Raw genomic sequence first — 288,358 nt, forward strand, 5'->3', positions numbered from 1 at the left:
GACTCATAAGAACGGTATGGCAGACGAAATCCATCCCTAAAGTGTGGCGAAGGGCAGGTGGAATCCTTATCCCAAAGGAGAAAGACGCAGCAAACATCAGTCAGTTCCGCCCAATTGCCTTGCTCAACGTCGAGGGTAAGATCTTCTTTGTAGTCATCGCACAAAGGATGGCTGAGTACCTTCGCAGAAATGAGTATGTGGACACATCGGTTCAGAAGGCAGGAATATCAGGTTTCTCTGGATGCCTAGAGCATGCCAGCATGATCTGGCACCAAATCCAAATGGCAAAGCTGGAGAAAAGGGACCTCCATGCGATCTTTTTGGATCTTGCAAATGCCTTCGGCTCCGTGCCCCATGAACTTCTCTGGACTGCCTTCAGGTTCTTTAACATCCTGGACACCATCACAACCCTGGTCAAAGCCTACTTTCAGGACCTGCAGTTCTGCTTCTCTACGCCCGAATTTACCACCTCATGGCAGCACTTGGAAACAGGCATCATGGCCGGATGTACTGTATCTCCCCTGGTTTTACCATGGCGATGGAGGTCATCATCCGAGCCTCAAAATGGGTCGTAGGGGGACAAAGACTCGGCCCTTGCCCACGCCTCCCTCCCCTCAGAGCCTAAATGGACGACATCACCACCCTGACTACCACTGTCCCTTGCACCAGGAGACTACTCAGGAAACTTGAGGAGAACATCAGGTGGGCCCGGATGAAGATCAAGCCATCCAAGTCACGCAGCATCTCAGTTGTGAAGGGAGTGCTTACTGACCTGCAGTTCTTCATTGGAGATGATGCAATCCCCACAGTATCTGAGCAGCCAGTCAAAAGCCTTGGAAGGCGATATGATGCAAGCCTGACAGACAAAGACCAGGTGAAGCAACTGTGCAACGACTTCAAGACAGGCCTACTGGCGATTGACAACACCCAACTACCGGGGAAGCTAAAGTCCTTATTGCGGCGTATAAACTTAAAAACCAATACAAACGCCGCGGCCGGCTAAGACATGGGGTTTTACTACTGAAGACGCATCACGCAGAACTATTGCACACGATGGTGTTATTTATTGCTCCATCTCACGAGCTTGTACATAAAAGACAGACACTTACTTCCTTTTGATGCATTTCACGAGCTGTGCAAGGATGCCTCTGACAGTGCAGTTAATATTATGCTTACGTTTACGGTTACGGTCAACAAAAAGTTTTTCCCCAAGCTCACCCAGCCGCCATGATCCAAGCTCATCCCCCAACAGCTGAGCTCACCTGCTCATTTAAAGGAAAAACACACCCAAAGTGCCACCCACAGACACCGGCGACAGCCTCCTGCTGACATTTTTATCCGGAACAGCATTCACAATTCTTCCTGTAATCCAAGCACTACGAGGTGCCATATCGTCCACCAGCACCACGATAACCTTCTGCAGCAGAGCGAAGTCCAGACCTTTCACCAAGTGAGTGTGCTCCATGTCGCCTCCCAGAAACTTGGACTCCTGGATCAGCTGCCACCGTTTCTCTGCCGCCGACTTGTCTGCCTCGGCGGTGGGTCCGGTGGGTCGGTAGCTTTCACTTCTGCTCTGACGAGCCATAAGAGCCGTGGCTCGGTAGCTCGCTCCTCCTGAGGGATAGTAGCGAGAACTGTGCGTCGGTTACTGATCCATTTATTGAGCTTAAATCCACCTTCAGTTTGCACCTTGACCTGATGAACTCTGGCCTCAACATCTGCCATGAGCGCCACAGGTTCTTTGCGGAATTTCACAAGGACTCCCACCAGCAAACTTGTGAGGTCTAGTCCTTGCAGAAGTTGAGAGTTCAAAGATGTCCCTTGAAATGTGGCACCGCAATCAAAAACCACCCGCAGTTTTTTCTTTGTTGGGTGATACACCCCATGGTGCGGTATGTACCACAACCTTTCGTCACAACGGGCCAACTGCTCAGTTGCAACTCTCTCCGCAAAGCCATTAGCCAGCATTCCCGACATAAATGTGGTGTAGTCAGAGAAAAAGGATGGATCTTTATTTAAACGTCTTTTAAGGCCCAATGCACGCTGTACTGCAACTGTCTTATTGTTTGGCAATTTGAGGCATCTTTGTCTTAATGGCAAACCAATGCTGTAATGACCGTCAGTGAGCTTGGCAGACTCCAAGACGAACTCCATGAAGCGCTGATCTTCCCTTGACAGACCAGACTGCTCATTCTGCAGGCTCTCGGGGAAATCCACTTTCAGCTGCTTCTCCCAAAGCTCATCAAGCCTCGCCACAGAGATTCTATTGACTGTGATATCTGGCTGAAAACATTGTTCACTGATCTGGCAGTCTCCTCGAAGCGGGCCAGTCACAGACCAACCCAGGATGGTCTTAGTAGCATAGGGGCCTCCATCCACTGCACGAATCACCTCCCACGGTTCCAGAGCTTGAGGTACATTAGTGCCGATCAGAAGGTCTACATCTGCGTCAATCTCTGGGATTCTTATATGTCTCAGGTGTGGCCATCTTTGAAGGTCTTTTGAATGTGGTATGTTCCCTCGATTTACAGGCATGCTCCTTTGTGTGAACATCTCGGGTAAGCCACAAAAGGTGTCAGAATCCAACCCAGCCACTTCCAGATCAGTCAACATGTAGCTGTCCACCACCTTTTCTTGTCCAATAGTTCTGAGGAGTATTCCCAGCTTCTTACCAGTCAGATTCAGCCGGTTCATTAATCGCTCTGTGCAAAATGAGGCAGTACTCCCCGGATCCAAGAATGCATGTGTAATGACAGTCTCCTGTCCCCTTTTGGACTTCACCTGGACAGGCAGAATAGAGAGAGCACAGTCCTGTTTACCGGCCCCAGTCAAGCCACTGGACTGCACAGAAACCACTACACCTTCTCTGGCCACTTCTGAGCCATCATTAGCCTGAGTTGAGCTCTTTTGTTTTGCGTTGGAGTGGATATGCAACAATGTGGGGTGCTTAAGATTGCATACTCTACACAACAAACGTTTTCTGCAATCTTTACTCATGTGCCCAATGCACAGACACCCAAAACACATCTTATTTTCCTTCAAAAAAGACATCTTCTCATTTTGTGTCCTTTTGTCCAAGAGAAGGCAAATATCCAAACCATGTCCAGCTCCACAAAACGGGCACACTTTACCATGTGAGCTCTCCTTATTGTTTCCAGGATCAAATTTCTTCTCAGGTGCTACAGTCGTGGCAAAACTACTGCCTCTAGCAGTTAAGCTAGCCTGAGGTTTTGCCAGACTTGTGTCTTTTCTTCCAGTCCCAGGTGTATCTTGTATGTTTCCAAAAATCGGGTCACTTGCAATTTTGACTTGCCTCTCCACAAAATTCACAATGTCAGGAAATGTGGCTCGATGATGGAACTTCTCCTGAATATCACAGGCCACACTCCTCCACCGATCCCGCAGCTTATAAGGCAGCTTTTTCATGATGGTTTGCATATTTGTAGGCACGTTCAAGTCACTTGCAGTGGCTCCCATCGAGTTACAACATTCACGCAGCAGCAGACTGTAGGCCTGTAAAGCCTTGATGTCCTCAGCCTTAACGATCGGCCATAAAAGCACTTTATCCATGTAGGCGGCGGCTACTTTGAATGGGTCACCAAAATGCTCCAGAAGTAGTGACTTTGCCTTGGTGTATCCATGGGAAGATGGCAGATATTGGCAGCTTCTGACCAAATCCTTGGGCTGACCTCTAGTATATTGCTCGAGGTAATACAGACGGTCCTTGTGACTCTGTGTCCTTCCTTCTATGTTGTGCTCAAATCCTCGTATGAAAGTTTGGTACTGCAGTGGATCTCCATCAAAAACCTGCAGATCTCGCTTAGGTAAGAGGAAAAGTGACTGTTGTTCAACCAATAAAGATGTTATTTGATTTTGCCTCTCCAAAACAGTGAGAAAACGCTGCTCCGAATTATTCTCCATTGCAGATGCAGCTGGGTCCAGCTGAAGGTGAGGACGTGATGGATGTAATGCACCTTCAGGTGATGCATGCAGACCAGCTCCAATCCTAGCAGTGGGCAGAGTGGGCAGAGCAGTCACAGCAGTGGGTAGAGTGGGCAGAGCAGTCACAGCAGTGGGCAGACCAGTCACAGCAGTGAGCAGAGTGGGCAGCTCCATTTTGTTGTGCGTCTTGGGCCTCACAGCAGCATAACTTGAGGGCAAAACAAGATCTTCAGTCCTCATGGTCGATGGCTGTGTGGTGAGCTCAGGCACAAACGCTGCAGCATCAACATTTAACTGCATTCTCTTGCTTTCCTTCAAATAGGAGTTCATCCCATCCGACCTAGCAGACCTGCGTGACACACGAGACCCTTCTGAAGCTTTTAACACGCTCACCTTAGCCATGGAAGCTGCCAGCTCTATATCTAAATCCAGCTCCTCCTTCTTTCTTCTCAAGAGTTCCTGCTGCTCCTCCATTTTTCTCCTCAGTTGTTCCTGCTGTTCCTCCATAGCATGCTTCTCCCTCAGCAGCTTCTGACGAGCCATAAGAGCAGCTGTTTCAGCCTCAGCCCTCCACCTGGCTGACGATGTAGAGGACAAAGATTTGCTCACCCCTGTACTGCATTTCTTTGATCTCCCGGACACATTAGATACACTGTCACTTGGTCTAATGTCATCTTCAACTGTGTTATCCATATTTTCATTGTTATTTGAAACAGACCCCAAACATGGTGCAACAGCATCCTCTGCTAGTGCATCTGGGACATCTTGCATATCAAACAGCCATTTATTTGCTTCCTTCACAAACGCAGTCTTATGTTCTCCAACACTGTGAAACCATGTGTTTTGGTTTTCTTGTTCTTCCGGCGGGAGCATAGGAATCACAACACTATGAAGATGAGTTGCTTCTATGAACAAACTTGAAATATTTCCAAGATATGATTTTACCCTTTCAGCATTGTCAGCACTTTGCATTAGGCAATTAATTTCTTTTATTACACCTTTGATCTTTCTTACTTTAGCTTGGCGCTCTTCTTGGAGCTTTTCCAATTTAAGTTCAAAAGCCTTGGGTGTAAGTTTTGTTTGTCTCTTCTCACTCATTTCATTTCCAACACTTGACTCCATTTTTTTTTATAAATCACAAAATTAATCCAAAAAACACATCACAAAAATAGCTGCTTTACTGACCACACAGCGCCTGTGTTTCCACGTGAAAAATGTACAATGCGTTGTCGTTCCCTCTAACTTTCCAGTGGAGCTAAGCTAACTCAACCCTAGTCTTCTGTGCATACTAGCAGTGGGTATTTATGTACCTAAATACCGATAGTCTCGAACCAGACTGACCGTCTGAACCAGAACTACGGCGGTACTCCCAAGCACAAAGCTTCACCCGCTTGACACACGAAAGAAAAACTGCAAAAGTCCCAAACAAATAAACCAGCACATCACCTTATGTGAATATACCGCTTAGCCTAGCAGGGAATACATTCATGCATTGACAACAAATCTAATCCAAAATGTTTACTGTAACTTTCAACGGAGGCGAGTGTGACGACAAAATGAGTGTAGTAGCAGCAGTATTGTGAATGAATGGGAGTCTAGCGCGCATTCACGTCTATGTTTGTAACTGGGAAGGCGATCTCAAACATCCAGCGTATCCCGACATTACACTTAAATCTGCGCTTAAACAAAACATTTTTTGTTGACAAAATATTGCGGCGTATAAACTTAAAAACCAATACAAACGCCGCGGCCGGCTAAGACATGGGGTTTTACTACTGAAGACGCGTCACGCAGAACTACTGCACACGATGGTGTTATTTATTGCTCCATCTCACGAGCTTGTACATAAAAGACAGACACTTACTTCCTTTTGATGCATTTCACGAGCTGTGCAAGGATGCCTCTGACAGTGCAGTTAATATTATGCTTACGTTTACGGTTACGGTCAACAAAAAGTTTTTCCCCAAGCTCACCCAGCCGCCATGATCCAAGCTCATCCCCCAACAGCTGAGCTCACCTGCTCATTTAAAGGAAAAACACACCCAAAGTGCTACCCACAGACACCGGCGACAGCCTCCTGCTGACGTCATGCATGTGCAAACAAAAAATAGAATAATACAAAATAAAACAACTCAAAATCAATGTATGGCTCCTACAGTCCTGGTGTCTCCAGTTTGGCCTGCTACCCCGAGTGTTGTGGCCCCTGGCAGTCTATGAGGTGCCCATCTCAACAGTAGAGAAGCTAGAGAGAAGAGTCTCAGTCCATGTCAAGAAGTGGCTTGGAGTTCTGCGTTGCCTCACCACCATAGGCCTCTACGGAGACGGTGTCCTCAAGTTGCCCCTTACCAGTCTCACAGAGGAGTTCAAGTGTGCCAAAACACGACTGCAGATGACCTTGAACGAATCCAAAGATCTAGTGGTTAGGGAAAATGCACCAATCTTGGCTACAGGGCGCAAGTGGACACCTGCAAGAGCAGTGGAAGAGGCAACAGCAGCTCTCAGACATGTTGACATTGTGGGGAATGTTCAGCAAGGAAGAGGAGGCCTTGGACTAACAACTAGCCGTCCAGCCTGGAGAAGTGCCGCCCCGCCAGCACGGAGGAAGATGGTGGTGGAGGAAGTGCGGAGTCAGGAGGAGGCGGCAAGATGGGCCAAAGCAGTCGCCCTTGGCAAGCAGGGTCAGTGGACACGGTGGGAAGGAGCCGAAAGGAGGAAGTTGAGCTGGAGGGATGTATGGGCCATGGACGCGAAGAGATTGAGTTTTACTATCAGAGCCACCTATGATGTCCTTCCATCTCCAACTAATCTCCATCAGTGGTATGGTGAAGACCCTACGTGCGTCCTGTGCGCCAAGCCAGCCTCCCTCCGACACATACTCACAGGGTGCAAAACCAGCCTCACCCAGGGACGGTACACTTGGCGCCACAACCAAGTTTTGAAGAGCTTTGCTTCCACACTGATCCAAACGATCCAGCATCAATTCCCAACCGCTGCCAACATCTAAAACCTCATGGGGAATTGCCTTTGTCCGTGAAGGGGCCACAGCTGCCAGAAGTAACTCTAAACCATCAGAGAGGAGCCAGCTGTGCCCAGCACGCGACTGGAAGATGCTGGCAGATGTTGGCAAACAGCTGGTTTTCCCATCAGAGATCGCCACTACCACCTTGAGGCCTGATCTGGTGCTCTGGTCACCCTCACTGAAGAAGGTATACATGGTCGAGCTCACTGTACCCTGGGAGGACTCCATAGAGGAGGCATACGAGCGGAAACACATGCGGTATTCCGAGTTGGCCGCAGTAGCTCGACATCAAGGCTGGAATACTGAAGTCCGCCCAGTGGAGGTTGGGTGCAGAGGCTTTGTGGGAAAATCTGCCACAAAACTTCTGAGGGACATGGGACTTAGGGGCCAGAGCCTGCGCACAGCCGTCAAAGACGCATCAGAGGCAGCTGAAAGGAGCAGCCAGTGGCTTTGGCTGAAGAGGAACGACCCCAGTTGGGCCCCCAAGTAGTGCAGCAGGAGGTATGCGGTCAGCCATCCTAGGCCTGACTCAGGGAACTTGACGCCCCTGCCATGCATAGTCCCCTGAGATGTCTGCCAACAGGCTAATTGGGCTTGGGACGCAAGCTCAGGACTGATCACCCTGCAGCTGGCCGCCTCTGGAGAGGGTGTATAGTGTTGAAGGCCGAAACACCCCATGACCCAGAGGTACACTACTGACGATGCATACCCACAAATTCCTTCTCTCTCAAGTTCACCCACCTCCACCAACAATTCCTCAAAAAGCCTCCTCCTCAACTGCCTCGTACACTCAACACCCTTCAAGTCGATTGTTGTGTCACGAGCCTTCATTTCTCCTTCAAGTCCACCATCCGCCATTCACCTAATGTCAACTTAGCATATGTGTTCGCACAAGAATATTTACACCTCATTCTGTGTATTCTGGAAACAGCTCCCAGTATCTAGTCTAGTAGAGGAGTTTAAAAGTACTAAAGTTAACAGAGCTCCTGTTAGCTGGGAGTAAAGATGTGGTAGTTAGTAAGGTGGTTCCAAACCCAACCAAGGGAAAGAAATGGAAACCAAGAATGGCAGCTCAGGAGGCAGAAGCAACTCTTAGACATACAGAGATTGTGGGTAATGTGCAAATAGGTCAGGGAGGCTTGGGGCTTGGCCCAGGCAAACCAGTGTGGAGTAGAGCAGGTTCCCAAGGAGAAGAGAAAGCTAGTTGTTGAGCAGGTTCGTAGACAGGAGGAAATGTTAAGGGGCACAAAGGCAGTGGCTCAGGCTAAGCAGGGACGGTGGTTGAATTGGGAAGGTGTAGAGAAGAAAAAGCTTAGACGGAAAGAGCTGTGGAGTATGGAGGAAAGGAGTATTAGATTTTTGATAGGGGCAACATATGATGTATTGCCAACTCCCCAGAACCTAAAACTCTGGGTAAAAGGAGACCCGTTTTGTTCATTATGTCCAGGTACTGCAACTCTAAGGCATATTTTGTCAGGTTGTAAGGTTAGTCTGTCACAAGGCCGGTATACGTGGCGACATAACCAAGTATTAAGAAGCTTAGCTGCAGGTACTGAAGAAAACGAAGGCAGGTAGATTTAGGAGGGTCTAAGGTGAAGAGAGTGGCAATTCAGTTTGTTCAAGAGGGGGAGAAAGTTAATAAGACGATAAGGAGGCAAGGCAGCTTGGAGGATGCTGGTGATTGGGAGATGCAGGTAGATTTAGGAAATAAGCTTGTTGCTCCCCAGGAGATAGCCTCTACAAATCTAAGGCCTGATACAGTTTTGTGGTCTAGGAGTAGAATGAGAGTCTATTTCATAGAGCTGACTGTTCCTTGGGAGGAATTAGTAGCAGAAGCATATGAAAGGAAAAAGTTTAGGTATGTGGAGTTGGGGGCAGAAACAGAGCAGCGAGGATGAAAAGTTAGGATATGTCCAGTGGAAGTAGGATGTAGAGGATTTGTTGCAAAGTCTGTTGTCTCATTGTCGAGAGTTGGGTGTATAGCTTAGTAGTGGAGTGTGAGAAAAATAGTGAAGGAAGTGCAGAAGCGGTCTTTGCATAGAGGCATAGCTAGGCAACCGCCAGGGCCCCTCCACTGTAGGGGCCCCCTGACTAGCTGCAAACTTCCCATAGGCCTACAGCTGGTAATAGGGGCCCTTTGGGCAGTAATTCACAGATAGTGCGTTCATAAATGGTGATTTTGGTATGTTTAAATTGGAAACAAAAACAACACAATAAATTACAAAGAAATACAGATTACGTGCACACCCCCTCTTATTCGCGTTTCAATGGAATATTCCATCCATGCCATGTGCGCTGGACGACAGTTCCAAAACATTCGCCATGTTCATGCCTGGGCATTTCTGCGCATTGTGATTGAGCAGTGCTGCGCACATATGCGCAGCGGGTGCCACCGCGAATGCGCTGCTTGTGAAAGACGGAAGTTAGGTGAAATGAATGAAGTGTACAAGTGGGTGAACTTAAATTAGCAACATGAAGCGCAACTATCCAAGTGGCGCTACAAAAAGACGAAAAAAGGAAGAGGCTAGACTAAAAACAGATCTTCTTCCGAAACTGACAAGCTTTTTCAGCGTGTCAACACCACCGGACCCAAATGTTTTGGTGGAGGAGGAGGACGAGGAGGTGCCGCCGGGCCCGGCTGTTGATCCAACAGGAGGAGGAGGAGAGGAGCTAAACAATGATAACAACAACAAAGAAGATGACGAAAATGCAGTGGAGGATGCTGTGAGTAGGCCTACTGGTGCCGTTTCTGACCACCCAGAAGAAAGTAATGTTGTTGTTGGTGATGACCCGGCGTTGTGGCCCACAGTAGTCAGTGACAGGGAACGGTGCAAATTGGTTAAAGGCCAACTTCCACTAAAAACCGGTTTTACTCACTCCTTCTGAAAAAGGGAGGGTCACCCCTAGTTACATACACATACTAGGCTTCCAAGTGTTGCGTCACCTCCACAGGCTGTTTTCCCGAATTTACAGAAACAATGCAGAGCCACAAGCGAATCAGAAAAGCCTGTACATTCTACGTCAAACTGAAAAAAGGCGTTGCCCACTTGGGATTATGCCCGCCCATGGGAAACCCGCCCCCCTCGGACGGGCCCTATAACTAAGCAGAAACCTGTAGTCTGTGGGGCTCCTCATTCCTCCTCATCGAGCCTCTCACTACCACCTTTTCATCAACTACATTTGACACTGAGCATATACAGAATGTTATTTTCTGGAGTTGCAAAAAAAAACAAGCAAATAACTAGCTTAACCTTTCCTTGGCTAACCTAATACTAAAATGCTAACGCTGCACACGGAGACTTCATATCCACCATGGCAAATTACATAGACAGCGGAACGTGTTTGAACAAGGGGGGGCCACAATCGCAAGAGTGGGTCACCAAAATTTTAGGTCGTGTGAGAGAGAGAGAGAGAGAATGCAGATGCAGATCACGTTGCCAGGATGATTTTACTTTAAATGTCCAAACAGCCAACAACACTAATAACCCAAGTCCAAAATATGCCAGCACAGAAGTGCGCAAATTGCCAAAACAGTCAACACAGCACAGAAGGCTATAATAGCCTACATAGATGAATCAATGGTCATGACTTTAGCCCACAACATGCTCGCACATAACTGTGCAGAGTAAAATGCTCAATCAGCCAACAATACACAACAAAAGCACCTCAGTAAGATGTTAACTCAACTTAAACTCACTTGTATAAGTACAATGCAGAATAAAAACATTGAACAAAGAAGAGGGACAGACAGGGACGTCTGGGTTTCTCTGCTCAAGCTGCTGCCCCCGCGACCCGATCCCCGGACAAGCGGAAGATGATGGATGGATGGAAGAGTGCACACGGCGGTGCTAATAAAACCATTGACTTACCCTTAAAACTTCCCAAAGGCCTGTCTGCGTCTCTCATTGGCCTGCACGAACTCCTTAGCGATGGCTGTCATGTCAGTGTCCTCCAGAATGTCACGGTGAATATGGCAGTTCATCAAGTCATTCAGTCTTTTCTGTGTCATTGTGGATCGGAGGTATGATTTCAGTCGACGAAGTGTGGAAAACGAACGCTCTGCTGATGCCGTACTGACTGGGATGGTGAAAAAAAGTTTCAGAAGTTTGCGTACTTCGGGCTGAATTCCCCCAAAATGCAAAGGGTCGGCGGTTCACAACTGCTAACTACTATATGCAGATGAAGAATGGAGAAAGGATAGGCAGGACGTGGCTAGTGTACAGCAAGGCGAAGGCGCAGCCATGTGTTTTTGTTGCCGACTTTTTGGCAAGGGAGATACGCAGCTGAGCTCCACCAACGGCTTTAGTCATTGGAAAAATCTCCAGGCTCACCTCAAGTACCACGAGAGGTCTGCTGAACATATCAAGAATATGGATGCCTGGCACACACTGAATGCACGCCTTCAAAGTGGCACAGCTGTAGATCAGGGGACACAGAAGTACAGTTAATGGCCAAATTTGACCCTGTGATGAAGGAGCATCTCTGGAAAATTAAAGAGAAACAGATTGCCGATACCTACCTGAGCAAAGGCATACAGAATGAATTAATATGCCTTGTTGCCCAGTGCACCACTGATACTATAGTGGAGCATGTGAGGAGGGCCAAATACTATGCAGTCATCATGGACTGCACTCCAGATGTAAGCCACAATGAGCAGCTATCAGTGCTGCTGCGAATTGTCAACAGTGAGCTCACAAAGGGCGTTTCTATCCATGAGCACTTCATGGGATTTCTTGTGGCAGATGATACCACTGGCCAAGGTCTTCTGCAGCTGTTTCTGGGACACCTGGAAAGATTGGGGTTGGACCTCTCCAACTGCCGAGGCCAATCTTACGATAATGGCAGCAATATGCAAGGCAAAAAACAGGGTGTCCAGGCGAGGATGCTGGAACTCAACCCCAAAGCACTGTGTGTGCCATGTGGCAGCCACACCTTAAACCTGGTGGTGGGGGATGCTGCAAAGTCCTCAACCATTTCTCTGGGATACTTTGGCACACTACAAAGGCTGTACAATTTGTTTAGTGGCTCTGTTCAGCGTTGGACCATCCTTCAGGAGCATGTGAAAGATTTGTCAGTCAAGGCCTTGTCCACTACAAGATGGGAGTGCCGTGTGGATGCTGTCAAGGCTGTGCGCTACCAACTTCCTGAGATTGTTGATGCATTGACAGCTGTGCAGATGCATGCAACATTGAAGAAGGATCCAGAATGTGCCTCCACTGCTGATAGCCTCAAGGAGAACATAATGAAGTGGTCATTCGTGGAGAGCACCTTTGTTTGGTACGACGTGTTATATCACATAAATCGCGTCAGTAAAATCTTGCAGAGCCCCAGTGTGTCTATTGAGACACTAAGGAGAGAGGTCATGGCAGTGTCAGACTATCTGGAAGAATATAGGGAGTGTGGCTTTAATTCTGCACAAATAGATGCCAGGGGAGTGGCAGAGAAGATGGAGGTGGAGATGAGCTGGCCTGTTGTGCGACAGAGAAAGAGGAAGAGGCAGTTTGATTATGAGGGAAGAGATGTGGATATGTCTACTCCAGAGGAGCTCTTCAAAAGAGAGTTTTTTCTCCATCTTGTTGACACAGCCAGTGCAACTTTAAGAGAACAATTCTCTAACATGCAGGTCTTCTTTGACCTTTATGGGTTCCTTTACTCATCTGACCTATTGAGAAGCACCATTCAGAGAGGGAAGCTTGATGATTGCTGCAGAAAACTGGAGGAAGCAATAGGAGATGTGGAAGCAGAGGACCTGAAGATGGAGCTCAAAGGAGCTGTCCGGTCCTTCCCTCCACACATCACATCTCCACTTCAAATGTTAGACTACATTTACAAGGAGAATGTCTTAGACATTTATCCAAATGTCAGCATAGCCCTAAGACATCTCCTTACTCTCCCTGTCACTGTTGCTTCAGGTGAGAGAAGCTTTTCTACCCTGAAACGCCTGAAAACATACATGCGATCTACAATGGCCCAGGATAGGCTGTCTGCCCTTGAAACCATCTCAATTGAGCATGAGGTCCAACAATCCCTTGATATGGATGCAGTTATAAGCAGGTTTGCAGAGGCCAAAGTGAGAAAGCTCAAATTTGTTTGAAAAGAAACTGCCACCTGTTCAGTGTTCATAAGATAAATAAACAGGAAAAAAGAAGCAGGAAATAGTGACAGTAAGGCCAGAGACACATGGACATTCCAGGGAGAGAGAAGCAGAAGAAGAGGTATAGAAACAGAGAGAGAGAGAGAGAGAAGGAAGAGAGAGAAGCAGAAGAAGAGGTATAGAAACAGAGAGAGAAGGAAGAGAGAGAGGAGGACAGCACAGAGACAGGGACAAGAAGTGAGGTAATGATTTTGCTGTGCATTCCTGTGACTACTTGAACCGTGCTTGATAATTAATCATTTAATCATTATCATCTCAAGCAAATTGAATGGTTGTGCATACTGTGTATCATATTACAAAATGTCAACTGTTCATGTGTTTGCATTTATTTTTTCTGTTCTAGATTTCTACAGATGGTACACATCCCCGACCTCGATGCTTGAAAACTGGTGCCACACACACACACACACACAGGGACACTCTTCATCACTCACTCAGACTTCTCTTTCTCACATACTCATTCTCTCTTTCTCTCACACATGCACTTACACAAACTCTGCCTCCTCTCGCTCTCTCTCTTTTTATAGCATTGAAAGCTTCAATTTCCTTTAACTATTTTTTTAAATAAATATTTTCCATTTTGACATACGATGGTGTGATATCTGAAACTTATTTCTCGCATATTAATGTTGATGAGCCCCCTCGCTAAATTCGCCTTGAGCCCCCAAATTGCTAAGTCCGCCACTGAGGAAGTGTCAGATGAGGCAGTAAAGTCCAGTCAGTGGATTTGGATTAGAAGAAGCAATAGTAGCTGGGGGCCTCAGTATGCTTCACCACCCGATCAGTAGGCGTCGCTACGTTAAACGACCCAATCTCGCGACGTCTATCGTGAAAGTCGTTGATTGATTGTTTACCTTCTAGCTCCGTTCCACTCCTCACAGTGAACGATGGCGACCGAGAGAGAAATTCTTTTGAAATGTTGACCGGCACACAGTAAACTCTTTCAAAAATGGCGGTGTTGTTGTTGTGAGAGGAGGGAACTAACTAACCGGTAAAGTGATTCCGGAAATGATGTTGTTAGCCGACCAATCACAACCCTTGCGATCTCCGTCACCTCAACGGATAGATAGGAATTTTGGCCGACGCACGCAAGCGACAGAGAGCATCTCCGGGAGGGTCTCCATCGACGGAGGGAGGGCTCTCCGTAGACGACCATAAATCAGTCTTCAGGGAAAACATACTCTAGGAAGAGACGAGGAAGAAATCCAGGATATTTAAATGGAGGGTGTGGCCCATGTGAGTCTTTTGAAACCAGGCGGCCATTTTAGGTGAGTTTGCCTGTATGGCTTTTTTTTGCTGGCATTTTTAGTGATTGTAAGACTGTTTAGGTGAGTTTGTCTGCTGAATCTGCTAGTGTATCTTGTCCTGCCTCCACCTCTGGCACCCTCTATACTTTCATTACACCCGCCCCGAACCAGGGTTTAAATCCCATTCCTACTTATCTTTACCTCTTTTATTTCTACCCCCTACCCGAACCAGGGTTTGTATCCCCACCCCGCTATGACTGGTGAGAGGCTGGGGTAGCTTGTGGTTGTGGAAAAAAATAAAGATGGTGGTTGTGGTGTGAGAAGCAGTGATGGCTGGCATTAGGGGAGTGATTCTGGGACGCCAGTGATCGTTGTCTAAACTCCTGGAGGTGTCGTGGGCCCAACTAGACGAAACGCTGATGAAAGGAGGTTCCTACCTGATTACCCCAATGACATGTTGGTCAGCACTGCTCACTGATCTATATAGGGAGTATAGGGAATTTTTCACTGAGTCTGGTCCATTTTTTTTCTTTAGCACAAGTTTCTTGTGTTACCTCGAATTGAAGAAAACTGTGCATGTTTTTGTTGTGCTTCTATTGCTCTGCACAATTGTAAAGCTTTGAGAAGAACAGCTTCAAGCCACAAATGTTCACTAAAATGCAAAAGCTATTAAAAACAGACTAAAATAGTGTCCCCACTGAGATACCATATTGGTGGCACATGGCTTTGTTAGTCTTGCCTTAGTGATCTTTGGAGAGCAACAGTATTCAATTCAGTTCAGTTTTATTTATATAGCACCAAATTACAACAAATGTCATCTCCATCCATCCATCCATCCATTATCTTCCGCTGGTCCGGGGATCGGGTCGCGGGGGCAGCAGCTTGAGCAAAGAGACCCAGACGTCCCTGTCCCCGGCCACTTCCTCCAGCTCTTCTGGGGGGACCCCGAGGCGTTCCCAGGCCAGCCGAGAGACATAGTCTCTCCAACGTGTCCTGGGTCTTCCCCGGGGCCTCCTCCCAGTGGGACGGGCCCGGAACACCTCACCGGGGAGGCGTCCAGGAGGCATTCTCACCAGATGCCCGAGCCACCTCATCTGACTCCTCTCGATGCGGAGGAGCAGCGGTTCTACTCCGAGCCCCTCCCGGATGACCGAGCTTCTCACCCTATCTCTAAGGGAGAGCCCAGACACCCTGCGGAGGAAACTCATTTCGGCCGCTTGTATTCGCGATCTCGTTCTTTCGGTCACTACCCACAGCTCGTGACCATAGGTGAGGGTAGGAACATAGATTGACCGGTAAATCGAGAGCTTCGCCTTCTGGCTCAGCTCCTTCTTCACCACGACGGGCCGGTGCAGAGCCCGCATCACTGCAGACGCCGCACCGATCCGCCTGTCAATCTCCTGCTCCATTCGTCCCTCACTCGTGAACAAGACCCCGAGATACTTGAACTCCTCCACTTGGGGAAGGATCTCATTCCCGACCCGAAGAGAGCATTCCACCCTTTTCCGGCTGAAGTCATCTCAAGGCACTTAAATGATATAGTCCAATTCAAGCCAATTGAAGTTCAATTCGTTGTAATCATAATCCAATCAAATCCAATTAATTAATTTCAAAATAATCCAATTCATTCATATAGAGCCAATTCAAAAACAATTTCATTGCTAAGGAAACTGTTGTGGAGAAAAAGCAGTCGGACTAGTCGGGTCAGCCTCTTATGGGGAATTTATTGAACAGACTGTCACAGAGACATGTACATTTCAGCATGCAAGGAAACCCTTCCTCCAGACTTTGCTCTCCTGGACGGACGCTGTCTGCCAACACCCACACTTGGATGCTCATTAGTGTCAGAGATCTTAACACCTTCATTTTGTTCATCCTTTCCCTCGGACTTAACTTTGTCTGTGACTTTAGTCCGAACCTTAGTGCAGCGATTCAAATGGTACCATGTGTTGCTACCTTCCACTTCAACTGCCGTTGGCGTTGCTCGCGCCACTGTGTGCGGTCCTTCTCGTCTCGGCTCGTGCCACTTCCTCCGGAACACTTTGATGTACACCTGGTTGCCCGTTGCAAGTTTCTGAACAAACGCTGAACCATTATCTGAGCTAATCTCTGATGGAACACCAAACCGAGGAATCACTTCTCATACCAAAAACTTTACTACCATCTCAGCCCCTAAATCCTTGGATGGAGTTGCTTCGACCCATCAGCTGAAACAATCAATCACCACTAGCATGTTTCTTTTACCTTGTACTGTTTTAATCATGTCCACATAGTCTATGACCAATGACTTAAAGGGTCCTTCTGGCACCGGAATGTGTCCCACTGGTGTCTTCACACCCTTTCGCACATTGTTCTGTGCACAGATTTCACACTGACCCAACACTTCATCAACCATTGCATGCATGTACGTTGACCAATATCTTTGTTGTTTTACCTTTTTCACTACCTCTCCCCTGGCACAGTGATGCACAATGTGAACACCAGAAATCAGCATTGTCAGCAGAGCCACCGGTGCCACCAGGAGACCATCATGTGATCTCCACAATCCCTTTTTGTTGTTTGTGGCACCTCTCTGCATCCAGACATTGTGCTCTCCCATCCCTGCTTCCTGTTGCATTAGAATAATGTCTTCTGGCGTGACATCTAGCTGCAGTGACACCATTGTTGCCAAAACAGCAAGCTGGCACTTTGATGCTATTTTTGCTGCTTCATCAGCCGCATTATTATCTTGACTGACCATTTCATTACCTTTACCATGAGCTTTACATTTTATCACTGCCAGTTTCGAGGGGAGCATCATGGCTGCAATCAGCTCCTTTATTTGGACCTCATGTCGCACTGGACTTCCGTCTGCCCTCCTGAACCCTATCTGCTTCCAAACTGCTCCAAACAAATAGCAAATACCATGAGCATATGCAGAATCTGTGTACACATTTGCAAACTTACCTTTTGCCAGTAAACATGCTTCCGTTAATGCCTTCAGTTCAGCCAAACATGGCTGTTCACACTTCTCAGCTTTCACCGTCACAAAGTCTCCACCTTCTTGTTTCACAACTGCAAAGCCTGCATGATTACCCAATTACCCTAAAGCATGATCCATCCAAAAAATAGGTGACATCAGCCTGCACAAGTGGAGTTGCTTCTAAGTCAGGTCTTAGTTTAGTGTATCTTATAGTTTCTGCTACACAGTCATGTGGTTCTCCTTCAAACTCAAGTGGAATGACATCTGCAGGATTTGATGTAGTACACTTCTGTATTCTCACATCTGGATGTGTCAAAAGATGCATAAACTGCAAACATCTTGCCTGAGTCACGACATACTTTCTCTGATTTATTAGTTCTGAGATCTTATGGTGGGTTAGGATGTTGACTGGATACCCCATTGTTATTGTGGATGCTTTCTCATAAGCATACTGCACTGCTGCCAACCCTTGATAACACGGTGGCCAGCCTTGTACAACATTATCCAATTTTGTACTGTAATAAGCAATGGCTTGTTTTCTGCGACCACTACACGTTTCCTGCATCAGCACTGCAGAAGCATACATGTTGTGTCTATTGGACAACAGAAATGTCAGCACCCTGCCTCCTCTCTCCCTGCCTCAAACAAACAAACAGATTCACAGATAGATGCAGGTGATATTCATTAGGCAATCACTCAGCCCCAGTGACACACCCACAGCCACACACACATGCATTACCCCCAGTGACAAGTGAGAAACATATCCCTGCCTCTACAGTAGAAGATCATCTACATAGCGTAGTAGTGTGCCGTTCAATGCGAGGCCCTCTAGGTCTTGTCCAAGGACCTGGTTAAACACATGAGGGCTGTGTTTAAAACCTTGGGGAAGTCTGGTGTAAGTGTATTTCTTACCTCTATATGGGAATGCAAACAAATACTGAGATTCTTCTGCCAGAGGAACGCTGAAAAATGCAGAACAAAATTAATTACTGTGAAAAATTTTGCATCAGGAGGCACGTTGGTGAGGAGTGTGTACGGATTTGGCACCTCTGCTGGCCAATCCTGTACAATCGCGTCTATCATGCGCAAATCATGTTCCAACCTGTACTTGAACTTGTCTGCCTTCAATACTGGAAAAATTGGAGTATTACACACACTGTCTGTCTCAACCAACACTCCTTTTCCTACAAAACCTTCTCTGGTAATTGCTAATACTTGCTAACCTAATGCAAATTTAAACTAGACTGATATTAGCTTTCTAGCTGTTGCTAATAAATGCTAATTTGGAACTAAATCAATATTATCTTTATTGCTATTGCTAATCAATGCTAGATTATTGCTAATTGAGAGCTAGGTTAATGCTCAACCTGCTTTAATGTGACTCAGGCTAAGGGCGTTGCCCTAACTTTTGCCCTACCCAGATGCTTCCAATCGAATCTATACAAAAGGACCTTTCACCAATCCAAATGAAACAACAATGCACGTCACAGCTACGTAAATTCTGACCAATGAAATATGAACACACCTCTAAGCCTACCTCCCAGGATCTTATTAACTCCTCCCAATCTGTAATCTTGTAAACAAAAGATAAAAATTGAACCACACCCTATTCTTCAACTCAAAATGGCGTTTGTAACACTTTTGTGACAAATTAAGAAAGAGGCCAAAATACAATTTCACAAGACAGGGAGAAATAGAGTTCAACAATAATTTGGCAGTCCTCACAAACCTGTGCACATATCAGGACGCACAGCTGGGCGCTTGAGGTGCAGACACTGCCAGACCAAGACTCCTGTAAAGTGTGCCGCATATGATGTGCCCATGTGCTTTGTGCCAGGTTGAGACTGCTACAATGATTAGCCTGTTGCCAACAGCAAATAATGTAAATACCAATTGGAAATAGTGTGTAGTGTTGTTTACTATGTATTTATTTTTCATATAAAATAACTGGATTTTAGACCATACTATTTGTTCTGCCCTCATTAAAGAGTTCCCCTTCTTCAATTAGACAGACAGATGACTCCCATCACACACTGGTCAGATTTGGTAGATTTATTCAAACTGACAGCATATAAATAGGTGTGAAACTAAAATGAAGAAACAAAATAAAACACACAATCAGCATAAAATATGTAATCACTAAAATATCTAATACAGACCCCCAAACATAGGGCCTACAACTAGCCTAGAAAACTACTATAGTATCTAGCTGGATATATGAAATAGCATGTCAAAGATCAATAGCTCTCACTTCGATGAAATTACAAAGATATGCAGAAATATACACATTATATATTTATACTAACAATATCCTTCAAAAATACTTACAGACAATGCTTCTATACGTGATTTCAAAAGAGGATGGATTAAGATGTAGCTGATGCTCACACTACCATGCCAATACTGGTCTGAATTTCAATATGCCTGCCCAAATGTTAAGCCCAACCCCAAAACCAAAGACACCACCTAGTGGCAGGAGGAGGAAATAGCACACTAATTACTTGTGAAATGAACTCAGTCCAGAACACTATTGTTTGGACTTTTTTTATTGTATGTACACAGTTGTGTTTGTAGCTTTGTCAGTAATTCTGACAGTGGATCTGAATGTGGGATAGGACAGTCCCAAGTGTAACTGTCATATTCTGGTTTTGACTCTGGCTTGTGCCCTGTTTTGGTTGTTTTCTTTTAGTTTGTTTCTGGGTTTCTTTTTCCCTTCTCTCTTCTGCCTGCAGAGGGTGTGCATGTGGTAGACAGAGCTGACATGCCTGTTTGGAGCTTCACGAGGCACACCTGTTCCTGATCGGCGCAATCAACAACTCTTCTTAAGGAGTTTCTGGTCGACGCGCCGATGCTGGATTATTCACCTACCTATGCACGGCTGCCTCGTGAATACTGCCTGGGCCTGCTCTGCTCCCCCCACGCCACTGCTCCAACACCCTGCCTAAGCTCTACCCTTTTTGTAGAGTCTCTTTTGGTTAAATTCTTGGACTAAAATAAATCCTTTTATTTTTCCCACTTCGGCTCTGTGCGTCCCTTGGGTCCTCACATAACCGTCCGTGACAGTAACCTTTCATTAGAGCCCAAGATCATGACTGTATGTTGAAGCGTTCAAGAATAGCAGCCTTTTTTCCCATGGTTTCTCCAAATGGCACACTTTTGGCACGCTTGGTCCTTAGAAAAACCTGTACAAAAAACTTGTTTTTTGCTATGTTAGTCAAATTTGAAGTGGGACTAGGTAAGACTGTAGTCTCACTGTGTTTTCCAGTCAGCAGCCCTATGCTAAAGTCACTTTTAAGGAAAATATTTGGGAAGAAAAATTAGGCAAACATACAAATCCATCTTTTTCAGTGTATTCAAGCTCATACTGGACAGTAGCACTTTTTAGGCTACTTTTTTTTTTTAAATTGGCTTTGTATGCATTAATTTGGACTCATTTGGAATTGAATTAATTGGATTATGATTGTATTACAATTAATTGGATACTAATTCGCTTGAATTGGATTGTATATTTAAAGTGCTTTGAAATGACTTTGTAATTTGGCACTATATAAATAAAATTTTATATAATTTCATAACATGTAATGGAGAGGCTGCACGGTGTGGTGGTTGGCACCGTCACCTCACAGCAAGAGGGTTCCAGGTTCAACTCCTGGCTGGGTTCTTTCGGTGTGGAGTTTGCATGTTCTTCCCGTGTTTGCGTGGAATTTCTCTGGGTACTCTGGCTTCCTCCCACCGTACAAAAACATGCATGTCAGGGTAATTGGTGTTCTCTAAAAATTGTCCCTCGGAGTGAGTGAGTGTGTGTGGCTACTTTACTAGCTTTATACACTCTGTTCTATACCTAAGGCATTTATATGATTAAAGTACTTCATTTTTAATTTGATCCTTTCTTTGTTTTAAATCAAATATTGCGTCCAGTTGTTTGTAAACCTTTTTGTCCATTGTCCACTCATTGTTGAGCTCTGTAGGTCTCTACTATTCTCACCCATTATCAATGTTTGTATATGAAGCTATGCAATGTAACTACTTTTGAAGTAACATTGTGATGCTATTAAGCACTTTATTGTACTGCTTAGCCTAATATACAGTGTATAAGTGTATATAAATATTGTGTATAAGTCTTATACACTGTTACATTCTCAGGCTCTCACTGCAGTCCGTATGCTGAAATTCTTGTGCAGCATCTCTCACATTAGTCTCAAATATAAACAAAGTCATTAGTTTGGCTAAGTAGGGTCTCCAAGCTTAGCTTGAAATAAGTCATGTTAGCATAAACACAACTGACTTAGACTGCCTTTAAAAGCTTTGACTAAGGCGCAGAGTGTCCTCTTCTCTGACTAATCACTTTGGTATTTTGTGGCTCCTGAATGTGACGAGCTGAATTTAAAACACCATGCCTTTCTAGTGGGTGTTTATTTAACCAGAATTACATTCAAATATTACTACGCTGATGCTGAGCAGACATTAGAACTGTACAAGACTTGCATTTTACACAGAGAAGCCATCGTTCCCAAGATCTCCCCTTTGCTATAGTTTGTCTTTAATAAGCTTATTGTGATTATAAATACATACAAAGAAATCTGCAAAAATACACAAAAGACTTTATCATCAACTCTGAATATCAAAGTAAACCTTTAACACCATTAGAAATCTTTACTCTGGCTTCCAGTCAGTCACAGAATAGATTTTAAAAGCCTGCTGATGGTTTACAAATCCCAGAACGGTTTAGGCCCAAAATACATCTGTGATATGTTCAGAGAATATAAAGCCAGCAGAGCTCTTAGGTCCAAGGACTCAGGTCAGCTGGTCCAGTCCAGAGTCCAGACTAAACATGGAGAAGCAGCATTTAGCTGTTATGCTGCTAACAAGTGGAACAAACTGCCAGTGGAGATTAAACTTTTACCAAATGGAAACATTTTTAAATCCAGGTTAAAAACATTTCTGTTCTCATGTGTCTATGCATGAAATCTACACGATATCTTTTAATTTATCTGGACTGTTGCTTGTTTTTAAATTCATTTAAATGATTTTATTTGTTTCTCTTTATATTCTTTTATGTATTTTTAATGCTTCTTCCACTCCCTGCTGCAATGCTTTTATTTTATGTAAAGCACTTTGAATTGTTTTGTACATGAAATGTACTATACAAATAAATTTGATTTGATTTGATTTGAGAAATGATAATAATAAACATTCTAAAAAAATGACACTCGGCATTGCTACCTGTGTGCACATGAAACTGTGGCCTGTTTGAAAAACATTCAACACATTCTCCCGCTGGCTGCATGACAGTGTGGTGGTTAGCACGGTTTGCCCTATGATGGGCCAGCACCTGGTCCAGGATGTAACCCGCCTTCCACCCAATGGCAGCTGGGATAGTATCCAGCAGGGGCGTGGCTACGGGGGTTCCCCCCCAGGAACAAGTCCTGCCCCCCTGAGAAATGCCCTGTCCATCCAAAGAAAACTGGCCAGAAAAAATATTATCTCTGTTTGTGTCTTGTATTGATAGAATAAATGCAGGTGGTGATTTAAAAAAAGCATATATCTGGAAAGTTTATAGCTTTATTTATTTTTTTGTTATCGTGTTTCCCCCCCTCCGTAACCTTAACCCCTTGCTGCTGACAAAAAAAAGGCGATTTTCACATTTTCGGATGTTTTTGTTGTATATAATGATCTGAAATGTAGACTTAATGAAGGTAATAAAAGTTGGAATTATTATTATTATTATTATTATTATGCTTGAAGTTGTAGTAGTGATTTTCCACCGATATTTTTTTTTTTTTTTTTTTTTTTTTTTTTTTTTTTTTTTTTTTTTTTTTCCAGGTATTGTTTTCTGCCCCCCCAGATGAGCTAACTGCCCACCCACACATGCCATTCTGGTCACACCTCTGGTATCCAGCCCCTCCGTAACCCTGAACTGGGTTTGGTGGGTATAGATAATTGATGGATGGACATTCTGCTGCTTCTAACATTATCTGTGGGAGATCATCACACATGTAAGTATAGCTGAATTCACTGCATAGATTTTATCTTTAAGTCACCTGAATGTTGGTGTTGTCAGTTGATAATGAAGTTATTACATTTTTATTAGGGTAGAGCAACAGTCAGTTATGTTTATGGGACATGAGAAAAAGAAAATTGTTTTAGTCTGTCCAAAACCAGACATTTAAAATGCATGTAAACATGTTAGTCTGACAAAAACTTTTTTTCAAAGCCATCCTGACACACCCAAATAACAAAAATAGGTCGTTTTCTGTTTTGAAACTAGTTAAAAATGAGCTGAGGACCACGATGTCACAGACATGACTCTGCACTTTCTCTCTTGGCCATGAACATCATGAACATGAACTTGTTAGTACCCTTGATTTCGAAGATATTGTACACCAGTTTGCACATTCAAAGTCCAGAAAAATGCCAGTGTAAGATGTGTTTGCCAAATGAAATCAAGCATTTCAAATTTAAACATGCACTTCCCCATTATTTAGGATTACATTCTTTTTGTCTTGTCCGATTGAGAGAAACGTTTATCTTGCACTAAATTTTTTTACCCTTGCCTGTCTTGTTAAGTTGTGATGTGAGAGGTTGTTTTCTGTTTTGAAACAAGTTACAATTATACTGATGATACTGCATTTTACTTATTTTTTCCTTGTGATGGCTCCATGAAAATGCTGTAAATTGTTTATTGTTGTGGAGAGAAAACAGGCAGATTTCAAAATGTTTATATTGCACTATAACTTGATTGTCCTTGTCTTGTCTGTGGACTTCCTCTGTGATGGCTTTATCAGTTCAATACATTTGTGTTGGGAATAGGTGTTGTTAAATAAATATTGGATGCTTTGAAAGTGGTTGCTTATTTATTTTTTTGTGAAAACGGAGGACACTTCCCTCCCTCTCTATGTAGTGGGTCAATTTTACCAGATTACACTGATGCTGATGTGTTTTGTTTTTACAACATCATATGTGAGTGAGTGGCCTTGACAAGAGGATATACTGGTGAATTTGTAGTTCTATGAGCATTTGCACAACTGTACATCAAAAGGCACTTGATGACAGTTAGTTATTGAAGTATTGAGTATATTTACTGTATATTACTGTAATTTATTCTGCATTTTATAAAGACAACATTTCTGATTTCATACAATGTTTAAATGCATTTAAAAAGTCTAGGTTTGCTTTGTTTTTATTTTTTTCTAGCGCATCTATACTCGCTTACCGACTTCGACTTACTTTTTACATTACTGAAGTATTGCTGTAGAGTAAAATGGTTGAGTCTCTTTTTGTGCCACAGTTTTGTTAACATTTTGATTTAGGGTGACCTAGCTCAACCACAGCAGCATTTGAATACCAATGCTCAACCTCGTTTCCTGGACATTTCTTTGAATTAGTACATAAAACATGTTAGGATGGAAGCATACAATCAGATTATATTTTCTATGCCCATACTCACTAAATGCTGTCAGTTGACATATTTGCAAATCAAAATTTAACCCCTTAACGCCTGAATTTATATAGTTGTATATTAAAAAAACGTTTTGTGTGTGTTTTAGCCTTTAAGTAGATGGTAAATAATGCTGAGATTATTAATTTCACTTTTGCACAAAAAATAAATAGAAATTTTGGTATGTTGCAAATTTGCGACAACAGGCATCCTGGTCAATTTGGAGTCAATTTGGTATGTTTGGTATGTAATTTGGTATGTTGCTTATTTGCAACACCAGGCATAATGGTCAATAATAAGATAACAACAACACAGTGACAGTAACAGTGAAAAAACAATGTTTTTTTATTCACCCATTTTTTTTTACATATTTATTTATATAAAGGTTCCTAGGTCCGTAGTGAATATGGACTAACCGGCATTGGGGGAATAAAGATGCTATCTCAGCTGGTTGATTGAGTCAAACGGTTTGTAGCATATATGCGACAATAGGCGTTAAGGGATTAAATTGGGTATCTTAGTGTGGTTACTGATAACATATTTGAATTTACACTGAAATCTTCATTTTGAAATAAAACATCTACTTAGAAAGCCTACAGCTCTGTTCATTTTTTTTAGCAGTGTCATGATCATGCTTGGTTGTGATGTTTGCTTGGTTTGTGGGTTTTTGAGCAGGTTTTTCCAGGAAGCCCAGGGCAGAGTCTGGTTCAGCTCCTGCACTTGCACCTGTTTCTCACCTGCGCTCGCCAGGACGCCTTCATAAGGATCTGCAGGAGCAACCAGTCTTCGCCAGATTGTTCTCACTGCTACAGTGGTAATTCGGCCGACTCCTGTGCTTTTTCCAAGTTCCCTTACCTTCTATGTTCACAGGGACGCAGGATGTGGGGTGCTCCGGGTGCTGCAGCACCCCCCACTGGACAACAGACGCAACTACACCACTTGTGTATTAGCCTAAATTCAGGCATAGTTTCTCTCCCCCTAATTATTATTCTAAAATAAAAACACAAAATATGAATGTTTTCTACTTTTTTCATACTTATAAGTAGTTTTAAATGTCTTTTAAAAATTTGGTTTGAAATGAATGATAAACTTTTAGACCTCAACCTGGCGGGAAAGAACAGTGTGACGGGAGAGACGTTTGTTGCTTGTGGTGAGTGGTGTCAAGCTAGCAGCAATGAGCCAGAAAAGGATATCGGATTTCTTTAAAGATGGAGGGGGGCAAAAAGCCAAAGAAAAAAAGTCATCCTATGACGAGAAGGAAGTTCAGGAAGACGAGACGCCTTCATCATCATCAGCAGGGCATCTTTCCCACTCCAGCACTGACCACGAGCAGCAAGCGCTAACTGGCTGTAGTGAGAGCACCAGTAAGGCTACCACCTCCCCAGTCACTGTTGAGGAAACATGTGGGTATGTACTCGATGAAGTTCCCTTTCAACCATCAGACCACTCGTTCCCAGCCAGACGTTTTGGCAAGGAAAATTTCTCCCGGTCCTTTCACTCTGGGTGGTTTCAGCGATGGTCATGGATACACTATGTGAAAGAGCACGACATCGCTCTGTGTTTTCACTGCTGCTCTGCGATCAAGAAGCGCCTTGTCAATCCAGATGCAGCAATAAGTGCTGGCAGTTTTGTGAAGGGGGGCTTCCGAAACTGGAGAAAGGCAACTGAAAAGTGCAATATTCATGAGAAGTCGCGCTGTCATATTGAAGCAGTGAATAAACTAGCGGCATTAAAGATGACACCAATTAATGCATTGCTATCAAGCGCTATCGCGAAGAATCATATGACTGCGCAGACAGTTTTGGAGCTGGCTTTCAGATCGCTGAAATTCCTCGGACGTGAGGGGCTACCTATAAGAGGACAACACCATCGTGATGGGGTGTTTTGGCAGCTGATGCTGGAGAGGACGTACTCCGAACCAGCAGCACGCGACTGGCTCCTCAGGCGAGACAACTGGATGGGGTGCGAGTGCCAAAATGAGATTCTGGAGCTTCTGGCTCATGCTGTGCAGAGGAAGATAGTGGCAGAGGCGCAAAGCTCCCCATACTATGGCTTGATTGCAGACGGAACAACGGACATCACATCGTGCGAACAGTTTTCCTGTCATTTGTTCTACACTGACCAACAGTTCAACCAGAAGGGCCAGTTTTTGGGATTCTACAACGCAGCTGACAGTACATCTGAGACTTTGTTCCGGTGTATCAAGGATTTCTTTTTGCGCTTGAACCTACCTCTAAATAAGCTGCAGGGGTATTGTTTCGATGGGGCCAGCAACATGGCCGGGAAGTTTTCGGGGGTTCAGGCGAGACTCGGGAAGGAATGTCCAGGATCATTGTTTGTGCATTGTGCCAACCACTCCCTTGACCTGGTGCTACAAGAGGTTGCACGAGAGGTACCGCTGATATCGGAAACACTCCAGTTTGTACAGAGCGTGTCAACTGTCATCAGAGAATCCGCTAAGCGAAAGACCGTGTTCGAGTTGTCTTTCGGTGAGGAAGAAGAAAGATGCCGCCTCCTTGGTTTGTGTCCCACAAGATGGAGCGTCAGAGCCACTGCCATATCCAGAGTGACACGCTCGTTTGGCGCAGTTCTCCAAACACTCCAAACACTCCAGCAAGACCGCAGCATTCGAGGGGACACGAGATCTAAGATCGGTGGAATTCTCAAACAAGCTCAAAAAGGGAAAACCATGTTCGGACTGATCTGCTCAGAGTCGCTGTTCACTTCCTGTGAAGCTGTGGCCAAAGTGCTCCAAGCAGAACATTCCACCGTCGCTGCAGTGCTAGAGTGCGTACGGACCCTCGAGGAACGTGTGTGAGCCTTGCGCACCGAAGATGCAGTGGATGAAATGCTGAGAAAAACAACCGCATCAGCAGCTGCACATGGCCTCAAGATGCCGGACCCGGCCCGCCTTGTAAAAACGCCATCAAGGTTCCGCGACACAGACCAGGCTGAGGACATCGTCCCGTCTAAAGGAGTACCAGCTTGGAAGAGAGAGTTTTTTGAAGCGGTAGACCTTGTGAGCTGTGAACTTGACCGGCGGTTTGATCAGAGTGGGATGGCAACAGCTGCTCTGAGGGAGTCCGTGCTGCTCAATGCAGCCAAAGGATCGGTTGACACAGACGCCCTGAAGACCCTGAAGTTGCCAGAAAACATCAAGGTGCCTGCTCTTGAGCTGCAGTTACAGATGCTGGGAGGGCTAACCAAACAGCAACACTTTCAAAGTCTCAACCACCTTGCAACGTACATGTCCAGCCTACACGTCCAAACCCGATCACTCTTCAAAGATGCGGAAGCACTCCTCCATCTCTGCCTGTCTCTCCCTGTTTCTGTGGCCTCATCCGAGAGGTCATTCTCGGCACTTCGCAGGCTGAAGACCTGGCTTCGCAACACCATCACTCAGCGGAGATTGACCCACCTAGCCCTACTCCACTTGCACCAAGATATCTTGGATACAGTGGACATCCACGCCCTTATGAGGGAGTTCATCAGTGCCACACCAGAGCGCAAGGCAACCTTTGGAGTTATTCCATCTGGTAAGCAATGCTTTTAATTAAGTTCGCTTTGGTTAAATTGTTCTCAGCAGGTTGTGTGGTTTTGCTGCTTGATTAATTATTTTTCTAGTTTCCTTTATGTTATCAGGCTACTATTTCAGAATAGCAGCAGACTAATGCATGCCTAATTGGTCCTGTGTATTTCTTTTTTCATTATTACTTTGCTGTAGTTCATTGAATGAGCGCAAGTCTGAGGAGAATCAGCGCGGCTGCTTCCGCTGTGTGCCCAGGAGAGCGAGAGAGCACAAGTTTGCTAGTGGAATCAATTTTTGTCTAAAAAAAATAAATGCACTTATGATTGAATACACGTGTGTGTCTCATTAAATATAAGCTTATAGCCTTGTTGATACATATGCTTAATCTTGTTAAGGTTATGGTTATCTTGTTTTTGCCACCTAAAATGTACGACCTAATATAGTTTAGATGTTTGGTACCATGGACAGCTACGCTCTCTGGTACAGTTTCGCGCTCTGGCTGACTGTTGGGGCAGCGCGATTTGCTCTTGTGCGCGTCCTCGTCTCCACATCAGGTGCGCGTTTCCCTTCCGCAAGAAGAACTTGATCATTTCAACGTGAGATTTAAAATAAAAAAATGGTAAAATCTAGCCTCCTTGTTTAGGCTACATAAAACATGCGAGAGTAAGTCAGATAGCCTAGGATTACTCACCCTAAAATTGATTAGAATGCAGGAAATTGCATCTAAAAAAAATGAATCCCCCCCCAGCACCCCCTGGTGAAAATGTGTTCCTGCGTCCTTGTATGTTCATAGTGTTTGTTCCTCCATTGCTCTTCGCACTCTGGCACTCAGCATCCTCCCCTCCCCTCCACTCTGGAAACCCAACTGGATTCAGTACGGAAAAACCTACACCTTTTCCTGGATAAATCATACATCCTATTCACCATGACAAGCAGGGCAAATAGCAGGGAAAATAGAGTGTACAAAAAGTTGGATTAAGTCATGACTGTTCTGCTATTCACTCAACAAACATGGTTGTGAAGTTTGCAGATGACACCACCGTAGTGGGTCTCATATCGGACAACGATGAGACTCACTACAGAGAGGAGATCCAGCACCTGACAGGATGGTGTTCAGACAGCAACCTTGTCCTGAACACCAGCAAGGCCAAGGAGGTCATTGTGGACTTCAGGAGATCCAGGAAGACAGAACACAGCCCTCTCCTCATTCATGGGGCGGAGGTGGAGAGGGTGGACAGCATCAAGGCCCTGGGCATCCACATCACATCTGACCTCACTTGGTCCATGCACATATCCCACCTGGTAAAGAAGGCCCAACAGAGGCTCTTCTTCCTGAGGAAGCTGAAAAGGACTGGACTCTCCCCTCAGCTTCTGACAAACTTCTACAGAACCACAACAGAGAGCCTCCTCTGTCTCAGTGCAACAGTGTGGTCTGGGAGCTGCACTGCACCAGACAGGAAGGACTTGGCCCAGGGGATTGTGGGGAGTCCTCTCCCACACCTGGACTCAATATACGACAGCCGGGTCCAAAGGAGGGCCAGTCGTATAGCCACAGACCCCACCCACCCAGGACATGAACTGTTTGTGCCTTTTCCATCCGGAAAGAGGTACAGGAGTATCAAAACCTACACCAACAGACTGAGACACAGCTTCTTTCCCAGAGCTGTAAAATCCATCCCCCCATACCCCCACACATCCACCCCTCCACCCCCACCCATAAACTGATTATTATAAACCTCTGCAGACAGAGACTCGCACTGCACTGCACTTTTATTGGACTTATTTGACTTACTTATGCTGCTATATGTACAGTACAGTCATACAATAACCAGATTGCACTGTAACTTTTTAGTTTTTTACTTTTTACTTTAACTTTTACTATTTTTATTCTCTTGTATATTATTTAGATATTTTTTTATAATTTTTGTGTATCCAAAGCCAAGAGCTCCTGAAGTAAACTTCATTATGCCTGCATAGTAACAATAAAGAGTCTTGATTCATTATCTATATTCTTCTACAATAACAATGACTGCTATAAAAATAAAAAAATATTTTGAACTTCTTTCATGTTAAATTACATAATGTCTCTTTGAGATAAATGAATAAATATTTTTCCCACTGGTCTCTATGGTGTCATTAACATGAGTTGCTGCTTAGAATAATTGTGCTGTCCAAAATAATTCTGATTCGAAATAATTTTTTTATCAGTCAGCTTTTGAGCATCAGTCTCAGTTCCAAGCACTTATCCAAATATGGCAACTTTCAGCACCGAAAATACCTGAATGGAGGTGGCCAATTGCTTAATTGAAGCTTCAAAAAGGCACTTCACAAACCAATGTCTGTCTCTTTCTGATGGCTCTGTACATTTTTCATCCTCAGTTTACAGCTGGACAACTAGAGCGCGGCACCCTTTTAAAAGAGAATGTCCTTAAGTGAGTAATAAAGAGTAGAGTAGAGAGTAGAGTATCATTTATTAATCCCGAGGGAAATTAAAGTGTCCAGTAGCAAACATACATCAATACAAAATACACAAGGCAATACACACATCATTACACATATATCAACCATATAGCTCTTCCATACATTCAGCAAAAAGACAGATCTCACACACACAAACACACACACACACACACACACACACACACACACACACACACACACACACACACACACAGTATGTGTGTGGGTTTTCCCACTATCTGTTTATATTTCTAAATATTTTGGTACATATCTCTCAAAGCCTGCATATCAAGCGAACATTGTTGCCAACTTAGCAACTATGTCTTTAGCGCCTCATGACAAATCGACTGACTTTTAGGTCAAACTATTGCCTGCAAAAGTGAGATCTCACTACCACACAGCAGATATACCTCTTTTATATAATGCACTGTTCTGTCAGTGGTGGACTCCCTGATCAGTCAGACACAATTTGATGTGATTCGATCCTGAGGATATTAAGCTGTGCATCAGATATTGCACTGAGCATTCCAGTGTTGTAGCAGCATTTCACATAAAAAATTAATAATCACTAAATGTTACAAAAAGCTGGGTTTTATGAGGTGTATTCATAATTAATACCTTATGTAGATTTCATGTAGGCTACTTAGTTTGCTCTGTCATCAGCAACTGTATGTGAATATATAGAAAAACAGTACAACCATTGTCTTTAGCTCATTTCTATAGTAATTTTCTCAGAGTATATCATGATTATGAAATCATTATTTTAGCAGCACAGAGTAGCCAACTGGAAGATGGAATGGAAGAGGCAGAAGAGGAACTAACAGTCTTTTACAGCATCAGAATTTTTATTTACAACTAAAGAGAGTTATCAGAATATTAATTTACCATCAGGTTGCATTATTTGATAGTTACTTAAAACTGTACAAATGAATGACTGATGATGCACCATATTTGACCTTTTAATGTTTGGTTTACGTTCACACACATGCACCTAATAAGCCTTGGCTGCACAGTTTCTCGCTCTTTCAAAACCTAAGGTACATATTTCCAAGTTGCATTGGTACTGTAGGCTCCAGCAACTTTGTGATCCTGAAAATGATAAAGCAGGTACAGAAATGGATGGAGTTACAGTAGATATGTGTAATGACCAGTGTTGGTCAAGTTACTTGGAAATAGTAATTAGTTGCTGATTACTGATTACTTTTCCAAGAAAATCCAGTTACTTTACTGATGACTTATTTTCAAAAGTAATTAGTTACTTTACTGATTACTTTACTTAGTTACTTTTCAAAAACATGGCACAACCTGAGCACGCTATAAGCAATAGACCTTCCAGCCTAATTCTATTCTTTCTGCATGTTCCATCATATAGAATTGACCTAATAGCTTAACAATAAACATAATAACCATTATGTCGTATTCTCTGTCAAGGTATGCTGTAAATTTCTCTGTGGTAGCTTGGTCGGTATTTTTTCTACAATGCGTCAGAAGGATTCAGAATCTACGGTGGAAATGGGCAATATGTCCTCTACAATAAAGACAGTGACTAGCTTCTTCAGTTCAGTGGCACTAACGGTGTGTTCAGACCGGACGCGGTGCGAATTTTTCGTGCAACGTGATTACATTCAAAGTCAATGCAAAGACGCGAATAGACGCAAATTCGAGCTGGCGGCGCGAATGAGGCGAATACCGCCGCGCGAATGACAAGACGCGAATTCACGCCAGTTCAGAAAATCCAACTTTGGCGAAATATTTGCATCACGACAGCCTATCAGCGTTGAGATTCTGGACGACAGTGACGTCATGCATCCCGGGATCTTTTTAATTGATTTATCTGCCACTCACCGGAGACAGATGGACAGGCGCTCCGCAGCTGAAATGGAGCGCCTGTAGTTAGTGTCCTCCCGAGCAGTTCATCAAACTGGGTCCTGAGGTGCTTGCTCAGATTTGAGGTGGAATTTTGCATTGTAGATGTAGAAAATTTCTTCCCACGCAGAGTGTACAGCGGACGCTAATGTTTTTGTCACTTTTCACAGAGTCAAACTCAAAGGGATGTCGGTACTTCCAAGCATTAAACGCTGCTCTCTTCCACGATCTGTTATCTCTTTTTGATCTGCACATGCACTGACGTTGCACCGCTCAAAGTAACAACAATCTAATTACTGTTTTTTGCAATTGTAATCCCTTACTTTACTCGTTACTTGAAAAAGGTTTTCGAATTACAGTAACGCATTACTTCTAATGCATTACTGCCCATCACTGGTAATGACATTACATTAGTCTACAACTAGAGCTTGATCTCTACAGTATGATGGACATGCAGATCTATAGGGGAAATGTAGATCAACAGCCAGTGAAGCATCTAGGTCTCTACATGTACGCTAGTGATGGGATACTCGATTCCTTTAACTGACTCAAGTTTGTATGAGTCACTCACTTAAAGGTAGGGTATGAGATGTTTTCTGGAGCATTTTTTATCATATTGTCTGAAAACCTCCTCACGACCCCATTGCACCCACTAAAATAGAATGTTTGGGAAAAAAATTATATTTTAGTCCATTGTAGAGGGTGTAGCAAGAGGAAATGTCTGACCAATAGAAGTAATGATGAGAGTTACTTCTATTGGATTCTGACACGCCAATCAACCGTCAGCCCCCCTCACCCCTCACCCCTGCGCGTTCACAGACTCGTGACTCGTTCATGTGTTTTGAAGGCGTGGTTTCGAGGGGTGGGCTGAAGGGAGAGGCAAGGTTGTGTATTTTCAGAAATATAGCTTGCAGGAACCGTTTTTCCAAGATCTCATACCCCACCTTTAAGTGAATCAGGTTTTCGAGTCACTTGAGTCATTTGAATCAATCACCTAGAGTGTGCGCCACAGAATGAACAAACAAGTTCCAAACCACGTCCCAAATCATTGTGGAAAAGGCTCGAAATCAAGAAGTCTCCAAGGCGAAACGTTTATATTTCTTTCTCTCTAAATAAATGCAAATAACCCAAACGAGTTAATGGAGTCGATGACTCATAACTCCCGAGTCAGTAAAAAGAATCTCGAGTTTTGAATGATTGACTCGTGAATCGCACATCACTAATGTATGCTTTATCCTTTATCCCTCCTTCCCTCATTCAGTTTAGCATAAACAAAAATTCCACAATTTGAACTGCATCACTTTCACGTCACTGCCCATTTTTAAAACCCGTCTTAAGACCCATTTTTATTCCCTGGCTTTTAACCCAGCATGAGACTCTGTTTCTAGTGTTGTTTTATTGTTTTTATTGTTTTAATATGGTAGTTTATTGTTGTTTTTACATTGTTCTTGTGTTTTAAGCCTTGTTTTATTTTGTGTTGTACAGCACTTTGTTTCAGCCACTGCTGTGTTAAAAGGCTATATAATAAAGTTGATGATGATGATGATGATCACATCAGTCTTGATTGAACCATGCAGTGGTGTAGAATAATAATAAAGTCTTTCAGTCCTTCTTTTCTAAACCCTCATGATTTTAGAGTCAGAAACACCAAAGAGAGGCCATTGACGCCAAAGAAATCTAAGACTTTCTTAGGTTTATAACTGAATTCATACAATGACCAGAATGGATTTGTCCAGGGCAGTCAAGGCTTTCACAATATCAAAAGAGTGCTAAATATATTTTTTGAGAAATCTGGGTGTGTGGATGCTACCATTTTGTTATTAAATTCTGAAAAAGCTTTTGACAAACGGAAGTGGCAATATCTATTTTATGTTCTTTAAAGATTTGGTATAAAGGGAAAATTCCTTTTTTGGATTCTTTAAACTGATACGGTGGCTGTAGTTTTAACAAATGGATTGTCTTCTCAACCTTTCCAATTGCAATGAGGGGCAAGAGAAGGTTGTCCCTTGTCCTCATTGTTGTTTACCTTAACTATTAAACCACTTGGCATAGAAATCCGCAAAAGTACCAACTTAGAAGACATAAAGATTGTAGATCTAGAACACCGTATAGCTTGTATGCTGATGATGTAATTCTATTTTGTTCAATTCAATTCAATTCATTTTTATTAATATAGCGCCAAACACAACAAATGTCATCTCAAGGCACTTAGATAATAAAGTCAAATTCAAGCCAATTGGAATACAATTAATTGTAATCATAATTATTCATAAAATAATCCAATTTGTTCATATAGGGCCAATTCAAAAACAATTTCCTAGCTAAGGAAACCAACAGATTGCACTGAAACTTTGTTTTCGGTCCAATCTCCCATCCTGAGCGTGCCTGAGGCGACTGTGGAGAGAAACGACTCCCTTTTAACAGGAAGAAACCTCTGGCAGAACCAGACTCAGGAAGGGTGGCCATCCGCCTCGACCAGCTGGGGTTTGAAAGGACAGAAAAGAGGGGACAACAAACACTGTAACACCATTCAAAGGATATCTGTTGGAACAGGGAAACACGAATTATTGACCACAATAATGTCATAATATCAATTGAGAAATTAAACAGAGGAAAAAGAGAGTAAAGTGAGGAAAGGTGTGACAGATGAGGCCCCCCAGCAGTCTGGGCCTATAGCAGCTTAACTATGGGATGTTTCAGGATCACCTGAGCCATCCCTAACTATAAGCTTTATCAAAAAGGAAAGTTTTAAGCCTGGTCTTAAAAGTGGAAAGGGTGTCTGCTTCCCGGACATTTACTGGCAGCTTATTCCACAAGAGAGGGGCCTGATAACTGAAGGCTCTGCCTCCCATTCTACTTTTAGAAACTCTGGGAACCTCAAGTAAACCTGCAGTTTGGGAGCAAAGTGCTCCGTTAGGAAAATATCTTATAATGAGATTGCCTCCCACTACTCACGGCTTCACCCACATGTGGGCACATCTTGACTCCCGGGCGCTTGGCCAGGGGCACTGGGGCATGCGCTGGCTCACTAGGCTTGGCTGTCCGGAGCTCCTGGCCCTCTCTGCCTGGGGGTTTGGGGGCTTTATCCGGGGGCTTCCTCTGAAGTCTTCTGGCTGGATGCGTGGTTGTCCCTGTGGTGGGGTTCCCGGGTTCTGTGCTCCGTAGGGGCTGCTGGTGGCCCTCTCTGCCTGCTACTGATTGCTGGGGGGGCTGTGGATTGTGGCCCTATACACTTATACACTCATAATTAAGCACGTTTATCATGTGGGACCTGTGCCATGTGTATCGCATGTTCATGCACACACACGGCGTTATGGCACTTGATTTTGTGGACTTTATTTCATTGCATGTGGAAATGTCCATTCATCATTTTGAAAGAAAGCGTTGAATATAGCCAGTCAAAAATTTGGCAAGCAGGTGCCCCTTAAACAAAAATTTAAAATGTAAGCTTTTTACTTAATATTTGCTTTTTTGGAAGCAAAACTATGTATAGCTTGTGTATGGAATGCAGAGGCAACATTTGTCACAGTGCAATGGTTGAGGGAAATTACTTTTTATTTTCCTTTGAACGAGATAAATTACACAACAAAAAACAAGCTTGACATGTTTTGGAACATTTGGAGTATTTTTGTAATTTTCTGGAAATTTGAAATATTAAAATAGATATTTGGAATGATGACAAGCTGAACTGAGCTGACTGTTATTTTTTTTCTTCTCAAGAGATTGTAGTACATTGACTGCTGTAAAATAATTGCATTTCTTATGTGTATTATGAAGATGTGTGGGGGAGTGTAAGTGTTACGTGTGTCACAAATGGCCTAATAAATTTGTATGTGTTATATGGGTTAGATAGGTGTTAGGCTACCTAATTTGTATGTGGTCATTACTATATATACTACTACTACTACTACTCTCTATCTTAAGTTCTAATTTTTTTTAAAGATAAATATTCTGTGTATGTGCCTTGGTTTTGTGGTATTCTTTTTTTGTAAAATAAAAAAATACTAAATAAATAAATGGTTTTAAAAAAGTATCTACACCAGTGGCTTCACCACCTGTAACACCTGCAGCAACTGCCTCAGTAACCACAGTTTCTGTATACCTGACAGATAAAGTCAGGGCAGCTCAAATCCCAGATAACCACAAGACCTTTCACACCACAAGCTACCACAACACCTGTAGACACAGAAGCACTCATGACACTCATATAAATGCTCACATAAAAAAACTATGTTTTTAGGTTGTTTTATGTAATAATATTGAGACAGATGGCTGGCAGAGAGAGGGCTGACATGCGGTAAAGGGCCAGTGGTCGGAACTTGAACCTATACCTGCTGTGATGTGAGCTTAAAGCCTTCGCACGTGGAGGATCTATTTTTATAGTTGATCCATTTGGAGCCCCACATGTTTTGAAATGATTACATTTTTATTTTATAGATTAAAGATTAAAATGTGGATACTTTCACCTGATTTAACAGCCCCAAATCTAAAATTGTTGTGACGCTGTGTGTAAATGTAAATTAAAACAGAATGCAATGCTTAACAAATCTGATCAACAAAAAAAATATATTAACTGTTGAAAGGGAGACATTTTAAGTAAGAATAATGGCTCATTTTGAATATAATGGCAGCAACAAATTTCAAACAAAGTTTGGATGGATGCAACAAAAAGTGGTATGGAAAAACAAAAAGAGGAAATATTTGCAACTAATTAAATTATCTTTTTTTATTTTTTTGGCTTGACGCATCAGCAAAGCCAAAGCCCACAGTGGCCAGTGTTCTCATCATAGTTTGCAGCTCCATTTCATTTGAAAAGAGAGATTAAAGTGATAGTTCGGAGTAGATTCACCCTAGGGTCATTTGAACCGTGACATTCAGCCAAGTAGCTCACCCGAAGTTTTTTCGATCTTGGGTGAACATCAGCTGAGTTACTGAGTTATCCAGAATAGCTTAGTACAAGCGCTAATGGAACCTGGCAGTATCTACAAAATGACCACACTAAAATCACATGCCATGACACCAAACTTCTACAGTAGTACAAATATGGTCTGTACTCACAAAACGATGCATTTGGAAGTTTTTACATAGTCCAGGAGTTTATTATTATCAACACAAGCCTAATAGCTTCTCTGCTGCTAAAGCTGCGTCGACGTCACTTCCTTGATCTGGGAGCTTCAATGTAAGATGAGGGTTGATCTACTACTGTAGACAACAAAGTATATGGGGCAGTCGGTGGCGTAGTGGGTTAAGCAGCCGCCCCATGTACAGAGGCTACAGTCCTCGCTGCAGCTGGCCCCGGTTCGACTCCTGCACCGAGCGGCCCGAGCGGCTGCATGTCTTTCCCCTCTCTCTGCCCCCTGCTTCCTGTCTCTCTTGAATTGTCCTAAAATTAAAGGCATAAAAAATACTTTAAAAAAAAGACAACAAAGTATATGCTATATTCTACATGATTTTTTTTATGTTGTAGAGTTGTGAATTTATTTTATCAATAGAGAAATTGAGCAGCCTTGCTTTGTTGTCTACAGTAGTAGATCAACCCTCATCTTACTTTGAAGCTCCCAGATCAAGGAAGTGACGTCGACGCAGCTTTAGCAGCAGAGAAGCTATTAGGCTTGTGTTGATAATAATAAACTCCTGGACTATGTACAAACTTCCAAACGCATCGTTTTGAGAGTACAGACCATATTTGTACTACTGTAGAAGTTTGGTGTCATGGCATGTGATTTTAGTTTGGTAATTTTGGAGATACTGCCAGGTTCCGTTAGCGCTTGTACTAAGCTATTCGGAATAACTCAGTAACTCGGCTGATGTTCAGCCAAGATTGAAAAAACTTCGGGTGGGCTACTTGGCTGGATGTCACGGTTCAAATGACCCTATATGACATCTATAGCCTAAAAACAGGTAACCAACTGCTGCATCTGTGGAGAGAAAAAAGAAAGCAAACTGCAGCCATATATAGTGTCGTGTGGAGCACCTTCAGGAACATAAATGGAAAGAAAACACAGCAAACAAGCAAACAGCAACTACATCACCAGCAGCAAGTATATGCAAAGGAACATCACTGTTGTTAATGATTATCATTAAAGCCAAAAGTAACATTGTAATAGTGAGGTGAGTGTGTGAGTGAATGAATGCTTGTGCGTATGTGTGTCAATTACATGCCAAAGGCTTCACATAAATTGTATATAGTGATGGGGGGAGGGGGCCGCAACCACACAAACTCCAGAGATCAGGAGCAGACAGGAGAGGCCCCCCGGGCCCGGTAACCTCCATGAGGTAAGGAAGAGAGAAACCAGACAGCCCATCACAAGAAAGCCATGCTCCAGCCCGGACAGCAGAGGAAGGCCTCAGGTAGAGCCCCCACAGCCATGGAAGAAAGGAGCCAAGGAACAAGGGGTGACTGGCCCAGGCAGAGCACAGACTAATTATGTAAATTGGCAAAAGTTCAGTAACATGATTCGGTACAGTATATAATATTTATTAAGATTTTGAGAATTTCGAGACAACTCTGAGTGCAAAGGCTAAAAATTTGTACGGAAAGAGCCTTGTGTGTCTGCCAGTGTACGTTTTTCTAAGTTTCTTTGCTAAATCCAAATCTGCCGTTGTGCAAGTGATCGAAACCCATCCGTAGGGAAACCTGTTGTATGTTGCCTTGGTTGGGCCATCGAAAAACAATCAGAGTAATCAGGGGCTGTCACTCCCCTCTCTGAAACCATTCCTTAACCCCTTTCACACTGCGACCCGCTACCTTTTTCAAACAAACGATGGCGGGACACCTTGAGATATCGTTTATGCAATTGTATATGCAGTTCATGGAGATGTTACTTTACGGTGCGTGGGAAACCGCGCTCTCCCATCTTTCTCGCCAGCCCTTCCAGCAGAGGTCCATCATTCACCGTCCCCGAAATGTGGCGGAAAATAACGTCCTCTGCTCGGAGGCTGAGGAGCTCGCGGACCTCCTTGTCTCCCAGTTGCCCATATTAAAAAATGTCTCAAACTTGATGTAGGCTAAAACAGAGTAAAACTTGTCCTCACCTGTCGCTGTTGTTCTGAATCAGCTGTCCATTCTGTCTTTTGAACTCCTCACGTCACGCCACGCCCACGTCTGACCAACGTCGATTGCATTCACATCAAACTCGGCTCGGCAAAAAGACTAGGGTCCGACGCGGGTCGAAAGTTGAGTCGAGTTGACGCGGCAGCCCGGGTCGGCAGTGTGAACGCAACAGCGGACACGCTACATTCACGAATTAAACGGGGCTCTTGATTAACTCTCGGTAGGTGGTCTCAACCAAGTACAATTGTGCGCACAGCATAAGATAAGGGGTAATGCCTGAAGCGTCAGCCATTCTCGTATGAAGACAATCTTGGGTAAAGAAATGCATGTCTACCTGCGCGTGTCCACCGAGCAAGGCCACTGAACAAGGCAACCCTGTCCTACTTGCCTCATCCATGTCGCTCTGGCCTCACCACCTCCTTTTAAAATGTACATCAATCCCATTCCTGTTGTCTCCGGCTCACGTAGAAGGTTTCACACAACCAAATGCCACTGCAACCGTAATAACCTCCGCTCTCTAAAACATACTTTACTCTGTGACACTCCCTTGTCTGTGGGGTTGTGGAATTGCCAATCGGCAGTACACAAAGCAGACTTCATTGCGGCTTATGCCAACCACCTCTCACTTGAAATCCTGGCTCTCACTGAGACCTGGATTAAGCCTGAAAACAATGCTACCCCGGCTGCACTTTTGACCAACCGCACATTCTCCCACACCTCTCGTCCATCTGGGAGAGGTGGTGGAACGGGCCAGCTCATTTCCAACTAATGGAAATACAACCGACTGCTTCCTCATGCTAAATACAACACCTTTGAATACTATGCCATCTTGGTAACTGCACCGGTCAAAATCTACATGATTGTCGTATATTACCCACCATGACAACTCTGTGACTTTCTAGATGAACTAGACACCTTGCTCTCCTTCATCCCTGAGCATGACTGTCCCATAATGGTCCTTGGTGAAATTAATATCCACCAAGAGTCCGAACTCTTCAGATTTTCTTACATTAATGCACTTATTTGAGCTACAACTGGTTTGCAGTCCTCCAACTCAATACTGGCAAAGAGATAGATCTCATTTTCATAAGAAACTGTGCCACAGAGGCCCTGTCTGTCACACCTCTGCACTTTTCTGATCACTATTTCATTCAGTTCAGACTGAGTCTCCTAAGAAGACCCTCTGCTTCCACTGCTATGGTTTCCTTCCGCCACAACCTCCGCAACCTGTCGCCCACCCACTTCTCCTCCCTTGTTGCCTCCGCTCTTCCGACCTCCAGCACATTCTCCTCCCTTGAGGTTAATGATGCCACGGAGTCCCTCTCCTCTACACTGAGCTCATGTCTGGATAGTCTGTGTCCTCTATCCACCAAACCCGCTCAATCCTCCCAGTCCCACCCTTGAAAGTTCAAGAATATCAGATTTAGAACTCAGGATTAAATCATTAGAAGTTGTCTACAGTGCCTCCAAAGAGGAACACATACTGTATGAATTAAGAAAAGCTAAACTCTCTAAGGCTGGATTCCCCACAAAAGTCGTGGATTGTCTTCAGTTTTGTTTTTACAGGTGTAGCAGCTGGTTGTCTGATTTTTCATTGTTTTCTATGATTGTCTCTTCCTATTTCTTTTCCTTTTTTTTCTTTGCTTTCCCTCTCTCTCTGTCCTCCGGTCCGGTTCGGCACTATCACATGTTAAGTATTGTAACAAAAATAAATTAATAAACTAGAAATGCACTCAGAGAGTGCAGACCTCCGTCAAACGCCAACCTACCTGTGGATAGCGAGCCAAGTATGGACATACGTTCCTGATGTGGGCTACTTGTTCTTTGGCGTTGTCAGCAGAAGAGGCATTCCCTTCTCCCTATTCATTATTGAACAGCAGTGTTCGCCGTTATTAATTATTATTAATATTATTATTATTATAATGTTTTGTCGGGAAGCAGTGTTCGCCGTTATTATTACGCTATATGCAGTTATGCACACTGGCTTGCCGTTGCAATCTTTTGTTGTGCTAATTACAGCAAATCCGCGCACTATGCATTCTGTCTGGCTTTGGCTCTGTTTGGCTTTGGCACCTTGAGGTCGCGCCACCTTGTGGAGGTCGCGCCACCTTGTGGAGGTCGCGCCACCTTGTGGCAGGTCGCAAGATTGCAGCACAAACAGACGAACGAACATCCAGACAAACAGACAAACTCGGGCGATCACATAACCTCCTTGGCGGAGGTAATAAGCAGTGGATGGGCATCAAGGGGAGCTTCACATTCATAAAGCTTCCCTTGGCATAGCAAACGTGTTTGGCATAAACGGTATTCAGATTACAATTCTGCTGCCATAATGCAGGACAGGACAAGGGGTTTAAAAAAAACAAAAAACAAAGGCTACATGATCTGTGAATATGCAAATTAACCCATCCTCTTCCTTCTGCCATTTGTCAAACTGTCACTGTTTTGCTACTTACAAAACTCTTGCACATTTACTACTTTTGGTGCTCCTCGATTTCCGAAGTGGAAGTGCTCAGCCAGAACACAGTATCAACTGAGTGCTAATATCTCCCATATTGTAATCCTATATCGCTATAAAGTATCATATCACCTTCCCAGCTGGTTCAATTATAGAAATTAGAAATTAATATTATTTGCTTTTTTGCCTGAACTTTTTCACACAAGTCCCTAAATATTTTCTTGACTAAAAATGTTAATATTCATCTTAGCCTTAGTTAGCCCTACTAAATCAGACATCAATATTTTAAGTTAATCAAGTTAACTTATGACTTAATTTAGTTTAAGTTAATGCATACAGCTCTTACGCAGACGGATAAAATCCAATGTTGCACACTAAATATTTGAAAACTAATAACTATTGGCTTTTCTGACATTATTGGCCTGTTTGAACTCAGAGTTTGTAGTTCATAAATGTTCGGCTGCTCCTTATTTTCTTCTTATATTAAAGTACGTACAATATTAAACGTGGAAAGGAGTGCATACAGTTATTTTGTTCAATAATCATCCCCCTTTTGCATCAGGATTACATTCAGTAGGCCACTTGGTGCACTCAGAAAGGACATTAACCAGGGGTGGAGCAGTGATTTTAAATGTGGGGGTGTTCCAGGGGGCGGCACATGAGCGTCACATCAAGCCCATAGACACGACACTGAAGTTGGCATCCGATTTGCGAATTAAATGGATGGGCATAAAGGGCCATTTCACTGCATTTTTGCATTTTGATCGAACTAAACTCAGTCCTGTATGGAAACTACAATAGTTAGACTGCTCAAATCTGGATAGAATTATTCTAAATAGGTTATAGATTCATTAAAACCTTGTTTGGGATTTGTGAAACCTTTTTCTGATTTGTGAAAATGCAGAACAGGGCCATTTTACTGCTTTTTTTGTATTCTCATCACCCTAAACTGGGTCCTGTATGGAAACTACAAAAGAAAAAAGTACAAAGTATTCCAAAATATACTTAAGTACAGTAGTGAAGTATTTTTACTTCATTACTATACAACACTGAGTTAGACTGCTCAAATCTGGATGGAATTATTCTGAAGAGGGCACAGAGTCTTTAATACTCATTTTATGTTGGTGCATTACGGGGGTGGGCAAACCGTTAACATAATACATCCATGGGGCAAACGAGGGAAAATGTGGGGGGGATGAAATCATCTTGCTGTAAAAGCCCCCACGGGTGCAACACCCATGACATTAACTATAACAATAAGACCATAACCTGTCAGCTTTGATTTCTCTGAGTGAATTTCACACCCTTTCACAGGTTTACAGCGGCTTCAAAAACGTATTCAAGTTGTTCTTGTGAAATTTTCAGCTTAAGTTTAAAGGTGTCGAGAATGGCTTCTTATTCTTAATATTCATCAGCTTAATTTGAAAGAAAATTGCATATTGTTCTTTGAGCGGCGCTCCCTCTTACACGTCCTTATAATATCCGGTAGCTTCCTGTGACTGGCCCCTCGACGCCCCAGCAGTTCGCGGCAGACAGACAGAACTCGTCAACAAGTGACACGCAGACACGAGAGGAGAAAGATGCCAGTGGCAGCAAAGAAAAGAATGAGCCTTAAAAACGAGTCTAAAAAATGTGCAGAGCGTTTCTGGACATTCTTTCCTCATTTTGTATTGTGCGGCACTCTGGTTGCCTATGCAGCGCTTGGTGCGCTCATTTTCCAGTACATTGAAGGAGGGAGCCCTTCCACCACTGAGAAGCAGTACCGACAGTTTCTGGGTGAGATTGTCTACATCGTCCAGAACGACACCAGTAAGTTGGCATAAATAATCCATTTTAACAGTCTTGTTAATTGTGTTTGGAATAATTTGACAAGATAGAATTTATTGCCAGTCAAATATGTGATCATTTGATCGATGCTTATTTAAGATTCATTTATAAAGTAACTTTTAATTAATCAGCTATTTACGGATGGCTCACCTTTATCGATTTGAGTTTCGCTCAAATTTTTTCACTTTAATTTCAGGTAACAGCTCCTGCACACATGAATGTGTAGTGAACGATGTGGAAGCAAAGATGAAGGAGTTTAACTCTTTATGGTTCCAGAGACCCAGCAGGTGGAGTTTTTTTGGCTCCATGTTCTTCTGTTGCACTGTATTCACAACAGTTGGTAAGTCAGTATATGATCAAATCTGCAGACTCCAAATATCAGTAAAAAGCCAAAGAATTACAAATAAATCCAATCTATCTATTTATATATGTATAGCACGGCTCAACGACCAACAGTACCATATCATTCATTATCAACACAAGTCACTGTAACTTGGGCCACATTTGGTCCAACTATCCTAAAGATATTAACCACATTCTTTATTTTCACTGTTTTATTATTTGGTTTTATTAGATTTTTTTTTAAACCTGTAATATGCTTGACTGTATGACATAAATAATTTCTGACTTAAATCATATGAAGTCATGAGCACCAGAGAATTTGAAGAACTTGTTCAGAAAATTTTAGTAAAATTTGATAAATTTGATAAATCAAATGATTGGTTGACACAAATTTATTTGTGTCCAAATGATCAAAATAAAGTTTGCTGGACAAAGAATAGGAAAATTTGGCAGTGAGAAAATTTTGCAACAATTTTTAACACTCAAAGAGCCAGAAAAGAAAACACCGGGGGCTGCAAATACTTTTTGACATTTAAAATTAAGATATTGTTTTTTACCTTTATGCTTTGTGTGTTGCTTACGAAATCCATGAAATGCTACAGAGAAAATTTTATTTTATTTATGTAATGAACGCATTTTGAACATTTGGTACTGAAGCCAAGAACAGCCATGGATTTTTTTTTTTTATATAAAATACACTTCAATTGGATACTTTTTTGGATAGCATAAAGGATGAAAGAGCCCCATGTGGCTCCGGAGCCGCGGGTTGCCGACCCCTGGTCTAGATGGAGAATGACAGTAGAATTACAAAAAATGGAAAAGAGACTGATTGGCTGGATGAGCAGAGAAACAGTAAGACCATGTGACCAAAGCAGTGATGTCATAATTAAAGCTGCAGTCGGCAGGTTTTCAAAATTGCGAGTCTAAAGTCGGAAAATTCGAACTGATACAACTTTCAGGTCCCTCCCCCAACCTCTAACAAGCTCCGAATCGCCCCCCAAACCCCTCCCCCTCTGTGGACGAGGTTGTGCAGGTGAGTTCACACCAGTGTGAGCGCACACAAGCTGGGGCAGACTCACGCTCAGCAGCGTGTGCACAAGCTGTGATTGACAGGTAGGATTCCTCCACCCTAACTTGATTGGTTAAAAACAGCCGGGAGCGCTCGGTTTTTGCAAGCATGATTACAGGCTTCAGAGGGAGCTACAGATTTCGTTATTTTTCCTAAACAGCCTATTTAATATTCTGCTTCCAGAATCCCATGACAGTTCAAGCTAATATGACTAAAATAAAGTTGCCAACCGCAGCTTTAACATGGACTGTAATCTGTGTGCAATGGAAACTTGCTGTCATGCTGTCAAACAATATAACCGGATGAAAGCATGTACAAAATGAAAAGTACTGGTCCATACACAGAACCCAGCTGAAGCTCAAAAATGTGCCTCTGGTGCGCAGATACTTTTCTTTTTTTAAATGAAGAAACTTGAATCTATCTGATTAAGAAAATAGATTGACCAAATCCAAATGAAAGTGTTAAGGGAAAAACACCCTTTGAATACACTTTAAGTAAAGCACATTGAGTTGCCTGTGGTATGAAATGCGCTATATAAATAAAGATTGATTGATTGATTGATTGATTGATTGATTGAATACTTTGGTTGAGATTAGGGGTGGGCAATTTTGCTATGAAATGATATTACGATATTTTTCTAAAATATCTCGATAACTTCACAAACGATTTGGCCGCACAATAAGTTACAGCATTGGTTGTGTCCTTCCACCATTTGCTTGACTTGTCATAAAGTGTACAGCTAAATAGAGCCTCTGCCATTCCGTGCTGTACTAGTTTGGTTTGGTTTTTTGCTTGCAGTCCCCGACTCTTTGAAGTCTCTCGAATCTGCATACACTCTTCATAGAGCAGAGGATGTTTGTGTTTTAGGTGGCTTAACAAATTCAACATGTTTCCACCCTTACCGGACACAACCTACTTGCATGTCTTGCAAAAGATAGTGGTCTGATCCACGTCTTTGTTTCTAAAGTCAAAATACCACACAGATGTCATTCCTTTTCTTGGAATGAAGTCCAATGGTATTGTGAATGATACGGCACACCCCTAGTTGGGATAGGGTCTTAAATATCAGTTGATGGTTTAGATTAAGTGACTGTTGCTTTCAGGTCAGGGAGTTTGATGACACAAACCAGTCTAAACATGAATCTGTTAGGGTTTGTTTATTTTCAGCCTTTGGATTCGTTTTCCTCGTCTCGTCTGTATTTTGTTTCCCAGTTTATAATCTCAGTATTTTATATTTATTGGTTTAAATTACGGTTTATTATCCGTTTGTATTAGTCTATTCCAGTGATACTCATTATTTTTTTCACAAGAGCCACATTGGCAGAGCAAAATCAAGGTTAGAGCCACTTTTACAACAACATACTGAGTCCCCTTTTGCAAATATGCATTTCTACATATAAAACATCCCACAAAAAAATAAACAACACAGCCAATACATTTTCAATTAAGACCATATTTACCTTAATACTGGGATGAGCGGAAGCTGGCATGCATGTTCTTGACTTTCTTCATGTTGTATTTGTAGTTTGTTGTTGTAATCATAGTGAGACATTCAAGATGAGCATGGTTTTTGTGCTGGTTTTTGCCCTTTTTTAATTAAAAACCGATCCATTGTGCCTGCATCTCGCGCTGGCTAAAGGAGCTAGCGTGCTCTGCGGTCATGTGTGAAGGTGGTTTAAGCGGGCTGCGTTGCCAGGTTTAACAGTGCCCCCTTTAGGAAACGCCTTAATTAATACTTAATACTGGCCTGGCTGACGCGTCCACATCTCGATGAGATGGTGGTCTGGGAACTAGGTGTGCATTTTCTCGTATTTGAGGCGTGGTTTACGAATGCCTAGAGCCGTTTTATGGGGCGCTACGAATGTCTTCCAGGCTGCCTTTGCAGTGTGAATGAAATCGCGCGCAAAGCAGCATGGGAATTCCCAGGCTAACTTAATACTACAAAAACACAAACTTAATAAAAATACTTAATACTGTGCAGTATTCGCTGTATGTTATTTGAAAAAAATTTATTGTTATTGTTACCATATTGTTATAAGCTACTATGCGAGCCACCAATTAAAGCTTGAGGAGCCGCGCAATGAGCATCTCTGCTCTATTCTAATAGTTTAGTTTATGGTTTTCCAGCTTTGCCGCTTTTTTTTTTAAATAAAATAAACCACCAGTCGAATTTCCTTAAGCCTCTGGTTTGATTTCCACATTTGGATCCTCTTCTTTCCACCACTAAACTGTAACATAACCAGTTTGTACAGATGCTTCTGAAGCTGCTGTACTTGATGACACATTAGTAATAGTGAGAAAGATTGCTGAATTTACATACAGATGCACTCCCTGATCTTCCTGACTTCTGTGGGGTTGTATGAAGCACTTATGAGTGCTGAATGTCTTACCCGCAGTATAATGCGATCAGAATACTCTTAGTTTGAGTATGATGGACAATGAAGAGATGAGTTGAACTATTGAGCAGGATCCAACCGTGGGCAGCAGGAGTGACAATGACTTGGTGAGATGAAAAATCCCAGAATCTAAACAGAGTTGGATTAGTCAGAATCCCGCATCGGACGGCCCTATGCTACATGTTGTTCCCCCTCTCTCTGCCCCTTGCTTTCTGTCTCTCTCCACTGTCCTATCCAATAAAGGCATAAAAAGCCCCAAAAATACTTTAAAGAAATAAAGCCAATTGAATGATCTTGTCTGTTGGCATTTTTTAATGATAAGTTTAGAATAAGTTAATTGTCATTAGTAAACAAATCGATTAAATGTTTATTAACTGATAAGGCAGAAGATAAGGGATTTAAGTTCTTATAGATTTGCTGTTGTACCTAGTTGAGTCCTCAGTTCCTTTATGGCATTTTTAAGTTTCTGCATGTGCAAGGCATGTATGACATACATTTCATCATCTGCAGCAGTCAGTGATCATCCACCAGCTCCCTTCATAGCTGACCATATCCAGTCTAAATATTTGTATCCTTTGTATATGTGAATAACCAAGTGCAGTGTTACGCATGTGTCTGGATGAATCTCCATTCAGAAGAATAATATACCAGACCAAGAAGATAAGGGGCAGACCATCAGGGACATTTGTTTTGAGTAAAGGAGTGTTGTCCACACATGTACGATGTACTGTAGGCTGATTGTGTGATCATTCAGGGGAAGCTTCTGCACAGCTTAACCAAATGTAGTATACCTGTGTATCTGTAGAGTCCAAAAGGGCTTGACTGACACAGAAACCATGTACCCAACTTTACTCTTTAATAGCCAAATAGGGTTACATTAAAACAAGCAGCTCCTTCCCTGTGTCTATATCAATTATGTTGACAGTACAGTTTAGCTCGCTATCAGAGGCTCATATGAATGATAAACCACAATTTTCCAATGCTAGCACAGACTGGGAGCTGAGATGCTGCAGATGTTTTGCAGCAGTAAAACCGTTGCAAGCCTCCAGTAAGACTAAAGTGATTAAATATATAGTGAGATTTCCTGGACTGATAAAACTGGTGCAGCAATATTTGTGGTTGTCAGTTCTATGAAATAATTGACACAAGAGTTGATTGATTTTACAAAATCTGTAAAAAAATAAAAATAAGACAACAAAATAAATCTGAAAATATTAAGAATTCTTAGAAATTTTCTCAATTCATATTTGTTCATTCAATTATAGATATATAATTGTTCATTTCGATAGCATTAGCTGTACTGGTCATTTTAAAATGTATATACAATTTTAAATGATACAATATGCAGTATAACTTGCTTCAGCTATACCACTTCTATTGATTTTCAGTATGTTGTTCATAGGCTGTTACACTTGAGATAGTATCAGCAATATCCCCCTCTAATTCTGCACCATTAGGAAGCGAGTAATCTGATTTGTCCAACAAAGCTAGTTGAGTAGAGAGGGATTTGCTGATAATGGAGGTTACAAATTGTTTTAGGAATGGAATGACACATGCGGACAAAAGACAGTAGAGCCATAGTGCCCAAAATCAAGTCTCATACACAGAATTCATATAGAAGTCATGTTTTGTAAAGCCTGGTGTATAGAACCACCAGTGCTAATTAACAGTGTTGTATAGTAAGTGAGTTTAAAATTTTTTGACAACTTTCACTTTTACTTCACTATATTTCCGAACTTAATTGCATACTTTTACTCCGATACATTTTCATTGTTCGGTTTAGTTACTCGTTACAAAAAAAGAGAGAGAGAGAGAGAGAGAGAAAAAAAACGCAACAGTGTTTTGACCCCATGAATGTTATGCCTGCCCAAAGACGTGGAAATCCTATCTTACAGAAACTCCCCTTTTTTAGGTTTTACGGTAGTTTTACAAAAAAGGTCTTCCTCTTCAGATGCCAGATAAGCTGCAGTTCCCTCCCAACTCTTTTTTTCTTTTGTATAATGAGCGGTTGTGTGTGCACCTCCTATAGCTTGTGAAGTACAGTAATCGTAACAGCTTTTTTTCTTGGTGATGTTGGCTGCATTTTCTGTACTGAGTTATTTTATTTATTTTTTAGAAAGGTTTACAAAAGGGGTTTCAAACTGGACTCCCTCTTCAGATGCCAGATAAGCTTCAGTTTTCTCCTATTTTTTTCTTTAAATTTTGTTTATAATGATGGCAATAACAGTAGCAGCCTCTTTTGTTTAATTTTTTTCTTAATGGTGTAATGTACGCCTCATTTTTTTACTTGAAGAAGAAGAACTTAAAGGTTCACAAAGTTTGTGTTTTCTGTCTAAACCTGGTCTAAATTTTGCCTGCACTTGGTTGTGTGTAGATTTTAAGTGTATTTGACCTTCAAAGTTTACCAAAATATAAAAAATGTCATTCAAACTGCATTTGTACTTATGAGGAACATTAGACCCCAGATGCTATCATGGGGGTCACTCAGATCCTGCCAACATCTCCTCTCTGACGAGGGCATGCCAGCAAGCACAATATAAGTCAGATGAACAAGGTGAACTTGGGCACACACACAATCCCATTTCATGGGTAAGGTTTGATAAACATGGTATCCACATAACCACATTACATCAGCCTGAGCATAAGTTCCAGAGAAATCAGCAGCAGTGTGGTCAAGGACACATGACAGATACATTATCATTATTATCGAATAAATTTGACTTTGACTTTGACATTGATTATTTATTGAAATGGCCTATGACGTACATATATGACGTGTATATGGATGATTCACAGTGAGACCAGTCTCACAATGATATGAGATTATACCTACTTTTACAGGAACACCTAAGGAATGAATGCCTTTTCCTGCATAACATTTTGGAAATTTAACATTTGCTGGAACAGGCATTGGACCCCTAATTGGCAAGGATTCATCCAGTGTTTTCCTAGCTTTAAACTTTGTTGACTTTCTTCCATGTATGGAACATGGAAAACCTCCAAAGGAAGGCTATCAGGATTACGCGGGTTGTCAAGGTTGAACAGTACTGAGTAACAGACGCTGAGACCAATATACAAAGAGGTGATTTTATTTATAGTGCTGGAGAAGTTGGTTCTGGATCTGGGGAGAGATCGGAGCGGGTGAGTCCTAGTTGAGGTTAGATGCAATCTGCAGATATGATAGAGCTTACTTTTCCAGGTAGCAGGTGTGCACGGGGAGATGAGGGTTGGATCCGGGATAGAATAAGCGAGAGGGGAATCGGGGTGGACTGAGGCAGACCAGTGGCAACAGTAGGAGTCAGGTGCGTAACGGAGCCGAGCAGCACACAGATTCTCAGAGGAACAGCGGTAATCCAGGACGGAACACGAGAACAGGATCAACTAGAACTCAGAAATTTACCAGGGTTAAATTTCTCAAGTTAGCAGAACTAACAGAGCGGCCGAGACAGGTACCTTGAATACTCCAGCGAAGATCAATCTGTCAGTGCCGTCTTAAAGGGGAACTCCGGGGCATTTGAAGCGCATTTCCATTGCTAGAGGTTGTCAAATACTGACAGTAGGACACAGACTGGTGCAAATCGGCGCTCCCTGTGCGGCGATTGCGCTGTTTGCGCAGCCTGTCATGCTAACCAAATACGTGGTGGCCAAGGGGCAAATAATAAACCTTCCACGTAAAACAACAACTTGCACACTGCAGAAACGTCGCACCACTTTATAAACCATCCGACAATAAAGTCACAAGCCTTACCATCAAAACCATATGCATGGTTCTCACATTACTGGCATGGGGACGTTACAAAACAACTTTATAAACAGCATGTCACTTACCTCTTGTCGGTAGGCGCGCGCATGTGAAAGCCCAAAACAGTCAATGGACGATACTCCCAAATACAAAGCACTTATCTTCTCTAGAAAAACTGCGTTCAAGTATTTAAAACATTACAACAATACATGCCCAGTAATACTGTTGTAATGTTTTAAATACTTGAACGCAGTTTTTCTAGAGAAGATAATTGTTTTGGATATGGGAGTATCGTCCATTGACTGTTTTGGGCTTTCACATGCGCGCGCATACCAACAACCGGTAAGTGACATGCTGTTTATAAAGTTGTTTTGTAACGTCCCCATGCCAGTAATGTGAGAACCATGCATATGGTTTTGATGGTAAGGCTTGTGACTTTATTGTCGGATGGTTTATAAAGTGGTGTGACGTTTCTGCAGTGTGCAAGTGTACGGTGTACCAAAGTGCTTTACAGCAGGTAATAAATAAAAAGAAGAATAAGTAAAAACAATTAAAGAACAGTGAAAGCAATATAATACAACAAAATCAAATAAGATCGAATAAGATAAAAGTGTCATCATACTACTGGGTATTAATGCCATCCTAAATAAGTAGGTTTTTAGCCTAGATGTGAAGAGGCCCAGGTCAGAAATAAGACGCAGCTGGACGGGGGGCTTATTCCAGAGCCTGGGGGCAGCTTTGGGAAAAGGCTCGCTCACCCCAGGGTTTGTGTTCTGACCTGGGCACTTCCAGCAGAAACTGATCTGTTGACCTCAGAGCTCTACCAGGACCGTTAAAAGCTCAGATAAATACGATGGGGCGAGGCCGTTAAGAGCTTTAAAAACAAACATTAAAAGTTTCAAATCAATTCTATAAAGGACAGGAAGCCAATGGAGGGAGTTAAGAACAGAATATTAGCCAGATACTGTCTTGAAACTAAGATTTTAGCTTTAGTTTTCATGCTTGTCTGACTGGTAAAAGGTTTAGATAGTGGCTATGGAATCCGTATTAATAAAGTGTAACTGATCTACATGCCCCACCATCGCATAGAAAAACTAGTTCCTTCTCTTCTGTAGTGAGAATGACACATCATTTTTCAGTTAGGCTCAAAATAGACTACTACACTTCAGTTCAAGCATCTGTTCTGTTTTTTTTTCAAAACAACTTCAGTATGTGCGGATGACCGTATGTCATGTAGTCTGTTGTGGGTTCCTGGCCCCCCCCGTCCTTCTCCTCCCGTCCTTCTCCCTCCCTCCTCTGGTCTACAGACAGTCACGGCCCCTGTGACAGTTTTACCCACAGATGTAACAACCAGAGTGTTCTCCCCACTCCCAGCCTCCGCATCCACCGCCAGATCCAGCCCTCTAGTCATGGTTTCCAAAGTGAATCCCTCAGCAAAAGACAGAATATGAGGAACACAAATACGTCTCATCACAGTCCTCATTTAGCAAGACTTCCACAACATATGAGCCTGATTTTTTACCAAGCTTATTATGTTTATCTTGCGGCATTCTCTCTGCATTTATAATATATTGCGTAAGCTTTGATCAGTTGCCAGTTTGCTGTTTACTGTCTAATCAGATTGTCTAGTGATACGAAGGTAGAGCCAAATAGGGCCAAGCGATTGTGAGGTCTGACTTTTTCCTGGAGAACGATTTTGTGATGCAAATGTATTACTCTTTTGAACGCATATTGTTTTGAGAAGCAAAACGCTTTATTTTTTAAACCCCAGCCAACTAGCCGGACTACCTTCATCAACACCAAAACGAGGCTGGAACTCTGCTCACAGGACGCAGCAGGGGGTAAGAAGATGTTCAGAAATGATGTTGCTGATATGGGATGTCACACAGCTTCATGTCAGAAGAGGCGAACTATCCCTTTAACACCCGGGGAAAAAAAGATTATATATCTGATCTGACATGGTGATTCCTTTTAGCGAGTCGCTCATTTCTACAAGAACCCCGGATGCTTCGTCATACGGACATTGAGGTGGTGGTGAGGAAGGCAGCACAGAGGCGGTGTCACGGCGAGAACTAGGCTGACTCACAAATTGGACCCAAGACAAGACGCTTACACAGAGGGATTTGAGTAAAAGACGAGGTTTAGTTAAAGGGAGATGCAGCGGTGAGTAGATCCAGGGGAACGGGTGACTGAGAGGAGAGGAATATGGTTAGAGTGAATCAGAGAGAGTAATTTGTCCAAGTGTAGAGTAGGGTTTGTCCTTACTGAATCCAGGTGGGTTTCCAGAGTGGAGGGGGAGGATGCTGGCTGTGGTGTAGAAGGTACTGAGTCAATGGTGGGGTGAGCAGGCAGGTGTCTCGGAATCCACAGTGGAGAGCCACATCCTTTAGCTTGTAAATCCAGAGTACAACGAGCAATGGAGGAATAGATACTAGGAACATAGGAGGACATGGTAAAGACACTTGGAAAGAACCACAGAAGTCAGCCAGATCACCACTGATGTAGTGAGACAATCTGCAGATTTTTTAGAAGGCGTCTTGACGAGGGCAGATGAGGAACAAGTAGGACAGCAGGAGCCAACCAGACTCATGCCCTGGGCTGACTGGAAAATCTGCTCAACCTAAGACCCAGAAGCTGCTAAGAGTTTCTATCACAGAGCCATCACCCTCGTGAACACACAGCGGCAACCCCCCTCAACATGCTACCTGTCGACCCACAGAGAAACCACCCCGTCCCACCCCGACAGTGTTCGTGTTCATGTTTGACTTCCCATTTAAACTCACAGTCAGTGGGGTGCATGTGTGATGTTTTAGCAGTCAGGTTTGGAATGGATTTCCCTACGAAGTTGACCATTCCCATGATGCGTAGAATGTTCTGTATTGCATTTATTTTTTCTAGGTCAGGCTTGGCACCTTGTGCAGACAGCTTACCTCCAAGGAAGAGGATTTCTTGAACTCCAAACTCACATTTACTCTTATTAAGTTTCGTCTTGATGAGGGCAGACGAGGAACAAGTGTGAGAGCAGGAGCCAACCAGACTCCGCACCAGGCTTCCTGGAAATCTGTTCAGCCCAGCTGAATCTGTTCACACCACAGCCAAGCATGATCATGACACCTGTGACCTTATTTTCTTGTTCTGGCTTCTGTTTTGGTTAATTTTCACAATGCCAAAAAAGAAAGCGTCACTAAGATCAGGATCCAACATTACGTTGACAGATTTTCCTTTCTTCCCCTCTTTTCTTTTGGAGAAGCGTCTGCTCTGTTTCTCTTATAATTCTTTCTCTGACCTTTTGTCCTTTTTGCCTGTCAGGAAACTATCAAAGGGTTTGTGTAGCTGCTACATCGGTGTCTGAAACATATCTTTTGTACGTCCCGTTTTTTGGGGACAGTGAGCATCAAATTTACTAAGCACCGCATCCATCTTTTCATTATCTTCCCCACTGTCAAACACATTGAATACTCTGATGGCGTATATAACATTTTTAAATGAAAATAAATACCCAAATGTTGGATGATGGAATCCTCAGAGTTGGTGGGGGTTGAATAAAGCAGCATTGCCAGCAGAATCTAAACATCCGGTGATTCTTTCTTTTTCTCTAATTAATGTGCTTTATTTTGCAGATTCATCAGGAAGATGGTCCATTTAGAGCTATTATGACGTGTAGAATAGGTCTGTCTCAAAGTTGTAGATCCAGAAATAGCTCCTTTTTGTAGAGGACTGTAATTGTGATATTATGCACAATTAGGGGCCGGAGTGTAGGAGCTATTTGTTGTTTTTGTTTTTTGGTTCTAGTTGTAAATTCATTTAGTTAATTATGAGTAACTTTATTTGATTAATTGCAGTGCTTTATTTAGATTGGGTTTTTTGCTAATATTCTTTGTTAGTTATTTGTTTTGAATATTTTTGGAAATTGGGTCACACTGGGCACCTGAGGCTATTTGTGTAGGTAGGCACCTGGAGTACCAGCATGCACCTGGGTGGGTCAATGTTTTATTTTACCAGGGAAAAGGAGAGAGCAGCAGGCACGGTTTTCTTTGTTCTTTTGTTTGTTTTATTATTTTGAAATAAATCATCAGAAAATGCAAAAATTCAGCTTGGACATTCATCTTCTTTTGCCTGCATTAAACCACATCCCCCATGGTGCATCGGTGGCCTTTTGATACAATAGCTATTCACGTCGGCATTAATGACACTCGGTTACGCCAATAAAATTAATGTTGCATCGGTGTGTAATTTTGCCAAAACAATGTCGGACTCTGTAGTTTTCTCTGGACCCCTGCCACATCTGACCAGTGATGACATGTTTAGTCGCATGTCGTCCTTCAATCGCTGGTTGTCTAGATCAGTGGTTCTCAAATGGGGGTACGCGTACCCCTTGGGGTACTTGGAGGCACTCCAGGGGGTACTTGAGATTTTGAAAAATATATTTAAAAAATAGCATCAATTCAAAAGTCATTATAAATATCAATTAATATAAGTTCATGTATGTTCAGGTATGTTTACAAACACAGCTGGCAGCGGGGCAGGTACCCAAATGCGGCATTCTACTGCACTCACTAGAACAATGCAGTCATCAGTGCTGACAGTCTGTAAGTTTGACATGTCAGTCTTATTTTGATCCTTAAAGAACATTAGATACATAAATTCATTTTTGTGAACATTTTCTGTGCACAAATATAATGATTGTATGTGTTTATTTGTAAACAATCGAGTTTATAAATTCAGTTTTAAACATAGACCTAAAAGAGGACACTTTAAGTTGATTATATTTTGTGCACAAATCTTTATTTATAACTAAGCTATTATTATTATTATTTTTAAAGATCTTAAGCTATTTTTATATATTTTCATTTGCAAACAGTTGAGGAGAATGCAGTTTATTTGCAGTTGCAATGTTTAATAAAACAGACAGTGTTGACACAGTGTTCTACGTCTTTTTTTCAACAAAAAATGCTTTGCGCTGGTTAGGGGGTACTTGGCTGAAAAAATATTTTACAAGTGGTACATCACTGAAAAAAGGTTGAGAATCCCTGGTCTAGATGGTGTCCAGCAAACAACGTGGGCTACATAGATAATTGGCAATCTTTCTGGAGAAAACCTGGTCTGATGAGGAGAGACGGCATCCATCCCACTTTGGAAGGAGCAGCTCTCTTTTCTAGAAATATGGATAAATTTATTTGCCACCCTAAAACATGACAACCCAGGGCTCAGACCAGGATGCAGAGTTGTAGTCTTACACACTTCTCTGCAGCTTCCCACCTGCTGCTACCCACCCAATCAATTAACACAAAAGGAGCAAATCCTCTTGTGCAAAAAGAAATTATTAAAACAAAAACTTTAACTGAACAAAAACATCAAACTATTAAATGTGGTTTGCTGAATATCAGATCTCTCCTTTCGAAGTCTCTGTTAGTGAATGAGTTGATTTGTGATCATCATATTGATATATTTTGTCTTACAGAAACCTGGCTGCAGCAGGAGGATCATGTTAGCATTAATGAATCAACTCCCTCTGACTGTTTAAATGTTCACGTTCCTCGAACCACAGGCAGAGGAGGAGGAGTGGCAGCTATTTTCAGATCAGGGTTACTAATCAGTCCCAGACCCAAGATTAGTTTGAGCTCTTTTGAATCTCTGATTCTCAGTTTTTCCCACGCAAAGTGGAAATCCCAGAAACCTCTTGTGTTTGTTGTTGTGTATCGTCCACCTGGCCCTTATTCTGAGTTTCTGTCTGAATTCTCAGAGTTTTTATCCCAGTTAGTGCTGAGTACAGATAAAGTCATTGTAGTGGGTGACTTTAATATTCATGTAGATGTTGAAAATGACAGCCTGAATATGAACTTTAATTCTATATTAGACTCTATTGGATTTTCTCAGAGTGTTCACAGACCGACTCACTGCCTTAATCACACCCTTGATCTTGTGCTGACTTATGGCATTGAGAGTGAACAGTTAACAGTGTTCCCTCATAACCCTGTCTTATCTGACCATTTTCTGATAACCTTTGAGTTTACATTGCTTGACTATACAGTTTCTGAGAAGAAATTTACGTATAGAAGGTGTCTATCAGAGGATGCTGTAACCAGATTTAAAGAATTAATTCCATCATCCTTTTCTTCACTGCCATGTGCAGATATGACAGAGGACGACTACCTAAACTTTACTCCAGCAACACTTGACTCTCTTGTTGACAGCACTATAGTTTCAATGCGTACAGCACTGGACAATGTTGCCCCTCTGAAAAGGAAGGTAATCAGTCAGAAGAGGTTGGCTCCTTGGTATAATTCACAGCTGCGTGCTTTAAAGCAGACTGCAAGAAAGCTGGAGAGACAGTGGCGTTCCTCTAATTTAGAAGAGCCTCAATTAGTCTGGAAAGATAGTTTAATAACGTATAAGAAAGCCCTTCGTAAAGCTAGAACTGCTTACTATTCATCATTGATAGAAGAGAATAAGAACAATCCCAGGTTTCTTTTCAGCACTGTAGCCAGGCTGACAAAGAGTCCGAGCTCTGTTGAGCCAGTTATTCCTTTAACTCTCAGCAGTGATGATTTCATGAGCTTCTTTATCAATAAAATTGTTTCTATCAGAAAGAAGATTGATGGAGTCCTTCCCACTATTATCAGTGATGTATCATCAAGTACAGCAGCTTTAGAAGTATCTTTAGAACCTGATTTGTAGACGGCTTCTGCCCAGTTGATCTCTCTGAACTAACGACAGCAATAGTCTCTTCTAAACCATCAACTTGTGTTTTAGACCCAATCCCAACCAGACTGTTCAAGGAGGTTTTCCCATTAATTGACACTTCCATATTGGATTTGATCAATCTGTCTTTGTTGACAGGATATGTACCTCAGACTTTTAAGGTTGCTGTAATTAAACCTTTACTTAAAAAACCTACTCTTGATTCAGAAGTGTTGGCTCATTATAGACCTATATCCAATCTCCCTTTTATGTCTAAAGTTCTTGAAAAAATAGTTGCAGCTCAGCTTTGTGATCATTTCCACAGAAATAATCTGTTTGAAGAGTTTCAGTCAGGATTCAGAGTGCATCATAGCACAGAAACAGCACTGCTGAAAGTTACCAATGATCTCCTCTTAGCCTCTGATAGCGGACTTGTGTCTGTGCTTGTCCTGTTGGATCTCAGTGCTGCATTTGATACGGTCGATCACAGTATCTTATTACACAGACTTGAACATGTTATTGGGATTAAAGGAACTGCATTAGGCTGGTTTAAATCATATTTATCTGATAGATTTCAGTTTGTTCTTGTAAATGAAGAATCTTCCTCACACACCAGAGTAAGTCATGGAGTTACTCAGGGTTCTGTGCTTGGACCGATTCTTTTCACTTTATACATGCTTCCATTAGGTAACATTATTAGACAGCATGGCATAAATTTCCATTGCTATGCTGATGATACTCAGCTGTACTTATCTATAAAACCAGATGAACCCAATAGGTTGGTCAGACTACAAGCATGTCTTAAAGACATAAAGACCTGGATGACTCAGAACTGTCTGCTTCTAAATTCAGACAAAACGGAAGTCGTTATCTTTGGACCTGAGCGTTTCAGGGAGAAATTGTCTAGCTATATAGTTACTCTAGATGGTATTTTTTTTACTTCTCGTACCCACAGTGAGGAACCTTGGAGTTATTTTTTACTCTATTTTTGACTCGCATATAAAACAGGTTTTTTAGGACTGCCTTCTTTCACCTTCGTAATATTGATAAAATCAGGAACATCCTGTCTCAGAGTGATGCAGAAAAACTGCTCCATGCATTTGTTACTTCAGGATTGGACTACTGTAATTCTTTATTATTGGGCTGTCCCACATATTCTCTGAAAAGCCTTCAGTTGATCCAAAATTCTGCAGCCAGAGTTCTGATGAGAACTAGCAGGAGAGATCATATTTCTCCAGCTTTAGCTTCTCTTCATTGGCTCCCTGTTAAATTCAGAATAGAATTTAAGATTCTTCTCCTTACATATAAAGCTCTTAATGACCGAGCTCCATCATATCTTAAAGATCTCACTGTAAGATATTTTCCTAACAGAGCACTTCGTTCCCAAACTGCAGGTTTACTTTTGGTTCCCAGAGTTTCTAAAAGTAGAATGGGAGGCAGAGCCTTCAGTTATCAGGCCCCTCTCTTGTGGAATAAGCTGCCAGTAAATGTCCGGGAAGCAGACACCCTTTCCACTTTTAAGACCAGGCTTAAAACTTTCCTTTCTGATAAAGCTTATAGTTAGCGATGAAACATCCCATAGTTAAGCTGCTATAGGCCTAGACTGCTGGGGGGCCTCATCTGTCACACCTTTCCTCACTTTACTCTCTTTTTCCCCCCTTTTAATTTCTCAAATTATGTTATGTACATGTGACATTATTGTGCTCATTAACTGTGTTTCCCTGTTCCAACAGGTATCCTTTGAATGGTGTTACAGTGTTTGTTGTCCCCTCTTTTCTGTCCTCTCAAACCCCAGCTGGTCGAGGCGGATGGCCACCCTTCCTGAGTCTGGTTCTGCCAGAGGTTTCTTCCTGTTAAAAGGGAGTCGTTTCTCTCCACAGTCGCCTCAGGCACGCTCAGGACGGGAGATTGGACTGAAGACAAGTTTCAGTGCAATCTGTTGGTTTCCTTAGCTAGGAAATTGTTTTTGAATTGGCTCTATATGAATGAATTGGATTATTTTGAAAATAATTATGATTACAATGAATTGAATTCCAATTGGCTTGAATTGGACTATGTTATTTAAGTGCCTTGAGATGACATTTGTTGTAATTTGGCGCTATATAAATAAAACTGAATTGAATTGAACCAAATTTTATGTTCTGCTGTATGGATCAACATTGTCATATTAATATGGAATCAGCAAACTTACATATGTAATATAAAAGCTTTAACTTTTCCTAATGAAATCATAGTCATTACAAGCTCCTATAGCCTCATACAACCTCATACCTCATGTGTGTCTTTTCATTTCTGATTTTGTGAGTGCACTAGCACCACAGTTGTTCATTTCACGATCATGACTCTTTTAGATGTTGAGATCAAAATGAAGATTAAAGTGTTTAAAGCAAGGTGTGGTCATTTCAGAGCATTGCATTACTTACCGAGAAGTATACCAACAAGCTAAGCTCCAAAAAAATATTACGGCTGCCTTTTGTCTAAGTGCAGCCTCTAGGTCTCATCAGATGGCTGTAATGACCAGATCAGAAAACCCGATAATTCAACCAGACACAAATTTAGTGGTAAAAGGTTTATTGGATCAAAGGTGCTGGTAGGAGTTGAAGGTAGTTGGAGTCCAGATAATCCTCCAATAAGGATGTGGATCCGTGATGGTCAGAGTCCACTCCAGGGTATGGAGAACAGGGCCAGAGATGACAGTCAGGGGTAATCCAAGGTTGGTATGATCCTGAGGATCCAGGGAGGTCTTCTGGAAGCAGAGGGTTATAATCCACAAAGCTGATTCAGGTAAAGGTCGGAACAGGAAATCAGGAATACAAAGTAGAGAGGTGAGGCTAGACATCTGCTGGCTGTGAGGCTTGCAATAATCTGGCAGGGATCTCTGGCAGGAAGGAGTTGATATAGGCGGAGTGCAGAGTGGGAGAGAGCAAACGTTAATCAGGCACAGGTGAATATCATTGAGGCAATTAGTGTCAGAGCAAGAAGCAGGCCAGGAACTAAAGATTCCAGGCTGCAACATTACAGTACCCCCTCCTCAACGTCCGGCACCCGACGGACCACCAGGTTTATCCGGATGGAGGCGATGGAATTCCCTGATGACCGTCTTATCAATAATGTGTCTAGCAGGAACCCAGGTGCGCTCCTCAGGTCCATATCCCTCCCAGTCAACCAAGTACTGGGTGCCACGCCCCCAACGTCTTGACCGAAGAATGCGATTGATGGTGTAGACCGGCCCCCCATCAAGGATTCGGGTGGGAGGAGGGGGCCTGGAGGGGGGCGAGAGGCAGGAGGAAGCATATGGTTTGATGCAGGACACGTGGAATGTGGGATGAATGCGTAGAGTGCGAGGAAGCTGTAGACGAACTGCCACTGGGTTAACCACCTTAGAGATAGGAAAGGGTCCGATAAAACGAGGAGCCAATTTTCTACTCTCCACCCTTAGAGGTAGTTTCTCGGAAGAGAGCCAAACCTTCTGCCCAACAGTGTACTGAGGTGCGGGGATGCGGCGTCGGTCAGCACCTCTGCAGAAAACACTGACCGCTTTAAGAAGGACTCTTCTGGCTCTTCTCCAGGTCCGCTGGCAGCGGAGAGCAGCGGCGTGGGCAGATGGGACCCTGGCTTCCTTCTCCTGGATGGAAAATACGGGTGGCTGGAATCCATAAACTGTGTAGAAAGGAGACAGGCCAGTGGAGCAGGATGGAAGAGAGTTTAGAGCATGTTCAACCAAAGGTAAATTCTGTGACCAACTGGTAGGATCCTTTTCACAAAGCATCCTAAGCTTCACCTCAACCTCCTGGTTAGCACGTTCCGACTGACAGTCAGTTTGGGGATGAAAGCCAGATGAGAGGCTCACCTTGACCCCCAACAGACCACAGAACTCCTTCCAAAACTGAGACACAAATTGAGGACCCCGGTCAGAAACAATGTCGGAAGGTAGTCCATGCAAACGGAAAACTTCTCGGACCAAGACTCCACCAAGCTCCTTGGCCGAGGGGAGTTTTTTGAGGGGAACCAGGTGAGTCATCTTGGAAAACCGGTCCACAATAGTGAGAATAATGGTATGGCTATTAGACGCAGGCAGTCCAGTTATGAAGTCCATGGCTATGTGAGACCAAGGTCGGTGTGGAATGGGCAAAGGCCTGAGATGTCCGGCTGGCGGTCTGCGGGAAGACTTAGACTGAGAGCAGGTATGACAGGCAGCAACAAAGTCCTTAGTGTCAGAATATAACGTTGGCCACCAAAAGCGTCCCCGGATGACAGACAGGGTTTTACTTAGGCCAGGATGACAAAACAGACGAGAGTTATGACAGAAACAGAGTACCTTAGTTCGGAGATGATTAGGGACAAACAGGCGATCTGGTGGGCAAGTGACTGGGACCGGGTGCAGTCGATGAGAGCTCTTGATAGACTCCTCCAACCCCACCCGAGAGACTGCCAGTCGAACGGAATCGGGTAAAATAAATCCTCCACTCTCACTAGCTTGTTCCTTAGCTGATGGCTCCAGTATTCTGGACAGAGCGTCGGGTTTGATGTTCTTCGTGCCAGGTCTGTAAGAAAGAGTGAAATTGAAACGGCTAAAAAATAATGCCCACCTGGCCTGGCGAGGGTTGAGTCGCTTAGCAGAATTGATGTACTCGAGATTCTTGTGATCGGTCCAAACTAAAAATGGTGTCTCAGCTCCCTCCAGCCAATGGCACCATTCCTCCAAAGCCAGTTTGACCGCCAGCAGTTCTCGATCTCCGACATCATAATTTTGTTCTGATGAAGATAGACTTCTGGAGAAAAAGGCACAAGGGTGAACTTTATCATCATTACTGCGTTGACTTAGAACAGCCCCTACACCCACACTGGAAGCATCCACTTCAACAATGAATTGCCTAGCGGCATCTGGGCTACGGAGAACAGGCGCAGAGGTGAACAGATCCTTCAACTTGGTGAAGGCAACATCTGCCCGTTCGTTCCACAGGAATCTGGTCTTAGATGAGGTTAGGGCATGTAGAGGGGCTGCAACTTGACTGAAATTGCGAATGAAACGCCTGTAAAAGTTGGCGAACCCCAAAAACCTCTGTAGTTGCTTCCGGGTTTGTGGAATGGGCCAGTCCTTAACTGCAGACAGTTTACAGGGATCCATAGTAATTCTGTTAGGAGAAATGACAAAACCAAGGAAGGAAGTAGTGGACTGATGAAATTCACACTTCTCCGCTTTGATGAACAGGTTGTTTTGGAGAAGGCGAAGCATGACAGATCTAACATGTTGTCTATGAGTCTCTAGGTCCTTAGAAAAAATCAATATGTCATCTAGATAGACAAAGACATACTGTCCAACCACATCTCTGAGGACATCATTGACCAAAGCCTGAAAGATCGCTGGAGCATTCGTAAGGCCAAAAGGCATCACCAAATATTCATAGTGACCAGTTGGGGTATTGAAGGCAGTTTTCCATTCATCCCCCTCCCTTATCCTCACCAAGTGGTATGCATTTCTCAGATCTAATTTGGTAAACATCTCAGCTCCTTGAATGAGATCAAAGGCGGTGTTCATGAGTGGGAGAGGGTATCTGTTTTTCACTGTTATGTCATTTAGTCCCCTATAGTCAATGCAGGGACGCAAGGAACCGTCTTTCTTGCCAACAAAGAAAAAGCTGGCTCCTGTAGGGGAAGATGAGGGGCGAATAATGCCAGCCTTGAGACCATCACTGATGTACTTTTGCATAGCAGTTCTCTCATTAGCTGACAACGGGTATATGCGGTTCTTAGGAGGAGAGGTCCCAGGAAGAAGATCTATGCCACAATCATACGGTCGATGAGGTGGTAACGAGGTGGCCTTATGTTTGTTGAATACCTCCCTCAGATCATGGTATTCGATGGGGACCTTAGAAATGTCTGGGTATTTCTCTTCGATTTCTGACAAACAGGTGGGAATGGGAGCATTGCGCAAACAGGACAGCAAACAATTCTGACACCAGCCCCTGATTTCTCCTTTGACCCAATCAACATGGGGGTTGTGCTGCTTAAGCCAGGATGCCCCCAAGATAACTGGCAAGTCGGGCGACTTGATTAACATAAACTTGATTATTTCATGGTGATTACCTCCCATAGTCATATGAATGGGTTCAGTCTCATGGGTAACCTGATGAACTACATGACCATCTATGTCTAGTACCTTCTGAGTCTTTTGAGTTGGAGAGTTTTGTATCCCTAAAGACTTGGCGAGGTCCAAGTCAAGAAACTCAGCATCTGCTCCAGAATCAATAAAAACAGGGAAACTATGAACACGGCCATTTATCTTAAATTCAGCAGGAATAGAAAGGAGTGGGAGGGTCTTGGCGAGAGAATGACTCAGTAGGAACCTCCCACCACCTACTGAGTTTGTCCTTTTAAAGAACAGCGGTTAATGGTATGCTCATTGGAACCGCAGTAGAAGCATAACTTCAGTCTCCTGCGACGTTCCATCTCCTGTGGTGAAAGTTTGGTACGCCCAATCTGCATGGGTTCTTCTGTTTCCTGTGTAGGCATGGTAACCAAGTTGTGTACCTCAGGAGATGCAGAGGAGGAAAGAAATAGTTCCCCAGAAGGAAGGCCTCTGAAGGTGCCAGTCTCTCTTCTCCGTTCCTGCAGCCTTAGATCCATCCTAGTAGCCAGGTCCTCCAGGTCCTTCAGCGTCTCCGGGGTACTATGAGTAGTGAGCTGGTCCTTGATCTGCTCAGACAGCCCTCGGTAAAACACATCGATTAGTGCATCTTCATTCCACTTACTTTCTGCTGCCAGAGTGTGAAAATCAATAATATAATCAGTGACTCTTCATCTGCCCTGTTTAATCGAAAACAGACCTCTGGCAGCTTCTCGGTCAGGTAATACTGGGCTAAAAACTCCTGCCAGTTCTTTAACAAAGTTCTTATAAGAATAACAAATCCCTGAGTCTCTTTGCCATTCAGCCGTTTCCCATAACTTAGCGCGGTCAGAAAGCAAGGAAATAACATACGCTACCTTGGATCTCTCGGTAGGGAAGGAAGACGGCTGCAGCTCAAAATGGATCTCACACTGTGTTAGGAAGGCTCTGCACTGTGAGGGTTCGCCTTTGAAAACTTCAGGTGGTGTGAGACGAGGTTCATGAAGTGGTGATGATCTGTACTGCACAGCTGGTTGCATGGAAGGTGCAGGTGGAGCTGGAGGAGGGTTAGTAGGGAGAGGAGGACTACGCAACAAAACCATCATGTCAGAAACAGTCTTCTTTAATTTGGAAATGGATCGCTCAACTCCAGTGCACCACTCTTGTGCTGGTGACGGGTTCATCATGGCCAGATTATACTGTAATGACCAGATCAGAAAACCCGATAATTCAACCAGACACAAGTTTAGTGGTAAAAGGTTTATTGGATCAAAGGTGCTGGTAGGAGTTGAAGGTAGTTGGAGTCCAGATAATCCTCCAATAAGGATGTGGATCCGTGATGGTCAGAGTCCGCTCCAGGGTATGGAGAACAGGGCCAGAGATGACAGTCAGGGGTAATCCAAGGTTGGTATGATCCTGAGGATCCAGGGAGGTCTTCTGGAAGCAGAGGGTTATAATCCACAAAGCTGATTCAGGTAAAGGTCGGAACAGGAAATCAGGAATACAAAGTAGAGAGGTGAGGCTAGACATCTGCTGGCTGTGAGGCTTGCGATAATCTGGCAGGGATCTCTGGCAGGAAGGAGTTGATATAGGCGGAGTGCAGAGTGGGAGAGAGCAAACGTTAATCAGGCACAGGTGAATATCATTGAGGCAATTAGTGTCAGAGCAAGAAGCAGGCCAGGAACTAAAGATTCCAGGCTGCAACATTACAATGGCAGCTGTTTTTTAAGGTTGCAGTATTTGAAGACTAGCAGGCCTGTACTCTCTGCATGTTAGGCTTTATGGGCCAGTGCACTGTTAGCAGTTTATCTTTGGAAACTCTTGTTGGAACAGTTTTGGAAGGCTCATGAATTACAAATGCTGGGACTGAGAGAAATAAAACCTCACAGCATTTTTGCACCTTTTGTTGTCAGCCTTGTCGGAGCATCTTTTAGAAACAATAAAAACTAGCCCATGAATCATCCTGCTGGTATGACATCCTCAATGTCTACAAACTGTGTTAATCTCCACATCTGTGATTCACATAACTACTTTCCTCTTGATGTATTTAAATGTATATGAACCCACTGGGGTTCCGCAAGGTTCAGTCTTGGGTCCTCTTCTTTTCTCCCTCTACACATCATCTCTTGGTTCTGTCATCCACTCCCATAACATTTCCTACCACTGGTATGCAGACGACACCCAGCTGATTCTGTCTTTTCCCCCTTCTGACACCCAAGTGGAGGCACGCATCTCAGGGTGGATGTCGATGCACCACCTCAAGCTCAACCTGGAGAAGACTGAGCTGGTGTTTCTCCCGGGGAAGGCCTGCCCATACTGAGACCTGGCCATCACCATGGATGACTCCGTGGTGACATCAACTCGGACCGCGAGGAATCTGGGTGTGACCCTGGATGACCAACTGTCGTTCTCGGCAAACATCGCGTCAGTGACCCGTTCCTGCCGATTCCTCCTCTACAACATCCGGAGGATTCGCCCCTTCCTCACGACAAGGCAGCACAGGTGCTCATCCAGGCTCTTGTCATCTCCCACCTGGACTACTGCAACTCCCTCCTTGCTGGCACCCCGGCTTCTGCCATCAGACTTCTGGAGCTTGTTCAGAAAGCTGCTGCTCGTCTGGTGTTCAACCTCCCCAAGTTCTCCCACATGACTCCCCTTCTCCGCTCTCTACACTGGCTCCCTGTAGTTGCTCGCATCCAGTTTAAGACTCTGGTGCTGGCCTACAGGGCAGTGGAAGGAACAGCTCCTTCATACCTCCAGGCTGTGGTCCAGCCCTACACCCCCGCACGACCGCTTCGCTCTGCGGCCTCAAGGCGCCTGGCTGCCCCGTCACTCAGCGGTCCCTGCGCACGATCGACACGGTCACGGCTTTTCTCTGTTCTGGCACCCCGATGGTGGAACGATCTCCCGACTGATGTCAGAACAGCTGAGTCGCTGCCCATCTTTGGCCGCAGGCTGAAAGCCCACCTCTTCAGGAAACACTACCCAGATCCGCCCTCTTAGGACAACTGTTTCGTCCCAGCTTCCTACGCACTTATCTGTTTTCTAAATTGTCGGTTTTTTCCCCATTTGTCTAGGTACCTAACTTATTGCACTTACTCTAGCACTAAATATGCTCTTAGCTGTTTGGTTTTGGAAGGAAATGCACTTATGATTTCTTGTGACCTGAAGTTCTTTTGCCTACCGAGGTTGAACATACTGATTGTAAGTCGCTTTGGATAAAAGCGTCTGCAAAATTACCGTAATGTAATGTAATGTAATGATTGTTTTTCCATTAGATAAACCAAGAGTTCAGTGATCATATTTATATTAACTATTCTCATTGGGCACATATATTTACTTTGTAGTTACTTATTTGTGATTGATTTATACATTTTATCTAGTCACATCCTGCTGAACAGCATCACCACATAAAATATACATTATTACATTTGTTAGTTTCCAATACATGATAAGTGGTAAAAGGATGTTCCTTAATGGCTAATGGTTTAGAAGCAACAAGAAGCCCACAACTCTCACAAGACAAGGCACTTTGAGAGGAGAATGCCTTTTACATCACCACAAAAAGCTTCTTCGCGATTTAGAGGCACCTTGTCTTTGATGCCATCCTGTTAGTTGGGAAAATCGATCATGTCTCTGTTGTCAATATAAAGTTTTTAGACCGTGATATGTTCACTGCTCTCTTTCAGATTTCTAAAAGTGAAATTGATTTAGATTTCGAAAAGTCGAACTGGAATTCAGAATTTTACATTGTTGTACCCTAATTGAAACTACAGCATTTCTTAAATTGTTGTAGTCTTTGTGTATGTTTATAAACTTATATTTACTTTTAGGATTTAGGTACGCAAATATTCTCATTTTACTTTAAGAGGAAGTTCTGTTTTTTTAAACCTGGACCTTATTTCTGGCATAAAATATGTTCATCTACTCACCGATAACAGTTTGGTGAAAATCAGTGTCCTTCGGACGCTATTTCGATCACTTGAGATCCGCGTATATCCATATAACGGGAGATAACAGGGCATAGACAATACAGCCTCTAAATAAGGCATTATCTGTCTTTATTTCACCAATACTTTAAGATGAATGAACGCTATTGCACTGTTAGCTCAAAGCTCTAGTTATATGGATACACGGATCTTGAGTGAGCTAAATATCTTCCAAAGGACGCCGACTTTCACCAAACTGTTATCGGTGAGTCGATGAACGTATTTTATACCAGAAATAAGGTCCAGGTTTAAAAAAACAAAAAACAAACTTCCCCCTCAAGTTGACTAAAATTCGATAGATTCGTCCAGGTTTTTCAGTTAGATATCATCACACATACCAAATGAAGTGCTGAAAAGCTGAAACGGGGAAGTCTGATTGTTAAAGAAACATTAACTAATTGATCATTAATAATTCATTTCACAGTCAGGCAGGCATGAATTTTATGGTGATGGAACATAATGTCTTAAAATTACTTATACTGGAATATACTGGAAAAAATGCAAATTCAAAGTCAGTTAGCAGTTCAGTATTGATGGGCACATGTATTCTATTGCTCAACTGAACTGTAGTGACTCACAAAAATCTGCTTTGAGTGAAAAGAGATACTGTGGTGAAGTGGCACAAACACAATCCAACCGTGTCATCTTTGTAACCAAATAACAATAGGACATGCTTTAAGACATTTGGACATTACTAAGTCATGCTCATTTCAAGTAATTCTTTGAAAATTATGTTTCCTTCATATTAATATCTCTAACATTTCCTTTGCTCACGGTAAATTGTATAAGCAGACAGATTCACCTACCCCTTGTCCTCTGACTCCAAAATACCAAGAGAACAAAATGTCAAAAACCCAAGGCTCCAAAATGATTGTCCATAATGTGTGGGTGGTATTACATTAACTTTGCATTCACTTTGTATTTGGCTTAAAATGTGATGATATTGAATAATTTAAAATGTGATCATTGATCTTAACTATTTCTCTACCCCCTAGTGACCCAAAATATTACATATTTAAGTTTCAGCAATCAACAATTCACAGGGATCATATATATAGCATTAGTAAATTCATATTTAAAACCATAATTTATGCACAAGCTTGAATTACCAATAACAGTAAAGACATGAAAGTCCCTCTTAATTTGTACTTGTTCGACAGCGGTGTATGGGAATTTGATGTACCATGGGTGATAAACTGATGAGAGTTTTGATGACCAAGGACTGGGACACACCCGATGTGTCTCCAATCTCCCTCTGAAAGGTTTCCGTGGCCAAAAATCCAAGGGTGATGCAGACCTGGACGTGTGGTGGAAGTTGTGGCTCTAGCAAGCTGCATTTTTGCAGCAGCACAGTCCTTGGCAATCTAAATCACGATGTCACCCATTCGTCTGTCTCCGCAGAGTATCTACACGGTCTCGGAACACACGCTCTCTTTAAAGTAGCAAGTCAGCCGCTGGTTACACTTCCTTATATTTATTTATGATTGCTTCAAAGTAATTAAATATACAATCCATTAGTCAAGCAAACTTGATTCAAATAACAGCAGACTATTTTATGAAACTCCTGCGACAGGTCTGGACCACTCGTAAATTCTGTTAGTACCTGAAAGAAAACTTAAAATACGACAAAATTGGTGAATGCGAAAAAATTCTCTTAAATCACTCATACGCATGATTTAAAAACAAATCTGTTTGTACGAATGGTTGTTGCATGAGGGCCAAGTCTACAGGTGGACAGTATCTATTCTACTGAAGAATTTTAGCTGAGCCTTATTCACTGAGTTAAAATATCTATTTTCCCTGTTGTTGCAGGATATGGGGAGATCTATCCAGTTACCTTGCCTGGTAAGGTAGCATGTGTCTTATACGCTATGATGGGTATTCCTCTCATGCTTCTGGTAATCCTTGATGTGGGAGACTTTCTTGCTTTGGTGATGTCCAGAGCCTATATTCGCATCCACAAAGTTCTTTGCTCCCACACCTGGTCACCATGGAAAACTCGGGAGAAGACACTTGACTCAGACCATCGGGCCCTCATGGATGGTACCCTTGTTTTCAATCATGATGTAGTAACCTGTGAACCCCTCGACATCCGGCAGGTACTGCACAGCCAGGCAAGTGTACGGCATAATTCCATCCAACTTGAAAACAACAAAGCCATTTTTGAAAAGATTGTGTCAAGGGATAACTTACTGCAGAAGGGCCCACTACTCAGAGCCCTCTCCTGCCCAGAGCTGGACCAGCAGCTACCACCACCTACAGAATATGTCAAAGGGGACTGCAAAGGCATAGGGGATGAAATGGATACGCTGGATGTACCCTTTATACTAATTCTTTTTGTCGTATTTGCATACATTTGCTTTGGTGGTTTGATTTTGCCATTGTGGGAAACCGAATTTGAGGGCTTTGACTCCTACTATTTCTGCTTCATCACACTCACTGCCATTGGCTTTGGTGACATTGTACCCAAACATCCCAAGTACTTCATGCTTACCTCACTTTTCATCATTGGTGGTATGGCTATCATGTCCATGGCCTTTAAGCTGAGCCAAAAGCGAATTGTATGTTGTTATCGCAAGTGCATCAAGTTCATCGGCAGGGGTAAGGTGGAGACTTTCCAAAATGAAGAAAATAACTAAGTCATTACAAGATTATTTTTATCATTTACAAGACCTGTACAAGCTTGTACTACTGAATCAGGGCACCATTGATGCTTGTTGAAGCTTTATCAGTTTGTTCATTGTGCTGCTTATTGTATGTGAAAAATAAAAAGCGTGCATGTGTATATGTCATGTACAAAAGGAATACTATGATGATATCAAAATCCTGCATATTGACAGTACAATTCCAAAAGAAAAATAAATGTGGTTTACTGAAGAGTTAATTGACTCCATATGCCTAGCAAATTTTAAACCAAATAGTGTAATTTGATACTAAATAAAGGTAAGCAGTTGAATGACAGATGACCTAATTACTGCAGTTAGTATGGCAGAACACATGTAACAGAGTTTATGTGATCTTTAATTCCACTTACCATCTTTTGAGTATAATTGGATCCTTTCTGTTTGCATTTGTTAGCTCTGGTGTGCCCTCTCTCTGAGGTAGTAAACACATTCCATTGGCCGTTCTTAGACCTTGCCAGTAATGAGAGAAGTGCTCCAGGTAGGTCGTCAAGTACAGCACCCTGTGCAAATGTTATGTGTTAATGTGTTGGATATATACAGTATGAATATAACAGCATTGTAAATTCTGAAACTGCTCAAAGAAGTCTAACCAATGGGTTGCCATTCAGGTACATCCCTTCATGTTATAAATTGGTTATATTGTTTGATCAAGACAAGCAAACCGTCTGTCCATCATTTTCTACACAACACAGAGTTAAAAGTTCAAATATTGCTTGAACCAGCCAGCATAAAGTGTAGCTGAGCAGGTTATACTGGTGCGTGACCTGTGCTTGTGGTGCGACATGGCGGGAAGGGACAACGTGGAGCCGGGCAGAGTTGCAGAGGCTGATTCACTGGTTGATGAATCCAATTCACTGTTTCTCCAGCTACACAAGGGCCACTGACAGCACCACTGGATGAGGACTTTCACAGGGACCCCCACTTGTCACATAACTTCACTCTACCAGCAGTGTGGCTGTAAAGTGTTAAAAGTGTAAAGTGACACATTGGGCCACGTGGTGGCACTGTTGGACTGTGTTGACACTGCAATCAATCAAAAGTGTGTGGTTCCAAATATTTAGTTCAAATTTAACAGTTCTGTCCAGCTCTATGATAGCGTTGGTGTGATAAATATTTAAGGTTTTTTATATCTGACTGGTTGAGTCAGGCAAATCTTACTGGCCTTTTTTCTTGTTTTTTTTTTTTTGCTATGATTTATTTGAAGACATAGCTCTTATGTGATTTTTTTGGTGTGATCTCATCTCAAGTTCCACTGCCTGGGTCTTTAGGTCAGCGGTCAGTTGTCTGTTGGTTTGTTTCAGCATCTAATGTCACAAGACGTCACGCCAAAATAAATTGTAGGTGCATTCACCTGAGCATAAGAAGTTTGATGTTGGTTTGGTCAGTGTTACGACCCAGCTCAGGGGGAGAAGGAGAAGTAACATTAAAGAAAATAAAAATACCCAGAAGTTTTAAGGTGAAATAGTTGAGTGTTTATTTTAACAATCCACAAGTCAAACGAGAAGGGTCTCAAAACAGTACCCTAAATAAAACTCCCAAACAAATAATTACATCTAAAAAAAAAGAGGTAATTCAAAACTCTTAACAAAACCAAAACTGAGCCCAAACAAAAAACAAACCAAGAGGCTTCAAAGCCAGTTTTGTCAGAAATGACCAAAAACCAAAACACAGGACTCTTCTAAAACAACCAAGTTCTAGTAACCTTCAGAACATAAAAACAAACAGTCACAACAGCACAAGCTAGTAAAGCAACACCAAGCAAAGAGGCAAGCTGTTCTCACAATGGAACCACAGCCGCGCCTTCTGGTAGGAAGAGGAGGTTTAAATAGGGAGGCCTCTTCAGTGATTGGTCAGAGCAGGAGTAGGCCTCAACCAGGAGTCGAGCTGCATCCAGTTCCCTCAGTGGAGGCAGCAGTCAGGAACCTACATACAAACCTACAAAAATAAACATACAAGGCCACTGGCCGTAATAGTCTGTAAAATGAGCCAACTCTTGGGAGATGACCTTCGATTCAACTCACAAAAATAGTTCACTAAAACAAAAAGGTTTGACAAAAATCGCACTTGCTCTTTGCTTGAAAAATACAAAAATCACTTTTTTTATACTAATATGTAAAATATAGCAGCAAAGGTTAAAACTAAAAAAAGAAGGTTATAAAATGATAGGTGCCAGTCTAACAAGACAAAAAAACACAATAATTATCTTTGTTAGTAGTTAATTTTCCTGCCTCTCCTTCAAAATTCTCTCCTTTTTTTCCTTTTTTTTTATTCACGCAGGCAGGGCATGAAGTGGAGTATGAGACGGGTTTAGACTCTAATTTCAGCCAATCAGACGACTGGACTTTTATGGCCTTTGTTCTGGGAGCATAAAGATCCGATTCAAGATTCTGGTTTAATTCTAGTGTTAAAATTTCCTTTTAAAAATTTGTCCGTTTCTCCATTCTCTTCTCTTATAACACATATTTATTAAGAGGTGTCTGAAAGATACATTCGTAATATGCATAAGTAACAAAAATTATCACACGTATGGATATACGTGTAACACAAACAATAGACACAGTACTAAATTATGCAGACAGTTACGTTTGTATGTGAGCTATGGAGCAATAGCCTGCACTCTGAGATCTGTTGCCATTCCACAGTTGTTCCTGCTAGCCTGGCTGACGCGTCCACATCTCGATGAGATGGTGGTCTGGGAACTAGGTGTGCATTTTCTCGTATTTGAGGCGTGGTTTACGAATGCCTAGAGCCGTTTATTGGGTGCTACGAATGTCTATCAAATGGCGTCTGGTTCTTCCCATGCTGCTTTGCGCGCGATTCATAGCCAATTGTATCACTTATACCAGATGACGTATGTAGAGCGACGTTCTGTGATTGGTTCCCTAACTCAGGCAAAAATAAGGGCGGTGCTTTCAAGGCTGCCTTTGCAGTGTGAATGAAATCGCGCGCAAAGCAGCATGGGAATTCCCAGGCTAAGTTCCTGCAGCAAGTTGTGTTAAACTGTCAAATTAGCTGTCTGTGGTGGCTCAAAGACAATATCGTTAGGCATGTGTGATCTGGAAATGGAGGTCTATGATTGCAAAATAGTCATGCTAACATTAGTGCTTGAGGGATAAAGTAATGACTTCATTCTTGACAGCAATTTGCTGAGGTACCTGGACCATCATCTTAAAGGATAAGACCGGTTTTTTGACATTGGGCCCTTGATTTCACATTATAACATGATGTTCTACTCACCCCTGCTTGTTGTTGGTAATTTGGAGCTGTTCCGAAGATATTCGAGAGGCGTCTGGCTGCTCTCTTGAGATATTCGGCCATGAAACGGTTTCCTATGGGCAACGTTATACAGGCACAAACTATGCTGTTTATAATTTATTAATCACTGTACACTAGCACTGATAACGTGGAGGTGCGTCGCTTACTTAAAAAAATCCGGGTTACTAATTTTGAATTTTAGCCAAATGAATAAATAGGCAGCAGGTCTGTGGGCTGTCTGTGGTAGTAGCACGACGATGACGTCAGTAACACCCACTTTACGAAAAAAATTCAAAATTACAGTAACCCGGATTTTTTTAAGTAAGCGACGCACCTCCACGTTATCAGTGCTAGTGTACAGTAATTAATAAATTATAAACAGCATAGTTTGTGCCTGTATAACGTTGCCCATAGGAAACCGTTTCATGGCCGAATATCTCAAGAGAGCAGCCAGACGCCTCTCGAATATCTTCAGAACAGCTCCAAATTACCAACAACAAGCAGGGGTGAGTAGAACATCATGTTATAATGTGAAATCAAGGGCCCAATGTCAAAAAACCGGTCTTATCCTTTAAGCTGAAAAAGGGCATATGGAGTGCTAATTCCCCTACAACTATTGATGAGTAAGACCCCAAGAAAAAGCTTTTCAGCTTGATGGCTGTGATGGAGGAGTGTACAGAGGCTTCCCGAAATAGGTGGAACTTTCAAAATGGCTATCACGCTTTAATGTCTGATGAAACTTTTGGTCTAGGGCAGGGGTCGGCAACCCGCGGCTCTTTAGCACTCCCCTAGTGGCTCCCTGGAGCTTTTGCAAAAATGTGAGAAAATGGAAAAATATGGGGTTCTTTTAATTGTTTTTTTTAAATATGGTTTCTTAGGGGGTAAACATGACACAAACATTCTTATGCTGCAAAAATGTATGTAACTGTAAATATATTTAAAAAAAGGAATTTCAGAATGGCGCCAAATAGCAAAATTGCATCATAGCCTGCGACACAGCACAGGCGAGTTGTAAACAAACGGGTGTGTGAGTGATGGGCCATGGATTCAAAAGGCAAAAAGAGAAAGATTGCTGATGAGAACAGAGGGTTTAAGGAAGAATGGACTGAACTCTTTGCTTTCATTGCCAATTGTGAGTGTCAGTTTCGATTCAGTTCAAACTTCAAAGGGTAGGTGTTGTATAGTTGTTGTCACGCGCTTATCTTAAAACACTGTGTACAGCTGTTGTTCATACCTTGGTCAAGATGGATGAAGATGTTCAAGATGGAGGCAAGCAGGTAAGTAGCAGGCAGGCAGAGGGAGAGAGGCAATGGCAGGCAAGGAGAAGGGAGCAATGGCAGGCAGACAAGCAGGTGGCACACAGTGAAGCAATCCAAATTGTTTGTTATCCAAAGTAAAGCTAAATAATCCAAGTATAAAGGATTCCAATAAGTAAAGTAAAGTATATGTTTTCCAAGTTCAAATGTTCAAGCTTAAAGTGGTTAAAGCGGTTAGAGCGGTAAAAAACTATATCACTACAACTTTCCTTTGTCTTTGTCTAACTGAGACTGACTACCAAGTGAGAGGCAGCCATCTTTACCTGGTCAGGTGACCAAAGGCTGTGTCAAAATAAAAGTCAATGGCTCAAGGCCAGCAAATCTTAACCAAACTAAGAATATTAACTAAGGAGACCAAATTGGCTCCAACACCAATGCTGAAGGATTGCCTGCATGTTTGATTTGCAATGAGAAGTTGTCAAATAACAAGAAGAGCAACTTGGAGCGACATTTCCAGCTAAAGCATGCTAAATTTGCTGCCGATCACCCAGTTGGAACTGAGAGGAAAGGTGCAATTGCAGTACTGGTGGAGAAATTTGAGGGCCGAAAAAACAGTTTGAAGAAGTGAATTGCATCTCCAAACCCTACTACTGCTACAAGTTTTGTTGCAGCCCGGGAGATAATAAAGCGAGGAAAACCATTCACCGATGGCGAGTACATGAAGGATTCATTCATTAAAATATCAGAGTGCCTATTTTCGGACTTCAAAAATAAAACCGAGATCATTCAGAAAATTAAAGACATGCCTCTCAAACATGAACTATATCAAATCCAAATACCGCACCCGCCTCACAGATGACAGCTTGCAGTCCTGCGTCAAGATTAAAGTTACATCTTACATAGAGAAGCTGTCCAGTGATGTCCGAAATCCACTGACTGCGTGGCATTGATTTGCGATGTAAAGAGAAGAGGATAATGCACAGAAATCGAAGTTTATCCGTCTCATTTTAATTTTGTTAATTTCGACTGACTCTGTTGAATTTTTAAGCAAGCTGCCTTTTAATTGCAGGCTGCGCTACTCCTTTGCGATTGTAACCAATTTATTTAATGTCTGACGCTGGGTAAGGGGGAGAATTAAAAGATTGTTTTATTTATTTTACTCATTTGCACTGACTTGGGCTACTTAACTTGGCATTTGCCTACTTACCTTTTCAAAAGGCTGCTGTTGTATTTTTATAATTGCAAGCTGCGTTTTAACGACAGGCTGCGTGTTTTTTGCGCTCTGTTGAATGTTATTGAACAGTGAGTTCTATTGTTATTGACGTTTGAAGAGAACATTTCATTTCCACAAGGTCTGAAAATAGCCTGAGGCTATATGTACTTTTTTGTTCTGGAGACCTCAAAATAAAAAAAAGATGGCACCAAAAATATGTATTTCTTCTTGTATATCTATAATTTAATCAGTGCAACAAAACATAACACATTAATATTGTAATGGAAGTTAGGCTAAACTTGAAGCAGCAATAGGCCTATCGTACATCAGTAGTCACGTGGTGCGTAATTGTCTCCAGAGGTCCGTTTCACAAAGCAGGTTTAGTGAAAACTCTGAGTTGATTAACCCTGAAATGAGGGAAACTCTGAGTTTTCCGTTTCACAAAGAGAGGTCTCTTAACCTCTCGGTCAGTTACCGTAGTAACAGACTCTCTGAACCTAACCTGGTCGGGACCAGGTTTTATTCAAGAAACCTCGAGTTTCTTTCTGTCTCCACTCTCTTTCAGCCACACACGCCATTTGATTTCCTCATTCAGTCAGTCAGCAGAGCGAGTTCTTCTACTTCTAGAAGTCCATTAGGCACAGCAGGAGATGACTTTTTTCACCAACATGTCCTTTTGACAACGATCCCGTGGATGAAGGAGCAGCATTATTGCGCAGAGAATTAAATATTCGTCGGAGATGGTTATCAGACTGCGCATTGATGTTTTTGCATTTACAGACAATTATCTTTTTGAGCGGCACCATCAGAATGTGTTGGGACAAAAGAAAAAAAAGACATAAAAGACAAATAAATATTTGTATGAATAGGCTAAAAAAAGACATAGGCCTATTATATTTTATAAAGGCACCCCGTGTCTTGGGGGTGGACTCCCTCCGGGGATTCCCTCAGCCACTGGCCTTCCAATATTCTGGTTTAGGGCCAGATCATCTGCCTCTGTAAGAGGTGGCGGTGCTGGGCCACCACCCGTTTTACGGGCATCTGCCTTCTTTCTGTTTGCTCAGTAGAAGTCTGTGTTAGTTTAAATAGGCTTAAGTATTTAAAAGAACATGATATAGATGAGAAGACATAGTTTATGTGTGTGAAAACAGCATTATGTTGGGGATAAAATAACTGCACTGTCAAATAGCCACTTAATATTTATTTTACAGTGTAAAACATGATCAAAATGAGGTACCTCCATGCCGAGGTCTCACCTGTTTGAACAATGTTTTTATATTTCATCTTAAACTGCTGCCAAGAGCGCTTCTCCCCCGCGAGATTGCACCTAAATGAAATAAATGAATGGGCTACCATTCAAGCAGTTTCCCTGTAATATTATTGTGATTGCAAAGGACTACATTTAAACTTACACTTTTGCTGCTGCAGCGGTGTTGCACTTATTTCTAAAAACGTGTTGAAACTCGCCGTATGAGCGCATTAAGATTTCCAATTCGAGGTTGGTGAAAAACGTAGCCCCTCCTCTTCCCCGTTGCCATGGTGACTCGTCGAATCGGGGCTCCATTGATGCTGGCTTTTTAAAGTTGTGGTGCACGCGCTAAACTCAAGGTGAACCTACTCAGAGTTGATTAAACTCACTCAAATCAGCATTTGTGGAACCGAAAACTCAGGGTTTTCTATCTCAGAGTAGATCAACTCAGAGATCAGGAATAGACTCAGAGTTTGTTGAACCTGCTTTGTGAAACGGACCCCTGGATGCACTGCAGGGAAAATAAACATTTAATCATGAATGTTAATTTTGTATTTGTAGCCTACTTGGTCATTTTAATAGTAGGCATACAGCTTATGTATTGACAGTCTATATTGCCTTATAAGGCTTTTAGATTTTTGCAGCTCCAGACTGGCATGGTTTTTGTTTTTTTGGGCCAATATGGCTCTTTGAACATTTTGGGTTGCCGACCCCTGTGTTGGACCAATCAATATCTTCCCTGTCTTATTCCTAACTGGTTTGAGACTGCTTTTTCCACCTGAGGAATATTTACATCTTAAGAATATTATCTGTCAACCAGGGATGATTAGCTTTCATATCAGTATTATTTATCATCATTATATCAGTAACAACTGTCCAATATTTCATATTTTTTACTTATGTCATCATTACTTACATTGAGTAGATATGACTGTAGAATGTGTTGGGTATGGGTAGGGTGGTGCACAAAATTGTTTTCTTGTACGGTTTTGACGATTGAGATGCTGCGTGTATAACTCGTGCAAAAGCTAAGACCTTGCATTATATTAGATAAGCTTCCTTTCCAGAATCTCAGTGTTTCTGTGTGCTTACAGAACATCTGTTTGACTGTATTTAATAGTGTTTTGTATCTTACAATTTTCTCTTCTTGTCCAGGTGGATTCCTGAGGAAGATGCAAAGAGGAGCAAAGAAAATATCCACAATTCCAATGATGGTCACCAGCCAGGGAAAGCCAATGCTCTCAGCTATGGATCCTGTGACCATAAAGACTTTGAAGAAGTTGTCTCAAGAAGATGAAGAAAATCTGTGGTAACGATTTAAGAACACATATTGGAATGCACTCTGTGAGTCACATAGTAATAACAGGTGGATGCCTCTACAACTGCCTGGATTATTGACTATCTTACCAATAGACCATATTTTGTGAGACTGTTAGTAGTATATGTTTGAGGATGGACAGCAGCACAGGAGCACAAGGGACTGTAGCCTCACCATCACCTCTTCAGTCTGTGCACCTGAGCCTTCCGGTACAATTCAGAGTCATGTTATCTCCAGAGATAGTCAGATGACTCTGCAGTTGTTGGGTGTATCAGTGTTGGACGAGAGGCTGAATACAAGAATCTGTCCGACCACTTTGTGGCATCATGTGGAAACAATCACCTCATCTTGACCATGAACAAAACTAAAAAGATGACTGTCGACTTCAGGAGGACAAGGAATAAGCCAAACGCTATTCATATCCTAGGGGAAGAGGTGGGGGTGGTGGAGAACTACAGATACTCAAGGAGTTGACCTACGGCAAACTGCAAGAGACAAGTAATATAGCAGCTGGTTAGTACAGTCATGATGGAGACTACACACAAGATCTAGATCCAAAATCAGTCATAGTGGGCAGAACTGTGGCATTGTTGAGAGATGATGAGTGGCTACCTATGAAAGTGATCATTACTTTTGATAAGCCTGTCACTGTGAAACCAAATACTAAGTTGGCTGATGTATATCAGTGTGCAGCACTGGAAAGTTTTTTTTCACTCATACTTACATGATTTGGGACTGTCTAATATAGACATGCTGTACTTCCACAAGTCGGGAGGTGATGGTGCATCCCAACCTGATTATGCCTGTGAATTTCCTCCCCTTGTGTGATCCTACCTCTCAGGAATAAACTGATGTTTCCTCTTTGTCAGGCTCATGGGATCTTACTGCTGAGAGACATGGATGTTTCTCTGGATTAAGCAGAATACAGGACTAGGGCGTGAGTGTGAAGCCTGCCATCTGTGCCATCCAGTGGTGCGGACATTAAGTCTACCTTGTAGCTACAGGGTGCTAGAGTTAGTGGGTGGCCATTTCTGTTCCAGCTGCTGACATCTCTCTGCTAAAGACACTTGTTGGGTTACCTGGCACCCTGTTTCAAACTAACCCTTCTCCCTCAGTCAGTGGGGTTACATGGCACTGAAAGGATCGGATAATTGGTTAAATTACAATAAGATTGAGTTAGTAAGTCAGTGAATAGACACCTTAATCTGACAAGAAATTGGATGGGATCGTATTACTCGCGATCGGATTCAGATAACTCGGTTGAAAGTCAAATTAAACGTGTTTGCAGAAGCACGTGGTGAATTAGACTTTGCGTTCTGCGCATGCTCGAGACTTTTTCCCGGGGTCTTGAACCGGAAGTCGGAAGAGACGATATTCCTGTTGTTGTCGCCATCAGAAAGAAACAAACAATGTGATGGAGAATGCTCCGTTGTGCATCGCGTTTGTGCGACAAGCAGCTCCTCACAGACCAAATGTAGAGGGACGTAGCTTCATCTGGCTCTTTGTTCGCCATTTTCTCGAATGCCTGAGTTTGATTCGATTCATTCACCGCCATATATCCAAAGATAATTACCCTTGCTCAACTCAGTCTTATTGTAATTTAGCCAATTATCCGATCCTTTGAGTTCCATGTGACCCCACTGACTGATGCAGACAATATGAGAATTGGGTTGACCATGTTAATTATTTAGCTGTTGATAATAATGCACGAGTCTCCTGAACAGAGGACCAGGCTCCTTCTGATGCCTCTGCACACAGCTGTGGCAGCTGTGTATGACGGGGAGGTCAGAAGCCATGTCAGGTCCAGGGGAGATTCTTTAAGCCTGTTAACAGACTCTTTAAGATAACCCGAAACAGGGATGGTTTTGTACTTAATAAACACACACTTGGACAGAGAAATGTAACAAGGTTTTTTTTTTGCGCAGGCATCTAGTAATACATTTTATGACTAGAATGCTAAAATCTCGAAAGTATAGTAATCATAAGAGCTGGGAAGTCACGGCATCGCCTGAGCTTTTTTCCCACAGCTGCCAGGCTATTCAACCACAACTCAAACATTCCCCAGAACTGAATACACTTTATTGTTTATCCCGCACTTTCACTATGGTCCTGTTTATGTCTGTTTTGTTTTTGTCAACCATATTAATGCGTGTATTGGCTGCTAAGAATTCCTATTGTGTTTTAACATTATATGGCAATAAATTTAACCTTGATACCTTGATAATAATTATGATAATCACCCATTAACCTAATTAAATGTACCTGGATTTTCTCTGCTTCAGTATCAGTACAATAATTGAATGATAATATTTACTTTTTCACAAACCTACTTAGTGCGGTGCACCTGTGCCACCTCAGCACAAGATGGCGTCGTTGTCAAGCACTGGGGAAGAGGGCAGGGGGAGGTCTTCAGTGGGGAGCTACTATTAGATAATATTATATTTCTGCTTCATGGGCTCCACCCCTGATAAGGCTTTAACTGCTGTTTTCATTTCTTACAAATAAACCCCATGCTTACCAAATATCTGTCTCTCTCTATCCGTCCATCTATTTTCTATGCCTGCTTATCCAATTCAGGGTCGAGAGGCACGAGCCTATCGCCGCTGCCATTGGGATAGAGGTAGAGTACACCCTGGACAGGTAACCAGGCCATCAAAGGGCCAAACAGAGACAAATGAGATAAACATCCTTACACATTCACACTCACTCCTATGGACCATTTAGAATCACCCAAGAACCGAGCATGCATGTTTTTTGAACGACGGGTGGAAGCCGGATTACCCGGAGAGAATCCACACATGCATGGGGACTACAAGGAAACTCCACACAGAAAGGCCTCAGCTGAGATTCCAACAAGGAACCCGCGTGAAAACCACCACACCACTGTGCAGCCTCTGTCTTTCGCTAGCAAGTACATATTCATACATTTTATGATGGGAAATACCCAAAGTTGATGAGAACATTTTCTTACACATTTAATCTGAAACATTTAAGCACCTTGGCCACATCGCTCACCAGTATCAGTACCAGTGATTCATTTCAATTTTACTTTACTTTGGGGCAACAACTGTTTAGATAGCTAGAAGTTACCTAGCCTGTGTAGAATCTAATTGGTAGAAAAGGATAAATAATCCCTCTACGTGTGGTGTGTGTTGCAATAGAGCTATACTGTTTTGGTTCTCTCTTTTTAAGTGTGTAGGGTTATCTCAAACTTTTGCCCTCGGATTAGGCAGAGGTGAATAAAATGTTTTGGCTTATAGGTACATTATGACTCTCTGTTCCATCGAGGTTCTTACATCTATGTTTTAGACTAACTCCAGTTTAAAAAATCTAATCCAGTTCAAGATTAAGGAAAATGACCCAAACCAGGCATAACTTAGGTGGATAATTTCTCCATCACGGGACTTAAAACTCTTTCATTCGTTCCTATAGCTAATTTAGGAACACTATCTAACCTAAACATATCTTCAAACATATTTCTACTACTGTTCTATGGTCTTATATCTAATTCTTCCATGGAATTGGTATAGTACTGGCAGCCCAGCAGATGTCACTGTTTTAACAGCATTATACATTTAAATTGATAAAACATTTTTTTTTTTTATCTTTTTATTGAGAAAAAGAAACAAGAGTAGTGACAATGACTTTGGTAAGGTTACATAAGATTTATCTTTTTCTTTTCCTTTTTTTTGATAAAACATTTATAACGCAATTTTGTTGTGTTTGTTCTGTGATTCAGAAATCTAATTATGTACATGTCAAACGTGGGATTTTAGTGTACAGTGTCGTGGATACAAATAATATTTGTAAAATATAAACACAGTATAATAGATGTAATAAATGTAAGATACTATTTTAAATGGAGGGATCATGGTGCCACATCAAGAAACAGGTGACAAAGAAGACACGGGCAGAAGCAGCAGACCATAGCAAGAAGAATACCACTCACAAAACCGTTTCCGACTTTTAGGGTACAACATGACAATGAGGTACAGATATTTTTCATAATTATTGATAAGCAAATATAAAACAAGTTATGATTTACCTGATAGAAATGTTATGCTTAAAAGTACTTCCCAAATTACTATTATATGAGTATGTAGTAGATATTGATTTTTTTTAATTTTATTTGTTTTACAGTAGATGTAGCTGGGAGAGGTTACATTAGTGAATCATTAGATCATTTGTAGTTTGTAATTATGCTTTTCTTAAAGTTACACAGAAACACCACCATTAAAGTAATTAGGTACTACTGTATGATTGGCACAATGTTTCCCTTTACAAAAGCACATATACCTGTGTGCTAGAAAACGCAGATGCAGTCCCTCACTAATGAGGAACACCTTGGCAGTTACCTAGTTCGATGCTTCAATCACTTGAGGCAGGGAATAAAATGTGTAACTAATGTGTTTCCATGTGGACTCTGTGACGGACTGCCAACCTGTCCACCTCCCGCATCATCACAGCTGGATAAGCTCGTTTCTGCGCTGTCTTGAACAGGATGTAACAGATTTGAACAATAAAGGAATAAATAATATTGGAGTCGTCAGTAATGACTGATTGAATTCTGTTCAGGGCCATTCAATTGTGAAGTTTATATTTGTTAAACTTTCACTGTCGCATTGCACGTATTTTACTGCAGATGTTGTAGACAAAGTGTGAGTTAAGTTGAGGTCAAATTAGAGGCATTATAGTTATTCTTTACATGTTTGATCGTTATAATATATTGTTTTTTTCTTATTGTCTGGGATTATGACGAACAGCTAAGGTGCAAGATAGATATTCCTGTCGCGCACTCTTGGGAACGCCAATGAATCTCAGTTTGGTGGTAAATCGTAAAATATCACGATTTTGCCAGTCTGGATGATCTTCACATTGTGTCCTCCTGTTTGATATCTCAGGTCTGTTGTTTAAACTGCAGAATCTCCGGGTTGACTATCTGAAAAAAAGTCTGACAGGATGTAAACAGAAAGGGTGAGTGACGTCAGCAGCGGGTCCAGTCAGTAGAAAGACTCCGTTCCCCGCTCAGCTGCTGCTGGTCCCTGCGCGTCTAAGGTAGGAGATCCCCTGGGTGCTCACTTTTTCACACAAACTGAACACTTTGTTCAGTCCTTCACAAATGCTTTGCAAATCTTGATTTTTGTTACAAAGTATTCTATTAAGTACAGATATTTCAAATTGAATGTCCTGCTGCTGATCTGTATTTCTTCAGGAGAACCTGCGGTACCCTTTTCTGGACTATCACCATGGGGGGATTAGATGCGCTCCGGCAGTTTAATTTGATCAAATGGCTCAGAGAAGAAAGACAGTCGAGGAAATTGATTCTCTTCATTGTTTTCGTCGCCCTGCTCCTGGATAACATGTTGCTGACTGTAGTAGGTAGGTGTGCTCCCGTTACTGCAAAGTTTGGCTCATCTTTCTTTGCACACCAAGTTGTGATGTCTGTCCAAATATGCCGTCTTTTATATGTTGTTTCAGTCTTACTTTATGTGAACACAGTCTTCAACTGTTGTAAATACCCTCATCATATTCAATATCTATTCACAAATATGAATTTGTATCTATTCTATTACAGTGTTCACCAAACCAACCAATTGTTCCATTACTGATTATCTCATCTAATATCTTATTTTCCCCAATTTTGTTAATATTCAAAATATAAAATTGAAACTTTAGATTTAATGTTAGTAATGAAAACTCCCCTTCAGGGGATATTTAGGTTTTCCAAAGCTCATCCTTGAATGTGAAATATCAGAAATCATCAGCTTCCCCATGATAACAAAATGAATAAATAGAGATAGAAAATGAGTAAGAAATACTTTCATTTCAATTCATTTTTATTTATATAGCGCCAAATACAACAAATGTCATCTCAAGGCACTTAGATAATAATAAGAAATTTATAAATCCTTTTGCAGATTTGTATTCAGGAATTGAAGTTTTCCTCAAATGTAAGTCTTTTCAGGGCATTATCAGTAACAATTGAGGGTTTTTAAAGGATTATTTTTTTATTACAAATATTGACTGTAAACGCACTGAGATCAGCGTTGGCAGTTTGCTGTTTCCTTACGAGTACGAAATTTCAACATGTCAGTCTGTTACATCTGTGACACAGTAAGGTTTATACCTGAATCATATAGGCAGAAACATTTCACCATTTGTCCCTCAGCTCTGCTATCTACAGACCTCCAGCTTTTCGTGTCTGGTATTAAATCAGATTCTAGACATTCTCCAACAGATGGAACCATTTTTCTCAATTCTATTGGCAAAATATTTCCTGATTTATTGGCAAAACAAAGAATATGTAAATGTATTACATCCCAGAAGAAGAAAATGATATATTAAAATGACTAATTTTGTGACTATGGCACGAACATCATAATATTGTGATGAATACATGTTGTACTTTTTGGTAACATCAACACTCATCATATAATATCCCAACTGAAATGTCTGTTTCAGTCCCTAGACCAAAGTAGGGCTACATCGCTTTCTTTCTTTTTGCATTTTAGTGTTGCTTCTGCTGTCAAAGCTATCTGATGTTTATTATCATCATTACCCTGTTTATTTGATCATCATTGTCATTGCTATCTTGCTATTCCTCTTCTTCTTCCTCCTCCTCTTTTTCTTCTTCTTCTTCTTCTTTTTATTATGATCATCATTATATTTGGTAGTAGTAGTGATACTAGTGTAGTTGTAGTAGTAGTATTGTGTTAAGGTTTATCCCTTTTTCATCAGAAACTCAAACTTAAATATCCATCTCAAAAGGCTAGTAACTAATGTTTCTTTTTTTTTAAAGGCATGACATTTAAACGACATTGTGTCAGGGTCTTGTTTATGAATATCATTTATCATTCTTCATTTTGTAAGCTAACTGACAAACAAGTGTGCCATGAGGAAGGTAAGACATCATTTTCATTTCCAATTTTTTTTCACATTTGTTACAATAGAAATACCTCCATGCATCCACTTCTTTGATTTCAGTTACCAATAAGTGTTATTACGCACACACTGCCTTTGTGCTTCAAGCCCAGTGCTGTATTACCTTGCCCCCTGTTGTTTCTCAAATCTAAGTTAATTTTATCTTTTAGAATACCCATATGCTACCCAGCTAAATCTGGCAATGGACATTCACCAAATGACCTTCTGTGTTTATTTCTTCCTTCATTTCTTGTTTTCTTTCAAGTTGAAATTGCCAAAATAAAGCCCTGAAATGACCAAAAGCAATATGCCATGCCACAAGAAATGTTTGTACCTTGAGTGAAAATGAATCATTAGCCCTATACATATTTTTACGAATATCTTTCTAATGGCTACACCAATGGAAATTAAATTTTTTCTGTGAACTGCATTTTTTTCTTAAACATCTCCACTGGCTTGACACTGCAAGTGTATACAATGTTATTTTGTGGTATTAGAATTATATTAAAACTGTTGAATATTACTGAATGTTACATTTGATTTTAATTCCTATGACTACTTTTGATGCAGGGGTCAGTGTGTTGTTCCTAGAAAAACATGTTACTTTGGCTCATCCACAGATTTTACCGAACAACTTTCAATTCTAAGCTTCGACTTATTCAATTCAGTTTATTTATATAGCGCCAAATCACAACAAATGTCATCTCAAGGCATTTCAATAATACAGTCCAATTCAAGCCAAGACTTATCAAGACATAAAGAAAATTGGTCTTGATATCTCAATGAATTTGGTCTACACCAGGTCTACAAATGAGGTAGATATAACCTCAGATGACTAACAAACATTACATTTTACACAATGTGTAATTAGTTGGAGTCCATCATTCTACAGAGAGAAAGATTATTCACAAGTGGAAAACATTCAGGACCGCTGTCAATCTTCCCGGGAGTGGACGTCCCAGCAAGTTCAAGGTCAGACTGTGCAATGCTCAGTGAAACTGCAATAAATCAAAGGGATACATCTCAGGTTCTTCAGGCTTTAGTTGACATGTTAAATGTTACAGATGTGACAGCACCAACATGCTTGATAATACAGTACGGTGTGCTTGTTTTAAAGCCACAATACCTGTTGCCATTGAGTCCACCATGACCTCCTCTGGATACCAAAGTATTTTAGAGTCAGATCTGAGGTCATCTGTCCGACAGCTAAAGCTGGGCTGAAAGTGGCTCATCAACAGGACAATGATCCCAAACACAGCAGCAGATCTACAGCAGAATGTGTGAAAAAGAGAAGAATCGAGGTGTTGCAATGGTCCAGTCAAAGTCCAGATCTCAGCCTGACTGAGATGCTGTGGTGGGACCTTCAGAGAGCTGTGCAGAAATGAATGCCTGCTAAATGAAATGTTGTAAAAAGGGTGGGACAAAATTCCTCCACAACGATGAGATAGGCTGATATGATTGCGTCAAGTTATTGCTGCTAAAGATGGTTTTACAAGCTGTTGGATTATCGTGTGGAGATTTATACACACTGCCTCTGCATTTTGACTTGGTTTTTGTCACAAGGTAATATGTCATGTGCTGATGTTCATCTGAAGTTCTATCTACTTTTCACTGGGCCTATAATTCACAATTTCAATTTTGCCTTTTTATGCTCACCAGTTCCCATAATTCCCAGCTACCTGTACAACCTGGACGAGTCAACAGATACAGCTGCAAGAAACAATAGCTTGTCGCAACAGGATCATCCAGGGTCTTTCCACACTATTGTGTCCTTATATGACAACACAGTCAGAGTGTCAGGCTCAAACTCCACAACCAGGCCTTCTGACCTGGTTCCTCCGATCCCTGCTAGTACGAAGCTGCCACAGAATTCCTCTTCTGACTGCCCCAAGTCCACCAGCAAGCTGCTACATGAAAACGTCAAAGTAGGATTGTTGTTTGCTTCCAAGGCCACTGTGCAGCTCATTACCAACCCCTTCATTGGGCCACTCACAAACAGGTAGGTTTTTCTGCCACTACTAAATTTAACTACACAAATGATTTTGAGTTGGTTCAGTTGGTCAGGGTATGTTCAGCAATGTTATGTGCCCAAAAAAATAGGTTTGATGACTGCCTGAATATTTGGAAAGGCCATGTTTTTCTATTTTTTTTTTTTCCGTGATGGCATTGGCCTCAAATTGTGAAAGAGTGCCACAGGGACCATTTAACATATGGATTGGCCACATCAGTGTTTAGCACTTAACCCCTTTGACAATCCTTGGGATATGCTGGAAAAGACTGAATGCAGCTGTTTGATTTTCCCATTATCACAATACAAATCATACAAAATCTTGGAGAAAAGGTTCATATAACTGATGTTTTTGAAGTGCATAAGCTCATCAAAACAGTGTTGAGGTAAATGAGTGCCATTATCAAAGCTAAATATACTCCAAAACATTGGAGTATGTGAGTATTTTTTTTTCTCTTTTTTGGTTTTTGGTCAGGCAGTGGATTTCTCAGTGTGTAGCTGTGCATACATTCTCATTTATTTAGTCTATAACTAAAACCCTTCAACAAGCCTAAAGGATCTGACTCATTTGCTCTGAATGGACAAGTTGAGATAATGTCATTTATGTGGACTTTCTGCAGTTCAGTTTTTAAATTTTTAATTACCTTTGGTAGTAACAGAAATTTTGTCTTAAAATGATTATCTGATTATTAATTCAATATTTTAAAATAACTATGACATGCTGGCCCTGGGAAAGAAAAGATGCAGAGGTAAACTTGTTGAGATGGGTCTTTTTGACTGGCATTTTTCTTTACTTCACGTGTATATATAGAAATATATACAAGATGAAATTGTATTGTTTAATTCTTCTTATTATTTTTTTTAAATTCCAGAAATATGATTCCATGTTGATCACATTAAAATCCTGTCATTGTGATGAACAGTGGTAACAAGGAGAGCAAAGGGAGCAAATATAAAGTCAAGATTTAAGTACATGACTTACAGATAATAGAAACACTGGTACATGCAGACATAAAAGCAGAAGTATAAGTCATGCCCCTGTCATTCACACAAAGACAGGTGACATTGCTATGAATCTATGTGCAGCTATTATATTGCATGTGAAATTTGTTTGCGGATTTTGAACAAATGGCATGACTGAATCTATGTTCCCTCAGTGTTTACCTCAATTTGAGATATATGAGGATCATCTTGGAAGTAACATGATCATTTTTTCTGGCATGTAATACATCCCTGTGTGAGCATTTAATGTGAGGCTATAAACAAATGTTTGAGAAAAGGGAAAAAAACTGAAAAGCAAAGAATAGATAGCATGACAGTGTGACAGGTTTCTTCTCAGGCTGTAGATGCTTCTGGTAAGCCCTGGGTCAAAATTATGGTTCAAATGACCTCTTATGTTTAGAAGATTCAAAACAGAGTAACATATGGTCATATCTATGGCAATATCCAACACAAATTGAAGAAAATTAGCTTCAACATACTCCCTTTTGGATTCCCAGAAGGGGGAAATCAAATGCTGCACATCATAAACATGTCCGGTTGATGTTGTTTCGATGGTTTAATACCATGGCAGATACAACAGATCTAATCCAGCTGAATTAAATGGAGCACAATTCCTGATTATGTGTGTTTGCATGTGTGTGCATGTGCATTTGTCTGATGATGCATGGATAGCTACACAGTGGGTGAGTCACTCAAATTTTAGCCTACATAAATGAGTGTGATAGACTGTCACAAAAAAAAAAAATCATTTTCAAAAAATTATCCCAAAACCCACCAAGCCCCGCATAAAAATGGGAGCAGTCACCTAAATTAACATGTGCTCAGACAAACATTTTGGTTTTTAAAGGCACAATGTGCGATTTTTTTGTCATGAGGTGGCGATATAGAGTAAAATCAACCTCCGTTCAACCCCAGGGAGTAGAAGAAATTGTCTGGCGCTGGCCCCGCACCCGCCGGCCCACTCCACTCACTCCTCCTCAGAGCAGGTGCTAGTGGCTTCAGAGAGGCTAACGAGATGGCAAATGCCAGCGGAAAATCCGAAAGAAGTTTGTCTAAAAGAATATCAGACAAAAAAAGGGGCCAAGCCCGCGTTAATATAGGGAATGCTTTCATCAGATGGAGGCAACTAATGGAGTCCGTGGAAATGCACTTTGACCAGCGATTTCTTCTACTGCCTGGGGTTGAACGGAGGTTGATTTTACTCTATATCGCCACCTCCTGGCCAGAAAAACTGCCGGTCCGGCGCTATCAGTTTAGCCTGCTAATTCTGCAGTAAAACTCAGCTATGCTGCGTATAAACTTTGGTTAGGACATGCCAGTAGGATTATTTCTGCACACTCTTATGGTATGTATAGGTGTTTTTTGTATGCAATACACTTCAAAATGACATAAAAATCGCACATTGTGCCTTTAATGTTATCTGTGTATTCTTTCATGATTGTTTTTGACTCCAGCATTTAGAAGTTACTGCTGGTACTACATTTCATTGCTGCACTAATCTGTCATTTCATGTTTTAACAAATGAAAATGTACAACACAAAGCTGATGCTTCAAAAATTTAGTCCAGAGACATTTAGTCAACTCAACAGTGTAACTTGGCAGATTTAAGCTCTTACAGCAGCCATGTAAACTGACTGTACACTACTTGGCAGAGAATGTCTGAGAAAGAGTAGCAAGTGGAGCCTTTAGCAGCTAAAGCCCATTTAAATCAGAATCCCTTTTGTCAAAAGATCATTATTACCATGTGCAGTTGCAGTAGTACATACTGTATTTGGTGGTATAGTTCTTTTCTGTGACCTCCCTGCCCTTCCATGTTCAAACACAGATTGCCTGAGAGCAGAGAGAGCAGCAGCAAAGGTCTCCCCAGAGCACATAACAGAGCAGCATCAATGGCAAACATGACCCTGATTAAGTCAGACATAGTTTAAAAAGTAGAAGCAGGGGTGGGTTGCAAAGAAAGAGACCAAGGATGGCATATTCAATCAATTTAAAGAGAATGACTGTAAGAGAATGCCTCATTGAAGGGGTAGAATTGATGTTAGCTGTAATGTTGTATATTTTTTCAATTGTAAGTCTCTTTGGATAAAAGCGTCTGCTAAATGCATAAACATAAACAGCCAATTGAAGCCAAAGGGCTGTCTTTCAAATTAGCGGCTGTTACTACCACCATGTGGGTTGAGCAGCACAGTCTTGCTCCAGAACTAAGTTAGTCCAGTTCTGTAGTAGCATAGAAATTCATAAAGAGATAAAGAGACAGCATATTGGCCCCACAGACCCTGGATCTCAGCATCATGGAGTCAAGATGACAGAAAAGGACAGAAAACACCAGGACACACTAGAAATTCTCCAAGAAGATGCTTTGTTCAAACTCATCTCATTGACAAACTCATTGACCTGATTCTGTGTTTTTAATGTATTGAAATTTAGTTTCACGTTTTTTTTCTGTATGTGTTTGTCTGAAACTCTTTAATGTACTGCTTGGCCAGGACACTCTTTTTTTTTTTAACAATATGTTTATTGATATTTGAAATTTTACTCCCCCCCACTTACAATCGGTATAAACAATACTGCAACACATTAGCATTCACATCCATAATAGTCACAACAAGAAAAATACACAAGCTAAATGATAAATAAATCAAATTTAAGGTTTAAAAAGGAAAAGGAAAAAAAAAAGAAAAGGTGCACAACACAGATATACTTGCAGGATAAGTTATGCAGTAGCCTGTACATAATGAAAGACTTTAAGTGGCTAGGTCTATCATGGCCATCACGATTAAGGCGAGACACGGCAGGCAAAAACAGTGATTTTTCATGCAGTGGTCAATTTTTAGATTTTGGGCCAGTCTACTCATTCAATATGTGTTATTTCAAAACATAAATTAAAATGTTTATTTCATCACATTTTGTTTTGTATGTTTCGCCCAAATTTACCAAAATGAATTCCCCTATTTAAATCTTTAAATGCTGTTTTCTCAAAATCAGTTTTTTGTATTTTTCCAGTATCAATATCTCAGCCTATGGAGCACCTACTAACACCAAACTTTCCAGTTATACACTTAGCAGTATTCTGAAGATATTTACTGAAGGATTTGTTGATAAATCATTCCTGGCCTGATTTATGTGACATTATGATAAAATAATATGGCTAAAATTTATGTTTTTTAGGCTATGGGCAGTATATTTTGATTTCCTAGGAAATGAAAGCAGATATCCTGAAATCCCTCTGTAATTTTCTTTTCATTTTGTGTGTAAACAAAATGAGAAAAGAATTTGGCACCTGGCTTTATCATATGTTCAGATGTAGCTTCCGTAAATATATGCAAATGTGCGCATATTTAATGAGATAAGGCCTAATTTGCATAATTAAACATACAAATTTCTAAAATTTTTCATACTTGTATAAGTAATCAACTGAGGAAGTTTCATGGTGATATCTATTATTTAAAAATATTACCCTAATCACCTGTAGTGTCTCGCCTTAAGAGAAGTGCTATTTTGCAAAAAGGCCACAAAGCTTCCCCAGCATTTATCAAAAAGCAGAGTTTTTTTCCTGAGATTAAACATAATCTTTTCTGAGGGTAAGTATGATGAGAGCTCTTTAAGCCACAAGGAAACACCAGGGGGCTCCCCACTTTTCCATCGAATGGCTTTACATTTATTAGCTGCAATTAGAGCCGGTCTGATAAAGCGAACTTTGTCCCTCACATTGATTGGCAAAACTGAGACGTCCCCCAGTAGCGTCAGACACTTAAGAAGTTTACTCTGATTTCATGCCATATTTTAGATGTGTGCTTTATCATTGGATTTTGCGTTATGCATTTGTGACTGTGATAGGAGTTAATGAATGGGATACTTGACAACATTTCCGCTGTATGAGACTGTTCGATTTGTTTCCATGCCGGAAGTTTTTAATCCATGTCCAGATAGCCCTAGCTTGAGCAACCCAATAGTATACCTGAAAGTCAGGAAGGTTCAGCCCAGTGTTAATTTCGTCAACCAGGACGATGACGAAAATATTTCGTTCAATTCAATTCAATTCATTTTTATTTATATAGCGCCAAATACAACAAATGTCATCTCAAGGCACTTAGATAATAAAGTCCAATTCAAGCCAATTGGAATTCAATTAATTGTAATCATAATTATTCATAAAATAATCCAATTCGTTCATATAGAGCCAATTCAAAAACAATTTCCTAGCTAAGGAAACCAACAGATTGCACTGAAAACTTTTTTCTTTTTCGGTCCAATCTCCCGTCCTGAGCGTGCCTGAGGCAACTGTGGAGAGAAACGACTCCCTTTGAACAGGAAGAAACCTCTGGCAGAACCAGACTCAGGGAGGGTGGCCATCCGCCTCCACCAGCTGGGGGCTGAGAAGACAGAAAGGGGGGGGGGGGGGGGGGGCGGCACTGTAACACCATTCAAAGGATATCTGTTGGAACAGGGAAACACGAGTTAATGACCACAATAATATCACATATACATAAAGAGAGTAAAGTGAGGAAAGGTGTGTCAGATGAGGCCCCCCAGCAGGCTGGGCCTATAGCAGCTTAACTATGGGATGTTTCAGGATCACCTGAGCCATCCCTAACTATAAGCTTTATCAGAAAGGAAAGTTTTAAGCCTGGTCTTAAAAGTGGAAAGGGTGTCTGCTTCCCGGACATTTACTGGCAGCTTATTCCACAGAGAGGGGCCTGATAACTGAAGGCTCTGCCTCCCATTCTACTTTTAGAAACTCTGGGAACCTCAAGTAAACCTGCAGTTTGGGAGCGAAGTGCTCTGTTAGGAAAATATCTTATAATGAGATATTTAGTATTTATTTCGTAAAAGCCCCTTTTTCCCGTGACGATGACGAGACGATGACGCACAAAATTGCTTCCATAAAATAAAAATATGACGAGAATAAAAAATGATTTTTGTTAACGAGACTAAGACAAGACGAAATTTACAAGCCATGGACGAATGGACATAAAAAAATGTAATTGTTTATAATTAATTTGTAATTGTTAATATAAGTGTTTCTTGAACTTCGTAGAAGATTACGCGCTGTTGCCCTGTTTGTCCCTGCACGGCGCCTGTCCCACAGAACTTTAAGGCGGTAGCATGGTTGCCGCGTCTGTCACGGCGGTGTCGCACCGTGACGTCAAAATGACGTTGCAGGCCTGGCGCTTCCCTTGAAAAGACGGCGCAGCGCGTTGTCGTGCACCAGTAGATTTTTGTAACTTGGCGGCGCCGAGCACAACGAACCGGATGGACCGATGTGAGACCAGGCTCAGTGAGGAGGTGCGTTTGTACAGGCAGCTGTACGAAACTGCAGTGAAACAGCACAGGGAGCACGTAAACTCCCCAAACTGGTGCACAGAGAAGATTGGCAGAACTTTGGGGAAAGAGGGAGAGTTCTGTAAGAATGTGTGGAAGAAGCTACGGGACAGATACGTGAAGGCAAAGAAGAGGGCAGAGACTCTGTTGATGCCGGGGGCTTCAAACCTTCACCTCTTTTAACTGAATTAAAAAATTAAAATGATCCGAAAACTGCAGCAGTATCATTAATTACAGTATTCTTGCTCTTGACAGCGGCATTGTTTTCTTCTCCACTTTCGTGGTTGTAGAGTAGAGGTAACCTTCACGTAGCAGCGCCACCTCTGTGACGGAGAAAATTGCAACTACTGGCGCGCAACGACTTGCGCCACTATATAGGGTCCTATGGCGTGCACGAACTCGTGACGTCATCAACACCGCTCGCGCGAGCAGACGCGGCAACCATGCTAGAGCCTTTAGTTAGCTAACTAGCTCTGACAGCGTCACGCTGAGGGTGTTATTTGTCGCCCATATCAAAACAATTGGAGAGAGATGCTTTTACGCACAGAAGCTTTTGGAAACATTGGTCATGACTGATCATAATATTGAATTGGTTATTTTCCGACAAGCATGGTGAACAGCACTCAATGTTAACATAATCAGAAGTGTGTCAGAATCATAAGAGTTAGCGTAGTGTGTTCGGACAGTGGGATAATGACAAATACGCGTCTGCCTGTGTTGTGTTGATCAGAATATTTTGGCGAGTAAAATATGGTAGTAGATTCGCCAGACCAGAGCTAGCTACTATGAGAGTGGCAAATACTGACCGAAAAGTAGTCGAACTTAGATGCACGTGGTGTTGAAATTGATTGGGTATAGTAGTAAAGCCAGTCATGATCAGTTACCTACCGGTAACTAGCTAATGTGTGTGTGTGTGTGTGTGTGTGTGGAGAAGTTTTTTATTCTGTACAGTGTGATATGTGTTAAAAAGAGAAGCAGTGTGTGGAGAAGTTCTATCATGTACAGTGTTGACTAAAATGACTAAAATTTGACTAAGACTAAAATTGATTTTCGACATTGTAACTAAGACTAAGACTAAATTGGGAAGGCAATGACTAAATATGACTAAGACTAAAATTGATTTTCGACATTGTGACTAAGACTAAATTAAAAAAAGATGACGAAATTAACACTCAGCCCTCCTTCCTCAGTTGGACGACACAAAGTTTTGAGCTTAACTCTGGAAACTTTATTGTTCCAAAGGAATCTAGAAATCTGTTTATCCAAGTTTTTAAAGAATTGGGGATTGGTGTTGGCAGTGTCTGAAAAAGGTAAAGAAACTTGGGTAGGACATTCATTTTTATACAATTTATTCTGCCAACCAGGACACTCTTGAAAAAGAGATTTTTAATCTCAATTAGGTTTTTCCTGATTAAATAAAGGTTATATAAAAATAAATCTGCCACGTTAAGATGCGTTAAGAAGCACTGAAGATAATTGGTATGGTTATAAAAGAAGTACAAAAAGGGCCTGTTATAAACATTGAAATTGGCAACTTAAATTCTTGAGGGAGAACATATTGTTTTTATTATGAAAAATAAATTAATAGATAATAATCAAATGAAATATTGATACATAGTAATTAAAATATATATATTTTATTAAAGAAATTGAAAAAGAGCCTGTCCAAAGATTTCTCTCATAGAATGTGTGAGATATTTTTAGGCAAAAGGGAAAAGTGTGACTGCTCTAACTGGCATTTATTTCAAAACCAATATTTAGTGTCTCAAATGGGCACCCATAAATGCAGAAACTGAGGCAAAGAGAGAACACAGTCTTATTATGGGCTGTTAGTCACCTTCACTCCTAACAGAGGACAAGGCAAGTGAAGCGTACCGGGTATGTGCGGGGAACACAACAGCAGCTTTCAACTTTTAATCCATCTCCGATGTTTTGGTTAAAAGGGCTAGAAATGATGACTGACAAGAAAGTGTTGCACAAATTCATTCATGTGACGATTCTGTGTTACAACATAGTTTGGCTACCTGTTCTTTTGACTCCTTATACACAGATAGAGAACAGAGCCCCCCCAAAGCTGTTTTGGCTTACAAACAGTGTATTCTAATTGATGACTGACTGCTCAGGAATTGTTTCATTTTTACAACAATATCCTCATCAAAGGCAGAGGATCCATTTTAGATGCTGAAAATGATATTACTATGTATTTGTATAGAAAATCTGAACTAAGTTCTTAGCATAAAAATGTAATATCTGTCTTTTACCCTCTGTGTCCCTTTAGAATAGGATATCAACTTCCCATATTTGCTGGCTTCTGTATCATGTTTATCTCTACTATCAGTAAGTGTCCATAAATCTGTCTTGATTTTCATAATTTCAGAATGCTTGCCTCATGCCTGATTGTTCTTGTTTATTTGATTTTTTTGTTTGTTTTTACCGTTGTGAAGTGTTTGCTTTTTCATCAAGCTACACTCTGCTGTTCCTGGCCAGATCACTTCAAGGTGTGGGCTCCTCCTGCTCATCAGTGGCTGGTACTATCTATTTTTCTCTATTTCTTTAGAATATGCAATGCATAAGGCTATTCAACTATTTTCTCGTCAGTATTTGAAAATGTTAGCATTCCTTTATCTGTAATTGGATTAGTTTTGGGTCAGTTAAGTCCATTCACTTCCATTAGTGCTAAATCATGACTTGTTTGGGGCCTAATTGTTGTTGGTTTTGAGAGAGGTAAATCGCCCAGTCCTCCTAGCTGTTCTTAGGACAGTATTCACATGCCGTTATCATAACTTATTGGTGAAGTCACAGCCCAGTCTTTCAAGAACCTTGCAACAATACACTATTTCTCAGCACATATCTGATTCTTGCTTTTCAAATGATAACTGTGACTAGACTTTTGTTGAACCATGAAACAACATCATTTGTTTCTGAAAATGTATACTCTAGAATGAAGTTAAAAACATATTGGAATCATTATCATTATTAGTGAATGATCTTTCATGCATGAACATACAGCTTCAAGTGCTAGGCTTCGATTGAAACCAATTAACCAACTTCTGGACTTTTCAGTAGTTTGAAAGAAATTACATCTAGCTAAAATAGGCTCAATTAACATAACTAGGAAAACTAGCTACTAGCCAATTACTACAGCAGTAGTTAGGAGGAAGCTTGGGAAACAACTGCTCATTGTAATGCAATAAGGAATGTCTAAATGAATGTTGGTGTTAAATGAAGGGGATTCAAGGTTGTGGGATATACTACTAGTTGTTTAGGTCCTGCATTGACATGACAATTTAACTCACATTCAGTATTAAAGAGCAGAAGCAACAGATCAGGTCCATTGGTTTATGTAGGTACTCACTGATTTGAGTAGTCATATCCTTAGTATCGCTATCCTGCTAGCTCTTCTAAACAGGAAATACTGTAAAACTGATGGATGAGAAAATCATAAATGATATAATTTTACTGCTGAAGTGCTTAGAAATAGTAGCATGTCTCCTTAGCCAGCCGGACTGGCCATGTCTGGATTTGTAGTAACACATTGTGGAGTCTTAATAAGCTTCACCAGTAAATATACTACAAATACCACATCTATCCACATTCTTTGTTTGACGATAACATCGCTTCAGTAACAAAGACAAAGGCCAAACACCTTGTACAGTCTCACATTTATGTGTGGTTTGTTCTCCTACCAGAAGTACTAAAGTTGGAAGAAATTCAATTGCTCCTTTTTAAGTGTCTCTTCAAATGTCAGAGACAAATAATATTTCTTGTGTGACATTGCTGTCTTCTACAAGTAACTGCTGTGTCTGTAAAGTTGGTGAAGTTTGTTTGTATTGCCTAACCTATACTGTGTGTTTTTAGGCATGGGAATGCTTGCTAATGTGTACACAGATGATGAGGAGAGAGGTCATGCCATTGGGATTGCCTTGGGAGGTCTGGCATTGGGAGTGTTAGGTATGTACATGCACACATTCATATTGCAACATTTCTTCAGACGCTTCAGTGAATATAACACACCAGGTCTAAACGAATAAATAAAATCTTTATTTCAAACATGTTAAAAAGAAGGGAACAATAACAAAATGTATATTTGTTATAACAATAAGCTATATCAATTCTAACATGCTCAGAAAGGAGTAGGAGGAAGAATAACTTATTTAATCCTACCCTGTTCAAAATCAGAAATATAAATGGGAGCACCCTCTATTTGAACAAATACCTCATTAAAATCTATTGAGATATTTAATCAGCTACCAAAGACAGATGGCCCAGACATTTCTTGACTTGTTATTAAAAAAAATATAAATGAATAAACAGACACTGTTGCTACAGCTTGAGCTGGCAGGGACGAGTTATAATAGCTACAAGTTTGTCAACCTCTCCACAACTCACCATCCATTGTGTCTTCTACAGTTGGTCCACCATTCGGCAGTGTGATGTATGACTTTGTCGGAAAAACGGCTCCTTTTCTTATTCTGGCTTTCCTGGCTTTGTTTGATGGAGGTACAGTTGTTTTTTTTCTTTTTATCACCCAAAACAGCTATTTACAAACAGATATTTACAGTAGAAATAATAGAAAGAATAACACCTAATGTCCAACATCAAACTTGCAATAATAGTTAAGATACCTGAGGCTCACATTAAGTTTCTTCACTTTGTCATCACAGCTCTGCAGCTCTTTGTTCTTCAGCCCACCAAAGTGGAACCAGAGGTGAGAGTGTTTGTCTTGATAATTCATTTCCTAACAATTATCTCACTTTATTGAACTGACCTTTACAGCCACAGAACAATTTAAAGCTATTTCATGACGCTTCATTTGATTAAACAGACTGGTGGAGAAAAGGGGGGCAATGGAAGTTATACACGTAAACACCTGCTTTTGAATAAATGGTAAAAAGACTATTTTTCACCATAAATTTGACATAAGTGAACAGTGTTATGTGGTGCAATGCATCTGGACAGTTTAATATCCAGGTTGCAGGAACTTTGAGTCCTGCAGGTTAAGGTTAAGTTTTTTATTCTATCATTTAAAACTATATGTACCTAAAACCTGAGGTATAGAAACACAGGACTCTGCAGTTAACGGAATTAATGAAGGGTCCTTTTTTCATTCTATGGAGCTAATGTGTAGCATTGATAATAGCCACTAATAAAAACAGTAAGCTCGAAGGTTTTTGTTTTTTTCAAATAAAATCCATCTCCAAATGCAGAAACAATTATTATTACAAAAATGATATTACAGCAGTCAGATGCTCACATTATCCGGGTTTTATTCCACATAATATTATTTTTTCAGCTTTTTCAGTCTTTCTCTGAAATTTTGATTTGATGTACTGATCTAAACACAACCAGCCTTTGTGTTTAATTTCTAACTTAATATGTCATTTAAACACTCTAGAACTTGTACATTAACAGTACTTACAGCTAGCTTGTCCTTTTTTAAAGGAGGCTTAATGATAATCCAGAGAGCTCTTAAGTAAAAAAGTTCTTGATTATCAACTATTAACACGCTAAAATCCTCATGCAAGTAGCTACATGTGACAATGCTCCATGACTTCCCCATACACATCATTCCTCATTTGACCATAACTAATGAAGAAAAAATATCTTCTTTGCAGGAAGACACATAATATATCTGTGAAATTGTGGACTGCATTTATGGAGCTCTTTTCTTGTGGTATTGACCTTTAAAAACATTTTTCAAGAACAAGCCACAATTGCCCATTCACACAAAAGCTCTATTAAAATACATTCAGCACTTTTTCATCATCACTCACACACTCATACCCATTTGAGCACATCAGGGGCACTGCAGGGTTCAGTATCTGGAACAAGGAAACTTTAATATGTGGACTAGAGATTCAAACCAGCTTCAAACCAGCTGAGATAACAACCTGTCAAGTTGGGTGTGGGGAAGGTAGGACACGGATGCGGACTTCAAAAGCAAACTGGGTTTATTTTCCAGAAAAACAAAGTACAAACAAAAGGCGGATTCAAAAGACTAACTGTACAAAACAAACAAAAAGACTTGGCATGGCATGGGAATAAATAAAATAAATACTTAACTTTAAGGAGACGAGGAACATGGGGAAAAACAGGTATCATCGGTGGCAAGGCTTGGTTAGACAAACAGGGCATGAATAACAAACAAAGAACCGGCGACAAGACAGGGGAAACTGCAAACTAAATAGGGACTGAGTGATAGGTGACTGGGTGCAGCTGGTGGGGAACGAACAGGTGCAGTGAATGAACTAATTAGCTGAGTGAGGTAAGTGAGGGGAAAAACAATGGCAAAACCTAACACATGACATGACTAAAAACCAAAATGTAACCTAAAACATGATAACTAAAAACATAAGTCCCATGGCGTGACAGAGCCCCCCCATAAGGGGCGGATCCCAGACGACCAAAAAAGTCTGAGGGTGGGAGGGAGGAGGGAGGAGCTCGAAGCCGGTCAGACAGGGGGGCAGACAACTGGCGTGGCTGCAGTGGCCAACCAGGCATGCGGCAAGGGTTCCGGCTTCAGGCAGCAGGAGGCGGTGGTCTGGCGGGCGGCCAGACTTCCGTCGACGTGGAGGCAGGAGTCGGTGGTCTGGCGGGCGGTCAGACTTCCGTCGACGTGGCGGCAGGAGTCGGTGGTCTGGCAGGCGGCCAGACTTCCGACGGCGTGGCGGAAGTCTGGCCGCAAAACAAACACAGATTTATGAAAAAAAATCATCTCTATAGGCAGGCATAATACTTTCAAGGTCTAGGTCACGGTTATTTATTTTTAACAATATTCCATGGAGACTTGTAGAAAGAAATTATAGTTATTTTTAATAAATGAACTAACACAGGGTTCATAAGATTTGATCTTGTTTGTAATGAGTAGGAAGTCAAATGTATTTGACTCAGCTTAACTCAAATGAAATGCAGATTCCTGACAACGATAGAAAGTAAAACCTTAACAAAACATTGTTTTCTTACATTGTATTGTGTGTATCATTTCTTTATAGATTGATAGGAAGTACGATCAAACAGATTAACTGTATTTAAAATATGTGTTGGTAACTTTGCCTTTTTGCCTTGAATACAATAATTTATCATTTATTATTATTTTATATCTTTAATGTTGGTAATGTAAGATGTAGATTTTTAAAACAAATTATGTTTAACATTGTATTTAACACAGAATGGTTTAATTGTCCCTTTCACACAGAGTCAGAAGGGGACCCCACTCCTGACACTCATGAAGGATCCATACATTATAATTGCAGCTGGTAAGAAAATAATAGAAAACAATGGATGTGAGGGAAACTAATGCCAGCCCACTCTGGAGAAGTATCTGTTAAGAAAAAGCAGGAATGGCTGCTCTGAAACTGGCTTCAAATTGTATTGTTTATTGAGTGCTGGGTGCAAAGATAGCCAAGAAAAACACAGTGATTGCAGCTGTGTGTCACTTTTTCACACTTGAACTACAGTACTGAAATTTCCCGACATGTTCTGGAGAGGCTGCATATAAGAAAGTAAATGTCCATAGCATCCATCTTGGACTTCTTTGAGATTACTCAGCCAGCTACTTACTAATTACTCTGGAAGTGCATATGTGTGAAGAGCAAATGCAGAAAATGTCTGAACATTTTTGGGTGTTCACATGGTAAAAACAGGTTTACTGTTGTTGCAGTTGCTGTCATGTGCATACAGTTTAGCTACTTTCTTAGGTTTGTAGGAGATCTTAGAAAGTTCCCTAACTGGATGAATATATGCTGTACCTACCAGGTAGACATGCCCATTTCAGCATGCCTACTAGGCTTCCACAAACATCAAGATAGGGTCTCATTCTTATGGCCAAACTAGCGCTATTGACTCTTTACTTTTTCCTGGGTTATTGCGGACATTGTTCGATTTTTTTTTTCTCCACATGTGCATCGTCTCCTTTGTGTCACCTCTAAAAGCTGATGTTAGTTTCCTCTTCACTGTGACACAAACAGAACTGCACAAAGAAACTTTGATGTCAGGCTCCATTTTAGTTTTGTAAACACAATGGCAGAATACACAGAGTTGCTTCTAGGGCAAAGCAAATTTTCAGGAAGACTAGAATTAGCCTGAAATTTTTTTCTACACATCTTTAAAACTCTTCTAAGAGCGAAATTCGATTCAGTAGAAATCACAAAATTTCAATAGCAAATCCCACCAAACTTGACATTTTCCAGTCCTCAGCTGCTCCATGAAACACTTTTAGGACACTGATAGTTCTTCTCAATGTCAGCCATTTCTTCAATCTGTTGGTGGTACATGACATGTAGGGGCTTTACTTTCCATTCCATGATGGTTCCTCCTCCTCCTCACTGTGTTTCAGCAGCCTGAGACACTCACTTAGCAGTTCATCACTGGGGGCCATCTTACAAATGTATTCCTGGATCTGTGTTGTTTCATCCTGGGCAGTGGCTCTGACGCTCACTGGTCCCCGGCCTCCCTCCTTCCTCTTAGCGTACAATCTCAGGGTGCTGGACTTGGGGTGAAACCCTACGTGTATTGTGAGGAGCTTTCTTGACCTGATATAAGTGGCTTCTATCTCCTTCTTTGGTTAAGTTATTATACCGTCAAAGTATCTGATAATTGTCAGGACATACATGTTGATGGCTCAGACTTTGCTCCTTCCATTCCACTGACCGTTCAGGATTTGCCTTAATCTTTGTAGGTTGTGGCTGACTCCCTTGAAGCCTCTTCATGGTTGCCATTTCCCTGAGGGACCCCTAGGTATTTATAGCTGTCCTGAAAGTCGGCTTTGTTTTCTTTTGGTAGTTCAACTACTTCAGTTGTGATCATCATTCTCACTTTGATTGCTTTTGGCCACATGTATCCAGTCTGAATGACATTTCAATTACCTTGGGGTATTACCTGGCAAGGTGGATCTGTGTGTCCATGTCTTGCTTAGTCCCATGTCACTGAAAATTGCTCTACTTCATAGCCAGTATCCATAATCATTATTTGGTATGATCTGGCCGAGGGGTTGCAGGCCTACAGAAGAACAGATTATCTCTTTGGCATCTGCTTCACTTAATGGAAACTCTGTGGTAGCAGTGCACATATTTGTATGTTTGATCTTACAGTCTCGGGTGACGGTTCTGTTGATTGTTTGCATTACCCCCAATTCCCTTATATGGACTGTGGAGAGACAACCTTTAGTCTTTTTCAATGGAACAGACTTTTCTTACTTGATAAAAAAAAAATAGTGAGGTCAAATATATATACGTTCATCTTATATCACATGGATGATGACTAGGGATGGGAATTGATAAGATTTTTACGTTTCCAATTCCATTTTCAATTCTGCTTAAGGATTCGGTTCTTTATCGGTTCCCTTATCGATTCTCATTTGGAGAAAAAGGACAACAAACCGGTCGATTAGCATCAACTTTGTTTAGTTTAGAAGTAACACGAGTCATGACCTTACAAACCCAACAACGGTGAGGTCCACATTGGTCTATCATGGCCTGGGTAATTTAACTCTTCCCTGCTCTGGTGAAAGGAGAAGCTGGAGGTAGAGGTGAACTGGGGGTAGTACCACCAGCCTCTGGCTCTGAGCCAGTCAGGCTCTGTCTCTCATGATTTCATCTAAATGTAATGCCTGAGAAGGCATTCATTTAACCTTAACCGTTACTAACAGCAGGTTTTACAATGAGGCAAATGGCGCTAACATGATAGGCAGTGTTGGTTAGTTAGTTAGTGAGTTAGTTAGTTACCTGCAGTGTTAGCCGAGGACATGCTAACGTTGCTAACGTTGCTGGGTTCAGATTCACCGACGTTAATCATTCATTCATAGTTATTGCATGTTTGGTAGTATTTCCTCCCTTTGGTGAAATATTCACTTTGCAAGTTGCCCTGTCATCTTTTTTAGGGATGTGTAATCAAACTTTCGAGCGTTTGTACCGCTTGGCCGCCATGTTTACTGTTGGTTGCTGGCTGCACTGGACTCGCCACACAACGTTGCGTGGTGACGTCATTCGCGCCCACTGGAATCGATAAGGGAATCGTTTGCAAAATCGGCAAACGATTCCAAGGAATTGAAACACTGGGAACCGGTTTTCGATTCCCATCCCTAATGATGACACATTTCAACCGATAGAGAGCTTAATATTTGGACAGCTGATCTGGATGTGTAACCACCCATTCTTCCTGCAGACTTACCTCTGTGTCTTTGTCTTTCAAAATACAGTCTGTCTTTGCTTACGAAGTAGAAAAAAATCCAGTCATGCAAAAGTATTTTCTTTTTTACTTTTTTTTTTAGTCAGTGTGCCAGCTTAGGCTTCTTATACAGGGTAATGCAAATGTTTCTGGCTATGAAATTACATCTCTATGTGAGTGAGCCTTTTCCGCATCATCAAGTTAAATAGAGCAGGCTGTATTTTTGTGTATGCTTATGTGCAGGTGGTAGGGGGTTCGGAAAAATAACACACAAAGACCAAAGAACAAAAACAGAACATAATTGATGATGTACGCTTTTATCTTTAATCTTCATCCCCAGGTGCCATTTGTTTTGGAAATATGGCTATTGCTATGTTGGAACCAACACTGCCGATCTGGATGATGGAGACTATGTGTACCAGAAAATGGCAGCTAGGTATTTACAAAGCCCTGTGCAATGCACAGAAAAACACATGACAATTACTGCATACAATGTTACAGCACCTTTGAAGCATGCATGCAAAGAGGATGATCCATACAAACCCCAGAATGCCCATTGCCAATATTTCTATGACTGAGGTCAGAGTTATGGGGTGTGTTAAACTGAAAAGATGTGCTTCTCTTCAGCAAAATAATTGTTTTTAACTGTAGTATTTTGGATAAAAGTAGGTGGAACACCCTATTTTTGCAGACAAACTAGTCCTTATTTTTTCAGTTGTGTTCTGTAGTCACTCTTATTCTAAAACTGTAAGGTTAATTTTTGTTTATATAATATACTTATCTAGTTGGTTGATATATTGACCCAGCTGGATATTATGGAGATGGTCAGCACATGGCACAGATTATAAAACCTTTCGATTTATAAAACTTGACTTGAAAATTAAAACAAATATTGTTTGAGTTTATTTTATTCTATTGTGTATAGATATTTCTACTTTTCTGCTATTAGGTTGATTTTAATTATATGATGAACACCAATAGTTAAAGATTCTTTTCAGTGTCAACAATTTCCAATTTTCTGTAAAATGTTTTGAAAAACAAATTCATAAAAAAAAAATGTATATATTCCTTTCTGGAAAATTGTCCTGCATGCATGAAAAAGACGTGAAAAGACGAAAAAGAATGTTTGAGGTTCCGCTTCCAAAATGTTTGTTACAAGCTAACTTGTGGGTTATGCCGCAAGTCTGTTTATTATTATTTCAATAACAAGTTTGTAAATTATTCAAGCAAGAAAAATTCAGGCTTATTGCACTGAATAATCCTGTAAATATGATCGGAAATTGAATGAAGGAAATATATAAGTAAGGAGTATAAATAAATGTGGTGATAATAGGACAGTTGTCTAATATTTGTCATTTGAAAATTATTACAAATAGTATAATTATGAAGGAGGAAGCGGTTTAAGGTGAGTTTGACGGAATACATTCACTTGGCAGTAAAAATGCCCTAAATGAGCATAAATTTAGAGTTAAGCACATTTTTTTTTATATTTGTGAGACACTAGTAGTTCTTCTTCAGCAAAAAAAATATATTCTCCTTGCAGTAAAATGCTAGCCTGGCTGACGCGTCCACAATCTCGATGAGATGGTGGTCTGGGAATTAGGTGTGCATTTTCTCGTATTTGAGGCGTGGTTTACGAATGCCTAGAGCCGTTTATTGGGCGCTACGAATGTCTATCAAATGACGTCAGGTTCTTCCCATGCTGCTTTGGGCGCGATTCATAGCCAATTGTATCACTTATACCAGATGATGACAGAAATTCGACGAGGAAGAAGAAGAAAAAAAAGTAAAATAAAAGTAAACTTGCGCTCTAAGCTACTTAAAGTGATGGTTCGGAGTAGATTCACCCTAGGATCATTTGAACCGTGACATCCAGCCAAGTTTTTCCGATATTGGCTGAACATCAGCCGAGTTACTGAGTTATCCCGAATAGCTTAGTACAAACGCTAACGGACCCTGGCAGTATCTCCAAAATTACCACACTAGAATCACATGTCATGACACCAAACTTCTACAGTAGTACAAATATGGTCTGTACTCACAAAACGATGCATTTGGAAGTTTGAAAATAGTCCAGGAGTTTATTATTATCAACACAAGCCTAATAGCTTCTCTGCTGCTAAAGCTGCGTCGACGTCACTTCCTTGATCTGGGAGCTTCAATGTAAGATGAGGGTTGATCTACTACTGTAGACAACAAAGTATATGCTATATTCTACATGATTTTTTTATGTTGTAGAGTTGTGAATTTATTTTATCAATGGAGAAATTGAGCAGCCTTGCTTTGTTGGCATGGGAATAAATACTTAGCTTTAAGGAGACGAGGAACATGGATAAAACAGGTAATGAAGACAAGGCTTGGTTAAACATGTAAGGCACAAAACGAAAAGATCCGACAAACAGACAGGGGAGACAGGAGACTAAATAGAGGGCTGGGAGTGATTGGAGAGTGAGTGCAGCTGGTGACAATGGACAGGTGAGGGGAATGAACTAATTAACTGAGTGAGGGAAAAAACAGTGGCAAAACACATGACAGACTAAAAACCAAAATGTAACCTGAAACATAAAACTAAAAACATAGTCCCATGGGCGTGACATTGTTGATGTTTGAACTTTGACTGGACCAGTGCAACACCTTGATTCTTTTCTGTTTCAGATGTTCACAACTGAATGTTCCAGACTGGCAGACTCTTCTTTTTTTGAGCACCTAGTTTTTCTGGATATTAGTTTAGTTTTTTTTCAAATAAATATTGGCATGATGTAATATGTCATATGTTGTTTTTTATCTGCAGTTCTGCATGCGTGCGCGCTCGTGTGTGTGTGTGAGTGTGTACATATTGCTGAAGTCTTTGCTGTTATTACTCTGGTCCTGCATTGTATTGAATATAAGTCCAGGTCAGATAAAAAGGATGAAAGGGGAACAGGATATTAGGATGTCACATAGTGACAGGTGGAAAGTCGTCTTCATGACAGACAATGCAACATGTACAGCAGCTCAGTGATGAGGCACTGATAGAAATCTACTTATCTTAGAAATCCTGCCCAAACCATTATTCTCTCTTGTGTCTGTGTGTGTCTTTTTGTGGCCCAGGCATCGCATTCATACCAGCATCCATCTCCTACCTTATTGGAACCTACATCTTCGGCACATTGGCACACAAGATGGGAAGGTAGGGAGGGAAATTACCCTTATCTTCTCTCTCCCAGTCTCCCTCTGTGGATATGCTATCTGTTTCCGCTCCTTTAAATGAGTTTTCAGTGTTTTTAGCTTTGTATGGCTGGCCTTATGGAAGCTTTGATGATACATGGTTTCCAGTATGAATGTGTCTTTTCTTCGATTGGATAGTTCTTTTGTTTACTTTTTTTTTGGAATATTTTTATTGTTGTTTTTTATGTAATTTTATTCTAATAGTTTTATTTTTCCTTATTGTTTTCCACATATCGTGCTTTTTCTAATTTCCTTTTTGTTATTGGCTTTTGCATTATAATTATCACTATTGATTTTGTTATTTCTCAATAGCTTTGACTGTAACCATTATGTATTTCTTTGACCTTTTCTTAACTACTTATATTGGTGTTTCACTTTAGCCTTTGTTGTCTATTCTTTTTGCTTTTCCCATATCCAAATTGCTTTTGCTATTCCCTTCTTTTGTTTGGATGATATTAAACAGATACAAAATTATGTTTTTTACCTGAAACCCCGAGCTTACAAGTTAGTGAAACTAACCATTGGATTTGACCTGTATGAACAAAAAGTTTATTACTTTGGCAGGAATTTTATGAAATGCTTACAGTGTCCAATTTTGCGTGTGTTGTGTAAAACTGTATAGCATCCTTTTATTCATGGTACCAAGTTCTTTCCAAAGGAATGAATGATTTGTATGTACATTTATTTATTACTCATCCCAGGCGTACCTGTCAGTTAACAGACATGGTAGTGGTCTGCATCACTGACCAATGAGCTCGGGCTTGCAGGTTTGGGTAGCTGTGTAGAGGTGGACATAGCATTGTTGTGCTTCATTGTTTTGCAGCTAAGAACTTAATACAATGTGCTTTTGCTGACATATTAGCAATGTTGTTTCTAACCTAATGCTGAGAATTTCCATACTTTTCACTGATATCACTCAAAGAACCTTTATTTCTTACTTTTTCAACAAAACATTACCCCTCTTCCGAGGAAGTATAGTGCTTTGTTTGTTTAACCAAGAGTATATCTTATCAAGTTATACACAAGTTACACAAGTATAGTATAGTGTATGTGATGTACAAACAGGCCATGCAGTGTTGATCATTTTACTTTCTCTTATACCTGCATCAGACAAACTCCCTGGAATTCATGCAGGGATTACTGTAGATGACTGAAATTGAGAACGTTTTAGCTTCATTAACATGTCCTATTTCTCTTATAGATGGCTTTGTGCTCTCATTGGAATGATAGTGGTTGGATTCAGTGTAATATGTGTAAGTATGGGGCTGCCATAGCATTTTTCAGATCTGTTATGATGATTGCAACAGGGAAATGATTTGCTTGTTAGAGCAGTTGGTCGAGCTCTCTGAAGCCCAAACAATGCCTGGAACAACACAAGGTATCAAGGATGCCGAACAAGACCAAAAAAAAAGAAAGGAGGAGGAAATTTAAACCATTTCATGCCTTGGGATGTTTGAGATCACTGGTGAATGAAATGGACCAGCTTCAAGCATTAAAGGTGATAGAGAAAGGTTGAATGGGGCATTAATCCTTGTTCTGTGATGTGATATGTAGCCCAAAAAAAATTGGTTGGGTCTGTAATGGCTCAGAACCTCCCTAAAAGGCTCTCTGAAACAGCTGTTACTATGCTGGGTTTAGAATGCGTCGTTTGCCCTTATTGGCGTCGTTTCAGAGCTTATCTGGCAACCTCATTATGAAATGCAGGTAGGTGTTGGCGCTATGCGGTTGCCGTTGCTTGATTGGCTGCCCTTGCTCTCACTGAAAACAGAGCTATAGAGTAATACACTGACTGGAAAGAAAGCTCATTCCCTTTAGATATAATAATAAAAAATAAAGAATAAAAATGTATGAATATAAAATGTACAAGGTGTGTACAACAATACACAGTGTCCAATATACAGAGCAACAACAGTGCAGCTTCATTAGTGCAATTTTAATGATGGTAAAGTGACTGGGGCAGGTTGTGAGGTGATTATGAAGTGTTCATAAGTCCAACTGCAAGGGGGAAAAAACTGTTTTTGTGACGGGAGGTTCTGGTCCGAATGGACCGAAGCCTCCTGCCCGAGGGGAGTGGTGCAAATAGAGAAGGGTCAGCTGTGATCCGACCTGCTCGCCCCATAGTCCTGGAAACGTGCAGGTCATGGATAGATGGGAGGCTGCAGCCGATCACCTTCTCAGCGGAGCGCACAGCTGGCTGCAGTCTGTGTCTGTCCCTGTTAGAACTGACCCTCTACTGACCAAAATTCCGACTGAAGCCTGCTCGGAATCGTGCAAGCTTTGTGAAACTGTACTCCGTGAAATGCGCAGAGCAAAGGAAAAGTCGGCGGTTGTATGTACTGGGGATGCTGTTAAAAATAAATAAAAGCCATTGATCGCGAACATTGCTTTCCGGGGGAAGAATATGTAACGATCGCAGTCTGCTTTCACAGCCTTGGAAGGCACACCAGTTCCTGTTTCTCGCCGAAGGGGCGTGTCTGAAACGGGGTGGCTGTGGATTTGAGTGTGGGGGGGCGATTGCTGAAAAAGTGACGTCACTTTTTCACAAAAACGGATTGGCACTTTTTCTGGGGGATATTCAAAAAAGGGGAGTACTTGAAACAGAGGTTCTGACACTTGCTGGCACTTCGTGTGTACTCCCCACAGCGGGTAGACTCAGAACTAACACCAAAAACGTGAAAAAGATGATTTTGATTCTCTATCCCCTTTAACAAAAAAATTGGGAAGACGCTATAAAGATGTGGCTCAAGGAGCAACTCCAACATCTCTGTAGTCATCTAAAAAGCTATGGGTAGACAAAGACTGCAGACAGAGAGGAAACGGTGAAGGAGCAGGAATTACAGTGCATGCTTACAGTGTAATCCTGGACATATCACTAAGGAGCATCTCTGCACCCCAGATGTTGAACTGTTGGCTGAAGGAGTTTCTTTCCATGTTGTCTACTGAGAAAATGTAGCTATGTTACCTGCCTACACTATCTGCTTGTCATTATCAACTAAGTTGTTGCCGGGCTACAAAAACATCACCCCAATCCATTGATAATGGTCTCTGAACATTTCTACCACCTCTGTCTCTTTTTATCTATTTCAGATTGTTATCATCTATCTATAACGGCGATTTATCTTTAATGATAATTTATATGGCAGTAATATCAGGGAATAATTGAGTATTATTGAATTGGATTGAACTGAATTAGATTAACAGATCTACTCAGATTACTTACATTCATTGTGGACATATTGTTACAGCAATACTTCCACAGATTTTTTTCTAAAGGGGATGGGGGTGGGATGAGATGAAGCGTAATGAAAATATTTTGTAATCCCATTCCAAAGATACTATACAATATTGCAGTACTTTTTCCCCTCATTAGGCATCACAAGCAGTCACTGCTTATGGTTATTGCTGCTGGCATTTACCTCTTTTATGTCCTTTGTTGCAGTGGCACTAAAGAAGCCTTAGACTGAACACACTTAGTTGTTTTATTGTGTTGAGTAGATGGTGTGCAGTATTATCCATTGTGTTGAGCAACCTGTGCAGCATTCTTAGTAAAAAAAAAAAATTTAAAATGCCAACCCAGTCTGAGCAACAATCAAGTTGTAAAAGAAATAAATAGGATAAAAAGTAAATAAAAATAAAAACAAGAGAAAAATACAGACACAATCTGTAATACGTGGTGGCTTTGTCGAGTGTGTGTATTGCCATAGGGTAGAAGCTTTCTCTGAAACTGTTCTGAAAATGCTAGGGATGGGAATTGATAAGATTTTTACGATTCCAATTCCATTTCCGATTCTGCTTAACGATTCGGTTCTTTATCGGTTCCCTTATCGATTCTGATTTGGAGAAAAAGGACAACAAACAGGTCGATTAGCATCAACTTTGTTTAGTTTAGAAGTAACACGAATCATGACCTTACAAACCCAACAACGGTGAGGTCCACATTGGTCTATCATGGCCTGGGTAATTTAACTCTTCCCTGCTCTGGTGAAAGGAGAAGCTGGAGGTAGAGGTGAACTGGGGGTAGTACCACCAGCCTCTGGCTCTGAGCCAGTCAGGCTCTGTCTCTCATGATTTCATCTAAATGTAATGCCTGAGAAGGCATTCATTTAACCTTAACCGTTACTAACAGCAGGTTTTACAATGAGGCAAATGGCGCTAACATGATAGGCAGTGTTTGTTAGTTAGTTAGTTAGTTACCTGCAGTGTTAGCCGAGGACATGCTAACGTTGCTAACGTTGCTGCTGCTGCTGGGTTCAGATTCACCAACGTTAGTCCGGAGCAGATCGAAAACACGACATTCATTCATAGTTATTGCATGTTGGTAGTATTTCCTCCCTTTGGTGAAATATTCACTTTGCAAGTTGCCCTGTTGTCGTCTTTTTTAGGGATGTGTAACCAAACTTTCGAGCGTTTGTACCGCTTGGGCGCCATGTTTACTGTTGACTGCTGGCTGCACTGGACTCGCCACGCAACGTTGCGTGGTGACGTCATTCGCGCCCACTGGAATCGATAAGGGAATCGTTTGCAAAATCGCCAAACGATTCCAAGGAATTGAAACACTGGGAACCAGTTCTCAACAAGAACCTGTTCTTCGATTCCCATCCCTAGAAAGTGCCCTTTATAATGTTCTCGGCTTTTCTGAGACAGCGGGAACTGTGTAGTTCTTCCAGAGTGAGGAGAGGGCAGCCGGCAGTCTTCTGAGCCATGGTGGGATGACCCTCTGGAGCACTTTCCTTTTTTGCTGGGCCTTTTCCAGCTGCTCAGAGATGTTCAAGCTCCAGCTTAGGTTCTCCTCGATGTGGCCAACCAGGAAGTGGAAGTCTGCACCCACTCCACACAGTCCCTGCAAATAATTACTGGTGGGATGTCCGTTTTCTTCCTCCTGTAGTCTATTATCAGCTCCTTCGTCTTTGAACTGTTGAGGAGCGGGCTATCCTCCTTGCATCATGACACAGAAGCAAATTGGTGGGGCAGGAGTGATGTGACCCCCGGACCAGTTTTTTCAAAGCATTGCATCACCACAGGAGTGAGTGCTACCGGCCGGTCTTCATTGAGGCTGTAGAAGTGGGGTTTCTTGGGCAGGGTGATTATGGTAGAGGACTTCAGACAGGGTGGGACGGTGGACTAGGACAGAAACTGGTTGAAAATCTTGGTGAGGACTCCACCCAGCTGATCCACACAGTCCTTCAGCACACGTCCTGAGACGCCATCGGGTCCAGCAGTCTTCCTTGGGTTGAAGGCCCGGAGCATTCGCCTGATTTCACGCTCCTCTGCTGTGAGGGTGAAGCTGCTGTGGACCGTGTGCTTTAGTGCATCTGCCTCTGGAGGGCAAAGAGGAGATCAGCTCCTCTGCCAGTGCACTGTCACCTTCAGCAGCTATGCGGTTGGTCCTGTTGTTGAAATGCTGGACACCTTGCCTCACCTGCCTGCTGTTGCTGTTCAGGTGGTCCTCAATTCTCCCCCTGTAGTCTGACTTGGCCTCTCTTCAGGTTATCTTGGGCAGTGCTGCAGAAAGCCCCTTCTCCTGAACAGACGCTGGACCTCCCGGGTCATCCAGGGCTTCTGGTTGGGGTAGACCAGGATGTGTTTGTCCACTGTGACTGTGCAGTTCTTAATGTAACACAGAACACTGTCTGTGAAAACGTCCCAGTTGATCCTGATCAGACTGGCCCAGGTGTGGTAGTAGTCTGGCTTTGTAGCCCAGCTTCATGTTAGAGTGGACCTTGTTCAATGTGAAGGCTCCTCTTGCAGTACATTTAAGCTGCTGGCAGAATTTGGGGAGCGCTGCCTTCAAATCTGCATGATTAAAGTCTCCTGCTACGATGTGCATATTATAAGGTGCTCAGCTGACTGCTAATGTTACCAAGTAATTTTCCAAAAGCCGAGTTAGCATTTGCATGCAGTGGAATGTAAACAACAGTAACCATGACCACAGTGAACTCTCTTAGGAGATAAATGGGCCTGAATTTAACAGTCACATGCTCCATGTGGGAGCAGTGCTATTGACGTACATACAGAGCCCCCCGTCCTGCCATGACACTGTGCAGTGTAGCCTGCTAGCACAATAGCAGAGTCCGAGATGGATGACTGAAGCCAGGTTCTGTCAGGGCGGGGTGGGTTGGCAGGACACGGATGCGGACTCAGAGATGTAAAAAGCAAACAGATTTATTCTCAAAACACAGGGATTAACAAAAAGCGAGGCTGACATGACTTAAACTGTGAAATCAAAACATGAACAGGACTATGACAAAAACAAAACAAACGACTAAGCATGGCATGGAAAAACACTTAAGTTTACGTGGCTTGACGTGGTAAGGGAGAGGTGATATCGGGGAAAAGGATTTCACAAAAAGACGGGAGCCTGGAAACTAAATAGGGAACTGGGAGTGATTGGTGACAGTGTACAGCTGGGGACAATGACAAACAGGTGATGTGAGTGACAACTAAGTATGTGAAGTGAGGGGAAAAGCAATGGCAAAACATGAACTCTAAAACCAAAACATAACCTAAAACATGATAAAACCATGGGACGTGACAGGTTCTATGATCAGCAGAATGCAACCATCCTCCCTGATTTGTTACTGAATCTACGTATCATCCATCTTATTAGTGTGCGTGAGAAAAAGGCTGGGGAGCGGTGATCTGTGTGGCCGCCTCTGAAGCCTAGCTTGCGCACTGGCCCTACACTTCTGCTTCCTCTCACGGTGCCATTTTAGCCTCGTCCCTGTGGGGATGGTGATCCACAGAGAGCTGGAGCTTCTTGCTTAGTCCACCGGAATGTTGTGTGAGTGGAGAAACTTGGTTTCAACACATACACAAAAAGCCAAACAAAGCACTCACTGTAAAAACACTGAGCTACTGCAACTGTGTACGTCTCGTCGATATCTTCTTTGCACAATCGTCTTAAGGACCTCCAGAGCAGAGTTAGCTTTATTTATCAGTTTGTTCAGGTTTTTAAACCACCGGCTCTGATGTTGCAACCCAAACAGGTGGCGGCAAAGCAGATTGCACTCTCTACCACAGACTTATTGAAGACATTGAAGGACATAAGCTTCCTCAAGAAGCACTGTGTGCTCTGTCCCTTCTTGTAGACCACCTCATTATACATTACATTACATTACGGTCATTTTGCAGACGCTTTTAACCAAAGCGACTTACAATAAGTAAGTCTCAGTGTTGCATTTGGAGTCAAGTCTATTGTCCAGGTCAACTCCTTGAGTATCTGTAGTTCTCCACCACCCCCACCTCTTCCCCTAGGATATGAATAGCGTTTGGCTTATTCCTTGTCCTCCTGAAGTCGACAGTCATCTTTTTAGTTTTGTTCATGGTCAAGATGAGGTGATTGTTTCCACATGATGCCACAAAGTGGTCGGACAGATTCTTGTATTCAGCCTCTCGTCCAACACTGATACACCCAACAACTGCAGAGTCATCTGACTATCTCTGGAGATAACATGACTCTGAATTGTACCGGAAGGCTCAGGTGCACAGACTGAAGAGGTGATGGTGAGGCTACAGTCCCTTGTGCTCCTGTGCTGCTGTCCATCCTCAAACATATACTACTAACAGTCTCACAAGATATGGTCTATTGGTAAGATAGTCAATAATCCAGGCAGTTGTAGAGGCATCCACCTGTTATTACTATGTGACTCACAGAGTGCATTCCAATATGTGTTCTTAAATCATTACCACAGATTTTCTTCATCTTCTTGAGACAACTTCTTCAAAGTCTTTATGGTCACAGGTTGCCACTGAACAATGGGTGTACAGTTGAAGGTGAGGAGAACCAGACTGTAGTCAGATTTCTTTAACTGTGGGCAAGCACAGCTGATGCATGCAGTTAGCAAAAACTATATAGACTAAGACGTGCTGTATGAGTGAATGAGTGAATGTGGCATGCTGCGTAAAAGTGCTTCGAGTGGTCAGCTAGACTAGAAAAGTGCGATACAAGCACAGTATATTTACCATTCATCAATTATCACATCATCTGTTGATAACAAACACTGCAATACCTCAACCTTTGCTGATGTCTCTGTCTGCCTGTATTGTCTGAAAACCGGCTGGAGAGGCGATGGGTGGCTGTTTGCTCCTCCTGCCATGTCTCAGTTACACATAATGTTGCATTCTGAAAATTCCTGCTGTGTCCTCAGGAGTGCTCCAAGCTTGTCCATTTTATTAGTTAGTGATCTCACTAACTAAGACATTATTTACATTTCTTCCACCTATTTCTGCATCTTGCTTCAGCCCAACATACACAGTGTTTCCTCTTCAACTCATCTGAGACTGAGGAATGACAAAATTCACATAATCTGCAGAAAATTGCTGCCATTGTGGTGTGGCACATTCTAGAAAGAAAATTATAGATATGATGAGCTACATATGCTCATTCATTTGAAGATTTTCTGAAATGAATGCTGTATAATAACAATATGCTTATTTGGCAATAAACATCCAGATTGTCAGTCATTTCACTGTGGACATGCAAAACAGGATATTTGGCATACAGAACATCTCATTATTTGTATATCATTGTATTTTTATCAATATTTGTCTATATGGGTTTTATAGTATACTATATGATAAGATCTATTATATTGAGCTCAATGTTACATTATATATAACATTTTTATCATTCTGTCTGCAGTGATTTAAGATATTTCCATGCTAAAGTTAAATGCAGTCAGCTTCTCTCACAAAGAGTTTACACTCTTGAGTAATACATACAAGGACACTGTAATTAATTAAATAATTTGTCTGTTTTTAGGTCCCATTTGCCAGAGACATATATGGTCTGATTCTTCCAAATTTTGGTGTTGGTTTTGCTATTGGTAAGCCTGGTAAATTAAACTTTACTGCTCAATGTGTACAATGTTACATGTAAGACCATTACCAATAACTATGTGTTACAGGCATGGTGGATTCTTCTATGATGCCTATAATGGGTTACTTGGTGGATCTGCGACATGTGTCTGTTTATGGAAGTGTATATGCCATTGCTGATGTAGCGTTCTGCATGGGATTTGCTTTAGGTAAGCAAAAACCTTGTAATATGTATACACTGTTTAATTACAGATTCTAAGCTTCAAGAACAGATTGACCTCTAAAGTTAAGTCTAACATCAAAGTCAGAAGGTCCAGTTCTTGGAGATCTTTGTTTCCACTGTATACAAAATAGGACAAGGGAGGCCAAAAAAGAGTACTCAATGGGCCTCATGCAACAACCGTTCGTACGCACAGATTTGTTCTTAAATCGTCCGTATGAGTGATTTAAAAGAATTTGTGCATTCACCACATTTTTGTATTTTACGTTTTCTTTCAGGTACGAACAGAATTTACGAGTGATCCAGACCTGTCGTAGGAGTTTCCTAAAATAGTCCGCTGTTATTCCAATCAAGTTTGCTTGACTAATGGATTGTATATTTAATTACTTTGAAGCAAACATAAATAAATATATACATTATACCCCATAATGATGCTGACATTATTCTGTTTGACTTAAATTATGCACTAATTGAAGGTTCATTTGAATCTGTATATAATAAGGTCAATGGGAAGCGTAACCAGCGGCTGTCTTGCTACTTTTGGATGCCTTAGCGCGTCAGGCTCTTGGAAGAGAGCGTGTGTTCTGAGATCGTGTAGATACCCATGTGGAGACAGACAAATGGCTGACATCGTTATTTAGATTGCCTAGGACTGTGCTGCGGCAAATATGCAGCTTGCTGGAGCCACAACTCCAGAGAGAAACACGCTGATCAAACCCAATTCCACCACACGTCCAGGTCCTCACCACCCTTAGATTTTTGGCCACCGGAACCTTTCAGAGCGAGATTGGAGACAGATCGGGGGTGTCCCAGTCCTCTGTGAGTCGTGCGCTCCCCTTATCATCAGAACCCTCATCAGTTTATCACCCATGGTACATCAGATTCCCATACGCCGTCAAAGCAGCCGTGCTGTCGTGGAGCGCACTGAGCTGAAGGCCAGGTGGGTGTGTCTCGATACCTCGTTCATTGCGCAATATTGCCATGAACGAGGGTCTCCACCTGAACCAGCCCAGAAGGTGTGGTGCCAGAAGACCCCCCTCATGGACCGCCCCATCAAAGTGCCATCATGATGAGGCAACAACTGATTGCACGGCTTTAGTTGCAGTCATCGAGCGCCTGCCCATGGCGAGACGGTTTTTTTTTTTAAGCCATTTTTATATCAAACCATTTTTTTTTTTTTTTTTTCTTTCGGTGACACGGAATTAACAGCACTTGTAATTGCTTCCCATTTCTTCGCTTTAGCAGGTCCCGTAATTACACTGCTGACACTGCTAAAAATGAACTTCAATCTCAGAGCCCGTATTCTCATGACTCAACACTCAACACTTCCTGGCACAGGAGCGAGGAAGCACAGCCTTATATGGTATCATTTAGGGCGTGGAGTATGCAAATCTACTATCCTCGTGCACGTGAACTTAGATACGCACGAGTGGGATTCATCATTTACACAGGTCGTTTACACACTTTTTCCGAAGTTAAGGGCGTTTGTTGAATCTGACGTGGCGTGTTCGTACGAGACCTTCTTACGAAAAAAGTGAGAGAAATTTAGAATAAAAATACGAAAATGTTCTTGCATGAGGCCCAATGATCCAAAATGTACTTTTAAGATTTCAGCAACTACATGTCAAGGGAAGGCTATGACGTACTAACTGTCTTGGACTTTTTTTTCACAATCACCTAACCTCAGCTATCCTGCATAATTATCTGGTACTTCAGAAAAACAAACATTTCTGACATCACGTGAGAAACCCGCCGCCATGCTAGTAGTTTAGGGTCCGCCTGACCCCGGACTCCCTAGTTTCTGCTTCATAATCTATGACAATAATTATCATTGCATTTTTACAACTGTTTAAATGCCATTTTTCCATTGTGAAGTAACAGTAAAAAACAGGCAGCTTCCCTCTCTTCGTGTACCATGAGCAACAATATTCCTGTACGTCAATCTGCATCAGCCACAATCTGCATGATCCCTTTCTTGACATCCACAGTAAAATCAGTCCCCTTTTTTTTTTTTTCAGTGGTACTCGGCCAGTTCAGTATTTTCCGTTTGTTATTGATCCAAAGGACATACAGCCAAAAAATATCTATGATCAGCAGTTTTCCCCGAACATTGTTAACTTCCTTATCTTCTTTGCAGCAGGATTTGCCAATGTTAATAGATGACAGGAGGGGCCAGTTATAGTAATCTGCATTGATGCACGTGATCAGATCTGCTCAGTTTTATACATGTCGTTAGTCAAATGGACAAGCTGATCAATTGTTTCTTGTTACAGGTCCATCCATTGGAGGATCCATAGCTGAGAGCATTGGCTTTCCCTGGCTGATGACCATCATTGGAATTGTGGATATTTTCTTTGCTCCTCTTTGCATCTTCCTCAGGAATCCACCTGGACAAGAAGAGAAAATTGTAAGATACAAAACACTATTAAATACAGTCAAACAGATGTTCTGTAAGCACACAGAAACACTGAGATTCTGGAAAGAAAGCTTATCTAATATAATGCAAGGTCTTAGCTTTTGCACGAGTTATACACGCAGCATCTCAATCGTCAAAACCGTACAAGAAAACAATTTTGTGCACCACACCCTACCCATACCCAACACATTCTACAGTCATATCTACTCAATGTAAGTAATGACATATCAAATGAAATAAGTACAAAATATGAAATATTGGTACAGTTGTTACTGATATAATAATGATAAATAATACTGATATACATGAAAGCTAAGCATCCCTGGTTGACAGATAACCATGCCTCATTCAGGCTTAAACAGAAACATTCTTAAGATGTAAATATTCCTCTGGTGGAAAAAGCAGTCTCAAACCAGTTAGGAATAAGTCTGGGAATCAATTGATTGGTCCAACACAATCAATTAGCCTACAAGCATTCACCCAGTTACCAGCCAATATAGTAAAGCTGATATGATTTGTGAGTCTGGGTGTGTGTGTGTTTGGCTGAGTGAGTGACTGAGCGAGAGAGACAGAATGTGTAATATGAGTGTGTGTATGTGTGTGTGAGTCATCATTGCTAAATTTAATTCTGATACTGTTGTAGGAACAATGGTGGTTTGAGCTCTTTGGCAGATATTTACATCCATCCATCAATCCCTGGGTCAACCTAGACAGGGTTCACAAGGCCATCACAGGGCCAATGCAGAGACAAATGAGACAAATGATCACGCATACTCACATTCACTCCGAGGGTCCAACTAGAATCCCTAATAGGAGGGTTTCAGTTACGTCATCACGGGAGCGCGCGAATTTAAGTTGGTGGGCAGGAAGCTTGACTACAGCTTGACTACAGCAGCACCAACATGGAGATGAGTGAATATTGTAGTGGTTTGGAGCCGGCATATAGAGAAAGGTATTTGGCGTTAGTTGAGAAATACATTGGGCGTGACCCATACTTAATGAAAATGTCCGAATTTTCGCAAGACCGGAACGATTTGCCGAAAATAGAGGCTGTGGACTTAACGAGCTACCTGGTTCTCCAGACTTCTTACTACACCAAGCAACAGATGAAGGCCCACAAAAGTTTGGAGGCATACAACTATTACCACAGCGGATGGATCAGCAAACTCGGAGTAAAACGTCTACAGAATGATTGTGTTTTGGTGTTCGCCAGGGTAAGTTTGTTTTCTGTGTTGTTTATGGTGCATTATCCCAATGGAAAATGCAGTGTGTAGTGCAGGGCTGGGCAGTAACATGTTGAATGCCGAGCTGTGAATGTTGGCACTCAAATAACAATCAAAAATGTTTATGTTTTGATAAAATGCCGAGATCCAAATATCCAAATGCTGACATTGTGTCTTTGTTAGCCTAATGCACAAGGTAGAGAGAGAGAGAGCGAGAAAGAGAGCGATTCTGTTGTCAAGAACTTGGGAGCTAATGTGCCCTGTTAGCACCTAAGCACTTCGTGGATACTACTGAAACGTGAAGATTGTGACGACGTGACAAATTTGTTTTGTTTAGATCAACCACTCTCAGAGATCGCATGAAACACCAATGACGGTGTCTTAGCTCTGTGTTTTGGTAACCCAGCTTGACCGTCGGAGCCCAGTCCACTGACTCAGTAGCCAACAACGCGCTGGGGCAAAGCCCAAACGTAGCCCGTATTACATTACTGTTGATTGGCATTTAACAACATAATACTTTACTGCACTACTACAAAACAGTTAGATTTCGCACATACCTTTGACGAAGTGGTCACCGCAGACACGAGCATTTGCAGATTCAGCTCCTCCAGTCTGTAAACGTAGGTTAACTATCCACTTTTTGCGGCGTTGTTCTGTGAGTTTTTTCCATTTCTCACCTCTATGGGCGATTACCTTAGGTACTCGATAGTAACCCTTTCCCTTCTCTCGGTTAGACCGATTGCTACATCCAAAAACGGCACAAAACTGAGGCATTTTGGGCAAAAAAGTGGCAGACAAAACAATGGGACCCAGCTCCAGTTGCCCACCACTTAGGTTCGCGCGCTTAGAAAATACGGATGTGACGTCAAGTGAAACCCTCCTATTAACCGAACATGGATGTTTTTGGACTGTGTAAGAAAGCTGGAATAGCTGACAAAAAAAAAAAAAACACCCAAGCACAGGGAGAACATGCTTGCTTGCTTGTAGTTGTCCATCAAAGCTGATGATGACGTCCAATTTTGTCTTAAAGGTGAGTTCGGTCAGCAGCCATGCTCTCCAGGTCACCAGGCTTGATATTGCAGTTCTTTAGTGCTGTTTTTAGTTGGTCTTTGAATCGCTTCTTTTGCCCTCCAGCAGAGCGTTGACCATGGTGTAACTGGCCATATCACACTCTTTTATTACATGCCCCAGCCAACGCAGCTGGTGGTGAGTGATGGGGGCCTCGATACTCTTGCAGCCTGTTCTCCTGAGGATCTCAGAGTGAAGCACTCGGTCTCGCCAAGTGATTCCTGGGAATGCGCTGAAGACAAAGGATATGAACTTGCTCCAGTGACTTCACATTGCGGCTATAAGTGATCCAGGCTTCACAGCTGTAGATAAGGGTAGTGATGCTGATAGCTTGATAGACAGATACTTTGGTGTGAAGATGCAGATTCTTGTTTTGAAAGACCCAGCGCCTGAGTCTCCCAAATGCGGCTGATGCTTGTTGGATTCTGTTTTGAACTTTGTTGTCAATGCTGTTGTCCTCACTGAGGATACTCCCTAGGTATTTGAATGATGGTACAACAGACAGTTGTTTGTTGGCAACAGTGAAGATGGGTGATGTGGGAAGGGTGTTGGGCCTCCACCGGCACACAACCTCTGTTTTGGCAGTGTTGATGGTCAGTCCCAGCCTACTGTATGTATTATCTGCTGCATCAAGGACAGCCTGGAGGTCCTCTGGAGTGTGAGCCACAAGAGCACAGTCATCTGCATATTGCAGTTCAAGGACCCTTATTTTGTGCAGCTTGGTGGTTGCTTCTAGCCTCCTGATGTTGAAGAGGTTGCCATCCAGCCTATTGATCCATCCCACGTGACGTCACAACAAAAGCGTCAGCCATTTTGGACGTGAAAACGAGTAGTCTACCACAGCCAACAACGGAAGAGCAAGGAACATTCAAAGGAAAATATCGATTCGATCAGTAAGGTTTACATCATGCCGGCATATTGTTGCGCGCCTGGGTGTACCAACAGTCAGCAGACGAGGAAAGATTTGTCTTTTTACCGGATCCTCACTGACCTTGAGCGACGGAGAAGATGGATCGCGGCGATCAATAGGAAAGACTGGCAACCTTCAGTATACCAGCGGTTGTGTAGTGACCACTTTGTTGGAGGTAAGTGTCGAATAAAGATATCATGCAAAGGCTTTACATTGCTTATACATTTACCTCGCAAGGCTTTACATTGCATAGCGTGACTCCGGTCGGCCGGTCGGCCATGTTGGCAGAAGACGCTAATGGTTGCCAGGGGCAACATATACATATACATGCAAAATAAAGATAAAGCCTGAGAGGGATTTTCCACGGCACACCAGATGATCTCTCACGGCACACTAGTGTTCCCCCGTGCCATTTCAGGGTTGCCTTTCTACTAGATAAAACATAACACAGCGCCTTTAGTAAAGCACTACGACTTGGTCATTGCAATTCTCGTAATAGCAAGATTATAACACCGTGTCAACGGGTTTACATGTCGTTTATCCTGGTGAACAACGTTAAATGAAAAATGTGAACAAACCTTAGCTGTAAAAAGATGGCGCCCACCGGCTCCAGGGACGATCCACTGGTAAAGGCAGGTCACATAGCCCGACACAAAATATTTGTAGGCATCCAAACTCTTGTATGCCTTTAGATCCTTTCCCGTGTATGGCGATGGGTTTTTTACAACATAAATATAAAGGTCGTGGGGGCCGAAGTCGGGTAAAGACGAGGCGGTGGCATGCTGTCGGACGTCTGTAAACAGCCCTGGTGGAAGCAAGTACACGTCGTTTTCTAAACCTCCAATTTTCAGCTTCTCCAAATACCTCTCCCTCTGCTGGCCCACTAAATGCCCGACCTCGCTGGATAGTGGAGTTTTTTTCTGCATCTTGTTCTTTCTTCTTTTATTCAATTTTCAGTCTGTCTGTATCGTTACTGTTACTATTGTTACTCGCAAATCGTTGTCTTCTACACGTCCAAAATGGCGGTTGCTTTACGAAAGTCACGTGACTGGGAAGGGTCAATAGATGACTGACACCCCGCTGTTGTCCTGAATTTCCTGATGGAGAAGCTGGGCGGCACATAAGAGGAAGATGTTGATGAGTACAGTGGCAAGTACACACCCCTGCCTGACTCCTGTGCACACAGGGAAGGAGGCAGACTCTTGTCCTCCTATTGTCACCCTAGCATTCATACCATCATGGAACTGCCAGAGGATGTTCACAAACTTGTTTGGGCATCCAAACCTAAGGAGGATAACCCACGAGAGGTCTCTTAGCACAGTGTCAAAGGCTTTGGAAAGGTTGATAAAGGCCATAAACAGGTTCTGATGTTGCTCTTTACACTTTTCCTGATGTTTCCAGGCTGTCAAGACCATGTCAGCTGTGCTCCTGTTCTTCCTAAAGCCACACTGTGATTCTGGGAGTAATGGCACTGTGATGTTGTTGATTAGCCTCTGCAGCATCACTTTGGCAAGGACCTTACCAGCCACAGAAAGGAGTGAAATGGCCCTATGGTTGCCACAGATGGTCCTGTCACATTTGTTCTGGTAAATGGTGACAATATTGGCATCTTTCCATTGGTGTAGGATGTATTCATTGGTCCAGACTTTGGTGTTGTATTGATGTAGTGCTCTTGTGCAGAGGCAGCCTCCCTGTTTAAGCAGGTCAGCAGGGATGTTGTCAATGCCTGGAGATTGGTTGTTTTTCAGTGACTGGACAGCTGACAGAACCTCATGTAAGGTTGGGAGTTGGTTCAGTTGGTCAGTCAAGGGAAGTTCAGACAGTTGCTGCAGGATGGTATGGTCTGCATCATAATCCTGGTTTAGCAGGGTATTAAATGTTCAGCCCACCTCTCCGGGATGCTGCTCTGGTCCTTTAGGGGAGAAGTTTGTTTTTTTAAAACCTAGACCTTATTTTTGGCATAAAGTACGTTCATCCGATAACAGTTTGGTGAAAGTTGGCATCCTTCAGACGTTATTTAGATCCGCGTATATCCATATAATGGGAGTGAAACGGGGCATCGGCCAATGCCCCTATATATGGATATACGCCCACTGCATCAAAGCATTCAGGCCTGGGCTCATGGGGACTGGGGACATCACTGAAGGGTTTATACGGACATCCAAATGTGTCAAGGTTGCAACTGTTATCAATCATGCAAAATTTGTGTTGTAGGACAGTGCACCCCTCCAGAGTAATAGCAACTTGCTGTTTCATAGCGAAGGTGTGACATTTAACAAAAAGCCATTGGAAACATGACAATGTGTAGAATGAGGGATATTGTAAACATCAAGGAAATCTTTTTGAAGATTTAAAATTAATGTGGCGGAGTACTTTTGAATGAAAGTACATGTGACTACCTGTTGCCATTGGGCTTGGTTATGATAATGAAGTGGTGACATGGAGATGTGTTGGAGGTGTTCAGTTTAGGACTGAGACCATTCATATTAAAGTTGGTGCAGATTGTGTGTTTTAGGTATAATTACTACCCCTTTCACGGTTATGTCCAGGGCTCTAAATTAACTTTTTTGATCACCAGCCAATGTGGCTAGTAAGTTTCTGAAGTTACCAGCCAATCAGAATTTCCACTAGCCACATATTTTTCCGTGCAAAAAAGACAGATGAGACCCACTGAATTAATTTGATCAATTTATTAACTAAAGCTTTAAATTCATTTTACAGTGAAATTGGGAATGTATATCCAATTAAAATAATTACAATAATTAAACTTATGTACATACAAAACTTATTCTAACATTTCATTACTCCTCAACCCTCACATACTATTCAGGGTCACATTTTTTGTACATAAAAAGATAAAAAAATAACTTTAAAACTGATTTATATTCATGTGAACCCTGAATCTACAAAAATGGAAATATTTAACAACTTTCTAATCATGTTTTAGTGCAGATAATGCACAAAATTAAACACAAAACTATGTGCAGAGACTAATTATGGAATTATGGATACTGTGAAATGCTTAAACATCGTCCGAGCTCTCTGAACTGTCTTCGGATCCATCTAAATCAGTTCCATTTTCCCCTTTTCTCACAAAGTGTGGCCGGCGTGTGCGCAAACTGTCACCATGCCAGATTCAATATATTCAAAATATCATCCTCCTCCCCTCCTTTGGCGGGCATATCTTTTCTCTTCACGGCCGGCTGTCCCAACCATCGCCACATTTTGTTAGTGTTTGTGTCTGTATTTGTACCAATAACACGCTGTCAAATAATGATCCCCCTTCTCAATGCATTCATGACAATGATGGAGCAGAGTCACCTAAATAAAGACAGAAGTGTCCCAAATACAAAAATCAAATGGTGAATGACACCCCATTTGTGCATGTTAAGCTAACTGCTTGTTAATACAATAAGTATTTTATTACTTTGCTTGTCTTCCAAAAGAGAAAATAATCAGACGCAGGGTAGCAAAACATTATGGGCGTGAAAACGAAACTTAGAAAATCGGCTCGGCGCATGCGCAAAGTAGCAATTCTCGACAAGCAAGAGAAATCGACTGAACACCGGCGTCTGTCATATTTCCAAACCAAGAGTGACCCACTCCCCTAGTACGGCAACCTCGGCAGATGTGTTCCCATAGAAACTGCGCTCGTGCGTCCCGTGCATAGACTGTATATAATAATTTCGCGTCCCGCGAAATAGATGGTAAAGTTCCTCATTTATCATCGGCCAAGCCGGCTAGTGAGTTTTTTTTAATACACGCCAAAAATAACTTTCACCCGCATTTGGCGGGATAGGGATGATAGGGATGCACCGATACCACTTTTTTTCAAACCGATACAATACCGATACTTGGATCTGAGAACTTGCCGATACCGAGTACCGATGCTGATACTTCTACCACAAAAAAAATGCAATGAATTGGAAGACAGGTTTCGGTATTGGTTACCAGTATTGGTATCGGTGCATCCCTACTTTTAAGTGTATGGAGTTAATTGTCCAGAAGCAGTAAGTCAAAGTCTAGAAAATATCACTTTCTGTTGTCAGTGGGATGTATGGTGTTGATAGGATCTAGGTATCTAGATCTGTTCAGGGTGGTCCTGAGTGGCAACCTGTTCTGGGTAACCAATCCCTGCGACCAGGCATGGACTGATAATCGGGCGTACCGGGCGCAGAGAAACTGTGCGACAAAAAGAAACGCAAACTTCAAGCGGACGCTGCGAAATGTATCAAACTCACTGACATGTTGGCAACAGCAGGCTCTTCATCTGCTCCGGTGACTGATGTCAAATATGGTGGTGCTGGTGGTGGTGGTTGTAGTGGAGGCGACGGCGAATCGAGCAGTGAACATGTCAATGCAGCCGCTGCAGTATTAGAACCTGTGGTAAACTGGACAGTTTTCAGAGGCCCAAACTATGTAATGATAGAATAAACCAACCTACCCCTTAATGAATATGATAAAATAACATAACCCCAATAAAATTATGTTGGCTAATGTTCCATGGTCAAGTTAGTTTGTATAGTAAACACAGGTGCTGCTACCCATAAACTTCATGCTACCACTAGCGGCTAATGATGAATTTTCTAGCCTACACTGAGTGCATGGGAAATAAGCCTAAGTTTGGCTAATACGTCTATGTCTTCCACCCTGAACTGAACACTTTTCAATGCGAGAACCTTAAAACCACTATTCACCAACAATTACAGAATGTAGCATGCAAATGTCATCATTAGACTATCATTGTTTGTGGGTAGAGTAGCCTTGGCTAGACCAAGGCTAAATGAGGTTTTGCCAAAAGGCAGGTGGCAGTTTCTATTAAGATGGATAAGGTCAATGAAAGAAAGTCACAATAGTGTTAATAAATTAAGGTTTTGGAAGTATTTTAAGTGTCCACTCTCACTAATTTCCATTAACCCGTTCCATGCCTCAAGGTATTTATTTTTTCAGAATTTGCACAGTTGGTATACACATTCAGTACACCAAAAAAAAAAAACTGACAATGTTTGTGTTGTGCAATGTGGTGGGCCAGTCTAGTCCAAAATGCCAGGGCCAATTTTTTTGTCCCAGTCCACCCCTGCCTGCGACCCTAAATTGAATTAAGCAGATTTAGAAAATGGATGGATAGGTGGATCTGTTCAAGGTGAAACAATCATTATATCAGTTAAGTTTGGTGCTGATTGAATGACCTGAGTGAATTATAGCAAGTTTTGGTGTTATGGCCATGTTTGAAGTTGGTGTGGTGAACAAGGTCAGAGTAATAAGTTTAAGAGTAAAGTATGTGACTTCCTGTTTTAACTGGATTGAACTACAGCACAGAATATTGACATGTGTTCAGATCAGGACCGTCATTCAAGAATTTAAACTTGGTGCAGATTGGTTGCTGCATGTGTGAATTATAAGGACTTCCTGTTTCATGGCAAAACAAAAAAAGATTAAGGGACCCCATGGCCAAACTCAGGATTTTGGTAACTTTTAATAACATTTCTAAAGACTACACAGATTTAGACATTTCTAGGCGGTATTTGTTAAAATGCAACATCTTCAAAATACCAAAATGGTAATAGATTGCTTCCAGTATTTTTCCATCAAAAAATTAGGTGTTATAGTAGTTGTTCCATGTGAACTTGTTTGGAAGTAAACATAATGACTGTACAGAATTAAATTTTGGGAAAAAACAACTACTGTGTGTGGATCAGTTTGGATATCTGAATACGTGCTGATTGAATAAAAAGTAAGATCAAGCCATCCTTGTTTTAGGCCAAGTCCCAATACCTCCACTTTGCCATATCCCATATCCGGTTTTGCAGAGGTAAGGTGCCTGTTTTCTTTTCGAGATGAAGTTGCAGTTACCATCTAGGCATCCAAATGGCCACCAAAAACCCAATTTAAGTGCTAGATGACCATTACTGCTTGATACTTAAAAGAATATGGGCACCTTACCGCTGGGCCAAGGGGAGGATTTGGGATTGGACCTTTGAACTATTAATTCCTCTGCTTTTGTGGTAAAACTCAAATATATGTTTTCATGAAAATAAAAAGACTTGTTTTTACATGCTGTGGCAGAAACAGTAGCTTTTAACAACTTTCTTAACAGGCAATCTTGATGGACACCAACTGCTCAATGAAGACAAGGTCCTACTCTACACAGGGGACTTGCCATCAAGGTGAAAACATGGATCCAGAATATGATGATTATGATTAAAAGGACACCAGCTGGTTGGGTTAAGCCTTCAGAGGATCTATTTTGTTGTATAAAAAAAAGAAGAAGCAACACAAGAAAAAAAATTGATGAAATAATACAGCCAAGATATTTCCATGTGAATGTTCTGCATTCAGTTATCACTGTTCTGTGTTCTCTTAGCAGTTGTACTGGAGCAAACCAAAGTTGTTCTTGATATGTGATTGCAAGCGCATTGTGTGAGAAAAACTTTTAGCCAATAGCCTTATTCAATGGGGAGATGTGTCAAAAAGCACTTTTTAAACAGGGTGGGTACAGAGTGCTAAGCATCAAATATGCTTAAGTGGTTCATTTTGATTACAGATCTGTCTTACTTCATGTTTTGGTCATGGGTTTCATCTACTATGTGTCATGAATACTGTTCAGAGTATTATTAGCAGAATTTGGTGTTCAAGTAGATGATATAATGGTTAATTGTGTGCTATGTCAACAAAAAGTTACTTTTCTTCTGTTTTTAATCCATGACAATGACACTGTCTTATTGCTAACAGAAGTGCAAACCAAAAGCTTCCTGAACCCAGCTGCTCTCGCTGAACTGCATGTATATATATATATATATATATATATATATAATTACTGGTTGACGACTTCAAAAACATCCTTGGACACTGACAGGAACAAGGGGCTTCATAGTCTGTGAGAAAAACGTAGTGGAAAGAGGTCAAAACTCTGGCTATATTTACAGGTAGAAAGAATTTCTTTAAATTATAAATATCTGAAGAGAGGTACTATTTTAAAACACAGATCATATGCAGCTTCTGTGCTGATTCGTACAGTGAGCCAAAATAGCGACAACAGTGGAATAGCAGCACTGTGACTGACAGCTGTTTAGATTAAGCCAGCAGCATCTAATGGGGACATAATCCATCGTTTTCATTGTGTTTCTGCCCTCAGCAATCATTATTGTTATTACCTACATCTGTGCTTGCTTTGCTATAATAAGTCAGAATGTCTGCTGTTGAAAAGGTCTGTTGTCACATGTGACAGGTAGTTTGTGGTGAGTTCATCTTACAGTATATACAGTATTAATGTATACAGTTCATTCACAATGGGTTTCACCATTATATATTAAAGGAAAAGTTTGACGTACTGGACATTTGTATGTTCTTGTGCTGTTCGAGAAGTTAGATGATATCAGAGAAGAGATTTCTACCAGTAAAATCGTATATGTTTCTATGAAGCTTAAACAAGCTGTTTTTGAGCAGGTCTAAGCATAAAGTTTGGAAAGAAAACAGAGGGGTTGGGATCCGACGACAAGTTTGACAATTGCTGTTTGCATTTCATGTCTATTATTATTACAACTGGGAAATGTGTGCTTGGTTCTCTCTTACTTTTTGTCAGAGCCAAGGATAGAAAATGTGAAGTTGTCGTCATGCCATAATGAATTTTTAATACTTGATTTGGTAATACTCCGTATTGTAAGGATTCCACTAAAACGCAAATCACAATTTCATCATCTGCACCTATCCAAGATTGTCCTATGGGTGCATTGGCTTTGCAGGAGAACCTGCATTATCCACACCTTTACAATGTACTGTAATCAGTCTACAGTACAAATAACTCTAGATTTCTGGATGCAGCAGCAGATTGTGTGAAATTAGAAATGGTTTTCCAAAGTCCTCCCAAGCCAGTGTGGCCATATTGACCATGGAAGCATGACAGTTTTTCCAGACAGTCCTACCTGAGGACTTAAAGTTCATGCACATCCAACAGTTTTTTACATCATTGGCCTTGAAACAAACATTTTTTTAGGTTCCCTTCATGTCTCTCCAAACATTTGTTTAGTATGTTGCTGTCATCAAATTCAAGATTTGTTTAAATTTTCTGAATATAATGAGGTTGGTCAGTGAAGACACTAAAATCACTTAATTCAAACGTACGTCTTTAAAATGAGTGTTTAAACAAACGAATATATCACAAATTTAAGATTGTGTTGCATTTTATAAACTTTCCAACTTTTCTGGCTATAGGGATTATATAAAAAGTAATAAAATTCATCAACGCAGGAAAGTTTACATGTCGATCACGCAACTGCTTGCATATTTTTAAATATGCAAATAAATAGAAATTGTAACTTCTGCTGGAAAAAAACAACTTGTGCTTTAAAGAAAAAGGTAAAAAAGTCACTACTTTTTGACTGACTACTTTTTCTTTATCTTCATATAAAGATCCCTCCAGAACTCAATTTCAGCTGTATGAAACTCATAATGTAAGACGTACAATATTAGCTGTACAGATTAAACGCCATTTTATCAAGGTGGGGAAAAATAAAAAAAAATACTGGCCTGACAAATGAGGTAAAATGATAAGTAAACCAGATTAAAGTACTTAAGCAGAGTATTTGATTTATTCAAACTTATATTATGACCACACAGCTTTTCCTTCATTTGCAGGGATGCTGACAGACGCAAACGTTCTAAATCAGAGGGAGTAACGGTCATTGAATGCAAATACAAACAGAGAATTAAAAATCCTCCATTCATACATTTTCAATGGTTGTATTTTTATTCAACTTTACTGTGTTGATGATTATTCGATGTGTTCACAAAAACGAAAGGCAAGTTTATCAAGTTCATAATAAACTGCTGAACATGAGATAAAAAAAGTCTAATAAGATTTGTGAATGAAGAATTAAGCCAAATACCAAGACATTTAAACTTACTCATTCTCTCAACATTACTACCATTAGATTTTGGCAGTTGTAGACAGAAAAAAATCTGTATCACATCCTCTAGAAAATAGTTTAAGGTTAATAACTGCATACTGAAAGGTGTAGTATACATACTTGTACAAGTTGTACCAAATCAGTAAAGTGATTCAAAATGTCATCATCTAACCAAGATGGATGTTACAACCGTTGGGAGAAAAGACAATATTACTAATATAAATTGTAAACATGACAGCGCCCAGAGCTGATCCTTGATGGATAAACACATCTTGATGGTGAGAAGAATTCCAGCTCAAACAGATGAGCAGTTTTCACAAAGACAGCTTTGAAGCCACCTGAAAACAATTGTATCCAATCCATTATTACACAGTGTCTAAATGAGCAACTGTAACGGAAGCTTTTGATAGAGTCATGAAAACAGCAGCACAATGCTTCATTTTGTCCATACAAGAAACAGTATAATTTACAATCAATGTAATTGCAGAGACCAAACAACACAGAGGTCTGAAACCAGACTGCTGATGTCTCATAACAGAATATTTTTTTAAAGATTAAGATATTCACCACTGGTTCTAGTGGAAGAACATATTGAATATATATGTTACGCATATATGTTAACAAAAAATAGATGAAGTTTGTCTTAATCAAGACTGAAACTGATTTTCCTCACCATCACTCATTCCCTCAATCCTGACCGATGTCTCACACCCTGCAATGTCATCTAAAAGATGATGCTGCCACCACCACATACGTGTTGCACTGTGGGGATGGTGCTTATTGTTGCTTTGCACCAAATGTTGCATTTTCTTTGACGAAAAAAGAAAATTGATATAATTATTATCATCATTATCATATGACTAGAGTACCTTCTTCCATGTGTTTAAGGAGTCTTCCAGTGCTTCTTTCTTTCTTTTTTCTTTTAACCAATGGAGACTTTTCCATAAATACCCTCTCTGTGGAGTGAAGGCTTCAAGTGGTCCCACTGACAGATATTCTAGTCACTAGTCTGTTACATTCAATCCCACGACTTCCATTTTGACTAATGTTTTCACACAATTGCTCAGGTCCATGATCATGCGACTTTTTGTTAAAATATAACGTTCCCTGAAGTTAACATGTCGATGTCCAAAACCTATCTATTCTAACTCCGATACGAGACTGATCACTTTAAAAACACAATAAATACACTCGGCATCTTGCTCAACACTTTGTCCGTGTTTCTAATTTTAAGATGGATATATATTTATGCATTATTATGATTAAATTATATTTTGTATATATTTTTAGTCATACTTATTACTTATGATTCAGTACAGTTCTAAGGCTCTGCCCTTCAACATACAACTCATTCAGTGACATTTAATGAGCTCTGATGGATAATTACAATTCCATCATTTTTGCTCCAAATACAAATCTGCTTCTCAAAAATATTGAGAACTGAATTACAAATTACATTACAAACATTCGTGTTCATGGAGTTGAATAAATGTTTTCCTGTGCTATGATCTACTGTATTTAGTTTCTTTTATTTATATATGACCTCTAAAACTTTCTAATTGGTAATTAATTGTACTGTACTGGGTTTCTGCATAGTTTTATACAATCATATGTATCTAACTGGAAATAATCTAAAATGGGACCAGTTAGACAGAGCAGCAATTAACAAAGCTAGCATTCCTTACTAAGCTAAAAATTTGGTATTAATTTGTATTTATTTATTTTTTTGTTATCTCATATCAGTAAGTCTTCTGTATGTTAGTTTTCCCCTTCATACTTGTAAAAACACAATATCCTCTATTAAATGTGGCTAACCGTGAAAAAGCTGTCCTCTCTGTAGAAATATCATTTGAACTAAATATAGTGGCAGTTGGATTTTCAGCACCATTACCTTTTGGTGCATTTTAAACACTGAGCACAAGAAAAAAAATGTTGGTGTTTGTCTACATGTGGTTCTATAGTATTGCCATGACAGCTCATTGTGAACAAAGAAGTAACATGCATTTCTTTTCAGTATGGTCACAGAAATACTCAAGTCGATTGCCTGTGCTGCCTCCTGGAAGACAGCACAATGCGTTTCCATGATAGGGGAATGTGGGAGCAGACACACTGTAATCAGCCCGTCAATCTCAACATTGGGCTTCAATTACTTGGCAGATGCTCACACAATACCTCCTCTTTGCCAAGCACCAGACAATTGTTCTTACAGCAATGAAGGTGCAGGGAGAAATGTATTTTTTTTTGTTACTTTTTCAAACATTGTAATATGGTTGTTGTTCAGAGAACCTCAACAAAAACATATGACAAAGTGAACCAAACCACCTGTGATTGGGAAGTAAAAGTTCTTGCAGTCTCGAAGAGAAGGGTGGCGTTTGGAGCTTACTCATGCAGTTCACACCGTGACAATGGTTCTTCTGGCAATGTGTAATAGCAGCGTCTGCCACTTAAAATCTGAAACATCATGGTTCATGCCTTTGAAATGGCCTGTTCCCCAGACACAGCGTGCCAAGTTGCAACAATCACAGCTAATGGCACAGCAGCATGTAGAATGGTACCAACGGCTACATGCTTACTCCATAAACCAAAAAACCCAGATTTAAACTACCGTGGATCAATAAAGGAGAGAGAGAAAAAAAAAAATCAAGTTCTCTTTTTGGAATTCTATGCCAATAGTTTTTTTTAAATGAGTTCATGGTCTCACTCTCTCGAAATAAATTCCAGTTAGGAAAATCTGTCATATTAGTATCGTAACATGTCTTAATCTAGACTGTTAGGAATGTCATTTTATGTATGTTATTACCCTGTATTAGGTTGCAAGTTAACCATCAGGTAAAATTTACCTGGAAGTATTATCCTGCTACTTGTTTATGACTGGTGTGCGTATTAAACCACAAAGCAGACTCATGGGTAATCGCTTGTTCTTGTTTATTTAAGTTATTTACAATGAAGCTTCATTAAAAGCCTTTCTCAAAAAAATTGTGTTACAACATTCCTCAAACACGCGCACAAAAGAAACAATTACATTTCTGACCTGCTGAAAGCCAAAGTGGGCAGTCATACAGCATGTGGAGTTTTAAAGGGTAGGGCTTTGGAGAGGGAGGGGCAAAAGCATATGAATACAAGTTCTTTGGAAAAGTACAGTGTAACAACAGCAGCAGCAAGAGCAGCAGCAAGAGCAGCGCACCCCAGGCCAACAGAGATGTTCACAGTAGAAGACAACTCCTCTTTCTGGGTCCTCATTGGTCCACACAATCCCCCAGGTTATATTAGCACAAAAATGGGCACGCAGATTACACAATTTCAAAGAAAACACAAAAGAGAAATCAAAGACATTATTGGTTTAATTTCCTACAAAAATATTGCACAAGAACTCACGAGACAAAAAGGTACAGCAGCCAGTGAGCAACTTTTCTACAGAAGCAATACAGTTATTACTGTTAAGAGCAGGAATAGAATGCTTTACTTTCTGTTTATCCCACTCATTGGGTCTCTTCTTCAGCTGTGAATCTACCTTTTTCTTCCTTTTACTGACTGCCGTTTAGTGTATTTTGGGTGATGGTTGCTACTTTCTCATTTGCTGAATCTACTGTTTGATTGTTCTACAAGAAAAACTTAAGTTGAAGAAAACTTACAAATGTACAAATGCAGGTAGTATATTGAAGGTGTGTTCCATCCATCCATCCATTTTTTTATACCCGCTTAATCCATCTGTCAGCTCGCAGGGGGGCTGGAGCCTATCCCAGCGGCCATTGGGCGAGAGGCGGGGGACACCCTGGACAGGCCGCCAGTCCATCACAGGGCCGCACAAAGACAAACGACAACACTCACTCCTAGGGAGACCCAATTAACCTAACATGCATGTTTTTGGACAGTGGGAGGAACCCATGGCAAGAACTTGCAAACTCCATCCAGAAAGGCCCGGATGGGGATCGAATCTGGAGCCTCTTGCTGGGAGGCGACAGTGCTAACCACTACACCACGTTTTAACCCAATTCTTTAAGTCATCCTAAACTGGATGTGTCATCAAACTTATTTCAAAGACAAGAGACACAGTGCTTCACGCTTACTTTCTATAAAATGTTGCTCTTCCTGACACTGAATTCTCTGTATATGCTTGTGAAATGTTAAACAGTTCTGACAGACTCATTGACACCTCATGACTGCAGCTTCTGTTTCTGAAAAGCCAAACTTGATCATTCTCCTTGTCCATAATGAAAAAAGGGACACCACACCATAAAGTGTGTAAAGCTTTTCCAGTGTTGAGAGAAGATTTTTCCTCTTCATGCATTACAGTAAGAAAAACCTCTTTTTCTATGAGAAGCATGGTGTTTTAGAATCACTGTCACAAGCTGCGTTCACTCTTGAGGATTTTTAAAGATGAATGGGACGGAGGCAGGATCAAATAACTGTCAATGAACAAACTCCAGAAAAAAAGCATACATTCATTTGGATAAGAAAACAATTTTTTAAAGGCATGTTATTTCAACTAAACTATTCAAAGCATGGAATTCAAATGATCTTCATACTGCACAAACACAAATTAAACCTCCAGCATAACATCAGGGATTAATCTGAAGAAGAAAAAGTCGATAAGAAGCATTTCTAAAACTATATCCAATGTGCCAAATGACAATATAATGGAGGGGTGTGCTGAACTAAACAAGATGTAGTGAATGTGTTATCTACATATACACACATATACATATATATGTGTACATCTTTTAAACTAATTACATAATCAGACATACTTCTAAACAAAACAGCAGGCCAAAAGTCAGAGGCTAATTATTTATAAGCATATCACAATTACACAGCTGCAGAAGTCCTAAAGAGCTTCATGAGCAGGCAGAGATGCTTCTAAATCCAAATACATTATAGTAAAGTGCTTGATCAAGTTATGCATGAACACTTGCATGGTACTTAGACAAATAGAATTTTCCATTGCTGTAGAACCCTAGAGTTCTTATTTATCCTTCACCAGGGCTTGTAACTCACAGCAAGCAGTACCAGTCAAACTTTTGGACACACAAACTCATATGAAATTAATTGCTAGGAGTGTCCAAAGTCTTTGAACTATTATCCTTCTCCAACATTAAGATGATTCAGACGACTATACCAAAGAAATGTGCACATTTTCAGAAATCATTCCATTGAAGCAGTTGCAGAATAGAAAGCAATATGACTTTAATGTTTAATGGTGGTTTGAAGTCAGACACAAACAAAACTAGAGGATAGACCCACTGCACTACCGAGGGCAGATAATGGTGACGCTTTCACGTTTCCCTTTAAAAACCTAGAGCACGACATTTACATCACGCTGTGCAAACCAAAGCGGATTCAAAAGTCCTCAGGAAGGACAATCCTTTAAGCATCCTTTCATATTCATGTGAAAAAAATGTGTTCATCTAACAGTGGACCTCAGCATCCCCTGTGTTTAAAAGGAACCGCTGGAATCCTTAATATCAAATTCACAAACTGGACATTAAATTTCTGGGAAGCAAAATCCCAACGTCAATGTTCAACTTCTTTCTGTCTTTTTCTAATGAAGCGCCTCCACACAGATCTGCTCCTCAGTGATGTTATCCAGTAATTGCACCTCGACAGGGCTGCATATGTCACTGTCATAGACGTCCGCTCCCATCAGGGCTTCTTCCTCCAGGCCCTCTCCTTTGCCTTTAAAGCCTTGTTGCTCTGATGGAGAAGTACTCTCCACTGACTCCAGGTCTTCTATGCCTGCCCGGTAGTGGATCATGAGCAGGGTAAGGGCTTGAAGTCTCTCACCAGACTTGGCCAAAGCAGTACTGATAAGGGCCTTTCGCCGTGCATCTGTGGCCTCCCTCTCCTCCATCAGAAGGGCATTATTATGCTCCAACTCCTGGTCGATTTCCTGCTGTAGTTTGTCCAACATCAACTCCAGCTTCTGGGAGCGCTCATCTGTGGGCAGCCCTCGGTACAGGTCACGGCCGATCTCTTTCACAGCAATGAACACACTGTCATCCAAACCGCCCTCCTTTCGTACGAGTTTACTGCTGCTGCCACTGCTGGAGGGCTGCTTTGATGGACTGGCACCACTGGTGTAGGTCTCAGTATCACTGCTCTCATTGTCAGACGTGTTAGGGGTATGCTTGGGTGAGGGCTCCACCACTCCAGGCAGCACATCAGTGACCTGCTCAACGAGTCGAGTCTTCGGCACCTGGCGAAGATTAAGCAGGCGGGAGCTGGTGTTGATGATATGGCGCGTTAGGCCAGTGGCCCGGTTTATGGTGGATTTGGCTTCTGGGTCAGCTCCACGGCGTTCAGCTGCTGCCACACAGAAAGGATTCTCAGAGAGGCACTTATCCTGGCACTTCTTGTGGCAGACGTAGGTACAGATCATACACTGAGACGCAGCCTTGGTCCAAACTTTCTTCTTGCAGTATTCACACCAGGTGGGGTTCTGGAACTGGGTGTCCTGGAAGTTGTGACGAACCTCCGTTAACTGCATGGCACCGTAGGCCAAGTCATCACGTGGCATTGAGGGGGTCGGTTCTTTTTCTCTATCCCTCAGATCCTCATCATAGAGGCTCCCCTCTCGCTCCCTTTCTGTAAGCCCCGCTGGACACTCCAACTCGCCCTCAGCTAAGTAGCAGAAGTTTAAGGTGACGTCTCCATAGGACAGCTTCTCATTAAAACCCTTGTGAGTACTGAGACTGCGTAGTGCCGTCCGGCTGACATTAGCTCTAGGTTCAGGAGGTCCCAATCTGAAGGTGCTCTGGTATTCTGCAGAAGATGTGGCCATACACTCCATAGCTACATGCTCCAAATGGAGGCTGACATGCCCCAGGCACAACAAACTACCAAGCTTAAAGGGATCTTTGCACCACAGGGCAACATTAAGGTACTTATGGTTGCTCTCTACTTCAAACACCACAGAGGCTTTAGGCCAGCGTCCTGCCTGGTTACGGAACATGCTCTCGGGGGATTCCCAGAGTGAATGGTCATCTAGACTGTCTCGTGTGCTGCAGGAACTCTCTGAGGCTTTGTCTTTTGCATGATCAGCCTTGCTGCTGGCCACAGGTGAAGGACCTAGCATTTCATCACTAGAATCTGCTGTCTTGTTAGACTGCTTTACTTCAGGCTGTTTGACAAACATCTTCTCTGTGCTAGACTTGTCCTCACTAGCTCCAGCGACTGGAACTTTTTCTGGAGATTTTTCAGAAACACTGATGGTCGTTGTCGAAGCAGGAGCAATGTTAGCAATAGTAGTTGCAAGAGAATCAACACCTTCCAAAAGACTGGTTTCTGAAGATGCCGATGTCAACCTTATCTGAGGTCTGGGTGGCACTGGGGGGCGAGAGGGAGGAGGTGGAGGAGGGACAGTGGGGCGTTGCAGAGTCTCTCCGGGATCACTGGTCTTATGTGGTGAGGGTTTGGGTGAGTCTTTGGATTGGGTCTTTAGTGGCGACTGTAAACCCACAAGATTTAGCTTGCGGTTGAGAATGGGTGATATGGTACCAAGAGGCTTAGAGGCCAAATTTGCCACAGTCCTTTTAGGGCTCTGGTTCACCGTGAGTAAAAAATCCTCCTTGGTGTCACTAGTGTTTGTGGTACTGCTGTTCAGTCCACTATTCTGACTGGGTTTGGTGTCCACAATCAGCTCCTCAAACTCAGAGTCCATGTCTTTGCTGTCAGAGATATCAGAGAGGGTAGTGATAGGGGCTGGATCCTCCTCATAACCTCCGGGTTGGGGAATGAACCCTGTTTCCTCTAGCTGCCCAAAACCTTCCTGTAGAGTTCCAAGGGTCCCTAATGAGGGGGTCTGATTACGAACTGGTCTCTCATAAAGAATCACTACCCTGTCTCCAGCTTGCTTCAACAGTTTGGGCACTTGAACCGAAGATGTCACTTTGACACCTGTCAACAGAAAAGAGCACAGGGCATACATTTTAGATCAATAGTTCAAAGAGCTGTTGCATGTTTTTTTTCTACACAAGATTTAAAAAGTATATGTATCATATTACAGTTTTTTTTTGTAATATTTCAAAATGTTTTTGTTTTTAAATGGTTACACTTCAGACCTCCAATAGCAATGAGGCGATCACCCCTCTGTAGGTCGGCCAAGGCTGCAGGTGAGTTGGGTGTGACCGTCTCTATGCTGACATGCACCGCATCCCCCTCACAGGCAGGGACGTGTCGAAATGTCATCCCCACGCTTCCACATGGTCCCTTGATAACCTCAGTCTGATGCAGACATGGAACGGGAGAAGATCGAACAATTAAGAGCATCACTCACTGTATGGTTCTATGTTATTTACAGTATGCTGCAGAACAATCCATTTCCACAAGAACAATGTGTGTGTTGATAATGTCCGTCACACACACCAGACAGATAGATAAACTTTTCCTCTGCAGGGAAGGATACACTGAGCCTCACACTCTGGGGGAGGTCGAGGTGTGGACCAGTGAAGCGAAGCTGAGTGGGCTGCTACTTACAAAAAAAAAAAAAAAAGAAGTTGTTTCATCACCTTTAAGTTTAAAAATAAAAAATGAATGAATTATTGTTAATTATCATTAATATCAATAATTATTGAATGTAAAAATATTTTAAAAAGTTACAGATATTGTTTTTGTATCATTTTAGCATTCTGACATTAATATTTGAAATAAAATATACTTGCTGTAACGTAAAGCTTGGACTTTTGTGGGTATGGGTGTATTCATGATGTATTTTTTTCTTAAAGGGGAACTCCGGGGCATTTGAAGCGCATTTCCATTGCTAGAGGTTGTCAAATACTGACAGTAGGACACAGACAGGTGCAAATCTGCGCTCCCTGTGCGGCGATTGCGCTGTTCGCACAGCCTGTCATGCGAGGCTAATACGTGGTGGCTAAGGGGCAAGTGCTAACCCTTCCACGTAAAACAACAACTTGCACACTGCAGAAACGTCACACCACTTTATAAACCATCCGACAATAAAGTCACAAGTCTTACCATCAAAACCATATGCATGGTTCTGACATTACTGGCATGGGGACGTTACAAAACAACTTTATAAACAGCATGTCACTTACCTCTTGTCGGTAGGCGCGCGCATGTGAAAGCCCAAAAGAGTCAATGGACGATAATCCCATATACAAAACAATTATATTCTCTAGAAAAACTGCGTTCAAGTATTTAAAACATTACAACAATACATGCCCAGTAATACTGTTGTAATGTTTTAAATACTTTATAAAGTTTATAAAGTTGTTTTGTAACGTCCCCATGCCAGTAATGTGAGAACCATGCATATGGTTTTGATGGTAAGGCTTGTGACTTTATTGTCGGATGGTTTATAAAGTGGTGTGACGTTTCTGCAGTGTGCAAGTTGTTGTTTTACGTGGAAGGGTTAGCACTTGCCCCTAGCCACCACGTATTAGCCTCGCATGACAGGCTGCGCGAAACAGCGCGATCTCCACACAGGGAGCGCAGATTTGCACCAGTCTGTGTCCTACTATCAGTATTTGACAACCTCTAGCAATGGAAATGCGCTTCAAATGCCCCGGAGTTCCCCTTTAAGCAAAAAAAGCACAACATTTAGTTAAAAACAAAAAGAACTCATCTGTTTTTGTTTACTGCTATGTATATTTCTTAAAGGCATGGTAGGTAATCCTGTTCAGAAACACATTTTGTAATACTGGGTGAAATGGTCCGTCTATCCTGAGAGAAATCTACACAAGATGTATTTAGAAAAAGGGACGAAAATAATCAGACCTCTGTGGCAGCTGCAGGACTGAGAAAAAGCTGACCAATCCGAGATCAGCGGGACGCTGATCTCGGATTGGTCGCCTACAAAAAACCAATCAGATGCCTCTGCTTTCTGCCTACGCCCCCCTCTGCCGGCTCCCTGCTCCATGTGCGCATGCGGTTCCACCGGCTTTGGATGAAGCACTGACGGAATGGGGAGGGGGGGGTGGAGCTTAGAGGAGTGGACACTTTCGAATCTTGCTAGCTCTCTTGCTAGCTCTCTAGGATTACCTACCATAGCTTTAATTCATCAAATACTGCTGACAATTGTAGAACACATTAATATGAATATTGATAAGAAAACTGCACTGACAGTATTTAAAGTCCAACTATGACATCCTGAGCACTGTAATGAAACCCAACTGAAAGTGGCAATTCTGTGCATTAAAGCTGCAATTAAGTGTAGCCCCAGCTGACTAAAAAACAGCACAGTCCAAGTCACATACCCCACAACACACCTGCTGGGATGCAGAGGTGAATTACTGTATGCCCGTTAAGTTGCACATTAAATTTAAACTTGTACACTTTAGCGAGAAGTTTGTGCCTCATCTGCCCGATTGTCAACTTTGCACTTAAGGTTGTGCCATTTCAACAGCAACTGATTGATAGTCAGCTTACTGGACACATATATAGTGGGATACATCTGAGCAAAGAAAAGAGCTAAATGGGTTGAGCGTGGAACAGAAGGAAAAGAATGAAGATGGTACAGGTGCCTTGATTAAAAAGGAGGACGAACATGATGTGGGTAGACAGAGATGAATGACTGTAATTTCCCTTGCTGTCATTTATTACAGTCCAGCTGGAAGGAAGAGATTGAGTTAGGCCTGGCCATGAATAAGCAGATGATCTATACAAATTGGCACACAGGGAGGTAGGGGTTGGGTTTAGCAGGTGGATGGTTAAGATTTTCCCAAGCCTAAGGGTAAGTCCTGCTCTACACTCAACTAGTTAATGACCAACTAGGACAATTGTTTCTCTTAGTCATTACATGCAGAATTCAAATTGATAGCTTTGCTTGAGTCAAATTTCAAATCAATATTCAAATTATGAGTTCGAGATTGTTTTTTTCAGGCTCATACCATGCAGGGTATGAAAGTATGCAGCGTGTAAAAAGCACAACTGAACATCTTTTCAGTTCTCCTTATTTATGCAAATTCATCAGGCTATCATTAACTGCACTCATGATGTGAGATGTCATCATTACTGATGCAACAGAACTGCTACATACAGCTGATTTCTCAAGTATTTGAATAGTGATATCATTTTTGCCATTTTGCCTCTATGCTCCACTGCAACGGATTTGAAACTGAGTAACCAGAATGTGATGTCAGTGTATGCTATGTCCACAAAATAGACTAATTCTGATTAAAAAAAAACTTGCTCTCTCAAAGGCTGAAACAACCTACCTGACCTGTAATCTAAAGCTTATACAATGATTATAATGCACCTTCAACTTTTAGGGTGCAATGACTGCGGGATATTTATCATTTTCAACATTTTATTTAAATTCAGTTCAATTCATTTTATTTATATAGCACCAAATCACAACAAACATCATCTCAAGGCACTTCAAATATACAGTCCCAGTCATTGTAATGCAATCTTAATCCAATCATTTGTTAAAACGATGGATGTTCAAATACTTGCACATATCCTATCCATACAAAGAGCCTCTCCCTCAACTTTTAGTATGAATGTGCTTATATTATTCAAGCTGAAGGGAAAAAAGTTGACTTCAAGAGTTTCACTGTGGGGAACCATCTTGTGGTTGGAAACAAAAAGTCATCATTCAATAAAAACTGATTTTAAAGAGAAGACTAAGTTTAAAGTTCAGCTTACTTGTGCTAATTGTTAAGTCTGGGTTTTTGTGTGTGTATATGTGTCAGGAGAAATTTTAAACTGACTGCAGACAAAACCAAATTTCCAAATGGACAACATAGGCCCATAAGAGGTTGAATAGCTGTAAGTAGTTTTTTTTGCATGGGGCCAAAGTTTCCCTCACTCACTGATGGGCAACTAATATCAGGCCCTTCATGGTTTAAGATATGGTGAAGATTCTGATAATTGCTTCAGTAATAGAAACACAAATGTACAGAAATGTTATTCTATTTTAAAGGAAGGGATTAAGATTAAGGGGTTAATATAATCGGTGCCAATTAAAGCATAATTGAACAAGGATTTTTCGCTTTGTGACTCTTCTCTTTTGGTCAAACATAATAAGCAACTGCCAGCTGAATGTGATGAAGACTTCCTGTTGATTTTGACACCATGTAATCTTGAAATAATGAAAATAATTCTTAAAAGAAGTACTGTTTGTATCGGTAAAATACGATTCTGTTCATTTTTGGGATGGATTGTTCATGACAGGGCTGTAGTGGAAAGAATGCTTCTTATTTCAGCTCTAGCTTCTGATTAGTTCAAATATAGGATTAAAAATGGTCAGTCCAATAATAATGCCTGAAAAAGCTGGCCGATTGTCTTATTTCTTCACCACCACGATTCACTGCTGTTTGTCACACGGTGGCAGAGACTTTCACAGCTCTGTCTGTGATAGACTGACTTTCAGGATGGGGACTTATTTAGCCATCTGAGTAAGAACAGACAAAAGAGAGAATAGGAGCAGCTTGTAGCCGTGTGTATACAGCTGCACATTGGCTTCACTGTGTCTGCGGCACCCTTAAATAGATTTACAAAGAAGCATGCAAGTCCATTCTGCTCAAGTGCAAATAGTGGCAATCTCCCTTTAACACACCTACTTACAACACTAATGTATGGACAGTCACAAACCCCTTTATGTACCCAATTGTGAAGGTGCTAACAGATGTCCTGTGATAAGACTGGTGCTCTCTAACAGCTGCACTGGTGTCTGAGACATAAAGCTGGAATTTCACTGACTAACATCCTGTCTATCTGGCCTGCTGGTTTATCAATAAATACACTGCCCAAGTATATAAGAAGAAAATCTGTACTGGTCTCGACCAAATATAAACATGCAAAAACACTTTACGTTGTAATACACCTTCAGATTTGAGGTTTTAACACATCATGGGTTACCATGGGTTACCAGACCCACCAGTTTAAAAAGGCATTTAACTTCATAGAATACGTGTCACAATAAACCTTGTTTAAAAAGCAGCTTGGGAAAAAATCTTTGTTGAGAATGCAGTTAACCTTTTGTAAAATACTATATTTGCGACAAAGAATTCTTGATGATGGAAGCAGTGTGAAGGGAGTCATGTGTGACAGTAGAAGAAGAGTTTAAAAACCCTGTGCTAAAATCTATATCTATACATGTGTTATTGTAAGTCATATTTAATGGAGGGCATCAACCATGATATTTTGCAAATATTACAACAAAACTAGCATGTTTAAATGTTGTTGCTTTTTTTGCTAAAACAAGCTAATTAAAGCCATTCACATTGTCAGTAGCAGTGCGTTTCATCCCAGAGTTCTGATGACTGCAGTACATTTAAAACAGGTCCAGAAACTACCAAGAAAACAAGTCGGTAACTACAACGACAGCAAAGGATGGTATTTCACTGAATTCTACAGGCAGGTCTGACACAATGCTTACACACAGCACACAAATATAAAAGGTACAACAGACAAAATCCTAACATAAGAAATCCCACTGCCTCACTCATCATCCATTTGTCAACGGCATGCTGTTGTGCAATTCAAGATAGTACACCGACTTCACTGGTCGAAGGTCGGGTTGTCTAGAATTAGACCAGAGTTGGACCCCACATGCGATAGATGCAAGCAAGCTCCTGCAAGTCTATTATATATGTTCTGGACATGTCCAAGACTATATCATTTCTGGCAATCTATTTTCAAGACTTTCTCTAAAGTGCTAGAATAGCCGTTGGATCCTTCCCCCTTTATTGCCCTATTTGGTGTTGCACCGCAATGTGTACGTCTCAGTAATTATAAGTGCAACATGTTGGCCTTTTGCACCTTGTTGGCCAGGAGACTAAAGGCTGATTCTTACTCGGCGCAACCTCGCTCTTACTAGCTGGTCGCAAATGGCGCAAACGGCCACGCCCCCCGTCACAAGCTAAAAAATCCTCGCGCGTCGCAAGGTCGCGCACACAACTTTTTTTCTGACTTCGCGTGCGCTCAACCGGAAACAGCTGACCAAGAGAAAGGAAACATGAACACTGCAGAGACCGCGGTGACCGAGAGGGTGCGCCTCTACAAACATCTGTACGACACATCTATGAAGTTACACTGGGACAACACGGCAGTTGTCAGCTCTGAGATACATTCAGTTCTACACCCAGAGTAAATTCATTCCGCATCAGATGTGCCAGCCTCTGCTGACGTGACACCACAGGTGGCATTGTGTATGCTTTCTTCGTATGCTTTTCTTCGTCCGGTTCTTCAGCTTGTTTCCTCAACAGTGACGCCCGCTGGTCTGGAGAGAACTGCAAATGTGACGCATACTCGGCACAAACTGCGCTTATGAGCTGAAGGAACTGTGAAGGGGCTGGCGCTTTCGATGACGTCATTAATGGTTCTCGAGCCAGAACAGTTGCGCGGTTGCACCGAGTAAGAATCAGCCTTTATACTGTTCAGGTGGAAAGACCCCCCCCCCCCCCACGCATTCTCATTGGGTCAAAGAGATTATGCAATATCTTTAACTAGAGAAGATCAGATACTCTCTCCAAGGGTCTGATCAGAAATTCTATGCAGTTTGGCAGCCTTTCAGGACATTTGTGGAAAAAATGGAAGCAGAGAATGTAACCCCATAGACTTGTTTTGTGCTGTGTCTGTTTTTTTTTATTTTTTTTGTTTTTGTTTTGGTGTGGTTGTTTTGTTGTTGTCTTTTATGTGGCCTTTTTTGTTTTTTCGTTTGCGTGTCTCTGGTGGGTCTGGCGGGTGGGGTGGGTAAGATGGGTAGATACTGGGGATTAGACTAGATACAGTATACTGTTTGTATTATATATATTGTGAAAATCTTCAATAAAAAGACCTTGATCAAAAAAAAAGAAAAAAAAAGAAATCCCACTGCCTTAATCCCAGCACACGGTTGGATAGGTTACAGTAACGTTACCAGGAGTCCAACAGGTGTGGATATATTTCTTTGTGCTTTAGAACAGAACCACTGTGGAACAATGAGTACAGAAGAGTTTTTCTTGTAACTTATTTTAGAGATTAAACTAGTGATTCATAAACCACAAGAGATTAAAGTGAAGGTTTTGATAACCTATTCGCAAGACTGATAACTAATTGCTATTCATGGTTCTGGGGTTAATTACATAATTCATATTTGTTCATGGGAATAATTTTGCTTAGTAGTGCACAAATCCAAACAGTTAAATGATAAATGATAAAAAAAAAAAGAGAGATATGAATCCTTTCTCTCCTGACTTTCCAGAGACATGATGGTGCTTTCGTGCTTCTCCACACTGTAGAGGTTAATTGTTATGTAGTGGTGCTTTCTTCAGGGTGGAGCAGCAGGGACTGCGCTAACCTTGTTAACATTGACGAAGACAACAAGCAGCTCCTGCTTCCTTGCTGAGCAGCGAAGCCAAACAAAGAACATAGCGACCTGAACTGCCTAGATGGAAATAGAGCAATTCACCATCTATTTCAGCAAAGCCAGCCACTCTTTTATCTGCACTGCCAAAGAGAACAAATGAAAGGTTAATATGTTCAAATTGCAGCTATCACTGCTTTAAAGTCCTCTCCTTTACCTCCGGGACAGAAACCCAGACAAGTCTCCCTTTGATCCCTAAAAAAAACACTCATCGTGATTAAAGACCCTCGTGGTTTCTTTTACACACTCACATATCATAGGATTTATCCCATGCAATGTGATCCCACGTAGAAATTCAACAAATGTTGCTCTTCTGTTTGACTTGCACCATTTTCCGCAGATAATAAAATGTCCCATCTAAAAAATTTTAAAAAGTTAACATAAATCATGGGATGGGGACAGATAAAATTTCAATGATACTCATGTCATTATTGATGTTTATCCTCAATCCGGTTCTTTTTTATATACCAAAAAGATTCTACTACATTTTTACAAGAGTTTAAGCAGCAGCAGAACTGCTTATCATCTGAAATCCTAAACAGAATAAACGATGGGTTTGTTGTCTTAATCAAATCCATACAGATATTCTAAAGTGTATCAACATACATCTTGGCAATTCAAAATCATTTTAGCCCCATATCTAAAAAACTACATTTTAGAACTTTTTACTTTTACTACCAAAAACTATAAAAGCTTGCTCAAGTATTCACCTGGCATTTCCCATATTCATTTTTCAACCTGAAATTAAGATGTTTTGTTTTGAGTTTTTTTCAGGTTCTGTGTAATAGAAAAGTACCAGTACCAGTGTCACTTTGTATGCTAATCAGTTCCTGTATAACCAAAGCAACTGCAGTGTCCGCATTCTCTGCAAAAAGTCAGGCTTGTTTACAGTGCGTTGGACCTCAACAGGGCTGCCCCTTGTCACCAATTCTTTTTGTCTTTTTCATGGACAGGATCTCGATGTATAGAATCATATTAAAAAACTGGCCAATACTGTAAAATTTAACCTTACATTTTTTTTTAAAACAAATCAAGTCTTTTTTAACATTTTTGGTGCTGCCAGAATGTTTCTCCATTCAATGATTTTATCTCACACTGAATACTGCATCACAAGTTGGTCTCTCACCACAGCTAGCAATCTGAAATTAATTGAATCACTGTACAAAAAAATCTCTTAAAGTTTTTGACCGAAAACCCAATTCTTTTCATGTATGTAATGTTTTAAACAAGTACAATCTTTTAAATTTTGAAAATTTTATTAATTTTAAGTATGTATGCTTCATTTATAAAGCGCTACATGGACTAGCCCCACCTCCAGTGTTTACCTTGTTCAAACCTAGGAATTCAAGTGGCCTGAGAACAAGGGCCTCCTCCAGAGGAGACTGTGAGGTCCCCCACAGGAAAACAACTTTTGGACGGAACACTCTCTCTGTGAGGGCCACTAACATCTGGAACAGTCTTCCTCTGCACATGCGGGAGAGCCCCACACTGATCAGCTTTAGAGCTCAAACTATGGCTGAAAGCAAACCAGTTATGTGACCATTAGACTCTAAACATTCCCTGTGATGCTTCTATTGTATATTATATTTTCTTTCTTATGTATTTTCTTTCTTGTGTATTTGCCTGCCTAGGGACTACGGATGAAAACTAGCTTTGTAGCTATAATCCGGCATATTTACATTTGTTTTTATACTGATGTTCATTAATGTGCAATGTCCCTATTCAAATAAATAAAAAGAAAAAAAGAAAAAGATGCATATGCATATGCAAGCAGGGAGACTGTCCGGTTTGAGAACCTTGTCGTTTCTGCTTTTTGCAAATGATGTAGTTCTGTCGCAGCCGGGATGGAAGTCAGCCCATGCAAGCCTGAGGTTTATCAACCGAAAAAAAAAAAAAGATGGAGTGCTCTCTCTGGGTCAGTGAGTCTTTGCCCCAGGTTTAAGCATCTCAGGATCTTCTTCACAAGTGATACCAGTTGTAGTGAGAGACGGATGGACAGATTTTTGTGTTGTACAGGTTTGTTGTTGCGAAGAGGAAGCGGAGCCAACAGGAGAAGCTTTTGATTTACTGATCTTTGTCCATCTATCCATTTTCTATACCTGCTTAGTCAAATTTAGGGTCATGGGAGGCTGGAGCCTATCCCAGCTGTCATTGGGTGAGAAGCAGGGTATACCCTAACAGGTCTCCAGTCCATCACAGGGCCACACAGAGACAAAACACCAACAAACCATATCCAACCAAACACACAACCATCCACGCTCACACTCACTACTAAGGACATTTTAGAGTCACTAATGAATCTGACATGCATGTTTTTGGGTGGTGGGAGGAAGCTGGAGTAACCAGAGAGAAGTCACGCATCCACGGGGAGAACATGCAAAGAAAGGAATTGAACCTGAAACCCTCCCGCTGTGAGGCAACAGTACTGACCACCACACCACCGTGCAGCCCACTGATCTTTGTTCCCTAACCCAGAAAGAATAATATTGTTGATCCAAGCGGTTGAAATAATTTTCTTTCAAAGACTGGTTGGGCTTGGCCTTAGAGATAGGGGGAGGAGCTTGCATATCTGAGGGGAGCTTGAGGTAGCTCCTCCTCTTTGAAAGGAGTTGGCTGAGATGGTCCAGGCATCTGACCCCGTCTAACTGGGAGGAGGCCCTGGGGCAGACACACAACACACTAGAGGGATTTTATATCCTATTTTATGCCCTTCTGGACCTGTGGCCTCTGTGACCTCACCTTGGATAAACAGAAGACAATGGATGGATGGGAATGGAATGGGAAATAGTTCAGATAGGTGATTTATATGTACTTTTTTTCTTTTAATTCTGAAAAATAAAATTCAAATTATCAGCTAAACAAGGTCCACTTATTTTGTATTCTTAATGTCACGATCTTGTAAAGCGTAAATGAGCTTTGAAAGGCCTCAGAGTCTCAAACACCACTAATCAAGAAGCACCACCAAGCATGCGACACCATGAAATGACCATGGAATTCTCAAAACAGTACAAGTACAAATCAGATTGTGTTATATATATAAAAAAAAAAACCTAAAAAAAAAACTTAAAACTTGAAAATTTAACAGTGCCACTAAATCCATCACAAAATGGAAAAAATGTCCATCAAAAAACACAAACCGTCCGAAGAGGGCATTAAATCATAGACATAAAAGGGAACCCTGAATGAGCCTGAAAGCTCCAAAGAGGAGAGCTGTGCATCTCTCCACTATAAACTGTACACTACAAAAAAAAAAAAGGGAATTATGGAACAGTGGCCAGACAAAAGCCACGGCTCAGAAAATAATTTAAAAAAAATGCACATTTAAAATTTATGCTAAAAGTTATGTGGAAGACTTCCCAACAGAAGAAGGTCCTCTGGTCAGATGAGTCTAAAATTTAAGACAAAAACGCAAACACAACACCTGTCATCACCCCCTAAAACACCATCCCCATAGTGAAGCATGGTGGTGGCAGCATAATGCTGTGGGGATGTTTTTCATCAGCATGAACTGGTAAGAATTGAGGGAATGATGGATGAAAAGTCAAACTCCAGACCTTAATCCACTTGAGCATCTGTGGCAGTGCATTAAAAGACTGCTTTACTTAATGAGCAAAAATCACAGTGGCTAAATGTGCCAAATCATAGAGACATACAGTCAGGCTACGTTCACACTGCAGGCAAAAGTGGCCCAAATCCAAGTTTTTTGACCATTTGTGATCCATATCTGTTTTTGAACAGATATGGATGTCTGAACAGCACAAATCTGGGGGTTTTTTTGTCTTCAAATCAGACCCGGGCCACTTTCATATGTGGTTCTAAATCTGATAAATATCTGATGTTTTTCTTAAGTGACAGTTTTTCAGCTTGAACGGTCATGTGGCATTTCATCTGACTTTTACGTCATTAGCATGAGACGACGTCCCAATTGTGTGCCGGAGGAAGCGGAACACGGCAAGATCAAATGTTAACAATGGACAAAACAAGCATGGCAGACACCCTTGATGGAGCTAGTCAGTGGAAAGAAAGTAAGATTTTGGACTTAAAATCCAATCAAAATCTTCAAAATTCTGTCAGCTCTGATTGCACAACAATTCAGAACTGACACACGTGCTGACATGTGTAGCATCCATATTTACTTCCGTAAACGCAGTGTGCTGCGCGTGCCGCCAAGTCTTCATCACACTGGAGTCTGAAACCGGTCGCGTTTAAATTATATTGTGAACAACCGCAAAATAAAATGCAAAAACTCGTATTTGAGCAAAACATTTGGAATCGCAGGAGACTTGCAGATGTAATTGCTACAAAAGGAAGCTCCACAAAGTAGTGACTTTAGGGGGGGTTAAACAGATATGTGTGCTCAAGTTTTTTTGGGTGGGTTTTTGGTATCATCTTCTTCATTATACATCTTCAAGGATATTGGAATATTGTGTAAATGGAATCATAATAATAAAGGAATCAATCATTTCAGAGGCGTACAATTCTAATGCTTTGGAAAATTCGGGACTGGTTCGCAAGTCCCATCCCTCAATACAATTTCCTCTATGAAAATATTATATACCTGCCCTACATGTACATATAAAAGACTTCACCTGAGCTTGAACTTGGTAGAGCTCGCTACAGTTTGTGTTTCTGTGAGTTTTTCAAAGACAAATACATATTTAAAAGGGGGAGGGGGGGGGGGGCTCAAGCTAAGGGTCACAATTTCCACTATGAACACACAGTAAATAAACTTGGGTGGTCAGCTGGAGGCTGATCTGAAAGCCCAACTTTATGGATAGCTTGAGTGGAGCGGCGTCTTCTGTTGCTTGGCTGAACATCCTTCTGGTATCCATGCTTGTGAGATGGAAAGGTAGGGGTTCAGCAAATTCTTTTTCCTGTCACTGCACTGCTTGGTAATTTAATCTAATACCACATGTCAGATCGATTTGTGTATGGTTATAGGGTACAAGTCGCTGCGAGGCAAGTGCACTGCAATTCCCTGCCACATCCAATTAGCCTCCCCAGTGGTCATGGGGGTGGGATGAGCTGAGGGGTGGAGTGCATGGCCAATAGCTGCACAGGTGTTTGTGTGGGTACTCATTGGGCACTCATTGTTCTCAAACACAGTGTCAGAGACAGGTATTAAGCTACAGCATGAAGTCCGCACCAGAGCATACTCTTCCTTTAAACAATCTCATTACACAACAGAGATGATGCTAAAAAAAATTTTTAAAAACAGTCCCAATTTTTTTAGGTATTTGTTGACACATGATCACACTATAAAGGGGTCGGGGTACTTTTCTAAGGGGTTGCTTCTCAATCCAAACAGCACCATAGAATAATTGTTGAATTGTTCATCTAAATCAAACCTTTTTAAAGAAACTTTATGTATCCAATATATACAAATAAGAGATATTCTGCTTAGTTAATCTTAAAGCATTACTGAATGCAGAAAAACAGTCCAATTACTAGACATTGATCGTTAGTCAGAAATGTGCCCCATCTCCAGTTAGAATTATCTCAATAGCATTGTGATCATTTCACATCCACAGACTTCAAAATATTACATGAAATACTATAATTATGCAACAGTGGACTGGTACCACTGACAGAACCAAATCCAACCTAAAAATTAATAGAGACTTAATGTCGTGAGTCACGTGTTTTTTCTTAGCAAAATCCCTCTGATAAGCATTTCATCTGGGTTGGTTGTGCAGCTCAATCTGAATTTTCAAGTTGTCTTTTTAATCATAGGAAGCAGGTTTCAAAAGCTTGAAGAACAAAGGAGTTGTTATGGAGACAGGCAAACAAAAAAGGTGTTTTGGCCAATTTGCACTTGTATGGACAGCAACAGTGGTTTGGTCGCCCACACAGTCCCCTTTTGTAGAGCTGTCATTGTCCTGCAATTGAAATATAATGATCCGTCATGACTGTTACATCATCCTTGTTAAGCAAACGACAAATACATTCTCAACTAGTTGCACTATCTCCAGAAAAAAAGATTTGGTTTGACTCGTTATCAAGTTGGCATTTTGGTTTCCTCTCCTTTGAGCACCAGTGCACATCTGTCATGCAAACACTGAGCCTCTTTCTCTCCTCACTTAACTCAAGTGTCATTTCGCTCCATAGAATCTGTAAGATGCAATGCGACAGCTTGACCACATAACATTTACTAATCATTCATTTAACATTTGGACATTTTGTCACCTTATTTCAGCACACAAGTAAACAGATCTGCAGGTCTTGGTGTTAGTAGCATCTCGTCTCTGCTGGACCTTTAAAATGCAGCAATTCAAAACAGCCAACAACCCTCATTTGTGAGTCCCCAGAAAAAGCCCAACAACAAGAGATATTTTTATTTCATTTGGCTCTGCTGCAGCCCATTAGATCCTGTATGATATCATTTTTGTTATAAATCCCAAATAGATGAAGTGGTTCCCATCACTCTAAATATTAGTGACAAAGCAGAGGAAAAACAGACAAGCCTACGTCATGTCAGTTGTCAGATCTTTGGAGATGGGAAGAAAGGTCATTCTAACTAATCTCATAATTCAGGAGCCTGTATCATCTCTGAGTATCTTAAAGATTACAGAGAGTTTGTTAAACCAACATGAACTTACCATTTACAGCTAACACTACTGGATGGTTCTTCTCACTTCAAGATACAGGGTATAATTTAAGAGACACCTGCAGACTTGCCGTGCCCATGGCCAAAAAAGAGATTAAAAGGAGATGTATATCTGTTGTTGGGGTTGCATTGTGGAACGATGCCAATATAAAAGTAAGAAATTGTTGTCCTTTTTTGGTTTTCAAAAAAATGGTTTGTAAGGCGATTTTTTCTTTTCTTTTATAATATGTTTATTGTGCAAACTTCAAAGCATATTACAGATAAAACACAAATCAGCTGTAAGTAGGAAGTCTGACATTTTTTTGTTTCTTTTTCCCTGGAGGTAAAACCAGTTGTAAGAGAGCATCCAGACAAAATACCAAATGACCAACACCCCCAATTCACCCACCCACCCTGCCTAGTCTTGCACAAGGTACAAAGTTCACTTTATATGGTAAATAAGAGGTCAAGAAAAAATAAATAAATAAATAAAAAAGAAAATAATAGAATAGCAACCATTGTAATAGTAACAGTAAATAAATAAATAGTAGTAGTAATAATAATAATAATAATGAAACACACAATAACAAAAAAAAAAAAAAAAGAAAGAAATTATGGTCAAATTTAGGAGTCTATCAAAGTTAAAGAGTTGACATAGGAGAGAAAGGGGTCCCATATTCTGTGATATCTTTTCACAGATCCTCTGACTGTGTGTTTGATTTTCTCTAAATGAAGAAAAGACATTAAATCTTTTAACCAGGAGGTTGTGCCAGGGGGATTAGGACTCTTCCAATGTAACAAAATGCGTCGCTTGGCTATGAGGGCAGCAAACGCAACGAGGTCAGCCTGATATTTATTAAACTTGCCCGTAGGAGACACACCAAAAATAGCAATTAAGGGACAAGGGGTCAAGGGGATGCCCAGAATTACAGAGAGGGAGTTAAAGAAAGACGACCAGAAGGAGCTGAGCTTAGGGCAGGAGAAAAATGTGTGTGTGTGGTCTGCTGGGGAGAGAGAGCATCGAACACAAGAATCATCTGTATCAGGAAATAGTCTCTTTAGCCTGGCCTTAGTATAGTGGACCCTATGAACCACTTTGAACTGAATAAGGCTCATACGAGCACAAGTACAAGTGGAGCTGATCCTAAGCAGGGACTCCCTCCACCAGTCCTCGTCCAGCCCCAGCCCGAGCTCCTTCTCCCATGTGCCCCTTAGCCATGAAAGGGAAGATACTTGTGTAGAGAGTAAAAGGTTATAAATTGACCCAATGCTGTTTTGTGATTTTGATGATGAAGACATTATATTCTCTAAAAGAGTCTTCTCAGGCAGTTTAGGAAAAGATGTAAAATTAGTCCTTACAAAACTACGAAGTTGGAAATATCTAAATCGACCTTGAATTGACAGGCCAAATTTAGTGACAAGGTTTTCCAAACTACCAAATGTTTCATCTAGAAAAAGATCACAAAAAGAAACCAGGCCTTTCTTTTTCCATAGTTTAAAAGCTGGGTCTAGCAGAGAAGGTAGAAACAGGTGGTTGTTGCAAATAGGGGAAAGGACAGAGGAAGATTTTAATCCAAAATGTTGCCTGAACTGTTTCCAGATTTTTAGCGAGGAAAGTACAACAGGGTTATTAGTATACTGAGAGGGGCGCGTTGTGAGCGGAGCAAAAAGCAATGCGGGTAGAGAGGATGAAGTGCAAGAGCTAGCTTCTATAAGACACCAGTTAGTGTCAGGGGAATGATACCATGATTTAAGCTTTTGGAGGTTAGCGGCCCAGTAATACAACTGCATATTGGGAAGTGCAAGGCCCCCATCTTGTTTGGGCCTCTGGAGGATAGATATTTGAATCCTGGGAGGCTTGCCTGCCCAGATGTAAGAAAGTAGAATGGTGTTGAGGGATTTAAAAAAAGATTTGGAGAGGAAGAGAGGGAGAGTTTGAAAAAGAAATAGGAACCGGGGTAATACATTCATTTTAATTGTTTCGATACGACCCACTAGTGAAAGAGGTACCACACCCCATCTCTGTAGGTCTAATCTAATCTTCTCAGTCAATTCCACAAAATTATTCTTAAAAAGTGAGCTATAGGAATGTGAAATGTTTACACCTAAGTATTTAAAGCCACTAGGAGATAGATGGAAGGGCAGCACGTCAGGAGAAATCGATTTTGCTAACCGGTTAACAGGAAAACATACACTTTTTGTGATATTCAGCTTATAACCAGAAAATATTCCGAAGGTCTCTAACAAATTTACTATTCCACCAACACACTTTACTGGGTCTTGAACGTATAATAATAAATCATCAGCATATAGTGCTACTCTGTGTTCAACCCCTCCCCTGATTACACCTGAAAATAATGTGGAAGCTTTCAGGGCAATAGACAGAGGCTCTATAGCGAGAGCAAAAAGCAGCGGTGAAAGGGGGCATCCTTGGCGCGTGCCACGCGAAAGAGGGAAAGGAGGTGAAATTTCTGAATTTGTTTTAACTCTTGCCAACGGAGCAGAGTAGAGAAGGCGAATCCATGAGATAAACTTAGGGCCGAATCCAAATTTCTGGAGGGCAGTAAACAGATACTGCCACTCCACCCGATCGAAGGCCTTCTCCGCATCGAGTGAAATAACCATCTCAGGGTTTGGAGAAGCAGAGGGAGTCAAGATCACATTTAGAAGTCTACGTACACTAGACGACAACTGACGGCCCAAAATAAAGCCTGTTTGATCCTCTGATATAATGTCAGGGAGGCATGTCTCAAGTCGGCATGCCAGTATCTTTGCCAGCAACTTCACATCATTGTTAAGCAAGCTAATTGGTCTGTAGCTACTACATGAATTTGGGTCTTTATCTTTTTTAAGTATAAGAGATATCAGCGCCTCATTTAGTGTTGGCGGCAAAACACCCCGTTCTAACGAATCATTGAAAACATCTAGTAATAAAGGGGCAAGCTGTACAGCAAACTTTTTAAAGAACTCAGCTGAGAAACCGTCTGGGCCAGGGCTTTTATTATTCTGCATCAGAGAAATGCAATAAGTGATTTCTTGTAGACTTAATGGTTTATCTAAATTTTCTGCTGATTCTCTATTTACAGTTGGTATATCTAAATTGTTAAGAAATGACTCCATGGCCGAGGTATCAGGGGGAGGTTCTGATTTGTAAAGGTTAGAATAAAACGAAGAGAATTCAATATTTATGTTTGCTGGATCTGTTGTCAATTTCTGGGAAGCGTCATATATTTGTGAAATAAAGTGAGAGGCACGCTGATGCTTCAGCTGCGAGGCTAAAAGGCGACTGGCTCTGTCCCCATGCTCATAATAAGTTGCTCTCGTCCGTTGCAATAGGTGTTCCGCTTTACCTGTTGATAGGAGGTCAAATTCGGTCTGCAGCTGCAGACGTTTAGTAGCCAGAGCAGGATCTGGTGAAGAGGCATGCTGCCTATCAATGTCTAAGATAGAGTCCATAAGTTGTCGCTGCCTCAACCTTCTGGTCTTGGACAAGTGCGCACTGAAAGAGATGATACGCCCACGTAAAAAGGCTTTCAGTGTTTCCCACAGAAGCGATGGGGAAACGTGATCAGACCTATTAGTCTCTAAAAAGAAATCAATCTCCGAAGATACATAGTTACAGAACTCTGCATTGGCCAGTAAACCCGTGTTCAACTTCCAGCCTCCCTGGTGCCTATGTGAACCCGAGGGGAAACAAAGCTCGAGTATGTGAGGAGCATGGTCCGAAGTTACTATGGCAGTGTAATCTGTAGATCTGACGAGAGGTAAAAGGGCCTTATCAATAAAGAAAAAATCTATGCGGGAATAGACTTGATGGACAGTAGAGAAATAAGAAAAGTCTTTAGCATTAGGGTGAAAGAAACGCCAAGGGTCAACACACCCCACCCGATCCATCAGTGTTAATAAAGTCTTGGACATTGCTGTTGATGCGGTTGATCTGGGCTGTGAACGATCAAGGCTTGGATCGACGACACAGTTGAAATCTCCTCCTAGTATAAGATGATGAGTATCTAAATTTGGCAGATGGGAAAATAACGTGGACATAAAATCTGGGCTATCCCAATTAGGTGCATACACGCTGACTAACACAACAGGAGTTTGATAAAGAATACCAGAAACTATAATGTAACGACCACCAGGATCAGAGTATATATGATCAGAGACAAACTTAATTCGTTTATGTACTAAAATGGCTGTGCCTCTGGATTTACTGTTAAAATTGGAGTGAAATATCTGCCCAACCCATGGTTTACGGAGCCTAGTGTGGTCAACTGTACGCAGGTGAGTCTCCTGCAAAAAAGCAATATCAGTGGAGAGATACTTTAAGTGTGAAAAGACTCTGGCACGCTTACACTGCCCCCCCAAACCCCGCACATTCCAAGTAATAATATTAATTTTATGTCCGGCAACTCCCCCCGGCACTACAGAAGCATTTGCCATTTATGATACACAAGGTAGATAAGACTGAGTGAAACCAGTAATTTGGGACCAAAGGTAGAGAAAGAGGAAAGGGAAAAAACAAACAAACAAGCCAGCAAAAAAGACAAAAAAGACAAAAAAAAAAAAAACAAACAAGGCAAACAACAACGAACAAGGCGCACAGCCCCCACCCACCCCACCCCACTCCCCACATATAGCTTACATCTGTTGAGAGATACAGTAATATATGTCTGATGCCCGCTCGAATAAAACCGACGAGCTGCCAGAGCCAGTGTACATACAACCGGTTAATCATGTAGTGTTACCTGCTCCTTACATTGTATTTTTAATACCCTGGATATTACGGTCAACCCAGAGGGAGAGATAAAGCATCCTGAAAAACGCGTCGCAACCGCGAGCTTTAAAGAGGCTATACTCAGTAACATAACAGTGCACAGGTGCCTGCACAGTAGCTGTATTGCAGATAGGCTGTAAATTATAATGTGCCATTGCATAGACCCAAGCCTACAGCAACACTGCACATAGTACCAAAAATGGTTAGGACTACTGCTACTGTCATAACGAACAAGAATGAACGTAACTTTAACAGCAAGCCAACAAAAGTCCGATAACATATTGTAACTAATACCTTAGCCAAAGTAGCATCACCTGAATGTATTTTTACTCCATCGTTAAAGCCTCCTAGGCTGGAAAGTTTTGCCGGTAGAAAGTCTCCGCGGCCTCGGGAGAGTTGAAGATGTGTTCCCTGTTGTTGTGGGTGACTCGGAGGCGCGCTGGGTACAGCACACCGAACTTCACTCCCCGCCGGTAGAGAAGCCCCTTGACCGGGTTAAATGCTGCTCGCCTCCTCGCCACCGCTGCGCTGAAATCCTCGTAGATTTTAATTCCGTGGCCGTTGTAAGAAGAGTCCTTGTGTGACTTTGCCCACCTCAGAACAGCCTCTTTCTCCATGTAGCGGTGAAACCTGACGATAACAGGACGTGGAGGATCATCCGGTCGGGGTTTCGGCTGCAGGCTGCGGTGTGCGCGGTCCAGCTCAGGCGGTCCAGAGAGCAGGCCTCCCAGTAAATCAGCGAACAACTTGGCCATAAAGACCCTAGCATCTTTTCCCTCCACGTTCTCCGGGAGTCCCAGCACACGGACATTTTGGCGTTTTGAGCGGGACTCCAAGTCCTCCACCTTTGCCTTGAGCTCTGTATTCTCTTTCACCACCGATCCCAGGTCAGACTGGAGCCCGCTCACGTCCAGTTCTAGTTGCGTTATCCTGTCGCTGTGGTCGGATAAGCTAGTCTCCATCTCTTTCATAGTAGAAGTTTGTGCCGCCAAGCTCAGCTGGAAGGATTCGACCGACGACCGGATAGGTTCCAGTGAGCTATTTAGTAAAGCTGTGAGTTCGACGGTCATATTCCTTCTCATTTTTTCAAGTTCTAGGACGAGCGTCTCCGTCGTTAATGGTGCCACAGGATCTTCCGCCATGCTGCTACAGGCTTTAGCACCCTGCTGCTTTTCAGTTTTACCGCCCGATTTACCCGCTTTACTCATTCTGCCTCAGAGTTTCGTTAAACGAAGTAGTCGTTTCAGGATTAGGAACTATGTGACGAGAAAAGGTATTTTGTGAATAAGCTAAACTGAAAAGATGCGGAGCTCGGACAATGTGCGTCTTACCACCACATGGCGTAACCCGGAAGTCCCCTGTAAGGCGATTTTTGAGGGCTACAAGTGTTTATAATTTGTGAAGGATGTTGTACTTATTTATGATTTTGTTGTATTTTGTTTTATAATTTTTCTACTTTGATATCGTTATCGTTATTATTACGTGTATATGTATATCTATGTATATGTGTTTGTATACATATATGTGTATGTGTGTGTATGTGTGTATGTATGTATGTATGTATGTATATATACTGTACGTTGAAGGGCAGATTAATCTATTAATTTGTTAAATAGGACAGGCTTTAATATAAGCATTATGCTTCAGCCTGTGCCTTTTCAGTCACTTTATGATGTTTGAGGTTATTATGATTGTATTGTTATTATTGTGTGACTGAATAAAAATATATCTATCTATCTATCTATGGTGTTCAAGATACAGAAACTATGCCCAAAAAATAGAGGGGGAAAAAAGGATCAATGATACTAAAATGTTCACTTTGTGCTTTGATAAGTTCCTGCTATTTTCCTGCTTGGGGTTAGATGACATCAAATCTGGTGAAAATATAAGCGATAATTGATATTAACATAATATGTTTCTACGGCATACAATAAATGATTATCAATATAAAATATCTATAATGGCACAGTTCATAAGTTTCTAAATGTTGAGCAACCAATCTATCTCTCAAATCTTGTTTATGATTTGTTGGTTTACAGTTCATCTTCCATTAACATAGATAAAATAGCATCAACATCACAGCAACCAAGCTGCTGCAGCTGAAAGGATTGCAGACTTTGTTTTTTTGTTGTTGTTTTTTCTTGGAAGAGAAAGAAAAAAAAAAAAGAAAGAGGTCTCTGTTAACTGTGTATTAAAGTAGGTCACTTTTAAGTTCTGTAATGAACACTGTTAACAGCAGCCAGGGCATAAAGGACCTGTAACCTCTATAATGTCAGCCTGAGAGACAGAAGGCCTTTTCACATGTGCCTTTGACATGCCTTTGTTGCTCATCGGTATCATGGAAGAAAGTACAGAGGCAACATTTGGGTTTAAATCTATTATTGAGGCTAATGCGCCTCAATAATAGATTAAAGCTAAATCTCATCATTTATCAAAGTATTTATTATCTAATTTTCCACTGAAATCACCCAGTCTTGGCTAAAGACTATCACGTATCAAAAATCAAACTAACGTCTTCCAACTCCTCCTGTCGTTATTGAATTTCTAACCTCACATCATGCCTTAACAGTTGTTGTTCTCAGTGTGGTCGGCCCCTTAAATAGGAATATTGTTTTGAAATAGTTTGACTTATGATAAAAATATAAAACTAAATAAATAAAGTTTTTTTTTTTTTAAAGAGCAGATTAAGAGACAAAAATGTTTCATCTGGATGAATCCTCTTTTCCAGAACACGTAACAGCATACATATCTTACAGATCAACAGGATTGTAAGTGTTGGGCAACTTTAAGAGAAAAATAAGAAATAAAATTTGCCACATCTATGACATGAATGTACTGCAAATGACAAAAAAAAAAATAATACAAAAAAAACGTTTTTAAACATTACCTCCAAATAACTCAGTACACCAAGAAAAGACTGGTACATTCAGTATCATATCAAGATTATCATCCAAATAGAGCAGTTATATTTGCTTTTGGAATGTTGGAATGCTCCAAAGAAAATATAAGAAAATATACTGGAATGTTGCTTCTATAAGGTACTATTGTTGTAGTGCAAGAATTATTTGGAGCTGTAAGTGCTGACTTATAAGCCATTTTCTTTTCCTATAGAGAGAGCACGCTTATAGGATGAGAAGAAAAACATTCCAAATGAAAACAGCAAGATATCTGTAATTTGGTTGTGGCTCTGCCTGTCATGCACATGGCGGCTGGTCTATTGAGTTTCCTCTGAGGTGAATTGATCAGTGGAAGAGCGATTAGAAACAAACAGCTTGTGGGACCAACCTCTCATGTCTTTAATCTGCTTTTCTTTCTACAGCCAGCCGTTGTCAAACAAAATTAGAATGGGTCATTTAATTGGCACGGCAAAGCGGAAATGAATGATGAATGTGTCACCTGCCACATCTCAACGTGTGTGTTAGAAAAAATGACAAAGTTAATGCAGTCACTTAGGTGTTCTCTGATTATGTGCGAGATGTGCAATGAGGGGTTTTTGGACTGCTTCTTCTTTTTTTTTATCTTTAGACGAGGGCAAAACATAATTACTAGTTTCCAGATTTAAGGCCCTCTTAAAGGCACCAGACAGTTCTAAATGTAAAGACAGGCAGAAATTATTCGTATGATGATATCAGTGTTTCCCACACATAGACTAATTCGTGGCGGTGCGCCACAGATTAAACACCGGCCGCCACATATTGCGTTTCGTTATTATTATTTTTTTTAACGCTATTTAAAAAATAATCGTATTCGTTCAGCTGCATTTCCTTTCCCTGCACTACCTCCGTCTCTCTGTCCCTCGCGTCTCTCTCGCATAGCCTACTCACACACACAGCCCCTCCCCTCCGTGCTTCCCTGGAAGCGTGGGAGCTTGCTAGCTTCAGCGTCGCGTAGATTAGCTCAACCGAAAGAATTCACGAAAGGTTGGTATCAGGTGCACCTTTATAAAATCACACATTAAAAAGTCCTATGAAAATATTTTATATTTTGAATACAATGTTGTCCCGTCCCGACCCATAGCAAACAAGCGATTACGCCTTCTTTATAAAGTTAACTAGTCAAAAGTTTGCCGTAAAAAAAAAAAAATGTAGTTGGGTTGTCGAGGTCAAAACACTAGCAGCTGTGAATCAAATAAAGTAGTTTTTTTTTTAACTCTTACACTGAATGTTTGCTGCTTCAATCCAGATGAGTATTGAAAAATATTTTCCGCGATTGAAAAAGAGACGTGCGTGTTGAGGATGAGGAGCAGCCTGAACCGGAGGTATCAGTCTGAAACAGACAGGCCGACCAGTGTAATTAGCTATGTTATTCATTTGTTTACAATGAAGATGTGAAAATCTGCAGAAAAGCCGCACCTGAGTCACCCACCGTGACACAGGTGTCACACATCCTTACGTCCCCCATCATTTTCCTTGATGGAGAAATTATCCAGGTTCTTAACTCCCAATGTGACATATATGTCACATTACAGATCTCTGACAGTGGGGGGGTGGTATTTTGGAAAAAAATTCTGAAATGGGTTCTATGTGGTCTATTTAGTCTGTTATAACCCCCTTAATAAAGTTTTGTGTGACCAATTATTAACGAAGGAATTATTTTGAAGAATTTAAATTTTTTACACCCAACCAACACCCCCCCCCGGCCCACCACCACACATTGCCTTCACATCTGTGGGAAACACTGGATATACAGTGCACAGTGAAAATGAGTACACCCCTGTTGAAAAGTAACATTTTGAACAATATTTTAATACACACACAAGTTATTCCCAAAACGTGCATAGAGTAAGTTTAATACAACATCTGTTCAGCTTACAACAGAAAAGAAAGATCAATAATATAACTTAAATGACCTATTTGTCCATTTTTGTGAAATTATGCTGGTGCAAAAGTGAGTACACCCCTATGTTAAACTCCCTGAGAATGGGCCGTGTTGGCCCGAAATGTCATGAAATGAAAAGGCATTAAAAGGGAGGTCATCGTTGTGCGTTTCATCCTTGCCTTACATTGAAATTTTACATTTTGAGTCTGCACCAGGCTAAAAGAGACGTGTGTGAGATTTGACTGAAATCCTATGGAGAGTATCATGATCTGCTTCAGTAGTCACAGTACATGTTGACAAGCATGTTTCTTTTGGTGAAATTCAGCTTCCTACTGTTGATGGCATCCATACAGCCCCAAACCATGTCACTCCCACTACTATGCTTGACTTTAAGCATGGGGCACTTTTCTTTGTACAAATCACTTTTTACCACCACACATGCTTGACACCATCGAAAGCAAATTTGTTTATCATTGTCTCATCAGAGACAAACAAACTAAGGATATGGATTGCTGGAACCATGTCCTGTGATCTGATGACACCAAGATGAACAAATTTGCTTTCGATGGTGTCAAGCATGTGTGGTGGTAAAAAGTGATTTGTACAAAGAAAAGTGCCCCATGCTTAAAGTCAAGCATAGTAGTGGGAGTGACATGGTTTGGGGCTGTATGGATGCCATCAACAGTAGGAAGCTGAATTTCACCAAAAGAAACATGCTTGTCAACATGTACTGTGACTACTGAAGCAGATCATGATACTCTCCATAGGATTTCAGTCAAATCTCACACACGTCTCTTTTAGCCTGGTGCAGACTCAAAATGTAAAATTTCAATGTAAGGCAAGGATGAAACGCACAACGATGACCTCCCTTTTAATGCCTTTTCATTTCATGACATTTCGGGCCAACACGGCCCATTCTCAGGGAGTTTAACATAGGGGTGTACTCACTTTTGCACCAGCATAATTTCACAAAAATGGACAAATAGGTCATTTAAGTTATATTATTGATCTTTCTTTTCTGTTGTAAGCTCAACAGATGTTGTATTAAACTTACTCTATGCACGTTTTGGGAATAACTTGTGTGTGTATTAAAATATTGTTCAAAATGTTACTTTTCAACAGGGGTGTACTCATTTTCACTGTGCACTGTACAATGCTGCTACATATAAGGATTATATGTATGGATTATAAGGACCTAAAATCATTCTCCTGCACTGAGCCCAAACATCTGCCACATTAATGAAGAACTGTCCTAAACAAAACAAAAATAAAGGTGTATGCAAAAGATGGTCTGCACCCCACAGAGTCTGAACCAAATGTCATGAAGTCGGCCTGGGATAACTAGAAAAAAAAAACTTTAGAAAAAGCTAAAGACAAACAGAAACTCTGGAACAGCTTATTTGCTAAATTCACTGGAATGCTCTGAATAGTGCACTACATTTTTATCATATTTTTAACTACACTATATTGCCAAAATTATTCACTCATCTGCCTTTACATTGTTCTTATTTCTTTCTTTTATATTTAAGATTTAAATCATGCTTTTTATTTCTACCGTTTTAATGTATCTATAAAGCACTTTGAATCGTCTCGTTGTTGAATTGTGCTATACAAAGAAATTTTCCTTGCCTTTACACGCATATGAACTTCAGTAACATCCCATTCTTAATCCAGAGGGTTTAATATAACGTCGGCCCACCCTTTGCAGCTATAACATCTTCAATTCTTCTGGGAAAGCTCTCCACAAAGTTTAGGAGTGTTTATGGGAGTTTTTGACCATTCTTCCAGAAGCTCATCTGTGAGGTCAGACTCTGATGTTGGACAGAAGGCCTGGCTCACAGTCTCCGCTCTGATTCATCCCAAAGGTGTTCTATCGGGTTGAGGTCAGGACTCTGTGCAGGCCAGTCAGGTTCTTCCACACCAAACTGGCTCCTCCATGTCTTTATGGAGCTTGCTTTGTGCACTGGTGCGCAGTCATGTTGGAACAGGAAGGGGCCGTCCCCAAACTGTTTCCACAGAGCTGGGAGCATGAAATGGTCCAAAATCTCTTGGTGTGCTGAAGCATTCAGAGTTCCTTTCACTGGAACTAAGGGGCCGAGCCCAGCTCCTGGAGAACTACCCCACACCATAATCCCCCCTCCACCAAACTTTACACTCGGCACAACGCAGTCAGATAAGTACCGTTCCCCTGGCAACCACCAAACCCAGACTCCCTCATCAGATTGCCAGATGAACCCTGATTGGTCACCCCAGAGAAGGCGTCTCCACTGCTGTAGAGTCCAGTGGCGGCGTGCTTTACACCGCTGCATCCAACGCTTTGCATTGCACTTGGTGATGTATGGCTTGGATGCAGCTGCTCGGCCATGGAAACCCATTCCATGAAGCTCTCTACGCACTGTTCTTGAGCTAATCTGAAGGCCACATGAAGGTTGGAGGTCTGTAGCGACTGACTCTGCAGAAAGTTGGAGACCTCTGAGCACTATGAGCCTCAGCATCCTCTGACCCCGCCCGCTCTGTCATTTCACGTGGCCGACCACTTCCTGGCTGAGCTGCTGTCGTTCCCAATCTCTTCCACTGTGTTATAACACCACTGACAGCTGACTGTGGAATATTTAGTAGTGAGGAAGTTTCACCACTGGACTTGTTGCACAGGTGGCATCCTATCATGGTACCATGATGTAGAAGCAGTCTGCATTGGTGCTTGAATTGATACACCTGTGTCCATGGAAGTGATGGGAACACCTGGATTAAATTATCTGGATGGGTGAGTGAATACTTTTGGCAATATAGCGTATGTTACTGCCTTTTGTATGTTTTGTTGATAGATGAAAGCTTTTCATGGTACTATTTTTCCTTGGATAATTACAGCATGAATTATTCTTAAACAACCATGTCGGAAGACTTGGTCATGTGGTCATGTGGTTGTGGAAAAGAGTCAAATAATTGGCATGCATCAAGCAAAGAAAACATCTAAGGAGACTGCTGAAACGACTAAAATTAGGTTAAGAACTGTCCAAAGCACAAACTGGAAGGATAGTGCGGAACCATCTTCTTCAAGGAAGAAATGTGGTCTGAAAAAAAATCGTTTGGTGAAATCAAATTGTAACAAAACAACAGTAGAACTGAGGGCTTTGTTCAATGGTGAAAGTAAGAGCATTTCCATACGCACAATACAAAGAGAATTCAAGGGATTGGGACTAAACAGCTGCTCTGTGGCCTTAAGAAAACCACTTATCAGTGAGGCTAATCGGAAAAAAAGGCTTCAATTTTCTAGGGAGCATAAAGATTGGACTCTGGAGCAATCAAAGAAGGTCATGTGGTCTGAGGAGTCCAGAGTGATGGGCATATCAGGGTAAAAAGAGAGAAAGATGAAGTGATACACCCATCATGCCTGGACAAGCCTGTGGGGGCAGTGCTATGATCTGGGGTTGCTGCTGCTGGTCAAGTCGAGGTTCAGCAACGTTATGCGCTCAAAGAATGAGATAGCTGACCTCATTCTTGACTACTTGAAAATACTGAATGACCAGATTAAGATCAGATTATTGTCATGCATACATACACACGAAATGTGTCCTCCACTTTTAACCCATCCAGGCTGGCACCTGTTGACACACTCATGCTCATGCACAGGGTCACACACTCAGACAGATGCCATACACTGGAGCGGTGGGCAGCCATTCACAGCGCCCGGGGGGTACAGTGCCTTGCTCAAGGGCACCTCGGCCGTGACACCCGTCAGCTTCACCAATCTTTTTGAGTGGCGAGATCCGCCAAATCGAACCGCCAACCTTCCGGTTATTGGACGACCAACTCTAACCACTGAGTCACGGCCGCCCCATCAGATTATTCCATCAATGGATTTTTTCTTCCAAGATGACAATGCCCGGATTCATCGGGCTCAAACTCCTTTTCACACATGGGTTGGCCCCCACAGAGTCCAGACCTTAACCCCATTGAGAATCTTTGGGATGTGCTGGAGAAGACTTTGCGCAGCGGTCCGACTCTCCCATCATCACAGATCTTGTTGTAAAATGAATGCGACTATGGACAGAAAGAAATGTTGTGACATTGCAGAAGCTTATTGAAACGATGCCACAGCGAATGCTGCTGTAATCAGAGCTAAAGGCGGTCCAACTAAATATTAGAGTGCAACTTTTTTTTTGGACGGGCAATGTATTTTATGTCTTAAATTAGGGCTGCACAATATATCGAATTTTAATCACCTTAACGATATTGGCTTCCCGCGATCAAATTCGCGTGATCGAGCGATATTTAAAATGCGTCATTCCGTCCATAGAACGCTCCATATTAAAGGTGTTTTCAAAGATCCTCCGCTTTAACCCTCTCTGGTGTTTTTTTTAAAGCCACTCTAGCGCTCCGTAAACCACTGTCTGATCACATGCCTCCATGAGCCAATCAGAGTTGCTCCCTGCACCGCGCAGTTTAGTTTCTAGATGTAGACACTAGTTACAGAGGACAAAGTAACGTGGCGCACATACCACAACAGGTAGCAGTCGGTCTTATAAGCTATAAACAATCTTAACAGAGAAAACAAAAAATTTCTAACGTGGCAGAGGGCGAGGCTGAGGAGCTTGTCCCGAGAACCGGATCGTCATCCATTGTGTGGAAGCATTTTGGGTTCGAGGCGAGTGACACAACACAAGAAAAGGTGATATATAAAGAGTGCCGTACGGTTGTGTTGGCGCCACAAAGCAACACAACGAACCTCTTTAGCCACTTGAAAACACACCATAAAGTTCAATACGATGAATGTATGAGGACCAAGAAATGCGTTGCAAAGACTAATCATCCCACAACATCAACTCAGGCATCCATCGAAGCGAGCCTCTTTAGCGCATCACCATACCCAAGCACCTCCCAAAGACACCGTGAAATAACCAATGCAGTCGCATTTCATTTGGCCAAAGATATGTGAACGCAGTTATAATAAGCCTATGTGACAATAAAATTTGTTTTGGTTAAAATCAACAAATAATCGTGATAATTAATCGTGATATCAATATTGCTCAAAATAATCGAGATAATCATTTTGGCCATTATCGTGCAGCCCTATCTTATATGGCTAAAAATGGGTAACAATGTTTGGGGGTTTTTTTCTATACAAGAAAAAACACCAACACTTGTGTTATAATATTTCTCCTTATGTTGGGCATAATAACAAGACAATTCCAAATATACCAATACCTACCAATACTGGCAAAAAGTCTTTCTTCTGTGCAGCTGAAAGTCCCCAAAAAACATTTGTTGGCCTAAAACATTTTTTACTGGTCACTTTATCTATGAAATGAATAAAAAACTGAAAGTGAAATCCGTCGTACTGTCATAAATGATCTTATTTTCACATCATGCTCCAGAGCAACCCCGAATGGAAAATTAGTGTGACTCATTGTTGTAGGGTGGGTGGGTGTGAGAGTTTGTGTGTGTGGCTCCTCATCAACCAACTGTCTTTCAGCGGGTGTCCATGGCAGATTAAAAACACAAAGACACCCTGAGTGAAACATCAAACAAGCAGTGTAATGAGGATAAAAGGGTGTGTGGGTGTGTTGCATCTCTTGGTGGTGCAACAGAGGAGCTAAAATTCCATGTATGAAATCAGTTCAGTTTTATTTATATATCGCCAATTTCACTACAAAAGTCATCTCAAGGCACTTTAAAGATGCAGTCCAATTCAATCCAATTATAATCCACTTCAAACCAATTCATTGCAAACAAGTAACAATTCAATTAAATCAAACTAAAGACAAATGAGTCCAATCCGTATAATGCCAATTTACTTATGTAAAACAGCAGAGAAGAGATGACCCAATAATACTGATTAATAACTAAAACGTCTCGGCTGTGCAATTCAATACTTGAGACTGGATTGGGACATCCCTAATTATTACTCTATATTCAGTTCATTTTAAGCTGGTACAGCAGTTACAGTTAGTAAATGTATCATTCAGCTGGAGCTTGTGATTGAGTCAGAACTGGACGCAGTGAGGAGGACGCAGGACTATAGAGCACAGCAAAACTCAAACATCTATAACCAAAAAAAAGATCTTTTTGTTTCTTTAAAAAATGCATTGTGAATTTGTGTGTGTATGTGTGTGTAAATTGATTATTGACTGCACTGAGAGGCTAAGAAAGAGTCAAAGGAAGAATATAAGAAAATAGTGTCATGGCTGATCCTGAGGTCTGGGTGACAGCTGTGGACAAAACACTTGAATCATTTTTAGTAATGACCAACAACAAAACCATGACAGTGTTTCCCACACATAGACTAATTCGTGGCGGTGCGCCACAGATTCAACACCGGCCGCCACATATTGCGTTTCGTTGTTATTATTTTTTTTAACGCTATTTAAAAACTACTCGTATTCGTTCAGCTGCATTTCCTTTCCCTGCACTACCTCCGTCTCTCTGTCCCTCGCGTCTCTCTCGCATAGCCTACACACACACAGCCCCTCCCCTCCGTGCTTCCCTGGAAGCGTGGGAGCTTGCTAGCTTCAGTGTCGCGTAGATTAGCTCAACCGAAAGAATTCACGAAAGGTTGGTATCAGGTGCACCTTTATAAAATCACACATTAAAAAGTCCTATGAAAATATTTTATATTTTTAATACAATGTTGTCCCGTCCCGACCCATAGCAAACAAGCGATTACGCCTTCTTTATAAAGTTAACTAGTCAAAAGTTTGCCGTAAAAAAAAAATGTAGTTGGGTTGTCGAGGTCAAAACACTAGCAGCTGTGAATCAAATAAAGTAGTTTTTTTAAACTCTTACACTGAATGTTTGCTGCTTCAATCCAGATGAGTATTGAAAAATATTTGCCGCGATTGAAAAAGAGACGTGCGTGTTGAGGATGAGGAGCAGCCTGAACCGGAGGTATCAGTCTGAAACAGACAGGCCGACCAGTGTAATTAGCTATGTTATTCATTTGTTTACAATGAAGATGTGAAAATCTGCAGATAAGCCGCACCTGTGTCACCCACCGTGACACAGGTGTCACACATCCTTACGTCCCCCATCATTTTCCTTGATGGAGAAATTATCCAGGTTCTTAACTCCCAATGTGACATATATGTCACATTACAGATCTCTGACAGTGGGGGGTGGTATTCTGGAAAAAAATTCTGAAATGGGTTCTATGTGGTCTATTTAGTCTGTTATAACCCCCTTAATAAAGTTTTGTGTGACCAATTATTAACGAAGGAATTATTTTGAAGAATTTTAATTTTTTACACCCAACCAACACCCCCCCCCCCGCCCACCACCACACATTGCCTTCACATCTGTGGGAAACACTGCATGAACAGCACCATCAGCTATATTAGCTGAAAGCAACAATATAAAAAAAAATGGAAGTAACAGCCTTTTGTAATTCCTTTGATTGCAGAATTGTACTGTGGAACCAAATTTATATTCCAATTCCCACAACATAAAAAGTCGCCATTTTTATCTAAATTTGAGCAACATGTTTCACTGGTGATTAACACGTTTGCGTCTCGTGGAACCTATGGCAAGGCAAGGCCAGGCAAGTTTATCTGTACAGCACAATTCAACTACAAGGCGATTCAAAGTGCTTTACAGAGACAGTAGAAACAGTAGAAATAAAAAGCATGATTTCAATTTTAAACAAAAAAGAAAGAAATAAGACCAATTGATAAAATCAGAGAAATAAAAAGCATGATTTAAATTTTAAACAAAAAGAAAGAAATAAGAACAATATAAAATCAGTAGTTAAAATGTGATTAAGTTTTGAGCTTTATTCAAACGCAGCTGAAAATGGGTGTGTCTTCAACCTGGACTTAAACACACTGAGTGTTTCAGTGTGTCTTTTATTTTTCTTTGAATTCTTTTTTGTTCTTATAAGCAACTTTGCAGCATCCATGGACATTACTTTAAAAACAACTTACTTTCAACTTGAAAAAGGAAATTCTATTTATAATTCTAAATAAAATCTTCAAGTGTAATTGCAGAATGTAATGTAGAGTTCAGACAGGAGTTGATAACTGAGTCCGATTCTATTCCTTGCTGCAACTTGACACCTGACGCTGACGCGTGGAAATGTGGAATTTCTTGCTCCTTTTGGACGACTGACAATCACTTTATTTCTCCTTGTAACTTACACAATTTGGCATAGCTAACTCTATAGCATACCGTTCTGTTCCAACACTCACTCCTACAGATATTTAGTCTTTATTCTCACTTTTTAGCGGTGGGACTGGTACTATAGCTTAGCATGGCAGCATCTTTCCCCTGCACTTTCAGTTTTTAAATCGCTCACACATGGAGTGATTTAACACCTGGATCATTTTTAGGCTATGAGCAATTCACAACATCCTGTGGAAGAGTTGGCTCATGTAGCTGTAAATATACATTTTCCCCAGTCAAGCAATCCGCTGAGTACAAGCAATGTTACGCAACAAGATATTGAGCATTATGCATGTATGTACATGCGAGTGTGCGCACAGACACACACACAATTCTCTTGCCCCCTCAGTTAAGCTGTCAGCAGGCATCATCACTGAGGGACAACAATGGAATCAACAAGGCAGATGTGCAAACAAGCCTGACGTACACCACCCCACCCTTCTACTCCATAAATGAGTCATAAAAAGATAATACAAACAAACAAAAAACACACACTATCTGAAACTAAAGGAACAGCCCTTTCATTTACCATATTGTGCTATTGCAAGCACATAATGTTTTCAAGTGGATGCAGCACACACTGACCAATGAGAGGTAGACGAGGTAAAGGAACTCTTTTCCTCATAATAAACATCATGGAGGTCAATCTGGAGCTTCACCATGGTGTGCTCAAACCAAAAATATAAAAGGCTGAACAGAAATGTAGGCACTATGGAAACAGCTGTTTTTTTTTTTATTTTTTACAAATAAGCTTACAGCGCCAGTACCATCTTGTGTCAGTACCACTAATAATGAAAAGAAAAAAAAAGTTTGGTGTAATAAATATTTTGACAACATGTAGACTTTCTTTTTTTCAGGTTTTACACCATCACTGCAGCCTCTCTTGCTCTTGTTGTCCCCCCGACCCAAACATTTGAGGTGTAGACGACCGCTCATCCTGAGTCTGGTTCCGCCAGAGGTTTCTTCCTGTTATAGGAGATGCTATTTTTCTGCACAATAACCAAATGGTTCTAAAAGACAATTTGGGGATTTTCATTTGTTAACTGTGTGGGTGAACTGACAGGTGATACATTCTATTTAAGAAAAATAAACCAAATAGAATCGAATTTGAATCACCTAAGTATTACCACGAGTATTACTATGAACATTTGGGAAGTATTTAGAAAATGTCAAATTAAAACATTAACTTGTGTGATTCAAACTTTTGTGTGACACAAAAACTATAATGTTGCACAGTGGGAGGTAGGAAGGCAAAAACTTACTGATATAAATCAGAATCTGGTTTTAACATTAAAGATGTAATTATATATTCATACGCAGATCAAATGTGCCATAAACACAATGACCCGGTTCAACCATTAAAATCCAGGTAAATAGGATTTTGCTGCTAATCCTACACAAAGTCAAAACAGAACCTTGGTTTTGCCCCCTTACCGGTGGTCCTACGCTCTACTATGAGAGAGGTTCAATGAACCGGTTTCATGGTCTCTTTTAAAGATGAACTGAAACGAATGTTCATCTATCATTCAAATGAAATTTTTGTCTTTTTCTAAAACCATCAATCCAACTTGAACTAAATTTTCCGGGCATAATTGGTTAAAACGGCCATTTAAAAGTATGAATTATATGGCCTTTGGTGTGAAATTGGCCACGTGACCGTGACGTCATAGGGTTGACTCCCGTATTTGCTAGTATGGCTGGCTGTGAAAACAACATATATTTGATGGACCTATATCTCATAAAGGAACCAAAATTCTGATACAAACATCAGCAGGTCGAAAGAACACACCTCTAACATTATGTGGAAAAACTTTCGTTGAATTTAAGCCACACAAATCGATTTAATATCTATATTGTAGAGGCTCTCTGCACCTCCCGTATGGGTAATGGAAATGAAAGAAAGTTACCATTTTCGGCACAGGATCGGCGGGCCCAAAACAGCCATCGCTCCTACTACACGCTGATTATTATTAAGATGTTATCAATCAAATGACACAGTGTATGTTTGCTGTGATAAACTGGAAAAGATTTGAACATGCCGGTTTTGCAGATATGGCATTCTGCTGCGCTGTCTTTGACACGTTGAAACCTAACGAAGGGGCACTTTGAAATCCAGCCACTTAAAAAAAACGTATGTGATAATAACATGGTTTTAATGTAAGCTTAATAAACAATGGCGTGGATTAACGCGCGGCCCCAGTGCGGATCCTCACGGGTCGGCGGCAGGAAGATGGGCACCCGGCCTCGGCACGACTGACAGCAGCCATCGGTAGGACTGATCCACGGAGCCTCGGATGTCGTAGCCGGCGCAATCACCGGAGAGACCAGACAGCAGATGGCGAGCGTTGTTGGTGGAGGGCAAAGCCAGGTGGGCTTTCAGCCGGCATATTACTCACCTCTCTTTCAACGTCTTCTGCGACGGCTGTTGCGTGGCAACCGACCAGGTAGATGCCATAGGTGAGAGGGTACAGACGCCAAAACAGGTGGCGGTGGCTTTGTCTCATCGTTGACGTGATCGATATTATGTCCACAGAATCTCTGATTTTCAAGAGACTCGGGCGATCATGCATCAGTACTGATGAAAACGATAAAAACATGACAAAACACAAAAAAAGCTAGCAGAGGTAGACGGCCAGCCACTCACAACGGCGCTAAATTCTAGCTGGATATGTGTGCAGACCGAAGAGCAGACCGAGCAGTCCCCTGCTTCCGAGCAGCAAACACCGTAACAGGTGCAGCTATCGGCAGGCGGCAGCAGGCAGTGATACGATCCACCGTGCTCTTGTCTTTGCCTTCTCCTTGTCAGCCTCAGTTCCAGTATTTTTTAGTTTGGGAAACATGTGCAGAGAGATGCCTTCAGTGAAGCTGCTATTTTTGCAACTAACACCATTTGGCCCTCCAGCAACACAATATTTTCCACCGTGCTTTGATGTCTTAGCCATAGACGCCACCATTACAGTTAGACTACCAGAACTTCTGTGTCAACCCTATGACGTCACGCATAAAAAAATGAATTTGCACAAAAAGACAAAATGTGGCTCCTTTTGAGCCCGTTTTAACATGACTTCCCGAATAAATTATTATCCAGACAATATCTAATTTTAATCACAAGGCTTGGAACCTTTAGAATCAGCAGCAAAAACTGTAAAATTCCAACAATTAAAATTCGTTTCATTAGTCCTTTAAGGAAGAGGTGTATAATAAATAGAAACATGGTAAAAATACTAAACAAATAAAATCCACATTCTCTGCTTATATTCATCTACATTTTGAAAGGTTGGCTTCTTTAAGTGAGCTTTAAAGACTTTATTTGTGCAATCTATAATTACTGGATAAATTGACAAATATCCCTGACATACCTACTACTGTACTGTTGAAATGTTAGAACAATTCTATTGTTCTTGTTTTTGGTTCGGAAGCGTTCCAGTTGAATATCAGGAATATGGCATAGGTTTTTGAATGGTTTCTTTGCGTCTGTGAAACTGCTTCTTTTCTGAGAGCTGTAGATATTCTGCTGAACCCCACTTGAACATACCCCGACACACAGTCTCTGACATCGGTCTGAGGAAAGTTTGCCCCACTTTTTAACCCGTTCGAAGTCACCCCACAGCATCTCAGTGGGACTGAGTCCTGGGCTTTGACTTGCCCCTTCTGATACACAGTAGAATTCATGGTGGATTCTATGATGGTGAGCTGGCAAGGTCCTGTTACAGCAAAGCATCCCAAAATCATGACACTTCCACGCTTCACAGTTGGTATACAGTTCTTTTCCCAGAATGCTGTATTTGGTTTACGCCAAACGTGTCTTCTGTTCTGGTGTAATAATTATATTAATAATTCAATTTTAGACTCATCTGTCCAAAGAACATTGCTCCATAAGTCCTGGTCTTTGTCTACGTTCACTCTGGCAAACTTTAGTCTAGCCTTCATGTTTCTCTTAGAGAGCAAAGGTTTCCTCGTTGCACACCTATGAAAGTTAAACTTGTGCAGTCTCTTTCTTTCAAATCAAAAGTAGCAAGAGCAGCCGACTGTTTGTCCCGTGGTGACATTTCAGGGGTTTAGGAGATTTCTTTTAGGATCTGTGGTCTACTCTTGGAGTGAATTTGCTTGGCTGGCCAGACCTTGGCATGTTGGTAGTTGTTTTGAATGTCTTCCACTTGTAGATTGTTTTCCAGACAGCAAAATGGCTGATTTCAAAGTTTTATGAGATCTTTTTCAAACCCTTACCAAATTCATAAGCTGCTACATCATCTTTCTGATGACCTCACACAGCTCTTTCGATCTCCCCGTGGTGTTCACTCTCACTTCAGCACAAAAATATTTAGTTATATTACTCAAATCTCTCAGTATTGTCAGAATTGATATTTAACATCAATATGTCCAATATGTTAAAATAAAAAAATTAAAAACACACAGGCTTTCATAGCATGACATTTATTTGACTGTATACTATTGTTTATGTCTATTTATCTACACTTGCTGTGCTGGTTGGGAATGCTAAACAAAAGTTTCGCTGTATATTTATGTTACGTGGAAAGACAATAAGCTATCTATCTATTTATCTATCTTCTTCCTCAGTCAGTCAATGGGGATCTACAAATATGCTACTGTAGCCCCGCCCACATCTCAGCCCATGACAGCGGGACAGAGAGATTACATGTTAGAAGAATAAAGTTATCAGTTGACTGGCAAGCCTGCTTGTACTTTGCGGTGTCTTCTGCATATATGGTTGAAACTGAATCTTTATATAAAGATTCAACTTAACTCGTCATATGACGAGTTAAGTTGTTTTCTTGTCAAATTTTCTTGCCTGATGTCCATCCTCAAAATGAAGACTGCACACCAATGTCCTCTCTGGTATTCATATAACATTTTTTGGGTAAGACATGAGAGCTTTTTTGGCAACATACACAATTTATGGATTCAGAAATGCACCATTTATGGATATTATGTCATGTCCTTATTAAAAAATTTTTAAAAAATCTCTCCTCAGATTATTCCACAAACAACCCTTAAATCCATCATTTGCATCCTAAAAAATGAAAAATTAACTTCCTTGACACATCTGTGATGGACTACCATTTAAAAGCAATTCAGATTCTTACTTGTGTTTATACAGGTTTTTTTTTCCCCCATCACAGCCAAATATGTCAATTCATCCGCAGTAAACTCATTGCAGCCAATATGCTGATCTAGTTTATCTAACTGGTGAACCATTTCTAATTATCATTTAATCTGTTTAGTAGTCACACACAAAGACAAAGCTGTATACTTCCAAAGAGGATACCAATTCAAACCACTGACCGTTAATGACCTCAGCCTTCCTGTCTCGAGGGCAGCTGATGGTCTGAAGTGTTTGAGAAAGCATAAATGGAAATGATGCACACAGCATGTTCCAGGATGCAGGGTTTGGCATTAAAACATTTGCAATGAGTGAGTGCTCCATTACATACTGTTTATAGCATCATGAAAAAAGAACTGTGGCTCCAATTAAAACAGTATGCAACATGAGGCAGTCAACATTGAGGCAAATATACTCGAGTGAAGGATATAAACAACAGAATGCACAAAACTATTGTAAACCCATGTTGGCATGACACTGATGTTAGAAGAAACGATAGCAGAACCACATCTCAACAATAAATAATACAAAATTAAAAAACATCAGCCATTACTACATTCATATTTCAAAGCAGTGGAAAGCAAAGCGGGACACCATCAATGTGCATAAAAAAGGCCAATCTAACAGCGCCAGGTCATCATAACCTGAGCAAATAAAAGATTTTTTTTATTTTTTTAAATACTCAATCAAAAAACAGCATTGAACAAACAAAAAGCTCATTAAAAACCAGTCTGGTATGTTCAACACAGGTATTACCATTGTGTGCGGAACCTGAAACTGAATTTAAAACTGCCCTGAAAGGCATGTTGAACACAGTCCAAGGGCCTTGGTAAGACAGACAAACTGTGAAAAGCTGCAGCTCCCCATCAGTTAAACTGAGAAAATATATATAAAATATAACAAAGCCATTAAAATACACACGACCAGCAACTGTTTTCACAGTGATGGAAGCTCATATCTGTATATCATCAAAAGAAAATGGAAGAAAAAGATGGTGAATTGACCTTTTGCAGATGGTATAGTCTTTAATCCTAACTACAGAGTCCTGCTGGGGACATGCAGACTGGAGAAGTCTGATAAATCAGGCTCAAATGCCACTGTGAATCTGCATTTGTATGCGTGTGTTAACAAAAAAGGGATACGAGCGCTTTGAAGTGGGTCCACTTAGAAAGAGCTGTGCTGATGGCTAAAATGGTCGAGAGTTGAGACAGACTGCTTCACAAATTCCTCATTTATTGAAACGCTGCTGCACCTTTATCTGAGGTGGCGTGGTTCAGTCAGTATTTGGGGAGAGCTTGTATTAACCTGTTATGTGACCTTAGGATAAGTAACAACAAAGTTTACAGTGTAGTTTTCATTTAGCAAAAGCTTCAGCCGTATCCACCATCAATTGCAATTTTAGAGTCAAAAAGTACCTGTGATTAGCCAAATAAGTCCCACAAAAAAAAAAAAAAATTATGCTTAAAAGGCAGATCTTAAATATTTCCACTTCGGCGCCATTTTTTGCACTTCCATTCTACATAATTTATCTGACAACTGCATGCAACAATCTTCTTTGCACATTGAGTTTTAACCAAAATTATTATTATTATTTTTTAAATCTAGCTGATGGCCTGGCTCACAGTCTCTGCTCTGATTCATCCCAAAGGTTTTCTATCGGGTTGAGGTCAGGACTCTGTTTGGGCCAGTCAGGTTCTTCCACAGCAAACTGGCTCCTCCATGTCTTTATGGAGCTTGCTTTGTGCACTGGTGCGCAGTCATGTTGGAACAGGAGGGGGCCATCCCCAAACTGTTTCCACAGAGCTGGGAGCATGAAATGGTCCAAAATCTCTTGGTGTGCTGAAGCATTCAGAGTTCCTTTCACTGGAACTAAGGGGCCGAGCCCAGCTCCTGGAGAACAGCCCCACACCATAATCCCCCCTCCACCAAACTTTACACTCGGCACAACGCAGGCCTTGTCCACACGTAGCCGGGTATTTTTAAAACCGAATGTTTCCCCTCCTCCGTTTATAAAAAAATCTGTATCCACATTACCTCGTTTTCGAAAAAAACACCTTCCACACATAACCGAACATCTGCGTTTTCACCTGTCTTGACAACCCAAATGCATTAGCTGTTTTGCGCAATCTGCCCTCGTCAGCTAAATAATAAAGTGTGCACGCCACTTTTTTGAGCACACGGACAGGTGATATGACAGTGGACTGCCCCTCGATATGAGGACGTAATAATTCCGACAGCGACAGGAGTGAGGAGTACGACTTGGGCGTGTAAAATCAAGGCTGTAAACAGCGCCTGCACAATAATAACCACCACAGTTCTCAAGACATCCATGCTTCTTCAGTAAACAAAGGTCGCACTTTAGACTTTTAAGCAGATTTGTTGTTGTTTTGGCGCATATTGTGACGTTCGAAAACGCAAATCTCCGGTTATCTCTGTCTACACGCAGCTGCATAAACGGAGTTTTCAAAAATCTTCACTTTGCCCGGAGTTTTTAAAAACATTCGTTTACGATGCGTTTTTATGCGTTTTCATGTGGATGACAGGTCCAAACGTAGAAAAATATATTCGTTTTAGCAGATACCCGGCTACGTGTGGATGGGGCCTCAGTCAGACAAGTACCGTTCCCCTGGCAACCACCAACCTCCATCAGATTGCCAGATGGAGAAGCGTGATTGGTCACCCCAGAGAACGCGTGTCCACTGCTGTAGAGTCCAGTGGCGGTGTGCTTTACACCGCTGCATCCGACGCTTTGCATTGCACTTGGTGATGTATGGCTTGCATGCAGTTGCCATGGAAACCCATTCCATGAAGCTCTCTACGCACTGTTCTTGAGCTAATCTGAAGGCCACATGACAAAATCAACTGGAATTCAATTGAATAATTGATTAAAAAAAACATAGTTCCAAGTACAAAGATCTCACTTGGAGAACTTTGAACATAGCAACAGGTCTGGGAGATATCTTGCTAACGAACAACAAGAAACAAAAAGAAAAAAAACTATAGTCTCTGTTAAGGAAATTTTCAGAAAATGTCACTCATGATCCTGATGCAATAAACGCAATTTTCAGGGACTTCTACCTAAAATTATACTCCTCACAAATTGACCCATTAGAAAACAACATTTAGCAGTTTCTTAGTAACATTGCCTTCCAAAATTTACATCATGAACAGGCTAGGTCTTTGGATTCACGTCTCTGCATAGAACTCCATGAAGCCCTCCAACATATGCCTTGTAATAAAGCCCAAAGTCCAGATGGTTTTCCGGCAGAATTCTACAAAGAATTTTGGTCTAAATTTGCTCCAACATTTTAAAGAATGATATTGAAAATTAAGGACAATAATGCACTACCTCCAAACATGAACTCTGCGAACCTCAGCCTAAGAAAGACCCCACACTCCCATCCAGCTACCGCTTAATATCCTTACTAAACTTAGACCTAAAGATAATCTGTCTTCAAGATACATCCTGATCAAACAGGTTTTATAAAGGGTAGACATTTTTCCACTAACACACAAAGACTAATTAACACCATAGATTACTCCACCATAAACAATTTAGAAACCACAATCATCTCTCTAGATGCATATAAAGCCTTTGATCAGGCTAACTGGAAATTTTTACTGGCAAAAAAATTTAGATTTGCATCAGCTTTCATTAACTGGATAATGATACTATACACCTCTCCCAAGGTTTGCGTCAGGAAAAATCATCAAACCTCTTCAAGCTTCAGTCTGCAGAGGTACCAGACAGGGTTGCCCACTTTCACCCTCACTTTTTGCTATCAGACAAAATAAAAATGTTAAAAGCATTCAATCCAAAAAAGTAGAACATAAAATAAGTCTTTATGCTGATGATGTATTTCTTTTCCTCCAGAATTCACTAGCATCTCTGACAGTCAGTCATTGAAAAAGTCTCATCAATCTCTGACTTTTCTATTAATTGGTCTAAATCCACAGTTATGTCAATTAACTGTAATTTCCAGAATATACCCACAACCACACTAAAGTCAGGAACTAAAATTTATTTAGACGTAAACATTTCCCCAAGGCTTTCAGAGCAAACAAAACTCAACTCTGTTCAGCTTCTAAAGACAATAGAAGACGATCTCACACGGAACTCCGAACTGATATCACTCATGGGGAGAGTTGCTACTATTAAAATGATGATCCTACCAAAAATCAATTACCTCTTCTCGATGATACCCATCAAACCGTCCCCTAACTGGTTTAAGTCTTCAGAAAAATAAGCCAACACCTATTAGCTTAAAACTTTACAGAAAACAAGAAACAAAAGTGGATTCAAATTTCCAGCATTATTGCCGAGCCAGTAGGTTACAATATATCTACAAAAGGTGTAAATCTTGACCTTCAAACAAAATGCTGAAAAACAGTGTTTTGAACATATAAACGGAAGTCAAAAATTTATATAATTTATTTCACTCACTTTCCAGTATGGTGTTAGCTACAACACATTTTTTAAAAAAAGTATCAACAACTCAAATCCATAATAAGTAAGAAATATACAAATCCGCCAACTATCCCTACAACTTCCCTTTAGAGTAGCAAAATGTCTTAACCTTAGTACTCCAAAATTACTATAAAAAATATACAGATTACTGTCCAAAGCAGATGCCCATCTCTCTACCAATCTTAAAATGGGAAACAGACTACCCAAGATAAAACTTCTGATCAAAAATAACCTTAAATACCTTCAGAATGACTAAAAAAATAATAATTTGTAACTTATACAACATAAAATTCTTCACAGAACACATTATACAAGACAAAAGATGTTCTGAATGGGTCTTACGCACCCAAAAATCTGCCCACATTACACAGATAACACATCCGATGACTACATGCATGCTTTGCGGTTTTGTGCATTTTGTGTACAAAAATTCTTGCTTGAGATGTGTGAAAACATTAACCTGGTTCTCACGCAGATGGATGTTTCTCATCCATCTGGAATTTTGTCGGTTGCCTAGCTGTTCTCTGCTGTGAGTAGGCGGGGGTTGTATTCAAAAACCTCTCGAACCTGATTGGAGAATTCAATGTGTGTCACGTACTACTTTGACCAATCATATCGAAAGCGGAAGTGACGCGTTGGAGCGCGACCAGTCTCTCGGTCTGTGGTGGAAAATAAACAAAACACAACAGCAGCGAGCAAAGCAGGAGCTAGCAGCAGCTAATCTGTTAACACCCCGCCCCACGATTGTGATTGGATCTAGGCATAGAGGCGGGCCCGTTTATGGGGTAACCGAAGACTTCGGGCTCAACAAGGCGCCCAGACCCTCGTGCGAGCTCACGAAGTGTAACGAAGATGCACGAAGCACGAAGGGTCTGTGTGAGAGCCAGGCTATGAAAACATGGCTCAAGTGTAGAATTCCTGCTTGCCCCGCACTATGTCACGGCGACTTCAACATGGAAATTAACTCGACACATATGGGCCTCACTGTATAATATCCAATGTATTGCAAATTTTCTCAGTGGACCCAGAGTACTTCTGTCCAGTGGCGGCTCACAGGGGACGGAGGTGTCTCTTGTAGCCAGCTGAGTTTTTTTTTTTTCTTACATCTTCACACCCCATCCTCTTCCTTCTCCCCTTACATATCACACACCCATTCACATAGGATTATGGAGGGCGCGTGCATGAGTGGGGTCCTCCACACTCCTACACGCCACAGCCCCCCGTCCCGCCTGACTTTTCAGCAAGCTTTATATCAACTTCAAACAATGTCCAAATATCCAAGGACCTAATATCCCTATTTCAAACATTTGCCAAGGAAAATGTACAGATCTCTGACAGTGAGACGGTCTAATTTCAAACCAGAGAGATTAGGCAAAACACTAATCAAATTGTGTCCTTTTGGAAAAGAAAAGGGGGTCAATTTTTAACCATAAAAAGCATAAATTGGATAAATCGAGTGCTATAACAGTAACAGTGCTGTGACTGAACTAAGGGAGCCCAGAGAGAGTGGGAGTTTACAGTTTAAAAAGGCTTTTCCTTAACAAAACAATCATCCAAAACCACAATCAAATTAATCAAAAAACTGATTCATAACCTAAACCTATCAATTTCTATGTTTTTACGGTTGTCATTAGCTGCTGCTTACACATCTGCCCAGCAAAAAACTCAGACACATCAAACTAAGAAGAAAAGGGGGCAATAAAATCATCAGAGGGCAAGAAAAATAGTGCATCATTACAATTGATGAGACTAGTGACAAAGATTATCCAATTCTCAGGCCAATGTGTAATATGTTACATTTTATAGCCAATTTGCAAAATACATGTTCATTCAAAATTTCAGAACTATAAAACAGAAATATCAGACATTTTGTAAATATTTTTCAAGAGAGAAAAGGTGCTCAGTTCTGATATTTTACTGCCCCCTGCTGGACACAATTTTAACTGCCTTAAAGTATTTAAACAAGATGAGAAAACGGTACAAGGTTATAACTGTTCACCGCAAATGTCATTCAATTGTTTGGTGAGCACAGTGGCATCGGGCTTTGTCTGAGCTATGGCCAGTAATTGGGCCTGACATTTTCATTTAAAACGATCATTAGTCACTTCCAAACAAGCCTGATGTGATAACTGTAATATGGCTAAATTGCAGCAATTAGAAAAGGTTTGCTGGAGGGGCCTGAATATTTTCTCCGCCACTCAAAATATCAACATGGGGACAATCCTATCAGTGCAAGGAAGATGAAAATAATGCTTTTATTAATGTGTCATTATGACAAGGTGTCCAAAATGCTATACACGGAGAGGAATCATTGGTTTTACAAATGAGTCAAAAACTATGCAACCCAAATACTGAAGGCAGATTTTTTTCTACATTATATTTGTGAAATACCATTTTTATTTAACTGTCCCAATTCATATTTAACACTTACACATCTAACAAAGGGGCCGCAAAATAAAGCTCGTCTAAAGTGTGTGTACGGACACCTACTGCTCCTAATAAGATGGTAGAGCAGAGTCCTCTGCTGGCTTGGAACTAAGAGTGTTATCATACACCCTCCAGAATTCTGCACTGCGAGTACAAATATGAGCAGGGACCACTTTTCAATGCTCAATTTGTGAAAAGGTATAATCAAGTGCATTAAATTAATTTAAAGGCCACTGCATTTACTTTATATGTATATTTTACTCAGAGATCAAACTTTTTGGCAAATGCGGGCGTAAATTTATTTGACCATTGTAGGCCCTGTACCCACGAACAAAGGCATTTTAATAACTGCAGATGATTATGTGTTTGAGCGGATCATTTGTAAGCTAATATAGTTTTGGACACTTGAACAAAACTTTTTAGGAAAATGCTGTCACACTGAAGTGATTAGTAGTTGAGGAGAGGTAATATGTGACAGATTAAACCTTTGGATAATCATTAAAAGTGGTTTGGTACAATAGCAAGGCAAGTATTACTACCTGTACCCTGTGTATATGCAGTTAGCTGTCATTGCCTATTTATTTATTCATCTAGTTTTTAAAAACAGTACATGGTACATTACAGTATATGGTCAAGATTCAAAGCAAATCCAAATCTAACTAAGTGACCCAAGAGAGTTAAACAACCTTCCGCAACTATATTTATCCAATTTAACACACATCTTATCAGTTATTAGATTGTGATGTTAGTGCATCTGACTTAAAAGTTAGTTTTAAACACTTAGAAAAATCCTTGCCACTTCAGCATCTAAGTCAATAGTAATCTGAAGCTTTGTATCGTACATTGAATGTACTGTAAACATTTAACAAAAAACTCCAGAAACTTGGAGCATTATTTAGTGCACCGCTACATTAAAGAAAGGATAAAGAAACTAGGGGAGAACAGAAGTGAAGTCAAAGGCTGAAAGGGCACAAACCCACCCGTTTGATAGAGCTGCGGGTCTTCTCCTTCCACTGGTGGCTGCTCAGCTCCAGGGTGCAGTGAATATGGGTTTCTCTGTCATAGGACCCCAGGATGAACAGTCTGTAAGAACAACATGATGGATAAGAACTACAACTACCGTCGAGATATTTCGAAGCCCCAATAAAGTCAGTCAATCTTCCCATTCCCTTTTCTTAAACGAGAAGCTATTCTAGTCATTTCCAGCTGTATAGTTTCACTGCGGTCATCCAACTTAACATGTATTATTCACAGGTAAAAAAAAGAAAGACTGGACCCTTATGCAGCCCCCTTGCAGTTATAGCTCTGGCCCATCTTAGAGGAACAGAAAAAATAAATAAATAAATAAAACACTAAGGGCCAAGGGTTCTGAGATGTGGCCAAAAGGATTACTTTTACCAACATTTGTGTCATTATTTGAAGCTGGCTTTGTTTTCTAATTCTGTCTACTCCCAGTGTTTCATATCTCACTGCTGACTGAAACACTTGATGTGATGTGTACAGGGTGTATCCCACCCAAGTAGAAAGATACAATTCTATCCTGTACTGAGGTCATCAAAGTCAAAAGAAATACATTCTGTCCAAAGATAGAATGATTGAAGAAATAGCAGTATAGAATAGAAAAATACTTTATTCATCCCCAATGAGGGAAATTCAAAATCACCATCAGTCCTTAAAATGCACAATGGCTTAATGCTTCCCCCTGCTGGACATTCATTCATAGACTAATCGGCTCCAAAAAAGGCCTACACACAATATGGTGACATAGGAGGCAGGGGATGAGGAAAGACTGAATGACTGGAATGGGCAGGACTCGTAATCAATAGGTGAGCTTGATCCAATCATCTTGTAGACTATAAAATACACTCAACCACTGAAGGTTTGGGAATTCCCACATTCACATGAGCACAGAACTCCTCTGTCTCCCCAACGCAACAGAGGACCGGCCATTCTACAGGAACAAGCATTTTTAAACATTTAAACCTTTCACTTTCAGAAAAGGATGAAGGATGTTTGTCTCATAACGGAGACACTGCGGAAGTAGAGTAGGTTCTGTCCAATGTCATGGGCTCTGTGTAGGATGCAATGCTACCTGCTGATACAAAGATGATGCACTTCATATCATCTGTGCACAGAGCTGCTGGAACTTCCCCAGCTGCCACCATCTTGTTCTTTTAGCAAAGAACGTTGAGCCCAAGAACTCGAATAGACAAACGTTTGCATCTTGGAGGGTTGACGTTTATTGAAAGAGTTCATATGTGATGCACCGCAGGAGCCAGATACGGTACCTAGGATGTCAACTTTGCCAAACAGACTAAATTTGTTGACAAAATATTTTTTCAACATTGTGAATTTGTTTTAAATCTTAGAAATCCAGAATCAGGTATAAAAAGTATTCTCTCAAACTGAATCAAAATCACCCAAACAAACAACAATGCCCATTATAAGCCCTTTTCCAACAAGTCTTTTTGCTAAAATATTCTTTTGAAGGAAACTTCACAAGTTAATGATTTTTCTATCATAAAAGTGACACAAGAAAGGCATGAATATCCAAACTGTACACCAGAGTATGTTGTCATCGCTCAACGTTTCTCCCATCAGGCTCATCCTTTTGGTGACATTTGGGCTGTTTTTAGCTCATCACAGGTAACAGCCACAGTTGTTGGTAGTGTGACAGACTTTGTGTATAATTTGACATTAACCACCATGACAGTGCATAAGCAAATGCCACACAAAAAAAAAAAAACTAATTACAGTAGAATGAGGGATGAAATGATTGTTCGTACAATCATATTTAAGAACTGTAAAATGTTGACACATAGTATCGGGACAGGTACAATGCAATTCAGGAACAGGAACCAAGCACACTACTGTCTAAAACAGGGATGGGCAACTGGCGGCCCGGGGGCCGCACACGGCCCTCGTCCTCACTCAGTACGGCCCGCAAATAGATCAATAATAATTTAATAATAAAAAAAAATAATAATAAAATAAATTCATTAATTATACTGTTGACCACTATGGTTTGCGCCATACGCAAACCATAGCGGGGCCCGGGCCGCTTTCCGCAACAGCGAATAGGAAAGTCAAGAGCCATGGCCATTAGCAGTGGCAAAAAGAGAAAACTTGATCGAGAAAATCGCATTTTTCAGCCAAAATGGGAAGAAGAGTACGTCTTCAGTTTTATTCTTTGTTATGAAGGAGTTCAAATTCCTTTTTGCACTTTTTTTTAAGCAAAGGTTTTGTCTTTGTTGCTTATTAAGGACGTGTTAAAATGCATTTATATGCACAAAAATAGTTGTATGTTGGTGCAATAAACATACAGATATACAGTGCACAGTGAAAATGAGTACACCCCTGTTGAAAAGTAACATTTTGAACAATATTTTAATACACACACAAGTTATTCCCAAAACGTGCATAGAGTAAGTTTAATACAACATCTGTTCAGCTTACAACAGAAAAGAAAGGTCAATAATATAACTTAAATGACCTATTTGTCCATTTTTGTGAAATTATGCTGGTGCAAAAGTGAGTACACCCCTATGTTAAACTCCCTGAGAATGGGCCGTGTTGGCCCGAAATGTCATGAAATGAAAAGGCATTAAAAGGGAGGTCATCGTTGTGCGTTTCATCCTTGCCTTACATTGAAATTTTACATTTTGACACCATCGAAAGCAAATTTGTTCATCTTGGTGTCATCAGAGACAAACAAACTAAGGATATGGATTGCTGGAACCATGTCCTGTGATCTGATGACACCAAGATGAACAAATTTGCTTTCGATGGTGTCAAGCATGTGTGGTGGTAAAAAGTGATTTGTACAAAGAAAAGTGCCCCATGCTTAAAGTCAAGCATAGTAGTGGGAGTGACATGGTTTGGGGCTGTATGGATGCCATCAACAGTAGGAAGCTGAATTTCACCAAAAGAAACATGCTTGTCAACATGTACTGTGACTACTGAAGCAGATCATGATACTCTCCATAGGATTTCAGTTAAATCTCACACACGTCTCTTTTAGCCTGGTGCAGACTCAAAATGTAAAATTTCAATGTAAGGCAAGGATGAAACGCACAACGATGACCTCCCTTTTAATGCCTTTTCATTTCATGACATTTCGGGCCAACACGGCCCATTCTCAGGGAGTTTAACATAGGGGTGTACTCACTTTTGCACCAGCATAATTTCACAAAAATGGACAAATAGGTCATTTAAGTTATATTATTGATCTTTCTTTTCTGTTGTAAGCTCAACAGATGTTGTATTAAACTTACTCTATGCACGTTTTGGGAATAACTTGTGTGTGTATTAAAATATTGTTCAAAATGTTACTTTTCAACAGGGGTGTACTCATTTTCACTGTGCACTGTAAATTCATGTGTTCTTATTGAGAATCATTTGTAGCGTCTTTCATATCCAATTATTCGATTATGCGGTCATGTGGCCCTCGAATGATAGTGCTGAAAAAATGTTGGCCCTCTTTATCATGGAAGTTGCCCATCCCTGGTCTAAAACATCAAAAGGGCAAAGCACGGACCAGGAAAGACAGACTTAGAACAAAGTACATCAGAATATGTGGACAGGGACGTCAAGATAGTTTAGGAATGTGTGGAATTTAAGAAGGAACCAAAGTATCTCACCTGCTACATTCGATAAGGGTGACTTTGAGTCTGCCTTCCACCAGCTTGCAGTCCTGGACTGACAGATCCAAATGACATGCTGAACCCAGCGGTGGCTGAACTTGGAATGGAAAGAAGGGCTTGTATCTGCAGGAACAACAAAAAAACATCCAGAAGATATTCTCATTTAGGACTACAACAGTGAAACCTCTTGAAACCAAATGTCCAGTGTCAATAATTAAAAGCATATTTCTTTTTTGTTTTCAGCAGCACACTTTGTCCAATGCTGACAACAGGCCAACGTAATCATGTGAAAACTGATACTGTAGTGTGTACTGCATCAGATTGGAATGAGTGGTGAAGAATTTCTAAAGAATGCGTACTCACAGAGGCTGCTGGTCAGATTGTGACAAAGTGCAACATCATTTCTTTTAAAGTCTGACAGCACACACCCATATGTGTTGCATGACCATAGGGTAAAGTTGTTCTAAAGTCAGATTTACTCTGACAAATCATCCACATTACTTATGAACCTACAATCTTAGACGACAAGTGCTCTGATAAGATACGGTCATATGATGGGATATAAAAAAAAAATCATTTTTACATCAAGGAAAGAGAACATTCTGACTGGCATGCATGCGCTATGGATTTTTACTGTTGAAGGCATTCCAGGCACACTGGAAACCAAGGTGGTCTCTTGGTCTGAACCAGATAAACAATGATTTTACTACTATTGGATAACTATTGGATAATTGGATTTACTGAGTATACCAAAAACCAAGCACAAGCTCAGAGGTGACCGTGCCTTTGCTGTGGCGGCTCCTAAACTGTGAACAATCTGCCTCTCCACATCAGACAGGCTTCCTCTCTGTCGGTTTTTAAATCTCATCTTAAAACACATCTCTTCTCCCTGGCTTTTGACACGATGTGAGATGTTGAAATGTGAAATTGCTATTTTTAGTATTATTATTATTGTTTTAAATTATATAGCTGTTTTGTGCCTTTTAATTTATTCTTGTATTTTATTCTTTTAAATTTCTTTTTTTATTTTTTGTACAGCACTTTGGTCAACTGAGGTTGTTGTAAAGTGCTTTATAAATAAAATTGGATTGGACTATGTGTCCAGTTCCAGTTAAGCCTCCCATTTATGTGGTTGCTTCTACAAATCCTATTCCACAGTAGCTAAGACCTTACATTCAGCCAGGACCGACAGAGATTCATCTTGAAAACTGCAACTATTTCTTAGTTCCCAAACAAATAAAAAGTCTCATTAAAAATAGGGCTGAAAACCTACACCCATGTCAGCTATTATTGGGTGTCAAAAGATTTAAGTACTTGGTGCATTCTAGAAAATATGAGATCTTCTGGAAATGGGATTTGAAGAAAAGCAGAATATAGAGGGCTCAAATGTGAGAAAGGCCAGTGTGAAAAAAAGACACTCAGGTGATTAACAGTATTCATTCCTGAAAAACATAAATGGCATTTTATTTGTAAATGATTTCAAAGCCTAAATAAATAAAATAAAATAAAATTTATTTGTAGCACATTTCATGTACAAACAATTCAAAGTGCTTTACATAAAATAAAAGCATTGCAGCAGGGAGTGGAAGAAGCATTAAAAATACATAAAAGAATATAAAGGGAAACAAATAAAATAATTTAAATGACTTTAAAAACAAGCAACAGTCCAGATAAATTAAAAGATACCGTGCAGATTTCATGCATAGACACATGAGAACAGAAATGTTTTTAACCTGGATTTAAAAATGTTTAATTTAATCTCCACTGGCAGTTTGTTCCACTTGTTTGCAGCAGAACAGCTAAATGCTGCTTCTCCATGTTTAGTCTGGACTCTGGACTGGACCAGCTGACCTGAGTCCTTGGATCTAAGAGCTCTGCTGGGTTTATATTCTCTGAACATATCACAGATGTATTTTGGCCCTAAACTGCTCTGGGATTTGTAAACCATCAGCAGGCTTTTAAAATCTATTCTGTGACTGACTGGAAGCCAGAGTAAAGATTTTAAAGCTGCTGTGATGTGTTCAGATCTCTTAGTCCGGGTTAAAACTCTAGCAGCAGCGTTCTGAATGAGCTGCAGATGTTTAATGCTCTTTGTGGGAAGTCCAGTTAAAAGAGCATTACAGTAATCGAGTCTACTGGAGATGAATGCATGGATGAGTTTCTCCTGGAAACCTTTAATTCTGTTGATGTTTCTGAGGTGGTAAAAAGCTGCCTTGGTGACAGCTTTGATGTGGCTGCTGAAAGTCAGATCTGAGTCTATCAACACTCCGAGGTTACCAACTTGGTCAGTGATTGTAAGGTCCCGAGTCTCAAGATATGTACCAACGCTGACCCTCTTCTCTTTGCTACCAAACAGAATGATCTCAGTTTTGTCTTCATTTAATTGTAGAAAATTCTCTCTCATCCAGGTGTTTACTTCCTCCAGACACTGACACAGTATGTCTGCTGGGCTGCAGTCGTCTGGTGACAGAGACACATAAAGCTGTGTATCGTCTGCATAACTGTGATAATTGATGTTAATTCAAATAATAAAACCATGTATCCTCACACCAGTTGTGACACCTGTAAATAGTGCCATTTGGAACTTTTTCTCCTTTTTTTTCCAACCCAACAACTTTTTCCAAAATACTGATTGGAGGAGCTGCAGTTCTCCACCGAATCTGTCGGAGACGCAAGCGGGGGAAGAGAGCTGGCGTGCTAGTGAAATTAAGGAAACGGGGACTACGCACCTCGCTCCCAGCAATTCATCTGGCAAACGTGCGGTCTCTAGCAAATAAGATGGATGAGCTGCTGCTTCTAAACCAAACCAACACGGACTTACGGAGATCTGCTGCCCTGTGTTTCACCGAGACATGGCTCAGCGATAGAATCCCGGACAACGCACTCCAACTGCCTGGATTTCAACTCATCCGTTCAGATCGGAATACAGGATTAGCAGGGAAAACGAAAGGTGGAGGAATATGCTTCTATTTAAATGAAGGTTGGTGCACAGATATCACAGTGCTGGGAAAAACATGCAGCCCACACTTAGAGACTCTCTTCATAAACTGCAAGCCCTTCTATTCTCCGCGAGAATTCTCGTCGTTTGTTATGGTCGGTGTTTACATCCCGCCACAAGCTTGCGTTGTAGACGCGTTACAACAACTGGCTGATCGGATAACAGACATTGAGAAAAACCATCCGGACTCTCTCGCCATTATTGTTGGTGATTTTAACAGCGCCAATCTCAGTAAGGAACTCCCTAAATACAGAAAGCATATCAAGATTCCCACCAGGGACAAAAACACGTTGGACCACTGTTACACCGTTTTAAAAGATGCCTACCGCGCCGTTTCACGGGCAGCTCTAGGACTCTCAGACCACTGTCTGCTTCACCTCATCCCAACCTATAAGCAGAAACTGAAAACTTCTAAACCCGTGGTAAAGACTGTTAAGAACTGGACAACGGAATCCAAGCTGGAGTTGCAGGCTTGCTTTGACTGCACCAACTGGAGTGTTTTTGTAGCCGCAGCTACAGACCTCAATGACCTCACTGACACTGTAACGTCATATATCAGTTTTTGCGAGGACATCTGTGTGCAATCCAAGACCTTCTGTCTAAGGAAATAAATGTAGCCAAAAGATCCTACAGTGAGAAGCTAAAAGAATAATTTAGCTTCAAATGATCCTGCATCAGTTTGGAAAGGTCTGCAACAGGTCATCAACTACAAGAAACCATCCCCCCACCCTGATGATAATCCCAGACTGGCTGATGACCTGAACGACTTTTACTGCAGGTTTGAAAAGCACCCATTATCACACCCATCACGTACAATGGTCTTCCCCTCAACACCCAACCCCCTCCCCCCACCTGCATTGACGATTTGTGAGAAGGATGTGCGCAGTCTCTTTCAGAAACAAAAGATCAAGAAGGCTCCAGGACCTGATGGCGTATCACCCTCTTGTCTGTGTGTCTGTGCTGAACAGCTGGCGCCAATCTTCACGCAGATCTTCAACTGGTCCATGAAACTATGTGAAGTGCCAACGTTTTCGTGTAGCCGCAGCCTGATGCTGTCCCATATGAAGGACATAACAGGACCCATGCTGGACCCCCTGCAGTTTGCCTACAGGGCAAACAGGTTGGCGGATGATGCCGTCAACATGGGACTGCAATTCATCCTGCAACATCTTGACTCCAGAGGGACGTACGCCAGGATCCTGTTTGTGGACTTCAGCTCGGCGTTCAACACCATCATGCCTGAACTCCTACACCAGAAGCTCACTCAAGTTATCAGTGCCTGCCTCTACCTGTCAGTGGATCATCAGCTTCCTGTCAGACAGGCAGCAGCATGTCAGACTGGGGAGTACCTCATCAAAGACCTGGTCTATAAGTACAGGCGCCCCACAGGGGTGTGTCCTCTCCCCACTGCTCTTCTCCCTCTACACTAATGACTGCACCTCAAAGAGCCCATCTGTAAAACTCCTGAAGTTTGCGGATGACACCACTGTCATTGGTCTGATCCAGGATGGGGATGAGTCTGACTACAGACAGGAGGTGGAGCAGCTGCTCCAGTGGTGCAGTCAGAACCACCTGGAGCTTAACCCCAAGAAGACTGTGGAGATGAAAATGGACTTTAGGAATGGACTTTAATTTTTATTATTTCATGTTATTGTTGAGTGTAGTACTTTGTGAGTGAAGTTACCGGAGTCAAATTCCTTGTTTGTTTAGTCAAACCTGGCCAATAAAGCTGATTCTGATTCCAACCGACGAGCACTCAGTGAGCTGCTTTTATTTTAATCTGAGCACACTGGAAAATGTTGTGAGCAGGGCTCTAAATTAACACCCGCCAACCCGCCAAATGCGGGTGAAAGTTATTTTTGGCGTGTATTAAAAAAAAACTCACTAGCCGGCTTGGCCGATGATAAATGAGGAACTTTACCATCTATTTCGCAGGACGCGAAATTATTATATACAGTCTATGCACGGGACGCACGAGCGCAGTTTCTATGGGAACGCATCTGCCGAGGTTGCCGTACTAGGGGAGTGGGTCACTCTTGGTTTGGAAATACGATAGACGCCAGTGTTCAGTCGATTTCTCCTGCTTGTCGAGAATTGCTACTTTGCGCATGCGCCGAGCCGATTTTCTAAGTATCGTTTTCACGCCCATAATGTTTTGCTACCCTGCGTCTGATTATTTTCTCTTTAGGAAGACAAGCAAAGTAATAAAATACTTATTGTATTAACAAGCAGTTAGCTTAACATGCACAAATGGGGTGTCATTCACCTTTTGATTTTTGTATTTGGGACACTTCTGTCTTTATTTAGGTGACTCTGCTCCATCATTGTGAATGAATGCATTGAGAAGGGGGATCATTATTTGACAGCGTGTTATTGGTACAAATACAGACACAAACACTAACAAAATGTGGCGATGGTTGGGACAGCCGGCCGTGAAGAGAAAAGATATGCCTGCCAAAGGAGGGGAGGAGGATGATATTTTGAATATATTGAATCTGGCATGGTGACAGTTTGCGCACACGCCGGCCACACTTTGTGAGAAAAGGGAAAAATGGAACTGATTTAGATGGATCTGAAGACAGTTCAGAGAGCTCGGACGATGTTTAAGCATTTCACAGTATCCATAATTCCATAATTAGTCTCTGCACATAGTTTTGTGTTTAATTTTGTGCATTATCTGCACTAAAACATGATTAGAAAGTTGTTAAATATTTCCATTGTTGTAGATTCAGGGTTCACATGAATATAAATCAGTTTTAAAGTTTTTTTTTTATTTTTTTATGTACAAAAAATGTGACCCTGAATAGTAGGCTATGTGAGGGTTGAGGAGTAATGAAATGTTAGAATAAGTTTTGTATGTACATAAGTTTAATTATTGTAATTATTTTTAATTGGATATACATTCCCAATTTCACTGTAAAATGAATTTAAAGCTTTAGTTAATAAATTGATCAAATTAATTCAGTGGCTCTCATCTGTCTTTTTTGCACGGAAAAATATGTGGCTGGTGGAAATTCTGATTGGCTGGTAACTTCAGAAACTTACTAGCCACATTGGCTGGTGATCAAAAAAGTTAATTTAGAGCCCTGGTTGTGAGCTTGTGTTGGTATAGTGACTGGGATGAGGTGAAGGGTTGTTTTTAAAAACTGGTCAGATAATTCCCTGTGATTCACATTCCATGAATGTATGTGGTGTGTGTCAAACACTGAGGCCTACAGCGTGCATTCAGCAGTACACTGACTCAGCATTACTGATAAACATTCAATTAAGAGAATGCTATGTCAGTGCTTTAACAAAAAAATAAAATAAAATACATTTTGAAAAAAAATCTAAGCATAGTGGCATTGCCTGTCAAGAAGGCTTTTTGTGATGTAGAAGAAGAATAAAGTAGAAAAATGCTTTTTTTAAATAGAATTCAAAATGTTAAAGAACAGAAGGATTTGACACTTTCTCCACCCTCAGACGGTAAAAATAAGGCCTATGTGTAACACTTGACTGCAATATGATTCAGAAGATTTCTGTGAAAAAAATTGTCTGATAAGTCTAACAAAATGAAAAATGAATGTCACTGATAGTCTGTTAAATTAAGCTGTATGAACACGTAGAGGATTCATGTCATTTTCTAATTAAACAGGACATGAAGATGCAGTGCAGTGTCCCAGATGATGAATCTAAACAGAAAGCAATCAAATGCAATGACCCCAAAGAGCTTTAGATTTTTCCCCCACATTTCTATGCAAACTATACATTTTAACTAGTTCACAATATGATTGGGATTCCTTATTGTTCAACATCGGGGTTTCTAAATGAGAAATTTGCACATGCTGCATGTGAGGACAATCACTAAGAATGTTTACATGACACAAATACAAAAAAAAAAAATGGACTTTTTAAAATCAATGCTTTTAGGCCAACTAAAATCAGACAAATAAAGCTTCTTAAAATCAGGCTAACACACGCAGAAAATGCAGTTGGGAATTCAATGAATTCAAATTAATTTAGCTAGACTCATATGTAGGATGATCTCACACAGAAAAAGTAAGAACCAACAGGATGTCTGTTTTTTTTGTGTGTGTGCATCCTTTTTTAAAAAAAAAAAAAAAAAAATTATAGATTTAAATACTATCCCTTTGGTATAAATAGAGTGTTTTCAAATTTCATTTGATTTTCAGTTAAATTCATGTCATGAACATTTTCTCACAGTCCTACTACTACTACTACTACTACTACTACTAATCCTCTTCGTCCCTGATGGGACCTGTCTTGAGCAGCATGCTGTGCCTCGCCCCAGGTTAGATTAATCTCCTTTAGCTCAGCTGTCACCGTACGCCGCCAGGTGTTCTTGGGCCGGCCTTGCTTCCTCTTCCCAGGTGGAGTCCATCGTAGTGCGATCTTGGGGATGCGGTCTTGGTCCATCCTGAGAACATGCCCAAGCCATTGGAATCGGCGGCATTTGATCTGTAGCACCACACTGTTGCACTTGGTCTTCTTGTATAGATGTGCATTGGATATTTTCTCAGGCCAGAAGATTCGACAGAGTTTCCTGAGGCAACCATTGTGGAAGGCTTCGACTTTTTTCATGTCGTTTGATGTTACTCACCAGCACTCCGAGCCGTACAACAATACAGATTTTACATTACTGTTGTAAAGTCGGACCTTGGTTCTTAAGCTGTATTGCTTGGACTTCCAGATTGTGTGTAGCCTAGCAAAAGCACCCTGTGCCTTACCGAGTCTTGCTCTAATGTCCTTTTGTGCAGAATTGTCCTTACTGACGAGACTTCCCAGATAGGTAAAGTCCTCCACATAATCGAGAGCGTGCCCATTCACTGTGATTGGTGCGTCTGGAGTGGCACAGTTCTCACAGTCCACAGCACTGCAATGCTGGACAACTTGATTCCTCTACAGAGAGGTACAGAGATGGTGCTCCAGTGAAATAACAGTCAAGTTATAATCATATCGACTCAACTGTGCACGGAACCAAGCTCACTGTTAATCAAACACCTTATAAATGTAAATGTATTTTATTTATACAGCCCTTTACAGACAATCATTACGATGTACCAAAGTGCTTTACAGCAGGTAATACATAAAGAGAAGAATAAGTAAAAACAAATAAAAACAATAAAAGAACAGTGAAAGCAATAAAATACAACAAAATCGAATAAGATAAAATAAGTATGTCATCATACTACTGGGTATTAAAAGCCATCCTAAATAAGTAGGTTTTTAGCCTAGATTTGAAGAGGCCCAGGTCAGAAATAAGACGCAGCTTATTATATTATTATAAAGGCCCTTACATGTCATTTCAGTGTTTTAGAGCAGTCTTACCCATATACGGGATCAGGACCCCAAGCAGGGTGCCAAGACAGGGTGGGTGGGGTCGCCAGATGATTTCCAGAAATAACATACAATACATCTTACTTATCATATTCTAGCCATAATTGCTGTAAAACTATATAAAAATAGCCACCACATTTAAAAGGAAACCATTCAAATAAAAATGTCACCTGCCCTCCATTTTTTTTTCTTGTGATTACAACAAATTGACAACAGCAACAGTTGCAGTGGTCAGTTGACAACACTACAGGAAATATTGTACTGTGCATGTTGGCATTTCTCTGCAAACTTCTTATCACTATCTGAGCTTTTAAGTAGGGCTGCGCGAGTTAACTCGTTAATTATTTAACACCGATAAATATTTCATCGCGCATTAACGCAGTTGTTTTTTTTTATTATTTTTTTTTAATTTATTTTATTTTGTAAAAGTCTGTTGCTGTCTGCTGCGGAACCGGAAAAGAAAGTAATCAGCGAATCCACCAAACATGGAGAAGGGTACGGAACTTTTACTCGGCCATTTTTATTTTAAAGTTCTTCCAGACGGCGGAGTCGACAGAACCAAAGTCATCTGTAAACACAGCCAAGTTGAATTGTCTTCTCAGCGTAGTAGTTCTAGTCTAAAATATCACTTAAAGGCAAAACACACAACTGATAGCAGCAAGTCATTCAAGGAAACAGACAGTGGAGCGAGGCTTCTACATAAAAACTACAGAAAGATGCTGATGTTAAAAGTGTGTTTGCACAACAAATGTTATGGCACTTTCATTCATATGGCAGCACATTTAAAATAAAACTAAATGCTAAAAGATAAACACTACTTTTGAATTAATTTTTGGATTTTGCATACAAATGCAATTGATCGTGATTAATCAGGGAAATCATGTGATTAATTAGATTAAACATTTTAATCACTGCCCTAGTTTTAAGCCAATAATACTATTTTTGTCAGCATGAAGCATTGGTTACTACCGACCCAAAGCAAACCAGAGACCCCTGCTGAGAGCCCAATGAAGGAGAGTGGAGAAACACCACCGCCAGAAAGGAAAACGCCCTCCGGTTAAGGAAGAATCTGCCATCACAGCGCAGTGAAAGCCAAAGGGGAACAGCTTTCTTCAAGGTTTCGAAAGTACAGGGATAATTAATTCAATATGGATTTGCATGTGTCATCATAAACAAAGTACAACATCCTCAATGTGTCGTGTGCAGTGAGGTGCTTTCATATGAAAGCCTGAAGCCTATAAAAGTGCCAAGACACTCGAAAACGAAGCACCTATTTCTCACCCCAAACCAGTGGATTTTTTTCTGTCGCAAAGAGAACAAATTACTAGGTCAAAAGACAATCCTAACCAAACAAACAGCAATCCAAGCCAAAGCTCAAAAGGCATTTGCACAGGCAAAAAAGCCAGATGACTGGGGAAACACGAATTAAACCAGCTGCCATAGCTATACTGTATGTTGGGCTATGCATGGGGACAAACTGACCTAGAATCAGTGCCGCTGTGGAAGCATCACAGACTCGGCCCAGGATATTAAATGTCAGTTTATTAACAGAGTGAATGAAGGGAAATGTGCTTTATAGTTACAAAAATCCACAGATGTGTCAAATGCTGTCCAGCTGCTTGCATTCGTAAGATACAGTTTTGATGGAAAACTTCATGAGGACGTTTTGCTCCCCACTGGAGGCAACACGCACAGGTGAGGACATTTTCAAAAAGGCTCGACGGTACGGAAAGCTGAAAGTAGAAGGGCTGGATCACAACGCTAGCGTATTTATCTTGCATTTTTGAAAAGTGGAGCGCTGGATCAATTTGAAGTGGGCAGGACAGATGTTTTCTGAGCTGGAGGATTTCATGGAGGAAACTTTAATCAGTATTCACACGGTGAAAATGTCCATCACTACCCTGTTAAGCTGCTGTTCTCTTGTTGCTATGCCTGTGGCTGAATGCACCTAATAGTACAAGCGTATGCCTCACCTACCTCAAGGGGTCATGAGTTTCTCGCACGGTTCATTTTGGGGTCTTCGGCTGAAAGGTTTGGAAACCCGTTTTAGAAAATACCAGAGGCATTTTAAACTGCATATTTATGGGGGCATGAAGGATTATGAATTGATTCCGTGACAACAACAAACAAAAAAAATTAATAAAATGTGCAGCCGACACTAAACAGATTGCGTTTTAAAGCGGATATCTGGATACATTTTGGAATTTGCAAAGTCGACCAGTAAACACAGTAAATAAACCAATGTAATATCATGTCTTACAGCTGCTTGTTTATTTTGTACATAGCAAGTTAGTGCTGTGGATGGTGGTGTTTATAGGTGGAAGTACCACTCAGTTGGAGTAATTGTTGCTAAATTTGAATAAACCCTATTCTACAGATTTAAAAAAAGTGTTTTGTGATCATTGTGTACTTTTACTGTGACATCTGCTGGTTGCGAAAGTCAGATGCTCATATTCAAACCTTAATTTCTATTCTGTACCATCCATCCATCCATCATCTTCCGCTTCTCCGGGGATCGGGTCGCGGCGGGCAGCAGCTTGAGCAAAGAGAAACCCAGACGTCCCTGTCCCCGGCCACTTCCTCCAGCTCTTCTGGGGGGACCCCTGAGGCGTTCCCAGGCCAGCCGAGAGACATAGTCTCTCCAACGTGTCCTGGGTCTTCCCCGGGGTCTCCTCCCAGTGGGACGGGCCCGGAACACCTCACCAGGGAGGCGTCCAGGAGGCATCCTAACCAGATGCCCGAGCCACCTCATCTGACTCCTCTCGATGCGGAGGAGCAGCGGTTCTACGCCGAGCCCCTCCCGGATGACCGAGCTTCTCACCCTATCTCTAAGGGAGAGCCCAGACACCCTGCGGAGGAAACTCATTTCGGCCGCTTGTATTCGCGATCTCGTTCTTTCGGTCACTACCCACAGCTCGTGACCATAGGTGAGGGTAGGAACATAGATTGACTGGTAAATCGAGAGCTTGGGCTTCTGGCTCAGCTCCTTCTTCACCACGACGGGCCGGTGCAGAGCCCGCATCACTGCAGATGCCGCACCGATCCGTCTGTCAATCTCCTGCGCCATTCGTCCCTCACTCGTGAACAAGACCCCGAGATACTTGAACTCCTCCACTTGGGGAAGGATCTCATTCCCCCATGAGCTGTCACCTTACCGTGGTGGGCGAGGTTGCGTGCCCCAATGAGCCTGGGAGCTATGTTGCCCGACGCTTTAAGCTCCTGGTAGGGTCACCCCAGGCAAAGAGAGCCTAGATGAGGGACCAGACAAAGAACAGCTCATAAAACCCCCTATGATGCATAAAATGATTGGAAAACACGTTCCTTTGCCCGGACGCGGGTCACCGGGGCCTCCCCCTGGAGCCAGGCCCAGGGGTGGGGCCCGGCAGCGAGCGCCTGATGCCCGAAAATATGACGTGGGTCCCCCATCCGACAGGCTCACCACCCGTGGGAGGGGCTAAGGGGGTCGGGTGCATTGTGAGCTGGGTGGCAGCCGAAGGCGGAGACCTTGGCGGTCTTATCCTCGGCTACTGAAGCTGGCTCTTGGGACGTGGAACATCACCTCTCTGTTCAATTCAATTCATTTTTTATTTATATAGCGCCAAATACTACAAATGCCATCTCAAGGCACTTAAATAATAAAGTCCAATTCAAGCCAATTGGAAATCAATTAATTGTAATCATAATTATTTATAAAATAATCCAATTCGTTCATATAGAGCCAATTCAAAAACAATTTCCTAGCTAAGGAAACCAACAGATTGCACTGAAACTTGTCTTCAGTCCAATCTCCCGACCTGAGCGTGCCTGAGGCGACTGTGGAAAGGAATGACTCCCTTTTAACAGGAAGAAACCTCTGGCAGAACTAGACTCAGGAAGGGTGGCCATCCGCCTCGACCAGAAGGGGAAGGAGCCTGAGCTGATGCGCGAGGCTGAGCGGTTCCGGCTAGATATAGTCGGACTTACCTCGACACATGGCTTGGGCTCTGGAACCAGCCTCCTCTATTCTGTACATGTGTCATATTTGTCCCAGACTGAGATGTACAGTGCAACACTCAAGGCTGAACTAGCGTTATTAGAGGTGTGGGGATACACACAAGCGGAGTACTCCCCAGTGAGCGAGAGAGTCACTTCACTGCAGCTGCAAGTCACAGGAGGCAGGCTTCTGACTGCCGTTTGTGCGCATGCCCCAAACAGCACCTAATACTGCCCAGCCTTCTTGGAGTCTCTGGGTCATGTCCTGGATGGGGTAGCACCTGGGGATTCCTTTGGTCTTCTGGGGAACTTCGATATCAATCAATTAAATAATAAAAATGGATAATGTGGATTCCAGTCTGTGGCCTCCAATGCTTCAGGAGACCACTTCCTCACAGTTCTTACAGTCACTGGCTGTCGCTGAACCACTGGCTTGTATGCTCATGTGAGTAAGACAAGGTCGTAGTCTGACCTGCCCAGTGGGGGAGGATAGTGAAGCTTCAGGCATCCTTCAGATTTACATAGAGCAAATAGTCTTTTATTGTCTCTTGCAGTGCATTTGACGAACTTGTGAAAAGTGACCAGAGTTGCACCATCTACAGCACACAAACATGGCCAGTCCCCCACCTTTCTTCCTGCCGCTCGCGGTTGCATCCCTGTAAGCCAAAAATCGTGAAAAAGTCAGGGATGTAATGTAAGGCTGTGTTCGAAACCGCCTACTTCTCCTACTACTCCCACTACTCCTACTAACTTGAACTTTTTTTAAGTTCCCGGATGCATACTAGATTCTCCGAAATGTTGGGTATGCATCATGAGGTTACTACTCATACTCACTACAACGAGGGTAGGTTCACTTCCTGTTTTCAAAACAAAAGCACCAATTGTATTGTAATGGCTTTCCCTATGATAAAAAGGCAACGGGTATTTTATTTTGTGAAAATAACCGGAAGTGCGTTACTCACTGCGGCTAGCTTTAGTAGCACCGAATTCGTGGGAACAAAATTGTAAATAGCCAGTATTTTGTCAGATTTTCAACACGTTGGGGATCTAAACGACTACTTTCTCGCCTGAAAATGTTTCAAATGTTGCTAAAGTTATATATTTACAGAGTTTATAGCTTATGCGAAATCAGCTTCAGGCCGGCTGATTTCGGCTCGGGCAGGAGCGAAATGCACTGTGTGTAAACGCTCTGCATACTGTCTGATCAATGAGTATGCCGTTTGCAAGTATGTAGTAGGCGGTTTCGAACACAGCCTAAGAGTCCGGTATCTGCCCATGTAGCCAAAATTTAGTGATGCACATGATACTGGACTCTCTGTGCTCTCTCTGGGTCTGAGTGAGCACATCCAATTTGACCAGTTTCTCTTTTAGGGACCTTACATTCCCTGTGATGATTGCAGGCACACATGGTTTTTCTTCCTTATCCGTTTCACTCCCATTCTCCAACTCTGCGATCTCCTTCTCAGCTTCTGTGGCACAGTGGGCTTTTCACCAGAAGCAGACTGAGACGTGAAACAATACTGTGTCTACATATGGCTTCCAGTCAACTGGAGCGCTCAGTGTCTAAACTGTTAAAAAAGCGCATTGATGTATATTGCCGAAATGCGCAGTTACGATCAACCATAAAAAGACTAAGATATTCACATATTCACACTACAATTATATAAATTGTAAGTAAGCATTCATTAAAAGCCATATACACTTTTTAATGTAAATACCATTAATGTTCCTTTCACCATATTTATCATTTTTCATGTCAACTCATAATATCTTTGCACTACTCTCCATCTCACAACTGTCGTCTCCATTGAACTATTGTCATTGCACTACTGTTGCTTGTAAATATTAATGCTTATTCTATTCTATCCTAACTTATTTAATTTATTCTTTAATATTTGCACATATTTATAGACTATCTTTTATGCTTGTACAGAGAGCGAAGCTAATTGGAGGCAAATTCCTGATATGTGGGGATTTTGATTGGTCAGCAACAACTGTGTTGGTGATGGCAAATTTTCATGAAATAATTAGGTTTCTCTGTGCACAGGATTACACATTATAACATTACATAAAAATCCGAATGACAATTTTTACCGTGTTATTTATTACCTTTTTTATTCACCCTTTTTCATGATATTTTTTTTTTTAGAGGTAACTGGATCTTTTGGTGCAGGGGTCTCCCAACCACCAACCAGAGTTTGATTAAGTGTCACCTGCTTACCTGAAACATGCTACCATTAGCTGCTCCAGTTAAGTTCCTTGGTAGGACTGACTTCCACTGAAGTCAAGTTGGCATGGTTACATACACATTTATGTCACGTCACAGTTCCAGCTCTACTGAAACAGTAACTTGACTTTAACTGAACCACCATCTTTCTTACCGTTTACATGCACGACAGCAGAATTGAATGATTTAAGTACTTCTGACACTGCAACAAGGTGGACTGTGTAAGAAAACATACAAAACTACTTTCTTTGTTTAGCTTAATTACCTGCACCGACGTCGTCTTTGTGTTCACAGAATGGGGAATTTATCTAATGACAATTGATCTTATTAGAGAAGAGCCACAGTCTTAATGTGCTGACTTTCAAATTGCAATTTCTGACGCATTTAGGAGTCCGACAAACAAAACAAAACTGTGTAAATAAGATCAGCTTTCCCTGTAATTTAGCTGCATCAATATACACATGTGCCTTTCTGTTTTTACAAAAAGAAGCAAAAAGATGGAACTTTGGAACATGTACTAAGCACCTAGGCCTGTTTGAGTCTCGTTGAGCAGATACATGACGAGGTAAATGAGGTTGCAACTGCATTATCTGCGTGTGTTAGTCCGGTTCGTCAGATTTCAGTGAGATGTGCATTTCAAAATTCTGGTTGAGGTCACATGAAGATCTTTTTTATGTAATGCCATGTAAACATACTTAATGATAATGGTGAGTTACAAATGCTCATTCATGCATGCAAGTTATATGCTCTGGGTGAATGTTCCTAGATCAGTTGGAAATGGCTTCAGTAATGTGCACCTGTATTGATATGCTATTTAGCCATGTGTAGCCATATTTACATCATAGCTGTAGCCCCCTCTTCCTCAGAAGCACTATACCTATGATGATTACCATGACAACTGAGCTTGTCCTAAAAAATATGATTTCTAGAAACACCTCTATGGTGCTAGATGGTTTTTTTCTCTACTCATATACTCTAATAGTCATTAGGGACTGGATAGTGTAGTGGTAAGATTGCCGCCTTTCAGGTAGGTGACCTGTGTTCAAAACCCCTGCATGAAAGGTACTACCTCCAGCAGAGGTCCTTAGACAAGACCCCCTTACCCTACACCTGCCTTGGATAAAAGCATCTGCCAAATGCATAAACAACAACATTAACTCTTCATTAGAAATGTGGAGCACTAATCTGTTTATGAAGCTAGTAAACAGAGTGTACACAACTGTTTCCAAAAGCTGAAAAAGAATGATAACGATTGGGGCAAAGGGAACCCGTCACAGATTTGGCTTTGAACATAGTATTCCCCCATAGCTGGAGCTGATTTCATGATTGCAGTAATGCCTGGATTACCTCCAGTGGACTGTACTCCCAACCCTCCCTTCCACTGAACTACCATCTGTGCCACTCAGCAAATCCCAAGGCTCAGCTTTCATTCTCTGAGTCTGCTCCTCAGTATATTCATGCATCACACTCACTCAACTCTGTATAATAGTGGGCGATGCACACTCACGCATTTTTGGAATTAATCTGTTGGCTGCAGTTCCATCCTAAATGGGTCTCTACATAGCCTGTTTACCAGGCTATGTAGATCTTTTGGTATGGTTTTAAACATGCATCACAGTCACACCCGTCTCTCAATCTCCCACAGCACAAGACGGACAGTGGGCTCTACAAAGAGTCAACAACAAATCTTTTCAGCCTCTTCCGACTCGTTTTGATTAAAAAGAGCTTTTTAACAATAACTGCTCAAATGTTATGGTTATAATGACTCAACTAACAAGATTTCCTTGGGTTTTTCTGTGTTTGTGTAAGACTATCAAAATTAATCCCCAATGACTCATAACCAAGTGACAAAATAAAAATGTCAAGAAAAGTGACAGAGCCAGCCTCTTAAATGTAAGAATGTGCTTATATACTTCAACTATGAACTTAATATTTTGTTTTGTACTGTACAAAATGATAATTGAAGATGTTTGGACTTTGGAATTTTGATAGAGAATTGCAGCATTTTAAACAACATACCAGTTATTCTTGCCGTTATTCCCATGGTAGGAGCTTCTGTTGTTAGTATGTCCCCTGCAAAATTGGAGACTTAGATGTGTAATGACCTCTGCACATTACAGATTGAAGTTAAGATTTTTAGTGTTACTTGTTCTAAGCATTAAGGACACAACAATATAAAAGCAGAATTTGGACTAAATAATGCATGGCGATAGTTATGTAACATTTACTTGTCTGAGCGGAGCTGAGATTACCAATTACAAATATCATCATGCATGCAAAATTGTCTGTTGTATCAAAAAAGACACACTTTTCTATTTTCCATTGAATACTTGCACTTGAAACTTTTTTTTAAAAAAATTGTGTGAAATACTCTAATAATGTGTCGTTTATAATTATGAGCGTTTCCATTTTGACACCAATTTTAATTTGAGACAAATTAATTTACAACTTAAAGGTGGAGTACGAGATGTTTTCTGGAGCATTTTTTATCATATTGTCTGAAAACCTCCTCACGACCCCATTGCACCCACTAAAATAGACTATAAAAAAAATTAATATTTTAGTCCATTGTAGAGGGTGTAGCAAGAGGAAATGTCTGACCAATAGAAGTAATGATGAGAGTTACTTCTATTGGATTCTGACATGCCAATCAACTGTCAGCCCCCCTCACCCCTCCCCCCTGCGCGCTCACAGACTCGTGACTCGTTCATGTGTTTTGAAGGCGTGGTTTCGAGGGGTGGGCTGAAGGGAAAGGCAAGGTTGTGTATTTTCAAAAATATAGCTTGCAGGAACCGTTTTTCCAAGATCTCATACCCCACCTTTAAGTGGTATAAATCAGTATAGATCAGGGTCGGGGCTTCATTTTTACTTTTTGGGATTGCTTAGCTCTAATACCTGTATACTGTAGAACAACTTGTTTAAATTCAGACTCTGTTGACAGGTCAGCACCGCCTCACATTAAGAGGGTTCCAGGTTCCAGGTTGGGGCCTTTCTGTGTGGGGTTTGCATAAATAGTTCTCACCGTGTATGTGTGGGTTCTCTCCGGGTACTCCGGCTTCCTTCCACCGTCCAAATACATGCATGTTAGGTTAATTGGTGACTCTAAAATGTCCCTAAAGCCCTATTCGGACGGGACTAGTTTAATGGGGGGACCTGAGGTAAAGTAATAATAACTGGGAAATCTAGTCCCGTCCGAACGCGCCATGTCAGTAAAGATAGCGGAGTATGTCGGTAAACTTTGCCGAGAATTCTACCTCCTGTGAAACGGTCCGGAGTATCTACCATAGGTAATACTAATCCCGTGCGAATGCGACCTTCGGTAATAAGTACGGAATATGTCGTCACATCCTTTTGAAGAGAGAAACAATTAGGTGTGTCTGTTTGCAAACATGGAGGTTCTGGATGAAGCGCTGCTTGCAAGCACGCATGGTCGGCGCCATGTCTGTGTACAGATGGGGTTTACGGAAGTGAATTGAAGACGTGCATGGCATCCAGGATGTGACGGTTGTGCGTAACCAACAACTCCTCCCATGTTAGATGAATAGTACAGGGATTTCTTGTCCCGTCCGAATTGGTCATTTCTTCTCCCTGGCGTCGTCTGGTTAACCAACATTACCATACGTCCCCCCATTGAACTAGTCCCGTCCGAATAGGGCTTAGGAGTGAGTGTGAGTGTGCATGGTTGTGTGTCTCGTTTGTTTCTGTGGGGCCCCGTGGACTGGGAACCTGTCCAGGGTGTACCCTGGAAAGGCTGGAGCCTATCCCCGCTGCCATGAGGTCAGAGGCAGGGTAGACCCTGGACAGGTTCCCAGTCCAAGGGGCCACACAGAGACAAACGAGACACACAACCATGCACACTCACAGGGTCAATTTCCACCCTAACCAACATGTATGTTTTTAGGAGGTGGGAGGAAAGCGGGGTTCTTTAAAGAACTGGGTGCCACACAGAAAGGCCCCAACCGGGATTTGAACGGAGGAACCCTCTTGCTGTGAAGTGACGGTGCCAACTATTACACACCCATGCAGCCCATCTTTACCGTTATTACCATTTGATATAATTAAGTCATCCCCCAACCAAAATGGCCACTTTTCACTGTTCTCTGAAGTTTAATAGTCAGAATAAATTAAATACTAATTGAATTGATTGACCAAAATCAATTCCTACTTAAATAAATTTGAAAAAACTCTGCTTTGGCTGCTGCCATGGTAAATAACACTCAAAATAGTAATGAAAAGCTTTAGGGTCTGTTGATTTTCTTTCAATATATGTATAACCAGAAAAATCAGGTCTTCTAGAATTACTCATTGCTTATCAACATTAATCGTTATTAACGGTCTGATGAAAATATTTTAACTCTATAGATGCACCATCAGCTGATTTTTTTCAAATATAGTCACCAACAAAACTGAGGAAGCTAATGCAATACGCGTTGGATAATATTTCTGGTAATTGCATCCAGTTCTGTTTTAGTCATCACTATAAACTCCAGCAGTTCACAACAGTTCACTTCATGCAAAGATACAGTTAGTAGCCATTACAGTCACACATATCCATACCCACTCACCGCCCTCTAAATCCAAATCATTCACCGAGTAAAAAAAAATACCACGCATGCAAACTGTTCAGAAACAAAAGCAGCCAAAAAAGAAAAAAGCTAGCATATATTGAATAGAATAGAAAAATACGTTATGCATACTTTATCCCCAATGGGAGAAATTCAAATTAGTCAAGTAACTCAAAAAAGTTATAAATATTTACAATGATTGTATATTAGCAACAACAATAATAATACAAATTCTAATTTAAATAATAATAATAATAATAATAATAATAATAATAATAATAATAATAATAATAATAATAGACTGAATAAATACATTTTTAAAAAATTTTTAAAAAAAAATTAAAAATAAATAAATAAATAAAAATAAAAAAAATCAATCTATCAATTTGAGAAGAACTCAGCAGTCCCTGTTAAAAAGCCTTCTGGCTGTGGGGACAAAGGACCTCCTGAAGCTCTCAGTCCTGCAGCCTCTCACTGCAGCTGCTCCTCTGTCCTGCAGGATGCTGTGGAGAGGATGTGTAATGTTCTCCAAAACAGAATACAATTTCCTCCTCAGCCGTTGCTCGATCACAGCACCGAGAGGGTCCAGCCTTCTGCCTGCTACAGAACTGGCCTTTTTTTTTTTTTTTTACCAGTTTGTCCAGGCGCCTACAGTTTTTGTCTGTAGTGCAACTTATGAATATGATATATGAATATCAACTTCCTGGATCAATACCTCAGAAGCTAAAAGTTCCTGTATCACTAGCAACCGCTTTTTCTTGTTTCTTAATAATTTATCCTCTATGCTGGGAAAAAAAAAAAAAAAAAACACCAAAGACACCTCTTAAGCCCTTAATGTGAGGTAAAAGGGGTATGAGCGGGTTTCTGTGGCACCATTACAGAGATGCATAGAAAAGTAGGAGGCCGATGATCCTGAGCAGAAATGACAAGCATCTGTGGTGCAGTTAAGTGTACAAGGCTCTGAAAAGATGGATGGAAAATGTTGATCACTCAGAGGGGAACACACACTTTTGTAAAGAACAGAAGATAATTGAGGTTCCAGGTACTGAGAGGCCATAATGTAAGCAGATGTTCCTGAAGGGCCTAAAGTTTAAGCAATTCCAACTTTATTTCCTAAAATGCAAAAGTCTGATTAGATGTCAAAAAAGCTTTATTTCTTGTACATGACCACAAAGGACATTCCAATAGCTGTTTCTCATAATCTCGTGACTGGCTACAACGGTTTTGCCTCCTGAATGCTTCAATATCAGCTATAACTAAAAGCAAGAATTCTCTATATAGAGCTGTTCATTTTCACATTGCTATTATTGTACACAAAACCTTCCGTCTAAATCAAGAAAACACCTCGATATCTGTTTAAATGGGATTATATTAGGATCCTGTAACCTGGCACTGTTTTCTCCTGCAACACTGCACATGGTAAAAAATTGCAAAATCTTTCTTACAAGATGCAATTACCGATCAATCCAATCTAACTTTCAGTAAAAATCTAAATGGTGAGAGACAAAGAGAGATAGAAGCTCATCAGCCGGTCTGATAACTGAGGGCTGACACCTTGTCATGACACACTGCAGTCAATGTTTAAGTGGACATTCCACAGTGGGAAAACACAACATCTGTTGTAATGCAGCCATGTGAAGGCCACAGCAGCTGGGACTTGGATTGGTACAGTCTGTCTCAGACATGCTTAAATACAAGATGCCTCAACTCTGTGAAACACTACCCACATTAAGTTTTGCCTGCCACAATAATACCCACTAGTATCAAGCCATCTATATATGTAAACACCAGAGATATTTTACAGAAAGTCCGGACAATTTGGTCCAGACTTTCTATAAATCGCAAACGCATAAAGACTCTGTTGCATGTGTGATAATTACTTAATCATTATTTCAAACTTGACAAGTAACCACAATAAAATGAGGCCTTAACAACTCAACTTTTTATTTTTCAAGTTTTGCCTTCTCACTCTTACACACTTTCCTTCCCTTTTTTAGATCTTCCATGTCTCTCACTTCCCTAATTTCAGTGTTGGGCAAGCTACTTGTAAAATGTAGTGAGCTAAGCTATCAGCTACTCAACCATAAATTAAGCTTCACTACACTAAAGCTACCACCACTAGAAATGTAGTGAGCTAAGCTACAAAAATGTGGGGGAAAGTAGTTCACTACATCAGAAGCTACATTGTACCGACACAATATCAGATTGATTTAAAATAACAGATATCTTCATTAAATAAAACATCAAATGCTTTTCACAGTAGACAGATAAGACTAGTGTGTTTAACCAGAGTCAGTTTAGTGCATGTGACAGCTTTACAGTAAGAGTTAAGCAGGGGGTACATGCTGTATCACAGGAAAGGGAACACAAGGCCTGCCATGAAATGCTCCCCATCTGCACAATTTTATTTCTTTGACCTCAGCATTAGGTACTGTTAACTGCATGAATTTGGTGCCAATATATGTATGAGTTTGGTAGGGCTGATAACAGATATGTTAGTGGTGGATTGGTTTATTGTATTTTACAAGGGCGTAATTTTGGGTAGGGACGCTAGGGTCACGTCCCAACCAATATTCAGCCCCCTACTCAGGGTCTCCGCGGATCCTTAAAAAGTATTAAAAAGTCTTAAATAAAAAATACTTTTTTAAGGTCTTAAAATGTCTTAAATTTAGCCGATTTTCGAAGAGTGGCATTAAATTTCATCTAGGCGAAATGAAAGAAAGATATGTCTGGAGAGACGATTTTCTATCGCTCTGTGCACAATATGGCGACCGCTGACGTTTTGTGTGTGCGCCAGTACTTCCGGTGAAAACTTCCGGTGATTTGACAGCTAGCGCGTCAGGTTAGGGCCAGTGGCCGTAAACAAAGGTTAACTTATAGCCGAGAAGAAAGATGATAATATAACGTAGCTAAAAAGACTAGCTTTCTTTTGTAGCCTACCGATAGCCTACTGCTTACCGATTTAGCAAGCCTAGCAGCCTAGTTGCTAATGCTAGCCGCAATAACGTTACCAAACATACCTGACGTCAAGGTGTTGGCTGAGCAGGGGCAAGATTATGGCGGGGCTGGCAGAGTTAACTTCATAATGGGTGAGTGCAGGTTTCATTCACTTGTTTTCATTCTTTCACAGGATTGATTCACTTCATTGGTTTATCCGATTGCTGGCCGCCGAGTTATGTGTCTGGGTTTGTGTAGGTTACTGATCATGGTTGTTAGCAGTCGATAGTCAGGTTGTATGATGTGTGTGAGAGTGTGTATTTTTTCTATGGGTAGGCTACGTGCCATTGACTGTATGAGCGGTCTGTGCTCGTTTTTATTTATTTGATTAGATTGGAGATACTTTATTAATCCCGAAGGAAATTTGATTTTGTCGTGTGGTTTATGCTGCAAAGTCACTGTCCATATATGGACAGCTGACTATTGCATAAACCAGTCTGTGCTTCACGTGAGTTGTCCAAAGTTCTGGTTTAAGTTAACTTGGGTAGTAAAATCGTTTTGCTAGTTGTAAAAGCACAGTAGACATAACTCGAAAATTGGGTTCAATTATGGATTTATTTTGCTCAGAGCCTCAGACAAACAGACAGACAAATGGCAGCGAAAACACGCTCCTTCGGAGAGGTGTGACAATTGGGCACGATTGTCCTGTAGTGTGTGGTGTTCCCTTGTGCGTTCAAATCTTATGCGATCATGTTGACACAGATTCAGTATCACTGAAGCACACATTTCACACTGGACTTTTTTTCAACACTGAACAGCCTAGAGTGTAGTTTTTATATATATTTTTCCCGTTGTAATGGTCTTAATTTTTATTCTTAGAGGTCTTAAAAAGGTCTTAAAAGTCATTAAATTTGTTAATTAAAAAATGTGCAGATACCCTGTCATTATATGAGTTACATTGCATAACACTTAGCTGACTTTTTTTTATCCAAAGCGACTTATAAGAACACATTATTGGTTACAGTCTCTGGAGAATTGTTGGGTTAGTTGTTTTGCTCAAGGTCACTCCAGGTGTAAACAGAGGTAGCCTAATCGTGGGATTTGAGCTTGCAACCCTGTGATTTAAAGACCAACTCCGTAAAAATTAGGATGGCTCGTTAACATATAGCATCTGCATGCCATTAACTTATGATTGGTAATGCAAAAAAAAAAAAAACTGCACTTTTATGTCCCCACCAATGTCAAAATCAAAGTTACTCCCTTGGTATTTTATCTTATAAAGCAGCAAGAAAAATATTTAATTTCTTAAAAACAAGTGTAGCTATTGAATATGAGAATATGTCCTTTAATGGTGAGAAACACACAGATGCTATGACTTGTCTATCAGGCATAGATCAAATTACATTTTCATATAGTGATATTCAGGATCAGAAGGCTATTGTTTCGACCTACACAGCCTACAGGTTAACACAAATAAAAGCACTTACTTTTGAACCTTGCAACAAAAGCTGGAATCATATTTAGTCTTGTGAAACCCCAAGTCAAATATATTCATCTTGTTTTGAAAAAATCAAGTCCATTCATTTTGTACTTATGGCTGGGGTATATATTTTCCCAGAACAGAAAAGTGTTGTTTTGTGTTCGCTATAACGCTATTTTGTGTTGAGAAGAACATCGGTACACTCTTTAGACTTTTTATTTATTTTTTAAATATTTTTTATGCCTTTAATGGATAGACAGTTGGAGAGAGACAGGAAGCAGGGGGCAGAGAGATGGGGAAGACATGCAGCAAAGGGCCGTCCAGTGCGGGACTCGAACCGGGGCCAGCTGCAGCGAGGACTGTAGCCTCTGTACATGGGGCGGCTGCTCAACCCACTACGCCACAGACGAAGAGGGGCGCCCTCTTTAGACTTTTAAAGACTGAAAGCAACAGATGTTCTTCTCTTCCATTTCCTTCATAAATAATTAAATCGTAGAATAGTATGTTCCCCAGCGTTTGTTTAGGCAAATGCCTCACTTTCTGAACAAGCGAGTGGTGCGCGCTCGCTCCCGCGAGGGGGTGCATCTGACGGCAGGGGTGCCGAATTCGGCACAACACCGGTATGTATGCAGGCGGCACTAGCAGACGAGTGGGAGCAGCTTGCGCATGACGTTCAACAGACATTCACTTTATTGTGTTCAAACCCATGTTGTGATGCTGGTAACTGCTGTTTTCCTCAGGCATGACCTGAAATTTTGTAGCTTTTGTGGACACTACGTCACTACTTCACAAAAAAAATAGCTTAACTACAGGGACGTTACTCGATACATAAAGTAGTGACGCTACGGCCAAGCTACTGGGAAATGTAGTTAAACTAGTAGCTTCGCTACAAGTAGTGACGCTACTGCCCATCACTGCCTAATTTATATCATTGCTGCCACTATGGACAGAGCTTACAAAGAGTACGTATTGATCTAGAGTGTATATTTTGCTACAAAAAAAAAAAAGTACAAATACATAACGTGGGAAAAAAACAAATAAAAAGATGTTATCGACAGGTTCCGTTTACTGTTTATAGATGAGAGGTTTGACGAATTTATATGTCTAATCACAGCCGTCACTATCAACTTGGTCCAAGTCTCCACATGTGCATTAATCTGTGGAATGTGATCAGAGGATAACAAATGTCAACTAAACTAACCGGAATACCCTTTTCTTTAAAATCATATTAACCTTATTAACCAACAGTCCGAGTATAGATCTATATATCAAATTGTTCTAACAGATATGTCTGCATGTGGATAAGGATGTCCAGTTGACCAAAGCATCCTGTAATAAATCTTAAAGCACTGTGATAAAGCTGGCAAAAGCATTCATATAAACAGTGTCTCCTTAATCAAGGACAGGCAGGAATTTGCAGCAACAAGACATTTTCTGGCATTGAAAGAAAAACAAGATTTGTTCCTAAAAGAGAAACTCAGCCTTAGAAGTCAATTTTTTCAAAAGTTGATTAATACGAGGATTAAAAGACAAAGTTTAAATCAATTGTAATGCCAAGGTATTTATAGTTTGATACAAACTCTATGGGAGAGTCTTGGATGGTAAAAACATGTGGTAGAAAACATGTTGGGATTTTCTGTTTGATAGAAAATATCATCCTCTTTGTTTTATCAGAGTTAAGAATCAGTTTGAGACCTCTCAGCTGAGACTGGATGCCATTGAATGCAGATTGTAAATCTACTCTAAAGAAATGCTTGTATTTAGAGACCAAGAGTGATGCAAACAGAAATCTCCACAAAGGTGAAAACAGTTGAACCATGACCAAATATAAATACTTACTCTTTGAGGCCAAGCCCTCTTAACTATGGAATTCTTTTCACCAACAAACTCATGAGAAGAGGTTCATTAAACCAAAGACAGCATGATTTGGGAATAAACTTCACCAACTTAGCATTTCATTCGAGAAGTTAATGCTTTTTCAATATGAGTCTCATGAAACAAGGTATTTTGTGGATTCAATCGTTGGTTGCCAGCAATAACATTGCAACTTTAGGTACCGTTTCATTGGCTCCACGTTTCAGACACACTGCTTACGTACCCACCTAACACGCACTGAGCATACAACGCAATATGTAGTATTGACACTTTTCCAAAGCAACACACAAGGAAAATGAACAATTGCTTATATTTTAAAGAACAATTTACAATAAAAAGTTACAGCGTCAAAAGTATGCAGTCAACACTGTGTTTATTTTAACACAGAGTATGTGATTGTAAAAGCTATTTATTCCATAATATGCTATGGCCTTTGAAAACAATTTCTGGTTTTGAAATGTGAAAGCAAACAAACTTGTTTGGAGTAAATGGAATAAAGAAGATTCCATTAGATGAAACGGAAACAAACAGAACTTCAGAACATTTGGGAATTTTAGAAAACATAACAGGCACAACACAGCTCACACGGGCTGCATTTTCAGGGCGGCATTTACACCGCTGGGCCAAAAAGTCACACACTCTCAAATTCATTGGACCACTTTTAGCAGTGATTAAAGCCCATATTCACCATGGCATTACTTGGTGATCCGTCACATGAAGAAGGTGATGAAAGGCCCAAATTATTTATTATGTACATTAATGATGTTGGTGAGACAGTGAAAGAACAGTGAAAGAACTCGGCTGTTTTCTATTCGCTGATGATACCAGTCTCTATTGTTCAGGTAAAGACCCACAACAGCTACAAACAAGTGTAGAAAAAGGGCTAACAAAAATAAAGTCATGGTCTGATAGCAACAAACTTTCACTTTATTTGAACAAAACAAAATATATTATTTTTGGCAACCGGAAAGTTCAGAATCAAATTGAAATTAAAATAAACAACTTAGAACTTGAAAGAGTAACTGATTACAAATTTCTGGGTATTTATATTGATGAAAAATTAAAAACAAAAACAAATTAGTGTGTTTCAAACCAAATTAGCTAAAACTATAGCCATAATGAACAAGATGAAAACTTTATTAAATAAAAAGTCCCTTTATCTTCTTTATAATACTTTATTCCTACCATACTTAAACTACTGTGGGGAAATATGGGGAAACACTTATAAAACAAATATAAATAAAATCTACTTACTTCAAAAGAAGGCCATCCGAATTGTTAATAAAGTTAATTATATAACACCAACAAATCCTCTTTTTATTAACCAAAACGCACTAAAATTTCCTGATCTTGTTAAATTGAACACTGCCGTAGTGATGTACAAGGCGTATAATCACATGCTCCCATCACCAGTCCAGGAGCTCTTCGAGCAGCGAGAGAGTCAGTATAAACTTAGAGGAACAGGTATATTCAAAAAGATTAAAACTAGAACGAATAAAAAAAGGTTTTGTATTTCTATTCAAGGTGTTAATGTGTGGAATAAGCTAAATGAGAACTTAAAAAGTTCTAAAACAGTAGAAAATTAAAAAAAAAGGTATAAATCATTATTAATTGAAAATTATAAAACTATAGTATGATTGATGGACATTGTTTTGCTTTAAATCTTCTGTCATGTTCAGATGTTTTCTGTTAAGTTGTCAAATATCGACTGCAGTTGTGTTTGCTAGTCTTGTTTTCTTTGAATTATAAATAACTAGTGGTGGGCCGTTATCGGCGTTAACGTGCTGCGATAATTTGAGAGTCTTATCGGGCGATATAAAAATATCGCCGTTAATCTATTCTCAAAGTTGGGTTGGGAACTGGGTCAAAATAGGTAGCCTAAGCAAACTGTGATGACTTTTACCTTGATATTTTAGCTCGGGTGTGGGCTGATGTACTTTGTCTGCCGTTAGGTGTGATTAAAACAGAAGAACGCTACTTTGCAGAAGCCTGTGCTAGGCAGTTTATGGAGGTCGCTTATCTGTGGGGGATAGTTGACTAAATCTGCCCTGTTGGAACAGACAGTGCTCCTAATATGGTGGCCGCAGGGAGGATACTGCGCGTGTGGCGCAACAGAGACGCACTGCACACAACGCTATCTCAACAGCAGCACCATCTGGCCCTCCCAACAAGTGCTGAATATGAGAAGTTGGCGAAGCTAGAGAAACTGCTGGAGCCATGCATGTGAATAAACTGGTCTGCCCTAATGTTGCGACCTCCGCTACCTGGTAGCAGAGGTCGCTGACTCGCTGGAGAAGCTTCGCTTGAGAATTTGCTTTGGTAGCTTTGGTAGCTCGTGACGTCACATTTAGAATGTTCAATTCTTAAAGGCCCCGCGTCTGTGCAGCACCCCCGCGGAAAAAAACATGAGGAAAGAGAGGGCAGGGACACGAATAAACATGTTGTTATTTACAATTTGTTATACAAGATATACATCACTTTTACAAATTATGTAAAACTACATTAGGTACACCTGAGAAGAGCAGGAATAGCAGAGGCAGCTGTGAAAATAAACTAAATTCGAAATAAAATCCGAAATAAAACTTAATTGCAGTGAGAAAGGTATGCTTGGGGTTACTACACTATTGTATTGAAGCACTCGACACGGCAATTGCAACAGTCTCAGGATTAAACGACTATTGTTTGGATAGGAACCAAAGTTTACACGTCTGTTTCCGTGAACGCCGCGGATTGTCGGACCCCTGAATGAGCCATTTTAATCTAGATTAATTTCAAGATTTCAGTGAGATTAATCTAGATTAAAAAAAATAATCTATACCCACCACTATAAATAACGTATGTAATAGGGCTAGGCACAATAAGTTTATTTTTACTTCAGCCTAGACCCTTTTGGTCATTTACATAGTCAAAGAAATCAATTGATGTTTATATTTTGTCATGTATTATAATGACCAAATAAAATTACATTTACCATTACCATTAATGAAGGTTTTTTTTTGTTTGTTTGTTTAAACAGGCAATGTATAGTTAAATGTCCAGAGCTCTGTAGTTCTATTTTACCTGTTGAATTGATCAGTATATTTACTGCATTCATTTTAATTTAATAATGTTTATTCCTTTTAGTTCCAATGGTCCAGACAGGAACTTTGGCATTTATTTGTTTAAGCTGGTGAGTTCCACCTTCTATCATGAGGTATAGAAGGCAATTAGATGTTGAGCAACCACACACCAAGATGTCATACATTGTAGCAACATAACCTTCTACCAGAGGGTTGGGAATCTTCTTGCCTCATATGAGCTGAAGGGACTGGTGCGGGCTTTGCACCTCTGGCTGGTTGGGTCCTGTGTCTTCTGAATAGTGGCAGCAGTGATTAAGCCCGCATAAAACCCATCTCACCTGCAACAAACAAACCTGGTTACATCTCATTTAAAAATGATCTACTGAGAATTTCTTGTCTTTTTCTGTACATTGTGACCTGTTCACTCAGCTGCAGGTGATGCCAGATCAGATCAGACTACTCACAGAGCACATCTGCAGATTGCCATGATACATTCATTACAGATTTTTAGTTACTTGTTATTGTATACTCTGGTCATTCTTAAAGATTGTCTATGGTTTTTAACTTTAGCTTAGAAATTATAGCCTCAAACATAACACACAGTGTGAATCAAGTTTTTCTGCAAGCTTTTTCCCTTTTCTTTTTTTTTTAGAACAATCTATTCTCCTAAGAGTCAACTAAAATAAGGCATGATAAAGCTATATTATATATCCTACCCCTGTTAATGAACTCTATAGACCTACCTGGAGCAGTCCTAGTGCACTGGTGCAGCAGTGGATCTCTATTTATGCCCAGCAAAGCAACCAACCTCCTTGTCGTCTTGTTGTTGGGGAAACAAGAAACCATTTACGGAGGCCAGATGTGTGGTGGAGAGGACATTTTCGATGAAGTTAAGATTACACTTCATCTCAGAATATGAGAAAGCTGCGACAATACAATGCATTCTTAATATACCAACATTATTATGCATTTATTTTTTTGCGTAGAAATTCTCACAAAACTTATAATAATTGAAATAGCATTTCCCCAACAATAAAGCTAACAGACAAACTGTTATCACAACACTTTAAACCTAATGGAGGGAAATCAAACAACAGCTTGCCAAATGAGGCCTTCGTTGTCCTGCTCTGATCCAAATTCCAAAAAAATACATGCTAACTTTAGTGTTAAGTTCTCTATGCTGCATTACCTTCCTATTGACAGATCTCTAAAGTTATCATTGCTGTCTATAACATTGAATGTTCCCTTAGCTGCCTTTACAGTAAGACATGTTACGTGTACTGGAAGAAATGTAACAAAGTTTGCTATATTCTCAATAAAGCCTGCAGCTCATTCATGACTGATAACAACTGATATTACTCAAGGTTAAAATAAAAAGAAAAAGTTACAAGATACTTACATTTTTCATCAAGTTTTACTTGTGATGCGTGAGAAATTCGTCCACCATTATTTGGACTCCACCGTGGTGACAAATTGCATCATGGGATAAAGTATACAAGGTAGGTCAAATACTTATTGGAGAACTTTTCCAAATCTAATTTAAATGGATTTCATTCTGCACCCTACGTCGGTCCATGCCATTAGTAGTATGTGAGAATGAAATTTAAAAATAAAAAAATAAAAATAGTCTATGCCCAAGACATATAGCTAAAAAAAAAGGTCAGAGTAAGATTTGTTCAGAGCAATTAGCTCTCAATGCATTTTGAATAACGTTTTGAATGAAGTTTTTCACTTGTGATCAGGTCACCCAGGACAAGACATCTGTCAATGCTACGGGTGCAAGGCCTTTGGAATGTTCCTGCCTTACATCTCTATTCCTACTCTTTTTGAAGTAGTGTTGTGTGTTTTGATAAGAGTCTTTGATAAGTGCTGCTGTGTTGTGATTATTTCTGTAGTTATTGAGTATCTAAAACTCTACTAAATGTTTTTGTTGTAATTTTGGCTCTTCATTTAGTCAACGAGCATCTCTTTTCAGCCATTTGGTTCATTGTCCTATAAAAAATGTTAAGAGTGTCCGATGCATGCCTCTGGAATAATATTTTGCCTGTCGAGATTAAAGTCAACATGTCGAGAATAAAGTCGAAATGTCGAGAATAAAGTCGACATGTCGAGAATAAAGTCGACATGTCGAGAATAAAGTCGACATGTCGAGAATAAAGTCGACATGTCGAGAATAAAGTCGACATGTCGAGATTAAAGTCAACATGTCGAGAATAAAGTCGACATGTCGAGAATAAAGTCGACATGTCGAGATTAAAGTCAACATGTCGAGAATAAAGTCGAAATGTCGAGATTAAAGTCAACATGTCGAGAATAAAGTCGACATGTCGAGAATAAAGTTCACATGTCGAGAATAAAGTCGAAATGTCGAGAATAAAGTTCACATGTCGAGAATAAAGTCGACATGTCGAGAATAAAGTTCACATGTCGAGAATAAAGTCGAAATGTCGAGAATAAAGTTCACATGTCGAGAATAAAGTTCACATGTCGAGAATAAAGTTCACATGTCGAGAATAAAGTCGAAATGTCGAGAATAAAGTCGACATGTCGAGAATAAAGTTCACATGTCGAGAATAAAGTTCACATGTCGAGAATAAAGTCGACATGTCGAGAATAAAGTTCACATGTCGAGAATAAAGTTCACATGTCGAGAATAAAGTCGAAATGTCGAGAATAAAGTTCACATGTCGAGAATAAAGTTCACATGTCGAGAATAAAGTCGAAATGTCGAGAATAAAGTCGAAATGTCGAGAATAAAGTCGACATGTCGAGAATAAAGTCGACATGTCGAGAATAAAGTTCACGTCGAGAATAAAGTCGAAATGTCGAGAATAAAGTCGACATGTCGAGAATAAAGTCGACATGTCGAGAATAAAGTCCACATGTCGAGAATAAAGTCCAAATGTCGAGAATAAAGTTGAAATGTCGAGAATAAAGTCAACATGTCGAGAATAAAGTCGAAATGTCGAGAATAAAGTTCACGTCGAGAATAAAGTCGAAATGTCGAGAATAAAGTTCAAATGTCGAGAATAAAGTCGAAATGTCGAGAATAAAGTTCACATGTCGAGAATAAAGTCGAAATGTCGAGAATAAAGTCGAAATGTCGAGAATAAAGTTCACATGTCGAGAATAAAGTCGAAATGTCGAGAATAAAGTCGAAATGTCGAGAATAAAGTCGACATGTCGAGAATAAAGTCGACATGTCGAGAATAAAGTCGACATGTCGAGAATAAAGTCGAAATGTCGAGAATAAAGTTCACATGTCGAGAATAAAGTCGAAATGTCGAGAATAAAGTTCACATGTCGAGAATAAAGTTCACATGTCGAGAATAAAGTCCACATGTCGAGAATAAAGTTCACATGTCGAGAATAAAGTCCACATGTCGAGAATAAAGTTCACATGTCGAGAATAAAGTCCACATGTCGAGAATAAAGTTCACATGTCGAGAATAAAGTCCACATGTCGAGAATAAAGTTCACATGTCGAGAATAAAGTTCACATGTCGAGAATAAAGTCGACATGTCGAGAATAAAGTCGACATGTCGAGAATAAAGTCGACATGTCGAGAATAAAGTTCACATGTCGAGAATAAAGTTCACATGTCGAGAATAAAGTCGACATGTCGAGAATAAAGTTCACATGTTGAGAATAAAGTTCACATGTCGAGAATAAAGTTCACATGTCGAGAATAAAGTTCACATGTCGAGAATAAAGTTCACATGTTGAGAATAAAGTTCACATGTCGAGAATAAAGTTCACATGTCGAGAATAAAGTTCACATGTCGAGAATAAAGTCGAAATTTCGAGAATAAAGTTCACATGTCGAGAATAAAGTCCACATGTCGAGAATAAAGTCCAAATGTCGAGAATAAAGTTGAAATGTCGAGAATAAAGTCAACATGTCGAGAATAAAGTCGAAATGTCGAGAATAAAGTTCACGTCGAGAATAAAGTCGAAATGTCGAGAATAAAGTTGAAATGTCGAGAATAAAGTCCACATGTCGAGAATAAAGTTCACGTCGAGAATAAAGTCGAAATGTCGAGAATAAAGTTCAAATGTCGAGAATAAAGTCGAAATGTCGAGAATAAAGTTGAAATGTCGAGAATAAAGTCGAAATGTCGAGAATAAAGTTCACATGTCGAGAATAAAGTCGAAATGTCGAGAATAAAGTTCAAATGTCGAGAATAAAGTCGAAATGTCGAGAATAAAGTTCACATGTCGAGAATAAAGTCGAAATGTCGAGAATAAAGTCGACATGTCGAGAATAAAGTCGACATGTCGAGAATAAAGTCGACATGTCGAGAATAAAGTCGAAATGTCGAGAATAAAGTTCACATGTCGAGAATAAAGTCGAAATGTCGAGAATAAAGTTCACATGTCGAGAATAAAGTTCACATGTCGAGAATAAAGTCCACATGTCGAGAATAAAGTTCACATGTCGAGAATAAAGTCCACATGTCGAGAATAAAGTTCACATGTCGAGAATAAAGTCCACATGTCGAGAATAAAGTTCACATGTCGAGAATAAAGTTCACATGTCGAGAATAAAGTCGACATGTCGAGAATAAAGTCGACATGTCGAGAATAAAGTCGACATGTCGAGAATAAAGTTCACATGTCGAGAATAAAGTCGACATGTCGAGAATAAAGTTCACATGTTGAGAATAAAGTTCACATGTCGAGAATAAAGTTCACATGTTGAGAATAAAGTTCACATGTCGAGAATAAAGTTCACATGTCGAGAATAAAGTTCACATGTCGAGAATAAAGTCGAAATTTCGAGAATAAAGTTCACATGTCGAGAATAAAGTCCACATGTCGAGAATAAAGTCCAAATGTCGAGAATAAAGTTGAAATGTCGAGAATAAAGTCAACATGTCGAGAATAAAGTCGAAATGTCGAGAATAAAGTTCACGTCGAGAATAAAGTCGAAATGTCGAGAATAAAGTTGAAATGTCGAGAATAAAGTCCACATGTCGAGAATAAAGTCGAAATGTCGAGAATAAAGTTCACGTCGAGAATAAAGTCGAAATGTCGAGAATAAAGTTCAAATGTCGAGAATAAAGTCGAAATGTCGAGAATAAAGTTCACATGTCGAGAATAAAGTCGAAATGTCGAGAATAAAGTTCAAATGTCGAGAATAAAGTCGAAATGTCGAGAATAAAGTTCACATGTCGAGAATAAAGTCGAAATGTCGAGAATAAAGTTCAAATGTCGAGAATAAAGTCGAAATGTCGAGAATAAAGTTCACATGTCGAGAATAAAGTCGAAATGTCGAGAATAAAGTTCAAATGTCGAGAATAAAGTCGAAATGTCGAGAATAAAGTTCACATGTCGAGAATAAAGTCCACATGTCGAGAATAAAGTCCACATGTCGAGAATAAAGTCCACATGTCGAGAATAAAGTCGACATGTCGAGAATAAAGTTCACATGTCGAGAATAAAGTCGAAATGTCGAGAATAAAGTCGACATGTCGAGAATAAAGTCCACATGTCGAGAATAAAGTCGAAATGTCGAGAATAAAGTTCACATGTTCAGAATAAAGTCCACATGTTCAGAATAAAGTCCACATGTTCAGAATAAAGTCGTTTCAACATTTCGACTTTATTTTCGACATTTCGACTTTATTCTGAACATGTCGACTTTATTCTGAACATGTCGACTTTATTCTGAACATGTCGACTTTATTCTGAACATGTCGACTTTATTCTCGACAGGCAAAATATAAATATTTTTTCTTATGCCTGGCCCTAATACTCTTCCGTACTCTGGGACCCCTGGGGCCCCTGGGACCCCTGGGCTCACTGCCAGCAGACCTGGTAAGTCATCTTTGCTAGTTGTGTTGTGAACAATGTTTCGGAACCTACCTGATTTTGTAGTTGGGCAGGGTGTGTTTCTTCTTGATGACCCGTTTCAGCTGATTAACTATGATGGAGGTGAGCTGAGGCAGCGGCCTTCCTTCAAACTGGGACTTCACCTCAAAATCTACCAGGGGGTCCTCGAGGAAGGAGAACGACCAATGGGAGAAGGGCATGCGCGTGAACTGCAGCTTCAGCCTGCCCACAACTCGCTTCATCTTAACGAACAGGTAGGCAGACTTCCCGAACACCAGGTCCACGTCTATGGCCAGATGAAAGCCGCCATTGTATTCGATATCCACTTCAAAGTTGAGCTCTTCCGGCATACCATTCTCGTTCAAATGCATGGGCTTCATTAGTTTGGCCGTTTTAAAGACCGGGAGGGAATTGCCCAGAGAAATGTCCCTGAGACTGAGTCCCTCCAGAAGCCGTCCGGCTGTCTTGGTTTGCAGCAGTTCCTCGAACTCCACCTTTATCTTTTTTGTCAGCCAGTGTCTGACGACAGGGGTGTCTCGGAGCTCTCTGAACAGGAACAAAAATATAGCATTTAGAAAATTGCAGGTTTCGGCTTTGCCCGCATCGATAGGTTCGCTTAGCGAAGGCGGTGGCGCCTGTTGTTTGGGGATGCCGCCGGTAACAGCCGCTTCCTGCTGCTTTGTTAGGACAGTCTCTTGCTGTTTAGATGCAGCAGACGCTGTAGTGTCCTGGTTCTGCTGGTTCGGTTCTGCATGCAGGGTATTAAAGTAATCCTTCAATGCGTTATCAGGCACTACTTTGACATACTGAATGGTCCTGCCTATAGGCTCGGGGTTTCTCCTGTATATAAGCAAGAATTGTAACAGCAACGTAACAACCGCTCCACAGAAAGCGGAGAACAGTATTAAGTAAATCATTTCGAGCAGCCGCCCTGAATTTGTTTAACTCAAAAACGTTTTCATAACCGAAACGTTTAGTCGCCTTAACAAAGCAAGTTCCACCTGGTCGCTCTCAAAGCTGCCATATCATCTGCTTCTTTCCTGAGCTTCAGACTCGTCGCTGATTGGACGAATGGTTTTTACGTCGCTATGCGTAATGACGGGTCCAGAACGTGTTGCTTTCGGTGTTGTCCCGACGTGTCGGATTGTACAAACGCCAAACAAGAAAGCCGATGTTAAAGTTTACGTTGTAGAAACTAACAGGAAACATACAGTATCAAAAAGCGACCGAACAGTGGAAAAGACGACACAGGCTTTTCTGTACGGTGTCTGTGTCAATAGTCAGTTCACATGGATTAGAAGACGTTTTAACAAAGCTGATACTGATATTTCCTGTTCTTTTTGTAAGCTTTACCCAGAAACATCTGCTCATCTGCTTTGGAACTGTACATGCGAGAAGAAGTACTGGAAAGACATTGTTGCTCTGATATCCAACTATATCCAACCAGATTTCCTTCTTTTCTTTGAACAGTTTTTTGTTTGGTATCACAGATTTCAAGGCGAAAGATTCCTCTCCCACATACCTTATCAATCTAATATTGTTGCTTGCTCAATTTCATATTCATAAAAGTAAAATAATGAAACCACTTTTTGACCTCTTCGGAATAGATGTAAAATTGTATCTTGACTCAATCTCGAATTCAATTAACAAAAAGGCTATAAAAGCAATAAGTATTTGGAAAGACTATAACTTATTTTTGTAACTCGCATTTACTTGTGTAATTTTTTTAAATTTTTTAAATTTTATTTATTTATTTATTTATTTATTTTTCTCTCTTCTGTTCTAACAGTTTTCTATCGTTGTATTTTTTAAACTATGTTCGTCTTTCATTTTATGTACTTTGTTCATTACTGTACACTATTTCTTTCATGACTACTGTTACTGTGATATTGTGAAGATAAATAAAGTTTATAAAATTTAAAAAAAGACGTTTTAAATCTGATCTTCCGGGTTTTTTTCTAACACTAATTGTTACGAATTATTGTTAAGTATGTCCTTTTTTATGTATTCAGTTCAGTTACACATATAGTCAAAATTTCAATTTTAATGAATAATTCAAAAGTTTAGGTCGCAAATATTAAATTGATTAAGTATTCAGTTTTTCTTTGTAGAGCTTAAGGAAATCGTCAGGTGATAAAATAATGACCAGTTCAGCTTGATTTAATGAATATCTCTGCAATCTTTTCCTCTGATGTTGTAGAATGACATCAGAGATTTCAGTCTCCCATAACCATCGAATAAACATACAGATCTTGATTTGTGACTGCAACAACCTGCGCTACTGTTCTCAAATGTTGTATTTAAGACAGTCTAGCAGAGGTCCCTATTGTAATCTTGTTTTTCCATGTGACAGTGTTTTTATTTTAATTTTATTTACTGTTCATTTAATTATTAGTTTTGGTAAGGGACTTTTCTTCCATATAGAACGATACAAAGTAAAACATCTTGCTGTATGCCTGGTGTCTGCTTTAATTTAGTTACCAAGTTGCTGATTGCACAAACAAAAGGAGTTATCCATAGTAATGATTAAAGTGTCTGTACTTCATCTCACTCATCTACTTATCCAAACCATAACAACTACTAAAAGTTTACTGGTGAATAATAATAATGATGGACCATACAATGTAGTTATGCAAACAGCTTTACATCACCACATGGCTTGAAGTCCAACTCGGTCAATGGTAAATCTGGCAGTTATGAAAAAAAGAAAAAAGTACAGGATATGACTCCACTTCCTCTTTTATTTAGTGAATTTACCTTCACAAATGTGCAATTATTGCCCAACCAACATCCCCTGTCACCAATAGCTTGCCGAGGCCTCGTCCAGCCTTCTTAGGCTACCTTTACACGGAAACGATCTGAAACCAAAACGCAAAAGTGGCGTTTCGTTTTCACTTTTAAATCTGCGTTTAGACGAGCGTTTTAGGGTGAAACTCTGCGTGCATACGCAAATGCAAAAGTGTGTGACGTTTCATTATCGATGCAGTAAACACACCAGATGGCTAGGTGGCAACACTACCAAGACCAAGTCTTTCTACCACTCCATTCATGAAGTTATCCCACCACTGAGAAGTCCTCACAGGTCTCACCCACAGCTGGCTAGGTTGCCTGCTCTCTCTATGAACTTCAAGAATTTCGAGAACGTAGTTCATATTTTTGGTCTGTTCTTTACTACTCTCGCTCATCATTGCTGTTATATAATGAAATGACTCTTGAACGTCAATTACCGCGAGTTGAAAGTCCACAGGGACGGACATGTTCATAGCCTACTGATGTGTTTCCCACGGTTTCCTGGCTTGTCACGTCATTTCTATGTGATGAGAAACGCAGTTTTGCGTTTTCATCGTTTATACGGTGGCGCGACAGTGGAGCGTTTTCAAGAATTCCACTCTGGAGGGCGTTTTCACTTTTTTGCGTTTTCATGCCCCCAAAACGCCGTTTCCATCTAAACGATATAGTGCATCCGCAAAAAGGTTTTGCGTTTTTAACCCGTTTTAGTTTCCGTGTAAACGGCCCCTTAGAGTTAGCAGTTTCCAAGGTGAGCAGGCCTCTGGTCGGTTGGCAGCCCTGCCAAGTGTGCGTTCTGCTTGCTCCTGGGCTAACCCACTTCCTGGCCCTATCCAGCCCAGTGCTCTCAGTCCTAGTGGCTTCCACAGTTGGCTCCCATTCGCCCAGGAGCAACTGAGAAAGCTTGCTGTCACCTCCCACAGCTTGCCAGGTGTTACAGAACGGAGCATCTCTGATGTTTGGGAGCAATTTGATTTTACATCTCCTGATAAGGTGAATAATAATCTGACGTAATAAATTGTAAGTCAAGTAAAAATACAAATTTCGCCAAAAAGACAAAATGAGCCCATTGAACAATTGCACTCAGTTTACATACTGTAGACATACAGTTAATGCATCATTATCATTATTGGTGTACTGGTCAGTTTTGCTGCTTGCTATGTTATAAACATCTGGCCTGTGGAAATAACACTTCTTCCATATGAAATTACTTGAGTAGTAGTGCACATGCCAATGACAACATTACAATGCAAGGCAATTTCACTGCTCAGGAGAGAGGTCATGGTAAAGTGGGTAAGTAGGGATGGGAATTGATAAGATTTTTACGATTCCAATTCCATTTTCGATTCTGCTTAACGATTCGGTTCTTTATCGGTTCCCTTATCGATTCTCATTTGGGGAAAAAGGACAACAAACCAGTCAATTAGCATCAACTTTGTTTAGTTTAGAAGTAACACGAGTCATGACCTCACAAACCCAACAACGGTGAGGTCCACATTGGTCTATCATGGCCTGGGTAATTTAACTCTTCCTGCTCTGGTGAAAGGAGAAGCTGGAGGTAGAGGTGAACTGGGGGTAGTACCACCAGCCTCTGGCTCTGAGCCAGTCAGGCTCTGTCTCTCATGATTTCATCTAAATGTAATGCCTGAGAAGGCATTCATTTAACCTTAACCGTTACTTATAGCAGGTTTACAATGAGGCAAATGGCACTAACATGATAGGCAGTGTTTGTTAGTTAGTTACCTGCAGTGTTAGCCGAGGACATGCTAACGTTGCTGGGTTCAGATTCACCGACGTTAATCATTCATTCATAGTTATTGCATGTTGGTTGTATTTCCTCCCTTTGGTGAAATATTTACTTTGCAAGTTGCCCTGTTGTCGTCTTTTTTAGGGATGTGTAATCAAACTTTCGAGCGTTTGTACCGCTTGGGCGCCATGTTTGCTGTTGGCTGCTGGCTGCACCGGACTCGCCACGCAATGTTGCGTGGTGACGTCATTTGCGCCCACTGGAATCGATAAGGGAATCGTTTGAAAAATCGCCAAACGATTCCAAGGAATTGAAACACTGGGAACCGGTTCTCAACAAGAACCGGTTTTCGATTCCCATCCCTATGGGTAAGTGAAGCATTTTCATTATGAATGAATAAAGCATGAATCCGTGTTCTTCAGAAACCAGTATACACCGAGTACATATTATTCAGAATCATGTTCTAGTTAATATGTTAGTGAAGATTATTTTTCTACAGTTTCAAGACAGCAAAAGACTGATGATGTACTGGTGGATATGATTGTTAAAGATGCACAGCCATTCTCCATAATTGTGGATGAAGGCTTCAAGGCCTTTGTCAACGTCTTGGACCCAAGTTATACCATTCCTGGTATAATTTCACATTTTTATATCCCTGAATAATGCCACTTATTGGGTCTGTATATAGCTGAATTGTAGTTATTTCGGTTTGGTTTCACATAAACATTGCACTGCTATTTATTATTTTGACAGGTAGAAAAGCTTTGAAGAGCAAGATACAAGATCAATAAGGAGAAGGCCAAAGCTAAGGTGGCAAAGGCAGCAGCTGTGAGCACAACAACTGACATGTGGACTTCAGTGATATATGGATGCATATCTTGCAGTCACAAGCCAGTTCATTAATGCAGATATGAAGATATCCACTGTCCTGTTCGGAGCACAAAAATTCTCCCACTGTCACGCGGCTGCTCATTTAGCAGAAGTTAAGGGGGTCTTCGTGGCAGAGAGGGGGGAAAAGAGAATTGGTGGTGGGGATGATGACTGATGGTGCCTGTGCAAACCAGCTGAACATGAGACATGCACCTTGTTTTGCACATGTTCTTAAGCTGATATTGAAGCGGTCCTTTGGTCAAATTACGGAGGTTGAGGACATCCGTATTAGAACAAGGAAAATTTCTAGTGAAGTTGCAATGCAAAAGAACAGCTTTTACATTTTCAAATGCAGATGGGGAGGCCACAACTTAAGCTTATCCAAGAAGTGGAAACTAGATGGAACAGTTCCTTTGCCATGCTGCAAAGGTTCTATGACTCAAGAGACCCACTGGGAGCAGCCTTAGTTTGCCTACAGACAGGCCTAGTTCCGTTCACCTCTGAAGACTATGAAACCATTAACCAGTGCAATGCTAGACTGAAGCCAATCCACCAAGCTCCGCCGAAGTTTTCTAAGGAAAAGAGGGTGTCGTGCTCTAAAGTCATAATACTTATTCGCATGTTAAAATACAGCCATGACTTAAGTGCTTGCAGATGACCCATACTGTTTCTTCATCCCTTGCACATCAATTGAATAATAATTTGGGACAAAAATTTGGTCAAGGGGTGGTGTAGTGGGTTGAGCAGGCGCCCCATGTACAGAGGCTACAGTCCTCGCTGCAGCGGGCCCCAGTTTGAGTCCCGCACCAGACGGCCCTTTGCTGCATGTCTTCCCCCTCTCTTTGCCGCCTGCTTCCTGTCTCTCTCCAACTGTCCTCTCATTAAAGGCATAAAAAGCCCCCAAAAAATATTTAAAAAAAATTTAAAAAATAAAAATTTGGTCAAGTACAAATAGTTGTAGCCCTCTGTTTTCCAACACTATTAGATCTATAGTCAAAGACAAAACATTCTGCTCATCTAGGAATGCTCAAGAACCAGCGAGAAGACTGACAATGTCCAAACACCATTGAACCACCCCAATCTGCTGCACAAGCACCTCATCTGAAAATCCAGATAATCTATGGGGCCTGCATGACCGTAACTTTGTAGAGCAGCAAGTGAGAAGTGCCACACCTGAGGTACAGAGGTATGGATCTTTTTTTTCTATGTAATTGCATTACTACCATATAAATCACCATAATACCGTGTATTTCACTATGACTATCAGCACGTCTTTGTCTTTTATTGTAGATATTTAAAAGAACATAGAATTCCAAGGTCAGATGATCTCTTGATGTACTGATGAATCACAAGGCCCTTCATCCTAACCTATTTAAATTAGCCATACGGTATGTGCATCGTCTGTGCATGTGAGAGGATTTTTTCTAAGGCAGGAGAAATTGTTAAAAAGAAAAGAAGTCAACTGAAGCCAAAACTCTGCAGTGCTCTGTCACTCAAGCATTTTCACTAACACGCTAACCTCTTTACATTGTCAGTGTTTGTCTGCACAAGCATATTTCCCCAAACATAAAAATCCCAGAAACATGTTGCTAACAGAGCATGGATTTTAATGCATATAATTAGCATACACAGATCAATCTATAGACAAGCAGTGATTTATAAGAATCTCCATTACCATCCTACTGTTACTGGAAAAAATTATGGACTTGCAGAGTACAAATGAGAAACGTACCCATGACATTGTCTGAAATAAAATGTTACTATATTCTCTGGAACCATTTGGTGCCGCCCGAAAGTGTTCAAGGCCTCTCGACACATATCTTGACGATATGCAGATGCTTCGAAGTGCTTTGTGAAGCTTCATTGGCACAACGTTATAAAAGAGAGCTAAGTAGAGACAAACTGGCTGACAAGAAAACACAGAGGAGCGAATAACACTAAAGAGCTAAAACTACCTACATACAATGGTTTGGCACTGAACAAAGGAAAACCTGGAGAATATGTACTGAGAGAAGTGATGACACACCAGAATCAGGTGAGACAATCAGAAACTGAAGACCTGATGTGTAACAATGATGCAAAGCTCAACAAAGTAAAACAGGAAGTAAGGAAACTGATATACGAGATTAGGATAAATAACTGACCTAAATTAACTAGAATACAAAACATAGCATGACATAGAAACTAATAACATTGACAATGACACTCTGTACATCAGCTGGTTAGTATCATCCCTTTACTGAAACTTGGTGGTGTCAACATTATTCTATAAAGATGCTTTTCACCAGCAGGCTGGTCAGACATTAGGGGCAAACTATAATAGCTAAATACAAAAGAGCCCTTGAAGAAAACCTACTCCAGAGAGTACTGACCTGAAATTGGGGTTGCAGTTTACTTTACCAGGCAATAACGGGGTAAAACAAACGGCCAAGAAAATACTAGAGAGGCTTAATGGCAAGTCTCTGATTGTCCTTGAGTGACCCATTCAAAGCCTAGACTAAACTGAATATGACACAGCATACAAGCATCTCATGCAAGCATCTCTAATTTAAGTTTGGTACTGTTTGAGGAATCTTTTTTAGAAACAGCTGATTGTTAGTTTTTAAAAAGTTTCAAAACAAGAGGAGACAGGGTATTTTAAAAGTGTATTCAGATTAATCCATAGTTAACATCAGCTCCAAATCCAAATTAAACAACAGTACGTACCTGTATGCCCATGATACTGACTGAATTTCTACATCTAAGTGTAATGAGTTTGTAATATTCTTTAATGACAAAGTTCAAGGCATTAAAAATGCAATAATTTCCGCAACACAAATAACTACTCTGCAGCCAGCTAGACACCTAGAGCTGACACATTTCACACCTGTTACTGACAAAACAGTCGAAGAGACCATCTGCAGTCTGAGTTCATCAACGTGCTGCCTTGATGAGTTGCCCACTAGATTCCTAAAGTCTGTGCTGAGCAGTTTGTTACCACAACTTGCTCATCTAGTCAACATCTCACTCCAGACTGGAACATTTCCAAAGGCCTTAAAAACCGCTGTCATTAAGCCTCTTCTAAAGAAGAGCAATCTTGATGCCACAGTACTGAACAACTACCGGCCCATATCAAACCTGCCATTCTTAGGCAAAGTCCTAGAAAAAGTTGTATACCAACAGCTTAGTGACTTTCTCCTGTCTAACAATGCTTTTGATACTTTCCAATCAGGCTTTAGGCCCCACCACAGCACTGAGACAGCTCTGATCAAGGTGACAAATGACATCCGCCTGAACACAGATGCAAGTAGAGTCACAGTCTTAGTTCTGCTGGACCTGAGTGCTGCCTTTGACACAGTTGACCATGCGATCTTATTACAGAGGTTAGAAGACTGGGTGGGAATCTCTGGTCGTGCTTTAAACTGGTTCAAGTCCTATCTGGAGGACAGGAAATATTTTGTTGAAATTGGTAACTGTGTCTCAGACCAAATGGCTATGATCTGTGGGGTTCCCCAGGGGTCAATCCTGGGACCCGTATTGTTCAATCTGTACATGCTTCCACTGGGCCAGCTAATACGCAGCTATAATGTGTCCTACCACAATTATGCAGATGACACTCAGATCTACGTGTCACTGACGGCAGGAGAACACGGGCCTGTAGATACATTGTGTCGCTGCATGGAACAGATCAGTGTGTGGATGCAAAACAATTTCCTCCAGCTAAACTCAGACAAAACTGAAATCATTGTCTGTGGCCCACAGAAACAAAGAGAAAGTGTTATCAGTCACCTTGAGACTCTCTCTCTAAACCCTAACTATCAAGTTAGAAATCTCGGGGTAATATTGGACTCAGACCTGAACTTTAACAGCCACATTAAATCTGTAACATCAGCAGCTTTTTACCATCTAAAAAACATTGGCAGAATCAAAGGAATAGTGTCTAAACCAGACTTAGAGAGACTGATCCATGCGTTTGTCTCCAGCAGGTTAGACTACTGTAACGGCCTGCTCACTGGGCTCTCTAAACGGGAGACAGCTGCAGTACATCCAGAACGCTGCTGCTCGAGTCCTGACTAGAACCAGGAAATACGACCACATTAGTCCAGTGCTCAGGTCTCTGCACTGGCTTCCTGTCGCTCAGAGAATAGACTTTAAAACAGCTCTGCTTGTGTACAAGTCTCTTCACGGTCAAGCGCCAAAGTACATCTCTGACATGTTAGAGCCATATGAACCAACTCGGGCTCTGAGAACCTCAGGGAGGGGTCTCCTGCTGGTGCCCAGAGTCAGGACTAAACAAGGTGAGGCTGCGTTTCAGTTTTATGCCCCTAAAATCTGGAACAGTCTTCCAGAAGATGTGAGACAGGCCTCAACTCTGACAATGTTTAAATCCAGGCTGAAAACAGTTCTATTTAGCTGTGCATATGACACCTGAAAGTATTTTATCTGCACTCTTCACTTTTTAATTAATTAATGATTATTTAAATGGGTCTTAAATTTCTTTCTTTTTTAATTTCTTTCTTTTAGTTTTTTTTATTCCTATTTAATGATTTTATTGCCTTCTTGTGATTTTATGTAGCTGTAAAGCACTTTGAATTGCCCTGTGTATGAATTGTGCTCTATAAATAAAATTGCCTTGCCTTGCCTTGAACATGTTACTCGATATAACAGTGGTGCAGTGGTTCTGGTGGGTTTTTTTTAATTATTTTTGTTGGGCTTTTTATGCCTTTATTGGACAGGACAGTGGAGAGAGACAGGAAGCAGGGGGCAGAGAGAGAGGGAGAGCAAAGAAAAATAAATCAGAAACAAGAAACAATCAGAGCAAACAATGAAAAACCAGACAACCAGCTGCTACACCTGTAAAAAAAAAAAAAAAACAGAAGACAATCCAAGGCCTCTGTGGGGAATCCAGCCTTAGAGCCACCAGGAGCATCTGTAAGCAGACAAGTAGAGAACAAACAAACAAACAAACAATCAAACACACAAACAAACAAACAAAAGCACAAGCAGCAGCAATCACATATAATACAACTGTGGCTACAGATGACCTTTTCAAATCAATTCAATTCATTTTTATTTATATAGCGCCAAATACAACAAATGTCATCTCAAGGCACTTAGATAGTAAGTCCAATTCAAGCCAATTGGAATTCAATTAATTAATAATAATCATAATTCATAAAATAATCCAATTCGTTCATATAAAGCCAATTCAAAAACAATTTCCTAGCTAAGAAAACCAACAGATTGCACTGAAAACTTTTTGTTTTTCGGTCCAATCTCCCGTCCTGAGCGTGCCTGAGGCGACTGTGGAGAGAAACGACTCCCTTTTAACAGGAAGAAACCTCTGGCAGAACCAGACTCAGGAAGGGTGGCCATCCGCCTCGACCAGCTGGGGTTTGAGAAGACAGAAAGGGGGGGAGGGGGGGAGGGACGCAGCGGCGGCGGCACTGTAACACCATTCAAAGGATATCTGTTGGAACAGGGAAACACAAGTTAATGACCACCATTATATCACATATACATAAAGAGAGTGAAGTGAGGAAAGGTGTGACAGATGAGGCCCCCCAGCAGTCTGGGCCTATAGCAGCTTAACTATGGGATGTTTCAGGATTACCTGAGCCATCCCTATTCAAGGTAAACATAAGAAACTTGTGCTAACGAAAAAAATAAATAATAAAATGAAGGACCAGACTCAGTGAGTAATTCCCTATACTCCCTATATAGATCTGCTCCTCACACCACAACAACCATCTTTTTACAGCCACAAGCTACCTCAGCCTCTCACCAACTGCACACCAGTCACAGCGGGGTGGGGATGCAAACCCTGGTTCGGGTAGGGGGAGAAATAAAAGAGGTAAGATAAGCGGGAATGGGATTCAAACCCTGGTTCGGGTAGGGGGTAATGAAAGTATAGAGGGTGCCAGAGGTGGAGGCAGAACAAGACACACTAGCAGATACACTATCAGATTCAACAGACCTAACTATAAGCTTTATAAAAAAGTTTTAAGCCTGGTCTTAAAAGTGGAAAGGGTGTCTGCTTCCCGGACATTTACTGGCAGCTTATTCCACAATAGAGGGGCCTGATAACTGAAGGCTCTGCCTCCCATTCTACTTTTAGAAACTCTGGGAACCTCAAGTAAACCTGCAGTTTGGGAACGAAGTGCTCTGTTAGGAAAATATCTTACAATGAGATTTTTAAGATATGATGGAGCTCGGTCATTAAGAGCTTTATATGTAAGGAGAAGAATCTTAAATTCTATTCTGAATTTAACAGGGAGCCAATGAAGAGAAGCTAAAACTGGAGAAATATGATCTCTCCTGTTAGTTCTCATCAGAACTCTGGCTGCAGCATTTTGGATCAACTGGAGGCTTTTCAGAGAATATGTGGGACAGCCCAATAATAAAGAATTACAGTAGTCCAATCTTGAAGTAACAAATGCATGAATTAGTTTTTCTGCATCACTCTGAGACAAGATGTTCCTGATTTTAACAATATTACGAAGGTGAAAGAAGGCAGTCCTAGAAACCTGTTTTATATGCGAGTCAAATGATAAGTTCTGGTCAAAAATAACTCCAAGGTTCCTCACTGTAGAACTAGAAGCCAAGGAAATACCATCTAGAGTAACTATATAGCTAGACAATTTCTCCCTGAAACGCTCAGGTCCAAAGATAACGACTTCAGTTTTGTCTGAATTTAGAAGCAGACAGTTCTGAGTCATCCAGGTCTTTATGTCTTTAAGACATGCTTGTAGTCTGACCAACCTATTGGGTTCATCTGGTTTTATAGATAAGTACAGCTGAGTATCATCAGCATAGCAATGGAAATGTATGCCATGCTGTCTAATAATGTTACCTAATGGAAGCATGTATAAAGTGAAAAGAATCGATCCAAGCACAGAACCCTGGGGAACTCCATGACTTACTCTGGTGTGTGAGGAAGATTCTTCATTTACAAGAACAAACTGAAATCTATCAGATAAATATGACTTAAACCAGCCTAATGCAGTTCCTTTAATCCCAATAACATGTTCAAGTCTGTGTAATAAAATACTGTGATCGACCGTATCAAATGCAGCACTGAGATCCAACAGGACAAGCACAGACACAAGTCCGCTATCAGAGGCTAAGAGGAGATCATTGGTAACTTTCAGCAGTGCAGTTTCTGTGCTATGATGCACTCTGAATCCTGACTGAAACTCTTCAAACAGATTATTTCTGTGTAAATGATCACAAAGCTGAGCTGCAACTATTTTTTCAAGAACTTTAGACATAAAAGGGAGATTGGATATAGGTCTATAATGAGCCAGCACTTCTGAATCAAGAGTAGGTTTTTTAAGTAAAGGTTTAATTACAGCAACCTTAAAAGTCTGAGGTACATATCCTGGCAACAAAGACAGATTGATCAAATCCAATATGGAAGTGTCAATTAATGGGAAAACCTCCTTGAACAGTCTGGTTGGGATTGGGTCTAAAACACAAGTTGATGATTTAGAAGAGACTATTGCTGTTGTTAGTTCAGAGAGATCAACTGGGCAGAAGCCGTCTAAATACAAATCAGGTTCTAAAGATACTTCTAAAGCTGCTGTACCTGATGATACATCACTGATAATAGTGGGAAGGACTCCATCAATCTTCTCTCTGATAGAAACAATTTTATTAATAAAGAAGCTCATGAAATCATCACTGCTGAGAGTTAAAGGACTAACTGGCTCAGCAGAGCTCAGACTCTTAGTCAGACTGGCTACAGTGCTGAAAAGAAACCTGGGATTGTTCTTATTCTCTTCTATCAATGATGAATAATAAGCAGTTCTAGCTTTACGAAGGGCTTTCTTATACGTTATTAAACTATCTTTCTAGACTAACTGAGACTCTTCTAAATTAGAGGAACGCCACTGTCTCTCCAGCTTTCTTGCAGTCTGCTTTAAAGCACGCAGCTGTGAATTATACCAAGGAGCCAACCTCTTCTGACTGATTACCTTCCTTTACAGAGGGGCAACATTGTCCAGTGCTGTACGCATTGAAACTATAGTGCTGTCAACAAGAGAGTCAAGTGCTGCTGGAGTAAAGTTTAGGTAGTCGTCCTCTGTCATATCTGCACATGGCAGTGAAGAAAAGGATGATGGAATTAATTCTTTAAATCTGGTTACAGCATCCTCTGATAGACACCTTCTATACGTAAATTTCTTCTCAGAAACTGTATAGTCAAGTAATGTAAACTCAAAGGTTATCAGAAAATGGTCAGATAAGACAGGGTTATGAGGGAACACTGTTAACTGTTCACTCTCAATGCCATAAGTCAGCACAAGATCAAGGGTGTGATTAAGGCAGTGAGTCGGTCTGTGAACACTCTGAGAAAATCAAATAGAGTCCAATATAGAATTAAAGTTCAAATTCAGGCTGTCATTTTCAACAAATGACCTTAAACCACAGGACAACACATCAACTGCATAGTGAGCATGCTACTGGGCTAATGAATGTGGGTGTGTGGGTGTGTGTGCGTGTTTGTGTGTGTGTGTGTGTGTGTGTGTGTGTGTGTGTGTGTGTGTATTAATTAATTTCAAAATAATACAATTCATTAATACAGAGCCAATCCAATAACAATTTCCTAGCAAAGGAAACCAACAGATTGCACCGAAACTTCTCTTCAGTCCAATCTCCCGGCCTGAGCGTGCCTGAGGCGACTGTGGAGAGAAACGACTCCCTTTTAACAGGAAGAAACCTCTGGCAGAACCAGACTCAGGAAGGGTGGCCATCCACCTCCACCAGCTGGGGTTTGAGAGGACAGAAAAGAGGGGACAACAAACACTGTAACACCATTCAAAGGATACCTGTTGGAACAGGGAAACACGAGTTAATAATGACCACAATAATGTTATAATAATTTGGAAATAATTTGGAAAACCTTTCTCTCTTGCATATGTTTTTCCGTTTGCATCGCGTGTTCTCCGGTCGTTTTTGTGATTGCCGCAATTTTCTCTTGCAGCGTTTTACTGTTGGGTTTGTTTTGCCGTTTGCAACGCGTTTGCACGTGTTGGCCACCGTAGTAAAGCAATGAGTCAAATCTACTGGGTCTCTCATATTGTTCGCTATCTGTCGGCCAGGACAGAATAACATTTAAAAACAACAATTGTTAACCAAAGTGCTGTACACTAAAATACTTAGAAAATAAATGATAAAGTAAAAATACACAAATACATAAAACACATGGAGCAAACACAACATCTCATGTCCAAAAGACAAAACAACAGCTAATGCTGAGTCTAATGCCAGGGAACACAGATGCGTCTTTAAATGGGATTTAAAAACAGATCGTGAAGAGGCCTTTCTAAAATGTAGTGGCAACCCATTGGAGCAGCAACCATGAAAGCCCAATTCCCTCTGAGCTTCAGCTTGATTTACGGTATAGCCAAGAGCAACTGATCAGCTGATCTTAGAGACTGTGAAGGAATGTTCAGCTGACGCAAGTCAGGAAGCTCGGATGGAGCAAGACCCTTAAGACATTATACACAAATAGAACAATTTTTAAATCACTTCTGTAACACACTGTGAGCAAATGGCGGGAGGCCAGAATAGGTGTGATATGCTCTTGCTTATGTATTTGTGTTAAAAGGCAGTAGCAGCATTCTGGATGAGCTGAAAGCAAAAGAGGCTGACCCCAACATTAGAGTAGTCAAGATGAGATGGAAAGGATGCAAAGAAATAACAGCAACTTTATGCCATAACAGTAGTGGGAGGGTTGTTAAAGGAGGGATGTGACTTTTTCTTTTTCTTTCTCATTACGTAGAAGTGCTGAGGTTAAACATGTAATTCTGTGTGGTGTTAGACTCACTCAGAGTTGCAGTGTCAAATTATGCCCTAGATTACAAGACACTTGTGAACAACATGCAATGCCAGGCTTCCCACTAATAAATATGAAAGAGATAACAGATGTTTTTCAGTGAAACGCAGTGACAAACACAGCTAAATTCAAATATTGTACAAAATTGGGAAAAATGATTTGTTACAAAAATGTAATAGATGTGATGATTTGTCAAATGCTACATATTTGGTGAATGGTACAAATTGGATGATTTATTTGAAGTTTTTAATTCTTTTTTTTTTTTTTTTTACATTACTAGTCATCTCTACAAATATGGGACATAATTCATGATTTATTAAAAATGTTACAATGATTGTGGTTAATACAAATAGGATTTGATTTGAAGATGTTAATAATTTACTACAAAAATGTTACAAAAGTGTCCCAATCTTTGTATACATACTTCGGGAGAGGCCTAACCTTTGGTTGCCTGAATTGGCGGAGCTCTGAGAGGGGGCCAGAATGATGCATGCAGCGATGGTGGAAATTTTTGGTCCGGAGCATGCACAGTTAGCCGCCATGTACGTACCCGCCTTCGTCTTTGCCTCTCCAGCCTCCTTGTCCCCTGCCACCCCAGCAACTGCAACGTTACAGTCTCCAGCAGCGCCTGCTCCAGAGGGGGCCCAAGGGGGCTCGCCACCTCCTGTTCCAGTTCCTGCTCCAGAGGGGGCCCAAGGGGGCTCGCCTCCTCCTGTTCCAGTTCCTTCTCCAGAGGGGGCCCAAGGGGGCTCGCCTCCTCCTGTTCCAGTTCCTGCTCCAGAGGGGGCCCAAGGGGGCTCGCCTCCTCCTGTTCCAGTTCCTGCTCCAGAGGGGGCCCAAGGGGACTCGCCTCCTCCTGTTCCAGTTCCTTCTCCAGAGGGGGCCCAAGGGGGCTCGCCTCCTCCTGTTCCAGTTCCATCTCAAGTGGGGGCCCAAGGGGGCTCGCCTCCTCCTGTTCCAGTTCCTTCTCCAGAGGGGGCCCAAGGGGGCTCGTCTCCTCCTGTTCCAGTTCCTTCTCCAGAGGGGGCCCAAGGGGGCTCGCCTCCTCCTGTTCCAGTTCCTTCTCCAGAGGGGGCCCAAGGGGGCTCGCCTCCTCCCGTTCCAGTTCCTGCTCCAGAGGGGGCCCAAGGGGGCTCGTCTCCTCCCGTTCCAGTTCCTTCTCCAGAGGGGGCCCAAGGGGGCTCGCCTCCTCCCGTTCCAGTTCCTGCTCCAGAGGGGGCCCAAGGGGGCTCGCCTCCTCCCGTTCCAGTTCCTTCTCCAGTGGGGGCCCAAGGGGGCTCGCCTCCTCCCGTTCCAGTTCCTTCTCCAGAGGGGGCCCAAGGGGGCTCGCCTCCTCCCGTTCCAGTTCCATCTCAAGTGGGGGCCCAAGGGGGCTCGCCTCCTCCTGTTCCAGTTCCTTCTCCAGAGGGGGCCCAAGGGGGCTCGCCTCCTCCTGTTCCAGTCCCTTCTCCAGAGGGGGCCCAAGGGGGCTCGCCTCCTCCCGTTCCAGTTCCTGCTCCAGAGGGGGCCCAAGGGGGCTCGTCTCCTCCTGTTCCAGTTCCTTCTCCAGAGGGGGCCCAAGGGGGCTCGCCTCCTCCCGTTCCAGTTCCTGCTCCAGAGGGGGCCCAAGGGGGCTCGCCTCCTCCCGTTCCAGTTCCTTCTCCAGTGGGGGCCCAAGGGGGCTCGCCTCCTCCCGTTCCAGTTCCTTCTCCAGAGGGGGCCCAAGGGGGCTCGCCTCCTCCTGTTCCAGTTCCATCTCAAGTGGGGGCCCAAGGGGGCTCGCCTCCTCCCGTTCCAGTTCCTTCTCCAGTGGGGGCCCAAGGGGGCTCGCCTCCTCCTGTTCCAGTTCCTTCTCCAGAGGGGGCCCAAGGGGGCTCGCCTCCTCCTGTTCCAGTTCCATCTCAAGTGGGGGCCCAAGGGGGCTCGCCTCCTCCTGTTCCAGTTCCTTCTCCAGAGGGGGCCCAAGGGGGCTCGCCTCCTCCTGTTCCAGTTCCTTCTCCAGAGGGGGCCCAAGGGGGCTCGCCTCCTCCTGTTCCAGTTCCATCTCAAGTGGGGGCCCAAGGGGGCTCGCCTCCTCCTGTTCCAGTTCCTTCTCCAGAGGGGGCCCAAGGGGGCTCGCCTCCTCCTGTTCCAGTTCCATCTCAAGTGGGGGCCCAAGGGGGCTCGCCTCCTCCTGTTCCAGTTCCTTCTCCAGAGGGGGCCCAAGGGGGCTCGCCTCCTCCTGTTCCAGTTCCTGCTCCAGTGGGACTCCTGGGTGGCTCGCCTCTGTATCCAGATCCTGCCCTGGGAGCGCTATCTCTGTTTTCTGTTTACTCTTCGGTTAGTTTAGTCTTGCTATTTCCTCACCTTTCCCCAGTCATCAGCTCCACTCCCTTCACCTGTTTTCAGCTATCCTCAGCTGCATTCATTCACTAATCACTCGCCACAGTATTTAAACTCCAGGTTGTCTCCATTCTTGGTCAGATCCTCTGTCGTTGTACCCGTGGTTTTCCCCGTCAGTCTTGTTCCTGCTCCTTCATAATGAACTGCTTTTTGTTATTTTCTGAGGTGTGTGTTGTTTTTACGAGTTTAGCTTTTTGGTATTCCCAGCTTGGATGTAATTTTCATTTCTATTAAAAAATAAACTGAGTTTTAAGTTACCTCCTGGCTCCTGCCCTGTATCTGCGGCTGGGTCCTCCTTCCTCATTTCTTTTTTTTCTCGCTTGATGTGACTTGACCATATGTAATCCAAGCTTACTTGTTGTTCTGCTTTTTTTTCTTTTCAAAATAAAAAGACTGTACACTGGAAAATGTGATCAACAAACACTTTATTGACAACGAATGATATTATTATTTTTTATTCTTACAAATATTTATGAGGAAAAGGTAATCCAGGTTTTGTCCTTTTATGCAAACTTTGTTAGTTTGAAACCTCATCTTGCTCACCCCGCTCCGGTCTTAAACATTTTGGGGAGAGGATTATTTTCTTCTTTCGCTTTACAGAAGGCATCTTCCAGTTTTTTTCCAAACCACTCGGCTCCGTTTTGAGATGTCGGCATTGTTCACAGGCTTGCAGGCTCTCTCAGGTTCAGGCACCAGGTCATCATAAAAGCGGTTACGCTGCAGTGTCACGCTCACTCGAAGCTCCTCTATCTGACCATGCTTGATTAGGGAGAGAAACCTCTCCAACAGAGCGTTGTATTTGTTGATTTTGTTTTTACAACAAGTTATTCCCTACCCATTGAGTATCGTTCTCATTTTAGCATTAAAATCATCCTCCAATGTTTGTCTGATGGAAGTCCCGAGAGATGATTCTTATTTTCTGAGGATTCCACAAGGTTCTTCCCAATTAAGGGCGCAAGAGCCGTTAAGATGGGGAAAATAAATTCCCCTCCGTGACATTTTAGAGCCAGCTGCTTGTGTTTTAAGCCAGTTCTTTTATCAACCAACAAACTGTTTTTCATCTTCAAAAGAATGAGGCACTTGTTTGGGTGTGAAGGGTTAAAACAGGAAAGAGACCGAGTTGAGTGTTGAGATAAACTGGTACAGAGAGAGTCAAAACAGGTGGGATGAAGCCTATGGTGGAAAAGTATCGGACCCAGGGAGATGGGGAGGAGTTTTCCTACACAAATAGAAGACTTCTGACTGGAGCAGAGATGGGGTACGAGGCTGATATCGGACCAAGGACCAATCAGGGAAAGCCAAGTCTAAACCACGGCTCAGACTGCCAACCCGATTGTCACTCACAGAGGGCTGCCCTGACAAAAGGTAAGCAGAGACCTTTTTATGGAGACCTAACTCTGCAAATTGACAAAGGAAAATTATACTGTGAGTGACTGATCGGCAGTGTTGGTCAAGTTACTTGAAAATAGTAATTAGCTACTGATTACTGATTACTTATCCAAGAAAGTAATCCACTTACTTTACTGATTACTTTTTTTTGGTTGCAGGAATGGGGGTCTTTCATTGATAATATTATTATTAGTATCGTTGTTATTAATAACTGCACTGCTAAGAACCATTGGGAGACGTGCTCGTTTCCTGCCGTTTACATAGCGACAGCGGCACTATTATAATTTTTGTTCTTACAATTTTTTTTCAGGGTGAGAAATACAATGTAAAATACAATGCGTGACAAAAGACCGAAAAGCGTGACTGTCATGCTCAATGCGTGAGACTTGAGAGCCCTGGTGTCGTATTCTCTCTCAAGGTTTCCTACAAATGACTTTCTCTGCGGTAGCTTGACACCGCCTTTGGTCGGTATTTTGTCTACGATATGTCGGAATGATTCAGAGTCTACAGTGGAAATGGGCAATATGTCCTCTACAATATAGACGGCGACTAGCTTCTTCAGTTCAGTGGCTCTAAGTCCTGTCGCTCCTCAGTCTATTTTCACCTGTTTAGCCGGAGAGGGGCCGTTGGTGGTTTGCCCGGTGGAATTGGATGTGGTAGGCGCAGCGGTCATGTCAGTGAGGGTATCCGGCGGTTTCTCAATGAGTTTCACATTCCTGTGCCGGCTTGCAAGGTGCTTGCTCAGACTTGAGGTGGAATTTTTCGCAGTAGATAAAAATTTTCTTCCCACGCAGAGTGTACAGCAGATGTTATTGACACTTTTTACCGAGTCAAACTCTAAATAATGTCGGTACTTCCAAGCATTAAACGCTGCATGGTCCTTCTCTCCATGTTATCTCTTGTTGATCTACTCACGCACTGAGAGCAGTGTTTCCCAACCGGGGGTACGCGTACCCCTAGTGGTATGCGGAGGTACTGTAGGGGGTACGCGGCACACGGGGAGTTTTTATTTTTTTTATTTTTTTTTATTTATTAAGGCGTCACACTTTTATGGAGGACTGTTTATGAAGGAGACTCCATTTTTGTGATGAATGTTACATGAGTTAGGCCTGTTAATGTATTCTTAAAAAGAAAGAGAAATGAGTTATGTTCATGTATTCTTAAAAAAAAGAGAAATGTTACTTGTTTAAGTTAGATAACAAAGGAAGATTATTTTGATTTAGTATTCATACTATTTTGGTTAATTATTTGTATTTCAAGAAAATGTTTTTTATTCTTATGTTGAATTCAACTGAGGTTAAAAAAAAGAGAGAGAAAGCCTGAGAATTTTATGTTCAAGTTAAGGATATTAAATAAAATGATTTTCATATAATAACCACTGTGTTGCTCTACTTTTGGAGAATCATCGCACGCGTTGTATGTGTGAGGGGGTACTCAGGCCAAAAAAGGTTGGGAAACACTGGTTTACAGTCCCCTACCTGAAGCAGAAAAGCAACAGCAGGTCCGAGTGGAGGTATAGTAACCCTCCAAAAGCAACAGGACCTGAGAATTGACTCTGTGTACAGTTTTACCCACAATCTTCGTAAAAAGTGAGTAAATGTTGGTTAATGAGGCGTAATGTTCCCAAGTAAAACATGTAACTTTTTAGCTCCAAAGCAATACTTCAGTAAAAAAATATTTCATTCATATATTATTTACATTTTGAGCCTAATATCCCTCGTCTTCCTTTGTGCATAAGTAATCGTGACTTGTTGTTGGACAGTACTTCTTGATAACATATCTAGCATAAAAGCACATACGTAATACGTAGCCTACTATTGTCGACTATGCCCCGTAGTGATGTGTCGGTCGCGAACGATCCGGCTCTTTGAAGTGAACGACAGGAACCGGCTCCACAATGGGAGCCGTTTTTTTTTTCTTTCAGTATCTCGCTGTCTCTCCGCCTCCCTGTTGTTGCGCTTGTGCTCTGCAAGTGCCACAGAGCCGACAGTTTTTTCCCCCACTCGTTTTTTTTTGCCCTTCGGTGCCTCGCTGTCTCTCCCCTCCCCCTCCCCCTCACTCTCCCTCTCCTTGCGCATTTTGCTCTGCTTCTGCCAGTGCTAGACGGAAAGCTTTTTCCTCGGTCGGTACCTTAATGTCTCCTCTGCCCTCATGTCAAGCGTGTGCTCCACACATCTGACCAATCACACGCAGCTTTCAATTGATAAGGTGACGGGAAACACTGATAAAAAGTTTGTCCACTTTTTTCCTTTCCTCTAATAGCACTGTATTTCATATTTGTATTGTGGCACCTTTTTTGTTATGAAGCTGCTTTGATACTTTTTCATATTGTGGTGGGTGTTTGTATTTATAACTGTTTAATTTATTTTAAGTTATTTTTGTGGAAGTGTTGCTATTTTGTGATAATTTAATTGGTTATAATAAAACTTTTATTTATAAAGCATTGTTATGCAGCATTTTTACTCATCATAAGTGCTTAACAATGTCAATAATGAAACAAAATGTTATAAAATTGGGTTTAAGCTATTAATTCATTAATAATGTAAATATATATATATGGGGAGCCGTTTGGGAGCCGAAAGAGCCGGCTCTCCACAGTAAGAAGAGCCATTAGAGCCGCATCTCGAAAAAGAGCCGAAAATCCCATCACTAATGCCCCGTTCATAGCTAAGCTGCAGTTTCCGAGGGGCCCTTGAAGGCAGCATTGATCCTGCCTGCTTGTCATCACAGGTGTCTCTCAGAGTGTCTCTGGGGGTCTCTCTCTCTCATTTGTGTAAAACGCCGCCGCGCGGCTGGCACGGGCGGATTTTGTGAGAGCACAGCGGATGATGACTGAGGCTTTTTAGTTTTTCCTCCGGTGAATACTTTCTAACCCATCCTCACACATTTCCCTGCATGGGAGAAGTTTCAGCTTCAACAATGAGCAGCTTAATGGCGCTTAAAGAACCTTTCGGTAAGTGGACTGTCCCGCGCGCTTTGCATGTTTGCGCACACGTTTAGGGTAACCAAACAAAAAAAAAAAAATCAAACTTTAGGTTTGAGTTAATGTGTGATCATTATTGTCTTTGTCTGATGGTATTTATATATTTTTAACGTGTTATTTTCGATTGGTCGAAATCCATTGTAGACCGTTAAAGTGAGGAGGAAATAATCTGATGATATTTGGTTCAACGCAACTAAGAAGTTTCCGCCATTAAAACAATTCCGTCATTGAGATACGTGGAAAATCCGCTGACTTTTTTATCTGGTCATTAGCCAGATGTGAGGGATCCGGTTCAGTGGTTTTTAGAAAGTGTGACTTTTTGGAGTCCTTTGAAATGGAAAAGAGTGTGAGCAACGGTGCAGCCATCCAACAAAGGGCAACGCGTTGCCTCACATGTTGCAGGGGACATTTAGGTGCTGTTTACACATACCCGGGTATTTTGATAAACGCATATTTTCTAACCTTCGTTTGCAAAAAAAAACTAGGTGCACACAGCCCCGTTTTAAAAAAAAAAAACACGTCTACATTGATCCGCATAAATACGCTATCAAGAGCTGTTAAATTAAGCCAAGCCTGACGGTGGCAGTGTTAGAACAATGAGAATTCCACACAAGCCAATCAGAAGCCTAATAGAGAACCGCTGACAGGAAGAACTTCCGGATCCTGTTCAAGAAGAAAGTATGGCGCCAGGCTCATGTGTGTGGACTGACAGCGAGACTGAGCTACTTTTACACGTTGCGCTGGACTATAAAACTGCTAAAGCCCTGAAAATTGTCTTTGTTGTTCAATACATTGTATGACTGTAATTTTCAAAATCACACAAGCGAGTATAACAACAGAAATGCTGCTAGTGCCTCCATGCTTGCCAGATAAACAATGGACGGAGAGAATGGCGTTTTCACGCTAGAATCCTGCCAACATGGTGGATAGGGGCGGGGCTCTGTACCATGACGACAACTCCTCATTCCATTCCCAAAACTCCGTTTTTGTCTCTTTCAACCAGTTTACACACAAACGCTAAACGGAGTTTTTAAAAAATCTCCACTTTTGCCGGAGTTTTTTTTTAGCTTCGTTTTCGGAGGAAAAAACTCCGTTTGTGCATAAACGAAAGGCACAAACGAAGGGAAAGGTCTTCGTTTATCAAAATACCCGGGTATGTGTAAACAGCACCTTAAGGACATGTAAGGCACTTTCTCACCCAGGTGTCTGAGAGTCGGTGGGCTGTTTCTTCAGTGGTCGCATGATTACAACCAGGGGTGATTTTAGGATCTGGTCTTTAGGGGTGCCCCAGCCCCCAGTGCTCACAGAGGCACATTATTTCTCACTAATTGAGGCGAACTAGTACATTTATAAATTTAAAAGCCGTATTAGTTTTGCTTTGAGTAGTGTTTCCCCTACAACATTCAATTTTGACCTCTTCATTTCAAAAGACTGTGGCTCGACAGGGATAAGAGAGCCTGAGACAAATATTGAAGATAACTCAACATTTATTTTGGGAGTAAAGACTTAAAACAAATCAGGGACCATGGTCTTCGGCCGGAAAAGGGTGGAATGCTCTCTCCGGGTCTTGAATGAGATCCTTCCCCAAGTGGAGGAGTTCAAGTATCTCGGGGTCTTGTTCACGAGTGAGGGACGAATGGAGCTGGAGATTGACAGACGGATCGGTGCGGCGTCTGCAGTGATGCGGGCTCTGCACCGGCCCGTCGTGGTGAAGAAGGAGCTGAGCCAGAAGGCCAAGCTCTCGATTTACCGCTCAATCTATGTTCCTACCCTCACCTATGGTCACGAGCTGTGGGTAGTGACCGAAAGAACGAGATCGCGAATACAAGCGGCCGAAATGAGTTTCCTCCGCATGGTGTCTGGGCTCTCCCTTAGAGATAGGGTGAGAAGCTCGGTCATCCGGGAGGGGCTCGGAGTAGAACCGCTGCTCCTCCGCATCCAGAGGAGTCAGATGAGGTGGCTCGGGCATCTGGTTAGGATGCCTCCTGGACGCCTCCCTGGTGAGGTGTTCCAGGCCCGTCCCACTGGGAGGAGGCCCCGGGGAAGACCCAGGACACGTTGGAGAGACTATGTTTCTCGGCTGGCCTGGGAACGCCTCGGGGTTCCCCCAGAAGAGCTGGAGGAAGTGGCCGGGGACAGGGACGTCTGGGTTTCTCTGCTCAAACTGCTGCCCCCCCGACCCGATCCCCGGACCAGCGGAAGATGATGGATGGTATTTTTCTGTTGCAGTATATACACACATATATATATATATATTTGTATATTGTTTTTGTTTGTTTGTTTGTTTGTTTGTTTTGCTGTAGCCATAGAATAGGTGGGTTTCACTTGACGTCACTTCCGTATTTTTCTAAGCGCGCGAACCCAGGTGGTGGGCAACCTGAGCTGGAGCCCATTGAAAACACTGTGTTTTGTCTGCCACTTTTTGCCCAAAATGCCTCAGTTTTGTGCCGTTTTTGGATGTTGCAATCGGTCTAACCGAGAGAAGGGAAAGGGTTACTATCGAGGACCGAAGGTAATCGCCCATAGAGGTGAGAAATGGAAAAAAAACTCACAGAACAACACCGCAAAAAGTGGATAGTTAACCTACGTTTACAGACTGGAGGAGCTGAATCTGCAAATGCTCGTGTCTGCGGTGACCACTTCGTCAAAGGTATGTGCGAAATCTAACTGTTCTGTAGTAGTGCAGTAAAGTATTATGTTGTTAAATGCCAATCTACAGTAATGTAATACGGACTACGTTTGGGCTTTGTTTTGAAGGCTGCCCCAGCGCGTTGTTAGCTACTGAGTCAGTGGACTGGGCTCCGACGGTCAAGCTGGGTTACCAAAACACAGAGCTAAGACACTGCCATCGGTGTTTCATGCGATCTCTGAGAGTGGTTGATCTAAACAAAACAAATTTGTCACAATCTTCACGTTTCAGTAGTATCCACGAAATGCTTAAGTGCTAACAGGGCACATTAGCTCCCAAGTTCTTGACAACAGAATCGCTCTCTCTCTCGGCCTTGTGCATTAGGCTAACAAAGACACAATGCATTTGGATCTCGGCTTTTTATCAAAACATGAATGCCAACATTCACAGCTCGGCATTCAACATGTTAAGTTCTGCTTTACTGCCCAGCCCTGCACTACACACTGCATTTTCCACTGGGATAATGCACCATAAACAAACTTACCCTGGCGAACACCAAAACACAATCATTCTGTAGACGTTTTACTCCGAGTTTGCTGATCCATCCGCTGTGGTAATAGTTGTATGCCTCCAAACTTTTGTGGGCCTTCATCTGTTGCCTGGTGTAGTAAGACGTCTGGAGAACCAGGTAGCTCGTTATGTCCACAGCCTCTATTTTCGGCAAATCGTTCCGGTTTTGCGAAAATTCGGACATTTTCATTAAGTATGTGTCACGCCCAATGTATTTCTCAACTATCGCCAAATACCTTTCCCTATGTGCCGGCTCCAAACCACTACAATATTCACTCATATCCATATTCTCCATGCTGTTGCTATGCTGTAGTCCAGCTTCCTGCCCACCAACTGAAATTCGCGCGCTCCCGTGATGACGTAACTGAAACCCTCCTATTGTGAAAGTAGTGGAAGCAAAGTGCAACATGTCAATATTTCCTTGTGGTGTGTGGGTGGGTTGACACAGGCCAAGTTGACGGGTTTTTACCTTATTTCCCACTTACAGTATACACTTGCTGTTATCTCTTATCCATTCTTTAACTTTTACTAAAGAGACGTCTGGGTCTCTCTGCTCAAGCTGCTGCCCCCGCGACCCGATCCCCGGAGAAGCGGAAGATGATGGATGGATGGATGGAGTTAAAACAAAAACAAATGCTAGAAAATAAATAAAATGGTCACTAAAATAATGCATCCTTGAGCAAAAAAAATGTGTTTTTGCGTAATATAATATTTTTTAAATGTGCTGAGCCACTAAAAATACCCTCGCCCCTGATTACAACATTAGCTCCAGAAGTTACTTTAACAAATGACATCAAAGCTTTCCAAGAGGAACTTTAGGCTTACTAACTACTGCTTATTCATAAGCATACATTCAGACCTTCTTTGCATTTCTGGGTCTCTTTTTCATATTGAGTAATAATTAACTTCACTGTTAATAAGGAGTAAACCTATAAATATCTGTTGGACTCAGGGATCCATCCAGTGTGTTTAGTGCATCCACCGATCGGCCATAACATTAAAACCACTGACGGGTGCATCCTGGGACTGGCTTTGTTTTCCCTTTTGGTCTGCAGAAATGTTTAGGTCGGTGTCGCCCACAGCATTACAGTATGGCAGCACCTCTCCCCTAAAGCTGAAAATCCATTTGCTGTTCTACCTCCCGTTCACATGAGCAACCGTCTGGGTTCTCAGCGTAACTGCTCACGTAGTTCCCTGTGTTGTTACCGGAGGGTTCACAGGGGGGCGCACCTGGTCACTCAGAGCGGAAGCTGCTGCTGACTTCACAGGATGTAAGCAGAAGCACTCTGATGAATGGTAACTATGGGGTTAACCGTAGGGGTTGGCAGAAGAATGACAGTGGTGGTACCGTAGACAGAATGTGAGCCCCTAACCCAAGCAGGGCGTGAGAAATTTAGGATACAAACATTGAAACATCAAAGGTTAGCTTACACACCCCCTACTGGTCACCTACATATTGAATAAATGTTCATTTCTGAGGATGTACACAGCCGATGCACCAAACGAAGCAGCCATGATAAGCACATGTTAACAGCGACTGTTTTAAGCTCAACAAGCAGCTTTCCAGAGTCGCAGCACTGAGCCTTGCAAAAACAGCTTAGGAAGGATTGGAAAATACTTCTTTTCGAGCTTTGCTGATAATGGAACCAGCTGTTCTCGGACACAGGTAACCTCTGGTTTGTTGGTCAGCACAGGTTATCAGAAGATGCACTCCGATTAAGTTTCAAATCCCAACCGTTTGTGCCATATTTCTTATTTTGTGTCGTGGCGAAACGTATCATTTGCTCAGTTTTACTTTCCAACACCGTGTGTTAGTTTGTGTGTTTGTTTGAACACACACGCGCATATTTCCTCAGCTCTCTGGAACTCACACTTGATCTTTCCAGCACAGTCGTTGGAAACTGCAGAACCATACTTGAACAGCTCCTCTCGGTTGGACTAACATGGTCATTTAGAGGTTAGTTGTGTGTTTTGGCTTCTCATATGACATTGCTGGTTCAAATATAGCAGATGAATTACTCCTGAGTAAGTTATGATAGATGAGAATACAGCTGATACAGTAATTGCACTTTACCTCAGTTGCTTTTTGTCAGCTTGATTTTCACTTTTGAAATAAACTCAATGGATCCCATTTAGTGTGTCATAATATGAAAAATGAGAATGAATTCAATGATACTAGCTATCCCTGCTGTAATCATGCCGACATCTTTTGGACGAGCTGCACTAGATCTTGTGATGTGGTAACCTGTAAAATGCATGTGAAAAGAAAAAAACATTGATTGTAGCATACTTTACAAATAACAGGAATTGGTATGTAGCTTTGTCGTGTTAGAGGAGGTGAAAAGCTTTTCCTGGGTGAGAGCATTTGGGGAAACTGATCATGTCGAGTTGGAAGCAAAGAGGTCTGTCTTTGGCCTCCAGAGAACACAAAACACTTTTTGAAATCTCTTTTTAATCTGCATCCCTGTGTGCATATGTGAACATACAGCCTACTTCTGTCTATTTCCAGCGACATGTTATCTGCAGAAAGCCATTTGCATTGTTTTTTTTTTTGTTGTTAACCTGTTGGTTAAAGCTGTTTCTATTTCAGTAAATTGCTATCTTACCCGGGGAGCATTGATCTCATGACTTGTGCATCTGCCTGTGAAACATCCTTCACATCCGACTATATCATTTCCTTTAGGTTTAGTTGCAACCAACTGTTTTTACTGCCTGTAGTTACCCAAACCACTTTCACAGGCATCCTGTGTTTGACACAGGATTATAAGCACATGTTTAGTCACAGTGTAGGTTAATGGCTGTTTGTCTGCAATCCTATATAATCCAAGCATACACCTTAGTTCCCTTAACTATAGTTCAACTGTAATTTAGAGCAGCTCTTGAGGAAAATCTATAAGCGATGATGAGCTATACTTTTAAGATGGTTGTTGTAACTTTACAGATTCTCTTTGTAAAATGATTGAATTTATTTCATTTAAGTGGACTCTATCTGAAAAAGATCATGCAGAAATGTGAAGTTATTAGTAATTATCATGCATTACATGGAGATTTGTTTCTGCACCAAAGCTGAGCAAAACCACAGCTTCATAGGCCAATGTGATGACACCGTGACACACAAACTGCTGAAAGCTGCTGGTTTGCATCTCTTTCACTGGCACTGGGGAGATAATCAGGTCTCAGTTTTTACACTAAGTTGAATCTTGTTCATTTACCAAACAAAACATAGGCAGGTTATAATGATAATATTTAGCTTTGTAGGGATTCTAATGGTCAACAAAGGTTTAGCAGATAATGAACCTTTCAGACAGACTTTCATGTGTGGGTTCATTCATATTTTTGGGTAACAAAATGCTTCCTTTTTTCTTGCTCTCGTTCCCATTCACACCCATGTCAGTTTGTCATTGGGCTTTTTGTTCTGTGAGTTAGTCTGTCCATAGAAGCATTCTGTGTTGCACAGATGTCCTGTCTGTACCTGAAGCAGGAAGAGACTGTCCTACACAAAAACTAATTGCTTGTTCAAAATATTCGCTACATATTCAAAACTATGCTAAAAGGGTGTGAAAGTAAGTCTGTAAAGGTTGGGTTGTCCTCCGTGCACGATCATTTGCTCATTCTGTGAGAGGTGAGGGGCTGATGCAACGTGGGCCTGTGCACGCTGTGGGAAAGCCTTGAACCAGTTTTCCACCACTTGCTTTAAATGCTGTTGTTGACCTACAAACATGTCAGTGAAGGGTAGTCCAATGACTTAGTTCTAGCTCGAGGTAGCCAAACTATTCAAGTTTTCAGGTTTCTGAATTGTAATATACTTTTTTGTCGTTCATGCTCCTAGGTTTTGCTGTAGCCTCTATACAGACACCCGCTCACATTATTAGCTGACAGCACGCAACGTTATGGAGGTTTACCTTTTTGAACAGTGATGAACAGTCCTCAGAAGGTGGCTGGAATGAAGGTGCAGGAAAACCTCAGAAGTTATGGGATGCATATTTTCTAGCAACACAATTTTCTGGAAAGGCTCGGTTTATCCCTTTAATCTATTCTAGCTATCTACAACTATTATTATGGTTAATGGTTAAAAAAAATTGATCAGATTTTATATGAACTACTAAACAATATTCACTATGCTTACCTGCCTCAGAAATTTCCGACTCAGACACACACATACTCCAATAAAAAATTTAAAAAATGTAAAAGCCGAAATGGACATCTACGTGGCCTGTAAACTTTTCTGAAGCTTTAGCTATTACAGGTATGTTTATGTGCATTGTGTTTCACTGTAACACAAGTCATCAGATGGGATCAATGAGCACAAGTCATGGCTTTGATCTCTATGCAAGTACCACGCTACAGACAAAGCCACCATTTCCAGAAGCATGGAGGAAGCCATGTGCTGTCCCTGTAAGCAACACGTTCATTCACACTTTCTTTTTACGGTTCTCTTAAAGAACACAATAAACAAAATCCGTGTGTATGGAAACTTTTAATATGGCAAACATACTCTCTCCACTTCGAGTAGTTTTATGTTGGTCTGTTTTGATAATGGCATTGCGTGTGTGTACATAGAACACACCATCTGGTATGTAACATGGAGCAGAATTTGTACAAGGTGTGTACGTGTGTGTCTTGCACTTCTTAGTCTAGACACTGTGGCCTGGGTCAGGTATTGGCACGCCATTCACCGCCACTCGTGTGGAAACGAGCTCATGACAAAGCAAGGGCCCACGAGGCTGCTGAGAAATTGCTTTATCCTTTCAGTGCAGACTTGGGTGGTCAAGACTGAGAAAAGCTGGGTTCACCTGCCTGGAATTATGGCCCCCAAGCAATGAATTATGATGTGGTTTATATTTCATCTCAAAGTTTATCCCCAGCATGCAGGTACATGTTTCTGCATTCCCAGGTTGGAAGAAACAATGCTCAACTGATCTCGGATTCGACTTACACTTGATAATTGGGTGCCTGACTCTAAGTCCTAATACTTGGTGCTCTACATTTGAATGGAAATGCCACCCAAGGGTGCAATGTTAAGTTATATACTAACGGTTTTGCATGTTTTATGTTAAATTAACTCGGTTGTTGATGTAGTATTTCTACCTGCCATTACTTGGAATTAATTTCAGTACTGTGCTTTTTGATAGTTTGAAGATGCATTAATCTGGCCTGAGCTGGGTAAGCCATCACCCTGAACATTTTCTTTTTGGTTTTGCTGATTAAGATGTGCGTGTACAATGTTTTGAACCCCATCATTAGATCCACGTGTCTGCTTATGGTAAGAGAAACCAATGTTTAGATTAACGAACACCTGGTAAACAAAGCTATACTTGGCAGAGACTATTTCTGTCTCTTCCAGTCACGGCTGTCCTTTAATCATCCTTATTTCTGTTATGTTCAGTTGATCTCAACCTTTTTGGTTGCAATCCTGTGGTCCTCCGCCAGAATTTGCTCAATAAAGTCTCTTTTTCAATATTGGCAAGCAATCTATAGATGTTTGTCTTTAGTTGTTTTTTTTCTTTTTTCTTTCATTCTTTGTTGGCATATGACCACCACCCTCATAAAGTTTGTCATTTTGTCCCATCCCTATCTGATAGAGAATTGTAGCTGCTCAGCAGTCCTGGCTCTTTATTGTAGCCATTGTAAATGTTTTCAGGCGGGGAAAGGTCTGGACTGCAGGCAGGTCAGTCCAGCAGCCGGACTCTTAGATAGATGCAGAATGTGGTTTAACTTTGTCCTGCTGAAATATGCAAGGCCTTCGCTGGAGAAGAGGTCGCCTGGAGGACGGGAGCAGATGTTGCTGTTTATACCTTTTTAGCACCTGCATAATTCTAGAGATGCAGGCTTTTAAACCGAGTGCTGCTTACAAACTAAACGGTCCCTCTTTGCTCCAGAGGTTACAGCATCCCTGATTTCCTAAAATAATTTCAATTTCTAAGTTCTCTGGCCACAGCAAAGAATTCCACTCTGCCTCAGTCCATTTTAAACGAGCTTTGGTCCAGAGGAGACGGCAGTGTTTCTGGATCATGTTCACATGTGGTTTCTTCTCTGGATGGCGGAGCTTTAACCTGCATCTGTGGATGTTACGCTGAGCTGTGGCTGTTAGGCTGAGCTGTGGCTGTTAGGCTGAGCTGTGGCTGTTAGGCTGAGCTGTGGCTGTTAGGCTGAGCTGTGGCTGTTAGGCTGAGCTGATGCTGTTGCGCTGAGCAGATGCTGTTACGCTGAGCTGATGCTGTTACGCTGAGCTGTGGCTGTTACGCTGAGCTGATGCTGTTACGCTGAGCTGTGGCTGTTACGCCGAGCTGATGCTGTTACGCCGAGCTGTGGCTGTTACGCCGAGCTGATGCTGTTACGCCGAGCTGATGCTGTTACGCCGAGCTGTGGCTGTTACGCCGAGCTGTGGCTGTTACGCTGAGTTTATGCTTTCGACGCATAGCCTCTGCAACCGTCAAATATGTCTGCGCGACCACACCCCCCGCGCAGAGGGTCTGCACCCGTCGTCGCGCACTAGGGGTGGAACGGTACAAAAAACTCACGGTTCGGTACGTATCTCGGTACGGACCCTACGGTTTGGTACATTTTCGGTACAGTGCCGAAGGAGGCGTGTAGCGAGGTTCGAGCACATGTAATAGATATCTGAATCCTGCCTCTTCTGCAGTGGAATATGGGCGCATAGCAGATGCGATGTAAATTCCAATTGCTTCGGTAATTTTTTTTTGCTCTGCATGTATTCGTATCCAGGGGTTGTTGTAATACATTTGGGAGACGTAATTGGTCGGGTCTTTTCATGGTTTTATGGAACGCATCTGACGGAGGTGTGTGGTGGTCGGTAGCTACGCCCCATGTCATGCTATCACGGCTGAAATGTTTCATCATACCACACAGACAGAACCGGCGCATGTTTAATAAGTTAAACTTACACGTTGTCTCCTTTGTCTGTGGCGCTCTGCTCTCCTTCCTTCATGAAACGAAGAAGTATCGCCTGCGCTTGATCCTGACTCTCTCTGTGAGCTCTTCCAGCCTCCATGTTAGACGCCTGATCTGATTGTCCATGATTAATATCACCATCATGCAGACCATGAACACGGTGAACCGCTCTCCATATGAGCTTCTTTGTGGTGTTTTTTCTTCTCTCTGGTTTTGTTTTGTTCTCTTTTGTTGTTGAATGTGGCGCTAAACGGCTAACGGCTAACACGTCACTGACGCGTCCCGACTCATGTGCGAATGCAGACTGAAACAGTTCCGCTGGGGAAGGATAGTTATCAGAACGAAATTCGAGTAGGACAGTTCTGATAACTGCGTTCTTATAACTACTCTGTCCGAAAGCGTATATCTCTACGGACCAATCAGAGCTTGCATGTGGCAGTGTTTAAATTGGTCCTGAAGGAAACTCTTGCAAAATAACAGTTCTGCGTTCAGAAAACTTCCGTACCGTGTGTATTCTGCGTGGAAATGCGCGTACCGAACCGTGACCCCCGAACCGTGACCCCCGTACCGTGACGGTTCGGTACGAATACATATACCGTGCCGGCTCTATCGCGCACCTCAAAAAAATCCTGACTACACGTCGGACGGACGCAAACCCACGCAGAGCTCAAGCGGAAGTGCGCAGACAAAAAGCAGCTGTGATTGGTCCTTGGTATGCCTTTCCGGTTGTCTGTGTGGTTGTTCCTGCGGCGCCGCCGAAGTTCTCGTCACCGCCCACAGAAATTCTCGCGAGTTCTCGAATACCTTTGGGGGGAAACTGCTGTGCGTCCCTAGAAATTCCAGACCGAGGGCGCAGATGCATAACAGCAAAACTGGTTTGCGACCAGACCCAAGCGACAATTGATGTACGCAGTTGCAGAAGTCTAATTTGCCCTTTAGGCTGAGCTGTCGCTGTTACGCCGAGCTGTGGATGTTACGCCGAGCTGTGTATGTTACACCGAGCTGTGGCTGTTACGGTGAGCTGTGGCTATTACGGTGAGCTGTGGATGTTACGCTGAGCTGTGGCTGTTACGGTGAGCTGTGGCTGTTACGCCGAGCTGTGTATGTAACGCCGAGCTGTGTATGTTACGCCGAGCTGTGGCTGTTACGCCGAGCTGTGGCTGTTACGCCGAGCTGTGGCTGTTACGCCGAGCTGTGGCTGTTACGCCGAGCTGTGTATGTAACGCCGAGCTGTGGCTGTTACGCCGAGCTGTGGCTGTTATGCTGAGCTGTGTTCACAGACGAGGATTTCTGGAAGTGTTCCTGAGCCCATGCAGGGATTTTCATGGCAGAATGGGGTCTGTTTTTAATGCAGTGGAGCCTGAGGACCCAAAGATGCTGATATTGATTTTCAGCTATGTCTCTTGAGCACATAGATGTCTCCAGATTCTCTGAATTGTGTGATGGTATTATGGTATCAAAGTTTTTGCAGTTTTATGTTAAAGAACAACATTCTTAAATAATTTTACAATCTGTTTAACCTCTCTCCATCTAAGACTCTGCCTCTTTAAGGTGCTCTTTTTAAAACCAAACATGTCATGACCTGTCAGTTCAGTTAAATAACACTTTATTACTGTAGTATAAATATTGAAATATGTAACAAAATAAAAATAATGAATGAATAAAAATCTGTTGACAAACTTTTGGAAAGTTAAAGTGTGGCAGAGAGACGTGTGATTTTAAAATCTTCAGAGATCATCATGAGTAGTTTGGGGTGTTTTTATGGCTTAGCAACAACATTAGCTGATGATGTCACACGCCGCATCAGCAGGTAACACAGGTGAACTCTCTCAGTACACAGCGTAGACGGACATTTACAGCCAACAGTCCAACATCTGGCATGTTGTTCCTCCTCCTTTACTGTTACTTTTCCGTCTGCAGTCTCTGTCTGTCAGTGTTTGAGTCATTCCTGAAGTCTGTTAAACAAATTTCAACCAACGTAGGCATCACGTCCCTCCTGCTCCTCTTTTTCTTAGTTCCATTTACTTTTCCAGCCTTTTGTTGCCCATGTCCCAACTTTTTTTTATTAAAATAGTAAAACTTTCAACATTTGATATTTTCTATGGTATTTTGTGAACATCTTTTATGAGAATTGTTTTATTTCCATTATTCACAGCATCCAACCTTTTTTTTTTTTTTTTTTTTTTTTTTTTTTGGAATTGAGTTTGCAAATGAAAGTAGACAAAAGACTAAAGCTTTTAGCTTAACCATTGTGACGTTTAAAGTCATGATATACCACTTTGAATCAATTATGAAGATAACTGTCAAAAGCCAAGTAATATGTTGTTTCTTTATTGTCTTTGGACAAAAGTCTTTCACAAAGTATTTAGCTCATTGCTTAGCCTGTAGCGTTGTTCATGTCTGAAAAGCATTTGATCATTAGAATCGGTCCTTAAATATATTTGGGTTTGGTGTAATGTGTCTTTAAATGAAATGATATTGTAGAGTAAATGTAATACAAAGCCTTGCTGCAGTCCATTCTTTTTCTTTTTTTTAATATATGTATTGAGCTGACAAAGCAGCTGCTGCCCATTTTTCTGAATCACTCAGAATATAGAGATTACTTGGGGGGGGGGGGGCGGTGTTGTCAGGATGTGACATTAGAAAAGAAAATAAGTTGTTTCGTTATAGTAACTTTCTCACAAACCTGCCTAAAATAACATCAAGGTATTTTTCCCTTGAGCTGTCACCTCACTGTGGTGGGGGGGTTTGCGTGCCCCAATGAATCTGGGAGCTATGTTGTCTGGGGCTTTAAGCCCCTGGTAGGGTCACCCATGGCAAACAGATCCTAGATGAGGGACCAGACAAAGAACAGCTCACAAAACCCCTATGATGAATAATATTTTTGGACACCGTGTTCCCTTGCCCGGACGTGGGTCACCGGGGCCTCCCCCTGGAGCCAGGCTGTGCCCGTGGGGCTCGGTCGGGCACAGCCCGAAGAAACGGCACGGGTCCCTCTTCCGACAGGCTCACCACCCGTGGGAGGGGCCATGGGGGTCGGGTGCAGTGTGAGCTGGGCGGCAGCCGAAGGCGGGGACCTTGGCGGTCTGATCCTCGGCTACTGAAGCTGGCTCTTGGGACGTGGAACGTCACCTCTCTGCTGGGGAAGGAGCCTGAGCTGGTGCGCGAGGCTGAGCGGTTCCGGCTAGATATAGTCGGACTCACCTCGACGCATGGCTTGGGCTCCGGAACCAGCCTCCTCGAGAGGGGTTGGACTCTCTTCCACTCTGGAGTTGCCCTCGGTGAGAGGCATAGAGCAGATGTGGGCATACTTATTGCCCCCCGGCTGTGCGCCTGTACATTGGGGTTCACCCCGGTAGACGAGAGGGTAGCCTCCCTCCGTCTTAGGGTGGGGGGACGGGTCCTGACTGTTGTTTGTGCTTATGCGCCGAACGGCAGTTCAGAGTACCCACCCTTTTTGGAGTCCCTGGTGGAGGCACTGGAGAGTGCTCCTCCGGGAGACTCCCTCGTCCTGCTGGGGGACTTCAATGCTCACGTGGGCAATGACAGTGAGACCTGGAGGCGCGTGATTGGGAGGAACGGCCCCCCCCGATCTGAATCAGAGTGGTGTTTTGTTGTTGGTCTTCTGTGCTCGTCACGGACTGTCCATAAAGAACACCATGTTCAGGCATAAGGGTGTCCATATGTGCACTTGGCACCAGGACACCCTAGGCCGCAGCTTGATGATCGACTTTGTGGTTGTATCGTCGGACTTGCGGCCGTATGTCCTGGACACTCGGGTGAAGAGAGGGGCGGAGCTGTCAACTGATCACCACCTGGTGGTGAGTTGGCTCCGCTGGTGGGGGAGGAAGCCGGTCAGACCTGGCAGGCCCAAACGTATTGTGAGGGTCTGTTGGGAACGGCTGGCGGAATCCCCTGTAAGGAGGAGTTTCAACTCCCACCTCCGGCAGAGCTTCAACCATGTCCCAGGGGAGGTGGGGGACATTGAGCCTGAATGGGCCATGTTCCGTGCCTCCATTGTTGAGGCGGCCGACCGGAGCTGTGGCCGTAAGGTGGTCGGTGCCTGTCGTGGCGGCAATCCTCGAACCCGCTGGTGGACCCCAATGGTGAGGGAAGCCGTCAAGCTGAAGAAGGAGTCCTATCGGGCCTTTTTGGCCAGTGGGACTCTGGAAACAGCTGATGGGTACCGACAGGCCAAGCGGAACGCAGCCTCGACGGTTGCTGAGGCAAAAACTCGGGCTTGGGAGGAGTTCGGGGAGGCCATGGAGAACGACTTCCGGACGGCCTCGAGGAGATTCTGGTCCACCATCCGGCGGCTCAGGGGGGGGAAAGCGGTGCACCGTCAACACCGTGTATGGTGAGGGCGGGGCTCTGCTGACTTCAACTAGGGACGTCGTGAGTCGGTGGGGGGAATACTTCGAGGGCCTCCTCAATCCTACCGACACGCCTTCCGATGAGGAAGCAGAGTTGGGGAGCTCGGACGTGGGACCTCCCATTTCTGGGGCTGAGGTTGCCGAGGTGGTCAAAAAACTCCTCGGTGGCAAGGCCCCGGGGGTGGATGAGGTCCGTCCTGAGTTCCTCAAGGCTCTGGATGTTGTGGGGCTGTCTTGGTTGACACGCCTCTGCAGCATCGCGTGGACATCGGGGGCAGTGCCTCTGGACTGGCACTGGCAGATCGGGGTGGTGGTCCCCCTCTTTAAAAAGGGGGACCGAAGGTTGTGTTCCAACTATAGGGGGATCACACTCCTCAGCCTCCCTGGCAAGGTCTTTTCGGGGGTACTGGAGAGGAGGATCCGCCGGATAGTCGAATCTCGGATTCAGGAGATGCAGTGTGGTTTTCGTCCTGGCCGTGGAACAGTGGACCAGCTCTATACCCTCAGCAGGATCCTGGAGGGAGCATGGGAGTTCGCCCAACCGGTCTACATGTGTTTTGTGGACTTGGAGAAGGCGTTCGACCGTGTCCCTCGGGGACTCTTGTGGGGGGTGCTCCGGGAGTATGGAGTGCCGGACTCCTTGATATGGGCTGTTCGGTCTCTGTATGACCGGTGTCAGAGTTTGGTCCGCATTGCCGGCAGTAAGTCGGACATGTTTCCTGTGAGGGTTGGACTCCGTCAGGGCTGCCCTTTGTCACCGATTCTGTTCATAATTTTTATGGACAGAATTTCTAGGCGCAGCCAGGGCATTGAGGGGTCCGGTTTGGCGACCTCAGAATCGGGTCTCTGCTTTTTGCGGACGATGTGGTTCTGTTGGCGTCGTCGGGCCGTGACCTTCAGCTCTCACTGGAGCGGTTCGCAGCCGAGTGTGAAGCGGCTGGGATGAGAATCAGCACCTCCAAATCCGAGACCATGGTCCTCGGCCGGAAAAGGGTGGAATGCTCTCTCCGGGTCAGGAATGAGATCCTTCCCCAAGTGGAGGAGTTCAAGTGTCTCGGGGTCTTGTTCACGAGTGAGGGACGAATGGAGCAGGAGGTTGACAGGCGGATCGGTGCGGCGTCTGCAGTGATGTGGGCTCTGCTCCGGCCCGTCGTGGTGAAGAAGGAGCTGAGCCAGAAGGCGAAGCTCTCGATTTACCGGTCAATCTATGTTCCTACCCTCACCTATGGTCACAAGCTGTGGGTAGTGACCGAAAGAACGAGATCGCGAATACAAGCGGCCGAAATGAGTTTCCTCCGCAGGGTGTCTGGGCTCTCCCTTAGAGATAGGGTGAGAAGCTCGGTCATCCGGGAGGGGCTCGGAGTAGAACCGCTGCTCCTCCGCATCCAGAGGAGTCAGATGAGGTGGCTCGGGCATCTGGTTAGGATGCCTCCTGGACGCCTCCCTGGTGAGGTGTTCCGGGCCCGTCCCACTGGGAGGAGGCCCCGGGGAAGACCCAGGACACGTTGGAGAGACTATGTTTCTCGGCTGGCCTGGGAACGCCTCGGGGTCCCCCCAGAAGAGCTGGAGGAAGTGGCCGGGGACAGGGACGTCTGGGTTTCTCTGCTCAAGCTGCTGCCCCCGCGACCCGATCCCCGGACCAGCGGTGGATAATGGATGGTATTTTTCTGTTGCAGTAAATACGCACACACACATATATATATATATATATATATATATATATGTGTGTGTGTATGTGTATATATGTATATATATGTATGTGTATATATATATATATATATATATATATATATGTGTGTGTATATGTATGTCTATATATATATATATATATATATATATATATATATATATATATATATATATGTGTGTGTATATTGTTTTTGTTTGTTTGTTTGTTTGTTTTGCTGTAGCCATAGAATTGTGAAAGTAGTGGAAGCAAAGTGCAACATGTCAATATTTCCTTGTGGTGTGTGGGTGGGTTGACACAGGCCAAGTTGACGGGTTTTTACCTTATTTCCCACTTACAGTATACACTTGCTGTTATCTCTTATCCATTCTTTAACTTTTACTATTTTGTTCTCTTGTATATTATTTAGATCTTTTTATATTTTTTGTGTATCCAAAGACAAGGGCTCCTGAAGTAAATTTCATTTTGCCTGCATAGTGACAATAAAGATTCTTGATTTATAAGTGTTGGTGTTAACTCCAAAAATAGAAATCCGCCATCACTTCTAAAGATGACAAAAATTCCTCCAGAAATGTAGAAGTACTGGTCGACATGGAATCAGGCAACGTATACCTAAAGATTGATAAAAGTTCAATCTTTTTTTTTTTTTTTTTTTTTTTTTTTTTGATTCAGCATTTTTAAGTTGGAAAATTCTAATTAGATGAAAATTCTATGGATTTAACTTATTAATAGCAAGGACCTGACGGCCACAGGAACCCTTACCTGAGCTTTTTGTCATTATGTCAGTTACCACTTCTTTCTGCTTTGAGATGGGACACTCCAAATTCTTTCTGCCATGTCCCCCTTAGATGTTCTCAGTCACCTCTTCAGGGGTTTTAGAGAGGGGTGACCTTTTAAAGTGACTATATTAAAACTATTTGTCAATGAATCTATATATACTCTCTCCACTTAATGAGAAAACATTCTAGTCAGCACCTTGCCCCCTCAGACCACTTCTTCATAGGTTTGTTGATGGCTGGGTGATACTTTACAAGATGTCAATCTCCTCTGGACATAAGGCACACCAAGTTGTGGTTAAACATTTATTTTTTTATTTTTTTATTTTTTCAACAGCAGTACAAGTCTTTGAATTTGTCACTCAGTGCAACACGGTGGTGTTCAATGATGGGTTTTGATAGTTTTGGACAACCATGGACCTCTGACACACAAACACAGTAAAGTTTGTTTCAGTAATGTTGTCAAAAGAATTGATGGAAATAGTTTTCACCTGTAGTCTGAGATTTTTGAGTCTGTTTGATTAGATTTAGCTTGATTTTTACTGTAGGCCTCTGTTCATACAACATATAGGAATGAGAGAAAACGAGACAAAAGATGATGGAAATGTAATGAAATTTCCATCTTTTGATGCACTTTATCACCGAACAGAATGGACACAGAATGGTTTCCCTCTGTGACCAACACACCACTGCACGCTGCACCTGGAGAGCTTCATGTCAGAAACACCTGATCACTTAATCCTGATTCTACTGATCCCATGCAAATGGAAGTTTCCATCCTCATGGAGTGTAACCCAAGAAAGGCCAGAGCGGGTCTTTATTCAGAACCCTTTGGATACAATGGCTTTACAGTGACGTAGATAGAAGGCCCACATTGCCTGTCCAAGTTTTTTCTGGAGCTGAAAAGCTGCCTTTGTGATACTCTTCTAACTCATCCATGAATGTCCTTGTTTAAAAATGTTCCTTTAAGGTCTAAAGACACTTGATTTGTGAGTTTTTCTGTTTGTGCTGAACAATCTGTCCATTGTTTTTCTCTTGGAGCTGCTTTCTCTTTTGCCTTTGGTAAATACACCTGAAATCTCACTTCACACTTTTTATTTGGCAGGACCAACATGGCTTCATTTATTATTATTTTAAAAATGGAATGGAGCCTTTGTTGTCATTGAATTTGCAGTACGCTGAAATCAGAAGTACTACTTGTTGTCGATGCATTAAGGTGAAAAGAAACGATACAAAAATAACTTGACAGACATAATAAACAGATAACATGAAAATGGCATGAAATAGAAATATATTTACAAATATAAAGTGTCCCAGTAAGAGATGATATAGCACATGTGGTGTTAGTGTTTCAGCTAGGTTAGAGAGTGGAAAAGTCCTCCAATATGACATTTGACCTCCTTTTAAGTTGCTGCGTAGTTCCACTGCCCACATTGGTGTAGACTAAGTCCTACTCGTAAAGCTGGCTCTGTTCCTGGGCTGGAGGAAGTGGCTTTCCTCTGCATCTTAGCGGTTCATACTTTGACATTTCGTAGGAGGTTGGTGGAAATGAGTAGATGTGACATCATTGTTCATAATATTGTGACATCCTCTTCTTGCTTTAACAGACAGAATCAGCTCTGAGCCTGTGGAAGACATGGACACCACCAGCTTTGTGGCAGAATTTGTAAGAAAGCTCTTCTTTATCCACTCCTCTAGCCATGTGTTAGTTTAAATGTCTTGACTTTCCATCTGTCCAGTTAGTTTTTTGCTCATTGTGATCATTAGAAAGTCTTGCACAGTCTACTGTAATCTGCTAAGAAATGTCCCATAACTGAACACAGACTTGTTATTGCTAGCGCCCAAGGGCTCGTCAAGGAGCAAGTTGCAGCAAGCTGCTCTGTCTTTGCACACAAGTCATTTTCTTCTTCAGTTGCAAACTCAGTCTTATGATCAGACAGAATATAAAGCCTCCAAAAGGGGTTCATATGATACTATCATGTTTGCCTTTGTCTCTCCCACAGTCCTTGGAGGCCAATTATCCAGTGCAAGTCACAGATCCTCACGGTAAACACGGAGTCCTACCACTGTGCTTCATTCTACAAAGCATGTGTGAACTCTTTGTGTCAACATTCATACATACTGTAAATTCTCATGTAAACACTGTTCTGTAAAACGACTGCAATGTGGCTTTCACAAGCAAACAGAGGTGTGGTGGATAAAAACCTTAGCAAGCGGAATTAGTTGGAGCAGAATAGGATATCTGACATGTCATTTATTCAGTCTGTAGGTTTCAAATTTTCTGTTAAAATAATTAATAATTGTATTTTCATTTCTCTAATTGGTTTAAATACTTTTTCAATTGTCTTTCAAGTACTTTTTTTTTTTTTAAGAGCTAATGCTGAATTCAGTTAATCCAGAAAAGCAATTTTCTGTCTGATGAAGCCTGACTGACGAGCTGAGCTGATTTAATGCATCTCATGCACCTTCACTTCACTCAGAAGCACATGTTGCCACATCACTCAGAATCAGAATCAGAAAAAACTTTATTTATCCCCGAAGGGTAATTAGAAGGGCTAAGAGCGGTACATTAAAAGAAGATCAAGAAAATGGAATCACAAAGAAAAAGAAAATAAAAGCACAAAAGGGGGTGACAAAAAATAAATAAATAAAATATTTAGCAAATAAATAAAAAAAATAGGGCGTTGTTAAAATTAAAATGACAATGTGATTAAAGTGACATTTTGGTGACATTGATTGGTGTCATCTGTGAAAGTTCAGCAGCAGAATGGGATGGTGGGGGGGTTGAAATAGAAACACGTTTATACTGAATGAGGAGTTGCTTTTATTCTCATTGTGCTGTGTATAGTGACAATAAAGGCATTCTATTCTATTCTATAATAGTCTTCCGCTGACCAATGAAGCGCAATCGGTGTACAGAAACACCGATTCCCTCATGTCTACCTGTTTTCTCTAATCGCATACACTAGCCTGTCAGTCAAGGTCACGTTTTTATTGAAAGAAAGAAAAAAAGAGTATAATACCAATTACAATGAGCTAATGAAGGGCTTTGAGTTAAATATTCCAGCTGATTGTGTTGAGCTTCATTGATGTTTGCTTTACAGTAATCTGCTAACAGGAAGGCTGATACTACCAATAAAAAGAAATGATGGAAAACTATTCCTGTTACAGCAGCAAGTCAACAGTCTGTTTAGGACGGATCTAACATCTGAAATCCAAGTGAACACAAACGGAACAGATGAAACAAACTAAGCTGTGGATGTGTTCGTTACCCTCATTTAAACCTGGTTTTCTTCACTGCTACAGTCAATTCAAACATCGCAGTTTTTGGGGGGGGGGGGGTTTTCTCTACCAGCTGAATTTGCTTGAGAGAAATGTGTCTCCAGCAGATGCTGTGACGCTTCACCTGAGCTCCATGCCCTCTGGATACATGAGCCCCTCCTCAGAGGACAGGATAAGACAGGTCAGTAGAACAGCGTTTAATGCTTACTTTATCACCGGTTGTTGTCAAAGCGGGAACAGCACTGATTTAATGAGAAACAACTTTCTTTTGGGTTTTTTTGTCCCCCAAAACATGACAGCCAACCATATAACTGCAATTACCATCACGATATAGATGTCTTGATGAGGATCTGGCACAGCAGCAGTGTGTGATTGCTCTTTAGTTTAACTTGTGAGCATACAGGATGTGGTTTTGTTCCTCTGCGCAGCTGTGAGCATTACTAATAACCAAGCAGGAACAGAAAGGCAGCTAATGGCTGCTGTGTTGAAAATAAGCCCACAGTACAAGGGAAATGGAAGAGAATTTTACTATGTCAGTGTGTCTATTCTTTACTGATTAAATGTTCACATATCCACAGTGGCAGGTTCTTGGTGTATTGTAGTGTGCCGCATGATTCATGTTGAGACATGTTTCAGTGTTGGAGCTGTGAAAAATCATCACATCTCAGAATTTGGGCACGTCACTTAAAGCTTAAAACTATCTTTCTGACTCATTTTGAGTCAGAAAGATAGAGGTGTCTAACCCAGATTGGGGATTTTCAGAACAGATGTAAATACATACAGAGATTATGTGACACTTTGATTGCACTCAGGTGGACCTTATTTAACTCATTTTGTGAGTTCTGACGGTAACTTTTGTCACCAGATCTTATTTCGGGGTGTCATAACAAAGGGTGAGAATACATATTCACACATATTATATTGTTATTAGGATTGCCAAGGACTGTGCTGCTGTAAATATGCAGCTTGCTAAAGCCACAACTCCAGAGAGAAACACGCCGATCAAACCCAATTCCACCACAGGTCCAGGTCCTCACCACTCTTGGATTTTTGGCCACTGGAACCTTTCAGAGGGAGATTGGAGACAGATCGGGGGTGTCCCAGTCCTCTGTGAGTCGTGCGCTCCCCTTGGTCATCAAAACTCTCATCAGTTTATCACCCATGGTACATCAGATTCCCATACACCGCTGTCCAGCAAGTACAAATTAAGAGGGACTTTCATGCCGTGGCTGGACTGCCAAACATAATCGGAGCACGAGACACATATACGCATCAAAGCACCCGTGAGCTGAAGGCCAGGTGGGTGTGTCTCCATACAGCGAAGGAATGCCAAATTTTCCCAATATTGCCATGAATGAGAGTCTCCCACTACCTCAACCAGCCCAGGCAGACAACATGCCAGAAGACCCCCCTCATGGACCGCCCCATCAAAGTGCCATCATGATGAGGCAACAACTGATTGCACGGCTTTAGTTGCAGTCATCGAGCACCTGGCCATGGCGAGACGTTTTTTTTAAGCCATTTTCATATCAAACCATTTCTTCTTTATTTCAGTGACATTGTGATGTACAGGACACGGAATTAACAGCACTTTAATAACTTCCCATTTCTTGGCTTTAGCAGGTCCTGTAATTCCACTGCTGACTGCTAAAAATGACAGATTTTTCTTTCTGGATCTCTGAAAGCAGAACTTCCTGGCACAGGAGCGAGGAAGCACTGCCTTATATGGTATCATTTTGGGCGTGGAGTATGCAAATCTACTATCCTCGTGCACGTGCACTTAAATACGCACAGGTGGCATTCATCATTTACGCAGGTCGTTTACACACTTTTTCCGAAGTTAAGAGCGTTTGTTGAATCTGACGTGGCGTGATCGTACGAGACCTTTGTACGAAAAAAGTGAGAGAAATTTAGAATAAAAATACGAAAATGTTCTTGCATGAGGCCCATTGCATCTACATGTCCCCCTTTAGGTCAGATTTGGCAAACAGTTGTTAGAATCAAACATTGAGAAAGCATTATTGAAAAAAAAAATGTTAAAAATATTGGTCATATCAAACAGGTTTATATAGTCTTTATATCAGTGCCATGAAATGTAAGGCAAGGCAAGGCATCTTTATTTATATAGCGCATTTCATACCACAGGCAACTCAATGTGCTTTAAATAAAGACAAGGCATTTAAAAACAAGCAATTTAAAGAGAATAAAAGAAATAGAATAAAAATGAAAACGCAGTTAAAACCAATCAAAGAAGAAGGGAAAAAAGAAAAATATAAACTTAACCATAACCACACCGAAAGATAAATGTTTTTAACCTGGATTTAAAAGTGCTCACAGTTGGGGCTGATTTCAGTTCTGCTGGTAGTTTGTTCCAGTTGTGTGCAGCATAACAGCTAAAAGCTGCTTCACCGGTTCCAGTCTGAACTCTGGGCTCCACTATCTGACCTGAGTCAGCAGATCTCAGAGCTCTGCTGGGTTTATACTCTGCTAGCATGTCATTCATGTATTCTGGACCTAAACCATTCTGTGATTTGTAGACGAGCAGGAGAACTTTAAAATCTATTCTGTATCTGACCGGGAGCCAATGTAAAGACTTGAGAACTGGGGTGATGTGATCTGATCTGATGTAGTATTATTATTATTTGACCTATTTTATGTCAGTTTCAGTTTTTAATGTGCTGTTGTTTATTTGAATTGTGATTTGTATTGAAATGAATTGGATTCTAATTGGCCTGAATTATTATTATTATTATTATTATTATTATTATTTTTCTTTTTTTGGTATGTTTGGGGAATCATTCAAGCTAATGTAATATTTTCAATTTTTCTTGCTGTAGCCGGTTGAAGATGTGGAAGAATGCACTTGCCCAAGTTCCACTTCACCAGGTAAATCAGATCCTTTAGTGTCAGGGAAATAGTATAAAAGGAGGAAATTGAAATTCTTCAGTTTGTACTCTCTCTTGAGTAAACTCCATCTTTCTTGTCCTTCCTCAGACTGCCCCAAAGAACTGCAGATATTAAACAGCCCCTGTGAAAAGTGCTGCTGCCCAGCACCACCTCCCAAGATCAGCGACCTCATGAATGACAAAGATCTGCTGGACTTACTGCGGCTCAAACTGGATCCAAACCACTGCACCATCAAAAACTGGAAAAACTTTGCAAGTCGCTGGGGGATGAGCTACGATGAACTAACCCTGCTGGAGCACCGGACCCAGGGCTCCCTGTCCCACAGCCCCACCCAGGAGTTTCTGTTGCGCTACAACCAGAAGACGGTCACCGAGCTCACCGAACTTTGCCGCATCTATCAACGCATCGATGTGCTCCGACTGCTGCAGAGCTGGATAGAGAAGGACTGGCCATCACGCTGGCAGCAGACTCACTAAACACTTTTAATCTTTGTATTCATCCTATCTCATTTTTCAGGCATTTTTGGGGTTTTGTATTTTCAAAAATGATTATTATTTCTTTTAATATTATTTTAAAGCTAAACGGAACTGAACTGAAACTGTGTAGAGAATGTCAAAAGTCCTGACCTTATGATGTTTCAACTTCCAGTTGACATAAGTAAAGGAACAATCCCATTCCTGACTATACTATTCTGAACTGGGGAAAAAACATCCACATTTATATGAATGTTATGACCTGATGCCAACTCGTCTACCACCGATACCAGGTTAAACTGACAATTACTTGCATGTCATTTAGTTTATATTGGGTCACCTAGCTTACTTTGAGTTACTACACTGGGTGTATTGGTTTCTGTGGTGAAAATGTATGCTAGCTGACCAGTACTGCAATGGATGTTATTCAGTTATTAGTGTTGCAGAGAAATTCACTAGATGTTTTTTTTTTACTGGCTTGGTCTGAAGTCTGCTTTATCCATTTGAATTAAAAAACATCTTTTTAACTTAAATGTGTAATATTGTAATATATAGATTTATTGATGGCCTTAGTGAGAATCATTTACTTGATCATAAGGCTATGTCAAGACTGGATGATATGTAATATTGTAACTTACCAAATATGATGTTGATTAACACTGAGTATTCTGTCATCATTTCATGTTATGAACACAGAACAGAGATGCCGACGCTGAAAGCAGAAGCGTTCCTTTACTGTGAAAATATCATTGAAGTGTTGGAATTACTGAGAAGAAGCTCATGCTTTTCCTCGATTGCTGTTCATTATCTTTAACTGGGCAGACATTTGCTAAGATTGCAATTTCAAGCAACAAGTAGTGCGACTCAGTGCAACATGTTCCCATTTCAAATGTAGACAGGAAGTTAAAAGATAAAACAATGATCGGGCAGCGCTATGGTCTTGAGTACATTATATAGTTACTTCTTTATTTACCTAAAAGGTTCATAACTGAATGAAATGACCCACACGTGTCTACATGGCTGCTGCAATAAAATCAGGCTCACATTTCTAAGTAAGGAGCTTTAAACTTTCCATTTAAGTTTATATAGCACCTTTTAACCTTATTAAAGTTTTTGACTTTTATGTTTCTCATTCATCCTCTCACAAACACTCTCCTCAGCGTCGTGCTCAAGGACGCTTCAACACAGAGGAGCAGCAGGAGTTGAAATCTAAGGCTACGGCTACACGAAAACGAAACAAGGGTTTTTTTGAAACCGGGTACGAAAACGATTTCGACCACACAGGGGAGCTTCTCTGTCCAGATGGAAACGCCACGCTTGCTGAAAACGATGCAGTACACACGCCACACCTCTGTGCGCTGTAAGCCACCCCCACCGGTTACACCAGAACAATAGAAGAAGCAATGCGCATGCGTGTACGCCCCTACTTCTACCAGCGCCACAGATTCTATAATAGTACAGATACGCCACTCACGGTGCATTTCCGGTTTCCAACGAGGCGATTTTGGTTGCAGTTCCACCCTCTTTCCACGTGGGGCGCCCAATTTTGGAGACCAGAATGAATGGAGTCCTATGGAGCTATACGCCCTTTCGTGCCCTTATCTCAAGATATAATTTTTTCTCTAGTAATTCGAATGTTGTTTTCGAAAGAGGGTGTTTAGAAAATACCCATGGCTGAGTTTTAGATTTTTAGAGCCACTCATTTGCTTAAAAAAAGGATTTGAAGTGTATATGACGTCATACATAGCTGGTCGACCAGCTGTCATTAGCACAATGCTAGCGCGTTGTGGACAACAAGAAGCCAACCTGTAAGAAATCAAAGGGATATATGCACTCGTTCAGTAGATTTTTGACTTGAAACCCATGTTGAGCTCTCAGAAACTACATTCAAATCTGAGCGCTCTTGAGGAGACTTAGGTGAAACTGACCATTTGTAGCATCTAGCTCCATTGGGCCCCATTCATTCTGGTCTCCACCGACGCGCCCAGTGGAATTCTGGTGGAACTGCAGCCAAAAAGCCGGTACAATGGGGCTTAATACAGAGTGGCAAGGCTGTTCGTTATAATGGCTGTGCCAGCGCGAAGCTCACGTTGTTCCTTCAACAATGCCGCTGTAGTTAGCAGTGTCTGCAGCAGTGCTACTATCAATGTTGTGGGGTCCATGATGATCGCTGTCTGTCCTTGTTGTGTTGTCTTCTTCTTCCGGATTTTGAATGGAAGCCGCTTTTTGTTCTGGTCACTGACGTATGTGTATACGTCACTGGCGTTGGCCATGTGGCTGTGCAGATGTAAACGAATCCGTTCTGGCTGTAACAATGGAAACGAAACGAGGCCGTTCTCAGATCTTCCCACTCTGGAACCCGTTCTCCAAAACTATCGTTTTGGTGTAGTGGGAATGCCGGCTCCGTGTAGCCGCGACAGCCTAACGATAAGCAAAAGTATCGGTTACAGTGAAAAACGTTTTCATGTAGCCGTAGCCTTATCCATGGGTTTTGCGTGCTGTTTATAAATCTTTCTAAATCCTTGTTGCCTAATACTGCCTGAATTGGAGGGTTCTTAATTAGTGACAATTCAATATCTTTCCACCTGGCATGGTAGTCTTGATTGAACAAATTCAACAATGGTCTAATTTGAGCTGAGTTGAAATAATCTTTCAGATGTGGTACCGCCATACCTCCTTCCTCCTTTGGCAGTTGTAACATTTTGAACCTAACTCTGTTTTTTTTTTCCCAAATGAATCTGGAAATCATTTTATCCCACTGATTTTAGAGGTTACTCTTATGTGTCTCTTCCTGAAAAGCAAGATCCCAGCAGGAATTCTTCACACAAAAGACTGCCTTTGGTTTGTTACTGCAAGAGGGAGCCTCACAATATGCAGCATTACCAAAAACCGCCCGTTACCATCAATTTACTCAAAATTCTACATGATGTCACTTCAATTTCTCTGCATCTCTCTCCTTCTCTTTCTCCGTCTCTCTGGCTCGCTTTCTCTCTCTGTCTGTGTTTGTTTTGTTCACGCAACAACATGGTGATGATATGATCTATGTCACAACCCCTGAGTGATAATAACACTGTGAGAAATGTGGCTGGAGGGGAACTCTGTGGCTGGAGGGGAACTCTGTGGCCATCATCAGAAAAAGAGAAAGGATGAAAAAACAAGAGTGTTCTCTTTTAACTGGATACCTTCTTAATTTGAAACGACCAAACAAAATAGTTGATATTTGTAGCCTTAACTCATTCATCAGCTACTCTTTATTGTTTTATATATTTTCAGAATTTTTCCCTAAAGATTTGTAATCAGGTAATCTGTTATTTACAAAATAGCCACTTTTCATTAAGATGCCTACACATGTTTAATTTCATACTGTTTTGAATGGCAGAGCCCTCAGCAAATTACATATAATTGTAAGATTTATAAATTTGTTAAATTATCAAATGGAAAATAAAGGAAAGTTTTCTGATAATGAATATCCATTTGTACATAAATTGATCTCAAATAGAATTGAATTATATTCAAGGAAATGATCATTTTCTTTCTGAATTACATCGTTCCTGTGGGGTTCCTAAAAATTGTCAGTTTGCAAATATTGTATTTAGGTTTTTATTTATTTTTTTCATCATCCCCATATTTTGGATGCATATCAACAAGTAATCCATTTGATTTTCACTTCAACATTAGTAACAAATCACATGCTTATTGACAGTATTTGAGTGATCTTATTGAACAAATATTAAGAAATATATTCATTTACACAATTTGCTGTTTTTTAAAATATAAAAAGTTAAGTAAATGTACTTCTCAGAAACGCAAACAGTTTACTTTGATCACACATGATAATTAAGTATTATACTTTCAAATACGAATTGTAGGGGGAAAAAGCTTGTATAAATAGTGGAATGTACACATAGTTTCTAAAAAATGGTTTTCTTCATCAGACAAACATTGCACAAACAGGGTTCTATCACTGACATTACCTTCAGTTAACTTCATTCCCTCTATGATTACAAAAAGAAGTGGTATGTTTCTAGTTACACGTGTTTATATTTCTGACAGGAAGCTTTGGTTCTCAGCTTTATCTCGAAAGAATCAGTCAGCATCTGAATCCTTTATCTTTAGGCCAAGCATATTTGAGAGACTCAGGGACAATTTGTCATTATCATCAGATGTTGAAACTTCTGGAGCTACTAGGCCCAGTGCAGACTCTGGCTTTTCTACTTTGAAAGTACCTCCTCTTACCAGGGAGGAATCTCCTGTTTCTTCGGAGGCACTGATATCCACACTTGGGGCAGCAATCTTGAGATTAATGTCAGTTTTTTCCTCAGTTGGTGACACATTAGCTGCTTTTACCTTTGCCATTTTCAATCTCTCCATGATGTCAATCTTGCCTCCTGCTTTTGATGTTGCATTCACGATTGGCAATCGTATCCCTTTGCTGACTACATAATCCTTTTCCCCTGTGTCAAGTTTTGATAAGCCAATCGCATCAGCAACTTCTCCAATGCCATTAATGCTGTATGTGGGCAGTCTGTGGAATTTGAATGTAGGAACTTCCACATCTGCATTTGACACATCAGTTTCAGAGTCAGTATCATCATCCTCTTCAAGGCTTTCACTGGTATTAACCTCTGGAGTTGTTACTTTAGACCCTGAAAAGCTGAACTTTGGAAACTTGAAGTGTGGGAATTTGGACTTTTCAAGATCGGTATCTATGTTTGGAGCTTTCACTTTGACATCTCCTTCTAAAGTTGGTGCACTCAGTTCCACTGTAGAAGCAGAAATGTTGGCATCTGGCACTGGTGTGTCTATGCCTACCCTGGGTGCCCTAATTCCAGCTTCACCTGAGGCATGAGCGCTGGGTATGTCTTCATTTTGGCTGGACAGATCAACTTTTGGAAGATTAAAATGAGGCATTTTAAAGTCACCAAGGGTGGTATCTAAATCAAGATCTGGTGTCTTTAACGGTGCTTCAGGTCCTTTGAGGTTTGCTTTGGGCAGATGCATGTCCACATTTGATGATCTCATTGTGATATTGGGTGCTTCCAGTTCAGATTGTGACAACTTGGCATCTATCTTTGGTGCAGAAAGGTTTCCATTCATTTGTGGTGAAGACAAGCTGAGATCTCCTTTTTCCAAGTTAAGGTGTGCATTTGGTAGATTCAGATCTCTTCCCTTAACATCATCTTTTAGACTTACATCTGGTGCTGTTAGTTCTACTTTAGGCAGCTTTGCATCTACACCAGGAATAGACAATTCAAGGTCTTGACTCTTAAGATCGGCATTTACATCAAGATTAGGTTCTTTTACTCTTGGCCCAGAGTGGCCAAACTTTGGCAGTTTTATTTTAGGTAGCTTGAATTTTCCAGCATCAGCCTCTGGAGTTTTAATGTTTACATCAGGACCTTTAAGATCAGCTTTAGGTAAATTAATGTCAAGCTCTGGTGCATTTAGTCCCCCCTCAATTTTTGGTGCAGACAATGAGAGATCTTGTGCCTTTAGGTCTACTTTAGGTGCATTCATGTCAACTTTAGGTAAGTCAAGACTGGCATCAAAATCTGGTGCTTTCAGATCAACATCAGGTGCTCTTAGGTCTGCTTTGGGCAGATTTGCATCTACATCTGGTGGACACAGATCCAGGTCTGGACGTTTGAGGTCAACATCTCCATCAAGACTAGGTCCTTTTACCCTTGGCCCTGAGATGCCAAACTTTGGCATTTTTATTTTCGGTAGTTTCAGTTTTCCAGCAGAGGAATCTATCACTGGAGTTTGAATGTCTACACCTGGGCCTTTGAGATCAGCTTTTGGTAAATTAATGTCAAAATCTGGTGCATCGAGTCCATCCTCTATTTTTGGTGCAGACAAGGAGAGATCTGGTGCTTTTAGGTCTACATTTGGTGCATCCATGTCAACTTTAGGTAAGTCAAAACTAGCATCAAAATCTGGGGCTTTAAAATCAGCATCTACTTCAGGGCCCTTCACTTTTGGCCCTTTGAGAGTGGGAAATTTAAACTTGGGTAACTTTAGCTTAGTATCAGGTTTATCAATGTCAAGATCTGGACCATTAAGATTTACATCTGGCCCTTTGACATTAGCATTAGGTATGCTGATGTTGAGGTCTGGAGTCTCAATCCCACCATCAGTTTTTGGTACTGAAAGATTAACATCTGGTGCACTCAAATCCATATCAGGTCCCTTGAGGTCCACATCTGGTATTTTCACATCAGCATCAATGTCAGTCTTTGGCCCTTTCAGAGTGCCAAATTTGGGTTTTTTGAAGTTGAGCCATTTGAATTTTCCAGAAGGACCATCAACTTCAACTTCTGGAGCATCAAAATCTAACTTGGGGCTTTCCAGTTCTGCTTGTGGTAAGTTTACATTGACATCTGGTGCATTTATTTCACCATCAATCTTTGGAGCTGAGAGGTTCAAATCAGGAGCTGAAACATCGGCATCTAAATCAATATCTAGACCATTAACCTTAGGTTGTGAGAGTGACCATCTTGGTTTTTTCAGAGTTGGCCATTTGAACTTACTAGATGGAGATTCAATGCCTACATTTGGTGATTTAACATCAACATTAGCTCTCTGCAAATTCAGATCAACGTCTGGTGAGCTAATCTCCCCATCATATTTTGGAACGGAAATATCAACATCTGGTGCACTCAGATTGGCATGCACATCAGTGTTGGGACCTTGAATTTTGGGTTTTTTCCATTTAAGATGAGGCCAGTTTATTTTTCCTGAGGGAGCATCAATGTCAAGATCTGGGCCTTGAACATCTACATCAGCACATTTAAGGTCAGCTTTTGGGAGATCCAATTCAGCATTTGGTACATTAATGTCCCCCTCAATCTTTGGAGATGTGAGATTCAGACCAGATGTGTTTAGGTCTGCATCTATGTCTAAGCCTGCTTTTGGGCCTTTAGGCTTTTTCCATTTCAAATGAGGCCAATTGATTTTGCCAGATGGACCTTCTACATCAATATTTGGAGTTTGCACATCCAGATCAGGACTTTTAATATCTGCTTTTGGCAAGGTCATGTCAACATCTGGAGCATCAAGTTTACCCTCCACTTTTGGAACAGAGAGATCAACATCTGGTGTATGAAGGCTTGCATCCAGGTCCATATCAGCTTTTGAGCCATGAAATTTTGGTTTTTTCCACTTCAAATGAGGCCAGTTGATTTTACCAGATGGGGCATCAATATCAAGACCGGGGGTTTCAACGTTTGCGTCAGGGCCTTTGATGTCAGCTTTGGGCATGTTAATGTCAACATCTGGTGCTCTCAATTCACCATCAATCTTTGGTTTAGCGATTCTGACATCAGGTGCTGAAAGGTCACCATCCAAGTCAGCATCTGGGGCTTTAACTTTGGGACTTTTCCAATTCAAATGGGGCCACTTGAATTTGCCGGAGGGTGTCTCAATATTAGCATTCGGCGTTTCTAAATTTACATCCGGACCATTCAAACGCATTTTTTGCCCATTCAGGTCCAAATCCGGACTTTTAAGATCTAATTTTGGGGCAGACAGATTTAGATCTGGTGTGTCTATATTTCCACTCACAGGAGTAAGGTCTACATCAGCAGACATACCCGCCTCTGTTTTCGGTGTTTCCATCTGAGGCAAATTAAAGTGCGGCATTTTGAATTTAGGAGCCTTGTATTTCAAGTTGCCTGTCTTTAAAGTTGGTTTCTCAATGTTGAGTGAGGTGTCTGGTGTGTTGAGCTTGGGAATTGTGACACTGGCATCAGGTGCTTTGAGGTTTCCTCCTAGATCTGCTTTTAAATCTGGTCCTGTCAGCCCTGTGGACGGTATTGTAAATGTAGCACCAGCATCAGCTGAGGGTTCATTTAGTCTGAGTTTGGGAAGGTCTCCATTGAGAGTGGGACCACATATTTCACCCCCCATCCCATGTGCAGCATTTAGCTTTCCACTGAGACCATCCAAAGAAACAGTTGGTGCTTCAGCTGATGCATTCAGTGAGAGATCCTTCTCTGGGAGTATCTGTAACAGAAATTAAATCAAAGCTTTAGTAAGATAGATTACAAAAGCTTTGTCCAAAATAGCCTTTGGTACAAATTCTGCCATAGCTTGAACTGTGATGATTACCCTTGCAGAGTCTTTTAGACTTAGTCCCAAGGGACCGAGGCCAGCATCAGCACATAAGTCTTTCTTTGTCAGAACCTTTAAGTTGCTTTCATATGGCGTAAGGACCTTCAGGATGTTCAGCACTTCATTTTTGTTGAGGTTGTCTAGGTGTATTGTTGCTGCTACAATCTCATCCCCTGGAACAACAAAAAAACTAAGTCAAGTCATCTGACTATAGACACTAACTGGATTTCTTTAAATGCAGTAAAAAAAAAAAAAACACACAATTTTAATGTTCACAGCTTTTGTTCTTACCAGCTTGCAAGCCACTTTTCGCAGCAATTGTGTCATCTGTGATCCCTGAAACGACAAGTCCGTTCCCAGTGTCATCCAGAACCAAGCCTTCTGAGAGACTCAGACAGCTGCTTTCCCCATTCTATGTGTGATAGTTGAGATGTAGAAAATAATTCTGAATTAGGAACTCTTACTTTTGAACATATAATGAGTAGCTGTTTTGTGTGCTGGTTTGGCATACTTACCATTTTTCTTGGCTGTATTTATGCCCACATATCAAGGAATATATGTCAAAATGCAATAATCTATGGGAGATCCACAGTAGAGCCAAGCTTTCTGTAAAACCACAAAGAAAAGCATTGTCATTTCTTTTGGTTAATAGTGACATGAAAAATCCCTTGAAGCAGTAGGACAGCAATGCAGATGTCTGACAAATCTGTTTCTGTCTTTTAATCTTTTAAATCCAAAATGAAATCTTTCAGTGCTGTTCAGATAATTGTAAGTCATTATCATTATCTTTTAAATACAGTGTAAACTGTTGCCAAGAGTAAAGAAAACAAAACTAAGTTCATGTCATATTCAAAGCACTAGTTTAGGCTTTTGGGTTAATTTACAAAGGGACAGGCCCAACATATGTATGCTTTTATAACTGGTGCTTCTCATTTAAAGTGACATTACATTATAAACCTATGCAGCCATTTGATTGAATAATGCCACATTTTTGTGTTTAACGTAATCTCTGATATTTTATATAGGCAACCCAGAACCTTGGCTATCGTGGATATTTGACTCCAAACAAAAACATGCAGTTAATATGCCAGGCAGGCAGGCAGATGACAACCGTACAAACAGCACCTTCAAGGCTGTTAGTATGAACTAAGCACAAACTGACCTTCAAAATCTATTCTACACTACATTTCAATCTATTGTGCGTACCCCTTTGGGGGGCTAAATTCATCCTGCCCCTGCTCTGTCACTTTAACTTTCAGCGGCTCTTAAATGTTCTGATCTTGACAACACCCACTTGTCTCACACTTCAGGAATCCAAAGCATCTGCTAGGTTTGTTGATGCCAATGTGTGTGTTCAAACCAGTTGGTTTGGATGCATTCTGGCTTACACACACACACACAGCCCCTCCTTTTGACCACACCTTAACATCTTCATATGGAAATGCTAATACACTTGCAGCAAATTTGCATCGATGCAGCTTGTTTGAATGAAATTCTGGATTTTGAAACCATTAGAAAATTAGGTCATCAAGTGACCAAATCAAAGTAACTTTTCATCACATCAACAGGCCACATCAAAATTTAATAACCTGCTGACAGCCAGTACATTGAAAGCAATTTCTGGAAGGAAATATGAAGCTAATAATAGTCAGGGAACTATGGTTACTGTGTTCACAGCTTTTTTTGAATAGCTGTTGGCACTGGTCCTGCTTGGGCCTCTCTTTATTTCCAATTGAATGAGAATTGGATATCATGTACAGTGGTGTCAGGTTATATTTGTTCAATTCAATTCAATTCAATTCATTTTTATTTATATAGCGCCAAATACAACAAATGTCATCTCAAGGCACTTAGATAATAAAGTACAATTCAAGCCAATTGGAATTCAATTAATTGTAATCACCGTGATCATTTGTTGACTCCCCTAAACCAAAAAACAGTGGAAATTTAAATGAAACAGGGAACTCAGTGAAGATTAGTGGGGAATCTCATGGGTGTATCCTCTAAAAGACGATTGCAACACTTACACCAACAACAAAGCGCAAAACAGTGGCGTGTGCGTCTAATGCGTGAGGCAAGTCCACAGTCAGTTCAACAGCAAGTTACACTGTCAGCAAAACAAATGAACAATGTGGAATAGAAAATGTAGCAAAATGTATATCCTTACATCCTTATATATTTGCAATATATGTTCAATTAATGTTCATTTTTAGTTGCTGTCAATGCCAGAATCATCAACACACTCAACAATTGTTCAGTTAAAATAAATAGGAATGTATCAAAATCAACATTTTGATATGCTAAAATGCAACATAATTCCATTCTGAAGAACATATATATATATATACCACAACTTCTCAAAATCCATTGGATCATTTAAGTCAGTTTAGGCAGCACAATAATAAGGGGTGTTTCACCCCCTAAAGCGTCTAACCAAACAGTCAATTTCAGGTTTTAAACTCAATTAGCCCCCGTTTTTTTCATATAACATCAAATATCTTTAAAATCCGTTTCACAGTCAATCACAGATTATTCAGTCATTAACTCTGTCATAGGAAAATATTTGACATGTTGGAGAGACTCACCGAGTGATGCTTCCACCTGCAGTATGCCCACAGAGAGATGTCTCCTCTTCAGTATGTCACTGCTGCTCTGTTAGGCAGGACGGAATGAATCTGCTAGTTAAATGCTGGAAGCTTAAAGGTAACCAGGAGAACAGGTTAGGCAGCATCAGGACCGCCTCTCCTTGTGTCCTTTTCATTTACAACACACACACACACGCACACACACACACACACACGCACACGCACACGCACACGCACACACAAGCCTTGACTTCACACTGGAGTTTTTGGCAGCCGAAACCTGACCAGAAAGCCCAAGAGAGAAAGATGAGGCACAGTGAAACATACCACTCCTTGTTAACAGGACTAACCAGGTTTACAAAGTCACAAATGCCTAACAACACAGTCTCTCTCACACACACGCACAGATATCTTTCCTTCATTCGATGTCACTCCTTCGCCTCTATTTTTCTATTTTTCTTTTTATCATTTTAACAAATTTTTCACAATTTAAAAAAATTCTGCTGGGTTTGTAGCTAGGTACTATAATCCTGATAAGTGTTTACAATATTTCAGGCCATGCTATTATTTCAGTAGGCCACATCATGACAAACATGTTCCTGAGCTTCTTGTCTGCCTTTTGTGTGTTATCATTCCACATGGTAACGCGGCGTCACGTACGCCGTCTATAATCTTCACACAACAGGGATTTGGATGTAAACAACTCTGACACATTGTGGAACTTAGTTGTTGTGCTTAGTTTGTGAATGTTCATAATGTAAAAAGGGTTAGCCACAATGATTAATTTTGTCAAATTTATTGACAGTTCTTTGTTAATAGTGATGTGTAGGTAACAGTAGCAACATAGATTATTCATACATCATCATCATCATACAGTATCATTAGGCTGAGAAAACAGTTAAGTCCATTGGCTCATGATGTCTATAAAAGTATAAAATACAGCAATATCCAACAAACACGCAGCAATGTCATTGGCTGAGAGTTATGAGAAGTAATACTAAATATGAAAATACCTTCTGAAAAATGCAAGACCTCACAGAGCTAAAAATGAACCCAATTTGGATCAATCTAGTATTACCAAGTATCTATGGTTTATGTTGTGGTACAGGTAAAGCTAACCTCTTATTCAGTTATTTTTCCTTTGCTCGATGACACCCAATGATCTTAATATTTTGTAACGATTGACAACACATTGAAACACTGTTGTAATCTCAAACTCATCACCTCTTTTCAGTAAGTAAATGTGTTGGTAGCGTCCTTTCACCTCCAAACCGGCAGAAGATCCATCCATCCATTATCTATACCGCTGAATCCGTCGATCGGGTCGCGGGTGGGCTGGAGCCTATCCCAGCAGTCAATGGGCGTACCGGCAGAAGAGAGTTTTTCTTTTTTTTTAAAAAAAAAAAAAAAAAAAAAAAAAAAAAAAAAAAAAAAAAAAAGAAGAGAGTTTTTCTTTTTCTCCACGCTTCCCCACCACCCACTTCATGTTCAGGACTCAGACATTAATGGAAGTGAAGAATTGATTTGATCCATTGGTTTCCTTTACAAGGCTACTTTTTTTACAAACTGGATGTTATAAATACTGTCATTTAGCTAAATTGGTTTGTATCACTTTATAATTAATTCATCTGAATTGGCTTTAACTGCTTTATAACTAGACTGAATTGGACTGTATTCAATTGGACTTGAATTTAATTTGTTTAATGTCTCTGCATAGTGCCCTTAGATGACTCTCTTAATGAACTGGTGCTATATCAATAAGTTGACTTGAACTTAATCAAATTTTGCCAACTCTCTGTGACCAGTTTTTAGCTGAATATAATGACACTGTTCAGTTGTGCTAAAAGGTGTCTAACGTTTAGGGTTGTTACATCTGATTTGTGCTGTCTAAGTTTGAACATGAGGGGAAAAATAAAATAATACAAACGAATAGCAATCCAGAGTACTAAGGTGAATTGAACTCCAATTGGCTTGAATTGGACTATATTATTTAAGTGCCTTGAGATGACATTTGTTGTAATTTGGCGCTATATAAATAAACTGAATTGAATTGAATTAAGAAATATCATGTTAGAGGAATAAATACTTCTTCGTTATGCTGGTTTTTCAATTTTCTTGTAAATTTTATAACACGCTGTGTATAAGTGCTGATCGGGTGAGCTGAAATCCTGTCATATGGCTTCAACACCCTCCTGACCAAAATGCATACCAAAAAAAAAAAAAAGACTGAGTCACAACCCAACCCTTCAAACAAATTAACATGACAAAGATTGAAAATGGGTGTTGACACTATAATACCATCACTAAACAATGACTAATTGAATCTAGAATTCTCAAAGTGGGCTGACTTAATGTGTTAAAGGACTCTGGATCTAATTTGATATAAAGGAGAGTCTTGTTTTATTTGACAACTTGCAGCTTATGTCAACAGTAGTGCTTCGTCATCAGTTTGATATGACTTAATCACCCCTCCTCTTTCAGAGGACCTCAAGTAATCCATTACCAAGATCACCCATGTTTACCAGCTTTTATTCTGCAACTATTTTGCAAAATTCAGTCAGATCGACAGTACTTTTCTCAACAGTCAGTGCTTTGGTAAGATGGGTTTCATCTACATGACAACCTGGATATTTCAGCTGTTTGTTCATTATTCTTGACATTTTCTCACAACTTTACAAACTTTATAAGCTGTAAGGTGATAAGATGTTTATTTTTTTCATTAATTTATTTCTCTTGTCTGCTGCTTAAAGCTTAAAGCTTTAAATTGATGCTGGAGATTCTAAATTTCATGGGAGGCTGTGGTTCCCACAAAAGGAGTACCTGTGGCTCCTGGGTACAGTGGTTGTCTGCCTTTGGAGAGTTGGTGGTTCAGTTCCTGGCTTCCACATAATCCACATGTTGAAATGTCTTCAGGCAAGACACTGAACCCCACATTGCCCCAAAGTGTTTGTCTGTGTGTGAGGAAACAGCACTGTAAACTGCAGGTGCTGCATGAATGTGTTTGAGAATGGGTCATCTGGCTTGTATTGTAATGTGCTTTGAGTTGTCAACAAGACTAGAATAGTGCTGCATAAATGCTGTCCATTTATCATTAAAACCATTCATTAAGATTTGTACCTGGGTGGGCCTTTGTCTTATAACCAGCCATAACTTTTTTTTTTTAAGTATTTTTTTGGGCTTTTTATGCCTTTAATGATAGGACAGGAAGCAGAGAGATGGGGAAGACACGCAGCACAGGGCCGCTCGGTGCGGGAGTCGAACTGGGGCCCACTGCATCGATGACTGTAGCCTCTGTACATGGGGCGGCTGCTCAACCCACTACGCCACCGACCGCCCCATAACCAGCCATACCTGAGATATGATTAAGGACCAGCGAGGGGTTTATGTGTTTTGTGCGTGCTTGAGTCGGTCCTGTCCTCTCATCCCTCAATCGGTCGAAGCAATTGGCCCCCCTTTTCTGAGTCTGGTTCTGCAGGAGGTCTTAAAACACCTGTTTCTTCTCAAAGGTTTCTTCTCCACTGTCACCTACTGCCCCATTCAAACTCAATATGGGGGATTTCATTAAATTGAAGATTCAACATAATTTTATGGTTTCCTTAGATGAGCAAATTTTTTAAATTAGTCAGATTTTATATGAAATTGTACTGAATTGAATTGAATTGAATTGAATTGAATTGAATTGAATTGAATTGAATTGAATTGAATTGAATTGAATGGGACGCTTTAAAAACATCTGGAAGATGCCGTGCACGATTTGGTGAAGAGGGACTGAAGCAGAACAGTGGAGGCAGGCGGTGAGAGCTGGGATTTCGAAGTAAGACACCTCAACAAGGCTACAACCCTTTGACCCTTTGGGCTGGACCTTGCCAACCCATAAGGGTCAGTCCCTCAAAAGCCTGATTTAGACCACAGCAGACTGACATCACAAATCAAGCAAATCAAGGATGGACCGAAAAAAAAAAAAAAGTTTCAGTGCAATCTGTTGCTTTCCTTAGCTAGGAAATTGTTTTTGAATATATGAACGAATTGGATTATCTTATGAATAATTATGATTACAATTAATTGAATTCCAATTGGCTTGAATTGGACTTTATTATCTAAGTGCCTTGAGATGACATTTGTTGTATTTGGCGCTATATAAATAAAAAAAAGAAAAAAGAAGAATGTCATCCTGAATTAATATGAAATTTGACATCTAACTGGTATCAACTTGAGAGAGGTATTATAAAAGGTTGAATCATCTCAGTTATTCCATGAGTAAACTAGCCAAGGCAGCTCGTACTGATTGCGATGTCTGTCTTTCCTTGTCTGGAATGCAGCAGCCCCCATTAGAGCCTTATGAATGACCTGACAGTTACACTTCTGCCTGGCAGCAGATCGATCATTCAGAGCCTGGTAACGTCCTTCTGCTGGACAAGAATGAATACAAATTCAATTAAATCCAGTTCTATGATCCTGAAAATGAAATACCATCCCTCTTTAAGAAATCAGTCAGTAGTGTAGACAAGACCTATAACAGCCTCTGAGAAGCAGCATCAATCTGAGCAACCATCACAAAGCTTGCCACTTGGCTGTCTGCAATAGAAATGTCTGGCCCACCCAGCAGGTTTAAGGTTGAGATGTACCAGCAGAGCATCTCCTTGTGTATGGGGTGGCTATGTCCACGTTAAGAGTCCTGCATGGCAGGAAAAACAAACTCTGCTTCCCGTCAAACTACAGTTGGAAGTTTTAAGATTGGACTTAAAAGAAGCAAGAGCTGACACAGAATAGCATCTCTCTGGGAGTTTATTCTACATAAATGGTGCACAGAAAGGAAAAGCAGCCTTTCCCCGTTTAGTTCTAACCTTATCAACAAACGTTATAATAATGTAGGCTACCAGAAGATCTGAAATGTATTTAGCCTCTAAACTATTAAAAGCATTATACACCAGCAGCATCATTTTAGAATGAACTCTTTGACAGACAGAAGTGTAGAAACCTCTAAACTGAAATCATTTGATCCATATTTACAGTCTTAGTGAAGATTCAAACAGCTGCACTCACTAATCTGCTGTATGATCTGATTGATCTTTTAGCCTTTTAGCTAGACCAATAAAATCACTGTTAGTTATCATCTCAAATGAAGAAAAACGCTTGGGCCTTTCTGAATATTTATATATAATAATTATTTACTACACACATGAACACACAAAACATACTCACACGCAACGGTTTTGGGTATCTTTATCAAACAAAAGTACAAGTTAGAGTACTCAATGAAAATATATCTAAAAATGATGTTTTAAGATATTTCCACCTTTTCACAATGGTTTGGATAGCACCTATATAGATCATTCAGCATTGATTCTGAGTTGTAATTTGAGGTCTGCCATGTGCATAAAGTGATACATTGATTGAACTCCCTGCAGTTTTCACCAATGACAGATATGTTGTAGAGTGTTGGATATGTGAAATAAAGAACACATTTCCTTTGATTTCTAATCCAACTATTAAACAGTTGCAAAGAGACAATGCGACTGTTCATACTGTAAGTTAGGGGTCTGTGGGGGTATTTGTTTGTACATGTCTGTTAGCCTATGGCTGCTTTTCTAGAATCAGAGAGAAAGAGGGGGAAAAAAACTTTTTTTTGATCCATGTTTCGTTTGCTGCCTCTGCTTCAGGTCTAAACTTGTGCTTTATAATGAATACCTGTGGAGCTGTGTTGAGCAGGCTGGGGTGTGTAAAACAAAGAACACATACACCTCTGTTCTTGCAGCATCAGGAAGGTTTACGGCAGACATTTCAACTATTTAGAAGTTTTGCAGCAGAAGATTGTGTTTCCCAGTTGTTGAGCAGAATTCTCCTCATAGCTGGTCCTCTGCTCACTTCAAAGCTAAATTCCTCTTTTATCAGCACTGAAATGCATGAAGGGTGGAAGGTTGGGGTTTGGGTGCTGTGTAGATGTTGCTAGGTGACTTCACTGACATTGTCATTCCAGTTGTTGCGTCGTTGCGTTCTCTGCTGTGTTGTGGCCAAAGTGAGGAAAGGTATGTGGAGCATGTGGAGGAAAGGGACTGTCATAAGCTAGCACTGAAACTTAACGCTTCACACAAACATTCCTATTCATTCCAATCCTGAAGTGTGCCAAGGGCCACATAGCACATGTCTGCCATGTTGCCACACATGGAAAACATCTTTGAGATTGTTCAGTTAGATTCGAAGTCAAAACAGGAAACACAAGAATGCAAGTGACTTAAAACCAGAGGTCCGTTTCCCGTAGCAGGTTTAGTGAAAACTCTGAGTTGGTTAACCCTGAAATGAGGGAAACCCTGAGTTTTCCGTTTCACAAAGGGAGGTAACCCAACCCTGAGAAAGAGGGGTAACTCTAGCCTGTTTCACAAAGAGAGGTAACTTAACCTCACGGTCAGTTACCGGAGTAACAGACTCTCTGAACCTAACCTGGTCGGGACCAGGTTTTATTCAAGAAACCTGGAGTTTCTCTCTGTCTCCGCCCTCTTTCAGCCACACACGACATTTGATTTGAGTTTTTCTACTTCTATAAGTCCATTAGGCACAGTAGGAGATGACTTTTTTCACCAACATGTCCTTTTGACAACGATCCGTTGGATGAAGGAGCAGCATTACTGCGCAGAGAATTAAATATTCGTCGGAGATGGTTATCAGACCGCGCATAGATTTTTACATTTACAGACAATCATCTTTTTGAGCGGCACTATCAGAATGTGTTGGGACAAAAGAAAAAAAAGACATAAAAGACAAATAAATATTTGTATGAATAGGCTTAAAAAAGACATATATAGGCCTATTATATTTTATAAAGGCACTCGTGTCTTGGGGGTGGACTCCCTCCGGGGATTCCCTCAGCCACTGGCCTCCCGTTAGAGGTGGCGGTGCTGGGCACCACCCGTTTTACGGGCATCTGCCTTCTTTCTGTTGGCTGAGTAGAAGTCTGTGTTAGTTTAAATAGGCTTAATTATTTAACAGAACTCTCAGCAGTGATGATTTCATGAGCTTCTTTATTAATAAAATTGTTTCTATCAGAGAGAAGATTGATGGAGTCCTTCCCACTATTATCAGTGATGTATCATCAGGTACAGCAGCTTTAGAAGTATCTTTAGAACCTGATTTATATTTAGACGGCTTCTGCCCAGTTGATCTCTCTGAACTAACAACAGCAATAGTTTCTTCTAAACCATCAACTTGTGTTTTAGACCCAATCCCAACCAGACTGTTCAAGGAGGTTTTCCCATTAATTGACACTTCCATATTCAATTCAATTTCAATTCATTTTTATTTATATAGCGCCAAATACAACAAATGTCATCTCAAGGCACTTAGATAGTAAGTCCAATTTAAGCCAATTGGAATTCAATTAATTAATAATAATCATAATTAATAAATAAATAAATTTGATCAATCTGTCTTTGTTGCCAGGATATGTACCTCAGACTTTTAAGGTTGCTGTAATTAAACCTTTACTTAAAAAACCTACTCTTGATTCAGAAGTGTTGGCTCATTATAGACCTATATCCAATCTCCCTTTTATGTCTAAAGTTCTTGAAAAAATAGTTGCAGCTCAGCTTTGTGATCACTTACACAGAAATAATCTGTTTGAAGAGTTTCAGTCAGGATTCAGAGTGCATCATAGCACAGAAACTGCACTGCTGAAAGTTACCAATGATCTCCTCTTAGCCTCTGATAGCGGACTTGTGTCTGTGCTTGTCCTGTTGGATCTCAGTGCTGCATTTGATACGGTCGATCACAGTATCTTATTACACAGACTTGAACATGTTATTGGGATTAAAGGAACTGCATTAGGCTGGTTTAAGTCATATTTATCTGATAGATTTCAGTTTGTTCTTGTAAATGAAGAATCTTCCTCACACACCAGAGTAAGTCATGGAGTTCCCCAGGGTTCTGTGCTTGGACCGATTCTTTTCACTTTATACATGCTTCCATTAGGTAACATTATTAGACAGCATGGCATAAATTTCCATTGCTATGCTGATGATACTCAGCTGTACTTATCTATAAAACCAGATGAACCCAATAGGTTGGTCAGACTACAAGCATGTCTTAAAGACATAAAGACCTGGATGACTCAGAACTGTCTGCTTCTAAATTCAGACAAAACTGAAGTCGTTATCTTTGGACCTGAGCGTTTCAGGGAGAAATTGTCTAGCTATATAGTTACTCTAGATGGTATTTCCTTGGCTTCTAGTTCTACAGTGAGGAACCTTGGAGTTATTTTTGACCAGAACTTATCATTTGACTCGCATATAAAACAGGTTTCTAGGACTGCCTTCTTTCACCTTCGTAATATTGTTAAAATCAGGAACATCTTGTCTCAGAGTGATGCAGAAAAACTAGTCCATGCATTTGTTACTTCAAGATTGGACTCCTGTAATTCTTTATTATTGGGCTGTCGCACATATTCTCTGAAAAGCCTTCAGTTGATCCAAAATGCTGCAGCCAGAGTTCTGATGAGAACTAACAGGAGAGATCATATTTCTCCAGTTTTAGCTTCTCTTCATTGGCTCCCTGTTAAATTCAGAATAGAATTTAAGATTCTTCTCCTTACATATAAAGCTCTTAATGACCGAGCTCCATCATATCTTAAAGATCTCATTGTAAGATATTTTCCTAACAGAGCACTTCGTTCCCAAACTGCAGGTTTACTTGAGGTTCCCAGAGTTTCTAAAAGTAGAATGGGAGGCAGAGCCTTCAGTTTTCAGGCCCCTCTATTGTGGAATAAGCTGCCAGTAAATGTCCGGGAAGCAGACACCCTTTCCACTTTTAAGACCAGGCTTAAAACTTTCCTTTTTGATAAAGCTTATAGTTAGGGATGGCTCAGGTGATCCTGAAACATCCCATAGTTAAGCTGCTATAGGCCTAGACTGCTGGGGGGCCTCATCTGTCACACCTTTCCTCACTTTACTCTCTTTATGTATATGTGATATTATTATGGTCATTAACTCGTGTTTCCCTGTTCCAACAGATATCCTTTGAATGGTGTTACAGTGCCGCCGTCGCGGTGGCCCCCTGCCCCCCTCCCCCTCCCCCCCCCCCCCTTTTCTGTCTTCTCAAACCCCAGCTGGTCGAGGCGGATGGCCACCCTTCCTGAGTCTGGTTCTGCCAGAGGTTTCTTCCTGTTAAAAGGGAGTCGTTCCTCTCCACAGTCGCCTCAGGCACGCTCAGGCCGGGAGCTTGGACCGAAAAACAAAAAGTTTTCAGTGCAATCTGTTGGTTTTCTTAGCTAGGAAATTGTTTTTGAATTGGCTCTATATGAACGAATTGGATTATTTTATGAATTATGATTATTATTAATTAATTGAATTCCAATTGGCTTGAATTGGACTTACTATCTAAGTGCCTTGAGATGACATTTGTTGTATTTGGCGCTATATAAATAAAAATGAATTGAATTGAATTGAATTAAAAATAATCTTTTGATGATGCGGAGTGGCCGTGGCTCAGTGGGTCTTCCGATAACCGGAAGGTTGGCGGTTTGATTCCCACTCTCGCCAGAGGTGTGTCAAATCATTGAATCACACTTAGACTGACCCTTTGAGACCAGTTTTCCTTGCCTTTCCAGGGCACAATGTCCCCATATACAGACAACTATAACTGAGGTACTCAAATCCCTCCAGCACCTCAGGATGTCAGTTTTGCAGCTGTAGAGTGGCAGACTGGGAGTGTGACCCCCGTTTTTAAAAGTGTGCTCCAATTATCAGGATATTACACTACTCTGTCTTTAGGGTTACTAAGGTTACTCTAGGGTAGGGATGGGAATTGATAAGATTTTTACGATTCCAATTCCATTTTCGATTCTGCTTAACGATTCGGTTCTTTATCGGTTCCCTTATCGATTCTCATTTGGAGAAAAAGGACAACAAACCGGTCGATTAGCATCAACTTTGTTTAGTTTAGAAGTAACACGAGTCGTGAGAAGGCATTCATTTAACCTTAACCGTTACTAATAGCACGTTTTACAATGAGGCAAATGGCGCTAACATGATAGGCAGTGTTTGTTAGTTAGTTAGTTACCTGCAGTGTTAGCCGAGGACATGCTA

At 41.3% G+C, this 288,358-nt stretch overlaps 5 protein-coding genes across 6 annotated transcripts; 3 read left to right on the forward strand and 2 right to left on the reverse strand.

Moving 5' to 3' along the window:
• The first annotated feature begins 43,709 nt into the window (after nucleotides 1–43,709).
• kcnk18 (potassium channel, subfamily K, member 18) lies at nucleotides 43,710–71,133 on the forward strand. The gene is made up of 3 exons (XM_075485939.1): nucleotides 43,710–43,938; nucleotides 44,153–44,296; nucleotides 70,094–71,133. The coding sequence occupies exons 1-3, from the start codon at nucleotides 43,710–43,712 to the stop codon at nucleotides 70,918–70,920; spliced, it is 1,200 nt and encodes a 399-aa protein (XP_075342054.1). The 3' UTR covers nucleotides 70,921–71,133.
• A 13,083-nt stretch (nucleotides 71,134–84,216) lies between these two features.
• slc18a2 (solute carrier family 18 member 2) lies at nucleotides 84,217–134,379 on the forward strand. The gene is made up of 16 exons (XM_075482089.1): nucleotides 84,217–84,311; nucleotides 84,469–84,635; nucleotides 87,837–88,176; nucleotides 96,788–96,846; nucleotides 96,954–97,037; nucleotides 98,368–98,460; nucleotides 98,920–99,009; nucleotides 99,174–99,217; nucleotides 101,705–101,765; nucleotides 105,014–105,109; nucleotides 107,764–107,842; nucleotides 109,082–109,133; nucleotides 116,642–116,705; nucleotides 116,787–116,906; nucleotides 119,191–119,324; nucleotides 128,632–134,379. Exons 2-16 carry the CDS (start codon nucleotides 84,503–84,505, stop codon nucleotides 128,737–128,739), a joined length of 1,557 nt encoding a protein of 518 aa, XP_075338204.1. The 5' UTR covers nucleotides 84,217–84,311; nucleotides 84,469–84,502; the 3' UTR covers nucleotides 128,740–134,379.
• Nucleotides 134,342–223,063, reverse strand: pdzd8 (PDZ domain containing 8). The gene is made up of 5 exons (XM_075482078.1): nucleotides 222,059–223,063; nucleotides 187,737–187,862; nucleotides 184,077–184,179; nucleotides 139,498–139,660; nucleotides 134,342–139,333 (listed from the first exon to the last, which is right to left on the reverse strand). Exons 1-5 carry the CDS (start codon nucleotides 222,940–222,942, stop codon nucleotides 136,980–136,982), a joined length of 3,630 nt encoding a protein of 1,209 aa, XP_075338193.1. The 5' UTR covers nucleotides 222,943–223,063; the 3' UTR covers nucleotides 134,342–136,979.
• A 20,630-nt stretch (nucleotides 223,064–243,693) lies between these two features.
• edaradd (EDAR-associated death domain) lies at nucleotides 243,694–268,247 on the forward strand. 2 transcript variants are annotated; one of them, XM_075482177.1, is made up of 6 exons: nucleotides 243,694–243,949; nucleotides 262,534–262,592; nucleotides 262,930–262,972; nucleotides 264,313–264,389; nucleotides 267,046–267,094; nucleotides 267,203–268,247. In XM_075482177.1, the coding sequence occupies exons 1-6, from the start codon at nucleotides 243,892–243,894 to the stop codon at nucleotides 267,589–267,591; spliced, it is 675 nt and encodes a 224-aa protein (XP_075338292.1). In that variant the 5' UTR covers nucleotides 243,694–243,891; the 3' UTR covers nucleotides 267,592–268,247. The 2 variants fall into 2 exon arrangements, with proteins under 2 accessions (XP_075338292.1, XP_075338296.1); XM_075482181.1 differs by having other exon boundaries at nucleotides 243,697–243,949; nucleotides 264,316–264,389.
• A 2,927-nt stretch (nucleotides 268,248–271,174) lies between these two features.
• Nucleotides 271,175–278,394, reverse strand: LOC142398193 (uncharacterized). The gene is made up of 5 exons (XM_075482157.1): nucleotides 278,286–278,394; nucleotides 276,216–276,306; nucleotides 275,992–276,112; nucleotides 275,698–275,873; nucleotides 271,175–275,592 (listed from the first exon to the last, which is right to left on the reverse strand). The coding sequence occupies exons 2-5, from the start codon at nucleotides 276,216–276,218 to the stop codon at nucleotides 271,675–271,677; spliced, it is 4,218 nt and encodes a 1,405-aa protein (XP_075338272.1). The 5' UTR covers nucleotides 276,219–276,306; nucleotides 278,286–278,394; the 3' UTR covers nucleotides 271,175–271,674.
• Between the last annotated feature and the right edge of the window lie 9,964 nt (nucleotides 278,395–288,358).

Source organism: Odontesthes bonariensis, chromosome 2, assembly GCF_027942865.1.
Source record: "Odontesthes bonariensis isolate fOdoBon6 chromosome 2, fOdoBon6.hap1, whole genome shotgun sequence".
NCBI classification, from domain to species: Eukaryota; Metazoa; Chordata; class Actinopteri; order Atheriniformes; family Atherinopsidae; genus Odontesthes; species Odontesthes bonariensis.

What these genes read in the sequence shown, in the direction of transcription:
- pdzd8 (XM_075482078.1), bottom strand. Translation starts at nt 222,942, where the DNA reads ATGATTTACTTAATACTGTTCTCCGCTTTCTGTGGAGCGGTTGTTACG. An exon ending in CTGCCCAACTACAAAATCAG is followed by an intron (nt 187,863 to 222,058) that starts GTAGGTTCCGAA and finishes TTGTTCCTGCAG; the next exon opens with ATACAAGCCCTTCTTTCCAT. An exon ending in TCGCCTCATTGCTATTGGAG is followed by an intron (nt 139,334 to 139,497) that starts GTCTGAAGTGTA and finishes TTCTGTTGACAG; the next exon opens with GTGTCAAAGTGACATCTTCG.
- edaradd (XM_075482177.1), top strand. Translation starts at nt 243,892, where the DNA reads ATGGGAGAAGTTTCAGCTTCAACAATGAGCAGCTTAATGGCGCTTAAA. An exon ending in GGCGCTTAAAGAACCTTTCG is followed by an intron (nt 243,950 to 262,533) that starts GTAAGTGGACTG and finishes TTGCTTTAACAG; the next exon opens with ACAGAATCAGCTCTGAGCCT. An exon ending in GCAAGTCACAGATCCTCACG is followed by an intron (nt 262,973 to 264,312) that starts GTAAACACGGAG and finishes ATGTGTCTCCAG; the next exon opens with CAGATGCTGTGACGCTTCAC.
- kcnk18 (XM_075485939.1), top strand. Translation starts at nt 43,710, where the DNA reads ATGCCAGTGGCAGCAAAGAAAAGAATGAGCCTTAAAAACGAGTCTAAA. An exon ending in CATCGTCCAGAACGACACCA is followed by an intron (nt 43,939 to 44,152) that starts GTAAGTTGGCAT and finishes CTTTAATTTCAG; the next exon opens with GTAACAGCTCCTGCACACAT. An exon ending in CACTGTATTCACAACAGTTG is followed by an intron (nt 44,297 to 70,093) that starts GTAAGTCAGTAT and finishes CTGTTGTTGCAG; the next exon opens with GATATGGGGAGATCTATCCA.
- LOC142398193 (XM_075482157.1), bottom strand. An exon ending in GAAAAGTGGCTTGCAAGCTG is followed by an intron (nt 275,874 to 275,991) that starts GTAAGAACAAAA and finishes TTGTTGTTCCAG; the next exon opens with GGGATGAGATTGTAGCAGCA. An exon ending in GTCTAAAAGACTCTGCAAGG is followed by an intron (nt 275,593 to 275,697) that starts GTAATCATCACA and finishes TTTCTGTTACAG; the next exon opens with ATACTCCCAGAGAAGGATCT.
- slc18a2 (XM_075482089.1), top strand. Translation starts at nt 84,503, where the DNA reads ATGGGGGGATTAGATGCGCTCCGGCAGTTTAATTTGATCAAATGGCTC. An exon ending in ATTGGGCCACTCACAAACAG is followed by an intron (nt 88,177 to 96,787) that starts GTAGGTTTTTCT and finishes GTGTCCCTTTAG; the next exon opens with AATAGGATATCAACTTCCCA. An exon ending in CTGGACAAGAAGAGAAAATT is followed by an intron (nt 119,325 to 128,631) that starts GTAAGATACAAA and finishes CTTTCTTAACAG; the next exon opens with GCAATCTTGATGGACACCAA.